The 259,336-nt window shown below is 38.0% G+C and overlaps 1 protein-coding gene across 5 annotated transcripts; it reads right to left on the bottom strand.

Moving 5' to 3' along the window:
- Window positions 1–24,822: 24,822 nt before the first annotated feature.
- On the bottom strand, window positions 24,823–139,474 carry TRPC6 (transient receptor potential cation channel subfamily C member 6). 5 transcript variants are annotated; one of them, XM_073239411.1, is made up of 14 exons: window positions 138,950–139,015; window positions 91,247–91,341; window positions 67,181–67,955; window positions 56,971–57,156; window positions 55,104–55,268; window positions 49,211–49,427; window positions 42,860–43,093; window positions 40,212–40,476; window positions 38,712–38,907; window positions 37,766–37,969; window positions 35,984–36,058; window positions 30,077–30,160; window positions 28,956–29,031; window positions 24,824–28,402 (listed from the first exon to the last, which is right to left on the bottom strand). In XM_073239411.1, the coding sequence occupies exons 3-14, from the start codon at window positions 67,865–67,867 to the stop codon at window positions 28,251–28,253; spliced, it is 2,541 nt and encodes an 846-aa protein (XP_073095512.1). In that variant the 5' UTR covers window positions 67,868–67,955; window positions 91,247–91,341; window positions 138,950–139,015; the 3' UTR covers window positions 24,824–28,250. The 5 variants fall into 5 exon arrangements, 4 of the variants coding, with proteins under 4 accessions (XP_036881531.1, XP_036881530.1, XP_073095512.1 ...); XM_037025636.2 differs by lacking the exon at window positions 91,247–91,341 and having other exon boundaries at window positions 24,823–28,402; window positions 43,010–43,093; window positions 138,950–139,472; XM_037025635.2 differs by lacking the exon at window positions 91,247–91,341 and having other exon boundaries at window positions 24,823–28,402; window positions 57,049–57,156; window positions 138,950–139,471.
- Window positions 139,475–259,336: the final 119,862 nt, after the last annotated feature.

Genomic DNA, 259,336 nt, shown 5'->3' with positions numbered 1-259,336 from the left:
GAGGAGAGCTTGCATTTCTGCATAGTTACTGATGCAGCTTCTGGAGTGGAGCACCTGAGAAAAGAGTCGAGGATAGAAACAAGCAATATGGGAACATGAAAACCACCTCTACCGAGTGAAGGGGCTGCCAACAAACCCAAAGTGTCTCTGTTGCCAGTTTTTGCTCAATTACTCATCTTTCCTACATCAGCATGCAGATTCAAAAAGAGCTTCCCAAGACCAATATATGCCAAGAATGCTCTCAGGCAGGCTTACATATTTTGTCACATGTACTTCCTACCACAATCCTTTAGCACAGGCTTTATTCCCATTCTAATCCAACTGAGGATCAGGTAGTGGCACCCTCGCTTTTGAGTCATGTAGTGTTGCACATGCCCATTGACCTGTCTTAGGTAAAGGGTTTGCTTTTGGTTTGCTTTGTTGCATTTTCCTTATGCATCTGTGCCACAAAATTCCAGACAGACATAATCAGTGGTTTTCAACCTGGGGTGATTTTACCCCACAGGGCACATTTGGCAATGTTTGGAGACATTTCTGATTATTGCAACAGGTATTAATGGATCTAGTGGGTAGAGGCCAATGATGTGGTTAAACAACCCATATATAATACACAGGGAAGCCCTCCACAAAAAAGAATTATCTAGTCCAAAATGTTCACAGTGTTGAGGCTGAGAAATCATGGACTAGAAGAAATTTGGTGGCTAAATCATGGGAGAGTAAGTCTTAAACTGGCAGTAAAGCTAAGCTAAACTAACGTAAAAGAACAAAAGCATTTTTAAACTGCATATCTCTCTCATTTATCCATTCTTTTGACAATCCTAAGATATTTTGGGGAGGGTGCAGTAAACACAGAGTTTTACTTATTCAATATTTATTAAACATGGGTTGTGTGCCAAGTATTATTCATGAGGACATAAAAATAAGTAAGACATGATTGCTGTCCTTAGCAAGTTCAAATTCAGATGAGGGAGGCTAACTAAAAATCCAATCATTTTTATGGAATGTGCAAGTGCTTTGATAACAGCTTTCACATGGAAAGCCAAGAGATCCTGTCTGGGATGGAGAAAGTTTTCAGTTATGAACATTTTCTTAAAATTTGAATATTTTGGAATTTTGACTACAACCTGAGATTTATTGTTTGCTAGTAGAATCTCAGTCTGCTGGATTTTTAATGGGTTTAGTCATTATGTACTTTCTAATACACTTTTAAAAATCCCAGAATTCATTCCAAATTCATTCATATGGGCTTTGCTTTTATCAAGGATTGGTGAACTAAAAGCTATTCTCTACTCTCTCCGTGAGTAGAGTCGTAAGTCTGAGCTATTGTCTTCTTTCTGTGGGAAATGACCACCCCAACATCACCCACACCATGGACATTCTTAGAATTCTTGGTAATGTGCTCACTACAGTCCTCTTGAATGAAAATCAAGAGTTGCGGTCTGTTTCTTCAAATCTCTTTAGTTCCTTGGCAATTTTTACTTCTAGATAATTTTTTATAAACTTTGTTCTCTACGTAGCAAGACCTGGGAAATAAATCAGCATCTCTTCAGTGTTACTTGAGAATAAATGTGTTGATAGAACCAATGAACAATTCACAGAATACCTGTTATGTGACAGATGGTTGCTAGGCACTGGGGCTGTGAAGACAGGGAATGTGGACAGTCAGGGGAAGGAATAAATATGATCAGTCTGCTGTGTACATTCCTATTCCATCTCTTCATCCATCCAGTCACCAATCATGCTGATTCTGCTCAGTCCCTTTTGCATCTACACACATCTCTTTAATTTTATTGCCAGCACCCCAGTCAAAGCCACCAACATCCTTCTTTGGTGTCTTGCAATAGTTACTTAACTGTCTGTCAACACTCTCACTAGCTACAGAGTAAGGAGTGGCCTGGGTGGAGGCTGGGAGTGATCTCTTATGAATGAAATTCTAATCACTTTACCCCTCTGCTTAAAACTGTTTAACAGCTATGTAGACCCCTTATGAGGAATTAACTCTTAGAAAACCTAAAATGTTGTACGAAATCAAAGAGTTAACCAAAATAACCTGAGATAGACATTTGTATTTCACTATGAATTCATTCATCTCATTTACCTATTCAAATCCATTTGCATATTTTTCAAAGTACTCTTAATAATTTCTGATATAATAGATTTTTTCTTTATAGGGTGAATTTTTGCCTTTTTATTCTTGATTAAATTAGCTAGTGTCACACCTATTTTATTGTGTGTACCTTTAAAGCATGTCATCTATGTGTTATGTGTTAGGATCCTACTGTTTTCTCTTTTCTAACTCACTGGTTTCTAAGATGCTATCATTGCTTCCTTTTATCTTATTGCTAAATTAATTTTGTTGCTCTTCCTGGTTTCTTTAGTTGAGCACTTGCATTACTAAAAATCATATAAACATTTAACTTTTAAAGCCATGAATTTTCTTCTGGTTATAGATCTAGTCATAATGAGTACATTTTTATAATATGTTCATTCCTAGAATTTCTTAGATGCTCTGAAACTTCTATATTATTTTTCTGAAACATTTAGGAGGTTTTTTTTAATTGATAGGATTTTTGTTCTTATACTTTTCTTTGGAGTGATTTCCTAATTTTACTGCATTTGAGTCAGAATCTTATAGTTTTGTAAATGTATTGACTTTTCTTGGTGACTTAATTTTGTTCAGTTTTTATGGACTATTCCATGGGCACTTAACCATCAGTTAATTTACTGATCTCATTTTTTTTATTAAAAAAAGGTATTTTTTTAAGTGACTTCTAAGTCATGGTGACAGAGAAGCTGCAGTCATTGTAAGGTTATAAGAGGATTTTAAAAATGATTAACATCTGAGAGAAAGATCCAAAGTGTAAAATTTCTGAGCGGAACCATTCCAGAGGAGTGATTAGTGACAGAGCAGGCCATGAGAAGGCACTGTGCAGCCAGATGGGCGAGCCTCCAGCAGTAATGGAATTACTCTGTGAAAACATCATTGAGGGACTAGGAGGATGGTGGCTGTAACTTCTCTCATATAAAATGTAAGCGAGTAAATGGCCCTCACAGAAGAGGCCTTCCAAGGAAGCTGTGTTCTCTGGGGCAGCTGTGATTTAGTTAGGCAAAGACGATTAGGAAAAGTTCTTTAAAAGTGATAAGCACATAGGTAGAACTGACCTTATATCCTGTCTGGCCAGAACAGAGTAAGTCCAAATTCTGTTGCCTGGCTTAATTATTGTTGCCTTTCTCTCTCTGGTGTCTTCGTTTGGAAAATAAGTTATAACTTATCTGGTCACCCTATAAAACAGGGATATTGTTGTTGAAATCAAAATCATAAAGGATGCAATGTAAATACTGGACAAAGGAAAGAGATGGAAGAAATGATCAAGAGACAGGGTTCACAGAGTGGTTTGGGAATAAGAACTTGCCCTTGTCTTCAACTTTAAGAAGGGAATTAAGGCCAACAAAATACTCTCCCACCAGATTCACACAGTTTTGGAATCCATAGCTGTATCTTCCCTCTTTCCTTCCCAAGGCGTAAAGAGCAATCGCCTTCCCGCCCAAGCATGAGTTCCCCATCCGTCCTCCCGCGCGCCCTCTGGGTCCACAGCTAACCTGCCTTCCTGCTCTATGATTCGTCTCCTGTGCTTTCAGCTTGTGCTCACCAGCATTTAACCATGCTTCAATGTCTCCTACCTTAGAAAGAACCTCTCTCCAAAACAATGACCTTCCGGCTGTGTTGGGTTTTCAACGCCCATCACCACTTCTCTTCGCCTTCCCTTCACTCTTCAGCCCTCTGTAATCTGGCCCAGTTTTTTCTGTTCCATTGAGACAGTAATTATCAAGGTCCCCGTGCTTTCCTTCCCCTGAATCCTCAGTCACTCTTACACTCGGCTGTCACTGGACAGCTGCCCGCGCCCCCGCCTCCCTGAGGCCGTCTCCTCCTGGGCAGGCACACCCTCTGATGCTCTTCCGAACTCCTGCACGCCTTTTGTTAAGAGTTCCCTTTTCAGCTTCTTTCTCACTGCCTGCTCCTTCCATAGTGGTGTTCCTGAAGGTTCTTTCTCACTCCTCTGCATTATTCTTTAATTGTTGCTTTAATTGTTATATATAATCCAGTGACCCTGAAGTCTCCACCTCCCACCCAAATCCTGCTCCTCTCTCTTGAAGTCCAGATCCGTACTATACAGCTGCTTACTGAGCATCATCTTTCGTCTGACCTTCCCCCAAGCACCTCAATGAGCACATCTCTCACTAAAATCACCATCTTGTCCTATTCCCCACGCTCCACATCTAGGTGAACAGCACTGCCTTCCACTCAGCTTCTCAGTCTGGAAATTCAGAATTTATTCTGACCACTCCCCTCTCCCCATCCATGATGTCCAGTTAATTTCAAAGGACTTTAATTCAATCCATATCTCAAAATTCATCCACTTGTCTCTGACACAACTCCACTTTCTAAGTGGTCCGCCTCCTTCTGTCTTGATTTCCAACCACTTCTCCTCCTGTCGTGCATGCACACACATTCAAACTACGTACAACTCCTTCTCCATATTGGGCCAAATCTCTCTAAATGTGAATATGATAAGACCATCCATTTTCTTAAAATAATTCGATGTCTCCTCTTTGCCCTGAGGAAATCTTCAAATTTTTATAACTAGCTTCCTGCAGTGCCGCAATTTGGTGACATATAGCCTTGAAATGACTTTAATTTTCTTCATTTACTGCTGATGGTCAATGTTGACTCTCTGTTCCCTGCTCAGAAGCAAGGTCCTTCATGACATCCACAGAAGATTCCTTAACATTCAGGTCATTTCTGGCGATTCAAAGTCTATTGAACTTGTTAAACTCATTCATACTGTTGAACTTGTTAAATTCAATTAAAATGTTAATCTCTTATTAGGGACCAAGGTAAGCTCCTCCTCTGCTCTCCTGCTAGTCAGGTGGAGCAGGGGGAGGGAGCCTCTGTCTCGCTCTCTCAGTGTGGGTGGGCTGCAGGGAACAGACGTGTCTCTGGGACTCTTTTCCTCTCTTTTCAAAGTTCCACCTCCCAGGCTGTGCCAGGACAGAGCAGAGGCAGCAGCAGCTGTGCCGACATGAAGTCCTTGGTGCTGCAGGCTTCTGAATGCTGGCTTTCATAACAGGGTCAGCGTTTGGAGGGAGCATCTGTGCATTCTTTGGAGGGTCTGCTTGAGTGGATAGGGGTGGTGTATCTTCTTTCCCTGATGTGGGAGACTCAGCTCCCCCCTGACTCTTCCATCCCCCTTCAGCTCTTACTCCTAGTGTTACCCACCTAGCAACTTCTTACCACTGGGTTTTCTGGCTGGGCAGCCATCCCTGGCCATGCTAAATGGTGGGGGTGCAGGGCAGTCCCCCACAGCCTCTTTCTCTGACTTCTCCCTCCAGTTCACTCTGCCTTTTTTGGGTAGAAACAGGGGAGATCCACAGATTGGTTGTTTAAAGAGATGTTCATTTGGGGGTCCATACATATGTTTCTATAAATCACCTGTACTCTATTAAACTTGAAGGTCTCATTTTCTGTGTCACTTCTTCCACACAATCTTTCTGAAATTCCACACCTCTCCTATGTGGCCTGTTTAACTAGATGAGATACAAAGACACCCTTTAAAGAAGACTGTTCTACCTATAGCACCCTGAACCACAGAGGTGGTCTGGTCCCCTCATAGCTTACTTCTCGGTTTCAGAGAAGATAAACCCCATCTCTGGCTCAAGCCCTTCTCTCCTTTAGCTGAAGCTCTGTACCAGCAGCACCTTCTTTCATGAATATTCTAAAGTTCTCCAGCCCATACCTTTGAAAATAAAAGCTGATATCCCTTTTCTGGTCATGATGGGAGCCCTGAGTTCCAGACACAAAATTTTAGGTACCCCTTTGGGATCAGGAGAAGAAAAGCATCCCTTATTCTTTCGTTATCAGCCCTTAGTTGAGAATTAAGACACAAATTAATACATTAACTGAGATTTTCCACCACATTGCATTATGTTTACTAGGCTCCCCCCATCACCAAGTCCCCCCCACAAACCCCATTACAGTCACTGTCCATCAACCTAGTAAGATGCTGCAGAGTCACTACTTGTCTTCTCTGTGTTGTACAGCCCTCCCCATGCCCCCCCCACATTATACATGCTAATCTTAATGGCCCCTTTCCCCCCCACCCTTATCCCTCCCTTCCCACCCATCCTCCCCAGTCCCTTTCCCTTTGGTAACTGTTAGTCCATTCTTGGGTTCTGTGTTTCTGCTGTTGTTTTGTTCCTTCAGTTTTTTCTTTGGTCTTATATTCCACATATGAGTGAAATCATTTGGTACTTGTCTTTCTCCACCTGGCTTATTTCCCTGAGCATAATACCCTCTAGCTCCATCCATGTTGTTGCAAATGGTAGGATTTGTTTTCTTCTTATGGCTGAGTAATATTCCATTGTGTATATGTACCCCATCTTCTTTATCCATTCACTTACTGATGGACACTTAGGTTGCTTCCATTTCTTGGCTATTGTACATAGTGCTGCAAGAAACATAGGGGTGCATCTGTCTTTTTCAAACTGGGCTGCTGTATTCTTAGGGTAAATTCCTAGAAGTGGAACACATAGCATTTTCAATAAACATCCTGGTAGAAGTGATTGCAGAAGAAACACTAGTGTTGCACCTGTGAATGAAGGGGAGCTAAGTGGTTGCAAAGTCCCATGGCAGGTCAACAGGTCAACAATCAGCGGCTGTTGCAAAGGAAGAAGGAAGGACAAAGATAGTCTTCTTAGGGTTCCACTTTCTCTTTGGATCCAGGACCCAGTCCTGCAAAGAAACCACCTTCCTTCCCACCCATGTTGCTTGAATTGTGTGGTTTCTATTAGTCTTTATTTTCTGGCTTCTACTTTCTTTCTTCACTTTGTTCTACATCCTCTTTCTGCCTCTTGGATCTCTCCCACCTTTTATCAGGAGAGGAGTTGGTGGAGTATATTGTCTACATAACAGGCCTCAAGGAGCGGACAGACTTCTCCAAAATGCTGCTTCAGTGTGAGGCAGGCCTTCAGGGTAGCCACATAGTACAGGGAGGTGGGGATGCTGTGAAAATATGCCGCTCAGCTCTCCTGCTGCAGGGAACAGAACTGGTTGGTGGCCTGAGCTGCTGCCTGTTGGGTAACATGCTAGGACCATGCTTCCCATGGGTTCTGTTCAGCTAACAAATGAGCACAGTGGGGGTCTAATGCAGGATTACTCCTGCAAAATACAGAACCCCTTTATAGTGACTTCGCTTGAGAACTTCCAATGGGTTGAAATTTTCTTAGAACTACGCTGCAGCCTGACTCTTACTATTCAATTCCCCTTGCTTCCTCCTTGCCTTCACAGGTTTAAGACTTACATCATGGACTGAAGGCCCTCCCTGTCTCCTCTGGTGTCTACTCCTCAATTCTTAATTGATGTATTCCCCCAATAAATTAAATTCCATCTTGATATCTGCTCCTCATAAGAACTGAATCAATGAAAGTGGTGCCAGGAGTGACCCAGGAAAAAAAGCAATAACAAGGGGGTTAAAGGTTTTAAAAAAAGAAGAAGAAAAAAAGAAAGAATGAAAAAATATATCATGAAAAAACACATTACTAAAAAAAGTTCCAGTGGCTACCTATTATACTAAAGATACATTTTTAAAAATTGAAAAAGTTTGGTAAAAGTTGAGAAAAATTAGGACCCTGAAGAGATTATATACCAAGAGGAATAACCTATAACCAGCTAGCCTATAACCTTGATAATCCAGATCAAAGGTGTTAGAAGGTAAGAGTGGATAAGCAAGAAAGCATTGACTTGGAGAAACTTTCTCAAGACACTGCACTTAACACCCTCAAAGGACCCCAGGAGCTGGGGCAAAGTCACTTAGGGTGCTTTCTCCTAGAAGCCTGAGAAAGTGATGCCCGGGTTCAATAAAGTGCAAATGTGTGACTTACACTTAAAGGCAGCAGAGAAAGGAAGAGAAGGCTGAGGGCAGGCATGCTGGTATCCAAAGATCCAGCAGAAGATTCTGTTTCACAGCAGGGAGGCCACACCATTCATGAGAACCATCAGTCATGCGCTGATAACAAGTGCAATGGAATCACTAAACTATGCCCTGGTGGCTGTCCTCTGCAGGCCATGGCTGACATGGAAGAGCAGAGAGCTCGCTGAGCTGGACTTGTACCTCTGGGATGATGGAGCCTCAGAGTATTAGAGGTTAGGTGGTAGTACTGAACTGCCAGAAGCCAAAAGACCATAATTACCATAATAACTGGCAGGGACAGATGGCAGCCTAAGGACCTTGATCTTCAGGGAGTTTCCGCGGTGGTAAGTTGAGCATAATGTTCCTATGAGCAAAATAGGAAACAGCCAAGAAGGGTCTATAAGAGTCTACAGTCAGGAAAAGGAAGGATGGAGGAGGAGGCTGAGAGTGGCCACACCAACTAAGTCAAGGTTCCTGCTCACTTACCAGACCTGAGTCACATTTCAGGTTTGGAACTGATTGACATATCTCTCATCCTGGGAGGTGTGGTGCAACAATGGAATCCCTCCAGGAGGCAGGGGTGGCAGTCCCTACTGCATAGCCATTTAATTCCCCAGTCTGTTCTTTACAGAAACAGTCTGGATCCTGGACATAGACTGCAGGGTATCACAGGTTCAGCAGAGTAGTGCCCCTGATCACATTGTATCCTTCCTGTTACAATTCCTGTGACTTCCTATTACAATCCTACAAATTGTCCTTCCTTCCCCCATCCCTCACAGGGACCTGTCTCTGCCCACCCTCTCCATTTCCCTCCCCTTTATCCTTACAGGCATCTCCCCTGAAAATCCGCTGCATGTCTACTACCTCCTTGAGGCAGCTTTCAGGAGAGTCCCAGAAAAGAGAGGAGACTTCTGGTGTTAGTCTATAAGGAAAAAAGTCAGAAATAGAGACTGTAAAGATTTGTTTCCCTAGAGAAATTTTTTCCCCCTAGGATATTTTCCCCAGATCTCCAGTAAACAATTTCAAGTAATGAGTTGTTTATCCCCAAGCTCTCCCTATGCTCTCGGGCTAATAATTCTGCTTCCCAAGGCTACTCCTTTCCACAGCAGTGTTATAAATTAACTGCAGCAGAGACTGAAGAATGTGTGCTCCAGTTTAGGCCTGTGGGGCCAGAGGGCTCTCCTGTAATCCTCAGGACACCCATTCCAAATCGGCTGTAACTGGTGATCATCAGAACACAAGGAAGCTGCTGACCTTAGTCCTGTGTGGTCTCTCCCCCACCTCCCTTCTCAATAGTGCTGTAGGTGGCCCATTAGGGAGTCACAGGCCTGTTTCCACATGCGGCCCACCCTGGATGAATCACTGTGTGGTTCTCACAGGGTTTCAGGATCCATCCTGCCCAGGGCTTTTGTGATCCAACAGGAAGAGGCCCCGGGGCTGGAAGGGTCTGGAGGTGAGCGCGCTGGCTGTGTCCTTCACCCTCCCTAGGACCTGAAGTCAGCAATCACGACCACCAAGCACGCCCTCACTTGTGTGAAGGAGCCGCCCGGCCAGTGCTGACCGCCTGCACCACAGTATTCCCTGAGGACCCCAGAGCGTGGATTTACATAGTCTTCAGCAGCCCCCTTATCTGTGAGTAGCCATGTACCACGCTGATTTGCAGTGTGAGGTGTGTGTTCCTTTTGCCTTTACCGAAATGTGTGTCCTTGAACACTGATGGCTTGAGATGTTAATAATTTATCTGCAAAATGGTTCCATGGTGTTGAATTAATTAAGCAAGGAGACCCTTAGACTGAGGTGGCCTACCTAAGCAAACCCAAAAGTAAGCCTGTAAATGTCTCAAGGTTACGAAATAGGAAACTAAGGACAACCAATCACAGCCAAAGAGATTTTAAGCTGTAGTCAATCAAATAATCTCCTTGTTTTGCCTCCACACGTCCTCTGCACAAGCCTTCGCCTCGGCACCTGGCAGAGCCTTCCAGTGGCACAGGTGGATAGCCACACATGAGCAGGGGCAGGCTGGACACTGGCTGGTGTTAATATTTGGTTAGATGCTTGTTTATATTCTAAACATTCTGTGTAAATGGTTCTCAAAGGATGTGGAGAAGGAATGGATAGGTAACAGACGGGCCAAAGCTGACTGATTACAAGATGGAGGAGAAGCTGACCCTGCCTTCACCTCCAGACGCATTATGTGCTCATAAAATCACATGCTGTGGCGCTGTGACAGCTCTGAGGCAGACCATCCAAGGACAAAAAGAGGATGCCACCCTATTTCCCAGAAATCTCCCTATTATGAGAAAATCCCATCTATCCAGATGAATATTCCACCCCTGCTTAAACTCCAACTATAGCCCCACCCAGCCCCACCCCCACAGCACCGCTCACCCCTGGAGCGTGCCGCTCTCCCTCATGTGCTCACACTCCCTCGTGTGTGCACTTTGCTTTATTAACTACTTGGCTGCTTGCCTCTTGAGCACACCCACCCTCCCTCCATGCGTGTGTACTTAAGCCTTATTAAACTACTCTTCACTTGTACCTGCACAACCTGCTTGTGAATTCTTTCTTGATCAAAGTTAAGAATCCTCTCCCGATTGAGCTCTCACCTAGCACACAGGGAGGTCCCCCCAGATTGGCTTGCACAACAATATAACCACTTCAGCTTTGCACTGCCCAATTCAAATAAATTTTTGCTCAATAAACTCTTACAATTTTTCATATCTCAGTTCATCTTCTAGCAAGAGTTAAATAAAGTTTGAAAATTCTGGACTAAAAAAAATATGTAAAGGAATAAGAAAAAAAAATCCCACATTTTGACTTAAGGAATTCTCAGAGTGTTTAGGATCACTAAGAGTATTGTAACTCTTTAAGAGGGAGATAGAGCATGTAACATTTCTTAAAATCGGTTACCACAAAACCCATAGAGTCCATCCTAATTTCTGCAGGGTCACTTCCCACAGGTAATGCCTCAGGGATTGGCATGCGCAAAATTCAAAGCTGAGTGGTGGAAAGGATGCAGCGTGCCATTCCCTGGTTAAGGAGCCTCAACTGGAATAAGGCTGATCTCTCCATGGAGCTCCCTGTAGGCAGAGCCATCGAGACTGGGAACATTTTGATTTTAAAATCCTTGATGCTTCTCTGGCAACATGTTAGTATTTAACTCTAGTTCCTGGCTTTGACTCTAAATGTTGCCAGATCCAGACTGTGAGGTGTACAGTTAATTATCTTAGTTCCATTTTTTCCCAGAGTCAATTGGGTCCTATGAGAAAATAAAGCTCATGATGGCTGAGAAAAACAGGTCTTAGTTTGAACTCATTTGACAATGAAGGGTAATGGATTATTACCCTGCATTTCTCTTTTGGCACTGCTAAAACTTCCCAGTTTTTGCTAAATAAACAGTTCCTGTCAATGTGACACATGATAACAGCCATGAGCACAGAATGCCCTTCTGTTTGAAGGCCTCCTCAAGTGTGGTTTGTATTCAAAGCTGTTGCCTACCCTAATCCAAATTTAGCAACCCCCTCTGAGCGGCATATCTATTCAGAAGCTTCCTGGTACATGCTGCAGTCTAAACATAACCTAGATTGCTTCAGAGTGAGCAACTTTGCCAGTTCTTCTCTGGGGTTAGGGGCTCACTTCAACATGGATGAGCATGAAGACCCAAGGAGGAAGCCAGCCTAAATTAAATGGAGAAGAATTAAGTGCTTAGCTGATACAGCAAATTCTAGGACCCTAGGATTTTGGAGGAGACCCTCATAGGAGCATTTGTTACATTGTTACTGCATTTCTTACAGTTTCGAGTCTCAATCTGACAACGGGACATAATTCAGTTTCTAAATACCCTTGCTAGCTCAGGGAGACAAGCCTTTGGGGACTGTCTGGGAATGTAAAGGGAATTGCCGCTGAAGAGTAGAATGTTTAGTTCTTAACATGCAATTTCTTTAAAATACTCCACAAATTTTCTTCATATAACATTAGGATTTATTTCAATATTTTTTAAATTTATCTATTCATTACTCACTTCCTTTCATTAGGATCTGAGTGCATGCGTTTATTCCAAGAATATGAGATTCTTGCAGACACAGGCTTGTTTCCATCTCTGTGATTCTCATTCTGCATCAGTCCTCGGAAAGCGAAGTACCTTGCCCTTTGTAGCAATAGGACTTTCTGACTTTCCTCTTCCCTTTGCCAGTTTCCTCCCCCAGAAAAGTGTCATGGTGTTGAAGTTAATTTATGTATTGGAACCCACAAGACGGAGGCTCACCTTCCCCCAGAAAATGAGACCCTCCAGGATTATCAGGAAGTCCCCTCTTCCTTGCCGAGCAGGCCCTGCTTCTGCTTCACCCCTTCTAATGCTCTCTCACTCGCTCTTGCCCCAAATCCCCCAGAGAGCACGCTCTACTGTTTCTGAGTAGGGATGATTTTCCCTTGAATAAAGGATGTCCAAGTCATTGCCAAATTGTTCTAGTTTTTCATTTGATGGTTTATGTGAGAGGGCCTGTTTGTTGCCATGTGACAGGCAGGCAGGGAGAGGGCCTGTTAAACGAGGGTTGGGGGAAGGTGTGGTCGAGAAGGGATTAGGGGAAAATGAGGACGGATTAATGGCACATGAAGAACCACTGGAAGATGTCAGGAAATCCCATGTATCTGACTATGTAAAGTATCCAGTTTAATTTCTTGCATTCACCGTGTGGCTCAAAGACATGGATCTTTGACAGTGCCCTTTTCCTAAGGGAATGTTGGCACTTCTGGCCTTGCAAAGGGCAAGGATGCTCCAGCTGAATACATTTCTCAGGAGCTTTTTTTCTTTTTAAATGTCCAAAGGAATAAAGGGATCACAGACAATTTTGTGGGAGAAAAAGATAAGGAGATGAAATGAAGCTGGGGACAGAGAGCCTGATGGTACCCTCCTGGGGGCACAAGTGGGGCAGCTGCGAGGTGCACAGTCAAAGCCGGAGGCTTACTCGTTGCCTTGGGGTGCAGGAGGGGGGCCGGGAGCATGGTCTCCCAGGGAACCTATTCCTGCGTGGGTAAGACAGTCCTTTCATCTGGTAGCTCTTTTCTGATCAATTTCCTGGAGGGAAAAATTGAAATTATGTGCCAGAAAGCCACTTGCGTTTCTTAGTGTGGTGTTCTAATTTCCATCAACAGACATGTTCTATAATTCTTCTTCTTAACAGCAGAGAGTCAATCACTCCCTTATCTGTACTATATCTTGAAGCTTTTGTGCATTGATCTGTTATCACAATTATCACCCTGTTTAATTGCTTGTCTGCCTTCTGTACTGAACTGATCCTGGATGCACAGGTAGCATGGCACAGCCATCTCACTCCCTCAGCACCTAGCACAGTGCCTGGTATTTAATAAGAACTCAGTTGATGTTTGTTAGGCTTAATTAAAAAGGGGGCTACAGTGGAAAGGGAGGGGAAAAAGACAGGTGTAAAATCTACTTTTTTTCATACTCAGAGGAAATTAAGGACAAAGTTCCTAGAATCATTAAGCTTAATTTTCCTACCTGCAGCAGGGAATCTGTTAGCTCCAGTTAAGTTTGTGCAGATATGCAAACATTAACCATGCCTACTACCTCCATTATAGCTCAGATTGAAAACCCAAGCTCCACTGCCACAGTTCACAGCCCAAACAAGCCGATCTGGGTTTGTACCAGCCACCAGCTGCTCCTCATCCTTGTCAGATAGAAAAATAGATGCATGACCTATAGCTGTCACAAATTACAGTGCTCATGCTACCCAGAATAGTACAAGCTGTTCTTGTCTCCACAGTCAATCAACCTAGTTGTAGAAAACCTATTAGGCCATCTTTGCTGTGCTTCCCCTGCCTCTCTCATCCTCTCATGCATCCTTGCAAGAAGGCCTCTAGGCCTATTTCTTTTTCTAAGTTAATTAAGGTTGGGACAACCGCTACTACTGATGGGGGGTGATTACACAAACCAGCAGATTTTACCATTAATCTCTCCCCTTAAACTCTTCCATACTCATTTTTCCATGGGTCAGTTTCATCTATTATTCCTAATTAGAGCCAGCTCCTGCTCACTCAATTCAAGTATTTATGAAGCTTCTGATGCATGTAAGGCTGTGTCTGTAATTACTGGCAGGAAAAAGACAAATCTAAACATCATCTATGCTTGATCTTCCACATGATCACTACTGATACATATGATCAAGAGAGCTCAAGACCTTGGCAGGAGGGGAAGCAGGCAAAGCTGGTGATTTCCTTGTTACCACTGGGGGTATTTAAGTAGAGATTTCACTCACTCACTCTTTCATTATTCATTCATTCATTCATTCGTTCATTCGTTCCAACAGTCATTATTAAATGCTCACTGTGGAGAGAAGTCCCTTTATTGTTCACTGTTTTACTGCTACATCCAGTAGTGTGGCTGGATGGGAATTTAGATTTGGTAGTGGTGGTGGCTGGGGGATTAGAGATCATTCTATATCAAAGTTTAAACTGTGATTCCTCTGATAGAACTGGGCAAAGCTGATTATTCATAGACTAATCCTCTCTGCCTAGAAAAGGAAATCAAAGGCATTCCAAGAACGACAACATGAGCTACTCTTTTCCCTCCTGGGTCCCGGTCTCACTTATTCATTTGCATTTATTTTCTAGTGAGTTTAAAATATCCTTCAAAGACATTGTCAATGATATCAAGTTATCTCTATCCATAAAGTTCAGCTCCCTGTTTGCTTAAAGGAAATTCTTCTTATCTCCTGAATTTCGTGGAAAGCAGGGGCCTGAAGTTCTCAGAAGTTTGGGGACCTCTTTCTTTAGGCAAACCGGGCCCTGAAGGCTGTACCACAGGTGCAGAGAGGGGCAATGGCGCCCCCTAGTGGCTCGCTTTTGTCAAGCTGGTTCTTGCCACTCTCCTTGTCTTGAAATTGAAAGACAGTTTGTTCTTTACCCGACTTCACTGCGGATAGGCAGGAGCAACTTGACCTGGGTTTGATGATTACCTCAACACTTGTCCTCTTTCAGATAGTCTCTTCTTTGACCATTATGTGCTTTCGTGCATAAAATGCCAGACTTGGCATTAAAAAAAAAACTGTAATTAGAATTCTGATCTCAAGGAAGGATAATGATTGCTACTTCTTTTCTCTAAACCTCAGCACCGCGACTGCTGTGAGAATGAAACCAAGCAAATGTGTTAACGTAGAACATGAAGCACACCTGGGGAAAACACGTTAACCAAGCATCCTCTAAGGGGACTGCTCACCTACTTTTTCTTACTATGGGTATTAGAAATTAAATCTTAATAGCTAGATGGGATCCAAACATATGAAAAAACTAAACAAAACAGAGGGCACCATGATTCTCAACAAATATTTTAGTCATCTTTATAAGGTATTCAGTTAAATGTTCCACAAGGAGAATTAAACAAAACTTACTGTATACACTCATCAGAGCCTTCTGCATATATCTTTGATCACTTGTAGAGCTCAGCCACCAGTTTCTTCTTACTTAGAAGCTGGGGTTTGAACCCATGTGATGAGATAATGGAAGAGAATTCATATGAGACCAGCAGCAAAACTAAGAGTTTCATCTGAACAGGCCATTCTTTGTATGTTGCCTTCATGTTTTGAGGCCTTTGGAGGCAACCAAAACAAGTATTTTGTCTTTGTCAAACTCTGGCCCCTGCAGTGCAAAGCAGAAGCTCTCCCAGTAACCTGGGCTCCTGCAGACCTCTACTGTCACAGCTGCCGCATGAAGCCAGGGTTCCTGATGGGGCTGTAATGGGGTGGAAACTGAAATGGGAGCTGAAAATATATTCCTCTATTTGGCGACACTATTACATACACTGTGCAACACCATTAAACATATGCAAACCACCCTCCATCCACAGAAGCCACCACAGCTCTGTGAATTAAAAGCATTTTGACTCAAACATCTTCCACTGCCATGTAGTTTTCAAGGAGTCCTGCACTTCATTCCTGACTCCACCACATGTTAGAGTTATGGCTTTGGATAATTAATTTGGTCTGAGCTTGAGTGTTCTCATCTCTCATAAAACAGCAATATCAGCGTCATAGAGTTTTTGTGAGGATTACATGATATAATGCAGATTGAGATCTGGCATAGAATTTGTCATTTGTGTGTGTTTAATAGACGACAACTATTGCTGATTAATATTGCTTAATCTTCTACAAGTAATAAGGGTTTTTAAATGATAGAAATTTTAAATGTTAAAATAAAAATATTAAAAATTCTTTATAATTTTAAATGTTCTTCATGTTATGTTTGGACACATTTACTTGCAAAATCACAGCCGTCCCGCTCATTGCTGGAGAAATACCGTGACAGGAAAACTGTGCATGGCCCTTGTACAAGCCAAGGCCATAATAGCAGCCACTCTTCGGACAGTATTCAGGGCCCTGTCTCAAACGCCACGGTTATGAGCGGGGTTATTAGAGTCTACCAGCGACCTCACGGAAGCCCTGAAGCCAGCGTGTGCCGCTGCTCCTGCAACAGCACGCCGCCGCCTGAGGCCTGCGGGTCCACGGAAGAACTGCATGCATCGCGCCTTCTTCGCCACAGAGTGGCGCTAGAGAGCGACTCGGGGACTAAGGTTTCTACGGCCTGGCTGGTTTCATTTCATTTCCTGTTCTCTGAATGCGGGCTCAAGTCAGTCAATTTCAGGGAAGGAAAAAAAAGATAAGATTTTAAAATTTCTTTTTCTTTAACCAATCCTCTTGGCCTATAATTTCCGAGGGAGCCCTTATGCTTTCTGTCATTTCTTGATAGAAATGGGCAGTTAGAGGTCACGGAATTTTCCAGTTTATCACCAGGGAGTTTGGTCTCTGTCCCTGGCATCTAATAGGTATTTAGGAACCCCTGAGGCTGGTGCCAGTTTAATGGCGTGTTAGGGGCAAAACAGGCCGTGTCGAGGAAATGATGGAGAGAGGATTGAGGGAAAGAAGAGAGAAAGATTCGGCCAGAAACTTGCAGGAATGCGGAGGGAGTGGGGCGAGTGTAGACAGTGATCAGAGGGAGTGCAGACACGGGTGAACTGACTCTCTCAGTTCCTGCAGGGATGTCAGGAGCCCGGGGATGCAGAGAGCATCCCCGGGCCGGTCTGGGACTAGGGCCGTTCACGCGATGATGGCACCGGAGACAAAGGAAGACAGGGCTCAGCTTCGAGAAGCGAGGGTGACAAACAATACCCAGACTGGAGGCCAGTGGCGCGTTCACCGGCTCCAGGGACCTGCTGCCGCCTTCCTGCAGCCCTCGAGGCACCCCGGACCCGGTCAGCCCTGGCTTCCTGTGGGCCCACATCTCCTTTCGCTCTCGCCCTCCCTCCCTGCGCTCCGACCCTACCCTCTCCTCGATACTCCGCAGACGCGTCCAATGCGCTCCTGCCTCCGGGCTCACTCGGTCTGCAGTGCTCACTTACCTGCTCAGCCCCTCCCCTACCTCCTCCAGGTCTTTTCTCATGAGGCTTTTTCTGGGCACTACATTTAAAATTGCAACCCCCCTTCCTGAATGCCGTTGCCACGGGAAGGAGGAGGTTTCCCCTTGGCCTACACCGCCGGAGGAAGTGCCCGGCGCACATCAGGAGGGCACTCAGTGCACATAATACAGCAAATAAAGGTCGGACTTGCTGTTCTCAGCACCACATCTGTGGCAGGGCACAGAAGCTCCAGGGAGTCCTACCTACGTCCTGGCAGCAAGGGCTCACACAGAGCTGTCAAGGTAGGAGTTCTAGTCCTCCAGGGCTCCGGAGTGCCACTGGGTTTAAGACTCAGCAGCAGAGCACTTCCAGCCTCGGGGGTGGTGACCCAGCTGACATTGAGGAATAGGCATAATATTGGGGGCACCAGTGACTAAGCCCTGCCATCAGGTCCCTGGAATGTCAGGAAATAGAGCCCAGGATGAAGTGTGTCCCCATTTAGAGAGTAGTACATGTTGGAGGCAACCTGTGTGTGAAGTTTGGAGGCAAAATTTAGGGTCCAGATCACCCAAAAGCTCTAGACAAGATTGGGAGTTGTGTGCCTTGATGTGGCTCTGCACCACTCCACTCCTTCAACTCCCTGGCAAAAGTCAGCTCCCATCTCAGTCTGGCCTTTATTGGCCCAGATGCACACCCTGGGGCTTGTCCTGGGATTATTTTACAGATATGGTTGTCATCTCAAAACAGTCGGCTGTCTGAGGCCAGTGAGAGGTAGGACACGTCGAAGGATTGTATCACTCAATTCCTGACAGAGATACATGTTCTTATTTCATCCTCATGTTGACCTATGAGGAAGACATTTTTAAATAGGGATGAAAATGGACCTCAGAAAGGTTCAACATCTTTCCGAGCTCACACAGGAAGTGGTAAGTGCACGACGGAGGTTCTTTCCAGATCTGCCTCCAAAGCCATGAGAGACTCTCTGAGCCACATCACTGCATGACATCGGCGCCAGCAGGCTGGGGTCATCCTGCCTGGTTCCTCGAAGGCTCCATCACCAACCTGCGCGAACCGTGTGGGTGTGACCTCCCGGGTCTGGGTGGAGTGCTGCGCGCGTTGTCCAGCAGCCAGGCGTAATGGGCATGGAATGTACAGCGTGCTGACTATACTTAGTGATACTGTCCAGTATAGTTGAAAATTGCTAAGAGAGTAAATCTTAAAATTTCTCTCACAAGGAAAATAAATTGTTACTGTGTGTGCTGAGGGATATTAACTGGATTTATTGTGGTGGCCATTTCACAGTATATATACAAATATTGAATCATTATGTCATATACCCGAAACTAATATAGTATTATATGCCAATTATATTTCAAAACTAAAAAAAAAAAAAGAAAGAAAGAATGAAGGAGGAATTCTCAGAGGAAAACACCCCAAGTGGTCGTAGGACTCACGGACTCATAGGATATCTTCTTCCAGGAAACCAGAGCAAGTCTGGGCTGGAATGTGCTTTATTTCCATTATGATAAATGAGATTTTGGCAGTAGATTGCTTTAATTATTCCAAGCGAATGTCAGCCCTTACGGGGGAGAACGCCATCCGTTGAATTCCGTCGCCGTGTTTGTGTGCAGGGAGGCAGCCTTGCTCAGTGGGGCAATTTTAGAACACTTCAGACGGGGTATTTTTGCACCTCACTGTGATCTCAGGGTGTCAGGAATACAGCAAGGATCACCCTCCTCCTCTTACGGTAAAGGGAACTGAGGTAGCAGAGGTGAAGCCTGCCTCCTGCTGCCTCTATCTCCCCAGCAACTCTAACCGCCCTGTGCGGCGGGGCAGACCTCTTCTCACATCCTGTGTGATGCCCAGGCGCCTGGGGTGGAGAAAATGTCCCCACAAACTGGAAAAAAAGAAGTCCAAGTTGAGGGAAATGTGTGTGTTCTGTCTGTCAGTCTGCGGGTCGATCCCTATGGCCGCCAGACAGAGGTAGCTCCCCCAAAACCCAGCATTAGCAGTCCGCGTCCTTTGCCAGGCCTTCTCGCTGACAGAGCCTGCAGAAAGCTGCCGAGACACCACGTCGGCGTGGCCTCCCTCAGGAGGTTCTCTGCCCGCGGCCTGTTCTACTTTTCTTCTCCGAGGGTGAGGCTGCAAGTGCTGCTGGGACAGCAAGTGGCACCAAACCCCCGTTCATCCAACAAGTGTATTCATGCAGCAACTATTTCCTGAGCACCCACTGGGTCCTGGGAACCCTGACAGTGCCTGTGAAATAAATCCTTGGGTTATGGGTCCCTAAGGGTCATGTAAAGTGTGTTTTTGATACATGAGTATTGTGAGCTAGGACCTAAGGGGAAATGAGTCATTGGTGCTCCTACATGCATTTGATTAAGGCTGCCTGGGCCTCACATTGCCTGCAGCTCTGTCATATAGCCTGCTGTGCTTCAGGCTGACCCTGCTGGGTGTTCTTGGCTGTATAGTGGCCAAACTGAATGGCTCCTGTGGGGAAAATGGAAGTTTCTATGGCCAGGATCCTCCCCTGGCCCTAAACTACCTGATGATGTAACTGGCCTGATGCTAGGCTACTGCTTCCACACCCATAGGCAATAAACTGTTATTGACTGAGTCACTGTACAAAGAGCTCTCTGCCCAGTGCTCTGGGAGGAGGCAGAGATGGAGATGGACTATGGACCTGCAGACTGCTGGATACAGACCTGATTCTAGTGCTCAACCTACCACAGGGAGAATAAAGCTGGGTATAAACCCTTTTACACTAAGAATGTTCTGTTATCATTTCTTGGTCTCACTGAATCCATAGTGAACTTGCCTGGGGCTGAAACCCTCAGGCAAGACACTCTATACTCTGGATTCTTTTCTTAGACCCACTCTCATCGAAAGTTACCAATTCTGGATCTCATTCTCTAGACCTCCAGATAAATTCATTCAAGTTAATGTGCATAATTGGTTAATATATTACACTTAACTAAAATTACATTTCAAAGGAACATATTTTACTGTCACTTAAAGAAATGACAACTGGTGAGTCACTTGAACGGCCTAGCTGCCTCATGAGATGTGTTAGTCCAGGTCTATGCATGTGTAGCTTCCAAAACATACTGCTTAGATTAATGGAGTGAGCAGCCACAGTTTCTGGAAGGTACAGATATAACCTGGTTTAATCCAGGTAACCCAAATGATGCTCCTTGATTTCAAGAGGATCCTATCCATCTCTTCTGCAGACTCAAGCTCTTATCTGCAGATGCACAGAAGACTCTCAAATTTCCAAAGTTCCATAAAAAAACAGATAGCATTTTAGAATTCTAATGCAATCTGTGCTTGCAAAGAATACTGTCCTTGGCACTGTACATCAGGTGTGGAGTGGACACTGTCGGTGTGTCCCCAAATGCCAGCCAACCCATTTAGAGCATAGCCCTCCCCCACACATACACCTGTGAGCTTTCTCTTTCAAGAGCTCCACCTGCCACTCTCCCTGGAGGGCTACCTTTGGGCTGCTGAAGTCTTACTGAAAGTGCCTGGGAGTTCCAACCCTTAGCCAAGGGACTGATGGGCAAGGGGTTGGAAATTCCATCTCAGAGGCAGGACTTTCAGAATTCCCCTGCAAGGCCAGGTTGAAGTTATCCTTAGTGGGACATTGCCTGTATTGCACTATGTGCGTATGAATGGCTTCTCCCTCCCTGATTTGCCTTCCCAGCTCTATTTATTTAGGGTTTGGGGGGAACTGGAAGCACGTTCATCATAAAGCACTTGTACATCCTCATTCCAGGTCTCCTTCTAGAGACCTCTGTTTAGGACAGTGTACATGAAGACAGGCAGCATGTCATCCAAGACATATTTGGGACACCGTTGTCCCCAGGGGATGAAAGTAACAATGATTCAGCTTAAGTGCTGGCTTGTTCCAAATACATGTGACTTCAACCAGAAGCCTCTTTGACCTGAAGTAATGCACTTTCCCCTACCCAGCCCCACCCTACACACACTCCCTGATGCTCTGCCTGGGGGCTCACAGCTTTTAACAGGCTACAAGTCTGACCCCTGTGTCTGATTTAGGACTGCTGGAGAACAAGAACTGTGTCCTGATTATTGTTTGGATTTTAAGTGAAATGACTGAATAAACAATGTGTTGCTGAGCACCCACAAACTCCCAGGAGCTTTGCTGGGCGTGGAGATACAAAAAAGTTGTTGGAATGAAAGTGGCGTTAGATACTCCTCTCATACAGCACAAGTCAAAACACACTGAGTACTCCACAATTTTAATTTTCTAATCATGCATTAGTTATGAATATTTTTACAATTTTCATGATATAGTATAAAGCACTAAAAAGCTTCAGGCCTGGTTCCTGCTTGGAGGAGGACAAAAATGGGAAGATGCAGATTATCTCTTTAGTTATAGTCAGCTGCAGATAGGTTACAATTAATGTCTAGATTCTCTAACACTGGACATTACTGAATTGCTGGAAAAATCATTATTCTCCCATAATGTCACAACCTCAGCCTAGATTGCTTAGAGGAAAAAGTGTTTTATTTTGTTTTTTTAATTTGCTGACCCTGCAACATATTAAATGCTATAGGGAAAGTGGAAGTTCCCATGGCCAGGATCCTCACCTGACCCTAATCTACATAACCAGTTGCATGTACAATAATGTGATAATTGGCCTACTGCATAGGTGCAAGCTTATGTACATGTTGGTAATGAGCCATATTGTTTGTGTTGCTAACTAGAGAGCTCTGCCCAGAGGTGGAGGCTGAGGGGAATTGTGGACTTGCTGGATGCCCACGCAGTTCTCATGCTAAACCTGGCTCTGTGAAAAGAAAGCTTGGTGTAAGACCTTTTACCCCCAAAGTTCCATTGTCATTACTGTCTCACTGTATGCAGAGAGAATCCAGAATCCACTTTCCTGGAGCTGGAACTCTCTGGAGTGACAAATGCTTTTACCAACTACAAACCATATTTCGGGACTTCTGATTTGTCCTCAGCTTGGTATTCAAATAGTAATAGAAGGTTTTATTACTCCTCACACTAAGGTTTTCTTTATAAAGCCTCCATGAGCTCTTAAACCAGATGTCCCAGATGTCATCAACCTAAGAGAGAAAAGTTTGAATGTATTCCAGAGTAGGACCTGAGTTAGGGATTTGTGAAGAAGAGTAATTAAGTTCCAGAATGCGACAGACGGTGTCCTCCTCACTAGTGAGGCTAGAAGTTGAATGAGCTAATGACACAGACAAGGGTTAACTGTATCCTGTTAGTCAATCATGCAAGATGACTGGGTCATATCTGTGAGAAACTCAGTAAGCTAGACCCATATATGAATTGATAAGAAAAAGCTTTCGTTAATTCATTACTTTCTACTACTTCTTGAGCCAAAATGATAATTTTTCTTATAAAACAAAAGTATGAAGTGAATAAGTTGCTTACCCTCCAAGAAGGGGATGGAAATCAATCAGGAACTTCACAATGAATGGACAATGCCAGCATTTCCTTACATGGGTTTTGTGCATCCTCTAAGAAATAAGATGAAACCACAAACCATTGCAGGTAAACTAAACCTAACACAGGTGAGTCCAGGCTTAATTTTCAACTTTGTGGATATTGAAGGATTTCTTCTCAAATGTTGTATAACCACTACCTAGGATGAATAAATTTAAAAAGACCTCATGGAACTAGCTTGTATTAATTAGGTCTGTTGCTTATAAATCAACTACTTGTATTCCATTTCTCGTACTACTGCTGACAATAACACCCAGCACATGGCAATGAATATAATAGGTCTAAATAGAAGTTTTATGAGTGGGATCTAATATGATACCTGCCCTAAACCATCTTACAATAATTATAAAATGATACAAAATTATTACAATCAAAAGTAATAATTATGCCTTGAAATTTTCCAAACATTGTTCAAACGTGATTCATTTTTTTTTCAAGGAAGGCAAATAGGCGACAAGATGGTCACCTTCCCATGGCAAGCATTGTTAGTTGTCTCTATGTCACTCTTTCCTGCGAATGCTGATGGGGTCTTCAGGATCCTTAACACAATGCTCCAGACACTATGTACTGACTGATCAGAGGAACATGAACTGAAGCTTAAATTTTGTCATCCTCACAAAAATCCTATCAGGAAATAATGCCAGTTTTTATATCTGTGGAATTGGGATAATGAGGCCCAGATAGGTTAAGAAACTGAGTGAAGAGCACAGCTGGTAATTGTCACTGGGATTCAAGCCCACTTGCTCAGGCTCTAGATCCTATGCTCTGAACCAGGAGGATGGAAAGAACTCAACAGAAGAGGTACATAACATACAGAGACTAGAAAAAAAGTTGAAATCATTGAAATGGAAAGCAAAAATAAATACACTAAAGGAAAAATGAAAGAAGAAATAAAAATAAAATCCATATTTGTAAGCATAATGTCTTCTAGAATCGTAACTATACTTTGAAAAAAGTCTTTGCTTGCAGATATCATATATGCATTATATGGTTATATATTTTATATCATGACAAACTATATATATGTATGAGTATATATTCTTTACATATTAACAAATAGTAGCAACAATATGAGAACATGTTAACATTTTCTGAAATATAAAGTAATGCTAAAATTTGACCTTTTCCAATTATTCCATTTTCTGAAGATAAGTGAAGGGTAAATGTCAGATGGCTGAATCACAGCATACAGAAAAGGTTAAGGCAAAAGCAGGGCCCTGTCATGCTTCTCTTAGTCTGAGGCATGGTAATAAGTAAACTTACTTTATTGTGAGATTGTTCTTGTGGCGAGATGAAAGTCTATTTTCATGGACAATGATTGGGACAAATAATGCAGGAGGGCAAAGTTCAAGACTCATTCCCCAAATGTCATCATCAAGGTTTCCTCTTATGATTTAGAAAAAGAAATCATAATGTTCTGTGCATTTCCTAGTGGACATGCCTAGCTGATTATCTTCTACACACTGTTCCTCCAGTTTTTCAGTAGACAATGATGGAAGTTTGCAAGATGGACATTAGAAAAAGAAGAAAGGCCAAACGTTCTTAGTCTGTACCTACCATTTTATCTCCTGATTTTCACTCAGTTTCCTAGATAACACTGTACTTTGGGAGTACTAGGACTGTTGTGAATATATGGCTTTTTTGTAAGTATAATTCCTATTACCACTGAATAAGATAACTTTTGATAATGTCATTCTCACAAAAATTTGAAAACATGAATCAATATCCCTATGATCCATTTTCACTGGATAAATTAATTATCCATCAAATGGCATGAATATAAAAAAATAATAAATAATTTTTAGAAATACATGCCATATGGTTGGGCAGTATCTCTAGCTATTTATTCAGTTGTGTATAAAAAATCTTTGCAAAAATTGATTCTAAAATAAAAATATTTTATGACTTGTGAATAGATGTCATCATCAAATTCAATGTTTGAAATGTTTGAGAAAATGTCTCTGGAAACTTTTATGGCTGTAACTATAAACATAGAATAAAGAAGAAAATTCAAGTAATCATTCTAATGATACAAGAAAAAATATGTATTTGCCTTAATTACCCAGTTTTTCAGAGAGTTCATGGTACATCTCTCACTTCAACTAGTCACATATAAAAGTAAAGACTCAGACTATGAGGCAATGTTTTGTGCAATAACAGATGTTTAGCTGAATTTCCATCTTCAACCCATGTTAGGATTTTGGGCTGCACTCCTACATAACCTTTGATTAACTTGCTCACTTGGAAAGCTACTTAGATGTTTCCTGAGTACACTGCAGAGGTCAGGCTTGGGAATTCATATTTTTCTGCTTCCACCGTGATTCAAACTGCACATCCTTCATCAAAGGGCAGAGACTCTAACTAGGAGCACAGGAACTCCTATCCAGCACCATTCAACAGAGTGGCTTGGCCTGTGATGCTCAATGAAGGTTTCAGGTGAAGGAGGAGGACGTATCTGCGTGTTAGAATCAGAGCAGATGCAGGCCACACTTACAAGTGCCACTCGGAGAAGCATTTCTTCCTTGCCCTGAAGCTGGAAATTGGTTCTGACAGTGATTCTGTCAGGGAACTTGTTGGTCAGTCTGCCTGGTTGGCAAATATTGCCTTAAGAGGTCTCTGTTTTACTTGAAAGAAAAGATTAATTAAAAATTAAAAGATTTTAATTAAATCTTCTCTTTATCCACAACCTTCCTTGATTAATGCTATTGTCTGTCTCCAGACTGGGCGTGTAATGAGACTTAGGGTTTTCAGGTACAGACCACTTTTCCTCACCTTAGAGACTGAAATATAAGTTTCACAAGAAAACCACCCTCCAATATAGTTGGTCAAGACCACAGGTAAGTTTGAGGCCTCTGGTGGCGGGCAGGCCTGGGCTTTTTTCCTGGCACCAGCACTCTATGGGAAGTGTAGCCTCAAAAAAGCCTCAGTTTTCTGATTTCCAAAATGAAGATAATAATAGTATTTACTTTGTAGAATTGTTGTTAAGCATTAAGTTAGATTAAATTAAATAATTCATGGAAAGTAATTATCACAATGCCTGGCATAATAGAGGCTCAATAAACATTCCTTATAGTTGTATTAAGTCCCATTTCTTTACTTGGCTGCAAGCTTCTAGAGGTCAGACGTTCATCTTCTATTCCTTTTAATCATTAGCAAAATTTTAAGTTGACAGTAGATCCTAGTAAAATTCATTTTATATGCCTAGTAAAATTATACTGAGTTTGTGTTATTTCTCAGTTTCAAAGTAATGAGAACAGCAGGCAGTAAAATTAGGTATTTAGGCACCGAAACAGGGACTTCCTTTGTTCCTTTGCAGTGGCTTTGCCAAGAGGAGTAGACATGGCTTGGCCGTTGGAGTCAGACGTCAGGGCTCTGTTGTCCTCCTTATGGTGCCCAAGCCTCCAGGAGGCACCAAATCAGAGAAGGCAGATTGGACAAATATGGTTCACCTTATAGTCACTTTATTGTAAAAGGTGAAGCTGCCTGCAACATGAATACAGGATTTAAAGCCAGTGGTCTTGAGGCTTATGAATGATGGTTGTTTTATGACCATCCTTTGACAATATGCTTTTAATTAAGCTCTTGTTGGAATTTTCTAAACCTTTCTTAAAACATGGTTGGTTTCTCTTTTTATCTTCTAATGAAATGGAACTTAGAACAGGTGCCAATTCAGCTTCACTTTGAGGTAAATGCTGCCTTGGGGACATAATTAATTTTGAATAATCGTGGGTGGCACTTGATATAATGCCTTTTACTGAGGAACCCATAGTCCTGTGTGTTGCATCTCCCAAAACTTAACATCTTGTCATGTCAACCCAACTTAAAAGACACTGAGGAACCTGAATATCCTATGTAGGGTCAAGCCCACTTGTTCTCATGAAACACTCCCTGGCATGGAAGCCAGTCTCTCGCATGGTGCAACACACAAGCTTTGTGAATGTTAGGTTATTTTAATTTGCTGATAGTGTTACTTGGTATGAGGTTGATTTTCACAACTTTGGATTCAAATATTGTCACAAGACATTTGAAAGCACACCTTTTCTGTATCACTAAATAACTTCTTAATAAATAAAAACCACAAATACAAAATCATTGAGTATAAAATTTCAGCTATAGATCTTATCTGGTTACATAAAGGTTCTTTGATTTAAATTAAGTAAAACTTGGAGTTAACCAGATTTTTTCTTGAGCACTTTGTCTTTAGAATGAAGCTAAAACCTTGTATTTGAAGTCTCTCCTAACCGAAATTAAAGCAGCACTTCCAGTTAATGCCCAGTATCATTTAAATGTTGAGAGTCTTTTAGTTGGACGGATGAACCTTCATTTTGCTCTTTTAGTTGTTTTACATACCATCTCATATATCAGTAAGTAACAATGACCTCTAGGTGAATGCTCACGATGGCAAATCCTGTTTTCTATATTTTCAAAGGAGGGTGGAACATACTGAGAATAACAGATAGGTATTTGCAAGTTCCCTCAACACCTTTTTTCCTTTACTTTAGATGCCAAATGTGGAGAATCATCTGTAAATGCCCTTGGAAATGGCACAAAATTACACTATAATTGGACCAAATGGCCACAACTATGTGTGGTTTTTTGATACTTCTCCAATAAAGGGTTCTTATTTGGTCAATAATTTTTCAGTCACAATAAAAAATTATCACTTAAAGAGCTTTTGAGTGTCTATATTGACTGCAAAAGCAAATAGGACAAACATTTCATACAAATTTGTGTGTGTGTGCACGCACACACAGGCATGCAGGTGAACCACGTTTCCAGAGTTCAGCGGAGGAAGTACTTTTTCACTGTTAAGAGTAACATTTTCAAGAAATGAATCAAAATATGTAGGAAATATTTAACCCTATTTTGCAGAGACATTTTCAACCATGCTCTGTGGGATTAAGCTGGGTAGATGATTAAACAGCATTCTCTAAATAACCATAGATTATTTTCCCTTAGATTTCAGAGCTGGAATTCACTATCAGGCAATCCATAGAAAAGGCAAGAAGATGCCTGAAATCATCTTCAAGGGAAATGCCACACCAGGAGCCCCAGGTGTCCGCAGCAGCCAGCCAAGGAAATTCCCAAGAAGACACTACACGGCAATCACGTCATCACAATAGTTACACCCAGAGAGCAGTTCATGAAACAAGCATCAAACAACTGGGCATGATTTTCATCATAACCTGCAACTTTCAGCTTGAACAATGAAATTTAATCACCAAAAATATTAATTAAGTTTCCAGATAATAGGATGACCCAAGTTATCTTTGAACTTTTTCTTGTTTACAATGTGGTCACATTGGCATTTAAAAAAATAAACTGGAAAATAATATGGCTTCAAGTGGACAAATAAATATGAATTTTTGAGGAGGTCTTTGCATTATCTCTTGCTTTCCTCTTGATTTGGTTCCATTGATAATTTCTCCCCAAGTTTTCTAATAAGTTCTGCTAGATCTTCTGAATTCTGGGTTTTTTCCTCAAGGAGCTCATAGCGGAGACTTGAGATATCCTGTTTAATTTCCTTCAGTTCCCCTTTGAAAAACAAGAGTGATACAAAGTTAACTGTAAATACATAATGCAGAAAAATTAATGATTCTAGGATAGATTAAAATCGGTCCTAACTCCACACACATCTAATTTTGAATCCTTTCAAAGGAAATAACTGCCTAATGGGACATGTTTCTATTTTCTCAGGTAAGTATTTGGGCTAATGAAAAGGTCATGGAGAAAAAAGATTATTAACAAAAGCTCTCCTGAAGTAAAAGGGAAACAATGGTGGCAAATGTTGCAGGAGATGGGGTGATAGCCCCTCACTTCTCCCAACCACTTCCTCCTCCCTCCAAGCCCCCTCTAAAAAAAAAAGCAATAGTCACTTATCTGGAAAGTGGCATCTGTCCCCAAATGCAGAAAAATAGCCTATTTCCCCAGGATGTAACGGTACTGCTGGTGGGCACGAGATGCTGTCCTCCGGCCCCTCCACACTCACTCCTCCCGCACCCGTCCGTCTCTCCAGCTTCCTCTGCTCTGCGTCAGGCCCCAGTCCCAGCTGCACCCAGGGGCCGACCTGTCTCTGTGCTCGACTCACCTTCATTCACTTCATCACTCTCCTTATCTATCTGGGCTTGTAGTACATATCTTTTAATGAGTCTCTTCATTATTTTCTAAACAGAGAAAAAAGATCCATCTCAGTTTTACACTCATGACAAATCTCTCATTTGGACTAAGTTTCTGAGTCTTTCTGCCCTTACTAAGCACTTCAGAGTGAGGCCTGTCAAAGATTAAGATGATTTTTATAGCAATTTTCACATCGCCAAGGCTAACAACTCAAAAGTTCATTCTTGAGAAAAGAACAAGTTTAAAGCAAACATTTATACTTGCTAGTAATTTAGGCTTGTTTCAGTGTAATAAAGTTTCTCCAATACCTGGGCTTCTACTAGGAGAATGTTGCTTTTATTACATACTTTTCATGAGAAATAGGAGGTTCAATACACATGCAGGAAGTCCTGGGTGTATATATAGCTAAGCCAAATCTTACTACTCAAGAACTTAAATAGTAAACTGTAAAAGTCTACTTTCAAGAGCTTTTATTGTAAAGATGTAATTGGGCACACAGACAAATAGGTACTACATATATTAGCAGAGAAAAAAGTCTTAGATGTGCATCAATAGAGGATTATTTTCAATAAATTGCCATATATTTGTACATAGAAATAATATACATCGATTAAAAATGTGACTATGTTTTGTGAAGTGAAAACCTATTGCTCATTATATAAGTATTAACTCACTTATGTAATATTATATATACATTTATATAATAATGTTGAAATATATGTAAAATTATACACATACATATAGTCATCTGGCAAAATATTTACCAAAAGTAAGTAGTCCTTGTTTTTCAGTAGTGAGGTTTGAGGTATATTTTACTGTCTTCTGTATTTTTTTTTGTAAAGATAGAGTTTTTACAATAAGCATGTAAGTTCCATAACACAAGACTTCATCTATTTTGTTTAGTTATGTATCTGCAGTACTTAGAAAGTGCCTGGCACATGGTAGTTACTCAGTAAATATTTGATGAATTAATGCATTTTTTTGATATTGAGAAAAATGTCATAGTAGTTCATTTTCATTTAAGGAATCATATAGTTGGAGACTCTAAATATTACAAATAACTAACCTTATTTATTTAAAACTCAGGCTTACCTGATACTGTCTTGGAGGATTACTGAAACTATTTAACTGGAAATCCTCTGAGCTCCTTATACTTGATTGTTTGCTATGCCCAAGCTGTAATTTGAAAGGAATTAGAAATTGATTCACATTTAAATTTTGTTTTAAATAATGTGATATTTATTATATACATGAGCTAGTAGTTTCATATACATATAAATAATTTTATCTATATTTATAGTTCATTTTCATTTAAAGTATCACGGTTTGAGATTCTAAATATTACAAGTAACTAACCTTATTTCTTTATAATTCACATTTACCTGGCACTGTCTTGGAGAATGATTGAAACTATTTAACTGGAAATCTCTGACAGCACTGCCCCACAGATAGCAAGTGCTCAAGAACTGTTGGTTGGTGAAATGAATGAAGGCAAAGGCAGAAATGCTTTGGGGTCACTAATGGAGGTCCCGTGGTATCTGGACACCTTTTATACAACATACCTGCAGTCTGAGTTCATGGACCAATTGGTTGCAGCTCAACTACATGGTAAGCAACATCTGAAACATGGCAAATCTGTTCTAGGGCATGAAACAGAGCCTTACAAATGAACACACCAGATGCCACAGACGAGATAACAGGACCAGGAAAGCCAGAAAATAGTATTCTGCTCATATGATAATGTGTATGTTTGTGGAGTTTGCAGAGCGTGGTTCTTGAAGTGTCAGTGACCACAGCTGTGTTCATACAGGCTCAGCACAACACCCAGCTGCCCCCAGCATTCATTCAGTGCGTAGAGTCCAGGTTTTCTCAACTGCAATGTTTTTGACATTTAGGGCTGCACGCTTCTTTATTGTGGAGGACTGTCCTGTCAATTGTAAAATGTTCAGTGGTCTCCCTCACCCCTACCTGCGAGATGTCAATAACAGCTCCCCTCTCCGGCTGTGCCACAGAAATGTCTCCAGGTGTTGCTAATGCATCCCGGGGTGCTGGAAGTGGGGGATCAAAATCACTGCTGATTGGGAAACACTGTTACAGGTAAATGGTATGTGACTAAACAGCTCTAAATTCATCTGGATCATTTTTATGTGACTAGTTCTGGTCTAAATCTGAAATACAAATTTGTATGCAAATATAACATTTGTTCTGCAAAAATTTCTAATTAGTTCCTAGAAATACGTATTTAAATATGTATTAAAAAATTGAATACTAGAAAGAAATAGTATGAGAAGAGAAATCTTCCCACTAGTGCAAAGAAGCATTATTACCACTTGGTGGCAGAAAATTCTAATATATAATTGTTTCCATATACGGCTACTAAAATACTGAAAGTCAAGGGAACTCAACTGGCAATATGAATAGTATGTAAACCTTAGGGATGTGAGTATTTATAGATGGTACTGACTTGACCGATACCATAGGAATGGGGGAGATGGTGCAGCGGAAGCAGGAAGGGTGGGGTGGAAGCTGTGCTCCTAATATGCAAATTTACAATCCAATTCTGAATGAAGCACCATCCATCCTTTGTATTTATACCTTCTACCACATTTCCTGCATTCCTTATTTTTGCTCTTTTTTCATTTCCTAGCAATTAGTTTAATATTAGCATTTCTTGTAGTTCTGCTATAGGATTTGGATGAACTACTCGAAGTTACATGTTGTTCATTAAGAAGCACAAGTAAGCCTCCATCTTTGGGGTTTATTGGCTTGTTGGACAGAACAACAGTTCTGGTGTCTCCCACTCTCCGCAAGTCTTATGTGGTCTGGCCGGGAATGAAGCAATGAGCTGATAAAGATAGAGGCACTATGTTTGGTCAGCAGGGGAGGCAGATGTGAAATGAAGCCAGGCAGTGGAGTGCTTATAAAGCTCTTTCCTTGGGATCAAGAAGATGTGGGTTTGAAATTCTGCCTGTCACTTGTCTGAAATGGGACTGGGCAAGTTCATTTCATGCCTATTGTCCTCAGAAAATAATCTCCTATTTCCCTATTAAAAAATATGGAAAATAGTATTATCTTCTAGACCTAATGTAAGGATTAAAGAGATGAGGTGGGTGGGTAGAATATGTAGCCTGACATACAAGTGTCAATAGTTATTATTATTGTACAGAAGAATAAATATCTACTATGAGGCTTTAGATCAATTTCATGGTTAGCTTTAGTCTATATTTTCTGGAGATACTTCATAAATATTTGCTTACTATTTGCTTTTTACTAACATGTCCATGTCCATGACTAAGTCAGGGAGTGAAATATTCAGTGATTCCCACACCCCCATGAGCATTAGAATCCCCTAAGGCCTTATTAAAGTACATACTTTCAGGCCAGGGATTTTTAACTCAATAGACCTGGTGAAAAAGACTGGGAATTTATGCAAAATCAAATGGAGAAGTGGCCCTGGTGATCGTGACAAGTTGGAGCCACTATATTATATAGTTGTTTCATTGGATGACTGAAAAAATAAACTCCAACCTAAATAAAAACATAGTTCCAGTACAGAATAGACCAAAAATGCTAAAATAATACACCTCTGCTCTGCATGGGGCATAAACACCTGCTCTGAAACTGACAAGTGGAAGGTGAGTGATTCTGGAGCTGGAACTGAAAAGTTGTTTAACAAGTTAGTTGGCATTTCCAAGTTTACCCATGTAATGCAGTACAGCAGGGACTGACTTTTAACTTACGCCGGTCTTTCCGACTGCATATCTGAAAAGCTAATGCTAGTGGCCACCAAAGTTAGTGACCTTCAGAGGTGAAGGATATTATCCAGATAATCTTGCTTTGTTTTGGAAAGTATTTTTATACTGCTTGTCCTACTGATCTCCTGGAGTAGATGGGAAGGCAACCTTTGTGCAAACTAACCACTTTAACCTTCAAGGAGTTAAAGAGTAGACCCCAGCGAAATAGAAGCTTAATTGTGTTGTTTTAAACATAGACTTTATGAGAAAGAATGAGCAAAAGCCACAGGAATTGGATAAGGAAGCATGAACTGTGAGTTTTCTTAGTATAGCACATATCAGGGCCAAATGTTCCAGGAGATGTCATCTCAGCAGCAATTGACAAGAATGACTGGAAATATAAACAGTTGCTTTAAAAAAGCATTTTCTCAGGAATACAGTTAATGCATTAAGCAAAAGCAAGCAATGTGAAATGTGCCCAAATCTTTGTTCATCACGAGCTTACATGGCAAGGGAAAAAAGACTCTTGTGTTGATTTGGTCCTCTGGGATCAAATGCCAAGACAAAATCAGAGGTATGAGATATATTCGGAATTGTGCCTATCAAAGATAAGGGGCAATGGGAGCAGAAGGCAGAAAATGCTTCCAGGTGGTTTCTTTCCCCTTCTCATTTAACTCTCCAGAGTTATGTATCACCTGTGAAATAGGGAAAGGTACCAAGATTGTCTAAGAAAGTCTGCCAGCTCAGCCGGGACCTCTGGCACAAAGACTGCCTCAAGAGGGCAAGAAACGTCCAGAACCTACGGAGAATGGCATGGCAGCAAAGCTGTGGTGGCTGTCAGCCGAGCAAGCGCCCTGACAAAGGTTCTCTCTTGAAAGATATGAGGGGTTTATCTCCAAGGCTGCTGCAATGAAGTCACACAAAAGGGCCTGTAGATGGTTAAACTGACATTGGAATCAACATTTTATTAATCCATAACTAGGTGCAGATACCACAGATTTAGGATTGCTCTTAAGGAATTTGTTTTAATCTAGAATTAAAATATTGTGCTATTGGAAAGGGTAAGGTGGTTGAAGTTTTGTTTAAAAGATATAAAATATATTTTCAGGTGACTAAAACAAATTTTAAATTTCCAAATTTTGGGAGAAACTACAAAGAAATAAATTATTTGATTTGAGAAATACTGTCATTGCTATAAAAAAGCATTTTGATTCCCCCTGAATGTTTTTTTAATATAGGTCCTGTGATTCATTGTTATCATGTATTCATCAAACTTTCAGTACAAGTAGTTTCTTACTTGAAAACTCTAAAATCCAACTTACACTAACCTATTTTTACAAAATTTTCATGGAGTTATGTATAACCAAATAACAAAAGGGCCCACTTCCCCATAATAACAAGTACTTTTATTTGTGCAGTGTTTATAGTTTACAAAGTATCGATTGAATCCTCCCAACAATCTTGTGTGATGGGTTGTACAATGATCACTATTTTACAGATGAAGAAATTAAGGTTCAGAGAAGTGAAATGAATTGCTAAAGGGGCAGAGATGAGAGGCGATCCCAATCTCTCAGTACTTGGTTCAATCCTCCTACCATATCAATACTTTAAGAGTATTCCTATTTTGGTGGAGGAGGTACCAAACTTAGCTTAAAAACAAAAGAGCCCCCCTCTTCAGCAATTGTGCCCCACAGGGTGGCCCTGTAGCATATTTCTGGCTAATGAGATATAATAGATATAATAGATAGAATACAGAAATTGCTGGGGGATACTTCTGAGCGTGGTGGTGGCAGATTCAGCTAGCATGCCCCACTTTTCCTCTGCCCTTAGGCCTTCTTCATGTCTGAAAGTGAGTGTGATGGCTGGAAGTGACACTGTCATCTTGCATCTGACTATGACAAAAAATCCAGTAGAATCACAGAGACGCCCCCCTGATAGTAGTTCTGTGCTGCCTAACTCTGAAGAGCTAAAGGGGGAAAACAGCTGTCTTTTTTTTTTATTGAAGTACAGTTGATACACAATCTTATATTAGTTTCAAGAATACAACACAGTGCTTCAACAGCTACCCATATTATTAAATCCTCCCGCAACTAGTACAGCTACTATCTGTCAACATAGGAACATGTTACAGAATCACTGGCTAAATTCTCCATGCTGTACTACCATCCCCATGACCAACCTACAATATGATTGAGAATTTTTGTGCCCCTTTATAATCTTCACCTTTCCTACCCACCCACCCCAATCTCTCCCGCATAGTAACCACCAGTTCCTTCTCAGTGTCTATGAGTCTGCTGCAGTTTTGTTCATTCTGTTTTGCTTTGTATTTATATTTCACAAATAAAATAAATCATAAAGTATTTGCCTTTCTCCACCTGGCTTATTTCACTGAGCATAATACCCTCTAGATCCAACCATGTTGTTGCAAATGATAGGACTTCTTTTTTATGGCTTAATAATATTCCACTGTGTATAGGTACTATGTCTTCTTTATCCATTTATCTATTGATGGACTTTTACATTGCTTTCCTATCTTGGCTATTGTAAATAACGTAGTGATAAACATAGGGGTGCATATGTCTTTTCAAATCAGGGATTTTGTTATCTTCAGGTAAATTCCTAGAAGTGGAATTACTAGATAGAATGGCATTTCTATTTTTAAAATCAACTATCTTGTTTAAAACACCATCATACTTTTAAAAATTATTATGTGTAACTGAATGTAAACTCTACCTGATATCTTGCTCTTCTAATTCATTCATTTGTTAGCAACAAGCATTTATTGCACCTCTACCTACACAGGCTACGAAAAGGAAGGCAATGTCCTCATCACAGGGCTTTGCCTCTCCATGTTAGGGAGCTGCTGCATTTCCAGGGCACACTGCTCATTATGTATTGTGTTGACTACAGTAGGCACTGAATTCTCATAGTGACTTTTTCAACAGCTTCTTGATTACTGGCAAATAAGGAGGCTCTGCTAGATATGCATCCTCTCCACCTGAGCTCCAAAGAGTTAAGTCAATCATTTCTCCATTGAGTTCTTTATGGATTCCTCTATTATTTTAATTTTTCCTCTTTTACATCACTATTCCTAAATTCTATCACCCATAAGTACCCCCAAAATATGCACTTACTATCTCTCTTAAATATGCACATAATTCTTTTTACTGATTAATTGGGCACAGGCTTATTTCCATTTCTCAGTAACTATATTTTGAGCATTGTTAAAATACGCATGACTTTGTATTTTCAAACGTGATCTTACCTGTTTTTTATCGAGTGATAATTTTGAAAGGTCTTCATGACTTCCCCAAATTCCCAATTTCTTTTCTTCATTTCTCTTTTAAAGATAGATAGCAAAATAAACATGATTGCTAATTGTGATTTGGAATTAGAAAACCGATTTCATTCTTCCCTTATTCCATATTTGGAAGGCCATCTGGTCTAGTTCTCCAGCAAGTTTCAAGTAGAGAAACATACACTTATCACGTTCTTCCCTTGGTAAGTGCTCAGACATTTCCTTTGGACACGATTCTCTCAGGATGCAGTCCTGGTTAGACTGCAAACGGCATGCTTAGTAACATGAAGCAAAGTGAGGGAAGGTTTTGCCACTCGTCTGACTAAGTTCAATAAACTAGACATCCAGAAGAATGCCACAGATGGCACAGTTTTCCAAATTTTTCGTACAAAAGAATCATAATAATAACCATATTTGAAGAGGGATTTAGAATTCTCAAAGCACTTTTACATACTTACTTGGTTTGATCTTTATGATGTAGATATAATTTTATTCCCATATTGCAGTTGAGAAAACTAAAGTTCAGAGAGTTTATTACTTACTTAAGAATCCCAAGTAATAAGTGGCAAACAGTGCAGGAATTAGAATGTTTCCTTTTTATTCAATGATACAGTCTTAAAATTTCAAGGAACCTTTACAATAATTTGGCCAACTGTCCACTCACTGTAGGAAGATCTATAAATTCCTAACGTTGTTCACCCAATATTTATTGATTACTTGCAATGATGGGGAGCTCACTACTTCATAAGACAGCCTATAACTGTATTGGGCAGATCTTGTAACAAGTTTGTTTCTACATAGAACTAAAATGGAACTTTTGCAACTTTTGCCTTTTACCTCTTTCAGTTTTTGAAGGGACAAAAAATAAGTGTACTCCCTAGTCAAAACTGGGAATTCTAAAGACATTCATATTGTTGCCCTTAATCTTTCTACTTCAGATGAAATAGCCAGCTCCTTGAATTCCCCATCATGACACAAAATCCATGCTTGTTCCCATCCTGGCCCTTCTCTTTGGGTGTATCTAGTCTCTCAGTATCCTGCTGGAGGGAGAGGTCTTTGCACTCAGCAGAGTTCCCTGCATAGAGTAAGCCTTGCCTCCCTCCCAACCCTGACCATTCAACACAACATTCCACATGCGCTCTAAATATTTCTGAAAATGTGCAATCATCCTACCTCTTCATCTAAGTATTATACCTTTTTATGGTTTTGGGACATTGCAGTCCCTCATGAGATCATTTCCAATCAATACCCTTAGACTTTTCTTTCTTGAACTACTTAATGCCAAACCTAGTCTCCCATACTGCATTTGAGCAGCTGACTTCTGAACTTTTCAATGTAGAAGTTACTTAAGAGCCTGTCAGATTCCCCCATGCCATAATCAGCCACTGAATCTTTACCTCACTGCATAAACTGAAGGTGAGACAAGGGACATGTAGCCACAACTGCAAAAATGGGGCCCAGAATAATTCTCCCTTTCAGTACCCATTCCAGAGAATGTAATACATTTCAGTCACATTTCATGAATTTTTCTTATATTCTTCTAAGGAGGAAATGTCCAGTGTGCTCCTGTTAAACAGACACAAGCCAAAGGAGCGTGCTAGGTGCTACATTTGGGAACAATGGACATGTCCTCACGACTGCTTCTTTTTAAAGAGGTACAGTGGTTCTAATGGTTGCAGCATTGAAAAATACAATTTTAATTTTATATTTTTATGATTGATGATTTTACGAAGTAGCAAGCCAAATTACCTTGTTCATCTCTGCATCCTCCTGAAAACCTTTTTTATGGCCCTGGAACAGCTCAGAAATCCATTTTTTAAGCCTCAGTAAGAGGTAAAACAGGGACTTTGGACTTGGCACCAGGTTGAAAGGAACAGGAAGGGTTCTTCCCTCCTCAAAGTAGGAAAACCAAAGTTTGGCCCTTGCAAATTTCCATTCCACATCAGCATCGTCCTGTACAAACACACATGACAGTTTAGCAAGGTAACGCATAAGCAGAATTACTGGGGTGCTTCTCACATTGTGTGGTTAGATATAAGCAATGGTGCCTGCAAAGATCATCAGACCCCAAAGACTGCTCCAAGATTTTTTCAAAATATTAAGGTTAAACTCACATACTCTTTCCTAAATTTGTCTAAAATTTTAGCAGGCTTAACAGAACTACAGATCTCAAAACTTGCATGTGTTTATAAATGCACTGAAAGATACCAATGTATTTTTTCTACATTCCGAAAAACACTACGAAAAAGTATTCACTCTTTTGTTTAGCAACAGGTCACTAATTTGATTAACTGGGGACACAGACCAACATTTCTTGCATAAAAGTTAATTCTATCACTTTAAATTTGAGAAAGGGCTGACTTTGAACATCATGCAAAGAAGATTTATAGAATAGTTTATTGGTAAGCAATTTTTAAAAAATAAAATATAAATTCATGCTGGTATAGCATTCCTAAAATCTATTTTTAAACAAATGAATCAGATATTTCTCCTCCTTATGTCCTACTATCCCACCACACCCATCAATGTTGCATTTGGAAGCAAAGAGTTACAATTTTACTGCTCAAACAAGTATATAAACAGGAGAAGAACACAGGAGGGAAAGCAGTCTGTACTTTCACTGCTATTTCTGAGCTGATCCCTGAAATAGTTAAAACATGTAGTCATAAAATACACAAATACAAAGAAATTATACCTCAATTTCCTGGAATGAACTGTTGATCATTGCAATTAACATATTTAGCAAGACAATGACCATCGTGACGTTATAAACTCCATAAAGAACATAACCGATGTTTTCAATGAATTTGTGATTATAGTTGATGACCACTGATTTCACTTCAGAAAGTCCAAATATAGCCCAGAACAGTGTCTTAAAACTCTCCTCAACTCTGGAGAAAAATAAAAAGAGGAAGGACATAGTAAAATGTAAAAATAAATGAAAATGGCACCATTATATGAATTACATCAGTGTCTTTGCAAATTACAAGATATCCATGAGAAAATTCTTCATTTCCCTGAACCTCAGTTTTCTTTTCTGTAAAATGGATACAACAACTTTTATTTCCAAGATTCTTGCAAGGATGAGGTAATATGAAGCACACAGCTCAGTAGCTGGGCAGTAAGCACTCAATAAATGCTATTAACATAACTCCATTATGTTATTATAACCACATATATTAACATTTAATAGTCTATACCTTTGGCAATGGAAGTGTTAAATATAGTATTTAACAAAAATAATACACTTTGTTAAGAGTGCTTTTAGGTTTCCTGCCCATCTATACTTCTATCCATATCCAATAAATGGATAATAATAGTCTGTGTCTTAAGGAAAATAAGACAACATAAACATAAACAATGTTACCAAAATCATTGACAAGCCTTAGGGAGGGGTTTCAATGTCTCAGGCATGACTATCAACCAAAGCCAAGCCCCTTTGCTTAACCCAGGTGGCTTCATTTTTCTGACAAACTGAACTTTACAGGAAATGGATAACAACAGGTTACACCTCAGCTGATGCTTCTCATTGTAACAGAAGACTTAGTGTTTGCGTAATGACCAAGCATACTTTATAAAAAACAGGTGTCCATGGTGAACATAAGTCAAAACTCTTGTCACTATTGATAACTCGGATCTTCTCAATGATAAGACCCTGAATTAGGACAGCAGCTGTTCCCACCATGCCCCAGGAGCCTCTGGGAAGCAAGAGGGCACAGCCATTAAGAGCACAGACGGTGGAGTCGGACACCGGGAGATGTCCTGGCTGTTCCACAAACTGGCAGCTATGTGACATCCAGCAAGTTACTAACTTTTTGAACTTCAGTTTCCTTATTTTGTGAAGGAGAGATAATAAAATGATTTTACAATAACTGACTCTAAAAATGTTAGCAATTATTACTTAATATTAGGAAGATGCCTCAATTTTTCATTTATTCCAGCTCATGTTAAAATCCTCTCATTGTGCTAAAGAGGAGCTGGAGATGAAGTCTTTACCAAAACATTACTTATCCCATCAAACTATATGAACACTGTTAAGCTGACATTTCTTTAATCTGCCATCTCCATGACCAAAATATCTGACAGATTGATAGCATGAAAGCTTCATTTTGTTTTACACATTTATCTGTCATCATTTAAACAGATATTTATTTAACCTGCCATCACCATTATCAAAACAGCTGCGATCACATACGTTGTGAAAGCTTCATTTTGTTTCGCACCAATGTAGTAGGAGTACAGGTTGAACATCCCAATCATGAAGGCCACAAACACCATAATGAATATGACCATGAACTTGAAGATATCCTTCACTGTTCTTCCAAGTGATATTTGTAGAGGTCCAAAGCTTTCATTTGCTGGTAAAATATAAGCTATTCTGGAGAAACTTAAAACTACAGCAATTGCATAAAGACCTTCAGATATAATTTGAGGATCAGAGGGGTCCCACTTTATCCTGGCTAGGAAAAAGGAAAGACAAGAGTTATGGTGAGTTTCTTTAAGTTGCTTGTTTAGATAACTTCTTTCCTAGGAAAGAAATATAATCACATTAGCAATCCAGTTCCAGATGATAGTCTCTCATCTTAAAGGGAGGGCTTCCTTAAGTGTCAGATACAGTGAGCTTCTGCGTTTATTGAGGAAAGGACCCTCCTGGTTTGCTGGCAGTTTTTCATTAGGGTGAAGCATAATGGTTAAGAACCCAAACTGTGGGCTCAGTATATGTAAGAATTCCAGGATATATGTATAATCAACTGAAAAACATTGGTACAGATCATTAAGTTCTTTTAGCTTTATTTTCCCATCTTTAAAAAATGAGATAATACCACTCCTACCTCTATCTGTTGTAAAAATTCAATGTCAGCATATGTTCAGTGTTTGGAAAGTGCTTGACACTAAATAAATGGTAGCATTTATTAGTTAATCTTAAACTATAATAAAAGAAAATCTTTAAACATATAAATAAAAGAAAATAAGGCATTTTGTAGTTAAAATTGATAGCATTTATTACTTAATCTTAAATTTATAGAACATTATTAGCAGAATCCGTTCGGGCTTATGGAGTCAGTGCTAACAATAATGGGTAGCCGACCAGACCGCCTTCCCCTTACAGGTATATGCACAAATAAACACGTGCGCCGCCAAGGCATGGAAAGCCCTCACCAACAAAGGAGAAGTATCAGTATGATGGAGGCCACAGGCAGAATATTTGGAGATCAGGAACAAGCGATGCCCCTGGTAGAGCAATTAGTTTTGGGCTTGTGGAATATTTGTAGTTATTTAAATTGACTGGAAGTCATTATTATTGGTTACTCAAACAAGTCTGTTTTTACCATTTAAATAGAGCAATTATTCATTCATTTAAATCTTGGACCCCTCTGAGAGGCATGCCTGACTGCATAGGGGTAGATGCCCAGAACCCCTCTCCAAAAAGGGGGCATCAGGAAGTATGATGGAGGTCAGGCCTCTGTCTCCGCCTCTGCTGGCAAGTTCCGCCTTGAGCTTCTGTTAGACAAAAAAGCGGGAGATGTTGGCAGCCGCGCTCAGAAAATTAGGGCAGCCGGAAGGCCCCGAACTTCCTAATGACAAATCATCCCACACCACTAAACTACATGCTATTGCGCCTTGGCATAAGGACCAATGAGACACCAAATGGTTATGCTAATAAGGCATATGGAGCCGCACCAACCAGGTCAAGCATGAAGAAAACTCATTGATGATGAAAAAATTGCAATATTTGCTAAGAAGTGGAATTAGGAAAGGATATAAGAAACTATTAAAAGCAGTTTCCTTTTTTATAGTATTTTGAACATAGATACAATATATAAATTGAAAGCTTTGACTTTTTCAAGTCTCTATACTAAACTTTGTTAAACATTTAAATAAATATTAAAATTAATAATAAAAAGAAACTATTTGATATAGCCAATAAAGCCAGAGATGACAACTGAATATTAACTGATTTTTTATTGAGGGTTTGAAATAAATATTCAGAGGGAATCTATCTTCCTCACTCTAGCTTTCTACAAGGAGGGATTTTCCCTAAGCAAACAACTGAACTTATTTCCATCCCTTAGTCACTGTCCTCCTGAGGAGGTAAAATACCTTGTCTAAATGCTGACTTGGGATGGAGAAGTGAGCATACGTGGTTCCCCTTCTTCCTGAGAACTCTCTCTGGCCCTCTATAGAGGACTCTCATGATCAGGCACTTGCTGCCATGCCCCACTTTGGAGAGGATGGCCCTGTCCATTGCTGCCTGGAAACTAGAGGATATATCTGCCTGATTCTGGGGTTCAACAGTACTGAGCCCATTGGCTCACAGGCTCAGAATGATGTCATCCACCCTGAATTTTATCAGTCTTAGAGGTGATGATGTGGCCTCCATATTAGTTTATTAAAAATTTCTCATCTAGTTAAAAGCCTGAGTGGGAAATACTGGTTATTTATCAGCAGCCCTCTAGAGACTCCAGCAGTTCCCTTGCTTTCAAATAGTTTATATATCTTTAATGAGAACAGTCCTCAACTGTGTACTATTTTTAATAGTCAAGAGGGGAAAAAAAATCCAAGACATAAGACAGACGTTCTCAATGGAGTTTGGTAGTTAACTGCTTGATCCAAGAGATAAAGTGAGATGATTTTTGTGATTCAGAAAAGTTTCCAGCCAGTAGAAAAATCAAAAGAAGAAGCTGAAAGCATGCTTCTTTAGATACAGACACTCTGACGAAGCTGGAAACTAAGCACAATTCCTTGAGAATTGAGTTGTAACCAAACTACTACTGACATGTACTTTCATAAGAAAATTTTTCATTTTTATTAATTTATACTGACTTTGTACTATAAACTCACCCAAATTGTAATATTTCACATTGTCTCCCAATGTGACTTTTGTCAAGTCCTTCAAAGTATCATTTGCATCAATGATGCTCTGGGCTTTGGAAGCATGCCAAAATGCCATGAATCTTGCAATGAATGATGCTGCAAAGATCGCTAACATACCAAAATCCAGCATATTCCACAACTCAAACAAGTATTCCTTTGGGCCTTCAGTCCAAATTTCTTTACATTCAGCCCATATCATGCCTGCATAGGGAAGGGGTGAAAAATATCAATTTGATTTCATGTCAGCCTTAGCTCTTCAATAAAACAAAATAAAGTTGAAAGATCTCAGTTTGTCATTTCAAAAGCCTCCAAAATTTGGCCCCATCCCACCCATCCAGCCATAATTCCTGTTTCCATACAGATTCCACAGTCCAGCAATAGCACTGCAATGGCCTGATAGCAATTTGATAAAGTTCATTAGGAAACTTCAAATGACAAACATTGTTTGATCCATTAATTCTATACATTAAGAAAGCATTAAAAAAATGTTCACTGTAGGATTCTTTTTTTTTTTTGAGGAACATTATGTTTACTAGACTCCCCCCATCACCAAGTCTCCCCCACAAACCCTATTATAGTCACTGTTCATCAGCATAGTAAGATGCTGTAGAATCACTACTTGTCTTCTCTGTGTTGCACAGCCCTCCCCGTGTCCCCCATTATACATGCTAATCGTAATGCCACCTTTCTTTTCCCCCCGGCTTATCCCTCCCTTCCCACCCATCCTCCCCAGTCCCTTTCCCTTTGGTAACTGTTAGTCCATTCTTGGGTTCTGTGATTCTGCTGCTGTTTTGTTTCACTGTAGGATTCTTTATAATAACCAAAATGTACAAACCCACCCCACTCACCACTCAAAACAGAAATAATCGTGGACTTCCTCAGGTGGAGTGTTATGCAGCCATGGGATGTGACATTTTAATCACCATGGGGTAGTCACCACAAGAATGTACCTCTGACTTCCAACTACAAAAATTTAATTGGCCTTGGGTCTCAGCTACTGAATTCTGAAAAATGTCGCCACTTTTCCCCCAAGGCCATGCTTTCCATGGGCTGCTTCCAGCCAGGACTGAGGGTATCCCTTCTTGAGAGATATGGGACTCTTCAGATGGCGTTCTATGGCTCAAGGATTTCCTGAGGGCCTTGCCGAGCCTTCCTTAGACCGAAAGGCTACCTGGGAAGCTTCCGCCCCACTTTCCTTCCCTCTCCCCTTCCCACACAAGTATGACAGCCCTTGCAACTTTCCTCAGCTTCCACCCCATTTTCTCTCACATGAAATTTACCTTAATAAATTCATTGTATATTTAATCCTGTCTTTGCATCTTGGAAGAGCTAGACTAACACATATTGGACAATATTTATATCATAAACATTCTGACATCTTAAGTAGAAAAGTCAAAGACAAAATGTTATATATCTTTTAGGTTTGAAACAAGCATAGAAAAAGACTAGAAGGAATTACAGGAACATAATAATAGTAGTCTCCTGCTGGTTGAGTTATTAATATTGCATATTCTCTCTAAAATTTAGCTTAGTGCTTAGGAGCATAGATTTTGGGATCAGACTGACATGAATTTGAGACTTTCAGTTCTTAATCTTTTTAGCTGTGTCATCTTTGGCTAGTTATTGAAACTTTCTAAAACCCAGTTTGCAAAATGGGATGATAATAGTCTATACCAACTGCATAGGATTGTTTTTGAGACTTAAATAATACATGTAAAATGCACAGCACAGTGCCTGGCACTTGGAAAAAATAACTAGCATTTATTGAACACTTACTATTTAAAATTTTCTGATTGAGACAAATTTTCTTCCTTGATTTGAAGAGTCTTACCTTATCAAAAAGAAGTTACTTTACCCCTATTACCTTTAAGATACCCTGCTCTGTGACATCCTGCTTTCTCCTAAAGCCCTCTGGAGAAATAATCCAAACTCCAACAATCGATTGACATCCACCTCCAACAAGAATTCTTTCATGGTCTCCTGGGTTGAAATTAATCTTCTCCCTGCCCCCCACTTGCCTCCAGTGCTTACATTCATCATGAACCTCTGTCACAGCAACTGCCACGTGAGTGGCTGTGGAGCCCAGCGGGTATTAAGAAAATACCATGATCTCTGCTCTCCATCAGCCTGTCTGTGTGTTCTTCTCAATGCAGCACAGAGGATGTGGGCTTAAGAGACAGCAATTTCATTACTTAAGTTGAATTAGTCCTAGTTAAGAGGAGACTAGGATTGCACTTACACATACTTCTAGTGTATCAAATTGAAAACAGGAAACCTGCATGTGTACACTCACACGGACACACACCCTCTACCCCAGCCCCACAAGCACACATACAAACCATGAGCACGGCTGAAAAGATCTGAAGGCAGCCTTCTTTTTGTGGTGCTGGGTTCCCACCAGCTTTGCTCAACAGGAGACAAGGAGGCTGGCATAGAGTCACTGAGCACAGGGACTAAAGGGACAGTAAACTCATATGGTCTAGTTGTTTTCAAAGCTTCCTCTCCTTCTTCCTCCTATTTCCCCTCTGCCCTCTTTCTCTCTCTCTCCTTAATACGTAGAATTCTTGGTAAAAGTTATATTTTATCAGAGCTTAGTAATCTAAGACAGATACAGTAAACTACTACTGAAGGAAGCGTTCTTGTCTCACCCCCTCCTAGGATTCCTGGGAGCTGCCAAGCATAATTTGAAGCCATCCCCCCACCCCATCTAATCCAACTTGTCCAGCTAGCAGGGGACTTCGCAGGGATCAAGTTTCTGCTCAAACACATTCTAGAAATGAGGTGCTTACTACCTCTGAAGGCTGCTCATTCTGTTGAACTTTCCAGAAGTATCCCTTCAGAGTGGATCCATGGGCGCTCATTTTGCCCTCTAGAGCCATAGAGATGAGTCACCTCCCTCTGCCTTTAAATTTCTTAAAAGAAAAGTACCTGTGTGCTCATTAAATCTGTTCTTCTACAGCAGAGTCAGGTTTACCATGAAGCTAATGAAACTTAAGCTTCAAGATGCTTTATTTGCCCAAGCTCCTTCTAAAGCCCTGTTCTGTCTTCTTTTTCTCTAATCGGGACCTTCTAAATCCATAAACTTCAGGCTCCACAATCCCTGGGTTCTGCGCTGTGCACCCCTCCCCAGGCTCCGTGAGCGCTCCTCCAGGGGGCGCCACTCACTCCCCTGGCCGCTTTCCCTGGCCTGCTCCCTGGTTTGCCAACTGCCCGCGTGTGGCATCCAGAGTCACCCACACTCCCGCGTGTGCGGTCTGCCGGGAGCGCGGAGCAGTGGGGTCGGTACAGCCCTGGACTGCCGTCCTCTCCTGTTGAGGTCAGCCCATTTCCTTTCCTTGGAGAGTCAACCCAATTGCATTTTCTTCCTCAGCAGCTCACACTGGACATTAAGTTAAAAATGCCCCTTAGGGCCATTCCACATGAAGCCCCATCCAGCGCTTCTCCCCTCCCTGTGTTCCCGCTACACCTCCTCTCACTGAGCTCACCATTCAGATCTCAGACTTGATGGGATCTCCTGGAACGCCAGTTACATTTTTCGGTCTTTCAACTATTTGTCTACTAAATATCAGATAAATTTGCTTTCTTGACCAATAATGTGAGTCTTTTCCCTCAAGCCACCCAACATCTGCCCTAAGTAGGCCTCCTCTTATTAATACTTCCAGAAAGCACAAAATTTCTTTTAATAACTTCAAAAATAAAAAGAAATACTAGTGTCAGAAACCGAACTAGGAGTCTAATAACGTGCTGCAAAGTACCAGCTGTCTAAATTGTAAACGGTTCTTCATTTAAATAAACACTGTGAGATAATCTCTGAATCTCAATACAAAAGTTAGCAGGGCAGTATTCTAAGGAAAATGTTTTCACTCATAATATTAAAAGTTAATGTAACACTCTTAGTTTGGTTTCTGTGTAAAACAGGAAAAACTTCTAATGTATCATAAAATATTAGTATGAGAAAAGTGAATTATGTTTGATAAAGAAAAAAATAAACATATTACATCTTATCCCCTTACGTAAAATTTAATGTTTTCAAAGTTTCATCTTGAACTAACAAGTCACATCCTGCTTAATATGTTTTCAGTAGGAAATACCACTCCTATGTAAAGTAACATATGAACTCTTAATGAGAAGTTTAATAATAATCATAAATATCTGAAATTTATTGAACTTTCCTGTGTACCAAGCACTGTATTATATACTTTACATATACTAACACATTAAAAAAAACTATGGTGCACAGGCTTTGAGTTTAAGAGGAAAAGGCAGTGTCTAAATGATTGTTCTTTTTTAAATCAAATGTTCAAAGTGAAATGTAATTTACTTCTTGCAGTTCTATGGTATAAGGTAAATACCAAATAAATAGAAAATAATGGGAAATCAAACTGCTTTTCTCTATCTCTGGTTCATCATTACTTTGTTGATGCAATTCACATTAAACCACCGTTCATATTTCTTCTTGAAACAGATCTATGAAATGAAGCATTTCAGAAGGTCTAACTCTCAATGCTTTTGAATTACCTCATACGCATTTGAAATGATCATATGGTAATTTGCATAGTGTTCATGATATTTTGATTGATCATCCCGCTGGGCCCCAGTGCAAGGAAGCCAAGAAGACATCTCCTGCCCTCAAGTGATATAAAATGTCTGTACTGCTCCCCTAGATCACTGGGGAGAACCAAGCTTCTGGACTACTACAGGTCTTAGGTGAAGATTCCTTGAGCCCTCTTCTCTGTATACTGTATGGTGATTTCATGCACAGGCAGGGCCTTAACTACCATCTGGCAAAGGAAGACTGCCAACACCCTACCCACAGCCCAGGCTTCTCCTAAGGGCTGTATTTTCTATTATTTAGTGGTCATCTTCACCTGGAAATCCCATGGGCACTTCAGAATCAATGACAATGCAAACCTCATTACCAGCTTTCCTTCTCCAAGCCCCAAGCACGATCTCCCCTCTATGTCCTCCCTTGCAGAGAACTTCTGTTCCCACAGAGTGATCCGAGGTGGAAGCCACAGCACCCGTTTCCAGGCACCATGCATGCATCACCAAGTTCTCTTTCAAGTGGCTCTCAAGTCCTGTCCACCCTCTCCTGAGTTCCTGCCCTCACCCTCCTCCCAGAGGTCACTTCCACTGTCTGCTCTGCCTCCAGACTCACCCCTCTACCTCATAACCACTGTGACTTTTTCAAAATGTGACTAGATCACACCACGGATGCTGAAAACCATCCTCTGGTCATCCCCGCATCCTGTCTCCCATCAGCCATGTCCACAAACACACCAGTGCTCCCAGTGGCCCTGACGTGGCACTTCCTGTGCTCCAGGTGCATCAGCTCCCATCTTTGCAGACAGAGCTTCCACCCCTTGCAGGTCCTTACTCCCCACCAGCACTCAATCTGGGTGACATTTCCTTAACTTCAAAGTCTCAGATTGGAGGTACTGCCCCTTCCACATTCCACCTCACTCAGATTTGGATGGCCAGCCTGTGCATGCTCATGATACCCTAACAGCTCTTCAATTACAGAATTTGTCACATGGGTTTTAATCATTGATGTACCTACTAATCTGTCCCCTACACTTAATTTCCCTGATTGCAACAACTGCCTGTCCTTCAGCTCAGATCCTCCTTACCTAACAGAGGCACTTACTAGCTATTGGATTGATTCATTCCTAAATTCTAGTTGAAATATCTTTCTCATTTGCATTATATTTAATGACAAGCCATACATATGACTGATTCTAAAGTGTAGTGGGCAAGACTGCATTCCCTCTGTTTCATTTATCCACTGGGGGATCTAAAGCAAATTAATTAATCCTCACATAAACGCTTAAGGTCTATGTAATTACAATACGGACTAGAAAATGGAGGCACAGGGAGCATGTGTGACTTGATGTCTGTAAAGTGCTCTGAACAGTTCTCGGTGCCTAATAAATGTTCCATAAACGCAAGTGCCTATTAGCTTCTCTTCCTGCTAAATCTCAGCATAAAATCATGTGCTTGTTTTTACACTTGAAGTTACAGCTCTATCAAAATATGAATGTCAGTTTTTCATCTGTGGCAGGCTTTGATTAATACTGTCCTATTTGTTTTCTTCCGTGTTTTTCTTTGAAATTTTAGAAGCCTGGGGCATGTGAGAGGCTGCAGCACTGATAATGAACCCAAGATAACTTCACTTTAAAAACACTAAGAAAACCATGTTGTGAGGTGCATTGTATCATGCTGTATACATTTGTATCTCTGCCCTGTGAAGGAATCAGCGGTATTCAATCCAACTGCTAAGGCTGCAAAAATAAATGATGACAGAAAATCAGTCTTTACCTATTACCCATGATATAATGAGCATCTCCATCCACGAGAAGCAGGATGTTTTCATCCTGAACAGCTGTTTTGCATTATCTGTGCTGGTTTCATTAGGGAGGAGTTTGGTGCCTTCAAATCTGTCAGCTGCATTCATGACTAGCAGTCCCAGAAAAATGGTGAAGGAGGCTGCATGTGCTACAAATTTCATGAATGGTCCGCGCATTATCTTCCCCATCTGCCACAACACACACCAAAAGAAAATCTTAGCTTTGTTTTGCAGTTTGCAGAGCACACACGCACACACACAAGAATAAACATCTGAGTACTCCAATGTCCTCCCCAGATAATTATATATAATCATATAACTAACTATAGAATAATAATTCTTTATCCTGTCATGAAGTTTTGCTCACAGTCCTCATCTACATATGCTGATATTTTGGACTGATAATTAAACCAGCTTTTCTATTAATTATACGAAGTTCTTCAAATACATAACACTGACAAAAATAATATTTTATTAATGTAATAACAAAGAGCATAGTATCATCATTATTCATAAACAGCAAACTGACTTAGTGGGCCTGAAGTATTAAGGAAGCAGCAATGAGAATATTAAGCTGTACTTTGCAGTGTGTGGAGCCCTGTTGGCATCCGCCTCACTTACTGTCCCCGTGTGTATTTCACTGTGATGGGCACAAGTCAGGCCTTGAGTGATGTCACTATGTGGGTGATGTTTTAAATGGAATAAAAGTCATGAGGGACAAGAAAAGACCTCCCAGCTAATCGGACAGCAGGGCAATTCCCATGGGGTATTAGAACAATGCCTCAGAATGGTACTGGACTTAAAGTCCAACATTTTAGGTTCTGGTTCTAGCTTTATACCCTCATTAACTGAGTGGCAATGAATAAATTTCCTTAATTAGGTGAAGAATAGATTTTTCATATGAAATATAGAGACGATAAAGCTTTTGTGCTTCTGTGGCACAGGATTAATTTCTGTCTGAAATGTACAAACTTTGCTGGAGCAGAGGGATGGTAGTGTCCGGGATGGGTCTTCAGGGCTCTGTGCACCCCCCAGAATAGTAAACAAAACTGGCATGTGTGTTCAGGATTTTTTTCTTAGGCTTTTCAATTGAGTTTATTACTACAGAAAAATGTGTAAATTATTAATGCCACTGACACTTAGCCAGTACGTGTGTATGTCAAGGACTGTTTTAAGTGCTTACTCTGTAAACTCATGTAAGCATTACAACAATCCAAATGGATAGGTTACTAAAATGCCCATTTTACTGATGAAGAAAGCAAATGAGGTCCAGAAATTTGCTTAAAGGTCACACAGCTCATAAGTGGCAGAGTGGGAAAGTGAACCCAGACACTCTTGTTTCAGAGTTAATGCTTCTATTTGGTTTACAAAACAATTTCACATGTTTTCATTAAAGTAAACATGTAAATACTTAGAGAAAGCAAAGAAGATTCTTTTAAGACTTAAAAAAGCCAAATGCTATAATGGAAGAAATGCAATCAAAGTTCTCCGTTCTTGTAAACTTTGTATGGTTTTCAAAAATCATAAAATTTAGAGCTGAAATGAATCACATAATTTAGACTTTTCTGTCTTGATATTAAGAATCTTAGGACAAAAGGGTATCAGGATGTTTTCTGTGTGTGTATCTATCATCTATCTACCTATATTTACTTTTAAGCCAATGGATTCATAGTTACAATACTGCAGAACCAATTCAAAGTTACTTTGTAAAAATATGTTGTAAAAATGATGTCTAAAAATCATATCTCCATAAGAATGTTCATTAGATTAAATAAAAGAGTATTTTTTGTGTTCTTTTTAGCTCTTTTTAAATGGTACTCTAAGTAAACAAATGGCAGTAAAGTTAAAACAAATGGGAAACAAAATAGGTTTGATTTCTTTTGCCTATTATCCTTAGCTGTGTTTTCTAAAAAATATGGACTGTTTAAAAATGAGCATTAATACATCTTTAATTTCTTTTTCCATGGTGTGCCATACACAATTTTAATTTTTTTTTTCAGTGTGATCCCAGTTTTTTTTTTTGAGAGGGCATCTCTCATATTTATTGATCAAATGGTTGTTAACAACAATAAAATTCTGTATAGGGGGGTCAATGCTCAATGCACAATCATTAATCCATCTCAAGCCTAATTCTCGTCAGTCTCCAATCTTCTGAAGCATAACGAACAAGATCTTACATGGTGAACGAATTCTTACATAGTGAATAAGTTCTTACATGGTGAACAGTACAAGGGCATTCATCACAGAAACTTTCGGTTTTGATCATGCATTATGAACTATAAACAATCAGGTCAAATACGAATATTCGTTTGATTTTTATACTTGATTTATATGTGGATCCCACATTTCTCCCTTTATTATTATTTTTATTTTTAATAAAATGCTGAAGTGGTAAGTAGATGCAAGATAAAGTTAGAAAACATAGTTTAGTGTTGTAAGAGAGCAATTGTAGATGATCAGGTGTGTGCCTGTAGACTATGTGCTAATCCGAGCTAGACAAGGGCAATAAGACATCCACGGATGCAGAAGCTTTCTCTCAAAACAGGGGGTGGGGGGTGAGGTTCTAAGCTTCACCACTGTTGTTCCCTGATTTCTCACCTGATGGCCCCCCTACACAATTTTAATTTTACCATGACTCTTTGAAAACATGTATTACCGCAAATGGAAATTTATTGCAAGATTCAATTATCTTCCTCATGAAAAAAGCTAATTATTATAAATGCTAGACTGATTTATAAAATTCTCAGTTTCTTTGACTGTTTGGAAAACTGGGATTGGGGCTATGGCTATTAATAGTTAAATTCATGAAAAACATATTCTTTGCCTTGTTTCAGAAAGAATCAGAGGTGGCCCTCAAAATACAAAACTACCAAGAACATGGGGGCAAAAATTAAAAGAGGAGGGGAAAAGTTTGGGAAGGTAAAACAAGCTTGGAAATAAAGCCATCCACGTGTGAGTGGGCCCCCAGTCCGAGAACCCCAGAGCTTGTGGTCAGGGGTCCCGGGCACAGCTACGGTCCACGTGCAGCTATTCAGGGCAGGGGTCTGAGCCGTGCCTCACGCCTGGCCTGCCTCACCCTCCTTCCTCCTTCACTGGGTTCCTGGCCCTCATGTAATGTTACTCCTCCTCTATTGTATTTAAAAGGGAGAGAGAGAGAATCAAACCAGCCATTTTTGCTGCTTATTGAACATTGTAGCTTAAAGGGGTAAAAAGCAGGCAAGCAAACAGAAAACAAAAAGTTGGTTGGCAGGAAACTGAAATGTTAGTTTTAGTTTGGATATTGATATTCTCTAGTTCTTATTACAAATCATTGAGAGTTGTGTTTTTCTTTAAACTAAGGGAGACTTTGGCATCATTCAGTGGACTTTAGCAATTGAAGTGAGTCATTCATTTTAGTAAAATTTGTCATCTATATACCCTGGACTGCAAACAAGTTTCTGAAAAAATAACTGTAAAGAAGGGGGCTTATCAATTAAATAGGGAGAAAGTGAGTCATTCATTTTAGTAAAATTTGTCATCTATATACCCTGGACTGCAAACAAGTTTCTGAAAAAATAACTGTAAAGAAGGGGGCTTATCAATTAAATAGGGAGAACAATTGATGTATCTGGCAAGTTGTTGAGGGACCACTGGAAGAAATACTTGCCTTTAAATGTTACATATCATACTTTTTTCAAGTTATTTATTGATGGCCAAATACATCACTACCAAATACAGTAGAAAAGAAAAGGTTGAACCTAGCTTAAGTGAAAATGATTTGAAATCACAGTCAACCTATTTTTATTGTAATGAACATAAAACATTTTTGGGCTACAGTGGAAACAGAGAATGAGGACAAAAAAATTTCTGACAGGAAAAGAGAGGAGGCTTGGGGAAAGGAAACCAACTTGAAACAGAAACAGGGACTCTGCCAAGGTGTGTAGGTCTACGGTTGGACCCGGCTTAGCTTTCATGGATGTTTTGAGAAATTTTTAATATTTTAAATAGTATTTTAAATAAAAGCATATTTAAGCCTTTCCCCCTGTGAAAAAAAATCAATTCTGCAAGCTGTAAATAATGTTTTTGTATGTTACTAAAGGGAAAAACTGTAAGATTTTATCACCATGCTTCAAAGGCTAAATAACAGTTAGCAAAACAGATTTTAGATATGAGAAAAAAAATACTTTGACAGTGTCCTTTTAATTTGATTATTTGCCTCAGTGTTCATAAACAAGGATAGAAAACAGATGCCAAAAAGAAACATGGCCAGGGAGGAAGAAATAGTGAAGGAAATCGGGTTAGTTAGGATTCAATCAAAATTTAAGAAATGTGTGACTCCAAGTACTGCCAAAAATAGTTTCTGTCAGAACAGCACACACTCCGGATGGCAGTATGTTTCTGAACCCACTGGGTATGGGGAAGGAAAATAATTCAGTTTAGAAAACATAATTTAATGGATCACAGAGTGATAACAAAGATAATGCAGAATTCTGCCCCCCACTTTTTAACTCAGCTTAAATCTCTGAAGACTACAGAAATGTGTAGCCTTGTCCTAGGAAAGAAAATTTAGATTTTGTTTTTCAAAGTGAAATCCATCATTCATTTGAGAAAGAGAAGAAGAATTTTAACTTTCCAGAAAAAAATCTATACATTTATAATTCTAGTAAATGTCATTGTTTTCTATTTTCTTCATTTTATCTATAAAAGATCAGTTTGGGGCCTAATGTATTTTAAGGGAAAAAATATATATATATAGGATGACAGATTTTACCCTCATGAGAAGACATGCAATTTCCAATAGTTCCTATAATCATCACTAGAAATAATTATGAAGTTGTCACTATGTAAAAGGTTTTGCAGCTGCTTTTACTATAAGCCACTTAGAAAGGCTCCTATACAGCTAAAGCACCAAATACGTAACTAATAATAAAATGTATAGATCCTGGTGATATATGAGAAGTGCCTTACATGTTACAAATGTCTGAAAATGAATCATGCCTGCATTTAAGAACAGCAAGTAATTCCAACTGACATTTCTACATAGCACGTAAATAGATGATCCAACAAAGACTTGAGGCACAGAGCTGTAGAATTATTTCAATCTAATTCCCAGAGTTGAGACTTAAACAGTTCCAGAAAGGTGGCTTCAAAACATGAAAAATGAGATTGTTGACAATGCAAGACAGACAAAAATTTCTGTGCCTGTTAACAGAATGTGACAGGTCAACATTTTTCAAACTTGTTCTGTCACACTAATAAAAGGTTAGGTCCAGGTGAACATATTATTTTAACCAAAACCTGGGCAGATGGATTTTGCTTTAGAAAAAAAAAAAAGCCTATCTTTGGTGTCAGGTTACAATGTACTCTGTCCCTAAAATAAATATTCTTCAGTGAATAGGTATTACATTAGTATTTATAAGATAATTATCTATTTAAATTAAGATTTTTCTGGCTAAATAAATACAAAACAGTAACTTTCATCTCAAATATTGCCAGAGGAGAAATACAGACAGAAACATGTTATCTTTTAGGGTGTTATTTGAAATATGTGCTCAATACATACTATAACCTCACTTAAAAATATAACAATATATGCACAGACGTCACTAGACAGAAAATGAAATACACTAACACAGTAACTGAGGTTTTCTCACATACCAATAGTGGTGGTACTACCGGTGAATTACCCCTTCTTTCCTTTTCTTTCTCTATTTCCTATAGTGAATGAGTTATTTTTGTCATATTAAAAACAGTAAGATTATTTAAACCCAACTCTGACTTCCCTGAAATTTTCATTTGGGAAATAGAGCTTACCTGCTTCACTGGCTCTGACATATAAAACTGGACACCTAAGAGATCGTAGAGGCCCCGGCTTCCCAGACATACCTTGCTGCATGGAGCAAACCAGTAAATGAGAGCCAGGAAGGGCAGTCCGACCGCAACGGCGAGGACCACAAGGAACTTGACTGCCATCGTCTGCTGCCGCAAACCAGAAAGATTCTCATACCATATGGAGAGAAGCTGCTGCTGGCAGTTGGGATGGGCTACAAACTAGCAAGGAGGTGACAAAACATGTAACAGTTTGATTAAAGGAACGTTCAGCATAAACTCCTTTCCTGTGTTCTAATATTTTGTTCTGAGCTTTCCCATGAAAAATGTTGTTAGAATTAGAGAGCAAACATACAACTTCTATTTGACAGGCATCAAGCAAAACGGCAGGAGGTGGAGGTTCTAATATGTATTATATAAATCTGAAGCTTCCAATTTATCAAAGTTTTCCTTTATGACCAGTGGGTTTTCTTTTAAAGCATAGACGATTATTGGAAATTTAATATGGTTTTCTTTTAAAGCATACACGATTGTTGGAAATTTAATATTATAGAAAGATTCATCGGTGTTTTACACAGGCACTTTTATGATTTTATGTTTTTTCCATCTTGAAAGAACAAAGGAAAGATCCTGCTAGCTCAGATGTCTAAATACTTTCAGAAGTGTACCACCTTTTCTGCACTGACCTAAAATGCTAAACTTACTACATACAAAATTCCTATTTGTATATGGGTCTGTTCTAGACTGCCTATTCTATTTCACTGATACCTCTTTTTATTTCTGTGCCATAAACTCTCTCAAGAAAATTTTATAAGTGAATTTCACTTTTTATAATTCAGAATTTTTTATTCTCACGTTTGTTTTTTACAAATGACCCCTACATACGAAAGAGGCAACATTATTTAATAGATAAAAAGCAACAACACAAAACAAAAATTAGAAAAGAGAATTAAAATGTTAGATAAAGGACAGGTTACATAATGGAACTACAAGTGATTTTTTAAGGATGGTTAACCCTGACGATAATCAAAACAAAATACAGTGCTTATTCTCAGAATGCTAAAGTTTAGTAATACCCACTGTTGGTAGAACAAATAAGCCCTCTCATACAGCGGTGGTGTGTGTGAACTTGTACACCTTTTTTGAAGGGAAAAGTAAAATGTTTTGAAATAACAAAAACCTAAAGAAAAGACTGAACTCCCTTAAATAGTGTTAAACAAACATAATGATAAAACAGTGTAGTCTTTGAAAAGATGAAATATTTACCAAAATGTAAAGATACTAATTTGTAGACAGAAATTTAGTAGTGATTAACTACTCTCCTTTCGAAATTGGGAAGATAGAATGGGAACATGTCTATACTGTTTGAAAACTTACCATAAACATGTATTACTTCTATTGTAAAACCTACCTTAAAGAACTGTTGTTGTTGTTTTTTTAAAGATGTTGTACATAAAGTAAGAAAGCAGTCAAGGAGAGGGGACACTCCATGGAGACAGAGACTGAAATTATTCCACAAAGACACAGCTGGAGGAGATTTAAATGCACTAAAGAAAGAATTGAAGGCATTGGTCCCTAACCGGAATATATCAACAAATGGGAAAACGGAGCTGAGTTAAACAATGACGTTCCTATCATATAACAAATGCCTTGTAATTTGGACACACACTGTCATTTTCATATTAGATAAGCAAAGGAAAGTGGCAATCACCGTATAAACGAATCTAGATTTTAAAGGCTGTATTCAGTGTAGCATTTAACCTACATGCCTCACAACCAGGCTCTTAGGATTCATTAGAGGACCTGCCTAATACAACTGTTAATTAGAAAAACCCAGCTCAATATAATTATGCCCACTTTTCATCCTTAGTTAGCACCAATAAAAACTGTAGTAATGCAAATGGGGCTTCATGCCTGACCTTACTTTTTTTACTTCATATTTAATGGCAAGTTTTAAACGGCTGAGATTTGGACGACCGTGATCTCCACCCCCATGGCGTACTTCAACGTCCCCGTTCAGAATGGCCTCTACTTCCTCCGTGTTTCTGCACAAGTCGAGGAGTCCAACAACAAAATCTTTGCACTGCATTGAGAGTTTTTTGTAGTCATTCTAGGAAAGACAAAGCAAAACAAAAACAATAATGCAGAAGTAGAACATTTTACTATGCTACACCAATGAACGTATCAGGGACTTGACAGTTTGTAGAGAAAGCAAAGAGAAAAATTCTATTTGGGGGTTTACTCTTCTTTTAACATGCTTTAATTGCTGTTCTGCTGAGTAAGCTCTGAAATATCTTGGTACCATGAAGATTTCCTTCATATCCTGAAAAAGCAAATTTGTCTGAAGCGTAACCAACATTATCAAAAAGCGGCCTACTTTGACAAATTCACCTGTTGATTCAGGAGAAATATAAAGTAAGCAACTTTTCCCACAGCATGATTAGACTACCTTTAAATACATTGTATCTTTTCTGTTCATAATCTTATCAGCAAGGCACATAATATACACCTGATAGATCTTTGGAAGACTTTGAAAACTGTGTTGGGTAAAGTTGAGAAGCATATGACATATGGAGAGGTTCTGGAGAAAAGCAAAGCAAAGTTGTATCACATATGCATGTAATAAATTGTTAACCAAGGAACTTCGTGTGCCAATCACAGGATCAAAAGACATTATCAAATATAAAGTCAGCAAACTGAGATGCTTCTCCCTGGAGAAAAGACAGTTTAATGAAAATGTTTTCATGGTAATTTATTGCTGATGATGTAATTTATGTTAGACAGATAGTTGATTGTATTCAGCTATCACTCACGTTGACATACACGCCATGTACTCACATGTTCATTCAGGACTTTTTAATATTTCCCTCCTCTTTATTCTCTTACATTGAAATAAGGTCAGCGTTAATCAAGAAAACCTATTCACTAGAGCTTATCGAGTTGCAAGTGGCTTATACTATCTCATTTCATCTTCACAGTTGTCTCAGTCTGTTAGGTTGAATAAGGTCATGCAGTCACTGTGTCAAAACCAAGCTTTAAATCTAATGCTGTTTGGCCCAAAGCCTTTGCCTTTAAGAATTATACCACATTGTCTTTTCTTTGTAGATTGCTTTTCTATATTGATCTTTGAAGAACTGGGAGGTACGAAAGGCAAATATTATACCCATTTTGCACATCAAATCCTAAGGTCCCCTAAGGTCACACAGCCTCATTGGCAAAGTTTACTTTTAAAGCCAGCTTTGCAAATTCAGTTAGTTGTCACCTCCATTCCGAAGCCACCAGTGTGTTTTCGGATGAAAAGGTTCTTTGGAAAGATCAAGAGAAGAAGATGCTGGAGAAATATGAGTGTCTCTGGATATTACTAAATATGGTAATATCTGGAGGAAGTCTATTTGGAAAATAGCTTCAAACTGAGTATGTATAAAGCATCTACTCAGGTTTCTCCCTGGAAATCATGACAAGTGACCTTCCAATATAGGTTAGTAATTTCTAAATGGGCTACATTTTTGCTAACTGCATATCCAAACAGATTCTATAAAGGCAAATTGATAACACAAATTATGTCTTAACCAAGAATGCTTCAAACTACTTCTAAACAGGTATGTGATCAGATAGTATAGGCAGGGTCACAAGGACATAGCTTTACCCTTCTCATGAAATAGTCATTTAGGGTCGTGGAGACAAACTTTGGGGTGTGGAAGTGCATATGACATTCGTGTCTATAGTGGAACACAGTGGTTACGAGCATGGGCTTTTAGACTTAGATATACCCGTAATCAAATCCCAGCTCTTTCATTTTTTAGCCATGTAATCTTAGATTAGTTAAAACCACTTTTAAGTAGGTGTATTATTATTCTTACTTTACAGATGAGAAAACAGAAGCTTAGTGAGATTAAATAAGTATTTAATCACACATGCAAAGCACTTAGCATGGTGCTGAGCAATTACCAAGCTTTTGATAAAACATTATTATTTCATTCTATATCATCAAAGGCAAAATCTGAGAACAGGCCATTCTTTGACATTAGTAAGAACTCATGGAGCTATGACAAAATTTAATACACCTAGGTTTTCTTATATGTTGTGCTCAATTCTTGATTATCCTTAGTCCTTTTAAAGACAAAAATGTTAAGAATCAAAATCAGTGCTCTCTAGAATTCTAAAAAGTTCAGGTGAAATTATACATTTAAAAGGAGAAAGTGGTCCTTTCCGTGAGGGATAACACATTCTAGTAGAAGCCACACAGAGTGAAGAAATAGAGTGCTCTGTGCTAATAGCTTGATGTGAACGATTGTTTCCAATTCACTGTTAATTCTCCAGACATATTCTCAAAAAAAGAAGAGTACCACTCTGCTTTTAGAAATATACACTTTTTCTTTTACCTTGGGAATACATTTATAAATAATTTCATATTTTAAACCCTCTGAAATTGACGTGTAAATGCACTTAAAATGAAATGTTGGCAGTAGTTCACCAGCCAGATGCAGCACTGTGATTTGGGTTCCTTAAAGGAAAAGTGATTAATTTATAGGAAAAGGTTGATTTGATTCTGGTCATATCTGTGGGTCATCCAGCCACACCATACATTAATAAATCAGGAGTGGGTGCTTGCCTATTAACCTTTGAATTGTAAAGAGATGACTGATAGTGGGCTGAAAGAACAGAGTTTATAGGTTATAAGACAGAAAAATGTCCCTGTTAAAATTATCCTTTCAAAGGGTCATATCAGTCAGATTTTACACAGTAGATGTTATAGTTTATAATTTTAATGTCTGGCTCTTCTTTTTATATGAAAGATGAAGTCTACTTCATAGAAATTAACAGAGTAGGGGGAAATACATGCCTTAATTCTTGCTAATCAACCCTGAAGGCTTTGGAGAAGGGCAGACTTGGGTTTGAAAGCAGGTGCAGCCATTGGCTGTGTGACTTCGGACAAATGACTTATTCCCTAAAAGCCTCAAAGTCCTTACATGACAAATGGGAATAATGTGAGTATCTACTTGCCAGGGTTGCTGTGGAGATTATACAAGGTAAACACTGCCAACACTCTCTGGCACAGGGCAGTACTGAATCAATGGTAGTTATCATTACTATTATTTTCATTTTTTCATAAACAATATCCAGGTATTCTCAGTCCCTTGTCACAAACGTGTGCTAGCAAATATAAAGGTATCTGGGATTCCTGGGTATTATTTGAATATGTATTGAAAATAAAACAATAATTCATTTATGAATTCTTTCAACAAATATTCAGTAACTACTGCTATGATAGGTATCACAGTCTTAGTAAAATGGAAGTTTGATAAAATGAGATTATGTACTTGAAGAGTAAAGAGAGTATGGAATATTATTATCTATGTAGTGATAAATTAGCCTGGTGAGAGCACATGTAACTCTAAGTATCTCCTGCTCTTCAGAATAATGGTTGCTAAATGGCACGCTGACTGTTGGGCTCAGTCACTGCTGATGTGGTTAGCAGGCATTTATACAGCACCTTCTAGGTAGGGTTGTGAGGGACAGGGGTCAATAAGACACTACTCTGAGAGAAAAGGGAAAAAGGGATGAGATACAACTGCAAACAAGAATTGAAGACAAACATTTTCCTAGAGGTGTCAGATGCCCCTGATTTTTATGTTGATTTTTGCTGTCATCAGTGGCTACTTAATTTAACTTATATAGCATTTGACAAATGGTTTTTATTCTTCCATTTATTCTCAGATCACAGTGAAGCTATGAAGCAGCAATGAAGGTAAACAGGAGCTTCAGGAGCCGGGGCCTCCCCAGTGCAAAACTGAATTTACCTCCCTGACTGCTGACTAGTCTTAGATCTAAAACTCTGCTAGAATGAGATTTTCTCTGCTCATCTATTTCAAACCATTGGAAATTCAAAGGCAAGAGCACACACTCACTCAAACACTTTACTTCATATGTTTGCATATCTGTCTTTCTTGAGTAAACTCAACTATCTTTCAGAACAAGGACTGTATCTCCCTCATCTTTGCATCCTCACATCCTGGTACAGTGTGTGGTGCATAGTAGGTGATCAAAAAATTTGTTGAGTGATGTAAAGAAAGGAATGTAAAACATACTCGCATTTGAAATTTTGCTCTGCTACATAACAACTTGGAAAGGTTACTTTATTTTCTGGCCTTCTGATAATTTCTCCTAATTACAAAGAATTTAATGCTGCTATATCGTAAAGTTAGAGTGTAAATTACTTAGGATAAATTCATAAATTTCAACAAAGCCCTCTTTCCTCCTTCCTCTCTGGGCGGGAGCCCAGCCCTGGCTTCTGATGCCAAGGCTCTGTCTTGCAGGCTACTTAGCACAGAACTGACACCCTCTTTCACGCTGTGAAGGTCTGGTAACAGTCACACTGCCTTTCTGCTAATAAAACATACTTTTAAACTCAGTCAGTTTCTCTTTCAAACAATGCCAGACATTTGTGTACACTTTGCACACCAGACAAAGCAATGGTGTCAAACAGGTAAAGTGGGAATTTGTCCTTCTTCCCTTTTCTCAACATCAACCACAGAGGCATCTGGAGACCCATGTGCATATCTAGGGACAGAACATCCAGGAAGACATGAAGAGTCTTGAAAAGATCCCCAAAAGCTACTTATCCTAGTGATTCTATAGCATCTTAATAAGATGATGGACAGTGACTATAATGGGGTATGTGGTGGGGACTTGATGATGGGGTGAGTCTAGTAACCAAATGTTGCTCATGTAATTGTAGATTAATGATACCAAAATAAAATTTTTTTTTTTAAAAAAAAGCTACTTTTCCAAGAGTGACAGAGAAGAGGATGATCCCTGATGTACGGAAGAGATAATCTTAGGGCAAATAAAGGAAACACTGTTACCACAATCTACAGTATAAACAGATTCTAAAAAAGGGGTTAGACGCATAAGCTGTAGTACATATTGAGATACTAAATGGGAATTAGAAATTTGGAAGAAGGCATGTGCTGACAAAACCATCCCTGGCGTTGATCTCCTTGTCTTTAAGATTATCTGAGCTTAGTCCTCAGTCAAGGAGAAACAGGGAGTTATGTTCTCCATCGGTATCAAGGGCAAAGTTTTGGTTTTCTTCTTCTTTTTATTGATTTGTTATCTGTTGTCAAGTTAGGCTTTGCTCAAGTTTAAGTTCAAGGTGGCCAAGGTCTCATACTACCAAAGCAAAATAATTATTGTTAAAAATTCAGTATAAACATTGAATTTGAATGGGTAAAAAACTTTTGAGTCTGGTTTTTCCCCCATTCTCTTTAAAGACCTGCAATTCTTCAGGTCTGTTGGTGTTCTTGTTGTTCTTATGGCCCCATCCAATTGTTAGATTTCTCTGTTGTGGTCTTGTCATCTCTGTATAAAGCCAGCTAGAGACCTGGTAATAAGGGTAATAAATGCAATTTATTTGGTTTAGAAGATTCAAGGTACAAGACTAAAATTGCCTGAGGAACTCAGTACCAACTCTCTGGCCTCTTCTGTTAGTTAATTATAGGTTATTATAGAAGGAGAGAATTTGGGAGGGGCTTAGAGAAGCTGTATGTTGGAGTTTAAGAAATCTTTTTGAATGTTTTTATTCTCAGACTCTCACCATGTAGATTAGTTGCCTTCACACAGAGATATGTGAAGACTTCCCAAAGGGCCACAGAACATTAATAGTGTTCTAAGGGAGTCAGTTTCCAGATCCTCAACTTCCCAGAACGGATTTCCTTGAAAATAGAATGTTAGTTCCTTTACAAAGTAATTCTGCACTCTCACCTACCCGTGTAGCACACAGTAAGGAGCCTTCCTTTCCTGATTAATCCAGGTTCCACAGACCCTGAGGGGTGCCTGAATTTCCCTTCCTGATACACCTTCTGTTGAAGATGAAGCTTAGAGATAGAAATACAAGGTGCTGGTTCATCTTGGGATTTCTGAATTCAGATGCATGGTGCAGTGTGGTGGTAGAACAAAGATCACTTTTGTTTTTAATGCACTTTGCCTCTTCATTCTCCAACTATCAAAGAATGCATCCCTCTTGAATGAAAGTCCAGTAAGGGAAAGAAAAGGTATCAGTAGGAAATACTAAATACAAAAATCACTTTTTTTATGCATTTAAATATAAGTGATTCCTTTAAACTATTCTAAATACTCATCTTTAGGGTGCATCATTATAGAATAAAAGCCATCTCAAATGGGCAAAGCAAAAAAGTTAGAGAAGATGATTCTTTTTAATGTGATTTGGAATGGTTTCCAAGGACTCAAAATTTTCACAGGATATTGTCTTAAACATGTGGGTAAAATTCTTATGTGTTTTCTTTCAGATTCAGTTTGTGTAATTCAGTAAACTATATCAAATTGTATAAGAAGTATTTATTCCATCTACAATCAAGCCTCTTAATTCTTAATAATTTTTATACCTTATTAACAAAATACTAAAGTAGCATGCTGGCTGTCATATCAAGATATGCCAGGATATATCTTTTTCTTTCATTAAAGGTCTAATAAAAGTGTAAAACATGATTAATTCCACCAAAAATTCATTTCCAACAAGAACTGTGGCATGTATTTAAAATTTATTTTTCAAAATTTGTATGTTTGTTATTTTGAACACTGGCATTCAATTTATGAGATTTGTTCAAATGCACAAATAATAGATGTAATAGGAACTCTTTCCAGGATATTTTTAATGCCTTATGTTCACAGAAAATAAAACAAATTCTAAAATTTCATGCATATGTATATAAAATTTCATATACATATATATATATATGTAGGATGATTATGAGAGACTTTATAATAAAATAGTTATTACACTAGGAATCATGTTTATGTAGGCAATTGAACTGAAATACAAGCTTGAGGAGAAAAAGGAAAAATGAAGTATTCTGAATGTTAAAGAAGAGGTTGTTTAACTTACTGTTAAAATAGGTGATGCTAGGCATGAAATCATTACAGCATTTAGAAGCCACTGGATACATTTGAAAGAGCAATTTAAGAGTTCTATTTTTTAATGTCAATATTTAACACCATGAAGAAAGGATGTCTTTTAAAAATAAACTTACAAAAGAAAAATTTCAGATGCCAATTTTAAAATGTACAATTGAGCACAGAATTTTTCAAATGTCTTTCAGATAGAAAGGGAGCAAAAGAACATGAAGACCCCGAGCAGAGAGGCTTCCCTGTGTCCAGCACAATCTCCCAGGTCCCTGTGGGGCAGCCCAGCCTTTGTGACCTTGTTCCCTGAGACTCTAAGGATCTTGGCCACTTAAAACAAGACCAGAAGGATATGTGCTGGTATGTTTGACATGTATCAATGTTTATTTATTTATTTTTTTTGAGAGGGCATCTCTCATATTTATTGATCAAATGGTTGTTAACAACAATAAAATTCTGTATAGGGGACTCAATGCACAATCATTAATCAACCCCAAGCCTAATTCTCAACAGTCCCCAATCTTCTGACGCATAATGAACAAGTTCTTACATGGTACAATGTTTATTTCTTAATGGCAAAATTAGGAATGATCTTTAGATTTTTCTCCACTTTTATATATTTCCTAACATGACCAAATATTCTATTAAAGTGAGAAAAGAGAAGTTATTTTTGAAGGGTAGAAACAGCAGACCTAGCTATATCCTGTAGCCTTAATAGGTGGCACCATGTTGTAAACTGAGGCTGGGGTGCTGGGGACGGGTTTGCTGTCCCCGGACCCACAGGTGATGGGAAGATGTGGTTTCTTGAAGAGTTTACACAGAAGGCCACGGTGACTCACCCTCATATGTAGCTGTTCTTACCTCTGTGGAGCAAGCCTTGGAGAATAGAATATTTGTTTCAGGGTATGATGTCTGATGAGAAAGAAAACATACTTTTTTGGTTTTGTATTTGCAAAAGGCTTTTTAAAAACTAAATAAAAAAACTGGTCTTTCTCCTTGTGCACTACAAGGACTTTTTGAGTCAGGTTTCTAATTAGAAAAACTGCTCATTATCAAGTTCTAGGATGCACTTTTTAAAACATTTTTCTAAGTGGTACCTTCTCTTAATAGTAAATTAATTTTTGAAAAAATGATGTCTTGCAGATATTAAGAATAATACACCATTAAAGAGATTTATTTTTCAGAGAGATTTATCTTTGCTTTGCTTTTAAACCTTCTCAGAGGCAGGACATTAAGAAAAGGATAAGCTTGTGTAGAGGATCTGGGTAACTCCTGAAGATAGTGGAGCTACACAGAGAAAGCATGAATGGAGGACAAGTGCCTCATCCATACACCCCAACCTACATGAGCAGAAACAGTGTATGGTGAGCAAATGAAGGAGTGTCTGGATCTCTAAATCCTGATAACCATAGAGGCAACACCACATTTTGCAATGCATTTGGGGACAATGAAGATTTCACATTCTGCTTACGTGCAGTTCTTTCCACCTTGGAGCTGCTTGCCCCCTCACTCCATGAGCTCATTTCTTGTGTTACAGCTGCTACACACAGGTCTTTCCTCTCCATTAGATCATCAACTAATTGAGGGCAGCATTGCTGACTGAACTGTCTTTCTGTTTTGTACTACATCTCATTCTCAGCTCTCCCCAGTACAATATTTGGTACAAAACAGGAGCTCAAAAAAAAAGCAAAGTAGATGAATGAATAAAGAATGTAACATTTTTCAGTGACTTAGAGAAAATATGTGAATAAAGATACAATAACAGAAAGATAAATGCTGATACCGAGGCAGTGAAACTCCGTAGAATTTAAACTTTAAAAAACAAATATTAATCAGATACTAAGAAAGTGCTTTAATTTGAATATGGCCAAGGTCTCTGAATCACTGAGTCCTTGGAGTGAAGTGGAGAGGAGGAAAGAATGGGCGGGACTGTGAAAGATCACTCGCTTGTCTGGCACTGTCAGCCGCAAGGCTGCTCGAGGAAAAGCACCTCCCACTAACTGGGAGCCAAGCAGGGCAGCTGGAGGGTTCCCATCACCATTTACTTTCCCTTGCCTGCCTGGACAGACAGGACCAGAGGACAGGCGGACTCAGGACATCAGTGTTCGTCCAGTGACACTGGTGCCAACAGCCTGCGTGGCAGAATCTGGGCTGCAACCTCCCAAGGCATGAAGTGTAGAAGCTGGTTTTCTCATAGAGAAAATAATTCACTATTTATCTTTGCAAATATTTTACTAGGTGAATTTGACCTGATTCCAAACAACATATAACTGAGTAAAGGAGAAAAGCACATCTAAAGAACAATAATGTTTGGCAGAACGTGATGACCTATAAGATAGGTCAGACAACCTGTGGAGGCAATTTTGAGGGGCGTGGGTGGGTGACCTTGGGCTAAAAATTTTAGCATTCTTCCTCTCCAAATACAGCACAAGCCATGCAGACCGTGGCAGTATCTGACATGCTATCCACATAACTTCTATTGAAACTGCTCAAAGTTCCCTCTAAGTGACAGGTCTCTTTCATATCTACAAACTTTTGCTTTTGCTGTTATCTTGGTCTAAAACATATTTTCCCTCAGTCTCTGACTCCCCAAATTCTACTCATGCTATCGTATACAGCTGAAATGACATCTTATACGTAACTTCTCTGAAACCTAATCTAAATTAGATATTGTTTCTCTGAACTTGGCACAGTGCTTATAGCTCTATCTAGTAATTTCATATTTCTTTAGATTGCATTTATTTGTGTATGCATCTGTCTCTCAAGTCAAACTGTGACTTCCTTCAGCTTATTCATCTCTCCGACCTTAACAGCCTCTATCACCATTCTCTGAATATAGAAACAGTATGTTACAGGAGAAAGAATCTGGGCTGTGGAGTGCAGCATACCTGGATTCTGATCCTAGCTCAGTCTTATGAGTTGTTTATCTTGGGCCTTGCTTTACCTTTCTATACCTCCAGTTCTCCATTTGAAAATGAATTAATGTCTTCTCAAAGTACTGATAAAGATCAGACATAATAAATGTAAAATGTCTAGTATGTAATAGGATAGAACATCTCTAAATGCTAGTGACCACAACTTTTACTACATATCATTATAGAAAAGAGGTTGTTAAACAAACAAAGTTATAGTGCTAAGCTCACAGCAGAACCTTATAAATACACCTCGACTTTGACTTGTAGAAGGTGAAGTCCTTATTGCTAAAGACCTACCTTGAACTCTTTCTCAATGTTGGCCAGCACTGCCAGCTCATTGCTAAGTTCTAAAGCTGTCATGACTGGATCTTCACTAGACAATGACAGGTAAGCTGGACTTGCCAGGCCTTTATAGGCATTAATTCTAGATCTGGAATGGCTAAAGGAGTCATGCTTCTGTTTCTGGTTGCATTCACTGCACTTGCAGAAGTAATCATGAGGCCGCTCAATCCGAGCACCCTTCCGCAAGAGGGTATGTACAATTTCATACTCCTGGCAGTGGGCAGCCAGAATGATTGGCGTCACGTCATGGGAGAACCGGGTCCCATCTTCATCATAGGCATAAAATTCATCTAGCTGGAGTTCAGACTGGCTGGGGCTCGTTGCTAACCTCTTCCCTTCAGCAAAAGCTGGATGACTGAGAATGGCTTCCACAATCCGAACATAACCTTTACTGATAGCTAGAAGTAAGGCATCGCCAACACGAGAGAGATTTTCTTTCTTGAGAAGAAGTTCTGTAATTTCCAGATGCTCGTTGGCCACTGCCAGCTGCAGGGCATTCTGACCCATGTAATCCACACAGTTAACATTGAGCGATAGGCATTCTTCCAACATCTTCCTCACCACTGGAATATTGCCATATTCTGCTGCATCTAAAAAGCGTTCTTCCTCAATAGATAAGCTTGTTGAGTGATCATTAAACATGTAAGCTGGTCCTCGGTTAGCTAATCTTCTCCCCTTTTCACGGAGAATTGTCTGCCGCCGGTGGGCCAGTCTGTTGTCGGTGCCCCGACTATAAGAAAATAGAAATATTGTGAACAAATCATATTAAGATCATTTTAGTGTGCCAAATGACCTGCAATTCATCTAATGCATTTATCGAGTATTTTAGATGCCTAATTATCTCTAGGCCATTTATAATGTAAATGAAAATACATTTATTTGTTAATGGATTCCAAGAATTTCTCCTTTAAGGAAGCCAAGCACTTTGCAGATTTTAAGATTTAAACTTGGGGTGGAGACTAGCAATTCCCATAATCTCCCTGTGCTATTCACATAGAGATTAATATGTGTGTTCCAATTATAGATGGTATAGAATAAGAAAGACCCATAGTCAGTTTCTAATATGATACAGAATATGAAACTATTTTTTTAAAGCACTGAAAATAGTGAATCTGCTCAATGCAACACATATTTATTGAGTCTCTCCTATTCCAGGGCCAGGGGTTGTATTAGGCCCAGGAAAAACAGTGGTGAAAAAAAGTAGAGACTTTTCTGCCTTTATAAATCTTACTGTTTAAACAAAGAAATTGGGAATTGGCACATTGCCTTGTTATTAGCTGTTGTCATAATAAACTTATAGCAGGGGTGTGTAGCCTACTGCCTGGGAGAAAGTGACATGCTAAAAATGGAAGGATGAATAAAAGTCAGGTGGAAAGTGTTTTTGGGAGGGTGAGATGGGGGTTGAGTGCAGGTAGAGAACTTTCTCCAGCAGAGGGATCAACAGATGCTACAGCAAGGGTTTCAATAATAAGAACAATGAGTGCTTGGACTCTGCAAGGTATTGTTCTTAAAATCCCTGAAAACTTGAGAAAATTGTGATCAAGGTGGTAGGTAGGAAGGAACACTTCTGTGATGTAGACAGTGGTCAGTGAGGTGGTCAGCCTTCAGTGTAGGCCTTCTGTCTGTGGTAACAAGAGAAAGTGATTCCTCCTCTGATCAAATGCTACAATGGAGATGTATTTCCTTACTGACTTATAATTTTATTGTAAAGTATTTCTTAGCTTGAAGAGCTCAAGCTTTATCACTATTGCTAACTAGAAAACCAGAGGACAATTTCCTGCAAAACAGGGATGGGTCAGGTTACATGGTGGGTGGTGGGGAAGGGGAGGCAAAAAGAAGGGTAAAGATGTGATTGATGATAGATGTAGTAGAAGTTTCTTCTCTTTATGAAAGTTTTAAGAGTCACTGCTCTTGAAAGACCAGTATGAAAAGAACTCAAAGAGATCCAAAGACAGCTGGGACAGCTCTCTATGTTCTCATTAACCATCTTCCTCTCCAATATGACCCAAATCTCTCTCTACTGGCCCTTACCTATCTTGATACCAAATCTCCAGGCAATATTGTCTATGGCAGTGTGATGCTCAAAGAAGTCAGCAAAATATCAGCAACTCAGATATAGATTATAGTTCTCCAAGGAGCTGGAAGAGGATATTACCTTATTCAAATATGTTTTTCACAGATTTTCATTCAGCAGTGAACCCTTTAGCCATTTGGCTTCTTCAAAACTAACCAGGCTGATGTTTTATTGAAGAGACAACTTTATAAATTTAAAAAAATGACATCAAGGGCTAATGGCCATACATATACTGTAATACTAGTAATTTCTAAGATGTATCTTTAGATGATGTATATGGAACTGTTTTTAACTAATAAGAGAATGATTTCTACATCTATTATATTTCTGTAACAGTTGCTTTGTTTTCAACTCTATTTTTAACTTTATCAAAATTATACATGTGCGTATTGTAAGGATTCTATAAGCTTGTTTAAAAAAAAACAACCAGTAATTCTTTGGTCTTCATTTTCCCCATTTCCTGACACCCAGAGACAATACATTCAACTATTTTAGCTGACTACTTTATAATTTAAATCCTTATATCCATATAATCAGTAATGTTGCTACTTCTTGATTTTTCAGGCTTGGCATTATCGATTTATCAGGTTTTGGCATTATTATTTTGTGACTTGGCATCACAAAAGTTGAGTGTTTAGCTTACTTTCATAATTCCCCACCATACCTTCAAATCCTTTGTCACACACACTGACATAAACACACAGTCTTCATGGTCCTTTATCATCCCAGTGCAATTATATTTTAACTTTTGTTAGATAACTATTTACATTAAGATGATGTAAGTGTTTTATCATAGCTATGACAAGCAGTATACTATGGTATCTTTTCTGGGACAGATGCCCTGTGTCCTGAAATGCAGTAGTTAAAGATTCTCTTTCTGTATTAACATACTTAATGTTCTGTGTACCTGTGAGTAATTCAACAAAACTTCTTCAATGTAAATCTTACACATTCAACATACTATGTACTTTTTCAACATTAGCTTCTTGAAGAATCACTTCTGTAGGCTTCTGGTCTGCTAATCTGTAAGGGCTGCTGTCTACATTTGATGAATGTGTTGTCTTTGAATTTTCCTTTAGGCATCATTCCAAGAATTCTCTTTGCTATGCTGTTGTGTAGCTGACTGAGAAAACATTCATGGGAGGTAAATGTCTTGAGGTTTTGCATGTCTAAAGGTGACTTTGCACTATCTCCAATATTAAATGGTAGTTTGGCCGGGTAGAGAATTCTAGGTTGACAATAATTTGAAAGCGTGGTTCTGCTGACTGTAGTTTTTGTAGTTGCTATAAAGAAATATGATTCTGGATATTTTCTTTGTCTCTGGTACCCTAAAATTACATGATTTTTAATTGGAGGAAATCTCTTTTCTTCCATAGTTCTGGGCACTCAGTAAACCTTTTCATCTGAAAAAGAAATGTGTCCTTTTCTGAGAAATATGTCTTGCTTATTTCTCTGATAATTTTGTTTCTTGAATTCAGTGTTGTTTCTGGAACTCCTTTTTGTATGTTGAACAATCTGGAATTATCATTTAATTTCTTATCTTTTCTCTACAGTTTTCCAATTAATTAACTTTTTGCATTATACTTTGGGATTTTTAAAAAATTTATCCTCCAATATATCTCTTGAAATTTTTTCTGCTATTATATTTTTAATTTTCATGAATATCTTTTTGTTCTTCAAATATTTTTATAACACCTTTTCTGCTCTCAGACACACTATCATCTCTTATCTAATTCTGAAGATATTAGTGATAAAGACTCTATACAGCTCATAACACTTCAGAGAAGTCACTGCTAAGTGGCTTTTTTATATTTGCTTGCTTTGTTGTCCATAGTTTATATTATAGTTCTTCCTCCAATAGCTAGTGATCCTTAGTAGATATTCTTTTCCACTTTTTAAAAATATATATTAATTCTAAAGTTTTTTTCTAAGAGAGTGCAGTTTTCCTACATAAGAATTTCCCAGAATCTAATGTTGGTTTTGGTAAAAGGGGATTCTTAAAAGTGGGTTTTTAGAAGAACAGCATTATTTCAGAGTTAGCAAGATGGATGAGGTAGAAGAGAGGAGAGGTCCCTACGATTTGTTACATGAGCAGCCACCCTTCATCTTCCTTCTGAAATTCTGAACCCTCTCCCCTTCTCTTGGTCACTTTTCTGTCACTGGTAACCTCTTTAGCCTTTCACATCCTGTCTTGTGTTCTGTATATATTACTTTTCAGAGATGCTGCTGCAGAGCAAAGGAAGTTCCAAGAGAGGGGCAGGGGAGGTTGTCTGCAGAGCGCAGACAGTGCTGTGAAAAAGAAAAACTGTAAAACTGAGGAATAAAAAAATAAGGCTCAGGAGACTTATAAAAGTGAGGTGAAGGTACTGAGAGAACTTGCAAAAAAAGTTCTCACGTAACTAAAAAAGAAAAAAACAAAAGGCAAAATAGTACCAGTTACCAAAGGCCAAGAACCAAGTTTTTTTTTCGTTCTTTATTTTTCCTTCCATAAGAATGGGAGAAATAATTACTGTAGCTTTTGTCATGGGATTTTTCAAGAGTCAATTGAAATTATGAATGTGGAAAGTGCTTAGATTTGGGTTTCATTGTTTTTTATAGCCATAGGAATATGCATTTATATGAACAAGAAGGTCATTGACTTTATCATTTTTCTGCTGTTATTCAATTAGAAGACCCGGGAAAAGGCACAAATTGCAGTGATAATTGAGGTAAGTGGTTTTTGTTTTTTTATAGAAAGAAAAATTATAATTAGAAAATTTGCTCATTTCTAAATTTTTATAAATTGCTTTCCAAAATTTTATTTGTGCCTATAACACTTCTAAATTTGCAATGAGGTACACAGATCTGAGTTGTGATACCTTTCATTCTAAAATTTTAAAATACTGGCTTATGATTTTAAGGCCTATTTATTTGAGTAAGGGCACATTCAATCTTGGCAAGCCACTAATCCTAAGGATATGTCCTAGTTCCTTCTACACTTTTATGGCTTTCATACCTATACCTTCCATCCTTTTGAAGGAACAGAAAAGATATTTCCACAGAAAATATTTTCTTTAGTTTTAAAGTACAGAATGTTTATAAAGGCATTGGAGATTGTTTAATGAAGATAACCACTGCATGCACAATGAAGGACACTGCTCCTTGCATGGGCAGTGAGATAAAGGGAAAGCTGTTTGCATATTGACAGAACAAAGCACAAGCTTCGCTGTCTCTTTGTCTCCCCTAGCTGCAGTCTAAAAAAGGCTCTATGTATATTATTTTGTCATAAGTGGTGTTGCTTAATCCCTGCCTTTCAAATGCAGAAGTAAAGTGTATGAAACAACTTTTTAAGTAACAAACATTTGAAGCTTTTCAAGAAAGACACTAGATACTGCTAGATTGTATTATCTGAGTATGGATTTTATAAGGTCTTTCTGTAGAATTGTACATTAATTGCAATGCAACCTAGAAAAATGATCTACTAGAAAGAAGAACAGCCCAAAGCACTATGTCAACAAAAGAGATATTTTCATTCCAGCTAACGGGTGCACTTTTGCAAAGTTGGTTTTTCTATTTAAGAAAAGTATTTATAAAGATTTTTTTTATCCACTTAGCCATATTTAGCATGGTTGAATGTTTAGTAACCTACATTTTTATGTCTGCATTTTCTAAATTTATTTTATCACAATATATAAATACCAATGCTAGGAAAGAATGTAACTAGCCACTGTCAGCATGGTTCACAAATATCTATTAGGTCCTGAAATCAGTGGTTTTTACATACCTCATTTTCCTGACTCTCTGTGCTTGCAAAATATAGCCTGTTGCCCAGAGAGTGAAAGATGGAATAATCCATCTCTATTGAAAATGCCAGCAGTGCAAATTGGCTTCTGAGTCAAATGACTCTATGCTTAAGTCCAGAGAATGTGCAGTAATTTCCTCTACTTCCTGTTCAAATATGATGCCCTTCTACCAAATGGAACTGCTCCTATGCAACTAAGTCCCACATTAAGTATCTACCTTAACTTTTACTTTTGCTTCAAAAAATCCCAGAAAATACTTGAATTAAAGGACAATTCTACTAAAGCAGAAGTATTAAAAATGCAAATGGTGAGAGGGTGGAGCCAAGATGGCAGCATGAGTAGGACAGTGGGAATATCCTCCCAAAAACATATATATTTTTGAAAATACAACAAATACAACTAATCCTAAAAGAGAGACCAGAAGACACAGGACAACAGCCAGACTACATCCACACATGCAAGAGCCCTGTGCCTGGTGAAAGGGGTAAGATATAAGCCCCAGCCCAGCGGGACCCGAGCACCCCTCACCCCAGCTGCCGGCGGGAGGAGAGGAGTCAGACCGGGGAGGGAGAGGGAGCCCAGGACTGCTAAACACCCAGCCCCAGCCATCCGCACCAGAGCACAGACACAGTGCATGCATGGAGGGCTGGAACCTAGGGAAACAGGGCAGCAAGACCTCTGAGCAGGTTCCAAAGCTGAAGCCCCTGTGACAAAGAAAAGCGAGTGCTTTTTGAAAGTCTTAAAGGGACAGGGACGCAACAGTTGGATGGAACAACCCAGGTCACAGTCCAGAAGCTGGAAATTTCAGGAAAACCCGGGCGCACTAACCCCCTGGGCAACAGCTCTGAGACCCCTCACGGAGGTAAACAGCCAAACAGCCCCCCGTCCATTACCCCTCTGGGCCCCGCCAAAGCAGAGAAGCAGCCTGAGGCTGGCCACACCCACAGCAAGGGAGCTTCCTCCATACTGGCTGGGCAAGATACAGAGACCCAGTCTATAAGCAATTGCCCAACACAAGCCACTAGGGGTCACAGTTGTCCCAGTAAAGAAAGTCCAGTAGCAAGTGGAAAGTTTGGTTCTCCCAGCTAACAGTCAATAGCACCTATCAACATGAAAAGGCAAAAAAATTTGATCTAGACAAGACTAACCCAGACAGCTTCAGCATCTGCTACATCTTCCCCTGAGAAGGAACCTGGGGAGATAGATTTAACCAGTCTTCCTGAAAAAGAATTCAAAACAAAAGTCATAACCATACTGATGGACTTGCAGAGAAATATGCAAGAACTAAGGAAGGAGAATACAGAAATAAAACAAGCTCTGGAAGGACTTCAAAACAGAATGGACGAGATGCAAGAGACCATTAATGGACTGGAAAACAGAGAACAGGAATGCAGAGAAGCTGATGCAGAGAGAGATTAAAGGATCTCCAGGAATGAAAGACTTCTAAGAGAGCTGAGTGACCAATCTAAACGGAACAATATCCACATTATAGGGGTACCAGAAGAAGAAGAGAGAGAAAAAGGGATAGAAAGTGTCTTTGAAGAAATAATTGCTGAAAACCTCCCCAAATTAGGGGAGGAAATGGCGTCTCAGACCACAGAGGTACACAGAACTCCCATAACAAGGGATCCAAGGAGAGCAACACCAAGACACATAATAATTAAAATGGCTAAGATCAAAGACAAGGACAAAGTATTAAAGGCAGCCAGAGAGAAAAAAAGGTCACCTACAAAGGAAAACCCATCAGGCTATCATCCGACTTCTCAACAGAAACCCTACAGGCCAGAAGAGAATGGCTTGATATACTTAATGCAATAAAACAGAAGGGCCTTGAACCAAGACTACTGTATCCAGTACGATTATCATTTAAATATGAAGGAGGGATGAAACAATTCCCAGACAAGCAAAAGTTGAGGGAATTTGCCTCCCACAAACCACCTCTACAGGGCATCTTACAGGGACTGCTATAGATGGGAGGACTCCTAAAAACAGCACAGAACAAAACACACAACATATGAAGAAGGGAGGAGGAGGAATAAGAAGGGAGAGAAATAAAGAATCATCAGACCATGTTTAAAATAGCTCAATAAGTGAGTTAAGTTAGACAGTAAGATAGTAAAGAAGCTAACCCCGAACCTTTGGTAACCACAAACTTAAAGCCTGCAATGGCAATAAGTACATACCTTTCAATAATCACCCTAAATGTAAATGGACTGAATGCACCAATCAAAAGACACAGAGTAATAGAATGGATAAAAAAAGCAAGATCCATCCATATGCTGCTTACAAGAGACTCACCTCAAACCCAAAGACATGCACAGACTTAAAGTTAAGGGATGGAAAAAGATATTTCATGCAAATAACAGAGAGAAAAAAGCAGGTGTTGCAATACTAGTATCAGACAAAACAAACTTCAAAATAAAGAAAGTTACAAAAGATAAAGGACATTACATAATGATAAAGGGCTCAGTCCAACAAGAGGATATAACCATTATAAATATATATGCACCCAATACGGGAGTACCAACATATCTGAAACAAATACTAACAGAAATAAAGGAGGAAATAGAATGCAATGCATTCATTCTGGGAGACTTCAACACACCACTCACTCCAAAGGACAGATCCACCAGACAGAAAATAAGTAAGGACAGAGAGGCACTGAACAACACACCAGAACAGATGGACCTAATAGACATCTACAGAACTCTACATCCAAAATCAACAGGATGCACATTCTTCTCAAGTGCACATGGAACATTCTCCAGAATAGACCACATACTAGGCTACAAAAAGAGCTGCAGTAAATTCCAAAAGATTGAAATCCTACCAACCAACTTTTCAGACCACAAAGGCATAAAACTAGAAATAAACTGTACAAAGAGAGCAAAAAGGCTCACAAACACATGGACGCTTAACAACACGCTCCTAAATAATCAATGGATCAATGACCAAATCAAAATGGAGATCCAGCAATATATGGAAACAAACGACAACAACAACACAAAGCCCCAACTACTGTGGGATACAGCAAAAGCAGTCTTAAGAGGAAAGTATATAGCAATCCAGGCATATGTAAAGAAGGAAGAACAATCCCAAATGAATGGTCTAATGTCCAAATTATCGAAATTGGAAAAAGAAGAACAAATGAGGCCTAAGGTCAGCAGAAGGAGGGACATAATAAAGATCAGAGAAGAAATAAATAAGATTGAGAATAAAACAATAGCAAAAATCAATGAAACCAAGAGATGGTTCTTCAAGAAAATAAACAAAATAGATAAGCCTCTAGCCAGACTTATTAAGAGGAAAAGAGAGTCAACACAAATCAACAGAATCAGAAACGAGAAAGGAAAAATCATGACAGACCCCACAGAAATACAAAGAATTATTAGAGAGTACTATGAAAACCTATATGCTAACAAGCTGGGAAAACCTAGGAGAAATGGACAACTTCCTAGAAAAATACAACCTTCCAAGACTGACTCAGAAAGAAACAGAAAATCTAAACAGACCAATTACCAGCAACGAAATTGAAGCAGTAATCAAAAAACTTTCAAAGAACAAAACCCTCGGGCCAGATGGATTTACCTTGGAATTTTATCAGACATACAGGGAAGACATAATACCCATTCTCCTTAAAGTTTTCCAAAAAATAGAAGAGGAGGGAATACTCCGAAACTAATTCTATAAAGCCAACATCACCCTAATACCAAAACCCCCACCAAAAAAGAAAACTACAAACCAATATCCCTGATGAACGTAGATGCAAAAATAGTCAACAAAATATTAGCAAACCGAGTTCAAAATTACATCAAGAGGATCATACACTATGACCAAGTGGGATTCATCCCAGGAATGCAAGGATGGTACAACATTCGAAAATCCATCAACATCATCCACCACATCAACAAAGAGAAGGACAAAAACCACATGATCATCTCCATAGATGCTGAAAAAACATCTGACAAAATTCAACATCCATTAATGATAAAAATTCTCAGCAAAATGGGTATGGAGGGCAAGTACCTCAACATAATAAAGGCCATATATCATAAACCCACAGCCAACATCATACTGAACAGTGAGAAGCTGAAAGCTTTTCCTCTGAGATCGGGAACAAGACAGGGATGCCCACTCTCCCCACTGTTATTCAACATAGTACTGGAGGTCCTAGCCACGGCAATCAGACAAAACAAAGAAAAAGAAGGAATCCAGATTGGTAAAGAATAAGTTAAACTGTCACTATCTGCAGATGACATGATATTGTACATAAAAAACCCTAAAAACTCCATTCCAAAACTACTAGAACTGATATCGGAATATAGCAAAGTTGCAGGATAGAAAATTAACACAGAGAAATCTGTGGCTTTCCTATACACTAACAATGAGCCAATAGAAAGAGAAATCAGGAAAACAATTCCATTCACAATTGCATCAAAAAGAATAAAATACCTAGGAATAAACCTAACCAAAGAAGTGAAAGACCTGTACTCTGAAAACTACAAGTCACTCTTAAGAGAAATTAAAGGGGACACTAACAAATGGAAGCTCATCCCATGCGTGGCTAGGAAGAATTAATATCATCAAAATGGCCATCCTGCCCAAAGCAATATACAGATTTGATGCAATCCCTATCAAATTGCCAGCAACATTCTTCAATGAACTGGAACAAATAATTCAAAAATTCATATGGAAACACCAAAGACCTGGAATAGACAAAGCAATCCTGAGAAAGAAGAATAAAGTAGGGGGGAGCTCACTCCCCAACTTCAAGCTCTACTACAAAGCCATAGTAATCAAGACAATTTGGTACTGGCACAAGAACAGAGCCACAGACCAGTGGAACGACTAGAGACTCCAGACATTAACCCAAACATATATGGTCAATTAATATTTGATAAAGGAGCCATGGACATACAATGGTGAAATGACAGTCTCTTCAACAGATGGTGCTGGCAAAACTGGACAGCTACATGTAGGAGAACGAAACTGGACCATTGTCTAACCCCATACACAGAAGTAAATTCAAAATGGATCAAAGACCAGAATGTAAGTCATGAAACCATTAAACTCTTAGAAAAAAACATAGGCAAAAACCTCTTAGACATAAACATGAGTGACCTCTTCTTGAACATATCTCCCCGGGCAAGGAAAACAACAGCAAAAATGAACAAGTGGGACTATATTAAGCTGAAAAGCTTCTGTACAGCAAAAGACACCATCAATAGAACAAAAAGGAACCCTACAGTATGGGAGAATATATTTGTAAATGACAGATCCGATAAAGGCTTGATGTCCAAAATATATAGAACTCATACGCCTCAACAAACAAAAAACAAATAATCCAATTAAAAAATGGGCAGAGGAGCTGAACAGACAGTTCTTCAAAAAAAGAAATACAGATGGCCAACAGCCACATGAAAAGATGCTCCACATCGCTAATTATCAGAGAAATGCAAATTAAAACTACAATGATGTATCACCTCACACCAGTAAGGATGGCTGCCATCCAAAAGACAAACAACAACAAATGTTGGCGAGGCTGTGGAGAAAGGGGAACCCTCCTACACTGCTGGTGGGAATGTAAATTAGTTCACCCACTGTGGAAAGCAGTATGGAGGTTCCTCAAAATGCTCAAAACAGACTTACCATTTGACCCAGGAATTCCACTCCTAGGAATTTACCCTAAGAATGCAGCAATCAAGTTTGAGAAAGACAGATGCACCCCTATGTTTATCGCAGCACTATTTACAATAGCCAAGAATTGGAAGCAATCTAAATGTCCATTGGTAGATGAGTGGATAAAGAAGATGTGGTACATGTACACAATGGAATATTACTCAGCCATAAGAAGAGTGCAAATCCTACCATTTGCAGCAACATGGATGGAGCTGGAGGGTATTATGCTCAGAAAAATAAGCCAAGCAGAGAAAGAGAAATACCACATGATATCACTCATCTGTGGAGTATAAGAACAAAGGAAAAACTGAAGGAACAAAACAGAAGCAGAATCACAGAACCCAAGAATGGACTAACAGGTACCAAAGAGAAAGGAACTGGGGAGAATGGGTGGGTAGGGAGGGATAAGGGGGTGGGGAGAAGAAGGGGGGTATTAAGATTAGCATGCATAATGAGGGGGTGGGAGAAAGGGGAGGGCTGTACAACACAGAGAAGACAAGTAGTGATTCTAAAACATATTGCTATGCTGATGGACAGTGACTGTAAAGGGGTTTATAGGGGGGACCTGGTATAGGGTAGAGCCTAGTAAACATAATTTTCATCATGTAAGTGTAGATTAATAACAAACAACAACAAAAAAAGCAGTTCCTGTGTGGTGACCTCCAATGAGTTCTACACAATGGTATAAAGGGCATATCAAAGTGTGGTCAAAGGGTCTGTTTGTGTTTATACAGAGGATCAAAGCCTACCCAGAAAATGAACTAGGATACAATATGAAGAAGAACTTCCAACATCAGCACTCTCTGGAAGAGTCATAGCAGAAGATGATCATCAAAAAACTTCAACAAAGATCCAGGCGCTGCTACAGTTGTAGCTGCATTCACCCCACCGGTTCCTGGACTTGCCATGGGAATGAAGAAGGAGATATCTAAGCTGACCTGTACATACAGTAAAACAACAAATTTGACTGGATCTATACTGTCGGAACTCAACGAAGAATTAGGAGAAGTGAAAGTTGTAGCGCTCCAAAATCTTATAACTACAGACTATCTACTGTTAAAAGAACACACGGGATGTGAACAGTTCACAGGAATGGGTTTTTTTTAACTTGTCTGATTTCTCTCAGACTGTTCAAGTTCAGTTGGACAATATCCATCATATCATAGATAAATTTTCACAAATGCCTAGGATGCCTAACAGGTTTTCTTGGTTTCACTGGAGATGGCTGGTAATTATAGGTCTGCTTTGGTTATGTAATTGTATTCATATTATGTTAATGTGTGTGCATAATTTAATTAGTAGTTTAAAACCTATACATGCTTAAGTTACTCTACAAGAAGATATGTCAAAGAAATAATCAATCTTCCCATGTTTTCTTCTGCCTGCTATTTCTATAGCTTTTCTTCTTCCTTCCTAATTACAATCCTTAAATAGAATTCGTGCCTCATATCGAATTTACCGAGTATCATAATTCTTCCAAGTGGTAAAGATACCTCAAGACAAATGCTGGGCATAGAAGCCACAGGGCATAAATCTGCAAAGAAGTAAAAAGCTAACCTTCTCAAACAATATTGCTTCTCTCTCACTTACCAACTTTACATTTCCCTGTATGGCCCCAGAAGATGACTGGTTAGCCAGAGAAGGGTAAGATTCCTCAAGGGAGGAACAACCTAAGACAGACACAGTCGCATGGGGGCCATCAGGTGAGAAATTGGGGATCAACAGAGGTGAGGCTTAGAACCTCACCCCTCCTGTTTTGAGAGAAATCTTCTGCATCCGTGGATGTTTTATTGCCCTTGTCTAGCTTGGATTAACACTTAGTCTACAGGCACACACCTGATCATCTACATTTGCTCTCTTACAACACTAAACTATGTTTTCTACCTTTATCTTGCATCTACCTACCACTTCAGCATTTTATTAAAATAAATAAATAATAATAATAAAGGGAGAAATGTGGAATCCACATATAAATCAAGTATAAAAATCAAACGAATATTCATATTTGACCTGATTGTTTATAGTTCATAATGCGTGATCAAAACCGAAAGTTTCTGTGATGACTGCCCTTGTACTGTTCACCATGTAAGAACTTATTCACTATGTAGGAATTTGTTCACCATGTAAGAACTTGTTCGTTATGCTTCAGAAGATTGGAGACTGTTAAGAATTAGGCTTGGGGTGGATTAATGATTGTGCATTGAGCATTGAGTCCCCTATACAGAATTTTATTGTTGCTAACAACCATTTGATCAATAAATATGAGAGATGCCCTCTCAAAAAAGGAAAAAAAATGCAAATGGCATGTAACTCTTCCAGGTAGCATGGAAGAGCCACAAGCGTAAACTGGTTAGATTCATTCTAGGAAGGTAAAATTAAAAGAAATTCCAGAGTATATACTTTATTGCATGCACAATCCCCATGGGAAAATTGGACTTGGGTATTAAGAGATTAACAATTAACAGACTAGCAATTTTGCAGACTACTTAGAAGGATGAATGATAAAAGCAGTTTTATTCTAATTTTATAACAGAGGGACTGTTTTTCTTCTGCTCCTTAATCTTTGGCCACACACCCCTGGCCCCTCCTCCAGGGCTGAGGGGGCAGTAAATAACCAGAGTGGTTTTCCTTTGAGCCATGAGAGCAATGACTATTTGGCCTTATTCACCACTGGATTTCTAATGATTAGCAGAAAGGCATGTTGCAAGCACTCCATACATAACTCTCGAATGCATGAATCTCTCTTCAAAGGAAAAGGTTCAAAGCTTGTTTGTTCCCTAATAAGCAGACAGCAAATCACTATGACATACAAACCCTACACACAAAAAAGGGAACAAAACATAAAGGTTGAATCAAACTGCATCCTGGTGTATATATAATACTTTATATTCATTTCAAATGAGCAGCAAACTCTAATAGAGCATGAACAAAGCTAAAATGCATATTGTTTTTAACAGCATCCTTGTGACTTGCCCTTAAACCAGAGGTGGAGAGTTCCTTGTCCTTAAAGGCAGAGCTGGTATCCTCTGACCTCTCCTGCTCTCTTCCTGTTTGACATTGCACGTGGAGTATAACCACCCATTTTCACAACACATTATCAGAATCCTTCAACTTCCACATATTTTCTACATAGCAGTTCTTTACTTTGATCGTATTAGCTTCAGTTTTTTCCCCAGGGACTCCTCTCACTTCAACAAATACTAACTTTCTGCCTGACCCTCCGACATCACCCCACTGCTGTATATTCCACAAGCAGAATGACAGAAGTCTAAACGTTGTCACTTTTGGATGAGAGCCAGCAAAAGTGTGACTGAGAAACGTCTTGTGCATGTTTCACATTTTTTATCACCCATTGACATCTTGTTTGTATAAATTAGAAACCTATGTGAGAAAGTGAAGACATGAGTAAATAATGGAACAATCATAGAAACTTGACTTTCCATGAAGCCACAAAGTCTGAAACGTCACTGCTTCTTTTCAGCTTCCAAGTTGTGGTTTATTTCATGTATCATGTCTTCCTTCTTCAAAATGCTCTTTAGCAGATCTCTGGGCACACGCGTTTATTTTGATCTATTTTGACGGAGTACTCATGGGAATATTAAAACGTTTATGTGTAATACGAGCAAAACATATCCCAATTATCTCATCAAAGAAAGAAGTTTAACCCCTTTGCTTCTATTATCAGCAGCCGGCGTAGTCCTGTGTATTACATAATATATGTTCCTGGTGCACAAATAACCTCTGTCTAAGATTCCAGGCAGGAAAAGGACAGCATACTTAAACTGGGTAATCCAAGGAATTTTGTGAAGAGAATCTAGGAACACATGGGCAGGGGTTAAGGAAATGGATCATGACACGTGCGCTGACACCGTGCGTTACCCAGATCTACTCCAGGGTAAGGCTGAGGCCTGAAACGGCGTAAAGAGAAAGCAGTTACCCAAGTTAAACAGGGTTACCACAAGGCAAGGAGCACTTGACAGAGCTCTTGACAAAACTTCCTAGCAAAGTAGAGGACAACAGCCAAGCTTCAAGGTGAAAGCCCAGGGAACTGATATCATATCCTGCCTCACTCTCCGGCCCTCTGATGCCACGGGGACCTCCCAAGGCTTTCACCCAACGAAAAGCCTGGGACAAAGAAGCCCACAGGTGCAGTCCCGGGCTGCACTGATGCCTTCGCCAAGGACAGTGAGCAAAGGTCGGAGAGTAAACCAGGAACGCGAAGCCAACAATACCCAACACGTTCTCTGTAAGTGAATTTAGGCCCTTTGCCATGATAAACTTCTTCAGAAATCGCTGGTGAAAACATATGCACAGAGAAAATGGTAAGTGTATGATTTCTAATTATGAGTCACTGATGCATCATCAGTTTCCACCTTTCTGAGCTTATTTTTCCCTTCTATTAGCTGTCAGGGAAGACACCCACATTCAGCTTCAGGCAGTCCGTTATCTTTAAAAATTTGCCTTTATCTAAGATTCACCCATCTGCATTTTAAGCTGATGCTCATATGAGGCTTAGGATGAGCAACTCTGCTTCTACGGGTGGGAAGGAGAGTAACATGATGTCATAGAAACATTCAGAGGAGTTGAAAGGGCCTGTTCAGCGCAAGCTGGAGCTGCTAACTGTGGAGATAACAGTGCTAAAGAAACGGACTTCAAAAATAGATCTGGAACATACTCTCAATCTCTACCACAGGGGCTAGATCTAACCGCTCACAGCCCAAGTCTAAGTTTATCTGAGCCTGGAATGTATGAGAGTATAAATATACAGAAAGAGATGATTTGATGCTGCAGTGCATAGCATATTTAGAAACCAAAATTATGGAATGCTTTTCTTTTCTGATGGGGTATCACGTTAGACACCACCACTACACCTCACATCCACTATCAGGATCCTACCAGCCCATGCATTCATTCATGTGTTCACTCACTGGTCAGTTCAAATATCTCCAGTTGCAGGCACTGTGCTAGGCACATAAGGGATACACTTAAGGTCTGGCTGAAAAGAGAAATGTAAACAAAAGACTACAGGATAATGAATGTTTTTAAAAGGAAGGTACCATGTATGTATAAATTAATAACAAGTAGTTTTTAACTCAGTCTCTGGATCAGGGAAAGCCTTCTGAAAATAGATCCTTCATTCTAAAAATGAGGAAGAACTTAGTAAAGGGGAAGGCAGGCAGAGAGAACTACACTTGTACAAGTCAGTAGTCCAGAGAAATGGAAAGGTATCTTCAAAACTGAAGATTGAGGCCCCAGGATTAGAAGCTGGGCTCTGGGTTCCATTGCTGTCCTCAGCTCAGCTTGGGAGTTATCCCTTAGGACAGAAAGGTGAAAATTTGGGCAACTCCTTAAGAGCCGAGGATTCCAATTTAGGAGACTGAAGCTTTAGAACTCAAGTACTGGATTCCCCGCTCAAGGGGTTTTGTTCTGAGGCATTTAATTCAAGGCCCCAAATTTAGGAAAATAAAGGGCAAATTTAAGGTTGCTGAAAACTGAATCCTTAGGATCTGAACTTGAGGGGATTCTGAGAAGCAACACAAAATGTTGGAAAGAATGTAGTTTTGAAGAAAGATAGGCTTGATTGGGAACCCTGACTCTGCCAGCATACTGGGTTGGATTGTCTCTCTGAGCCTCAGATTCCTTAGCTGTAAATGGGTGGGTGAGGTGGGGGAAGGCACAGTACTTTTCAGGGTTCCTACAAAGTTGGTGACTTGAGAAATTCAGCTTAAGGTAATTCATGCCTCATCTATTATGGGCTTCAAATTCTTTTTAATCATAAATGTTTGATGCTTTCCAGTTTGGAGATGTCCTGCTTAATAAACAAGATGGAAGCTAAGCAGCTATTAAATAGCTTCTCTTTTACCAGTGCCATCTTTTAGATTTATACCATGTGCCCGAGAAACAGATGGACCCTTCCTTGGTTTTCTTGCTCTGTTTTGTTTTGTTGTTGTTGCTGTTGTTTTACTTTGTACATCAGCATGGCTAAGAAGTCACTGTCAGTGCCTTAGCATTTTTTTAATATTTAGCATACTCTGTGCTTCAGCCTTTTTAGCACTGTTCTTAAACTGTGCTCCATTCTTTTCATCCCGATTGTCTATTTCCCTTACCCTTATTGAGCACATGTGCTCTGAAAACCTGAACTCATCTTCATATTCCAGTGCCAAGCACAAGGCCAGGCACTGAACAGCTCATGAATTTACCATGAATGAATAAGTAATAGAAAGAGAAGAGAACGGAAGGAAAAGTGAATGGAGAGCACCCTGTTTTGTCACATTTGTAGGAGTTTCCCAAACTATTTTATTCCATATCAAGAACCTACTTTCACTCTACAGTTAGAATGTCACTTAGCGTCAATAACTAAATGTGTAACAACCATACTACACAAATTACTTCTGTCATAAGAGAGTAAAATTTTGAAAAGTGTACCCTGTACTTATCAGGTGTGTCTCTTCCTAATGTTACTGCACCGTTCAGGCAGTGGAGGGGCAGGTAGACAGACCACTCTATGGATGCAACCACATTGCTTCACTTCTTACAAAATGATAATTTATTCATTTGGGATTTTTCCTACCAGAGGGTTATAACCTAAATAATAATATACTAGCTTTTAGATCATAAATCTGTGGGATAAAAGAATTTTATACCTGAATATAATAGTCACAAGACTAAATCAAACTATTTTTACATAATTGATGCAACTAAGATCTTGCAATAATCTATAATTCCCTTTCAAATGGGCTTGTGATTTGAAACATAGGGTAAAGTATTAGAAAGCATCGTAAGTAGTAAATGTTGCCCAGTGACTTTCAAAACCAATCTATATTCTATAGCTTTGTTTTTTATACCATCCTTAGTATCATAATGTCACAAATTTTAAACTACACAATTTTTTTTCTCTCATCCTGTGATGAAATTCATACATTTTCATCAAACACCAGATTCAGTGGTTAAAAGCACAGACACTGGAGTAAGTAGGCATAGATTCAAGTTCTGGGCTGGCCATTCGTTGATTCCCTGGCTTCCTCCAAAATAAGGATTATAATAATCCTATTTCACAGGATCAGTGAGAGGGTTATAATATTATGTGTATTTTATTTGGAAAATAAATACTGGCATAATACTAAGGGCTCTATAAGCCTTAACTCAATTAATCTTAACAACCTTAAGCAGTAGGTACTCTATACTCATTGAGATAAAGACAATGTAAACCATTTATTACCTGATAATGATAGGTGCTCAATAGTCTTGTTACTATTCTGTAGCATTGGGAAGTAGATTTTACTTTTCATAAACTCATATATATACTTATCTACCTCAACAAAAATGGAATATGACAACTTGGTAGAGTCTGATTTTAACCATACTAATTGTGTCAAGTAAGTCGCAAGTTCATCATATACTTACCTCTGTTTTCCTATCTTTATAAATATAAGTTTTAGATAAGCTTTTATGTATATGTATATTAACTTCATTTCACTAGAGCTGGGAGGATGGGAACTGATAGGTACTGGGGTTTACTATGTGCCGCTCACTTTATTAATGCGTTTTTACTTAATTATCACACCAGGTGCTGAAGTTGTCTCTTTATTTCCTCTTCACAAATGTAGAATGGTTAGGGATTGGTCCAAAACAGCGATGATATACAAGAGAAAAAGTGTTGTTGTTATTATTATTCAATACAGCTGAAAACAGCTAAGATTGAATATCTTTAAAAAATATGAACTCTCTACAATACCAAGAACTAGTCATGACAGAAAACTTTAAGTTCATACTAATAATACATGGTAAAGAAAGTTTGTAAACAGGTTTGCAGATGTTGTATTTCATTTATTTTAGTTTTATTATTGTGAAGCATACATGCAAGAGAGCTACAATTGTAGTTTGATAATAAAATTAACAGCATTTACCTACCCATTCTCCCCAGTAAGAATTAGATCACTAATAATTTTGAAAACTTTTATGCGTCCATTTTGAATTACCATCTCCCTCTGTACTCCAGTAAGTGTCCACTACTACACTACTTGGCTTTTGTGTCAAACATTCTCTTAACTTTATTTTTATAGCTTCTCCATCTTTGTATGTCCCAAACAACATATACCAGTTTGGAAAAAAGTAAATATGTAGCACAATCCCAGCATAATAAGAAAAGGGAAATATTGTAAGCATTACGTTACTAGAGGAAAGCTCCAATAATAATACAGGCAGAGCAGAGTCTGTACTTCATTGTCCAGCTCCAGCTTCTCTGAGGGTTTACAGGGGCCCCTGTGGGCTAGTCAGAGGCTGGCCATGAAACACAGGGCCCACCAGCGCCGCAGCATCTGGCAAGGCTTCTGCTCTTCTTGACTCTGCGACAAAGGAGTAGTCAGGGCAAATCACCGCAGAAGGGAGGGAACTCGCCTCAAGTCCATAAAGCCTTTAGGAAGTAAGGTTGTCAGCCAAGGTGTTTTGCCTCATCTTCTCTTTTGTCTGTATTCTTAAAAACCAATTTCCTAAAAACAAAACACTGTATTACACTAAAAGCTCCATAGTGTGACTAACCATAGCAGCTGGAAAGCTACTAATATGTTGAGCCAAGGATTTGCAGCTCTAGTCAACTTTTAGGGGTGTGGTCAATGAGCTTCTATTTCAAATGGGATTTTTAACACAGCTTGAGCTATAAAAGTTATATGATTTCCCAATGTAAGGTAAAAAAGGAAAACAGAAATCAGTGAAGCCCCTGCTTTGGTACAATAGGAAGCAAACTAGTTGACTAACTCCTGGAGGCTTTGGAATCACAGTAACATAAAACAAGGCTCTGTTTTTCCCCAGAGAAGTTATTTTTATCTTACACCTTCTTCTTTTATTGCAAAAATGAACTTTAGTCCCTATTGATGTAACTCAAACCGATTTTTATTAACTGCATTATATTGCTGCATGAGTAAGTTTAAAATTGAAAACTCTGCCAAAGGGCTGTCTTTCCTCTAGGCATCCTTACTCTGCGATGCTTTATTAGTGCCATTAGTCACTGTCCGAGCATTAGTTAAATATCTGAATGCATGGGATACCTTTCTGAGTCACCCCTACTTTTCCTGTCAAGGCAGCAGTGGCAGAACCACGGACAGAGATGCCTTTTGGCACTTAGAAACTGTCTCTTTCAACTGCCTCACTTTTCAAACACCTGCCTTAAGTTTCTTCTAGAAAAGGGGATATGCAAAAATTCTTTTTAATTATATAGTTACTTGCTCTGTGGGAACCGAGACCCAAAGTAAGTTGCCCAATTTAAATGGCTGCTTATAACCCTGAATTGTTGACTCATTTCACTCCAAGATGCTGTTGCCTTAAAATAAACTTGTTATTTAAAGGAAATTAGTTTCCAGTTCTGCTGAGAGAGGTTTTCTTATGATGAAGATCAAACTTAACAAACAGCATATTGTACCCCAGATAGCTGGTGTTAAATTTACTCCCATTTAGATTGTGGCCAGATGAAAGGAGAAAAGTTGGCACAGGTCAGCAAGTTGGTTGGGTCCATAACCCTCAGCTCTAGTGGAAGCCCAGGGCCGTGAGACAAGCTGTGCGCGTATCTGCCTATGGATCTTACTGGGACACTTGGCCATTGCGATCAACCGATGTTCATGACCAGTTCAACACCAAGAAAAGCATCATTTATCCTCTCTGGTCTTCAGTTTCCTTACTTTGAAAGTCATCTCTAAGGGCTATTCCAATTAATACAATATTTGATTCTGTTTCTTTATTTTAAATAAGTAGAATATCTGCCTCCACTTTGTAACAGTTTTGAGAATGGAGACTAAGCAGAATAACCTGAAGTCAGGTGAGAACTCAGGAAAAACATTCTACAGTATGGTGTTTTCTCCAAAACCTGCTTCTATCTTGGTCGCCATCTCCGGTAATGGCACTCCCGCATTCCAGTGAGTCAGGAGAAGAAATCCTGGTGGCATCACAAGTGCATTCCTTCTTTGATATCCCACAACCTTTTAATTAGGAAGTCCTCTCAGTTATGCCTTAAAATGAATGCAGAATCTAAGCACCTGTTGCTGCCACCCTAGTCCAGGCTGTATTATCTAGGTTACTGCTATAGTCTCCAACCTGCTTTTGTTGCCTTCTTGAAATCCCCACCCACCCTCCATGGAAGTCCATTCACACCATAGCTTTCAGAGTAACACCTTTAAAACACTAGTCAGATAATGTCACCTCTCATCTCAAAACCCTACAATAGCTTCCCATCTCAAGACAGAAACTGTCCTCACTGTGAGGTACCAGGCCCAGCACAGCCTGACCCTGAGCAGGTTCTCTGTGCTGAGCCTGTATTGCAGGGCCCCACTCAGTCCTTCGGCTCCAGCCACACCAAGTGCCTTCCTCTTCCTTTATGCACCAACCATGCCTGTACTTTTGCACTTCCTCTGCCCTCTGCCTTGAGGTTCTTCCCCTCATATCTGAGCACACAACCCTAATTCCTTTAGTCTTCACTTAAAAGTCACCTTTTTACTGGGGACTTCCCTGATTTAAAAGTAAAATCCCAATTGCTAACATTTCCTACCATTTTTTTTTCATTTTACCTCACATCAGTAGCATCTACATATTTTACTTATTTTTCTTACCTGCCTTTTTCACAAAAATGTAGATTCTATGAAAACATGGAGTTTTTTCCCAATGTATTCCCATGCCTAGAATAGTGCCTGAACCAATAGGTTCTCAGTAAATGTCCGTCAAATGGATGAAAACATGCATAGATATAACCCATTTATTGCCTATAAGGGATTGTCAGGTATAGTTTCAGTGCGAGCATTACATAGGTTTTTGAAGAGATCCATAAGGTCTATAAAGCTCTAACAGATTAGAAACAAAAAAGACAGAAAACACAAATTACCAATGACAACAATGAAAGAAGTGACATCATTACAGATTCTACAGATGTTAGAAAGACAATAGGAGAATACGATGGACTACTTTATGCTTATAAATTTGACAACTTGGATTAGTGAAAGATTTTTTAAAATGATACCTAAAGCATGATTCATGAATTTTTAAGATATGACAAATTGGGCTTCATCAAAATGAAGAATTTTCACTTTTTGAAAGACACTGTTAAGAGAATTAAAAGATAGGCCACAGACTGGGAGAAAATGTTTGCAAACCACCTATTTGATAAAGGACTTGTATCCAGAGTATATAAAGAATGTTCAAAACTCAATAACAAAAATCGAATAAAAAAAGGCAATAAAGAACCCAGGAACACAACTCAGTGTAAAATAAGCAAAGATTTGACAGACACTTCATCAAAGAATAAACACATGCATGACAAATTAGCATAGGAAAAGATGCTCAATATTCTTAGCCATTGAAGAAATGGGAAGTATAAACCTAAGATACCACTGCATACTTATCAGAATGTTTAAAGTTAAAAAGAATGGGTATACCATGTCCTGGTGAGGATGCAGGACAACTGGCACTTTTTTCTGATCCTTTTTTTGGTGTACACGATTCCTAGTTCAATGGCACCCTCTTCTGCCAGTCTGACAAATTTCAGATATTTCAGTGGATTCTTGGTTGTCAGGTGGTGGGAGATGGTGTTGTGTACTCTCCATTATTTTTAGTTATCTATTGTCTTCCAAAACAAAGACTTTTTCATTCTCCTTTTCTCTCTCACTACTTAATAGCCAACATGAACTCTTCACCTCAGCTTTGCCTTTCTCCCTAGACGGTACACATTTTGAAGAATGCCCTTTCAGACTGCATGTACTTTTAAGTCCTTTCTTTCTAGCTCAAGCTCTGATCTACCAGGACACCTTTGAGTATTTTCCAGATGTGGGGTGTAAGTCCAGGGAGAGGAAATCCTAGGGCAAAATACCTCTAAAAACCAAACTCAGTCAAAGGGAGAAATAAAGTTTAAAACCTGTTTATTGCTCACAAAGTGCAGTCCTGGGCCATCTTTCTCCTTTGCTCTAAAAGAAGCAAAACCAGCCCTCCCCTCACCTCTCAGGTACAGATCAGCCCTCCTTGCCCAGCTAATTACCCATTGATATGGAGATGAACTTCTCTCCACCCTTGAGGAATGATGTAAGTACCCTAAAGCCATACTTCTTTCCACCTCTGAATGCCTATTGATATGCAGATATACTAAAGCCAGGTGAGATATTCTGTAAATATTACAATTTTACCCACAGGCCACCCCTCCAGAAATCTTGCCTTACAATTTACCCCTTCCCCCTCTTCCAACCAAACTGATGACATACAATAGCAACAGCAATAAAATCATGACAATCCTCAAGCCAGAGGATTCATCCTATGCAGATTAAGTAAATGTACTTTACAGCACAACCTCTTACTAAGCCCAAATATATTTCTACACTTGTTTACTCATTCCTAACAACCATGCAAGATTGCTCACAAAACTTTTACCAAACATTAGACAAAGTCATGTCTCTCTTTAAGCTTACTTTCTTGACAACAGCAACACAATCATGATAATTCTCAAGACAGAGGATTCACCTAGGTTCAAAGTCCCATGCAGATTAAGTCTGAAGCTTGTCTATTCCATCCATCACGCAGCAGCTGCAGCCAGGGGGCGCATCCAGGACATAGGACTGTAGAAGCAAATAACCATGATTATGGGGGGCTACTTTGCTGTTATTCCAGGAATACACAGGAGGCCAGCTTCCAGGCTTTTTCCCCAAGGTGCCAGAAGAGCCAGCCATTGCCAGTGCATGTGTTGAAATGTTTAGGGCCATGTCCATTTTACCACTAATTGCTGCACCCATCCTTTCAACGCATGTCCAATAAAGTGGGTGCCATGATCTCTCTCAATCACTGGTGACCAGCCATAGGCTGCAAAGAGATGCTCTAGGCCCCTCTTGGTGGTTTGCTGATCTTCACAACATGGAGGGCACTCCTTCCAGGATTGGCTGACTTCTTCAAAGGTCAATGGCAAGCCCCACCTATGGGCTACAGCCCACATTGTCATTTGCCGCACATGCAACAAACTCTGATGTAGCCATTGGGCCACATCAGAGGCAGGCTTTCCTTCAAGCAAGTGCTAACTCTGTGGTGAAACCAATTTGAATCTTCGGTGGGGAGCCAAAAAGCAAAAACTCTACATTTTCCCTTATGTCTGACAGGAGTTCATTTCACTGATACTTGTTGGCTGAAACTGAATAGAACAAATTGGAAAACACTAAACCATTTCAGTGGCCCTACATTTGAGATTAAAATGTATCTAATCTAATTCAACCTAAATACTCTGCTGTATTTGCCATGATCATTACAGCATTTACATGTGAATAGAAAGTAAAGTTGTTCAAAATTTTTCTAACATTGCATAAAAGGATTAAGAATAGATATGGTGATTCCATGTGAAACTTTCTGCCCCTTTCACATCAATATTTGAAGAAAATAATCCTTCTTTTCTTACCCCTCTCACCTCTATATTCCTCTGTGGTTTTAAAATCATAATGGCTGTTAATTTCTGTCCTTGAGAAAATCAACACAGAATCACTCAGTGATCGGCAGCTGCCTTCTTCCAATTGTTGCATTAGCATCCTCCAGTCTAAAAGTAGCTTCTCCTTCATATTACTTTTTATTTTCAGTGTAGTCTTACTTTCACAAATTTGGGAATGTAGGCCCACCATGGCCACTCCAGTGAATTTACTAACATATGGAAAGACAGGGGCTTCAAAAACTGTTAGGACTTTTTTATCCCTTAGTTCTGAATGTACTTAAGTCAAGATGTAATTCTACCTTCAAATGTGATTCTATCACACTGCAAGAGCTTTCTTTTCAAAACTGAGTCTTTCACTTAAATAATCCCCACTTCTCAAAATGGTGAGTAGCCTATAGTATGATGTGTGTATTTACAGTGCTGTATATGCCATCTTTATCTATGAAATACAGCAAAATTGATAACAATGGCTCTCTATGGGTGGGTGGTAGAATTTCCTACAGAGTGCCCACAATACTTTTTATTTATGTATTTATTATTTTTTATCAGAGATCCAGAACTTTAATGGCATTTTTGCCTGATAAGAATTTATTTTATTTTTTAATAAAAATTGTATATGCATTTAAGGTGTCTAAGGTGTACATGATGATTTGATATGCATATTTACAGTGAAATGATTACTATAGTCAAGTTAATTAACATATTCCACATACTCACATAATTACCTTTTTTTGTATATGAAGGGAGAATATCTGAAATCTACTCCCTTGGAAAATTTACATAATAATACTAGTATTCAACACAGTTATATTAACTGCCAGCATGATGCTGTATGTTAGATCTCGAGACTTACTCAACCTACACAACTGCAACTTTATACCTTTGATCAACATCTCCCCATTTCCCCCACCACCCTGTCCCTGGTACCCAGCATTCTGCTTTCACGTATTCAGCTTTGTTAGATCCCACATGTGAGGTCAGCCTACAACACCTTTAAAATAATACATTTTTCTTTGATACAAAACACCTACTTCATTCACTTTCCAATTATTTCCCATTTTCTAAACCCTAAAAATACATAGGAACTAATAAGTCTCATTGCCTTACTTAAGCAACTACTATTTTAAGTAGAAATCTTAAAGGACTTGTTAAAGAGATGAAAATGTGCAGAAGTCTAGTGCCCAATAATGTAAGCCACAGATTTTTGTATAACCATGGAAGAAACAATTACACAAAGTGAAGTTAAACATCTCAAAATAATTACATTTTTGGAACAAGCACATAATGGCCATTAGTATACCCCTTGCCTTGAAGAGGCAGTGTGATAGATAGAGCATTTTGACTTTGGAGTCAGATGGGACTTGGTTTGAATACCAGATTTGTGATTACTTAGTGTGTGATCCTGAGCAAGTAACAATCTCTTTTAGCTTCAGTTTCACCATTGGAAAAGGGAAACAAGAATACCAACCTTGTAGGTTTGTTTTAATAAACAAGAAAAAATTTAAAATAGACCCCAGCAAAAATGTTTAGTCTTAGAATTTTTAGGATTTGGTGATCAAACGGAAAGGAGAAGGTAAATAGAAGAGACTAGGATGACACTGGTATTTCTGGCTGGGGTGAACAGATCTGAGCTGAGACCTAAAGGATGAGAGTGAATCGGCCAGGTAAAGGTTCAGGAAAGGGAAGGAGAATGTTCTAGAAAGAGGAAATCTATGAACAAAGAGCACAATGTGAGTAGGAACAGAGCTCCAGGTACTTTAGTAGGCGTTGAGGTTCAAGTTCAGCAGGGTAGCTGGAAGTTAGAATGGGAGGAAAATGCAGATCAATCATGAAAAACCTTTTGAGTTACAATGCAATGTTTGGACTTTATCCTTAGGGTAATGTGGACACTGAAAGCTTTTAAATTGGATTAGGAATGAAGAGGAGCAAGGAACAGGAGGCAGGATGACCAGTTATGACAGGAGGCTAACGCTGGGTGCAAGACAGGAGTGGGCTAAAGTATGGGAATGGGAATGGGGACCAAGGAACACACCAGGAAAGACCCCATAGGATGGGAGCAGCCGCTTCTTTTCTGGGCTCCAGGGCCCTAGGTGCTTCCTACACTCACTGCAGGATGCTTACCACCATATATTCAATTACACAGTAGAATGTCAGTTCCAAGAGGACAAGAATCATGTCTTGTTTCCAATTCCTTGCAGTTTCTGGCATGTGGAGAGTGTTCAATATACATACATTAATGAAAGAATAAATATGAATCTCACTTTCTCACTATGGTCTCCCCTGTGAACAACGACCACTCATGGGGATAATGCAGACACCTCTAATTAATGGAGTTGTTTCCTGCAATGGAGAGAGGACCAGAATTTTCCTCACTCAAGGTCTGGGCACTAATTTCCATGTGAAATTGTATTAAAACACTGAACATTAAGTTGATTATGGTATATTTTCTGCCCTTAGGAGTTATATATCAGATATATCAGATATGTCAAAAAAATAAATTTCAGTATATTTTAGTTTTCTAAAATCAAGATCAATGACTATAGCTATCTGTTACTGAGGACTTTTCTAGGTGTGTTGTTCCCAAATTTTGTCTTTGTTTTTATATATAAATATTTCTGAGAATTTCCTGAGTACCAAAAAGTGATTTAATTAAATAGGATTAGCTCCCAAAATATAGGGAATGTATTTTTTAAAGTAGAACTGATCAGATCATGTTTCTAATGAGTTACATTATTCATTAAATACATAAATACTGAAGGGATGTTAAAAGGCTACAATTTCAAAACAATTGTATAGGTATAAGGCTGTGCAGCATTTCATAAAGCATAGTACTGACACTTGGAAAGGAAATAAGGTTGGCAATATAAAAACAATTTCAATTATGTCTAATTTTTCAGAATACAAATAATTTCTTCTTTTTGTTTTTTATTTCCTGCAATGTATTTATTTCCTTCTGAAATTTGCGCTTCTGAAAATGCCAAATAGGGCTTCTAGGTTTTGCAAGGCTCTGTTGAATTACTTCCTCTAAGTCTTGGTTAAATATATTTTCACTAATTACTCTTAAGTTTGAAAAATAACACTTGAAACCACTATCTCCAGTTAAAATTGAAGCCTCCAGACACTTGAAAAATTTATGAAGCAAAGTCTTTTGCTTTGTTTGATCATTTTATGCCCGTAATGACTGGACCGAATAAGCAAGTGTTCTTGCCTAACACTGAGGGCAAACATGGATTAACAATTCACATTTTTCATTACAGAGTCCCAATATTATATATTGGATTAACAGAAGACAATATGCATTTGTTAAGTGAGGTGTGGGTATGTATGAGTTTGTGTGTGTGTGTGTGTGTGTGTGTGTGATTTCTAATTATTTTCATGAACACTTTGCAGCGTTTATAAGAATAATGGCTCACAATTTGAAATGTATTAATTAACTAACTTCATTAAATCATTTATTTTCAAAGGGTATGCCTTAAAATTAACTAAATAGTTTATTTTACTCCTTTAAAGTTGTTTTTAGTTCTTTGTTCAAGACTGCAATCCCAAATCCTTTGTGGAATACAATGAAGTATAAAATATTTTTTATCTGTATCTGTCTGTATATCCATATCTATAGCTAGACTTATATTTAAATACAGTTATTTTTCAAATTTAAATCTATTTAAATAAATAAATTTCTGCTACATTTATGTATTCTTTATTATTTAAAGCATGTGTGATGGAAAAGGTACAATTAGAGTAGTGGAGTACTAGCCAACTATTAGATCCTGAGATACTAACATGGAAAGATGTCAACCATATTTGACCTGCAAACGCAATGCAGGTCATAGAGTAGTGTATGCAATATTTACAAATATGCACTTTTTATGAAAAATTTGGTTTAAAAATTATTTTTAAAATGCAAGCATTACCTTAGAGTGTTCTTGGCCTCTATATTTCACCAGTAACACATTGTAAAGAGCTGATTAGCTTGGCTTGTGGCACACACTAAACACTCAATAAACTCAATAAATGCTATTGTCATTTATTATTGTTGTTATTAACCCTCACATGTGCTTGTTTTCTCTAATCATAGAAATTTATGGGGCTGCAAGACCATCGCCTTTGCCAGGTGGTACTTTCTTAGTTTATGCATATTAGAAAAAGATATACAAAAAATAAACACACAGGAGTGTAAGGTCATAAGTAAGTGCACCCATAAAAATTCTTTGAGCCAAACAGGATTTCAACAAACCAACAGGTTCTTAGATGTTTTTTGGAAGGCTAAATTGACCTAACAGTGCATACTAAGGAATAATTTATAAAATAATAGCACAGGCCAATTGATATCTGGAATTATGAAAATAATAATGATTCTTTCTAAGACACATATCCTGGAAATTTCCAACAAATGAGTGAACAGCCCTATTAGCAAGCAGGGGGCACAAACCCTCGACAGGCACTGTTTTCCTCCTTTTAACTACTAATGAGCTGAATTTAGGTTGAAAGTAAGGAATAGTAAGTCCATTTTCTAAGGAATTCCCATGTACTTTAAAGACCAGACTTGTGGATCCATAAGAATTCATGTTGTGACAAAGGCTTATAGATCAGATGGTTAGAAAAAGCTTCAAACTTCACAAAAAGCCTAAAAAGATCAGGAAAGATTAAAGTTCACATACTGCTGATGATGGCAGTAGGATAATTCAGACGCAGTCTGTTCACCAGGAAGGATGGAGGGACATAGAGGAAATGGAAATCAAGGCTAAAATACCAGGCTAGCACCCTGGCTGTCCCCTCTCTGGAGCCCTCTCTTAAGGAAACCAGCAAAGGCTGTTGCTTCTAATGGAATTAAATGGCCTGGGAGAAAGCATGAGTGTACCCTGAGCAGTCTTTTGTCCTTTAACTAGGTCCTGTGACATACTTGGTGTCTCAAAAATTGTCTTAATGCAGAATCATCTGATGGTAAAGTAAGACAATGCTGAATATTGGGCAGAAAAGACTGTTCTACAGAATTTAATCTCAGAATTAGGAGGGATTTTAGAAAACACAGATTATATATTTAAATACTACTTACTTTGTATATGCCAGACACAATTCAAATATTACTTTATAAATAATAACAATCGTCGTAAGAATCATATGAGGTGCAAACTACTAGTGTCTCCATTATACAGACAAGAAAATTGAGGAACAGGAGAGTCAGTAACTTCTTTGGCTACACAGCTCCTAAGTGGCAGAGCTGGGATTCGACCCCAGGAAGTTTGATCCTCAGAGTCAGCACTCTTTACCTCTTTAATGCATTTTTGGTAGGCAGTTAGAATTTTTTTTTCTAGACACATAAAGCTGTGACAGTGTGTAAGGGGAACATGCATAGCATTTATTCTAGGAAATATTTTTATTCACAATCTTGATTCTAAGAATATTTGTTGTACCAAGGGAAGATTATTTGCCAGTTACTCTTCCTGAATCCCATGACTATGTTGAATGAAGTGCACATAATTTGAGGCTTTTTGTATTTAACACAGTTTTACTACCTGCCATGTTTTCAACCAATCTAAACATGCAGGCCCAAATCCACTTATCCTCATCCACTCCTTTGGATAGAAAGAGAAATATATCCAGATTTCTCTGATGAATGTATTACATTTTACTTTTCTCATCCCTTATAACCAATCAGGTTCATTTTCTCTTCTCCTCATTCTCTCTCTTCCACTGCAGTTCAAACTCTTATCATCTAGATTATTGCAGAAGTGTCCTAAGTGTTTGTCTCTCTTCTCTGCCTGTTTTAGATATCATGGAGATGCACTGGTCGAGGAGACTTCCAGAGGTGCCACCTCTCTGCATTGGAGGTGAGGCAATGCTGTATCCTAAGATAGAGGCCTAGTCAGATGGGCAAGGTCCAAAGTCAGACTAATCACTCATGGAGCTAAAGCAAAAGCAAGGTCAGAGGTGAGGTCAAGAAGCCACACTCTATAGTTGAACCCAAGACACATTTATCCAGAAGTTAGGATACTCCCTTGCAGAGAGTGACTCTCACTTGCTCACTTGCACAGCTTCCTTCCAAAGTTTGAGGAGGGTCTCAAGTTTGCATTCATGATTTTGTACTTTTTAAACAGAGCCCTTAAAATTATGCAACATCAGACCCCACAAAGCCTAAGTCTTCTCCTGGTTGAAGCTATGGTCTTAATCACACCTGCAAGGTGGCATTTAGTTCAGCTAATTGGAAGTCAGACAAAATGCATCTCTTGGGTCCTACAGCTTGCCTCCTACGGCCTTTGAGGAATTCTTACTTTGTTTTATAAATCACTGAGGCTAACCTGAATTTGACATAGATCTTTTCTCTATAAAAGATTATCTCCGCCACCTCTACGCTGGCTAGACTCCTTGAAATTGGGATCTACATGCCAATCTGGAAGCTTGCACCCCAACTAGCCCAGGAGGCTGCTCTTCCTGTAATACCTCTGTGGTCAGGACATTTCCCTCGGTTCCTGACCTCTAGCATTTGGATCCTGCACTTCGTCCCAAATCCCTTTTACTTCCCATTTAATCTGTGCTACTACCCATGCTCAAGTGCTCATTTCAGGATATAATAGTAAATCACATTATCCTAAACCAAACATGTTCATCTAGAGTTAAATTTTGATGTCAAGGAAATAGGCAAAAAAAAATCAATGACTCTATACATTCCTAATCTAGTTGAAGGGAAGATTAAATAGCAACCAATATACATTTAGAAACAATGGTTCATTTAGCAAGATATGGCTCACATCTCTTTATACACCCACTTCACAGCAAAGGGAAGTTTTAACCCAATATGATTTATCAGAAATTAAAAAAATAAAGTATTAGGAAATCCTGACTTGCATACCAGAAACCATGGACAATTCACACACAGATACACGATATATATATATATATATATAAATATAAATCATCTGAGGTGAGAAAATAAACACATATAAATCATCTGGGGTGCCAAAGCAATTAAGGGATGTATAGCAACATAAGTGAAGTTCAAAAGTTTCCAGAATGCTCAGAGGTAACATGCTGAGGTTCATTTATTTTTGTGGTTAACTTCATTACTAGCCAAATAATTCATTTTATTTATTTATTTATTTATTTATTTGCTTTAACCTTTGTTATTGAAAGTCTTCATAAAAGATATTTATCTACTTCTGTGCCGAGATCATTGAAAACATTTTTTTTCATGACATGGGACTTCAGAGGACTCCAGGGTCATTATTCTGAACACTTATGTTCACCTCAAATATAGAAAATGTAGAAAACTGGACTGACTCTGGGATATAACTTAGTAGTTTTGTTTACATTTTAGTAATAGATAATGGACTTCTCCCCTTTTGTGGTTTGCCTAGTCTGTTAAAAGCAGAGCATAAACACATTAGTAACTGAGGGTAGTAGTTAATCAACTTTTATTGAGTTTAGAACTTAGGAAGAAAAAAATTAAGTATTTTGCAGATAAATGAAATGACTTGCCTGGAAAAGCTTTAATTAAAAAGTTGATATCCAGATTAATGACTGTGGAATGTGAGAATATCCTATAAATAATATTCCTGTAAATATAAATAGATGACATCACACTTGGTTTTAATAAATGCAAAGATCAGAGCAAGATAGCACACTTTTTATGCCCAGTCTTGTCTATTTAGACAGTTATATTCCCAATATCTGCTATGTGCTAAGAAATGGAGGTACTGGGGGCAACACAGGTTTCTCTCTTCATAGAACTTCCATGTTGATGGGAAAATTTGGCATGACAAAATATCCCATATATATTTATTTACATTATCCCACATTACATAAATAACAGTCTCAATAGAACAATACTAATACCACTATCACCTATATAATTACTGAGAATGTGTTAAATTTCTTTTGCATATGTTTATTTTCACTCTCCCTCTACTTTTGGTAGCTGGAATATATTCTGTCTGAGCATATAGCCATTTTATACTACACTCTCTCCCCTTCACCATTTGGTCTCAGTTTTATAAGTAACTATACATTTAATGCCTTATGTTTCTGTAGTGATTTTGGTAGTCAGGAGAAGCTTCTTTAGGAAAGAATCCTGGCTACTGTGTCCCTGAGCTCTTATATGTTGTTCAGTTTGTCTATACCCTTTATATTTGAAGGTCAGTTTGCTGAATATAAAATCCCTGGCTAATATTTCTTTCCTTGAGCATCTTAAATATGTTACTTCATTTCCTGCTAGCATAAAATTTTGTTACTGAAAGAGTTATGATGATAATCTAATTTTTTTCCCTTTATATCACTTGTCAATTTTGCTTAGATGTCAAATTAGTTTTTTATGTAAAGTGTAGTAATGTTACTAGATTATAGTTTGATGTTGGTCATTCTGGGATGATATTCTTAGGTATTCAGTGTATTCTCAGTATATAATTTCAAATATATGCATGTTTTTAGAAAAGTTTTCTTAAGTTACTGTTGTTTGTGGGGTTTTTTTTCTGTTCCTTGCCTTTGTTTTTAATTTTTTCCAGATTCAATTACCTTTATGTTAAATCTTCATTGCCTGTTCTCAATGTTCTTAACTTTGTCCCTAATTTTTCTTTACATCCCTTTCTTCATTTTTGTGTATTTAATATAAAATGCTATTCTTGTCCACCTTTTGTTCTTCTTGAAGCATGCTCTGTTGTATATATTCTCTCTTGGGTTGAAGTTTTTATTTTATTTCTAATATCTCAATTCTGTTTCCTCCTTTCTGAATTTTTCTCATTTTGATGAACACTGTTCTTTCATATCTTTCAAGTCACATATATTTTTAAGTCTTTTAGCTTGTTTTTGGAGAAAAAAAAGCCATGTCCATACTTTTCTGTTGCCTGTTTTATCTGAATTTAGTTTCTTTGAATTTCCAGAAAGAGACACAGTTCAGGGTAACTTTTCTAATGTCACAGAGTTCCCTCTTCTGTTGTTTTGTACAGCAGTTTACTTCCTGAGATTTCTGCACTCTGTGCCCCTCTCCCAGTGGTGTACACTGAATGGTCCCCCAAAGATGTCTACGTCCTAATCCCTGCACCTGTGAATATGTTTGTTACACAACAAAAAAGACTTTGCAGATGTAATCAAGGTTATGGGCCATAAAGTAAAATCTGGGTAAGAATCCTGGATTATCCATGGAAGTCCAATCTAATCATATGAGCCTTTAAAAGCAAAAGACTTTCTCTGGCTGGAGGCAGGAGAGAGGAGGCAGAATCAGAGATCAGAAAGATTGGAGACATGAGAATGACTCAACCCACATGAGAAAGCCATTGTTGCTGGTCTTAAAGATGAAAGGACCATGGCCCTGAGAATGCTAGCAAGCTCTAGAAGCCGAGAATGATCCTTGGGACATATGAAAAGGAAATGGGGACATCAGTCCTACAATCACAGGAAGTGAGCTCTGGCATTAACCTGAATGAATGTGGAAATGCATCTTCCTAGAATCTTCCAGTAAGAGTCCAGACAGCTGATGCCTTGGCTTCAGACTCAGAACAGAGAACCAGCTGAGACTATCCAGAATTCTGACCTATAGAGCTGTGAAATAATATATTTAAGTAGCTAAATTTGTGGCAATATTTAACACTAGTAAATGAAAACATACTCACTTTTTTAATAGCCTTTTTTTAGAGCACTTTAAGGATCACAGAAAAACTGAGCAGAAGGTACAAAGATTTCCCATATATCCCTTCCCCAACTCATGTACAGCCTCTTCTGCTATCAATATTCACCATCACAGTGGTACATTTCTTACAATCATTGAACCTACATTGACATGCCATTTACCACCCGAAGACGGTAGTTTACATTAGAGTTTATTCTTGCAGTTGGACATTCTACAAGTTTAGACAAATGTATAGTGACAAATATCCATCATTATACTGTCATACACAGTAGCTTCACTGCACAAATCATCCTCTGTGCTCTGCCTATTCACCTGCCTTGCCCCAAGCCCCAGGCCACTACTGATATTTTTACTGTCTCCATTGTTTTGCCTTTTCTAGAATGTCATATAGTTGGAATATTACAGTGTATAGCCTTTTTAGATTGGCTTCTTTCACTTAGTCATTTGCACTTAAGGGTCCTTCCTGTCTTTTCATGTATCACCCACTTTCATTTGAGCTTCTTTTTCCTTTCTCTTTGTCATCACATGCAAAGTTTTGACTCCATTCTCCACTGTGAGGTCTTGTCCTCTAAAGGCTCAGTTTTGAGATCTCACAGGAGCTAGACTTCTCTCATGTTTAAGATTTACCATAAGCCCCTTGCGTTTTGCTGTTGGAGTGAGCAAAACCCTCCTCATCTCAGCTGCTAGGGCCTTCCAGCAAATCCCTATTGGCTGTTGTGAGCTACCCTGTTCCGTTTCTCAGATGCCACACTGAGCATACCCCTGCTTTCTGCAGTAAACTCATACTAAGCCTTGTGGCTGTTGTTGGTTTATCCCATCAGCCTGCATTTTTGAGGCTTGACGAGATACTTTGTCACCAGTTTATGTTTTGTCCATCAGTTTTTGGTTTTGCTAAATAGCTGCATTGGTTGTTTACATGTGGGAATATGAAGATGTTTAAAGACTACACTTCTTCTGTCACTATCTTCCCACAATCCTATTCTAGACATAAGTTTGAAAAATTGCTTGTAACTGTTATTCTTGAAAATTAGGCCATACTTCAATCACCCAGTAGCAGCTCTTCTGTGTAGAAATTTAGTCATGTTTCCCTGTAAAGAAGGTTCCTTAAAAATATACTTAATTATGTTCTAGTGTATCCATTTCATGAATTTGGGGTGTTTGCAAAGTGAGATCCACCTGTATATTACAGACGAATATAGAGAAACTGGCAGGTGGCAAAGACAACAGCCATTCAGTCAATCATGGGGGTTTCAATGGCATCATTAGTTTTGCTGTGATTAATTATAGATTTGAAATACTAAATCATTTGTTAACCCTCCAGTTATGTCAAAATACAGCAAGAAATTAAGGGAGTTAGATAAGAAAATGAAAATGTTATTCAAAGCTTCTTTCGTTCCTCTTAGCACTAAGCAATGCATATCTGGAAAACTGTCCACTTTCCAGAAAATGCCGAAACAATTATCAGCAGTAGAAATGAGGCAACACCATGTGTAAACACATAGAAAACTGCCTGCTGCTGCTGCGGTGGGAAGGAGAGCAGATCAAAATCAGATGAGGAAAAAGAATGAAAACGCAAGGCCTAAGGAATGATTTGAGAAGTAAGTAGCTGTAGACACTCAAAGCAGTTATCTTCTTAATCTTAATTATTCTTAAAGACATGAAAGAAAGGAAAGATGAGGTATTCTTCAAAGGACATTTAAAAAAAATTTTCCTATCCTATGCATTTTCCCAAGCTTAAAGCATTTATCATACATGCTTAAAGTATATTTAAATTCATTCTTGTTTAACTATGTTGCCATATTTTTCAGTCTATATGAGACAAAAGCTTAGGCCAGAGGCAGGTTGAATGGATGATATATGATGAGGGAATTCTTCATGCACAATTTCTGATTTAGGGGCTCCACTCATGCCTACTTTTGCCAAGGACTGAAAACAGCCGGAGGATGCCTGTTCCAATTGCCCTCTGTGCTGGAGGACACCAGCGTTACACTATCAGTATTCTCAACAATTCAAGAACTGGAGTTCAGAGCATGCCAACATATGTGCATGTTTGGCATTGTTAGTGACCATGTGTTCTCAAGTGGCCTAGAGGGAGGGCCTTATGCAGAATTTCTCCAACCAGACCACTTACGTGGTTCCATTATCTTAAAAAATATACTGTGTTTGGAAATATCAGGCAACTCTTGGACAATTTAGATTGTGATCAGCCATTGTCAGGACTAAAGTGTGACTGGTAGACTGGCTGGTAGATGCTGTGTTAGAGGAGAAGACAAATCCCTAGATAAGCTCTTAAAAGAATGGATATTGAAACCATTACTGTATTTAGTTTATTGGCTATCTCTACTGTCTAGTGTCTTGGTTTCAACGTCTTGACCATTGTGATTCAAGGATACAATCAGTTGGGATACAGAGTCAAATAGAAATGCAGATCTGTGGGCACCTGCCGGGACACCCATGTAAATAGGCTATAAATACAACAAGCAATCATAAAGAGGATGCCACCTAACACCTCATGACTGAAAACATGTAAATTGGTCACTCTATTCAGTCCTACTGATGAAGATGGTGCCCTTAAATGAAAATCTAAAAATACATCTTGCTGGGACAGATCTAGCTCTTTTGGATAGTTTTGCAAGTTTGTCTTACTTCAACTGGTTGATAATGACCACTAAAATTAACAGTCAAACTCAACTGATAGAAAACAAATGGCCTGTTTCATGAGTTTTACCTTGACTCAATGCCTTATATCAATCAAAAGTTTAAATCTTTTATCATAAGTCCTAAAAAGTCACACTACTCAGAAAAACACAAACTGGAGAGAGAACAGTGTTTATTAACAAGTAAAAATATTTTGCCATTGAGACCAGCAAGTGTCGAAAGAAATTTTGAACAAGGCTTTATAGCTAGATTTATATTAGCTACCATTATGCTTAATGAATGTGATATACGTAGAATTATAAATGATTTTAAAAAGGAGATGAAAGATGAACCTAAACAGATTATCATGCTATGAACATTAGACCTCAACGTAAGACATAAAACTTCTGAAGAAAACTTATGAGAAAATCTTTGTGACTTTGGATTAGACAAAGATTTCTTAGATAGTATGAAACCATTAAAAAAAATGCTAAACTATACTTTATCAAAATTAAAAGCTTTTGCTCTAGGATAGACACTCAGACAATGGAAAGACAAACAATAGGCATGGAGAAAATCTTTGCAAAGCACACATGTGGTAAATAACTTGTATCCAGAATATATAAAGAACTCCTACAACTCAGAAAGACAAACTACCCAAAAATTGTCAAGAGATTTAGAAGACATTTCAACAAAGTAAAAATACAGATGTCAAATAAGCACATGAAAAGAAGCTCAACATAATTAATTATCAAATGGATCACTAAAAAGACTAACAATACCAAGTTTGTCAAACAGTATGGAGCACCTGGAACTTATAATTGCTGTTAGGAATGCAAAATTGGACAGCCACTTTGAAAAGCACTTTGGCAGTTTCTTATAAAGTTAAACCTGTATATACTCTATATCCCAGGACTCCTACTCCAAGATACATGAAAAAGTTTCCTTACACAAATGATTCTCTGCAAATGTTCATAGTAACTTTACTCACAATTAAAAAAAAAACCTGGGAACAATTCAAATGTCCATTACCTGGTGAATGAATAAACAAATTACAGTACATCCATCCAATGATGTATTACTCATCAACAAAACAGTGAACTCTTGAGACTAGCAACACCCTTGGTATATCCCTCAGAAACATTCTGCTGAGATAACAAAGCCAGAAATAAACTGTATATGTGAATCCCTTTTCATGACAAAATTGTAGGGAAAAAAAGTAGATCAGTGATTATAGAAGGGTGGGATTGAGAGAGACGTGACAGTGAAGAGACAAGGAGATTGTGGGCATGATAAAATTTTCTGTATCTTCATTTTGTAGTGATTTCATGATTTTATACATTTGTCAAAACTCACTGAACTGTATGCTTAAGAAGGGTGAATCATATTATATGCAATTTATAACTTAAAAGCTTTTCAAAAACTAGATTTCATGCCAACTGAATTGAAATCCTTTAGAATGCTATGGGAATTTACTTTGTTTAAATCCTGCCATAAACAAACACATATCCAGTTAACCATGTATACTTATTTTCAGTAAATGACATGTTTACACATAAGAAGCGCAGTGTTTGAAGCAAAGAAATTATTAGCTTGTCTAGACACTACACATTAATGACCAGTGCCATAAAATAATACAGAAAGCAGATATTTGCCCAGTCTTCAAATTATTTGATATGTTTTGAACTTTTCAAAGACTGGAGTGGGAGCACCAGTACTCTCTACAAGCAGAAATTCTGTCCTATTAGATAGACCCGCGCTCCCGCCCGCCGCCTCCCACCACCTCCGCCGCCGAGCGCCCGATCCGCCCGCAAGGCCTCCCTCCGCACCACCCGCGGCCGCGGCACCCCCCCACCCCCCTCCAACAGCCACCGGTGCCGCGCAGCGCCCCCCGTGGCCGGAAGCTGAGCCGCAGCCCGGGCCCCGCACAGCGCCCCCCGCGCTCCGGAGTGGGGCGGCAGCTCCGGGCCCCTCGCAGCGCTCCGCCCCAACCTCCCTGGGGCCTGCAGTGCCCCCTGCGGCAGGGAGGAGAATTGCAGCTTCGGCTGGGGTAGGGAAGTGGGCGTGTCCTTCAGTCCCCCAGGGCACCATCCTGGTTCCAACTTTCCTCAGTGGGTACCCCATCTGAGGCGGCCTTAGCTTGCCTCACATGGACACCAAAGATTTTTACTGGGGTGGCGGGGCTGAGGGGCAAGGTACTTAGACAGTTGGGTATTTTGAGCTAAATGATTCATGAAGATCACCTAACCCTCTGAGTATGTGAGTCCTGTGAGAATTATGCTTCTGAATGAAAAATAGGGCTGTTCTAGTGTTTATACATATTTATTCACATCTATAACACATATATGTATCCATAATATTGTCACCATATTTGAAAAGAACACAATTGGCATGTTTACAAGGCACATTGGCTTCTGTTCTATAATCCATAAAGTAGATTGAGACTTATCATTGAACAGTGTGTCTGGGTCTGCTGACTGCTGATCAATACTCTAATTATCATATCACAGAGTCTCTGGATGAAAATCAGACAGTTGGATAAAACACTCACCAAGCTTCAGCCCCAATATGCTTCTCACTTGTAGTTTAGCTAACACATTAAAAGTTTTCACCATTACTTAAAGTAATTTTTAAGCAGGTGATGGAGGCCTTTATTATTTTTTCCTACCCTTAAGTACTCCATGACTTCATTTGCCTTTTTCTACTGAGATGGGTTTTATTTTCACATCAGCTACTACACATACGCATCAATTTTACCTGACCAATTAGTCCTGGTAGCATCCCTAGTGCCAGCTAGTTTTCACACCGACTGGCCCTCCATTTAATTGTTTGCCTGTGACCATCAGCTTGTTCCCTTCTACGAATAGGGCAATAAAGAAGCAGAGAAAGTGAAGATAAATTATTTGAGTTTACAAGAAATAGAAAAGTGATGGGTTTAGCACACATTTTAGAACTCTCATACTCAGGTGATAAGAAGATAAAGTAGTAATTGCAAACATCTCAAGGGAACAGACAGCTTTCTCAATGACAATTTATTGAGTACATGCATAAATTAATGAGCAAGTGAGTGAAGTGGCCACAGAAGCCTGGAGTTTGAATCCCAGCTTTCCAACTTACTATCTAGAAATCTGGGCAAGTACCTAGCCTCTCTGAGCTTTGGATTTTTTTCATTTACAAGTTAGAAATAACATTACTTACTTTGCAAAGCTGATTTAAAGCCTAAACATGATATATATAAAGCAACTAGCACATCATTTGGGAAGTAGTGAATTTTCAAAACAGTAAAGTGCAGTTGCAGGAAAAATGTTTGATAAACTTCAACTTCTATTTATGATTAAAAATAAAAAAGAAGTCTTTTACCAAACCAGAAATAGAAGGGAACTTAGTCTGACAAGGCATAGCTATAAAAAACTATGAAATGAAAAGGGCCATTTGTTGCTGAGAAACTCTTGAAGAAAAAGAACAAGTTTGAAAAGACCTGCCCTTTCCGAAGAGACTTATTGTAAGGCTTTGTTAATAAAGAAAGTATAATATTGATATAGAGGTAGAAAAACAGACCAAAAGAACAGAATAAACTAGTATACACAGATCTATGTACATTTTATATGTAGCAGGTTTTTTGGGAGAAAGAATAGAATTTCCAATAAATGACGCTGAGAAAATTTTAATTGAAAAATAAAATAAAATTTTACCACTACCTAACATAATAAAAAAAATAAGCCCAGGTAGAAATATCTAAATGTGAAAAATAAAACTACAGGCTTTTGGAAGACAGTATAGAAAAAAAAAAGATCAGTCATAACCTCAGGGTAAGGAAGGATTTCTTAATAAGACACAAAAGTACCAATCATAAAGGAAATGTTTATTAAATTGTACATGATACATTTTATAACTTATTTTGAATAAAATAAAAAGTAAAAGGTAAACCAAGAGGAGGAGAATATAATTGCAAGCACATGTAATCAAAGAAGCACTAGAATCCAGAATAGTAAAAGAAATCCTATAAAGCAATGTGAAAAAAAATAGGCAGCCTAATATAAAAAAGAATAAAACCCCTGACCAGACACTTTATAAAAAAAGTTTACCAAATGGGAAATAAATGAGAAATGTGCTCAACCTCTTCAGTAATCAAGAGAAACAACATTACAATGCATTGCCATTGCACTTCCACCAGATTTGCAAATATATTAAGACATCTAAAATATATGGGTTAAATAGTGCCCCATTACCCCAAATTCATATGCTGAAGTTCTAACCCCCCAGTACCTCAGAATGTGACACTTTTTTGTAGATAGTGTTTTTACAAAGGTAATCAAGTTAAAATTCAGAGGTCATTAGGGTGGGCTCTAATCCATTATGGTTGGTATTCTTAAAAAGGGGTAACTTGGACCTAGCGACACATACACAGAGAAGATAATGTAAAGACACAGGAGAAGACGGCCATCTATAAGCAAGGAGAGAAGTCTAGAACAGATCCTTCCCTTATAGCTGTTGGAAGGAACCAAGCCTGAGGACAACTTGATCTCTGAATTCTAGCCTCTAGAACTGAGACAATATATTCCTGTTATTTAAACCTCCTAGTTTATGGTATTTGGTTATAGCAGCCCTAACAAATACAGTATCTAAGTCAAATGCTGAGGATGTAGTAGAGTTAGAGGTGGGATTCTCACTGATACTATTGAGTAGAGTATAAACTAGTACAACCACTTTGAAAAATTGTTTTGCATTACCTGGTAAGGTTGAAAATATATCTATCCCAGGACCTAACAATTCCACTTCAAGGTATGTATCCTAAAGCAGGGCTGTCCAATAGAACTTTCTGGAGTGATAGAAATATTCTACAAATAGTGCTGTCAAATACTACAACTACTAGTCACATGTGGCTAATGAATACTTGAGATAAGGCTAACACAACTGAAGGGCTGATTTTTTTTAAATTTACTCTTACTAATTTAAATGTAAATAGTCACTGTCCAATGCTTGCCACAGTTGATGGGACAGCCTTATGGCAACTCAAATAAACATTCGCCAAGATATGCAAATAAGAATGCTTACAGCAGCATTGATTATAATAGTCCAAACTTAGAAATAACACAAATATCTATCAATAATAGAATGAAAAAATAAATCATGGTATATTTATACAATGGTATATTTATACCATACAGTAAGGAAAATGCACAAACTAGGGCTAGTCACCAAATTGTTGCATGTCAAAATTGTAATGTGAGCAAATTGAGCAAAAAATAAAAGCATACAAATGGCATGATCCTTTTACAGAAAGTTCAAACACTCTATATTGTTTAAGGATAAATACATAGGTGGTAAACAATAAGGAAAAACAAAGAAATGATCATCACAAGAGTCTGGTTGGAAAAGGCCCACGGGAGTGTTCTGGGCTTTGGCAATGCTGTGTTTCCTGACCTTGGCATTGGTTACATACAGATCATCTCACAATTATTTAAATTGTACATGTATGTTTTACTTCTCTTTCTCTATGTATGATGTGTCTCTCAATAAGGAATGAAGTTATCATTACTCTTAGACATTGCTTTTAATTAATGTTGCTTTTCTTTCACAAACACCTGAAACACATGTGCATGAAATTACAGAGATTTTCAATAGAAATTGAAGTCCTCACTGATGCTCTTAGCACACTGAATGCTTCTGGTTAGGGTACATAGTACTTCTGCTCCAACAGTTCCAGCAAAAATAACTTGTACATATTTACTGGTAGAATAGTCATGTAAAATGAGATTTATCAATTCTATGAATTTAATTTGGATACTTTGGGTGGAGTTGATAAGGAAGAATCTATTAAGAAAAGAATGCCATACAACTGGATCTACTGAAACAACTTTAAAGATAGAAAATCATTAAAATCTATAAGAATCCTATATTCAGATTGCTTTGGAGGAGTTTTAATGTCTCATTCTATATTTTAAAAAACAGATATTGTAAATCAAAAACTGATGTAATTTAGCATGGTTGATAGGAGAAATAGATGAAGCATCCATCCATCAAAGAAAGAGCATCCTCAAGGGAAAACCTTGGAACTACACCAAAATTTAGGTGAGTCAATACTAATTTATGTTTTAAATTATGGATAAAGCATTTTTCATAATTCTTTACTTCAACTAACTCTTCCAGATAAATTGACTATTGGTCCCAGTAAGGTCAGATAAGAAGGCCCTGCTATATACTCAGCAAGTAAATGTAGGGAAAAAAAAGAGGCGAGAGGAGGGCACTGGATGTTTGGCTTTAAAAACTCCCCCAAATAGCAAAAGCTTTCTAAAGTCTTGTGTAGACCCACTGTCCCCATCTTCTCCATCCTGTACTCTCCTCAACTTATTCTAATCAGGAGTTTGTACCTAGCACTCCACTAAACACTTCCTATCAAGGTTGTTACTGACTTCTAAATCTATTCCCATCTTGTTTGTCAAAACAAGTGTTTCCTCCTTCTGGAAAGATCATCTCTAGATTCTTGAGATGCCCAATTCCCCTGCTCTTCTCCTATCTTAACAGCTTCTCCCTTGCAATCCCTCCTGACTTCAAAGGGTCAGAATGCCTTGCCTCTTGACCTAGTTTCCTTCACTTTTCTCTTTCCACTCGATTCTTAAAAGAGTTCATCCAGTATCTGGCTTTAAATGTCGAATTAATGTCCTCAGATCTGGCCTCATCCCTGAGTTCTAGAGAATCCCTTGTTGATTCCACTCCCTAATACCTAATAGACATAAAAATTTAATACGACCAAATGATACTCTTGTACCCCACATTTTCTTGTTCCTCAGTCTTCCTTAACTCAGCAAATGGCCCCTCCATCTACCTGAAGCCAGATTCCCTGGAGTAGTCTCTAATCTCTCTTTTCCCTGCATTTAATATTTGTATATCAGCAAGTTTTTCAGTAGCTCCACTTCGAAAATATATTTGGAATCCAACACCTACCAACCTGTCTGCTTCTAAAGTCCTGGTTTAAGCCACTGTCACTTCTCTCATTCCTAAATAACTCTCTAACCAGTGTCTTTCCATTCATTCAGGCTCCTACACAAAGGACCAAATATTTTCTCAAAATATTAAGTCAGGTCTTCTATTCACTTTGGTAAGAAAAACAAACACTAGTAATTTCCCATTGCAACGAAATACTGTCAACTTCTTTCCCAAGGCTGATCAGGGGAAATATCAGCTGTGTATCTAGCTGTCTGATTATATTTCACTCACACTTCCCCTCTGCTTCAGAGGCACTGGCTTTGCTGTCATTGCTGTTCCTGGAATATGCCTCTGGGTCTCTCTATTCTACCTGGAATGAACTTCAACCCATGTTGAAGACACACATGTAATTGCCTCAACCCTGTTATTTTGCCCTCTGTTCCAACGACAGTACCTCCTTGAACAGCCTAGCTAAAGTAGCTCTCCATCCAATCATCTCTGTCCCACTGCACAATTTTATTTTCCTAAGTAATACTTACTGCTCTAAAATTACTTTGCTCATGTATGTATTAGGTTCCCCCCACCCCCATTAAAATGTAGGCTTCAGGAGCAAGAAACTTGTATCTAAACCCTGGGTTACAACTCTGAGCATGAAAGTGTTGATAAATAAACAATTGAATGAATGACTGGGAGAAATAAGACAAAGTTTCAAAGCTTTGGGCCCAGGTGTAGAGGCACCAAAGAAAGAGACTTAGAAAGGCCATTTATATTCAATGTTTTCAATAGCCCCAAAGTATTGATACTTAAGAGTTAGGTGGGCCCCAGGATTCCCAGATGCTCACAAACATTAACACAGTAACATTTTTCTTTTTTATGTGGGAAACAACAAAGCAGCTCAAGTTCTCTAAAGTGTGCACGGGATGAATGGCGTGGAACAAAAACTTTGCTGCCAAGAACATTTTTCAGGATTCTTGTACCTGATTTAGAAATCCCCAAAACTTCCCTGGCTTAAATTAAGGAGAACTTATGGTCCCTGTGGGTTTAGCACAAGCCTTGTCACTTGTGCCAAACATATCCCCAGGGGCCATCAATTTCTGTTATAGCTCAGTCTTATGAATGTCTCTTCCTGTCTGTAATTTAGAAACTAGTAAATTGCCAGAAACTTTGTACAGCAGACAGACTATCTTAACAGGCATCCAGGTAGTAACCTTCCTGTGATGTTTCAGACTTGTGACCTACGAGACTGCCCAAAGGCCAGACATGTATTAACAAAAACACATGGAGCATGGAACAGGTTTATACAGTTTTATTTCCTTTGGTCTCAGTAGGCACTGTATGCTTCTAGCCTATTGTCTTTTTCCTCTTACTCATTAATCTCCAATATTCAGGATTACCCAGCAAACTAAGAAACATTAAAATAAGACTGCTAGCCAATTTGAACACCAAAATGTAACTGTTATATCAGTAAATATACTACATTCAAATACATTCACACATACTTCTTGCATATAAGCTGTTTCTGGGAGATGCCAATTATGACTTCGAGATTCTTTAAAACAGTTCAGAGCATGGAAGCCTTACCATATACATTGAAGTTACTATTTCAGTAATGGGTCTTAAATAGGATTTCTATAAAACTGACCATAATCCAAAAGAATTTCGACAAATAGGCTTTCTGAAATTTAGTTCTCCCCTTCCTTCTCTTCTTGTACTATAAACAGATGTTTAAATTTTGCCACTTCATTAACCTTCTCGTCATACTAAGAAAACAGATATATCTCACAGATGTGGAAAGTGAGATTGAAAGATGCTACATAGCTTGTACAAGGATGAGACAAGCTATTTCACCAAAGTTATACTCCAATACTGTGTGGCGACAAAGCCCACCCCTTTATATTGTAGGAGATGGTGTATCCATGCTTATGTATAAAAAATAACCATGCTTATTTGTAAAAAGAAGACTGAGATGACATAAGTATTAGAAACAATTTAGAAATTATTTCCATTCCATGAAATACAAAGGAGCTACTAGAAAGAATAGAATAAATCTATAGTTGCTAAAATGCAAGATTCTACAAAATAAACTGAGCCAAAAAATTATGGTATAGAAAGTATGAAAAAATAATCCAATTTTGCTTTGTAGAAAGAATGTATGTACATAGGGTTACATAAGTATAGACATTTACTCAAGACATTCAAGGAAATATCAGTGGGTAACTCTGGGGAGCAGTACTGAAGCTGGGGCTTATGCAGGGAAGTTTAAATTTTCCCTTATTACCTTTATATATTTTCTGACTCATTTCAAGCTCAAATATCAGCTTTTTTATCAGAGGAAAAATCTAGTTGTTCTTTTAAAAAGATGGTGGGATATTCAAATCAGGAGAACAGTCTACTACTGGGTGAAACTGAATACTACATATGTCTGCTTTAATAACCTGAAGTGATTAAAGGTCAACTAAGATGCCAAAATCTAACATCTATATTAGATGAACAGAACTCAAGGCCTAAAAATACACCTGATTTAGCTAACAGTTTGATTTTTTTTAAAAGAAGGAAATATCATAAAATAATTATTTATTGAACTTCTGTGAGGATACTTTATTTCTTCTTTTCAAGTTTGGATGTCTTTTATTTCTTTTTCTTGCCTGACTGCCCTGGCAAGGTCTTCAAGAACTCTCTTGAAAAATAATGACAAGAATGGGCACCCTTGTCTTATTCCTGACCTTAAAGGGAAAGTTCCTAGCTTTATACCACTGAGTATGATATTACTGTGGACTTCTCATGTATGACCTTTATTATATTGAAGTACATTCTTTCTATACCTTCCTAATGAAAGTTTTTACGATAAATGAATGTTGAATTTTGTCAAATGCTTGTTCTGGATTTGTTGAGATGGCCATAAGAATTTTATCCTTCACTTTGTTAATGTGGTATATCACATTTATTGATTTGTATGTGTTGACTGATCTTGGCAACCCAGGAATAAATCCCATTTGATCACGGTGTATGATCTTTTTAATGTGATGTTGAAATTTAGTTTATTAATACTTCACTGAGGATTTGTTCATTAATGTTCATCAGTGATACTGACCTGCAATTTTCTTTCCTCATAGTGAGTGTCCTTGTCAGGCTTTGGTATCAGGTTAAGGTAGCCTCAGAATATCAGTTGGGAAATGTTCCTTTATCTTCAATTTTATGGAAGAGTTCAAAAAGGCTCAGTATCAATTCTCATTTAAATGTTTGGCAAGTCATCTTTACCATTAGTGAAATCATCTAGTCATGGACTTTTCTTTGTTGGGAAATGAAAGAACTATACAATGAAAACTATAAAACATTGATGAAAAAAATTGAAGATGACACAAATAAATGGAAAGATATGCCACGTTCATGAATTAGAAGAACTAATAGTATTAAAATGTCCACACTACCCAAAGTAACCTACAGATTCAATGCAATCTCTATCAAAGTTATCATGACATTTTCACAGAAATAGAAAAACAATCCTAAAATTTGTATAGAACTGGATCCCAAATTGCCAAAGCAATCTTGGGCAAGAAGAGCAAAGCTGGAGATATCAAACTTCCTGGTTTTAAACTATTTTGCAAAGCTATAGTAATCAGAACAGTACTTTATTAGAATAAAAACAGACACATAAAACAATGGGACAGAATAGAGGTCCCCCAAAATAAACCTACAATACACGATCATCTAACTTTCAAAAAGAAGGCAAAAATACACAATGGGGAAAATACAGTCTCTCAATAAATGATATTGGAAAAATTGGATATTCACATGTAAAAGAATGAAACTGGGCCATTACCATACATAAAAATCAACTAGACGGTATTATGCTAACTGAAATAAGTCAGTCAGAGAAAGATAAATACCATATGATTTCATTTATATGGAATCTAAAAAACAAAAAGATGAACAAACAAAAGAGAAATAAATTCATAAACCAGAGAACAGTCTGATGGTTTCCATAGTGAAAGGGTTGGAAGGATGGAAATAAATAAATAAATAGATAAATTTAAAATAAGACACAGAGATATATGCTATGTTGGAAAATTGTGTATGTGTATATAGGTACAAGAAGGTAACTGAGAGAAATATAATTTGATTCATTAGAGTTCAGATGTATTGATACATTTTTCTTAATTTTAATTTGATTTCCATTAATGCTACTATGTAAATATTTATACAACTAATAATATTCATAACCCTAAAACACAGTGTAGTGTTTCTAAGTAAGAAAAAGAAAAAAGAAAAATTAATTTCAATGTCAAAGTTTATATTTTTCATAAGCACTAATAAGAAAGGACAAATGGCAGTTGAATTACTATATTATTGTTTATATATAATGCTTCTTAGGCATTGATACATCATTAAATATAAACAGATTAGGTAAAAAAATACATGACACATGTGGAACAGGTGGTATAACATTTATAACTTTGGAAAAAATGTGCTCTTATCAAATATAATATTTTTCAATATTTCACATTGCTATATTTTATTGTTATTTAAAAATAATGTAGGCATTTAATTATGTGTTCACTTAATTAGGTTCACTATTGTTGTAAGATAAAAGATGAATCTGTATTTTATTGGATTGTAGCATTTAGAAGAAACTGAACCATGTGATTTAAAAACAAAACATTTAGTTTTGGTGCTGCATTAATCAAAGTTAAAAGAATCATTTACATTGAGAGCAGTTATATGACTACAGGTACATAGGTATTTAGGACAAAGTAGTCAATATCTGTAGTTTAATTTGCTTGGAGAAAATTCTTCTGTACTTTAGTAGTCAGAAAATAGTTTTTTTCCAGAATGGAGAAAAAAACTCCATTGTAAGGGCATGTTTTTAGAACAACATACTTCTATAAATAAATAATTCAATTTCAAACTTCCTGGACATGAGTATTTAGCATTTAATCAGTAAATACTTTCAGTGAAAGCAATAAATGAGTTAAAAGGAATAAATGCAATATCATGAACTGGCCCTCAGTATGGATAGCACACTTGAAAGCATTAAAGAGTACATTGTATTTGTGGCCAATTTAAGGCTGCAATATTAATAACAAAGTGTTTTTATAAAAAGTTTGTCAAAATAAAAGCCAAACATATATTAGATTTGACCATCTAAACTATTTTTCTTTCTGGCATAATTTCTCTCTTTTAAAAAAATAAATAAATACATCAAACTAAAATGCTTCTTCACAGCAAAGGAAACCATCAACAAAACGAAATGGCAATCTAAATGGGAGAAGATATTTGCAAATCCAAAATACATAAAGAACTCATACAACTCAATAGCAGAAAACAAACAATGGCTACTATCAGAAAGATAAGCAATGGCAAGTGTTGGCAAGGAGATGGAGAAAGGGAACACTTGTGACTTGTGCACTGTTGGTGGAACTGTGCAGCTACTATGGAAAACAGTATGGTGTTTCCTCAAAAAGTTAAAAATAGAACTACCATATGATCCAGCAAATCCAAAGAAAATGAAAACCACTAATTTGAAAAGATATAGGCACCCACCACCTTGTACACTGTAGCATAATTTAGAATAGCCAAGATACAGAAACAACCTTAGTGCCCACCAATGGATAAATAGATAAAGAAAATGTGGTACAATACACACACAAACACACACAATGTGATATTATTCATCATCAAAATAAGGAAAATGCCAATTTGGAACAATATTGTAGACCTTGAGAGCAACATGCTAAGGAAAGAATTCCAGCAGACAAAGGCAAACACTGCATGATCTCATTTATACGTGGAATCTAAAAAAAAACTCATAGATACAAAGAATAGATTGATGGCTGCCAGAGGCAGGGGCTTGAGGGGTGGGTAAAATGGGTAAGTGGATCAAAAGATACAAACTTCCAGTTATAAAACAAATAAGTCACAGGGAACTAATATACAGCATGATGACTATAGTTAATAATGCTGCATAGATGAAAGTTGCTAAGAGAACAGGACTTAAAAGTTGTCATCAAAAGAAGAAAAAAACTGCATAACTATGTATGGCAACAGATGTTAACTAGACTTATGGTGGTGATCATTTTGCTAAATATACAAATATTGAACCGTCGTGTTATACACCTGAAACTAACATGTTGTATATCAATTATACCTCAATAAGAAAGTAAAATAAAAATAAAGTGAATTCAAAGGAAGATGAAAAGTGTAACATTATTTAAATTATTCTCCCACTAAATAATATTTAGGAAAAACTTGATCTTACCATTTTAACACCTAAATTGATTTTATTACTTCATCATACTGTCATAGTTTGCTATTTTGTTTCTGCAGTTATAATTTTAAATCAACTTTCCCCCCAATATATGGTTTTTACCAATTACAGACTCAAAAAGAGTCCTAAAATCCAATTATTCACAGATGGGTCTAGAGTTTCTATCCATTTGTATGCAAAGACACAACTGTCCTTTGTTCCAAACTATAATTTCAAGGATGTTTGTGTAGCAAACAGTTTTGGAAGACAGAGCTAGTGTTTCCATTCAGAGCATAGAGGCAGTCATGGTCACTGCTCATTACAAAAGATTTAGGCTCCCTAAGCTCAGAATTCCTCTCCTATAATACAGCTCACTGTAAATGCAATGCAGTCCTGCCCTTCCATGTATCCTTGAGGAAACGGGTTACACTGTTATTGCTACGGTAATAAACTGTCCTTCATCTCCAACCCAGGAGGCTTGTATCTTCTACCAGTAGGCATGAGAGTCTGACAAGCTGCCTTATAAGTTAGTAAAGTAAGTATCTTTAGTAAGTAAGTAAAGCAAGTAAAGTAAAATCACAGACTCTTCATAGTTCTGGACATCAATAAGATCATATAATTTACTTATAATTTATAAATTATTTGTAGGACCTATAAAGTTATGATTTCCTTTAACTAAGTGAAGTCAGGACCACTCAGTGCACAATTTCCAGGTCACCCCTAACTGTAAGAGACAAGAGAAATACATAATAAAGAGAAAATACGACTCATACTTGAAACATAAAACCTGTATTTGAAAAAATAGTAACAAAGCCACATGAGGCCAAATTTTCTAATCGTCCAAAATTACTTGGCTCAAAATATTTTTATCACTTTCTGTTTCAGTGGCTTATATATAAAGAATCAGAATAGTCCAGGAAGACTTTGGACTAAATAGTACAACTTTGATCACTCCATTCTGGAATAACACAGACACTAAGGAGATAAGACAGAAATTTCAAGTTTTGCTTTTGAGACATCTTTTCTTCTTTCCATTTATGTTTGTTTATTCATTGCCCCAAGCAAAGAGAAAGCCATGGTTGATACTCCAACAAATTCTAAAAGAAACTCAGTCTCAGCTATTAGATTATCTAATTTTAAAAATCTGTCTAATTAAGACTATAAACACCTCAAATTGTGCGTATTTTCTCTACAATTCCTACATTATTTTTCTGTTGGTATTAAGTTTTTGTCTTACCCCAGTGGATGAGGATCAGGTCTAATTCTGGATTCGGGGCAGTGCCTAGAACACGATATATGTGTAACTGCTATGGTGTGAACATGAATGGTAGTTACAAATATGATCATACTTTAATCTCTGTGGTTTTTCTGTTTCAAGGGGCAGGAATGAAATGAAAATATTAAGACTGCAAAATGGCTTTTTTCTCCAAAAATGGAAAAGAAAGTAGGTTTTGTTCAGTTAATGTGAAAAAAGAAGCTTCCTGAAAGTCTGGGTTTGGAGAAATTCAGGAAGTCGAGTATTAATGGGAAGTAAGATAGGGACTGTGTGGTGAGGTGTCATCAGAAAAAGGCAGTCAGTTCCTCCTTTCCAGGCCTGACTCAGCAGCTGATGCTCAGGACCATGAACCTAACTAGTCCTGACCAGTGCCATTACTCTCGCCTGTGAAGGTTAGAGATGCAACAGGCCTAGTGCAGAAACCAAATCCCCCTTGAGCTGTGCTCTTCCCCAGGAGCTCTCCCACATCTGCCTACCCCAATACCAGCCTTTTTTTTTTAAATTTGCTTTTGTTTCTCCCTGACTAGGCTCTGTAATCCTCTCCATATATATTTGTTATAGCTGGTATCCTATTTCAAACTGGATGAATAAAAAACAATTAAGATGACACCCACAGGCTGAATCCAAATATCTCACTACCAGTTAACTCCTGCTGCCTTGTGCACTCATCAGATCCTTCTCGATGTCAATGTTAGCCTACACCATGTAACGGTAGTCTCATGCCTTTGGCCATTATAATCTAGAATGCTGGGCAGTATTTTGGAATCCACCTAGATCATGTTCCTCATAGTTTCCAGTGTTCTTCCCTGCTCAACCAGCCCACCTGCTGAGATCTCAGCATACATGGTATCAGGTTCACTAAGAATTACAAAATATTCTACCACATAATTCAGCAGGAGAAACATTCACATTTGGTTTAAATGGTATACTAGAGGTTATGTATAATGCACGTGGAAATACAGAAACAGACATACTGAACTCAGCCTGAGTTGGAGCTGAATTCACAGAGAAGTTATTTTAAAGCACACTGATAGGATGCAAAGAGAGTCTGTAGAGTAAAGAGGAAGAATCAGCATTCCAGGCAGAGAGATCCCAATCCAGTGGAAAAGATGTATGAGACTGTATACTGGGTCATCTCAACAGGAAGAACTGAAAGTGGAATTTGCTCCTAAAATGTTTTACTTCCACTTTTTAAATTAAGGGGTCAGTTTTAGAGAAGGTGGACCAAAAAGTCGTGGTTTGCATATATTCCTGTTCTTAAACTTTTATTTCCATTTGCATTATGTTTGGTATATTACTGGGCACCTAAGCTTATTTGAAAGGTGAGCAACAATGGAAAATTAACTATTAGAAAAATAAGCAATAGCCTGGGTATGCTGGGATCCTTCATACTTTCCATGCCTGCATGACTCTATGTACGAAGCATACATGGGTTGAGAAGGTGGTGGACTTGCAGGCTTCAAGGAGGGACCCTGACCTCCACAGTACCCCTCAGTGCCCTGGCCAGTTTCAGCTGGTAGCTGCAAGGGGCCAGGCAATAAGAAGAGGGAAGTTGTTAGTCTCACTGCATCCTTTTTCTGTTGCACCCCGAAAGTGAGGGAAAAATTAAAAACAAAAGTGAAATACAACCAATCAACTAAATTCTTTATTAACTAAAAATTAAAGAAAGTTAATCTGAATTCCTCAGGCTGAAACAGATAAGTAGCTGGTCCAGCTTTCAGAGCTGGCTGCTCACTGAGTACCTTCCAGCCCCGTGTCCTCCCCTGTGCTCTCCTCTTTTTGGGTTTCCCCTCCTCACTATCCTCCGTAAGCTTATCTTGTTCTCTGTACTTCAGAGTCTTAAAACAGGCCACAAAGATTCCATCCAACAGCTTCCGATTACTCCAGGCGGCACCTCTTGTCACGTGCTGTGTATGCTTTCCAGTGCCAGGACAGTGCAGCCTGATACTCATTGAGACCTCCCGCTGTGCCACCCCCCAGCTAGGCCGTAGGGGACTGCAGAGGACAGGGGAGTTCAGGCTTCGGAGCCCATTCTCTGAGACTTGTTTGGAGGCGGAGGGTGCATTCACTAGGTGATTATACAATTGACTTTCTTGGTGAAACCAGCCTTCTTCACTTATTCTTCAAAGGCAGGATGCATTAGGCGTGGTGTCAATTGGTCATGGAACATATGGGGGGCTCCATTTGATTTCTTCCATTCCAAACACATCTCTTTCAACATTGCTACATGACATTCTACTCTTTCACCATGCTGAAATGGACTTTCCTTTCCCATTACTTTAAAAAGGCTTCCTCTTGGCTCATGTCTATGTCTTCCTGTCTAGGAAGGCCCCATATGTGGACTGTATTTGCTTATGGTCTGAGCTGGGAGACTGGTGGAGTTGATTTTTTCTGCTCGTAGTCATTGATGTGAATAATTGGCTTTTCCCCATCCTGGTCTGAGTACCACTGAGCATGTGGCAAGACCTAAGGGCATGCAAAGTTATGCATAAACATATCACATCATTGTGGAATAAGGGGCAGTGGAAAAACTTTTATTTTCAGTTACATGGGAACATTATGGGATGGATGCAAACTTTTAATGTAAAACAGATGTCACAGATTATTTGCGCTTATGGTAGGCTGTACTAGATTTCTATGAGAACCGGGCATTTTTTCCAGTGGTCAGGAATTTTAAATGTTGAGAATTTTATCTAAGTGAAATTTTACTTATAAAACTTGGAGGAGCACTATCCCAGCTATTCCCCAGGGAGTGGTTTTCCATGATGTTATCTCTGTAGATTTTAAGAGTTAATACCTTAAACCTTTAAACCTTAACAATCATGACATATCATGGACATACCTCTAAGTAAAGGTGAACTGTTTTGTTTTATTTTTTTACAGGGAGTTAACAGAATTTCTTGGTAATTTGAAAGAATTTTCCTTACAGTGACGTTTTTCAAGATTTATTTTTCCATAACTTGAAAGTATCTACCACAATTCAAGCTGTCTTCTTTTCAATCTTTTTTAAAGCAACAGCTGGCCATCTTGTGGAAGAGTAACATCTGTCAGTCCACGTTGAGAAGCAAAATTAAAACTTATATATTTGCATGACACCAAGAAATAACATTCTTCTATTTTTTTCATTTGTATGAATGAGTAGTAAGTTTCATTGTGGTGGTACATTAGCAAGAAAAATGTATACAACCTATAATTAGGGTTTCATGGAAACTGACCTTGTTCATTCCAAATCTTCAAAAAAAATGTCAGTTGAGGAGTTAGATTTCACCTAGACTTCTTTTGTACCACTTGACATGTTAAAAATTTGAACATTGTACATGTAAAATCTTACTTCTGGCTTCTCTTTAAAAATTAGAGGATTTAAGAACACAGGCGTCTAGTATCTCCTGGTAACAACTGACCGGAGATAAGTGAGACAGCCTTTTTAATACAGGGCTTCCTCTCAAGGTCATTATGCCCCGATGTTCCCTGACTTTACAGCAGACTTCCTTTACTGGTTTTCATTACTTGCCTAGGCATTTGAGTTGCAAGACTAATTCATTCAACTGTCCTTCCATGCATCCTAATTTCTTAGACAATTGTTTATGACACCCTGATTTGCGACTAACAAGTATATTACTAAGCCCTAGCCCCTGCCCTTGAACACCCCAGGGTCTCATACAGCAGAAACAATGTTGTAAGAGCAATGAAAGAGATCTGCTCAGAATATGAAGAGAACTCTGAGGCAAAGCAACTACAGTGGGGAGGGTTCAGGGAAGGACTTTCTGAAGGGTAAAGTAATCTAGGCAGAGGGAATAATCTAAAGAAAGGCACAGCAGTCAAAAGCACTGTACATTGTTAAAGCACAAAGATCAGGAAGAGAATGGTAAGAGCTGACAGGGGAGAAGGAAGGAAGAATCAGATTGTAGAAGCTGGCATACCAAGTTGTCCACAATAGGTCCTCAGATTGTATTTGATTATTGTCAATGAACTAATTCACATAAAGGAACACTACAGTTTACTATCGTGTCTTAGAGCATGAACATTTTTGTTAACTATGTCGGATTTAAAATCTTTCTAAAATGCATTGCATACATCTTTCCTTTTTAAAATTATGTTCAGAATGCTTAGTTTTTTGATGACTCAAGGGCACCATTATGAACGTCAATGATTACACCATGCTGCCAATGAAACATAAATGCTGTAAGTGGGTTTGAGCGTTATGGGATTTTTCCTCCTACATGATTAATGTTCTATTTGAGTAAATCACTTTTTTTAAGATATAAAGCTGTTAGGCAAATCGATAACAATTGACAGAAAAGTAAGAAAGTCTCAGGTATGGTCTCTGTCTTCTCATTTGTGGTTTCCAATATTCAGTAGGCTAAAAGTCAAAAATCAAACTCATTAAAATATGTACAGAAAGTCTTCTGTCTAGGTGTATAAATGCACGAATTCACACCAACTCTTTCATTTACTCAGAAGCTCCCCCCACACACACCTTTTTTTTAACTTTCATGCAGACTCAAGTACATTCAAGTGGCTCTCATCCTTTTAAATCCTTTTATTCTACATCTGATCTGGTACATATCTAAAAAGAGAAAAGCTCCCTTGGGCTGTTTATAGATGGCATAGGCTGGGTTATACACAAGCCCCATTCCTCTCCTCTTTCACTCAGGAAAATATATGAAAAGACATGTCATTATCATGGCATTCTATGGATTACTTTAAATCTCCTAAAATTTAATTTTTAAAAAAGCAAATTCCATTGAGATTTTGGTCTTTTAACTCTTGTTATCAGTGAATTGCCTGGGACACACCTCACAAATGCATAAGACACACCATAGCACCTTGAAAAGATGGTCTTAGTTGCCAGGATGGAAGAATTTGTGGTACAATAAATACCCTTGAGATACTAAAAATCCAAGCCTGCTTTCACTTTGAGTGGCTTCTAATTCTGATTCTCTTCTTCCTCTAATTCTCCTGAAAATGGATTGGCCAACATCACAAAAGAGAAAAGAAGAAAAAATAAAGGACTAAAAACAAAGATTGTAACCGAAGAAAGAAAGAGGCACAAAGAGGAAGAAAAGAAACTACGGGAAATCACCCAAGCTAACAGGACTTGCAAAGATCTGAAGGAGCAGTTATATATTTGGTACCTACTAATTTTGGGTAGTCCCTAAATTCAAGAAGCTTATGATTTCATCCTGACTCCCAGAATGCTGTGAGGGTAAATCCCTTTGCAAACCACATGTTTTTAAATTCCTTCCTTATTCTCTTTCCTTTTTACTTCTTTCATTATATGAAAATGTTTCTTTCTGTACAACCTGAAATTTTAGAATAAGTGACTTAAATTTTGTCCCAGATATTCCTAAAAAAGAACCTAGTTTGCATAAAATAATGTGATTCATACTCATGTGTAGGTATCCACCCACTGTTGTAAGTTGAGATATAACAGGAAAAGTGCATTTGTCCTTGTTTCTGACCTTTTAGAACTGATACTGGAACTGGGTCTTAAAATCACCTTTTCTAAGAGGGCATACATAGAATAAGGATTTAGAATATAGACTATAAACTGCTTGGGTTTGAACCTCAGTTCTGCCTGTAACCTATGTGACTTTGGGAATGTTACTTTAGATGTCTGGGCTTACATTTCCTAATCTATGAAATGGAGGTAGTGGTCCAGATGGGTGGACTATAGGGTTTCCTAGGAAGGCGAGCAGGGTGCAGCTGGAGCCCACAGGGTGGGCCATTGTGACTTTGGGACTGGGGAGAGTGGGTGGGGTCCTGATGGAGATGCAGGGAGAGGATAGGCTGGGATGGGCTGAGCTCCAGGGGCGGCTCAGAGGAAAAAAAATAATAGTGATACAAGTAGTCTGTGGCTTCTGAGTATTTATGATGAAAAACCTGGAATACTCTATTTGAGTGGTTGCAAAAAGGTCCCGTAGATAATAAATTAATTTGAAAAATCTATATAAACAAAAAAAATCACTTTTTTGTGTACACATTTAAAAGTCTTGTATAACAAAGCAACTTTTGCACATTTAGTGTTTAAAACTGAGTGTCATCTTTCCTTTACCTAGAAATAAAAAGAAAATGTAAACATCAAGAGGAACAAAATTAAATTGAGAATGTCAGTCCCAAACAAGATCTTACAGGCTCTGCTGACTCTCCCAACTAGTGGCAGGGCTCAAGTCATCACGAAAAGAGAATTTTATTACAAAAAAAGTATCTTAATTTTATGCCAAAAAAGTATCTGAAGCTGTAAAGATGTCTGTTAAATCTTACCTTATACAGTTACAGTGATTTTTAAATGAGTTAATATGTGCAAAATGCTTAGGATAATGCCTGGCACAGAGTATGTTCTGTATTAACATTTCCTCTGCCAGGAATCTGTGTAAATGTGTTAGAACAGCTTGTCCAATATGGTAGTCTTTAGCCACAAGTAACAACTTAAAGTTTAACTCAAATTAACTAAAATTAAATAAAGCTAAAAATTCAGTTTCTCAGTTACACTATCCACATTCCGAGTGCTGCATATCAGTGGCTGTCACTCTTGGCAGAGCAGATACGGAACACCCCGCACTGAAGAAAGTTCTACTGCGTAGCTGTATTAGAAACCCATAGATGATAAAAACCATAACAAAAGAGACCTGAGGGAATAGAGCTCAGACAATAATGTGTTGAGCCAGGCAGTTGTTAAACAAGGAGCAAAAGGTTTCCTCTGGAGCAGATGCCTTAGGAAGCCCCAAGAACACTGTCTGTGCTTGGGGTCCATTAGTCCCCATGTGCCTCCAGCCTGGGGGGTGAGGCTGACCTATTAAGAAAGTGAATTTTAAGGAGACTTGAAGGGTGAGTAGATTTTAGAAAACATAAGCTGTTTATTGTCCATTTTCCTGATTAAATTCCAGACTCCACAAACCAAGACTGTATGTATTGCTCACCCTTTTTATTTCCTGTTACTAATACAAAGCTTACTGAACAATAGATGTTCACCGCGCATTTGTTGAATTAATGACTTTAAGAAGTCAAATAGTCAAATACGAATGGAGTGAGGATGGTGAGGGTGAGATATCTGGAAGTAAAGAGGAGAGAGAAAGGAGGAGAGACTGCAGGTTCCAGCAAAGCTGGGTATGCGGAGCCCAGCGCCAGGTCCAGGAGAGCATGTCGACTGCATCAAGGGCCTTAGCCATTATTTTTCCAATTATTCCCTCAACTACAACTCTCTTTAGTATTTGCTTATGGAACTTTGAATATATATGTAAGCTAGTCTTTCCAACTCTATCCTCTACATCTCTTAACCTCTGTCATATTTTATATTTCTTATCTTTCTGTGCTACGTTTTGGGAAACTTTTTAGAATTTGTCTTCCAGTTTACTAATCCTCCTTCTAGCTATATTTAATGTTTCACAAGTAACTTTGATCTATTGAGCTTTTTATTTCAATATATTTTTCTGAAAGTTATATTGTTTTGTTAGTTTCTTCCAATATGTTTGCTCATTGTTAACAGTTTTCTTTTACTTTTTCATTCCTGGCATTCCATCTTTATTGCTTCATACAATTCACACAAAGACATTTTATATGCTTATCTTTAATGCTTATATGAGGTTCTTAGGGGTTTTATATACCTTGTATGTTATTTCTGCTGACTCCCACTTAGGATAGATACACACTCACAATTAAAGATCACCGATTTGTAGAGAATCTAGGGTATCAGGACCAATTGAGAAGTCTTGAGTTCAAGGCAGAGATTACTGACCATAGTGCTGGCAACAGCATCTGATTTAAGGAGTTCTGCTTCTCAAGAGACTCACTGTTCATAGTTGCTCTGACAGCAGCCTATGGCTTGTACATGTGGGTGTTTGAATGTGTACATATAGGGGTTTGTACACTATTTGCTTATCTGCAAGTACAGAGATATGTTTTATGCATAATCTAGTTGTTTTTTAATAGAATGGCTGCCAAGATTATCTATTCCACTATATCACTGCAGGAGAAATTTCAAGGAAGTTTTGCAAAACCTCATAACATTCAGAAAAGAAAGACAGATAAGTGATAACATGCTTATTTAGTAACAAAATTTTCAACCTTTTGGAAAATTTTACCCCATATAATCTAGGGTGATACAATCTAGGACAAACTTCCTCCATGCTTTCCAAAATTATGCATAATCCAACTCAGGAAGAAGGTCAAAATTAAGATATAAATAAAATTTCTTTGTCCTCTAGTTTAAAGATAAAATTATTGTATTATGTTTTTACTTAAGAAACAATTCAGAAAGGTCATTTTTCTCATATACTTTCTCATAAAATAATACATTATTCTCCTGACATCTTATTAAGCATAAAATATAGACCCATCATTTATTCTCCTAAAATATATCAAGAATAGCACCTTGTACAAAATAGGCATTTGGTGAGAATTTGCTGAATTAAAATACACTACTTCCCAGTTATCTGATAATATCTGACCATTGTATCCTAGGTAGAAAAACTGAATATTTTAATCTCATATTTTTGTTCTTGGATGAATATACAGTAATGGTTTTCTTGATTGAAATGAGCTTTAGTTTCTAACTTTGGTTTCATAGTGAATTTAAAGTAGCTGAAACAGTAGGTTTCCAAAACTGGCTACCTATTAGAATCATATGGGGATTTTTTTTTCATGTTCTACCTAGGCCATGCCTTCAGAAATTCTGATTTGTACTCTTGCAATTCTTAGGGAATCTATATTTTAAAAAATCATCTAGGTAATTCTGATATATAACCAGTTTGAAAACCACTGATCAAAACATTCTTTAATGAACACCACCTGGTAAACACGTTTCAATAAGACTCTGCTAATATTTCTCTGTGTTTACGTCACATAATATGCAACACTCTCCCTTCAGTAATATCTCACAGTATAATTTTTCCAGTGAGGATATACCAGACTCTTTAATGTAACAAGAGGGATGAGGATAAATTCTAGGTATAACAAGACTAAAATAATTGATTCAATTTCTAAAAGACAGATTACCATGGAAATCAGTTAAATGATTTTGACTGTTAAGTTTTGCCAAGGTGTATTTGGTTCAAATCAAAGTTCCATTACCAATAATATGCAACTTTCTGACTATTTTCACTTAACCATTCTTTTCTCACCTTCTTCATTTTTAAGATCAATTATTTCATTTAAGTATTTAAGATTTTCATGGATGTAATGAGCTTGGTCTCAGGAAGTTCAATTTTCACAAATTGTTTCAACTTAAATTACATAAAAATTCAAGTAGCTTTCCTCTTTTCATTTTAGTAAAAACAAAATAAAGAAATAAATCCCTATGGGTAGTATGTCAATACAATGTAAAAAAATAAGAAATAGGTTATATTCATATTTTCTTGTTTGTAAGATTAAAAATATTTAACAAGCACCACTTAGAAATCAAGTATATACCACAAAGCTCTTTGAATTCATCAAATAACCTAAGCTGCAAGAACACAAAACTCCAATATTGTAGGTTTCTGAAAAGACAAAGACAGAAGCACAGTATCCTGATAGCGAAGTCTAGGAAATACTACATGAGGCCTAGAGAGGAAAGAAATTCAGAGATATGCCCAACCCACCAAAATCACTTTCCATAAGGGAGACATCAATTTATTCATTCAATAGTCACTCATTGAGTCCCTACCAAATGCTAGTCACTCTTTACAGACTAGATCCTTGCCTTCATGGAGCTGCCACTCCACTGGAGGGAAAGAAGTGCTGACAGTGAAGGTCAAAAACAAGCAAGCCAACAAACATGAGCTCAAGTAAACAGTCAAATATAAGCTCAAGTTCTGGCTCAAATGCTTGAGGGTCATAAATTCTTAGGCAAGTTACTTTATGTTTTGGAGCTTCTGTTTCCTCATTTACTAGGAGAAACAATATAACCTACCACACAGGTTTGCTGTGAAGATCAAATAAGCTAATTTATAAAGCAAAAGACTGTCATAGTTTTACCTGTGTTTTCAAGTCAGCTAGAGAATAAAGTTCCAAGCTCTTAAATAGTGGACAGATGATAAAGGATATGGGTTGCCTTGTAATCTTTCATGTCTTATCCTCTCTCTTATTTACCCTAACTTTAATTCACTAAACAACATATTTCATTGGTTTTAAGATGCACATTTCTCCCATTTTAACTTCTCTGGAAGAGAACATGTCTTATCATCTAAGCCTTCTTGCAATCACTGCCACTCAGGTGTCAGTCACTATCATGACATGATTTCATCACCAGTGCATGTACAAGCCTTGGAAGCAATGGCATGCAAAGTTTCAGACTGGATGACAGTGGCTTGAAAATATATAAATTCTGGAAACAGTAGCTAAGTGATCTTTTCAAGCTTAACATATAAATAACTTATGTGCCTATGTGTGTGTTGGCAAAGGAGAAGTGCACATGAGGAACAGCGGCCAATCAGATTTGTTGAGACACATTCAGGAGCTGCTCATCAAACTAGGTGAGCTCTATGGAATTCTAAAGTCAGCTGGATTGCCTAGCACCAACAGCTCTCAGTCTATTGTGGGTTCTTTGGATTCTTTAAAGAAATGCTGCATCACCAGTGTTCTTTTGGCATAGAAGACAATACTGTACGGAAAGTATTCAATAGTATATGGGCACTAAAGATTCTGAGTTGAAGTGACTCAGGAAAGTCCATCTCTGAATGGGAAGGAGATTTAGGAATACCTTAACCAGATTTATTTTGTTTAGATTTTCTTTTTCATGTGTGCATGAGTTGTATATGACCCAAATCAATATCTAAGTTCAAAGAGCTGTTTCAGAAGGTATAAAAGAAAAAAGAAAAATCTAAAGTATAGCTTAATTAATATAACTTTTTTTGCTTGTTTTTTGAAGGTGTATATATATATATATAAAATAAAAGGCCCAGTTACAACTGATAGGACCTTAGACTCAGTGAAAAATAGTGCATGGTTCCTGAATATGGTGCCTGGAACATCAGTGGAGCTTATACAAATGTTGTTGTAAGAAATTAATGCATCCTTCAAAGTGGAATACAGCATCTGGCTCTGAATGCCCCTCCACAAGAAGCAGTCCTACAGGAAATATTTCCCTGGATAGTAGTGGGAATTCTCACTACTCAGTGCTAGCCATCAGTTTTCCATAGCCTCCACTGCCACCCTTCAACCTACTCAATGCAAAATGCTGCTTCAAGGAGGTTTAACATAGTAACAATAAAAATAAGTTTTATCAGTAACAGTTTAGCTGCCTAAAAGAATTTTAAAAATAGCTTTAGAAATATTATTTCCAATTCTTTTTATAACTCTCAAGATAATTTGGTTAGTAATTCCCATGAAGAGAACTCTTCTCACTTTTGTGGGAGGGTTTTGTGTGTATCCAGTATATGTGAGGACAAAATGCTCTTTGTGCTGCTAACCAGAGCTGTGGTAGTTTAAACATGAAATCTGCTTTGAATAGGCACTCCATCTTAACATGACTATCCACACTGTAATTGATTTCTGGCAATATATACTTTCAGATGAATACCATATAAAATGCTTTTAAAATTGTGCAAATCCTGCAATGAAATCTCCAGTTTCACACTACCATTTGAATCTGGTCAGTTTTCTCTGATACAACCTGTGTTATACCATAGTAGCAATTTCATCCACATGATGGAAATGAAGAGTAAAAGAAAGCTTCATCTTTTGTACTCATTAAAGAGTCATGACTGATTTATAGACCATTTGGTAAAATCAGTAAGGAATCTACAGATCATTTAGTTTTGGTACATTCCTAATCTTTTGGTGACAAGGACTGGCAGTTTTTTTAAACCAAGTTTCACTGTTTATCTAGACAGGTGATCAGAATGGAATCTTCTGCTCTTTGTTCCTATTCCTGGCAACTACTAGCTGTGTGATCTCTAACACATCATTTAACCTCTCTTTGCTACAGTAATTTTTTCTATCTTATCAGTAAAATGGGGACTATAAAAGGGCATACCTCATAGGTTTATGAAAAATATTAAATGAGTTGATACCTATCCAGCACTTAGAGAAAGGCCTAGAACATAGAAGTCCCTAGTAAATCTAGCTATTATTTTTATTATTACTGGACAAAATCATATAAAGTCAACAGAGATGAATGAATAAGTAGATTTTAATAAATTAGTGAAAGAAGGAAAATATAAAGCTTGACCTTCAAAGATGACTGAGATTTCAACAGAAAGAGAAAGTGATGGTTAAACAGACTTATGACTGCTATTCACAATCTTTCTTCTGTCCTCTCCCCTCACACAGGGTGTAATTTAGATATAATAAGCACAGGGCAGGAATCTTGATTCATTAGATCACAACCAACCTGTGGCTTCTCAGAACCTATAAAAAGAGAAGGAAAAATGAATGTACTGAATGAGAGAATAGCCCACCTCATACCCAGCTGTGCCAGGCATGAGCATAACTGGGCAGGATGCTGAGCAGGGGATGCAGTGCAACCCTGCAGCTCTCCTGTCCGTGCGCTCCAGCCTGCATGATCCAGGATGTGCTGGTTTTGTCTGCTTGGCAACAACTCACCAGCTGTGTAACTTTCTGAACACTGTTTGACATCTCTAAATTTCAGCACTGTCATTTATAAAATGGACATTAAAAATAGCTAAGCGGCAGCTCTGAAGAGCAAAGTTTTGTTTGTATGACAACTAGAAAAGGACCTGCTACAGAGTAGGCATTCAAAAAATGTTAGTCTCCCAAATATATGTAAATAATTTAGATTAGTCTTCTACAGAAACAGCAACTTGCACTGAACTGTAAATAACTCTAATTAACAACATTTCTCCTCTTTCTCTGGCCCTGTTACCTGAATTAGGTAGAGAACAGTTATGTTGCAATCATATCTGTAACATTCATTTCTTTCTTTCTTTTTTTTCTTTTAATTTTTATTAAGGTATTATTGCTATACACTCTTAGGAAGGTTTCACATGAAAAACAACAATGTGGTTACTATATTTACCTGTATTATCAAGTCCCCACCCATACCCCAATGCAGTCACTGTCCATCAGTGCAGCAAGTTGCCAGAGATCCACTATGTGCCTTCTCTGTGCTACACTATTTTCCCCGTGATCCCCTATACCATGTGTACTAAACATAATACCCCTCAATCCCCTTCTCCCTCCCTCCCCACGGGCCCTCCACACCCCTCCCCTTTGGTAACCACTAGTTCCTTCTTGGAGTCTCTGAGTCTGCTGTTATTTTGTTCCTTCAGTTTTGCTTCATTGTGTAACATTCATTTCTATGTGCTGCTCCAAACAGACATTCTATAAGAAATGTGGTTCAGTCAATTCCAATGGCTTAAGAGTCTTGAACAGCATACCAAATGTCAGATGACAAAGTTTAACTGAAATCTGGCATATAGATGAGTACTTCTCTGTGTCTGAAAGCCAGCAGAAGATTCCTAAACAAAGAGCAATCACAAATGGTAATTTTATCCAACTGGATCCTATTATACTTAGCAATTTCTATAAAAGAGGGAGAAAAACAAAAATGGACTCAAGAAAATATTTCCCTTTTATGATTTACTCTAAGATGCAAAGATCAACTGCATTATGAAGTTACTTCTTAGAACTAAGGAACTTAAAACTGTCCAGAGGGAAAAAAATTTATGAAACATCTCCCTAAGGTAGACAAGCATTCCGTTACAGAATAAGTGTGGGCACTTTAGCACATCTGGCAATAAGTCCACAACCTATAATGCTCCCTTTAAAATATGTTTCATAATAATAATTTGTTATCAGTAGATGTTGATTACTTCAAGCCAGGAGAGATTTGGAAACAAAATAGCTGGTTTTTGTCATGCAGACTGCATATCTCCAAAGTGGTCAATTAAAAGGCACACACCATTAATCCAAGTGGCTGGGGGAGATGTTGATTCTGAAATGAAGACAGGGAAGTAGATCCAAAGGTAATTTTTACATTTGCTTTTCCCCTACTAGCAACTTGCAGACTATAAACTCTTATCCAAGGTTCAGGTCTTTGCTGTACACTTATAGATGCTATTTTTTTCAAAGGACATAATAGATAGTGGATTCTCTCTGAATTGTAAACTACTACCTATAAGAAATCATGGTGTAACATATAGTCCTTTGATTTATTTCATTTATCATTTGATAAGTTTGTTCTTGGAAGGAAATGAACCCCTTGATTTATTTGGAAATCCATTATCTTGCCGCAGGGCGGTTTTATTCAAATGTAACTGACCCTTTGAGGTTAAAGTGTAAATGCATGTCTCTGTGAGTAAGGGGTATGGTCTTTGCTCAAAAGAGTAGACACACTTAATGTCAATAATCCAGGAAAGAAGGAGGCTCTAAAAAAAGAAATGGAGTATGAAAGGCCTATTTTACACTGGATGAAAGTGCAGTGAGGGAGGGTTCTGGCAGTTCTTTGCCTGTCTGGGCTAGAGCTGATTGCTGTTAAAAAAGAAACAACCAGTCCAAAATGGAGTCACTTGTGCTAAGCACCAAGTCAGCAAACCAGGACTTAATACCAAACCAAATTGCAATTTCAGCCTCTCTCCTCTTCCAGAAGTGTAATTTTAAACCAATCATCCTGGAATTTCTCATCAACACTAGAAAGGTAATCGGTTTGATAGACCCCTTTCCCAAAAGGAAGGTGACCTTGCAGGAAACAATACACTCTTCAGAAACTCCCTTCCACTTCCCTCTTCGGTCCATAAAAGTTTTCCATTTTGTTAGCTCCTTGGAGCTCATTGCCACCTACAGACAGGATGGTGCCTAACTCATAAATTGTTAAATAAAGTCAATTAGATCTTCAAATTTACTCACTTGAATTTTTGCTTTTTAATATCATGAAGGGCTAGATTGCTTGAGGCTGGTGTGAGGAGAAAAGGGCTTGGCACTGGGCAGTCCTTAGGAGATGCCATAAATGAGCTGGAAAGGCAGTTATAGAACAATTTTTCTCTGTTGGAATGCTCTTTGGAAAATGTGACAGGCCCTGATAAAAGTACAGCCTCATCTCAGGTGATCAGAGGGAACTTGAAGGGGAGAGCCTGGGGACAGAGAGCACAGAGAGCAGTGAGGTGGCGGCAGCGATCGGTACAGGTTCCAAGAAGAAGGTTCATCCCAGTGAACAGGCAGCTGGAATGCAAGATCCAGATAACTCCTTCCTTGTGGACATTCCCTGTTCTGCCTAAGTTAGAGGACTCAGATGCTCTTTTATGTAAGGAGCCAGCATCACTTTATTATTTATTAGAGTGATTGTTAAGGAGATGATGGTGTTCTTGTTGAGGAATAAATTAATTCATGTCTTCTCCTGGCTAGACACTATGCTAAGTGTAGAAAAGAGGTATGCGAAGAAAATAGTCATGAAAAAGTGTAACAAATGTTTAAATAGACCTCTTTATTAGACATATGGAGGCAAAAATGGGGAGAGATAACAAACATATAAAACCTTAATATGCCTCATAGGTCTGAGTCCATACTCTAACTTCAATCTTAACTTCTTCAAGAGAGTAGTGAGCCCTTTAGCGATTAATGTCACAGAACACTTTTTAACTGTTAACACAGCAGTCTTAAGTTTTCATTCCTTTATTTATACATAAGTGTGTTCAAGAAACATTTTATTTTACCCAGAGAAAAAATAAAAAAGCTGTTTTGGGGATTTTATGTATCTGTGGCCTCTGACATTAGGTGGGCCCTAGGTCGTACAGATAGGTTTCGTCTAAAATCATCCTGAAGTCAATAAAAATTTTAAAGGATCTGTGACCCATAAAAAAAATCAATCAATTTTTTCATCATGTGAAATAAAGCATAGAATTAAGAAATCCTTAGGCTTCCTCCTAAGGCCATGATTCAATGATAAGTCCCTCTTTAAACAAGAATCCCTTTTTGTCCTTATCCATGTTGAAAGAGATCTTATCAGCAATGGAGCAACAACTTTCTATAAAACACTACATTAACAGAGAGTAAACAATGCTTTTATGTGAAAGAAATGCCATAGTTTTTACAAGCTACATATTATTTAGCCTAGGTATCATGGTACATCATGAATGTATTTACATTGTATATATGTGGCAATTTATAATTTATTCAAATTCCTCGTACTTTAAGTTCATCTTTTCTTCTTATCTTTAATGTTCTGCAATTTCAATATAACATGTTTAAGTGGATTTATTTTTCTTTATCACACTAATATTGCTGTACTTCATAAACACTAGAATTCATCATTTCTGGAAAAGTATTACCCATTTTATTCAAGTGTTGTCCCCCCCAATCTGTGTAGTTTCTCCTTCTGAAACTACCTTCTCAATCCAATACTGTTTATATTTTCTATTTATTTATGTCTCTAATTTTCTGGGTATTATCATCAATTATGTTATGGTTAATCTGTATTTTGAGTTTTTCACTTGAAAATTATATTTTTCATTTATCGATTTTTCTATTTGTCTTGTTTTTTTAAAAATAAGTCTTATTCTTTTCTTATGGTTTGATTTCTTCTTATATGTTGTCAACCTTTTTGACATACTCGTTTTATATCCTCTTTCATGTTATATTATCTCAAGTTCTTAAGGACCCAGTACCGCTCTTATGCTGACTCCTCCTCATGGATTCTGTCATGCTGACCCTCATTCTCAGTAGATTGTTTCCTTGTGTGTTCTGTCATGCATTTCTTTAGCAGGGCCTGCTATTTTCTTGGAAATCCTTGGCAGTTTAGATGGTTGGTACTGTTCTTTCAAGACAGTTTTGTGTTTCAGTCTTGTAGGAGCCCCAGGGGTATTTTTCGGCTTGAAGATTTCTAGGTCAATGAGGTAACAAAACAAAGACTCACAAGACATTCAGGCACAGAGAATGAAGTTCATAGGAGAAGATTTCTTTTCCACTTACTAATAAAGTTTCTTGTTCTTACTCTGCGCATTTTCTGGCCTAACTTCTCAATAAAATAAGGTTTTCATGCAGAGGGTAGGGCTGTCTCAGTTCCAACTCTCTGCCTCATCGGGGACCAAGCCCTTAGTTTCTCTGTCTCACGTAGACCAACCTCCGTGGTCACTCAGATCCATAATCCCCAGGGGCAGCCACAGCATCAGTTCACAGGCTATATCTGGCTTTTACATCCTCTGCTTTGGGCACATGGTAATAAATGCTTTTTTTTTGCAAAATTGAGTAATGTTTTAAAATCATTTTAAATATTTTATCCAGTATTGCTAGGTGTTTGTAACTGTATGTTTTTTTAGATTATCTCAGTCCACTGTATTGTCAGAGCTTTAGTTTACAATTTATTGTTCCATTTTTCATAATTATTTAATCAATCTGTCTTTCCCAAGCAGAATGTTTACTTGGGCTTTTGTTTCAGATCTTGAATATTTAGAAACTTCTCACTTTCTTCTTTATGTCTGAGATTCTTCCCCATGTTCAGAAGGATGGACTAGAGACATATTTTTCAGGTCTAAATAAAGGAACTCTGTGATATAAATAAAGGAACTCTCTGAAGTCCCAACAGGACATGGACCATTTCTTGCCAATCACTAGTAAACCATTGTGAGTAGATGTAAACATATTTCTATATAAGTGAATTAATTAACAAGGTTTTAGCAAGAGCCATAAAATTTATTCCACAGAAATGACAACTTGCAAAAATTTGTGTTCTCCTAATAAGAAAATTTCAATGATTTGAGAAAAGGGTAATACCCATTATCTAGTATACTAGTGACTGCCATTTTCACAGATAATATACCTTCTACACTGGAAAAATATATGAAACTATTTAAATCACAAGTCAAAACAAATGGAAGAGCTTATTTGTACCCTACCAGAGGGGAGTAATTTCCTTTAGCTCCTTCTTACACTTCTTAGGTGTGAACTACTATTGCTTATTGATTAAAATTTTTCAGTTACTTGATTATCAAAATGGCCAAAAAAAAAAAAAAACCTGGCCAGAATAAAAAATGATGAAAAATAACTACAGACATCTTTGAAATAATAGATTCAGACCAGATCAAACTCTTATTCTGAAACATGACTCCCTCTTGAATTTATTTATAGTATCTCTGACATGACACAGGCAGGGGTGCTCGTTATGAACTGAAGCACATTAAAATATTTCTATTCATTTCTGTAATGCCCAGGTCTATCCATTAATCCCAGGTCTGAGATTCCTGAACTAAAGGAGAAAATTACTTAGTCTCTAAATAGTAGATAATGTTAAGTAGATAAATCATTAAAGCAGTAAACTACATTTGAAGAACACATTGGGGAAAGTTTTCAGGACAAATTGGAATTATTCCTTTATTTAGTCTCTCTCACTACTAATGTGCAAACACAAGTTTTTAAAATCAAATGACCTTTCCCACAGATACAGTAACAAGTAATTATAAAGTGATCAAATGATAAAAAGAAAAAGAAGAAAGATTGTGTCTTTAGTACATTCTAATTTTTAAAAAGCACTGTGGCTTTTTAAAGTTGCTTATTAACCACAGGTAACATTACCAAACATATAACCATCAGGCTTAGTAGACATCAAGTCTAAGCCAATAAAAATAAGTCTATGTTTTAAACATACACCCTAAAAGTAAATTAAAATAGCTGTATTCAGAATATCCAGGATTGGTTTGCTTTTCTTTCTTTCTTTTTTTCTTGGTATCTATCTCCTTGATACTCAGAATGTGCTCCACAGACCAGCAGCCTCAACATCATCTCAGGATTGTTAGAAATGTAGAATTTGGGGCTGCATAGGTCGTAAAGAATCAGAATTTACACAAGATTCCCATATTTAACAATATGCATTAAAGTTTGAGAAGCTCTGTACTATAACACAAATATTTTCTAATTTAATGTCAAGAACAGAATTTCTTATGAGGGTCATGCAAATGTCATAGAATTATATAGTGATGGTTTCTGAACTTTGTAAGATATACTCAACACCACTGATCTGTACAATCTAAATGGATGAACTTCATGGAATGTGAAATATGTCTTAATTTTCTTAAAAGGGAGAAAAAAAGATAAGTAATAGTAAATGCTTTCAAATTGTATGACACAGATGAATGGGACCAGTTCCAAATTTTTCCTGTTATCTTGGGAAAAAATAGATACACCATTTTCTGAGGCTCACTTCTTATTGCGAGGGAACCACAGAAGTCCTCGACTCTGGGCAGCCCTGACCAATGAGACAGCATATCCCTCCACCTCCAGGGTGCCCGTGGGGGCGGAAACGCCCCCCACACCTCCAGAGCAGCTTACAGAACTGCTGCAGAGAACTGTTTTCCCCGGGAAATCGCTTGCGGAAGGAATGTGACGCGTCCGGAAACCAGATTACCCAATCAAGTAAAGGGGCTAAAAGGCTCAAGTGCTATCTGCCAGCTGCACTTGTGGTCCCAAGCGTGTCGGGGGGAGAAGGGTAGACATTTCTCCCTCATTCTGCCCCCTACTTACCCCTGCAACCCGCCCCCAACAAGCAACTAGATTCCTAAATACAATCTCTCAGTTACAGAGTCCGAGGCAAACGACCCCGACCCCCTCGCTTCCCTGGTTCAGGAGTCTCCCGGCCCGCAGAGCACCCCTAACAGCCTCATCTGCCCTGGACGCCCTTGGTAAACGCGGGTGGGAAAGCCTAAAGGCTCCATTTCCTCGACTTAACCTGGAGATCTGGAGGCGGGACAGAAGGTGTCCCGGGATCTAGTCCATCCCCTCCCGTGCGCACCCGCGAACTTCCCTGCTGTCTGGGGGCCAGAGGACCTGTGCGCGCCCCGCTGAAGGGCTAAGGCCGGCACAGCTACGCGCAGACGGCCAGGAGCGCAGGTCCCCGAGGTCCCCGGCGCACCCAGGCAGCACCAAGGACCCTCAGAGTTCTTGTCGTCTTTCCCGCCTAGGCTGAGTCAGGGCGGCACAAATGTGAATCAGTCTCCTGCCCAGGACATACCTTTGCGCAGCGACATGGGGACTCTTTGAGGGCACGTGGTGACACTCGGACTGAAGACATCGATCAGATCCGATGGTCCGTGGCGGTGTAGGGACCCCGTGGCCCCACAGACCGTGGGCAGACACACGCGCGCACGTGCACCCGGCTCGCGCCCCCCGCCCGCCCGCGCAGCGCCCGCACTCACAGGCAGGGGTAGTAGCCGTAGGCAGGACCCGGGGGCTGCGGGCAGCCGTCGTCTCCCAGCTCCGAGTCCATGAGTAGGTAGTCCTGGCTCTCGTTGCGCCGCGCGCGGGCCCCGGCCGCCCCTCGGGGGGAGCCGCCCCGCCGGGGCCCGAACGCGGGACTCTGGCTCATGGCGGGAACGCCCCGCGGGCCCGGGCCACGCTCCCGGGGGTGGCACCGCGGCAGTCCCAGCGGAGCCCCGGCGCGGAGCGCTCGCGTCCCTCGCCCCGCCTGCCCGCGGTAGAGCGGCCCCCAGGGGACGAGGGCGAGGAAGGGGGTGCGGGCGCCCGGCCCTCTGAGCTCTGCGAGCGGCTTCCTCGCTGGCCAGGGGAGAAGCCACGGCTTGGGGGGGTCAGAGGGGACCTGGACGTGAGCGCGTCCGGCCGGGGGGCCCGGAGGCGGCGGCTGGGGCTCCCGCGCCGAGCGAGCCCAGGAGGGGCGGGTGCCGCGGAGCCTGAGAGCGGAGAGCACGGGAGGCAGAGCTGAGGAGTTACTATGTCAACCAAGACTCTCCAGCCCTCCGCTCCCGCCTTCTTCCCCCGCATCCTCCGTCCTCATCCCCACCTTTAAAGGGATCGGAACGACGTTCTAGAAAGCAGCCAAAGCCAGTGCAGTGGCCGCAACTTTCAGGGCTAGGATGAACCTGAACTAAGCAGAGCCGCCCCACACGCAGTTTCTTTCTTTTTCGGCCCTAAGAGTCTGGTAGTTAAAACATCATACAAATTGAGAACTTTCTAGGTAGCTTCCCTTAAGTAAACATCTTGAAGAACCAACGAGACGTATTTTTTTTTTAAAAAAACAAGAGCCTCTCCTTTTTCCAGATTGCCTTCATTTTCGTAAGGCGTTTTTTCTCCCATTGCCAGTCCCTGAAGTTATTACAACTCCTTATTTTAAAATAAACATAACATTTTACATTCCCAACGTCAGATGTTCCCAGTTCCTAAGCAAACCAACAAAATAGGCAAGCATTTTCCAATGATACCGATAAAGAAGCCAAAAACCTATTTCCTTCAGAGAAAAACTTCTTCCATCACTGCGAATGCTGAAATTATTTGTCTGCTAGATGTTTCCCACACTTACAAAGGCTTAGTTTTAAATTCTGATTTAATCTTCACACACGTGAGAGGTAAAAACTCATCAAGGATGAATCAGGATCCGCAGTAGCTCAGGCGGTAGTCAATGAGGAATCCATTCATTCATTCAACAAATATTTAGTTAATGCCAACTGTGTTGCCAAGCATCACTGTGGGGGTCAGAGGTGAACTAGCCAGATAAGGCTCCTGTCTGCCCTCATGGAGCATTCATAAAAGAGAGGAAGACTGATTAAAAAGCAAATGAGAAAGTATCAGAGACAAAAGCTACAATGAAAATAAAACAGGTTGATGTGATAATAACTGGCCACAACTTCAGATCAGGTAGTTAAGAAGCCTCTCCAGAGAAGGTGTAACTGAAGTAGAAATGTATACATAGCAAGCAACCGGACATGTAAAAATCAGAAAGAAACCCATTGCAGTTGGGTTAAAGAAAGCCAGACTGTCTGAAATTCTGTTTGTAAAGCCAACTTTACTTTTCAAGAACAAGTACACAATGAAACAGACACTGGAAGTGTGAGCAAAAGCAACCAACATGATAGAGGGGGAAAGTTCTAAATGTAGGACTTTTGATTTTGTCAATACTTTAGAAACTAAAGCTCAGAGAGGACAGGAACCATTGTATCCTGAGAGCATAGTTCTGTATTTTTCACAGGTATGTGGAATGAATGAATGGACGGATACATAGATAAGCTGCAGAAAGAAATAAAACATTTTTACCACTAGAAGAACATTTACCCTGAAAAACTAACCTCAGTTATTCTGTATGTAAGTTATTCCTGACTGAAAAATCTCCTGTTTTGATCTCTCAACATTAGAGCCATGATTTAAAATTTTTATTTCCTAATAATTTTACATAGCAATAAGATACTGTGCTTGAAATTTGTTTATAGCAATTGCTATCTGTAAGAATTCAGCAGCTTTAATGCTTGAATGAATTAGTAAATAAATGTTTGATTTAAATAGTGCCAAGGTAATCTGGGACCATCAAGAGTAGGAAAAAGTTTAGTGGAGCAATTAATATTCAAATGTTTTCAACCTAGCTCAAAATCTGTGAGTTAAAGCAAAGTTAGAAAAGATTGGTGGTGTTAGTTGAAGTGTTAGTCCTTAAATTCAAAAACAAAAATTGAGACAGAATTTATTTTGTTGTTCTTAGTTGAGCTGTTTGTGCCTTTTCTCCTAACACTGTTTTTCATTCTCAAGTAGCAACCTTCACACTGAAAAAAATATTACAGTAAACTTATAATGTGACATCCATTTTTCATTTGCAAGATAAGACATGCTTTTCTCTATTACTTGAAAAAAAGTTAGTACTGGACCAATAATCCTGGAGGGAAATCCTGGGGGAAGGAGAAGCTGGTGTACAGAGAATTAGAAGATTCTGGAAGAGTTTATGATATGATGAAGAAGAAGGAGCATTAGGCTGGAGTCTGAAAGCCTGGGTTCTTGTTCAAACCATTCCTCTGCCTAAAGCTTTGTGATTTCAGAACTTTTAAGTTCTGTGTGCCTCTTTTATTCACCAGTAAGTGGATATATAATTACTGAAAATCCCTCAATCTCTGCATTCTGTGCTCATCTATGCAGTTTTATCTCTTCAATTCCATTTAAAAACACCATGAAACAGGGAGACAATCAATTAACATTTTTAAATCAAGTACAGCAGTGTTGAGTAGATGTGGAGTAACGAAGAAAGTTGAGGTAATGAAGAAATGCTACTTTTCAAATTGTAGTTTGCACAGTTAAAAATGTTTATGCAATTTTATGTTATGTATGTTTATGTGGTTTGTTTCTGATACTGAAATAAAACAAGAACACCTGTTGTAACTCCATGATGCAAGGAGGAAAGTGGGCTACGTGCTTCTTTCTTTTTTTAAAAGTTTTTTAATTGACATATAGTTGACATACAATATTATATTGGTTTCAAGTACACAATGCAGTGATTCAGCAGTTATCCACATTATTAAATGCTCACCCCAACTAGTGTAATCAGTATCTGTCAACACTGAAGGATGTTACAGAACTACTGATTATATTCTCTATGCTGTACTTTCATTCCGATGACTAACTGATATTATAATTGAGACTGTGTGCCTCTTTATCCCCTTCACTTATTTCACCCACCCACCCCAACCTTCCCCACGGTAACCACCAGTCCCTTCTCAGTGTCCATAAGTCTATTTCTGTTGTGTTAGTTTTGTTTTGTTTTTTAGATTCCACATAAAAAGTTAGCTGTGTGCTTCTGAGGCGGAGGAGGAGAGGCCATTAAGATAGGATTTTTACCTCATCACAGACATCTGCACTGACTGATTGATTTTTCAAAAACTGGTATAATTATTATAACATAGTGTTTTGAAAAGTCAGTTGGAGCAAAATAAGTAGAGGAAAAGGGTTGTTCTCTAGAAGATCTCAGGCTAGAAGGCCAAAGGAACTGCTTCTCATATCAGGGACAAAAGGTTGAGAAAATATTATCAGAAGCTTAATGACTCAAGAAGAAGCTAAGAAGATATTACATGGAAAACTTGAAGCAGCTGCAGTTTATGAAATGCTGTGATTGATGGGAAACCACTGACACAACAGAATTTTTGGGAAATGCAGTTTGGGGATAGTTGGCCAACAGCTACAAATAATAGTTCAGTCAGAAATTCATCTGGATAATTTAAAGCATGGAGACCCTGGGTGCTGACTCCTAACACATGGAGAATCCATGGGGAAAAAACCTCAAAACATCCTAGAAGCCTCAGAAGGCCTGATCTTCTATGAATGAAGGTCCTCTGTAAATTCTGGTTGAGTGAAATAGTTGCAGGTGCTACTAGATTTTTGAACATTAATTTATTAATTTTCAAAATAAAGTATTGTAATAATTACATTTAATATTTCTATTGCAACTAAAACTTTATTATGTTAAATATTAGAAAAAGAAAAATGAAAATAGCAGCCTATTTTATTTGAGCTTACCATAGATGTCAGAATTCTAACATTCCATAATGAGCATTTTGTAAGAGTTTGTGATTACCAGAGTTTCACTTAGAACAAGTCATGTTGAACTAAATTAATTTTTTGATAGAATTATAAGAATGCTTTCAGTAAACTATTGGCCAATGGCATTTTATAGTGTATTTGTCAGCCAGATTGAAAAAAGATGGACTGGGTAACTGAGGAGCGATTCATGAACAGACAGAAGACTGCTGGGAAGACTGCTGATTTTAGATAGTTAGTTTCTATCATTATAAATGTTCTTATGCAGACTGGACCTCAGTTTTCCACTGTGCTATAGAGTGAATGCCTGTATCTGTGATAAATGAGCACTAAGATCCTTTGAGAAAAGGTATAAAATTCAAAAATTAATCATCATCTCCAAAAATAAAAAATGCAAGTTGACAAAACTCAGTATCTATTCCTGATTTATTTAGAAAAAAAAAGCTTAGTAAACTAAGAATAGCAGACACATCTTTAACATGAGGAAGATCTTTTTCAGATAAAACCAACATGGAGAAATATCAGAGGTCAAGGTGGAGAATAAGATAAAGATGTTACTATATTACTATTTATTCATTAGCTAAGAACTTCTACAACAAACTAAATTAAAGATGATAAATAGAAAGAAAACATTTGAAAAAGAACATAATCCTATTAGTTTTCAGTTGATGTCAATTATACACTAACAAAATTGAAGTTTTTTAACTGAAAATTATTAGAACTAAGGAGAAAGAAATGTGTTTGGAACAGTGCTATATTAAAAAGGTAAACATGGAATAACCAGTGTGTTCCTCTATACTACCAATAACTAGTCAAAATATAATAAAAGCGGATGGTGGCATGAGTAGGACAGCAGAAATCTCCTCCCAAAAACATATATATTTTTGAAAATACAACATATACAACTATTCCTAAAAGAGAGACCAGAAGATAGAGGACAGCAGCCAGGCTACATCTACAACTGCGAGAACCCAGCGCCTCGTGAAGGGGTTAAGATACAAGCCACGGCTCAATGGGACCTGAGCGTCCCTCACCCCAGCTCCCTGGCAGGAGGAGAGGAATCAGAGCAGGGAGGGAGAGAGAGTCCAGGACTGCTAAATACCCAGCCCTAGCCATCCTCACTGGGAGTGCAGACACACAGGGCATGGTGTGCTGGATACTAGGGAAATGGGACAATAAAACCTGCGAGCAGGTCCCCACAGCTGGTGCCTCTGGGACAAAGAAAAGCGAGTGCCTTTTGAAAGTCTTAAAGGGACAGGAGCCTCACAGCTGGACGGAAGTATCCCGGGACACTCAGCCCAGCAGCTGGGAATCCTGGGGAACTCCAGGCACAGTAAGCCCCTGGGCAGCAGGGCAGCTCTGAGGCCCCTCACAGCGATTAACAGCCTCCTGCCCGTTCCCCCTCTTCTGTGGCCCCGCCATAGCAGGGCAACAGCCTGAAAGCGGCCATGCCCACAGCAACTGTGCACAGCTTACTCCACAGTGGCCCAGGCAAGAATCAGAGACCCTGTCTGTGCGTAACTGCCCAGCACAAGCCACTAGGGGTCGCCATTCTCCCAGGAGAGGAAGGTGATGAACAAGCAGGGAGGGATTTTGTTCTCCCAGCTGACACACGCGCCATCTGCCCATCGCCATGAAAAAGCAGAAGAATTTGATTCAGACCAGAATCACACAGACATCCTCCCCTGAGAGGGAACCTGGGGAGATAGACCTAAACAATCTTCCTGAAAAGGAATTCAAAATAAATGTCATAACCATGCTAATGGACTTGCAGAGAAATATGCAAGAGCTAAGGAGGGAGAATACAGAAATAAAACAAACTCTGGAAGGACTTAAAAGCAGAATGGACGAGATGCAAGAGGCCATAGATAGAATAGAAATCATAGAACAGGAACACAGAGAAGCTGAGGCAGAGAGAGATAATCTCCAGGAATCAAAGAATATTAAGAGAACTGTGTGACCAATCAAAATGGAACAATATCTGCATTATAGGGGTACCAGAAGAAAAAGAGAGAGAAAAAGGGATAAAAACTGTATTTTAAGAAACAATTGCTGGAAACTTCCCCAAACTGGGGGAGGAAATAGCAGCTCAGACCACGGAAGCACACAGAACTCCCAACACAAGGGACCCAAGGAGAACAACACCAAGACACATAATAAATAAATGGCAAACATCAAAGACAAGGACAGAGTATTAAAGGCAGCCAGAAAGAGAAAAAAGGTCACCTACAAAGGAAAACCCACCAGGCTAACATCAGACTTCTCAACAGAAAGTTTATAGGCCAGAAGAGAATGGCATGATATATTTAATGCAATGAAACAGAAGGGCCTTGAACCAAGGATGCTGTATCCAGCATGATTATCATTTAAATATGAGGGAGGGATTAAAAAATTCCCAGACAAGCAAAAGTTGAGGGAATTTGCCTCCCACAAACCACGTCTACAGGGTATTTTAGAGGGACTGCTCTAGATGGAAGCACTCCTAAGGCTAAACAGATGTCACTAGAGAAAATAAAATCTAGTCAAAGAAAGCAGAACAATCAAATACTAACTAAAGGCAAAAAATTAAATCAACTACCTACAAAAGAAGTCAAAGGAAACACAAAAGAGCACACACACACACACACACAAACACCTAACATACAAAATGGGGGAGGAAGAATAAGAAGGGAGAGAAATAAAGAATCATCAGACTGTGTTTATAATAGCTCAATAAGTGAGGTAAGTTAGACAGTAAAATAGTAAAGAAGCTAACCTTGAACCTTTGGTAACCACAAACATAAAGCCTGCAATGGCAATAAGTACAAATCTTTCAATATTCACCCTAAATATAAATGGACTGAATGCACCAATCAAAAGACACAGAGTAATAGAATGGATAAAAGAGCAAGACCCATCTATATGCTGCTTACAAGAAACTCACCTCAAACCCAAAGACATGCAGAGACTAAAAGTCAAGGGATGGAAAAATATATTTCATGCAAACAACAAGGAGGAAAAAAGCAGGTGTTGCAGTACTAGTATCAGACAAAATAGACTTCAAAACAAAGAAAGTCACAAGAGATAAAGAAGGACATTATATAATGATAAATGGGTCAATCCAACAAGAGGATACAATCATTATAAATATATATGTGCCCAATACAGGAGCACCAGCATATGTGAAACAAATACTAACAGAACTAAAGGAGGAAATAGATGCAATGCATTCATTTTAGGAGACTTCAACACACCACTCACTCCAAAGGACAGATCCACCAGACAGAAAATAAGTAAGAACATAGAGGCACTGAACAACACACTAGAACAGATGGACCTAATAGACATCTATAGAACTCTACACCCAAAAGCAACAGGATACATATTCTTCTCAAGTGCACATGGAACACTGTCCAGAATAGACCACATACTAGGCCACAAAAAGAGCCTCAGTAAATTCAAAAAGATTGAAATTCTACCAACCAACTTCTCAGACCACAAAGGTATAAAACCGGAAATAAATTGTACAAAGAAAGCAGAAAGTCTCACAAACACATGGAGGCTTAACAACATACTCCTAAATAGTCAATGGATCAACGACCAAGTTAAAATGGAGATCCAACAATATATGGAAACAAATGACAACAACAACACAAAGCCCCAACTTCCATGAGACACAGCGAAAGAAGTTTAAGTGGAAAGTATATAGCAAATCCAGGCATATTTAAAGAAGGAAGAACAATCCCAAATGAATAGTCTAAGGACACAATTATCAAAATTGGAAAAAGAAGAACAAATGAGGCCTAAAGTCAGTAGCAGGAAAGACATAATAAAGATCAGAGAAGAAATAAATAAAATTGAGAAGAATAAAACAAAGAAAAAAATCAATGAAACCAAGAGCCGATTCTTTGAGAAAATAAACAAAATAGATAAACCCCTAGCCAGGCTTATAAAAATAAAAAGAGAATCTACACACATCAACAGAATCAGAAACGAGAAAGGAAAAATCATGACAGACCCCACAGAAATACAAAGAATAATTAGAGAATACTATGAAAACCTATATGCTAACAAGCTGGAAAAACCTAGAAGAAATGGACAACTTCCTAGAAAAATACAACCTTCCAAGACTGACCCAGAGAGAAACAGAAAATCTAAACAGACCAATTACCAGCAACAAAATTGAAGTGGTAATTAAAAAATTACCCAATAGCAAAATCCCCGGGCCAGATGGATTTACCACTGAATTTTATCGGACATACAGACAAGACATAATACCCATTCTCGTTAAAGTTTTCGAAAATATAGAAGAGGAGGGAATACTCCCAAACTCATTCTATGAAGCCAGCATCACCCTAATACCAAAACCAGGCAAAGAACTCACCAAAAAAGAAAATTACAGACCAATGTCTCTGATAAACATAGATGCAAAAATACTCAACAAAATATTAGCAAATCGAATTCAAACATACATCAAGAGGATCATACACCGTGATCAAGTGGGATTCATCTCAGGGATGCAAGGATGGTACAACATTCAAATATCCATCAACATCATCCACCACATCAACAAAAAGAAAGACAAAAACCACATGATCATCTCCATAGATGCTGAAAAAGCATTCAACAAAATTCAACATCCATTCATGATAAAAACTCTCAGCAAAATGGGTATAGGGGGCAAGTACCTCAACATAATAAAGGCCATATATGAAAAACCCACAGCCAACATCATACTTAAGAGCGAAAGCTGAAAACTTTTCCTCTAAGATCAGGAACAAGACAGGGATGCTTACTCTCCCCACTGTTATTCAACATAGTACTGGAGGTCCTAGCCACAGCAATTAGACAAAACAAAGAAATACAAGGAATCCTGACCAGTAAAGAAGAAGTCAAACTGTCACTATCTGCAGATGACATGATATTGTACATAAAAAACCCTAAAGACTCCACTCCAAAACTACTAGAACTGATATCGGAATACAGCATAGTTGTAGGATACAAAAATTAATACACAGAAATCTGAGGCTTTCCTATATACTCAGAATGAACTAATAGAAAGAGAAATCAGGAAAACTATTCCATTCACAATTACATCAAAAAGAATAAAATACCTAGGAATAAACCTAACCAAGTAATTGAAAGACCTATATCCCGAAAACTACAAGACATTCTTAAGAGAAATTAAAGAGGACACTAACAAATGGAAACTCATCCCATGCTCTTGGCTAGGAAGAATTAATATTTTCAAAATGGCCTTCCTACCCAAAGCAATGTACAGATTTAATGCAATCCCTATGAAATTACCAACAGCATTCTTGAATGAACTGAAACAAATAGTTCTAAAATTCATATGGAATCACCAAAGACCCCAAATAGCCAAAGCAATTCTGAGAAGGAAGAATAAAGTGGGAGGGATCTCGCTCCCCAACTTCAAGCTCTACTACAAAGCCACAGTAATCAAGACAATTTGGTACTGGCACAAGAACAGAGCCATAGACCAATGGAACAGGATAGAGAGTCCAGATATTAACCCAAACATATATAGTCAAGTAATATATGATAAAGGAGCAATGGACATACAATGGGGAAATGACAGCCTCTTCAAAGCTGGTGTTGGCAAAACTGGACAGCTACATGCAAGAGAATGAAACTGGACCATTGTCTAACCCCATACACAAAAGTAAACTCAAAATGGATCAAAGAACTGAATGTAAGCCATGAAACCATAAAACTCTTAGAAAAAAACATAGGCAAAAATCTCTTGGACATAAACATGAGTGACTTCTTCATGAACGTATCTCCCTGGGCAAGGGAAACAAAAGCAAAAAGGAACAAGTGGGACTATATCAAGCTGAAAAGCTTCTGTACAACAAAGGACACCATCAATAGAACAAAAAGGCATCCTACAGTATAGGAGAATATATTCATAAATGACAGATCTGATAAAGGATTGATATCCAAAATTTATAAAGAGCTCACACACCTCAACAAACAAAAAGTAGATAATCCAATTAAAAAATGGGCAGAGGAGCTGAAAAGACAGTTCTCCAAAGAAGAAATTCAGATGGCCAAGAGGCACACAAAAAGATGCTCCACATTGCTAGTTATCAGAGAAATGCAAATTAAAACCACAATGAGATATCACCTCACACCAGTAAGGATTGCCACCATCCAAAAGACGAACAACAACAAATGTTGGTGAGGTTGCAGAGAAAGGGGAACCCTCCTACGCTGCTGGTGGGAATGTAAATTAGTTCAACCATTGTGGAAAGCAGTATGGAGGTTCCTCAAAAAGCTCAAAATAGAAATACCATTTGACCCAGGAATTCCACTGCTAGGAATTTACCCTAAGAATGCAGCACTCAAGTTTGAAAAAGACAGATGCACCCCTATGTTTATCACAGCACTATTTACAATAGCCACGAAATGGAAGCAACCTAAGTGTCCATCAGTAGATGAATGGATAAAGAAGATGTGGTACATATACACAATGGAATATTATTCAGCCATAAGAAGAAAACAAATCCTACCATTTGCAACAACGTGGATGGAGCTGGAGGGTATTATGCTCAGTGAAATATGCCAGGCAGAGAAAGACAAATACCAAATGATTTCACTCATCTGTGGAGTATAAGAACAAAGGAAAAACTGAAGGAACAAAACAGCAGCAGAATCACAGAACCCAAGAAAGGACTAACAGTTATCAAAGGGAAAGGGACTGGGGAGGATGGGTGGGAAGGGAGGGAGAAGCAGGTGGAAGAAGAAAGGGGGTCTAACGATTAGCATCTATAATGTTGAGGGTGGGCACGGGGAAGGCTGTGCAACAGAGAGAAGACAAGTAGTGATTTTACAGCATCTCACTACGACTATGCTGATGGACAGTGACTAAAGGGGTATGTGGGGAGGACTTGGTGAAGAGGGGAGTCTAGTAAAGGTAATGTTCCTCATGTAATTGTAGATTAATGATACCTATATATATATATATACACACAAATATACATATATATATAATAAAAGCTACAAAATATAAAATAGAAATAAATTTAACCAAGAATTGTAAGACCTATGTAAAGAAAGTTATAAACCTTTACTAAGACTTAATGCTAAAATGAGTCAAAGGTCTACATCAAATTATACATTTTAATGGTTTGATAAGACTGTATTGGATTTATAGATTAATTTGGGTAGGGTGTGGTATTTTAAATATTGTCTTCCCTTCTAAGTGCAGGTTTTCTCTATTTTTCCAAGAATAAAGTCACAAAGGCAAGAAAATTTATTTGAAAAAATGGAAGTTACTTTATTAAATAGTAAATGATTTAATAAAACCACAATAAATAGGTTAGTTTGCGCAAAGCAGAAACATTAAAAGGATGTAATAGAAAGTTCAGTCAAAGACTTCAGATTTAAAAGATTTTATACTATGAAAAAAGAAAGATCTTAATGGGGTAAATGAAGGAATATTAAATAAATGGAATTGGGTAAGAGATTTCTGTCCCCACCTTTGCCAAAATAAATGAAATGCATTAAGAAGTTGCATGTTATTTTAAAAAACTTAAAACCTACTACAGAAAGATACAGGTAAACTTTCTTTTTAAATGAGTTATCTTCAAATAACAAGTTCACCAAAAGCTGAAACAGTAAAGGAAAAGATTTGTAGAACTGACTAATAAAAGCAAAATTTTATATAGCTCAGAGAATTGAACCAATGTCATCCACCCAAACCACTTTATCCCTGGGGTATTCAAAGAGGAAGCAGCTGACAATTTGAGCTTTACTGTGGGCTCATGGTTCCTTTGGCAGAACACTTTTCTCCAAATTTAGAAAATTTCTTTCCATTTGATTTCAGTCAGCTTTGTGTGCCAATGATCACACACATTTGTTTCTGGTCACATTTCTTCGATTTGCCATATTTCATTAGACCTCCACCCCCACAACCCTTCCTCTCTCACTACCTTGTACAAGAGCAGACACCTTGCACACACCAGGTTGCAGTGGGAGCTCCTAACCCTTATCTCCTTATCTGTTTCCTTCACTTGAAAGGATTACTCTGTGCCTTCTAAAAACATCAGGCTTAAATTTAACAGTAACCATCACGGCCACAACTTTGATTTAATCCTTATTTAAGACTGAGATTTATAGGTCTCTGTGGCTTAAATAATTTCTCAATTTTGTATTTTATTCTCTGTGGATAAGAAACAGCAAGCTCTTCAGTCCTTACAGTTCTCTGAATTTGAGGACTCTATCATCTTTCAATTTTGCTTGCAAACTTTCTAATACTATTCAGAGCTCACGTCTTTCTTATAAATTGACAAATATAGTCAATAGCAACCAACATTTGCTGTGAACACTCACTTTTCTAATATTTCCTTGTAAAAAAAACTTCATTAGGTACATTGTCTGTCTTCCAAGTATTTGAAGGTGACAGTTTGCCATTTTTTCTGCCACAGAGCACCACATAACATGAAATGCCTTCATTCCAGCATTTGATGACAGAGTCCTGGTCAATCACCACCTTGGATCTGAGAAAATGCAGCATATTTAGTTTTATTTGTTTTGTTTACAGAACCATGCCATTTCTAGTCACTAATTTTCCACTTCTAGTCACTACAATGTAAAAAGGGTTATTTCTGTTGGAGAAGATAAGCAAGAGGACAAGACTACCAGCTGATCCAGGAGCTGGACCCAGGCAATTGGAGGCTCCTCTCCCTCCCATCCACCTCCTTGGAAAGTATTCAACCCACCATTCCCTCAGCCAGAGCCTAGCGGCACAGATCTTAGTCTAATTTTGCGAATTGTCCCAAGAATGTCCTTTTTGGCAGTTTTGCTTGTTTGGTGCAGAACCCAATCGGGGTTCATGTATTGCACTCATATGCCTTGTCTCTTTAGTCTTCTTTGATCTGGAACGGTTTCTCCACTTGTCTTCACCATGACATTGGCATTTGGAAGATACAGGTCAAGTATATGGGGGAATATTTCTCAATCTGCATTTGTCTGAAATTTCTTCATCATTAAAGCTACCCATTTTGGGGAGGAATACAAAAATGATGTTATGTGCTCCTCAATTCATCACATCAGGATATATATGTAATTTTGTCCACTATTGGTGATGTTAATCACTTTGTTAAGGTGGTATATGCTCCTGGTTCTACTGTGTAATTATTATTTTACCTTTGTGATTAATAAGTAATTTATAGACTGATACTTTGACTCCATGTAAATGAATACCTTGTACCTTACCAAATTTACATCTATTAGTTTTAGCATTCATTGATAATTACCACCTGAATCAATTATTACAATGATAGCTGCAAAATAGTGATATTCCTAATGTCATAATTCTTTCTGATTTATTGGTTGACATTCTACCGTAAGAAAGAGCTTCTCTTTCCCTACCATTCATTCATTCATTTTCCATGAACTCATGGATATATATTTTATTCAAAGAGTTATTATCCATTATTCTCATTACTTATTTTTATGTTCAAATGGTCCTAGATTTGGCCCTTTTGGTTGGCCCTCTTTAAGACCATTCCATGTCAGTTCAGAGAGATCCTTATCAATCTTTTTATTTTTTAAATAGATGTATAATACTCCATTCTGTAAATCATGGGTTTGCAAACTGACCCACTGGCAAAATCTGACCCACTGTTTTTGTAAATGTTTTACTGTAACACAGCCAAGCACATTTGTTCACACACTGTTTATGACTGCTACAACCACAGAGCTAAGCAGCTGCCACAAGACAATATGGACCAAAAGTTACCATCTGGCTCTTTAAGAAAGATTGGCTATTCCTTGGTGAAAATTACTCATAATTTGTTCAAATAGTATCCAATATATTGTCCAAAAAACTTTTTTGATCCATTCTCTCTTCTCCTTATGAGTTTCCAAACACATGTATGTTATTCTACTCAATATTGTCCCACAGATCCCTGGAGCTCTGTTTATTTTCTTTCAACTTTTTTTCTTATTCTTCTTCAGATGAGATATTTTTTAATTGGTCTGTCTTTAAGTTTTTTGCTCTCTCCCTTGGTCATCTCAATTATGCTATTAAAACCATCCATTTATTGTAGAATTTCAGCTATTGTATCATTCTATTATATTTCTATCAATATTTTACTTCACTGCACATAGTTATAGCAGTTCCTTTTAAACCCTTATTTATAATTCCAACATCTGGATCATCTCTGTGCATTATCTTGTCCCTTAAAAACAGGTTACATTTTCCTGGTTCTTTGTTTGCTAATTAAGTTTGGGTTGTATTCTGGGAAATGTGAATATTATGTTTCAGAGACTCCGGAAAAAAAGTCTGATGTTTTTGTTTTGAAAGCAATTCATTTGATTGAAATTAAATCACAAACTATTTCTCCTGGGTGGTAGTTCAAATTTCCCTCCCATTCTTTCATATTTAGTTATTACTTTGAGTCTTCTCTATGTATACATAGTCAAGGGCCAGCCAAAGACTTGGCCAGAATTTATTCACATGATTTGAGAAGTACCCCTTTGGCCCTCTTCTTTCAGGAATATCCCCTGACTTTCTACTGGCTAAAATTGCCCTGAATTCTGTTCTCTGTTTTACAGGTTATAAACACTAAAGATATTCTAGTGGAGGTTTACCCACCATACTTACTGGCTGTTTGGCTTATCATCATATAAAAGCTATAAAAGAGAAAAACTTATTCCACATTGGACTCTTTTTCCAAGTTTTCACTCTTGAGAAAACCTGAGTGAATTATTCATTCACTCTTAAGTGCCTTTGTGTACTTCCTAAATTTTGTCCAGAGTTAATAATTGTTACATATGGCATGTTTAAGGCATATAGGAATTGTAACTCCAAGGGGAAAATCCCAGGGCAAAACACCTTTGAAACTGAAGTCAGTTAAAGGGAGAATAACGTGGGAGAAATGCATTTATTGCTTATAATCAGTCATCCATTTCTTGATCATTTATCAACCATGTCTCTTGTGACTTGGCTGCAGAAGAAAGGGCCCCACCCAACCTCTCTGGTCCATATATACCCTTGCTCCCTCTTTTAATTACCTATAGATATGGAGATAGACTACTTCTCTCCACTGCTTAGAAACACCTACTGATATGGAAATGCACTAAGGCCAGGCAAGAGTTTCTGGAAATATTGCAATTTTACCTATAGCCCACACCTCCAGAAATCTCACCTCACAATCTACACATTTGCCATCTTCTACAATGGCCCCTATGCAAGAAAACTGGAGCATTTTAACCAGACAAATAACATACAATAGCAACAGCAATAAAATCATGACAGTCCTCAAGCCCTAAAATTCAGCTAGGTTCAAGTCCTGTGCAGATTAAGTTTGTAGCTCACCCATTCCACAGGCAGGCAGTAGCTGAACAGATAGGGAATTCAGAGCAATCATCACATGTCAGCTGCAGCCAGGGGGCATGTCCAGGCCAAAGGGACTGTAGAAGAAAATAACCTTAAGGGTGATGAGATAGATGTTTTAATGACATGGGCATAGGCAAATCTTGTCCATCAGGTAGGATTACATGCAAGAGAGTGGTCCTATAATTACACAGTAGCAAGACTGGGATCTCATCCTGGTCTAGTATACCAGACTTTCAACCCCTGCTCCTTGGGAGTTACAGATGGGTCAGTATATAGGGCTATGGAAAGTGTATGATATGCACTGGCCATACAGGTAAAACAACCCTTCCCTGTAAGATGCTCTTACCTCCTGATGTTTTGGGTATACTACTGTGATCTTTGGGGCCACTCTGCTGTTACTCTAGGAACACACAGGAAGCCAGTTTCCAGGCCTTTTCCCCAAGGTGTCAGAAGGGCCAGCCATCACTGGTCCATGTGTTGAAATGTCCAGGGCCACATCCACTCAACAGAGTCTCCAGGGTTTAAAGCAGTTGGGGCTAACATCAGGATGTTGCTCTGCTGCCCATATCCTGGTTTCAATAACTCCTCTTTGGTTTGCACATACAGTTGTATAGGAGAGGCAGCAAAGTATGTTAGTATGTCCACAGGGCTCAAGGCTCCTTTTCAGAGCTTCTCCTTCAAACACCATAGCACTGTCCATAAGTGAACTGACCAGCCCCATAGACTACTGGTGTCTGACTTCAGGCCAGATTTCAACAAACCATTGTACCTCTCTATCACACCTACCCCAGTAGGGTTATATGGTACATGAAACTTCCACTTTATTCCTAATTGCTGCACCCATTCTTGTAATGCATGTCCAGTAAAGTGGGTACCTTGATCACTCTCAATCACCTGTAGCTGGCCATTTGCTGCAGGGATGCTCTAGGCCCCTCTTGGTGGTTTACTGATCTGCACGACATGTAGGAAAATCAACCAACAGTCCAGTAGCTGTGTTGACACAAGTGATGGCATACTGATACCCTTCTGATATGGGGAGAGGCCCAATATAGTCTATCTGCCATCTGACAAGGGGTATGAGCACCTTTACTATTGTCCCATGTTGCTGTGAGACTCAGTGTAAATCCCTCTTAGAGAACACAAGGCACTCCTTAAGGGCTCTGCTGACTTCTCCAAAGGTCAATGGCAAGCCCCACTGACTGGCTAAAGCTCATATTCTCTTTTGCCCCATGTGCAACAAATGCTGATGTAACCATTAGGCCACATCAGAGGCAGACTTTCCTTCTAGCCAATGCACCAGGGCCCATATGTCTACTTCGTAATTCCCTGGGGATGCCAGAGGTAAATGGCCTGTCACATGATATACAGCAACTGTCTTAGTCTGACCGGAGCCCCATAGGTGTTGCCACAACTCTTGCCCTCAGAGGGGCCAGTGACCAACCATCCAGTTGGCATGGTACCATGTCAGCAGCCACAGGGTCAAGCCCCAATAGATGGCCCAGTTGTCAGTACAGACAACTATTGGGGAGGGCTCCTGAGTGATCACACACCACACTGCCCACAACTCTGCCCATTGGCTACTCTTCCCCTCTCCATCCTCCATCTATATTGTCTCAGTCTTAAGACAGAAAGCTACAACCCTCCACTTCGGGACCTGCCCATGACTGGAGCCATCTGTATACCAAGCATCTTCAGGTATAGGGGCTTTTCCCTCCTGATAAGGACTCTCAGCTACCAATGGCACAAAAGCAAGTTCTTTCTGCTTTCCACTGGTATAGGTCACTGGCCCCAATAAGAATTGAAGTCTCCTACAGGGCTAATAGAGAGGGTGTTATGCTGTTATAAATATACACTCCATTTGGCCAGTGTAAGTGTCTGTGCCACACCACTCTGTGGCCTCTGGGTCCAGTTTTGCACCCACTCCACGATGGGATAGGTGGTTATTACCTTGGTCGGAGCTGTTCCAGTGATGGGCTGTGTAGCCAGAAAGGCATGGTTCACAGCAGCAAGTTACTTCTCTATCAGGGTGTACAGCACCTCTGCTCCTCTCCGTAGCTGTGACCAGAATCCAATAGGTTGGTGCATCCATTCAAGCTTCTGGCAAAGGCCCCATCCATAACCATCTTCAGTTACATGCACATCTAGCTCACAGGGCCTTGATGAGTCCTTTACACTCGAGGCCTGTATGGACTTCAATGTGCACTTAGCAGCAGTAAAAGCAGCTGCACATATTTCATCCCAGTCCCACCTGATGCCCTGTCATAGCAACTGGTATAAGGGCTTCAGAATTTGTGCCAAGTGCAAGATAAACACTCTCTAGTAGCCCAAAAGACCCCAAAACTCTTATAATACTGCCACAGTGGTAGAGGTAGGGAAAGCCTGGACCTTGTCTATGACTGCTTCAGGGATAACTTTAGTTTTACCAAACAGCCCCCAAGAGCTTTACAGACAAACCAAGTCCCTGAACCTTGGTGCTGTTCACAGCCCATCCTTTGTCCTGTAGATTTTGCAGCAGTCTAGGAACTGCCTCTTCTAAATCTGCAAGAGAATCAGATGTGAGCATGATATTATCAGTGTAGTGACACAGATGCACTGTTTGCAGTTCTTCCATGTGGCCAAGTCCTGGGCTACAAGTCCATGACAGATGGTGAGACTGTGAAGATATCCCTGTGGAAGGACAGTGAGTGTCCACTGATGGCCTTCCCACATGAAGGCAAACTGTTCCTGGCTTTCCTGTGCTATGCCAATAGAGAAGAAAGCACTAGCAAGGTCCACAACATAATGATATGTCCCCAGTTCAAGACTGGGGCAAGCAACCAAGGCAAGACTGGGTTCAAGAACCAGGGCAAGCAAACTGGGTCCATAAGGACTGCTATAGAGGGGACAGCAGCATGAAAAGGGGGTATGACATTTTTCAATTCCCTGTAATCCATGGTCATATGCTAGGAGCCATCTGGCTCTTTCACTGGCCACACTGGGGAATTAAAAGGATTATGAGTGGGCTTTATGATCCTCACCTTCTCCAACTCCTGTAGAGTTTCTCCAGTTTCCTTGTGCCCCCACCCCCAGGCAATTTATATTGCTTAGTATTTGTCATCTGCTAAGATACAGTTAGAGCTACAGATGGGTGCTTAGCATGTCCCATCAGGACTGCCTTTCCCACACTTACCCTCAGTCTGAACTCACCCACAGTGGCCTGTAACCACAGATGATATTTTTCATCTTCACTCTAACTGCCTTACCCCCATAGCCATCTATCACAGCAGGGGTCCCTGGAAAATGCTCAGGGTTGACGTAAATCAGAGAACATTCAGCTCCTGTGTTCACCAGCACCAGGACACATTGTACATTCACAGGGAACAAATGAATTGCTGATTCTACAGGTGGCCTCTGGTCCCCACCATGTTCCCCAAGGTGGGGTCCTTGACCCCTACTCAGTCAAACCACAATGCCCAATTATCAGCCTACGGGGGTGAGGGGCCAGGCGGAGTCTGAGTACTGTCCCTCAGGAAGTCTTTCAGGGACACAGGCCGGGCATGGGGCTTTGACTCCAGCTTTTGTGTCCTGGCCCTCACTGGCTGGAACTGCTGCTTTGGCTTTAATTGGTGCCACAGTTCTAAAAAGGTCCTATTGGGATGCCCATCAAGGTTTTCTTTCACTACCCCAGCCTTTATTAAATCAATCCACATCTGGGTCCTCAAGACCTTCATGGGCCCATTGCACCTCTCCTTTCAGTCATAATCAGTACTTCCTTCAAGGCTCTTATTGTTTCAACCTCCCCCAGATCTGCTAAAGTACGAGTAGCCTCACTTATGGGTTGCCCTATGTAGGGGGCAAGAATAGTTACTAAGGACCCAAATAGAGATGGGGGAGCTGTTTAGAGCACCAGATTTCTCATTCCTATGGTGAACAATTCTTCATCAGGGCCCTGGGGGGGGATGTCCATATTATAGATGATATTTTTCATCCAGCTCCTGTGATAAAACCTGCTAGAGCTCTGCATACATTTTCTAGCTAGTGGGTAAGTATGGTAAATCACCCTGATTAGACCAAACTACCCTGATGGCTGCTGTCAGCCAATCTAGAAGTGCCTGATTCCCCTAGGTGGGATGGGCCCCACCCCTTCTTCCTCCCCTGATGTCTCATCTACCATCTCAGGGCTGAAGACCCTGCTCTTTCCTTCCCCTCCCCCATGGTCTCCTGCAGCCCTGATTCTCCTGATGTCTCCTCCCTTGCTGCTAAGGTATCTTCCAGGAGTGTGACCTCTCTTCTCAATAGTTGTCTCTCTTTCTTAAGGGCATCCCATGGGTCATATGCTGAAAGTATGTCCCTCTCCTACTGAAGTCTCTCTCTCTCCTTGATAACGCTTTCCACTGTCTCAAGAAAAAGACATCCCACAATCCTGGCTTCTACATGGTCACTCAGGGCCTCTAAGCAGTCCTCTATCTCATGGAGTACTAATTCCACAGCTTCCAGTATTTCCACCCTCTCCTGATTCTGGGGAAGCTCCCCACCATCTCTAAGAGCAGCCTGTCCAATGGTCACACCCATGAAGACAGATTTCAGATTCGGAGGTCCTGCTGACAACCACCAGGTGTAACTCCAGGGGAAAAAAACCCCAGGGCAAAATACCTTTGAAACCAAAATCAGTCAAAGGGAGAAATAAAATGGGAGAAACCCTGTTATTGCTTACAAGCAGTCGTCCACTTCTGCTCTCCTATGTCTCTTGTAACCTGGCTGCAAAAGAAAGGGGCCCCACCCAACCTTTTCAGTCCAGATATGTCCTTGCTTCACCTTATAATTACCTATTGGTATGGAGATGGACTACTTCTCTCCACCCCTTGGAAACACCTGATAGGGAGATGCACTGAGGCCAGGCAAGTGATTCTGGAAATATTGCAATTTTACCCACAGGAATTTAATTTGTAATACAGAAGTAGCTAAACATCATAGTTTAGTTGCTAAAAACCAAAAACAAGGAGACAATCTTGAAGGAAGACAGTGGAAAATGATACATTATACACATATTAACATTGCACATAGATTATACATTACACACTAACATTAAATCATACATTAACAGTTCAATTAACCAATGACTTCTCTTTAGAGGGCAAGAAGACAGTGGAATGATTTCTTTAAATCTTGTCAAATCTAGATTTTCAGTCACAGTTAGACTGTATGGGTATAGAGGAAGTTACCCTTTCTAGTACTTGCATGACTTTATTCTTTATATATACATATGGTCCATGTGGGAGTTTATTCTTGTATGTGGTGAGATATGGATTCACTTTTATCTTCTTCTACATGGCTATCCATTTATCCCAGCACCATTTATTAAAAACTTCATTTTTGTCCCAGTGTTTTTAGATACCATTTTTATTACATATTAAATTTCCATGTGTACTTGACTCTATTTCCAGACTTGCTATTCTATTCCATGAATAAGTTTCTTTATTCATTCATGAGTTCCAAACTGTTTTAATTACAGAGGATTTATAACATATTTTAATATAGTCTAAAACTAGTCCTTTCTCTTAGCTTTCCTTTTCTGCATTTTCCTAGCATATTTTCCCATATGAACTTTGGTATCAACTTTTCTAACTCCAGAAAAAATGCTTGTTCATATTTCTATTGGGATCATATTAAATTTATAAATTATTTTATGCAAAACTGATATTTTTATGGCTCTGAGTTATTATATCCAAACACAAGGGATGCCTTTTTATTTGCTCATATCTACCTTTGTATCTTGCTGAGTTGTTTTAAAGTCTTATTCATATAGTTTTTACACATTTCTTGTTAAGCATAATCCTAAATTTTAAAATCTATCATCCCACTTTAAATAAAGTTTACATTTCATTATATTGTCTAGTTGTTTTTGCTTACATGAAGTACATTAATTTCTATCTTAATTTAATATCTTGATACCTTACAAAATTTTTTTATTTCAGTTTATCATTAATTCTTTAGTACTTTCTAGAATGTCATCATAACATCTGAACTAGAGATAGCTTTTCTATTTTTTTCAAAATCCTGTCATTCAGGGTCTTTCCTGTTGTCTAATTGCCTTGGTTAATATAGCCAGTACACCATAAAATAGTAGATTAAACATATATATATATATACATATAGAGAAATGTATATGTGTGAAGGAAATATCCATCAATTTCTGTTTTCTTGAAGCTTTTAATTTTTTTTAAAGAGGCTTTCCAACCAATTATAGAGATAATATGATTTTTCTCATTAGATTTTTTTATATGATCTATTATATTAATGGATACCTTAATATTGAACCATTCTTGGAGTACTAGATAAATTCCACTTGATCATTATTTATTATTTTCTAAATATGGTACAGGATTTTGCTCAGTAATATTTTATTTAGAATTTTTGCATCAATATTCACAAGAGATACTGGTCTGTAACATTCTTTTATACACTGTAAAAGTAGCTGTTTTGAAAAGCACTCAGAGTGTCAATAAAGGGGATGTTTGAGACATTCTTGGTCCTAAAAGAAACTATGTAGTTAACAAAAAATTAGTTTTTGGTGATTAGGATATGATGTTTCAAACATGTTGTACCTTTACATGTTAGTTGATAATCATATGCATAATTACAAATAAGTCTTACTCTGTTTTAGTAGTATTTTAGGAAATTGGGAGTTTGGCATTAACATGAATGCATTATAATTTTTTCCATTTAAAATAATGATAAAATAGGCTCTTCATTAGTGTTCTTGCATATTACATCATTTTTCCATAGACATATTACTGGTGTTAAGCAGAAATTGCTTGTATAACAATTCTCAATAATGAAACCTCAAAGTGTATAAAGCAAAACAACAAATAGATCTACAAAGAGAAATAACTCAACAATCTCAGAGATTTTGACATGCCTCTTTTCATATTTGATATGGGAAATCTTTCTTTATTGAAAGATATAAAGGACTTAAACACAACTGGCAAGCTTGCCCTATTAGTCATACACAGAACACTGCATTAGAACCAGGGCCAGCAAACTGGATCATATTGTTTGTGGCCTGTTTTTGAATGAAAGGTAACTTAAGAATTGTTTTTACATTTCAAAAGAGTTATGAAAAAATAAAAGTAAAGACAAATGCACTACACTACAAATAATGACAAATACACTACAGAGAGCACATGTGGCCCACAAAGCTTAAATTATTTACTATTTGGCTCTTCATGGAAAAAATTTGCTGACACTTGCATTAGACTAACTATAGAACACACTCTTAATAAGTATACCTGGGATGTAGGGTGGAGACCTGGGACAAGCGTCATAGTTAACTTTTCCCACTTATGATGAAAAATGCTGAGATATAAAGAGTATAGTAAGGACAGGAAGGACTCCATCTTAAAGCTAAGATTCCATTTTAAATACCAGGAAGTTAGGAAGTAGGATTCCTAACATATTCTTTAGCAAATAGACAATAACTCTATCCACCTTGGGGGCAGGTCAGGTGGTCTTGATTGATATGCTCCCAGAGGGAAGCTGCTATCCTGAAAAGGAACTGACCAATTTCTTGCGTTAAGTTAATTTTGCAGAATTACCTGCAGAACTGATAATAGAAGAGAGGAGACTTGATATTTTTCACCACAAATGAGCATTTTGAGACCACTTTACAAGTCTATACCCACTGGCCCTTTGAAAAATCCTTAAAAGAGGGAATCCCCAGCCTTTTAACGCAACTCCTCTTTGAGGACACCTACAATTTTCCTCTCTTTAAGTGCATGATTTAAATAAAGCTTTCTCACTGCTCAACTTAATTGTGTTTTGTCTCTTTGTGCTTTTCCAGTGGTAAGCATCTGTAACTCCAGAGGGGACATCCTGGGGTAAAAATACCTTTGAAACAGAAGTCAGTCAAAGGGAGAAATAAACTTTAAGAAACCCATTTATTTCTTACAAGCAGTTGTCCTGTCTCTCTCTTGACCAGGCTGCAGCAGAAGAGAGCTCCACCCAATCTCAAGGTCCAGATAAACCCTCCCACGCCTTTGTAAGTACCTACTGATATGGAGATGGACTAATTCTCTCCATCCCTTGGAAATACCTATTGATAAGCAGATATACTAAAGTCAGGTTACAGATTCTGGAAACATTGCAGTTTTACTCATAGCATCTTTGTTTCTTTGCTATTTCATTTTATTTCTGAGTCTTCACTTAGTCTCTGCTTTACCCCTGATAAGTAGGAAGGAACTGCTGAGAGCTCAGATTTAGACCATCAAATTCCCATTGCTTGGGTGATTTGAACGGAACTGCAGCTGCAGGGACCTGCCTGAAAATCCCCTTTGTTTGGGAAGGTCTCAGAACATAATCTCACTCCATCCCGTACTCCAAAGCACCCCCAAATCCCGGAGTGGTAGGGGCTAGCCCCCATGCAGTGCAGATCCGAGCAGACACTGTATGCCAGGTGACCCTGGCTTTAAGAGATGGCAAGGGAATCTGCCCTATACCAAGGAAATGTTTAGCAAACTTTCCCTCTGCACCTCTGCATTTTCCTGCTCCCAGCTGCCTGGAAGGCCAGGCCATTCATTTCTATTATAGTTTCAATAAATTCCTTCCTTACCTACATTCGTTGTGGGTAAATTGCAATATTTCCAGAATCTCTCACCTGGCCTTAGTGCATCTCCATATCGATAGGTAATTCCAAGAGCATATCTGGACTGGAGAGGTTGGGTGCGGCCCCTTTTTTTTTACAGCCCAGTCAGGAGAGAAACATGGCAAGCAGAAATGGACAACTGCTTGTAAGCCATAAACGGGTTTCTCTCACTTTATTTCTTCCTTTGACTGATTTTGGCTTCAAAGGTAATCTGCTCTGGGCCGGGAATTTATCTGCCCCCTCCAGAGTTACACTCATTCAACTTGCTCAAGAGTTCTTTCTCATTCAGAGTCAAGAAGCCTCCCCCACACAGGTTGAGGTTACACCTGTTGTGCAGGGAGAGACCTCCCGGACTCAGCTGCCTGGCAACTCCTGGAATATTAAATAATCACATAGGGTATTTGCTACATTAATAGTTTAAAGGAGAAAACTCAAAAGGTCATATGTCACTTAATTCCTATCTTTGTTTTTTATTCGAAGTGAGTAATTAGGGATGCGGATAAATACTTTCTAAGATAGTCCCTATTTCTTATCTATTTTTCTCTCTATGTTCTTTGCCTTGTGACTTTGGAGTTTCTCTCACTAAGAGGTGAATTTCCTCACCCCTTGATTGTGAGGTTGGCTCTGTGACTTGTGTTGGCCAGGAGCTATTAGCAGACGGGATCCCTTCAGAGATTTGCAAAAGAGATTTTGCATTACTTACTCCCTTGATGTTCGTCAACATAGCTTAAGTTCTTTTGCCTTGTGCCTTTGTTCGTCCTGCTCCCTCCATCTGGAATAAGTCTCCCTATAGATGTCTGCACTACCTTGCCTTCATTCATGTCTCTGCTTAATTGTTATCTCATCTGAGAAGCCTTCCCTGAACATCCAAGTTAAAATAGTGTATCCATGAAAAAGGAAATACAGGGTATCACTCTCTATTCTGCTTTTCCAGTTTTGTTTATAGCACCTAATACTGATTTGTTCCTGAGCTGTCTCCCTTGCCTGGATTTTGAGATCCAGAGTACAGGGATTATTTTTTTCCTACCAGTGAATTCTTCGTGCCTAGAATGTCTGGTATATAGTTAGTTAGATTGGTTAGTTAGTAGTTAGATTATTTGCCCCATCCAAAATATGCCTTGGGTGTTACTGATTCAAACACTTGAGCCTTTATTAATTTAGTGAAATATAACGCACCAGAACCTGACCTTTGGGGGCAGGGGTGATGAAGTGAGGTGGGAGTGAGAAGTGGCTACAAGAATGGTTACTTAAAGAGAGTCCTTAACCTAGAAAGTATGCAGCTTGCCATGGGTCTTTACAGCAATCCCATGCACACAAAATTGAACATTCATAAAAAAACACATGAAGAAATAGAAAAAAATATGTTTTGGAGAACTTGAAGGAAATTTGAAGAAAGAACCTGCAAGACAGAATGAGTAAGAAACCTAAGCATGAATGAAACATTAATGAGTGGTGATCACAGTGTGCAAAGGAAAAAAGGAAGGAAGTATCTTCAATCAAATAAAATGTACACTGAGAATGTGAAATAAAAACCACAGAAATATTTGGACACAAAGAGCAGACAGTGACCTATGAAACCCAGAAATTAAAGAAAGGAAGATACATAACACTATCTAATTTTCTTCAGTTACAGCCAAAATACTTACTTTTAAGAACATGCTTGTTTGCGTAATTGAATATGTTCTTTAGTAATCAGGCATATGATAAAGGATTTATGGTTGTAATAATGTAACTGTGTAATAAAATGTGATTGGAAAGACAATATATACTTAACAAAAGCTGAATTCTGAAAATTATTTTCAAAGAAGTGACTCAGTATGTAGAGCAGTCTCTTGTTCATACCACATAGATGCCTTCATAGCATTAATGGAATGACTAGATGTTTGAAAAGGAAAGAAAGAAAACAAAACAACTATGTACAACAGGATAAATAGCTTGCCTAACTGAGCCTAAATTAGTCTAAGCTATTTTTAGTCTGTGATTCTGCCCTAGAAGGCCCCTGGGAATTGAAGGGAAATATGGAGAGAGAAAATTTGTTTTTTTCCCAGCTGAATGATACCAAGATATTCCTGAAATACATTTTAAAAGGCTTTAGGTTCCAAAGATAACTCAGTTTCTGTCAGTCACAGAGAAAATAAAAAGGTGGAAAGTTTATTTTGATAGCACAACATTTCCTCCAGTGGGCCTTCTCTGTGGTGGCTACTGCCTCTTTCTATAGGCAGTGGAAATAGGGATGTTGACTGTATGAGTAAATTAAACATCTGTAAGTCAGATGAAGAATCTGGTCTTGTTCAGTTTGGAAAAATTTCTTTTTAATTTTGTCTGTATATTTCTGATCACCCTCTTAAAATCCAATCCAGATAGCTTGTAGTCCAATATTACTTATCTAATATGTGTTTTCTTACTATCTTGAAACTTCTAATTTCTGATCCAGCATGTAAGGAGTTTGGAAGTTATCACTTTGTCCTAACAATGAGTAAAAAGCTGAGCAAACTGAAAAATCAGCTCATTTTAGGTCCATAAGAGAAGTGAGATCACAGGGCAAACCACAGGAGAATCACAACTCACTGGAACAGAAACTTCTGAGGGAACCGTGCTAGGGTAAAAAAAATCTGGCCCATAATTAACAAATTGCCATGGCACTATATGGGCAAGTCTGAGAGATAAAACTCCAGGGCACCCAGGCACCAGGGGACCCCCCCACACTTTTGCAAATTTTACCTCCTGAAATTTTACCACGTTCTCACAATGAGTTTCATCACAGAAAAATCTCCCAGTATTTCTTGCAGGAGGACAGGAACAGAACCATTTTGAAATATGCCAGAGCATTCTATTATTCTTAATAAGGTCTACCCTCAGGAGAAACTGCTTAACCAGAATTAAACCTGCTGGTGTTTTATCGGAGCCTAACTGACCTGGGCGAAGGGAAATACCAAAGTCTAATCCACTCTACCCATCCTGTCTCAGCTAAGCGGGGAGGGATGGGGACTAAAAATCCTGTGTGAAGTTCACAATCTAGAGGTAAAAGCACACTAAAAGACTAAACTTAATCACATTACCATAGGACAATTCCCTTTCCCTCCCATCTCACCACCACATTATTGAAGGCCTATTTACAACAGTTCCATTTACCAACTACATCCTGTCCAACTAGCAAGAAAACATTACAAGACATACTAAAAGACAAAAACAGAAAACAAAAAAAAATGAGTTTGAAGACCCAGAGCAAGCATCAGAACCAGATTCAGATATGACAGGGATATTGGAATTATCAGACCAGATATTTAAAGCAACTATGATTAGCATGCTAAGGGCTCTCGTGCATAAAGAAGACAGCACACCAGAATATATGGCAATGTAAGCACAGAGATGGAAATTCTAAGAATGAACCAAAATAAATACTGGGGATCGAAACCACTGTTGAGAAATGGAGAGTGCGTTTGGCGGGCTTTTTAGTAAACTGGAAACAGCTGAGGAAAAAAAAATCTCTGATATCTCAGTAGAAGTCTCCAAAACTGAAAAACAAATGGAAAAAAACACTGAAAATATCAGAACAGAATATGAAAAAACTGTGGGACCTTTACTAGAGGTGTAACATATAAGTAATGGAAACACCAAAAGAAAATATTTTTAAAATGACTGAGAATTCCCCCATATTAATATTAGACACCAAAGCTCAGATCCAAGAGTGTCAGAGAACACCAATCAATAAGAATGTTCCCCCTGCCAATTACACCTAGGTATGTATTTTCAAATTACAGAAAATCAAAGATAAAAAAAACACTGAAAGAAACCAGAGGAAAAAATACCTTACTTATAGAAGAACAAAGATAAGATTATACCCAACTTATCAGACACCACGCAAGCAAGAAGGAAGTGGAGAGAAATATTAAAACTGTTGAGAGAAGAAAACGATTGACCTAGAATTCTGTACCATGAAATTATCCTTCAAGAGAGAAAAAGAATGAAGAATTTTTTAAGAACTGAGGATTGAGGGAATTTATTGCCTATAGATTTGCCTTAAGAAATGGTAAAAGTTCCTTAGGAAGAAGGAAAATGATACAGATCAGAAATTTGGATCTACATAAAGAAAGGAAGATCATCAGAGAAGTAATAAGTGAAGGTAAAAGAAAAAAACTTAATTTTTCTTATTCTTAATTGATTTAACAGATAATTTGTTCAGAAATAATAGCAGCAGCATATTCAATTATGTATTCTTATATGTATCTATATATGCTTATGTATGCTGATGGATAAGCAAAATGAGTGACAGCAATTATACAAGGGAAGTGAGGAAGAAACTAGGATTATTTTCTTACTCTAAGGCACTGAAGCTACCCATAAAGTGGTATTGTGTAATTTGAATGTGGACTTGTATTCATTCTAAGTGTATATTTTAAGCTCTAAGGCAAACACTAAAAAAAGAAAAAAAGGAAGCGTAACTCAGTAATATATACTGCACAATTACAAATTTGTTAAGAGGATAGATTGTATCTTTTGTTCTTTTCAAAATAAAACAAAATAAATATAATTAATATGCTAGGGAGAAAAAAGTAGAACCATATAAAATATTCAATTAAAACCACAAGAAATAGAAAAAGAATCACAAAGGAACAAAGAACAGGGAAAACAAACATAAAACAATAACAAATATGGTAGATTTGTTTTTAATCTAACTACACCAGTAATCACTTTGAACATCAATGGTCTAAATGCATGAATTAAAAGAGAGTGTCAGAATGGATCAAAAAACAGGATTGAATTATATCTACAAGATACACCTACTTATCTTCAAGAAACCTACTTTAAATATAAAGATCCATAGAGAGTAAAAGTAAATGGATGCAGAAAGATATGTATCATGCTAATACTAATCAAAAGAAAGGGCATACTAATTTCAGACAGAGCACTTCAAAGTAAAGAAAGTTGTCAGGAATAAAGAGGGGCATTATATAATGATAAAAGGGTCAATTCTCCAAGAAGACATAACAATCCTTAACACGTATGTGCCTAACAAAGGAGTGTCAAAATGCTTGCAGCAAAACTGATAGAATTGCAGTAAGGAATAGAAAGGCCAAAAACCAGAACACTGACACCACCATTGCTGATGAGAATATGGAGCAATAGAAACTGATTCATTGCTAGTAGGAAAGCAAAATGGTTGCTTTGCAAGACAGTTTGGCACTTTTTTTCAAACTTAAGCATACTTTGCCATATCATCCAGTGACTTGGTGGTACATCCAGTAACTGTGGTACATTCAAACAATAGAATATTATTCAGTACTAGAAAGAAATGAGCTAGTCAGCCCTGAAAAGAAATGGAGGAAACTTAAATGCATATTACTATGTGAAAGGAGCCAATCTGGAAAGGTTGTGCAATTACAACTATATGCTATTCTAGAAAAGGCACAACTATGGAGACAGGAAAAAGATCAGTGGTTGCCAGGGGATAGAGGCACGGGAGGAATGGCTAGGTGGAACACAGAGGATTTTTAGGGCAGTGAAAGTACTCTGTATGGTACTATAATAGTAGATGCATGTTATCATACATTCGTCCAAACCCATAGAATGACGACACCAAGAATAAACCCTAATGAAAACTACGGACTCTGGGTAATAATGATGTGTTAGTGTAGGTTCATTAATTATAAGAAATGTATCATTCTGGCTGGGGATGTTGTCAATGGGATAGGCTGTGTCTGTATGGGGACAGGAAATCTTCATAACATCCTCTCCCTTTGGTTGTGAATCTAAAATTAGTTTAAAATATGAAGTCCACTTTTAAAAATGCAGTGAGTTCCACTTGGTGGCTGGTGCTGCTGGAGGCTCCTAGAATAAAAGTTGAGCCATTTCTGTGGCACGGACTCTGAGAACCTCAGGCTGCCTTTTGTCTTTCGGGAAAGACAGATGCGCTGTGGTGACACCTACGACAAGGATTAACAAAATGGTATGGAGGTGTTGGAGGGGGACTTAATCTGTTTTTAACAGCAAAAGAGATGTCAGAGCATCTGACATCAGGAGACTGGCATTGCTAGGAGTTAGGGGAGGAGGTAGGCATCTTCCAGGAGGAGGGGATAATCTGCATTTGAAAGGCAGCATGGAAAGTTCAGGGGCCCTTGATTCAATATGATTAGAACTCATATTTGAGCAGGAAGCAGATGATGAAGAGGCTGCCATACTCCCAGGAAAACCTAAATTCCCTTTTAGAAATATCTCCCTTCTCTACCTGAAAACTGTTATCTCTTTTTGAATAGTGTCTAAACTCAAAATCTCTCTTGCTTACTTTGTCTCCCTCATACCCTCCCACAGGAAGTCTGATTCCATTTATCCTCTTCTCCTAGAAATTTAATAGTCTTTCAGAGACTAGGAATATCAGTTTTTCATGAAACATTGACAAAGAACCCCAAAAGGTATTCTTAAGATTTTCCTGGCCCAAAAGCAAAGGAAGAAACATTTCCATGTGTTTGTGTGTGTATGGCAAGGAGATTTCTAAGGTGATCATATCTGAGCTAAAACTACCCTGGATTCCCGAACCATTCTGTTGATATTTCCATAAATGCTTTCTTAATGCAGGACAAATTCCCTAAAGATTGTTGTCTTCCCTATACTATTTAACAATGGCTACATTTATTTTAACTGCTTCAAGTCGAACCAAGCAGCTGCTGTGAGTTTGGAGTGGGGACTCACCTTCTAGAGGTCTGAAGGAAGATTCATTCTATGAGAAAAACATGAAGCAAGGAACACATTATCATGGCTAAGTTCCAAATCACACTCCCCAGGGAATCCTTGGACACCTTTAATTTCTGGTGTGTTTTTCTTGTGGACTACAGAGATTATCTCATAAAGCATACATGTCAAAAACTACTGTGACCGCTTTCCAGTAAACATATACCTTATGATGATTCCCTTAAGTCAGATGTTCTGCTTTTGTGCGAGGAGGATGTAAGAAACTTAAGGAAGAGTAGTATCCTGACGTACATTCACTCCTACGCTGACTCGTAGGCAAAGGGACCAGTGGTGCGTGACTGCCTCTCTAGAACCTTCCCAAGGGACTTCTCAGGGAGTTCATTCTATTTCCTACAGTATTTTGTGTTCTGTATCATAGACCAATATTTAAGTTAGAAAATATAAACAAGACACTAAAAACAAAAATCATAATTCCACTACCCCAAAACAACCATTGTTAACATTTGAATTATATTCTTCCAAAATTTTACCTTTACTTTTATACTTCTTTTATAAAAACAGCATATTCTATAGATAGTTTTTTTCTGCTTAACTACAACTAGTAAATATCTCTGCATGTGATTTAAATATTCTTTTATAATAATATTCTTAATAACTGGATAGTATTCCATTGTATGGCTATATCATAACTGGTTAAGAATGATTTCTGAGGGTTCCATTAATTTGTTTGTTTACTTGTCAGCTCAAGCTTTTCCAAATATTTTAACAGTGGCTATCTTAGAGGGTTCGAATATTTCCAATTTTGCTTATGTTTCTCTCCCTATTCATTCCATAAACATTTAGAAAATGCCATCTCAGTACTAGGTACTAGGTTATAGCTAATGAAGACAAAGACCAATAAATTTAATAAATGTTCTGATAAAACGTTATGCAGTTACTAAGAAACCTTAACCCTCTTTAATCCCAATTCTACTGATGGAAGAAAGATTCACAGTTGAACCTTAATGAAGAGTTGTCTAAGGCGGATTTTAAAGAGCGAGGAGTTAGCCAGGGGAGGAAGGGCTGGGTCAAGCCGGGAAAACATATGCCCAAAGCCCCAGTGATACAAGAGAATGCGATTGTCAGGGAATTCGTTCAGTACCCCTAGAGTGTAAAAGAGTGCAGGGACAAGCAGGGTGAAACTGCACAAATGCACTGGATCAAAGCATGTCCAGAGGTTCAGTCATTAACCTGAAGCATATGGTGACTCTTAGAAAGTTGTAAGCAGATAAGTAATTGTGTTGGGTTTTAGAAATAACACTCTGGGAAACAAAACTTAAAAAAATGAAAAGGGTTAGGAATACTGACTCTAATGTTCTGATTCAAGTCAACTGAAATAATGCTGATATTTGATATATCATTAGATACCACCTTCCACACTGGCATTAACTCCATCAGGGTACTCTTTGGATATGACTGATTAATCAGTTTTGAAACCATCTAAGTACACTAACTCTTGCCTACATTTTCCACAATGCTATCATAATGCCTACTGAAATCTAAAGGATTGCTGATCTACCATTAATTCCACCAAAAAAAAGAATACCCAGTATCTTGAAATATTGAAAGAAATCTACCAAGGAAAAATCCACCACAAAATGATAATGTTGGGTTATTTTATTTCTAAGACCCCATAATCTAAAGTGTATGATCTAAGCTATGAATGCTTTCCAGAGCTAATTCTTACCCTTATGCTAAACCCTTTTGAGCAAAATGAAATTGATAATTAAATCGACTGCCAAATAAAAATGTTTTTAAAACCTTAATTTCCATTACATTGATACTGTAAGTGTAGTTCAGTGGTCTAATCTACCTTGATAACAGACTTAATTTCCTTAAGTTGCATGTTACCAAAATTTTTATTGAATTTTCATTTTGTAGTCCCCTAGCTTAGGTTTTTAAAATCCATTCTCATCATAACTAAATCTTAGCATGATAATATATATACTGATTAAAGATGGAAAAGATTTAAGGAAGGCCTCCACTGGCTCATCACAGGAAAAAATAAGTCACCCAGGGGAACCCCCCAGGGGAACTCTAAGCACATCACAAATGTTTTCTAATCCCATTCTGCCTTTCCATATCACCCACAACTTCCTAGAGGACTTAAAACTCACTTGCTTCTAGTGTTTATAGTTCTGTGTTCTCATTCTAGCTGCGGTCCCTCACTTTCTTCCTGGCTTTGACCTATGATCCCATTGTTCATCCAAAGGTCCTAGAGTTCCAAGAGAGTAAAAGGCCTAGGCATGAGCTGTCTCAGCTCACCTCACCATCTGGTCTAAGTGACTGTGGCTGTTGGCTTTCATTCCAGATCCTTCTCCCGAGACTCGTTTGCCACCAACATCTCTCTCACATCCAGTCTTCACCATCAGGCACTTCAATAATGTACAGGACACACACACACATTTAAAGAAAGATACTTTTATGTAAATATCTCAAATTAGATTTGGACAAATCAGTACTTAATCAGTTAGATTAAGCTACTTCACTCTAAAATAAGTTCAAAATAAATATTTGGTGCTGTTTCAATGTATCAAAATACACTTTCTTAGATTTTGTATCTAAAGTTCACATATTCACAGATTTTTCAGGAAGAGAGTTAAGCTAACTTTCTTAATGTTCCGGGCTCAGGGTGTACGTTCTTTATGACATTTACAGGTGATATTTACATATGCAAGGTCATAAACCCTGCATACCAGCTCTCTTAAGTTTGGTTTATTTTCTACAGAGTCTCCACGGTTCTGCGTCCTTTGACTGTTTTCTCAGTGTAGGTTTGCACACTTCACACAGATGGACTCTGTTTAGAATCCAGTGAAATTGAAAAAGTCCAGCAGTCGGATAGCCCAGACAGTCTCAACTTCATTCTGTTTTAAGCCCTTAAATATATTGAAGTCTGCCTCTTATATACTCTTCTTCCTCTGAAGCAGCAAAAAGAAGCAAGGATGACCTTTACTGTTCTACTTAAACAGAACCTGGTTTCCTCTGAACCTCCCTCGGGTTTATTAGACATTCCCCCACTAGTCCTATGATCCTTATTTCCTGCATTTACCTGCTCCCATCCTTCTTGGTTTGCCTTTTCATGCACATATACAGATAGACTTCAGATGACTTTTTTGCTTCTCTGAAATGATGTGGCATATTCCATTAATAAGTCAGAACTCTGGTAACAACTAACATAAATATTAGGAAAAAATCAGTAACTCATTCTCTACTTACTGGTAAGAGGACAAAAGAGTTCTGCTCTGTACTGTAGTGGACAGAATGAATAGTGACCAAATGTCTAAAGAGAAAGGAAAAAAAGAAGGTGACTCAGAATCTTTGATATTATTTTGCTCATGACTAAACAACTATAAGCAGCTTTGAAATATTTTCACCTTTTCTATTCCTGTTCTCATGTCCTAAAATAAAGTTATGAGTTACCAATTATTGAGCAATTGTGATATTTCAGGAACTATACATACTAGACATTTTTACCATGATATTTTAAGAAACTTGCCTGTTGGACAGTTAAGCAGTAAACCTGAGATTTCTAATACAGAGCTGTATGTGAATCCAGAGCCCGTGATCTGGGATACATAGCTTTTCCATATTTTTTTATCCCACTCCAAGTGATACACTAGGCAGGATGTGTGTGATCAGGGATAGTGAGGGATGGGAATCTTCCTGTAGCAGTGGGTGAATGCCACAATGGGGCATTTCTTTAGGTTGAGGAGGTGGACTGGGTGGAGGACAGCAAAGGGACTAGTCTGGCAGAGTTATGGGACAAATTATTTCCATTCCTTACCCTTCCTCCCCCACACTTGCTCAACCACTCACTGGGGCTTGGTTTTAGAGATTGCTTTTGGATCTGGACACCTTTTGGAGGAGATGTATATTTTAGCATTCCTGAATACTTATCTGTGGTAAAATTTAAATGACCCCAGTAAGGATAGAAAAATAAGGGCACTAATAAATTTTACGTAAAACAAAAAGTATCAAATTGATATGATATATTCTGGGTTATGTCTATTTTATTATTTTCAAAATCATTGCATAAGAATGTTAAATAAAAAAGTAAAAATAACTTCTAGCTTTTATTTTGTTTTGTTTTTGAGGCTGAGTAGAAATATCTTCAAAATCCAAAACTTTTGTAACCATAATTGTAACCAAAGTAAACTCGAGAGTGGAAGATTCAGGAAGATTAATCTAGCAGGTTTATACAGAAATGGAAGAATAGATACAGGCATTGAAAAGATGGTGAAGAAATTGCAGAAATCTGGCATGGGGCTAAGAGCCTGTAGTTATATGGTGGCAATGGGAATAGAAAGAAGGGATGTGATTCAAGGCATTTTTAAAGGAAGACTAGCAAGACTTTGTGCCACAGGAAATAGATGGAAGGAAAGAACCTTTTAAGTCATGCAGTGATGATTTAATTAGCTAAGCAACTGTAGGACACCTGGCCAACTGCCTGAGCTGCCCAGCTTCAGTGAGCCTTCCATATCACCATGATGTAAAGTGCAGCCCCACTGAGAATAAGTAGTGTTCTGGCAAATTAATGGCTGAGTGAAACAATGCCAGGTTCATAGTGGTGCTTAATAATTGTTACCTGCTTCCAGTTATCTTTTTTTCTTTAACTTTCACAGCTCTCTGCACTAATTATGGGTAGTTCACTTTACAAATGTGACAGGTGAGGTTCAGAGAAGCAAGTTTCAGGTGACTAAAGAGTGGTACCGTGAAGACCTGAATACAGGTCAGGCAACATGAGAGAGGCAGAAGAGTCAGCAAAAGTCCCATTTGGATAATTCATCAGGGAAACAGAAGGGAAAGAAACTCTCCTCTTGTGGCCTCATTGGTAAGATTACTCTGCAGTTAATTTAATGATAGCAAATTGGCAAACCGGCACTTGGTCCCTACCTAGGTCCTGGGGATGGAAGGTAAAGCAGACACATCCTGCCCCAGAGGGGCTTAGTGCCTAAGAGGCAGGACGGTAAGGAGATGACATTGCAGAATAGTATAGAAACTCGAGTAGGAACCTCACCACCACCAATTTGCTGCACGGGAAGAAACAGATTTTTCTGCTTCATAATCTGCCATGTGAGTTACCCAGATTCATATTACACAGAGGTATCTAAGAAAATTCATTAAGAAATAGAGTTGACCTTTATAATACTATAAATTTTCAAAGCAACTGTATAAAAAAATTCTGTAAATAAGTTTTTAACTTTAAATGATCATTAATCCTGATCTATATGTGCTGAGTAAAGTCAGGTATATTTTGGTGATTAATTATGACTAAATCATTAAAACCCTTGAGAGAGTCTCCTTTTATTATTCCCATGAAAAGTATGGGTTTTTTAAACCAGAAGCTGCTCAGATAAAAAAAAAACAATATGTAAAAAGAAATAGACGTTTTAATATCTTGCGAACCAGACAGACCAGCAGGTAGATTAAGAATAATCTTTCCAATTTTAAATACTCTATCTTTTTAGCTTTAAACACAATCAGAGTTTGCAAGGCCTTGGTTTAGCTACTACACTTAGCTTGCCTTTGTTCTTGCTCAGTTATCAGTAATGACTCCCTATTGCCAATTCCTTCAAACAAGTCTCCTAAATATGATCTCTGGCTACTGGCCTAGACCTACTCTCCCTAGGACTCCAATATGACCTGTCCCTCTAACAGTATCATTTGTCTCTGCAGCACACATACTATATACATCCCTAACTACTCCCCCTGTACCCAATACACACATACCCATGGCAAGTGCTTGTGCCAATGCCAGGGATGATTGTCCTTAAATCTTTTTTCTTACCCTTGCCCTTCTATGCATGTCCTGTAGGGCAGAGCAGGGAATGAAGAATGAGCCTTTACAGTTGCACTTCCCAAGTTCCAAGAAGTTGGCTTCTAGCTGGGTTCAGCTAATGGGAGGCACTCCCTGCAAACTGGGGGTCCAGGAGGAATTTCTGCCAGCTCCTGTTCCATGTGCCCACTCTGGATCCATCTTTCACTGGGTGACCCTGATTTTAACACAGACTCTTCCTTGTCTGACTAGCCTAAGAATGACAGTGGCTTCCTGATGCTGCTAATCTCTGGGATACCTCTCCCTCTGTGGTTTTTTGTAGGTTTTCTACCACCTAGGTAGCTATTATGAGCATTACATTTCCTGTTCCAAAAACTCAGAGTGCTTTTTGTTTATTCAGTTAGACCCTTACTGATATAGTGCTCAAAAAATGGGGAGTTTTTCACTATGCGTCTGCCAGGCACCATACATTATATATTCATCTTATTTAGTCCTCACAACAATTCAGCAGGGTAGGTTTTATATTTGTATGCTATAGGAAAAGAAATTGCTTCGCCTCTCTAAGCCTCAGTCACACAGTTAGCAACAGAGTCCAGACTAGAACTAAGGTCTAATTACTTTTCACTCATTTTCACTTGTTTACTCATCTATCAGATCATAAAACCTTTATATTCTGAGTCTATGAGTATCCTTATGTGTCCTCCATGTTATGTGGCACAGTTGGGAACAGTGTGGGTAAAGCTCAGTAACACTGATTAACTAATCGGGTAATTATTGAAGAAGTGTTCAGCCACAGGAAATCGGTCTTCTAAAAGCAAGCTTTAACTATGTCGGTTGCTTGCTCCCATCCATGCTCTCTCATCCCACCCACCACAGGAAGACTTATTAGCAAGAGTGAGGGGTACAGATGCTTGCTCCTAGGAAAGGGTGGCCACCAAGTTTCACATGCCTCAAGATTCAAGAAATAAAACAAAGATCTGACTTCAGGAAGATAAGGCAGAAACAGACATGGCAACCAGAGAGCAGACACATCCCTGGATAATCTCTTTCTGTGATGAACCATGCAATATTCAAAACAGGGCTGAGTCCAAAGAAACAGAGCTGGGCAGAAATGAGAAAGGAATGCAAGACCCAGCCAGCTGGCTTGGGGACAGTACATGATGCCTGATGGAATCCAAAAAACCAAGCAGAGAGAAATTCTGGATCCCAAAAGACTAGGCAGACTGGCCTCTGTGGGAGCAGCCAATTGTTAGTGTCACTAAAACTAACACTGAAGAATTTAATTCTTTCCAGTATTTTAGCTATGTAAGACCCTTTTTAACCTTTCATGGAGGTGACATCATGCCCAGCTCAGCTCCATTGTATTACTAGGACAGCTTGTTCAGCTGGACAGCTTAGCTGGTTTGTAGCTAGACTTGAAAGTGGGGCTGACAGCATCTGGAACTACAGGATCCATTAGATTTCCGTTTCAAGAGAAATGTGGCACTCTCCCCAGGAATCTCACACTTATTAACATCCATTTAATTTGAACAAAATAGATTTGCCCTGGGAGATTATTGGGGATGTTTGGACCTCTCCTCCAACTCCTTTCTTTCCAAGAAAGATTGACCATTATTTCCTCTACCTAGCCTTGTCTTCTTCTTGTCTCCTTCCCAACAAGACAGCAGATGTATCCCTTCCCTGTTTAAGAAGAAAGAGGAAAACATAGAGAAACTCGTCACACAGAGACAAGAGAGGACAGAATATGAAGGAGGGAGGGATCTATTGAATCAAATTCTGTAGTAAAATTATTTTCCCCAATCTTATCAAAACATAATTGATACACAAGATTATAGAAGTTTAAGTCGTCCAACATGATGATAGGAAACACGTATATACTACAATGTTTCCCAGAGTAAGTTTCTTAACACATCCTTTGCCTCACATAATTTCTATTTTGTTGTTGTCATTGTTCGTATGACAACACTTAAGCTCCACCCTGTAAAGTGTGTGATACAGATACATAACAATAGCTGCCAGGTCATAACTTTGGACCCTAGGAACTTAGTCACGTAACAATTGAACATCTGTACTGTTTGGCCCACATCCCCCGTTTTCCCCACCCCTCAGTCCCTGAAAACCACAATTCTACTCTTTGTTTCTATGTGTTTAGCTTTTTTAGATTCCACATAAATGTGAGATCACACAGTATTTGTCTTTCTCTGACTGATTTCACTTTGTAAATGCCCTCAAGGTCTATCCATGTTGTCACAAATAGCAGGATTTCCTTTTTTCTCCTGGTAGAATAATATTCCTTTGCATAGATGAACCACATCTTCTTTATCCACTTATCCATCAATGGACACAGGTTGTTTCCATGTCTAAACTGCTATAAATAATGCTTGATTATTATGAATAAAAACATACAGATATCTCTTTGAGATGATGATTTTTCCCTTCAGATGTGTATATACACAGCAATGGAATTGCTGGTTCACATGGTATTTTATTTTAATTTTTTTGAGGGAATTCCATACTTTTCCATAATGGCAATACCAATATATATTCCCACTAACAGTGCACACAGGTTTTCTTGCCTCCACATCCTAATTTATACTTACCTTTTGTCTTTTTGATACTATCCACTCTAACTGGTATGAGGTGATACCTCATTTGGCTTTGATTTACTTTTTCCTAATGATTAGTGATGATGAGCACCTTTTTAGGTATTTGTTGGCCATCTTTATGTGTTGGAAAAACTGGTGTTCAGTGATTTGCCCATTTTTTAATCAAAAAATTTTTTCCCTTTCCTATTAAGGTACATGAGCTCCTAATATATTTTGGACATTAACCCTTTATCAATATATGGTTTGCAGATATTTTCTTCTGTTCCATAGATTGCCTTTAATTTTATTGTTTCTTTTGATATGCAGAATCTTTTTCATTTGATGTAGTCTCACTTGTCTATTTTACTTTTGTTTCTTGTGAACTTGGTGTCATATCCAGAAAGTCATTGCCAAGACCAATGTCAAGGAATTTCTTCCCCATATTTTCTTCTAGGAGTTTTACAGTTTGGGATTTTACATTTAAGTTTTTCATCCATTTTGAGTTATTTTTTTATGAGTGGTGTAAAATGGGGGTAGTTTCATTCCTTTCCATGTGGCTGCCCCATTTTCCAAACAGCAGTTATTAAATTATCCTTTCCCCCTTCATGTATTCTCAACAACCTTTCCAAACACTAGTTAACTGTATATGTATGGATTTATTTCTGGGCTCTCTGTTCTGTCTCATTGGTCTAAGTGTCAATTTTATGCCAGTACCATGCTGTTTTGCTTACTATAGCTTTGTAATATAGTTTGAAATAAGGAGGTGCTTCCAGCTTTGTTTTTCTTTCTCAGAACTGCTTTGGCTACTTGGGGTCTTTTGTGATTCCATAAGAATTTTAGAATTATTTCTTCTAGTACTGTGAAAAATGTCACTAGAATTTTAATAGGGTTACATTGCATCTGTAGAGTGCTTTGGGTAGTATAGGTATTGATTTTTCTGACCTATGAATGCAGGATAGCATTCCATTTATTTGTGCCTTCAGTTCTTTTCGCCAATGTCCTAAGTTACATTATACCAACCTTTCACTTCCTTGGTTAAATTTACTCCTAAGTATTTTATTCATTTTTTTATTGACATAAAAAAAATTGTTATATAACATTATTAGTTTCATGTGTACAACTTAATAATTTGATATTTATGTCCACTACAAAGTGAGTTTAGTTACCAATTGACTGCCTTCACCATTTTGTCCACTCCTCCCTCAACATGCTTCCCTTCTGATAAACACCAATTTGTTCTCTGTATCTAAGTTTTGTCTTTTCATTTGTTTTCTATTTTAGATTCCAACTATAAGTGAAATCATATGGCATTTGTCCTTCTCTGACTTATTTCACTTAACATAATACGTTCAAGGTCCATTCATGTTTTTGCAAATGGCAAGACTTCCTTCTTTCTTATGGCTGAGCAGTAGTTCATTGTATGTTTATATATCACATCTTCTTTTTCCTTTGAATATTGATGAACATTTAGGTTGTTTACATATCTTGGCTTTTGTAATTAATGCAGCAATTAACAGACATATACATATATCTTTTTGAGTGAGTGTTTAAATTTCTTTGGATAAATACCCCAGAATTGGGACAGTTGGATTGCGTGGTAGCTCTATGTTTACTATTTTGAGTAATATCCACACTGTTTGCCATAGTGTTTGCACCACCAACACCAGGCAAACAAGGGGCATCACCTGTGTGAACTGTACTCATCTTCCAGTTTTAACAAGGTTGCAGGATAGTGCTGAGGGCATTCCCTTGGCTTTAGCAGCGAGTGGGAAGAGAGTGGTGGCAGAACATGCTTGAGGTTTCAGTGATGCTGGAGAAAAGCCTTGGGGACAGAGCATACTTGTGCCTTTTGTGATACAGGAGAAGAGCATTAGGGGCAGGGTATACCTGTAGATTTAACATGGCTGTGTCCATGTATGCTTGCCTGCACTAGCAATGTGGTGGGGTGGGAAACGGTGCTTGCCAGCACCTCCATCCTCAGCTGGTCCTTGCTCCTCCAGCAGACACTTTAAGATTAGCAAATGGATCTTCACACATAATCCAATCACCTCTCAATCTGATCCTTTTGTACTGGGTCCCAGGATGAGTCTCTCAAAAGAAGCATCCCAGATCCACACAGCTCCCAGGGCCCCTGGATGTAGTAAGTAAGCCTTGTTGGTTTCCAAAGACAGTCATCTTGGGGGCCTTATCTGTAGTGTAGGCCCCAAAGACTGTGGTGTCCAGTGTGGAGCACAAACCCCTCACTCCTCAAGGAAAGTCTCCAAACCCAGGAGCTCCCTCCCTATTGCCCCCACCCCCAGGGATGGGGCCTTTGGTGAGACGGCATCTCTGCCTCTCCTACCAGTCTCTGTGTGGACCTTCTATCCCTTGTTGTCAGGGGAGCTGTTTAGCTAGTTTCCAGTTCCTTTATATTGGGAATTATTCCAATGTAGTTGTTGATTTGGCATATCCATGGAGGGAGGTGAGTTCACTGAATTTAAGTCTTAATTCTTCACATAAAGATATTGAATTTTGTTACACTTTCTGTGTTTATTGAAAGGATCATACGATTTTTATCCTTCATTTTGTGAATGTGGTGTATCATGTTGATGTTAAGCCATCTTGGCACGGCTAGAGTAAACCTCATTTGATTATGGTGTATGACCTTTCATTGATTATCTAATTTGGTTTACTACTATTTTGTTGAGGATTTTTGCATCCGTATTCATTAGGGATATTGGTTGATAATTTTCTTTTTTTGTGATGTCTTTGCCTGGTTTTCTATCAGGGTCATGCTGGACTTATAAAATGTGCTGTAGCATTCCCTCCTCTGCCATGTTTTTAAAGAGTTTGAGAAGATAGGTGTTACATTTCTTGAATGTCTGGTAGAATTTGCCAGTGAAACCATCTGTTACTGGGTTTTTATTTTGAGGGAGGTTTTGATTATTGATTCAATGTCTTTACTCATTATTGGTGTGTTCAGACTTTCTATTTTTTCAAGATTCAGACTTGATACATTTTATGTTTTTTGGTACATTGTGTGTTTTTATTCATCTCTTTAGGTTGTCTACTTTTTCTGGCATATAATTTTTATGGTATCCTTTTTATGATATTTTGTATTTTGGGGTGTTGATTGTGTCTCCTCTTTCATTTATAATATTACTTATATGAATCCTCTCTGTTAGTCTAGCTAAGGTTTAGTCAGTTTTATCTTTTAAACAATCATCTTGATGTTACTGATATTTTCCTTTCCATTACTATTCTCTATTTTATTGATTTCTGCTCTAGTCTTTACTATTCTCTTCCTTCCATTAACTGTGGGCTTACTTTGTTAAGAAAAGGAATTCTTTTTCTAATTCCTTAAGGAGAAATTTGTTTATTTGAGATCATACTTTTTTCTTGATTAGGCATTTATCACTATAAATTTTCTTCTTAGACCTGCTTTTTTTGTACCCCATAGAGTTTAGTATTGCTGTTTCTTTGTTTTCATTTATCTTAAGATACTTCTTGATTTTTTTCTTTGACTATTGGTTGTTCCTATCAGCATCCTGATAGTGCTCCAGTTAGAGGTCAAGGGCTTGGATTTACTATGTGGTAAGAGTGGGTTAGGTGGGTCATTATGTGTATCATGTAAAGAAGTGTGTTTAATTTCCATGTGTTTGTGAATTTTCCAGTTTTCTTCCTGTTATTAATTTGATCTGTCCTGGAGATTGTTCCATATGCACTTGATAAGAATGTATATGTTGGTGCTGTTGGATGGAGTGTTCCTTGTATGTCTTTTAGATCCATTTTGTCTATAGTGTTATTCAGGTCCATAGTTTCCTTTTTGATTTTCTATTTAGATTATCTATCCAGTGTTGAAAATGGATTATCAAAGCTCACTCTTATTATTGTATTCCTGTTTATTTCTCACTTGGGTTCTAGTAGTATTTGCTTTATATACTTAGGTGTTCTGATGTTGGGTTCATTAATATTTGGAAAAGGAAAGAAATAAGGTCTCAGAGGAGGATACATAGATTAATGGATGCAATACAATTATGGCAATAGCTACATTTTCAAATGGCTTGAGATCTTATAAACCTGTGTTCTCAGCTCTCAGCTAACAAACTGTCATCTCCTTCTGGCATCTTCCTGGTAGCCCTGGCTTCTAGAGTCTGGCACCATTTCTTCTGTTATCTTTCTGCTGTTTCTAATCTCTAGGTCATCGCAACACTTCCAGTTGGCTTTTCATCATTTGTACCTCTGTATAACCAATCCCTTATATTAAATTTACTCTATTTGAAAGAATTAAGCTGAATCGTCTTTTCCCAGTTGGACCCTGTCAGATAAAGCATCCATCTCACGTAAGAATCCCTCATATGACTGCATGTCAGGTGTGATTCCCGTGCCAAAATAGATTAACTCTAATCAGATGTCCTCTTTCTGAGAAACATATTCAACTACAGCCAAACCTTTCCAAAATATGCACCACCAACTATGATAATTTTTCTCTTTTTCAGAATCACTGTTGATGATAAATGGTTATGACATCGCATACTAGATTTAAATTTTTTTCAGTTGTTGAATATAATTAACCAGTTATTTGTAGAAGAATACCGAGTATCATTTCTGTGTAGATCTCTAAATAGTGGAAGTCTGTGGTTTATTATTATTTTGAGTTGTTCTAAATGTTTAAAAAAAAGACTTCCTAACTCTATAGGATACTGTTATTACACATTCAAATGACAGTGAGAATATTCCTCATATTGTTACATATTAACTAATAGCGCTATTGGTCTCTTGGGGCCTAGTGTAAGAATTCCCCATTCAGCAAAGGCAGCCTCTGCAAACTGCTTTTAAGATCCTTGAGATGGAAAATAAATCCTCAAAATGGCTGGGATATTTCATATTCCTGAGGGAATATCTGGGAGGCAGGGAGCAAGCATTGATGAGGTGCCAGTGAAGTGGCGCTAGTGCTGCTTGAAGAAAACAGAGCAAACTCCCCTTTCCCTCTAGCCCCAGGGTCTCTGGCTAAGAAAGAACTTGAAAAAAAGTCAATTGTCTTCTCTTCTAAATTGTTGGTTGTAGGATATGTGAGGTTAATCTCTTCCGTCTCTGAAGTGTTCAGAAAATTGTATGTATTTTACTCACCATTTTATGTAAGTAAATTCAAAGAATTCAGTGTGAATTTTATGTCAATGAACCCAAAGTGAATTCAAGTATATAGAAGGGAGCTGATAAATAAGAGGAGAGTTTTTAAGGGAAAAATTTGTCTCACTGAGCTTCCATGAGTATAACTGTCCACTTTGTGCTCTTCTGAATTTGAAGAGATGAAATGCTGCATAGAGGACTTCTTCATTTATCCAGACAGTCACATGTGCACTGAGCATGCTGTGTTCAACCACTTCTAGAATTGGAAAATGATTGTCAGATTAAAATATTCTGGTGAATTTTGAATTTTATATTACGAAGTTTTATAGTAACACTGTGATTCAGTCTGGTTCACACAAATGAGGAATCAGGCAGTGGAAACATGGTCACAGAAAGGGGTGATGGGAAGTGCTGATATAGATCACTTTTTCCATGGCCTGCCTTGGACAACAAAATGGATTTCTTTTAAGACTACATTCTCTTGTAATTTTCTGGGCATTCACATGCTAACCTTGTATCCAAGATTTTTTTCCATGGTACCCAAGCAGTTCTCTATCTCTTATCCAAAATATGCATGCTGTGTGTGTGGAAGTACCCTTATGTGTCTGGGGAAGCAGTGCCTTCTGAGAAAATACCACTGGACATCGCTCTCTGCTTTAATGTCTCAGAGATGTGACTGGGTCAGTGCCTCGAGGTGGTCAGACCCTGGGAACCTGACTCATGCTTCCTAAAATACACAAGAGACTAGGGTTTCCCAACAATTGCTACAGTGACAGAAGATGTAGGGCACGCACATTCTCTTCTTGTGGTAAGTAACATGGGGAGCTGTTGAAAAAACGTAACTCTCTGCCCCAGATACTGAAAATATCTGAACACCTGCTGTCAATACAGTTCCACTGCAGGCAGATCTGTGGGTGAATCGAGATGTTCTTGTGTGAACCCTGACTGAGACCAAGGCAAGTGAGCCTGATTCTAATATTGTCTGAGGCACATTCTCAAAGGCACTGCACTCTGTTTGGTGCAGGAAGGTCATACAAAACTGATTTGATGAAGCAAAAAAATGATATGAACACACAACACAAACATACATGAACAAGGAATCTTGTTGGACACAAGTTCATTACAATTTTGGGGGGATTTTAAGTAGGCAATATTGCTCACACCCCTCAGATTATAATGTATATGTGATTGCATTACCCCTTCCCTGTCAGTTCTTCTGTCTTTCACAAAACACGTTTCTGCTCAGTTTAAATATTTGGATCATAATCTCACATTGATGAGAGATTATTTTAATGATGTGTTTCTTGTAAGGGCTTGCAGACAAGTTCTGGCCTTCTAGATATTTTCTTGGAAATCTCCTGGTTTATAAATCACTATTTGTACTAGCAGGTTATTTAAGTCATTAATGTACAATCATTTCAATATTATAGATAATGAAAAAATGAGGTTCAGAATGCTCATCTGCTAAGCTACAAGATGGCAAAGCTGGTTTCTAGTCCATGTGTGTGTGAAACTTTTATCCTTCCAGGCTGAGTGATAATGGGATGTTCTAAACCACCTACAGTTCCTGTTAATTCAGGGGGAAGTAAGTTCACTAAGAATTCTTGAGAAAATTTCCGAATGCCTACTTAAGAGCACTGGATATTCTGTTACATATTACAATTAACTTCTGCCATCATGTCATGTCTCTGCTAAAAAACTACTTTGTAGCTTTTCCTAACAAGCTACTCTAACATTAATAGCTGTGTTACCTTGAGAATGTGATATAAACTTTCTAAGCTTTAATTTCTTTCATGTAAATATTGGATAATAAAGTTCATTATATTAAGGGTTCTGTGAGGTTTAAATGAGATAGTGTTTAGAAAGCTCTTGTCATGGTTATAGAAGTATAAGAACTAGATATGAAAATAGTGATAGCAGCCATGGTAATACTGGTGGAAGACACTGAAAAATTATTATTACAAGTTCTTTTATATAAATCATCTCATCATATAACAGTTACATTATCTCCATCTCACAGATAAGGAAACAGAAATTTGTGGAATATGTATCACCTTCTCGAGGTCAGGTTGGTGAGTCAGGGATGAGACTCAGATGTCTTCACACACTAAAGTCTTTCTGCTTTCCACTACAGCAAGCAGTCCTCCCAGTCATGGCCATTAATAGGACATGTGTTTTGCTTTAGTCATGGGGCATCCAGTGAGGTCAACTGAATCTGTAGAGGGGCAGGGATGTGGGCTTCAGAGACTTCAGAGACTTGGCTGTCAACAAGAATGTCAGACTCTAAATAATTTTGTGTAATAATATACATCTGTTTAGTACAGTGTTTCTAGCACTGTGCTGGGTGCTTTATATTTTACCTTTAACCAGTATAACCACACTCCAAGGGAGGTATTTATTATCATCATTTACATATTTAAAAACTGGGGATTAGAGCGGGCAAATAGCTTGCCTACGGTAGTATCTTGGCAAATGGATAAGGCCAGTCCTTGAAGCCACAGCCTGTGCTCCTTTCAACAGGTCCTACTACTTCTGACTAATGTAACTGGCACCCAGTTTCCTGGTCTATATTTTTTGAAGAATTTGTATAATGCAGTACTTTGTGTAATTGAGATATCAGAAATAAAGTACTTAGAATAAGGCCTGGCACATAATAGAAAACAGAATGTTAGTTCTCTTCCTTGTTATTCATCTGAGGAAACAGTGGCCCAGAAAGAAGAGAGAAAGACAGGTGTGGAGCCTCTGGCCTTGTCTCTGACTGAAATGTGCAGGCAGTTCAGTGACGTTACAATTTGATTGTTCTTGGGTCAAAAGGGCCACCATCCAGTGAGCTCTGTACACAGACCAGTTGTCATGAGGGGGATAGCGATATGTCAGGTGGTTTCCTCATGAACTTACGATTTAAACAATGCAATTATAAACCTCTTAAAACTTTTATACTCACTGTTATTTCTGTTCTTTTATTTTTGTCATTGATATGCTATATAATTATTCAATCAGCAAAAGTTTGACTTTTTTTTTTTTGAGAGGGCATCTCTCATTTATTGATCATATGGTTGTTAACAACAATAAAATTCTGTATAGGGGACTCAATGCACAATCATTAATCAACCCCAAGCCTAATTCTCAACAGTCTCCAATCTTCTGAAGCATAATGAACAAGTTCTTACATGGTGAACAAGTTCTTACATAGTGAATAAGTTCTTACATGAACAGTGCAAGGGCAGTCATCACAGAAACTTTCGGTTTTGATCACGCATCATGAACTATAAACAATCAGGTCAATTATGATTATTCTTTTGATTTTTATACTTAATTTATATGTGAATCCCACATTTCTCCTTATTATTATAATTATTATTATTTTTTAAATAAAATGCTGAAGTGGTAAGTAGATGCAAGATAAAGGTAGAAAACATAGTTTAGTGCTGTAAGAGAGCAAATGTAGATGATCAGGTGTGTGCCTGTAGACTAAGTATTAATCCAAGCTAGACAAGGGCAACAAAGCATCCATGGATGCAGAAGATTTCTCTCAAAACAGGGGGGGTGAGGTTCTAAGCCTCACCTCTGTTGATCCCCAATTTCTCACCTGATGGACCCTCTGCGACTGTGCCTGTCTTAGGTTGTTCCTTCCTTGAGGAATCTTACCCATCTCTGGCTAACCAGTCATCTTCCGGGGCCATACAGGGGAATGTAAAGTTTAATAAGTGAGAGAGAAGTCATATTGTTTGAAAAGGTTAGCTTTTTACTTTTTTGCAGATTTATGCCCTGTGGCTTCTATGCCCAGCATTTGTCTTGAGGTATCTTTACCACTTGGAAGAATTATGATACTTGGCAATTTCGATATGAGGCACGAATTCTACTTAGGGGTTGTAATTATGAAGGAAGAAGAGAAGCTGTAGAAGTAGCAGACGGAAGAAAACATGGGAAGATTGATTATTTCTTTGACATATCTTCTTGTAGTGTAACATAAGCATATATAGGTTTTAAATTACTAATTAAATTGCATGCACACATTAACATAATAGGAATACAGCTACATAACCAAAGCAGACGTACAATTACCAGCCATATCCAGTGAAACCAAGAAAACCAGTTAGGCACCTTAGACATTTGTGAAAAAAGTTTGACTTTTAAACACCAACTGTTAATCCCCATTTTTAAATAGTCAAATGCCCTATCAATAACAAAAACAAATGTTCTATCTCCATTGAGGAGAGATTTAAGCAATACCAAGAGAGAATGAAGCTGGGCTTGTCAGATCTCACAGATAATTTCTCTATGGTTGTAAAACTTAGCACAACGCTTTGGAATCTAAAGTCAGTTCCTTTTAAAAATTCTTTCCTTGGAGACATAGTAACTTTGTCAGCCTAGTACTAACAACAGTCATGTTACTATTGAGATATTCTTTCAGGAATGGCATGTGGTACAATACTAAGAAATCATAAATATGAGGGTAAATATAGCATTAAGAGTCCTGAACACTTGTGTAGCTTACTAAAACTTTGTATATTAGTCTAGTTTCATCAAATCCTTACACAATGGTGGTATATCTGAGAATTTTATTTTCAAATTTAGGAAATATTGGGTAGAAGAACATTTGTACAATTTTAAGTGAATGTTGAAAAAAAGTTGCTTATATCTTCCTACTGTTTATTAAGCAATTGCTCTATATAAGTCACTATGCAAAGTTACATGCATACAGAAATTAAACAAAAACACAATCTCAGCTTTCAAGAGCCTCCTGATAAACTAATAATCACTTTACAGGATGTCAGGAGTCATGCAAAGAGCTATGAGAGGGAGCATATATGGGAGACATATAATTTCAAAAGCTCAGAGATAAGGGGACTCAGAGGACATCCTAGAGGAGCTGATGTTAAACTAACTTTGAAATATGGGACAGTCTTTGTTAGATGGGAAAAAGTAAATGCTAGACAGAGGGAAGAGCATGTGCAAGGACATAGGGAGGCAGTAGTTTGGACAGTATCAATGAATGCTAAAATGGTTAAGCTTGGTAGCAGGACCAAATAGGAGAAATCTTATAGCTTGGGGGAAAATGGAAGATTTAAGTTAATGGAAGTCTTAATGAAGTCCCAGAACATATATTGTGTGAATAAGTTCATAACAAGGTTCACGAAATGTCCATAGGGTGAGTGGATGAAATGTAGTGGCAAAGAAGGTAATTGGAGTAGAGAGGGGTCAGGGAACGTCAATGGTGGAGTATTCTATGGGCCGTCATGTGGATATTGAGGCCCCTCTGTATGCAGGAAGTTCTTAGAAGTGCAGAGAAAGATTGTGATCCTGGTGACAATGCCAAGTTTTCACCTCCTCTGCTCTAGGAGCCAGGGCTCTACAGCTAAGTTGATTAGAACTAGTAAAAATCAGTGAACTTGAACCTCAGCTGGTTACTTAGAGCTCACTTCTAGTTAGAGGTCACTCTCAACCTTTCATAGCTATTTCCAACCCTCAAAATCCAACTATAGTCTTTTATTGTATCAGCTTCCTTCACACTCTCAGCAGATTTCCTATCCTTCTGCTTTAAGGGGCCAAATTGAGGCCTTCAAGTAGTGAACACCTTGGTCTCTTTCCCCACCTAAACTAGTCTATATCTACTCTACTCCTCTTTGTGTCTCACTTTCCTCAGCTATAAAAATGGAGTGATAATGATACACATTTAATAATGCTCTGGGGGAAGATTAAACAACATATGGAATACTTAGGCAGGTGTGACAGATAGTGATCAATACTTATTAGTTATCATTACTGCTATTACCATGGTTGTGGTCCAAACCTGGCCCCGCTGCCCATCCTCAGCCCCATCCCGGCCTCTCACCTGGGAACCTACTTCATCATTTATCTCATCTCTCTCCTGTATTTTCTGCATTTTCATTTCTACATTTCTTTTCTCTTAGCATATAAGAAAAAAATCTTCCTCTCTTTGTTTCGTGTCCCCAAGTTACTTCCCACCTTGCATTTTTCCTTTGTTCTACATCAAGTTACTGAGAACCTGCTGTGTCCACTTCCTTTCTCTGCCAGAAAGGACCTGCTGTGTCCACTTCCACCTTCTATCCTTCAGAAGCTGCTCTTCAAAAGTTGCTTATAATGTGCCAGGGACTAAATCTAATGGGTGTTTGGGTTCTCACGGTATTTGAAGCAGAACGTTGACGCCGCCAAGGAATTCCTTCCTTTCAGACACTCCCTCATTGTTCCTCCCTCACCTCCCTCTTCTTTTCTCCTTACTGATTTTATTCACCCATAACCTTAAATCCCTTTATTTAAAATAGTATTTGGTACATGTTTAGCACCCAATAAACATTTGTGGAATTCATAAAAATGATTTTGATAAGGGTAACATAATGAGCAAAAATGAATTTTCTTTGGGAATTATGTATATTTTATTGCCTAAGGACGATTATGTCTGAGCTACAGACATACTATGGGGCAAAAGCTACCTGTATCTGTATAGACCATCCCCTGAAATATCTTTTCTAAATAGGATAAAAAGCCAATTAGTCAGTACCCAGCTAACAGTACTTAGAAGTATCCAGGTTTAATTTGCTCTCTATCTTCGGCAGAAGGAGACAAATGACAACAGAACAAGCTCATTTACAGTAGGTTCTGTTTATCATCTTGTTTTATTTTCACTATTTCATAAAATAGGTGTCGATTTAAAATACTCCTGGCTGCTTCACCATTGCAAATATTTGAGTCTGGTTAGGTGAAGCACCAATGCACCCTTTTTAATGCTCATGCCTTAAATGGGAAACAAAGGGCCATTCCAGGTTTTCCAGCTGGCAGAGGACTGTGGGAAGATGCACCTGTTCAGGGAATCTCGAATCCCTGATCGGCATCCATGGACTTGCAATCATAGCACAGTAAAGATCTCATTAAAAATGCTCTGCACTGCTCGTCTCATCACGGCCCTCGTATAACAAGTGCAGCAGAATCAGATGTGATCACAAAGACAGCCAGTCGGCTTCTCTACGGCTACAAACAGTAGAATCTGTATTTCTCAATCCACTCTATTCATGAACTATATGGACTTGCCACATCTGTTTCACTGGTTGATTTATTCATTAATTTATTCACTTGTTCATGTTGCACATACGTTTTGAATGGACATGGCTGTAGACTTGTTCCTAGTGAGCCCTCATTACAGAATCCCCAGGGATGTCTACATTATAGCAAAACCGTTACATGGAAGAGCTGATTTCCTCTTTATGTTTGACCTTTCTATCCCAAATGACCCCGCTCTAATTGCAGCCCTTATTGCCTATCACCTGGACTACTGTAATCATGTTCTGACTAATGCCACAGATTGAGTTCCCTAAAACCAGACTCTGAACTAGAGTTTAGGATGCAGAGTATTTATTAGTAAGTACCCTTGGACTCAATACCTGTGGAAGGGAGGAGAAGGAAGCAGAAGGGGACAGAGAGAGAGACAGCAGGGTACAGTCGGGTGCAATGACAGTCTAAGGCCCACCCCCACCCCACAGAAAGCTCTAAGCCAGAAAGACCCTTCAGAGTTGTCCCAAGTTGGGACAAGGTGTCCAGGCCCTTACAGCCCTCCATAGAGCAGCCACTCGGTGTGAGTCCTACATGTGGCCTGACCTTGGCCAAGGCAGCCCTCTGCAGGTGAGGCAAACTCACAGCAAGGCCAAAAACTGAGGGCTGTCTGTCCTGGCAATGCTCCCCAACTTGGAGGGTATACCCCACGCTCACTGCTAGTGCTAGTTCACAATGAGCCTCCCTCCCTTCACCTTCTCCCGTTGTAATGCACCACACACATTATTAGCCTATTCTTCTTCTGACAGCCTCAGCTTGGTCCTGACACTCCACTGCTCAAAAACCTTCACCTGCTTCCATCTGGCTAACAAACTCAATAAAATTGAATTTGCCTAGTTCTCCATTATTTACCCCCAAAGTACCTCTGTAAGTTTTATCCATACTACTTACTTATGCACCCTCAGTTTAGCCAAACCACCATCCCTAAGCCAGTTCAGGCCCCTGCTGTGGCCAGATGAGTAGTGTGTAGGTAAAAATGATGGTAGACAATGCGGAAAGGCATTTTCATGAAAGACCTTTGCTCATGCCCCATCCCCTGTTCTTACCTTTCTTCTACTATTCCATCACTGAATGCTCGTCTCTCTACCTTCTAACTATAAAAATCCTGTTATTCTTCAAGACTCAGCTCCTCACACTATTTCTTCTGTATAATTTCTCATGTAGGGAATGTCCAAGTGGCTTTTATAAACCAAGATGCTTAATATTAAATTTCACATGACTTGGTTTCTGCAGTGTATCTCTGCCTTATCTTCAAAACTGCTGATTGCCTATGTGGGGGACACTCTCAACACATCACAGATGGGACACTGTGCTCCATGTCTTGAACATCTCAGAGACAGAGGACAGAATGGTTATAGGACAGAAAACTTGAACAAGACCAAGGGATCTTAAAAACAGGAAACTGGAGTGGACTTGGATCATAAAAATTTAAATCCCTGACAAATCGCATGCATTGAGCAAGACACATTATTTCCCCAATACAAGGGATGAGGACCTCTAGCCATTTAAATTGTAATTATTAACTAAATAGCCCATGAATTCAGAAGACCTAGAAACTGTACATGTCACTTATGGTTGGATTTCATGTGTAAAATGAGCGTGATGAACTAGACGGTTTCCAAGTGGCCCTCATGAACCACAGTCTGGGGGCCTAGGTAACACTTCATGTGTGCAGAGTCACTGTGGATGCTCATGCCTGTGGCCTCTTGGAGGGCACAGGCTTTACCTCGTTTGTCTTTCTATCACTGAAGTAACAGTGTCTTATATAAAATGGGATGTTCAGAGACAGTTCAGTAAATGTTAATTGAAAGTAACCTCATCCCAAGTCACTTCACCATGAAGAAAATTCCTCTAGGTGTACTGTTTCAGGGGATGGAAATAAAATACTCCCAGAGAATAAGCTTTAAAGATATCTTGGTGTGTTCCCTTTTCCTTTTCTCATCTTCTTGTCTGATGTCAACAGAAAGGGCCAAAGGTTACAGCACAGAGTTATATACTCCACTGAGGTGAAATCCCTAGTCTGGGGTAAGTTTTCGTTAGTCTTATTTTTCTTTGAGATGGGGAGGGGACCATAATTAAATAATATAATGAATGTAAAGCATTTATCCCAAAGTTCTGTATGCATTTGATAAATGCCAGCTATAGTTGACTTTTTCTATAATATTTGTATGCAGAAGTTTGACCTTAAATTCCATAGTTCAAACCCAAGTATTTGAAAAGCCCAAGCTTTAAAACAGATAAAAGCAGAACTGCTCATGCAGAGTGGGCAGCAAGGGTTGCTGGAGTCTTGTCTGCTCAGCTCCTCAGAGTTCCGCAGCCCAGGGCCCTACCTGATTCCAAAGGATACAACTAAAACTCAGTATTATTTTAGATGATTGCTAAAGTCCCTCCTTGGTCCTGATTCTGTGGTTCTGTGATTCAAATTTCCAATGAATCTGGAACCCAAAGCCACAGGCTAGGTGAATTCCAGTTTAGTAAAATGCTAGGCACAGTTCCACGAGTCTGCCAGGCTGCTGCTGGTCCCTACACACACTCTACACATGCCGGCTAGAAATGCAACAGAGACTAATTGTTTTAAAACTGAAGAAAATCCATGTCCACATATTCAAGCCCCTTTTATTTTAAGCATTAAATGGATATATCAGTCAGGGTCTTGGGAAATGGCACACACCCAAAGAGGAAGCTCATAAAGAGATGGTTTAGGAGGCTGTGGGCAAGTTCCAGGAATCCACAAAGAGTGTGAAGAATCCTGGGACTAGAAATAGCAGGGCATTTCTACCCTCTTTTGGCTTGCAGGGGTAAGGGAAGGTAGCTTTTAACAGAATTTAGCAAGATTTCTAGTTGTAGGAGAGAGGTCACCTGACAATAATGGCCTTTAATCCCCCTGAAATAAATGCCACCATCTCTGTCTCCTCCCACTTACCAATATCTGGCCAATATCACCTGAAAATTCTCATCAGAAGCCAGAGTGAAGGAATATAAATAAGGAAACAGTTAAAGAGGTCAGCTTTCTACGTCACAGAGCCCAATGTCAAAGGTAGAGAATAAACTTGGAGAAGCAAGCAGAAATATCCAGAACATTAGGTGATTCTATATTTATATCACCTGTCAAAATAGAAGGCACATATTAAGGACAGAATGCTAGACAGATCCAGGTAGGCTGAGTGAAAAGTCAGCAGTTGCAATTGGAAGTCATTACCTTGAGTTGTAAAATATGGTTGAGGTGATCATAAGAAAAATGATAGAGAAAAAAGTTGGGACAACAATATTATGAAGGCTTAAAGGATGATACATGTGATAGGGAAGGGGTTTAATATCGTGCGCCATAGTATATACTTAGTTAGGTCAGTCAAAAGACCTCTCAGTCTGTGGATGCCATTATTAAAAGTAGACTCAAATGATAATTTGGGGAAAGTGTCACCATCCTTCTGTTTTTTTTTTTTCACCATGAACTTGATAAGGTCATTTTAATAGTTTTGAATATTGAGACTTAGTTACCTTGTAATCAACACTCCCCCCTTGAAATTAACCATATCTGTATTGGTTAACTTTTTCCAACTCTGTGTGTGGCCTGGCTAATTGGCCCTACTGAGATGAGGTGTGCTCACCATGAATACAGCTTGATATGCTAGGAAATCATCTTTGTAGCTAGTCACAGAAGAGCCACTTGATTAGTTGGGTAAAGTTCAAGTGCACCAAATTGTGCTTTCCTTAAGGAGGGAAGAAACAGAGGAGCATGGGGCAAAATCGAAGCACAGAGTCTCTTGAATGAGGCTGGGATCTTTCTGGAGTTATTCTTAAGGAGAAATATTGACCATGAGAATAAACACATGTTCTCTATCCACTCAGGTTTTCATTGTTATCATCATTATCTTTGCAGCCAATGTCATTATCTTCAAAGACACTGAGCATTTACTATATGCCAGGCATAATGCTTATCACATCTAATTTCTACAACCACTGTATCCTTAGTTTTTATAGAAGAGGAAACTGAGATTCAGGGAAGTTCCATTACTCACTTCGGTTGTTTTTTTTTTTTTTGAGAGGGCATCTCTCATATTTATTGATCAAATGGTTGTTAACAACAATAAAATTCTGTATGGGGGGTCAGCTCAATGCACAATCATTAATCCATCTCAAGCCTAATTCTCGTCAGTCTCCAATCTTCTGAAGCATAATGAACAAGTTCTTACATGGTGAACGAATTCTTACATAGTGAATAAGTTCTTACATGGTGAACAGTACAAGGGCATTCATCACAGAAACTTTCGGTTTTGATCACGCATTATGAACTATAAACAATCAGGTCAAATATGAATATTCGTTTGATTTTTATACTTGATTTATATGTGGATCCCACATTTCTCCCTATATTATTATTATTATTTTTATTTTTAATAAAATGCTGAAGTGGTAGGTAGATGCAAGATAAAGGTAGAAAACATAGTTTAGTGTTGTAAGAGAGCAATTGTAGATGATCAGGTGTGTGCCTGTAGATTATGTGCTAATCCGAGCTAGACAAGGGCAATAAAACATCCACGGATGCAGAAGCTTTCTCTCAAAACGGGGGGGTGAGGTTCTAAGCTTCATCACTGTTGTTCCCCGATTTCTCACCTGATGGCCCCCCTGTGACTGTGCCTGTCTTCATCCTTCTGTTTTTTATACCATCTCCACCATCCATGAGAAATGTTCAAGGTCTTACATGATGGTGTGACCCTGGGAACTGAGAAGTAGAGGTAAGTATGAGACACACAGTAGAAGGAAAATGACAGTATTTGAAAACCATAGAGAATGTGAAACATGCAAAGCATGGTTTATAAATATGTTCCATTTTTGCTGCTATCCAAGATAAGCATTTGTGTTACTTATTTTGGGTGTTAAGCTGTTTATCTCATAGAACCAGAAGGGAAGGTCATCTTGCTGTTAATATAGGTTTATGACTACTGTCCACAGTATGACATAGTTGGTTTGCAATTGTCTGACATTAGAGCATTTTCTGCTGTTTTAGAGTAGAAATTATGGCTTTCTTCTTTTTTTTTCAGTTAAAAAGAGTTTAAACGTTTCACTTAAAATTCTAAATAAATACCAAAATTGTTTCTTGATCATATATAATTATCATTTAAAAATAATAGTCAGCATTAGTAAGTGTTCGAAATCAACTGAGATAAATGTGATTCTAAAGGAAAAATGTGTCACAGCCTTTGTTGAACATTTATTTTTGGTGTATTAAATAATGTCTTATTTTTCATTTAATATATATTTTCTCTGTATTTAGTCTAATTGTTAATGAGTTATAATTTAAATGCAATAAAATACACAATCTTAAATTATGTATGAATTTTTAATTACAATGAAAATGAATTTTTCTTATGTGTGAATCTATGTAACTCCACTTTGATTAAAAAATATAGAGAGAACATTTTCATCAAAATCTCTATGTACCTTCCCAGTCAATAATCCTAACAGATCAATTGGTTTGTTCCTCACCTTCATATAAAAGGAATCACATACTATGTACTCTTTTGCCTTCTTTCATTCATCAGAAGGTTTGAGATTCTTCCACACTGTTGCATGTGTCAGTTGTTTGTAGAACAGTCACACCTATTCTATAGTCACACCTTTATTCTATATTCCATTCTCCTGTTAATGGACATTTAAGATTGTTTCCAGTTTGGGGCTATTATTTAAAAATAAAAAAAAAGCTTCCTACTTGCTTCAAATTCTTAGAAATACACTTGGTGTTGTCAGCCATTTAAATTTTAGTCATCTGACTGTATATTGGCATATTATTATGGTTTTAATTTGCATTTTCCTGATGATTAATGATGCTTGGCACCTTTTTTATATATTTACCTGCTTCTGGGATATTTTATTTTGTGAAGTACTTTTAAAGCCTTTTGCTCATGTTTAAAAAATAAGATTACCTTTATTTTCCTTTTTATTTTCTGGATACAATGGTCCTTGTCAGACTTATGAATTATGAATACCTTCTTCTTCAGTTTATGGCTCACCTTTTCACCTTCTTAATGATGGATTCTTTGGTGACCATTTTTAAAATTTTGATAGTTGCTAATTTATCATTTTTTTCTAATGGTTAGTTTTTTCAGTTTACTGTTTAAGAAATCTTTGTATACTCCAGGTTTTAAAGCTATTCTCCTTTTTTCTTCCAGACCCATCACAAACAAATTTTTACATATGGTATAAACTAGAGGTTTGAGGGTCACTTTTTTCCCTATAAATTTCCCATTTCTCCAGTACCACTAATTGATAAAACATTTATTTGCTTTTAATTACATCAAGGTCATTTCAGAATCAGTTGTCCACATTTGTGTACTCTTATTTCTGGTGTCTCTGTCCATTCTATTGGCTTGTTTATGTATCCTTGTATGAACCTTATACCATCTTAATTACTGTATCTGTATAATAATTTTAATCAAAAATATTTATTAATCACCTGGCATCTACAAGAAGCCAATATGAACCACTGGACCCCTATAGGAGTAGAGTTAACAAGACCTGGGGGACATGCCCTATGATCTGCATGGAAACACTCTTACCACCCATATTCATGACGCAAATATCTATGAAGTCCCATACCATGTTCTACTCTAAACTTTGTGAATATAGACAATAATAAGAAGGCTGGGATAAAAGTAGCAGCATTCAAAGACATTTTATGAAGTAAATGAATAAATAACATAATTTTGGCAATAAAATTCTGTGCTTAAGAGTGGCAGGGAGCAATTTTAGAAAGGATGATCCAGGATGGATTCAGTAATCTGCATCAGGCTGTGCAGTGCCCAAGTCCAGTACCATCTGCATGTGCCATAAGGTTGAATAGTGTCCCCTCAAGCTGTGCTGTGAAGTAGCCCTGGGTGGTCAGGAAAGGGCCTTTTTGAAAAGATGGCATTTGAGTGGAGTCCCGGATAACCAGAAGGTATCATGTGTATGACCCTCTGGGGTATGAGTGTTCCACGCAAAAGGAGTAAAAGACTTCAAGGCAAGTAGGAATTAGTGATTGAGAAAAGAAAAGACAGCTCTGGTGGCTGGAGCATATGAAAATATGAAGACAGTGTTAGATAAGATTGACTGGTAAACACCTGCACATATATTTGGTGGCTTGATTTATAACATAAGCAGTACTACAAAGCAATGGGGAAAGAATGTTCTTCCTGATAAATTGTGCTCACTCAATTAGATATCCATATAAAAATACTGAATCTTGACTTCTACTTGACAATAAACATGAAAGTCAATTCCAAATGGACTATAGATCTAAGTGTGAGGGTAAAACTAAAGCTTTTAGAGGAAAACAAAAGAATGTCTTTGTGATCTCAGAGATAGGCCAATTTTTCTTAGGGAGGGCAGAAAAATAATTATCTTTAAATGAACATTAAATATATTCTATTAAATTTAATAACTAGTTCATCCAAAAAAATCTTAAGAAAGTGATATGTATATCCAAAGTGGTCTTATTTGTGCAGGAATGATCATCTCTCACCCAGCATGATTGAAGACAACCCAGAAAAGCATAGATTCAGCACACTAATCAGAGGCTAGGGAGGGTATCAGTTGTTAGCACTATAGGACAACAGCCTCAAAAGCTCTAGAAAGCAGTGAGTACAGCCACCTCTGGAGGGCTGCCTCCCTAACCTGTGGCACAGAGCCTGCAGGAGGGAGGGGTTCCGGGGTGGGGTGGCAGGACACACAGGGCAAAGGATGCCTGCCACCATGCCTGGTATTGCACAGACCAGAAGTCACAACACAGATGACAAGTGCCCACACACAAGCTTACAGCGCAGCTCAAGCCCTGAACTTATTCTGTGTCCAGCATGCCTAGGAGTCGCTCCAAAGCAGTGTGTCAGCTTGATATTGGTGGTCCAATCTCAAGGGCAGTGGGAGGCATCCACTCAGCAGGCTGGAATCAGAGGTAGCCTACTGGACTCAGGGCCTGGCCATGGGGCCCGGAGATAGCTCCACAGGTGCAATTTCAGAGCTCCTGGGGGCAACAGATGGATGTTGGTGGGGCTTAAAGGACTGTGGAGTACCCCAAAGGAGAGAAATGGGGACTGGGACTACATTCATCTCAATCTAGGCTTGATGTACCTGTCAGTATGGCACTATGATCCCAGACCTGTCCCAGATACTTAGGGGAGTTTTAGATGAAAAATATTAGGCGAATACTTTTAGTGGGGCTCCCCTGAGGCAAAAGCCTGGGCACAGGGGTTCTCCCACTTGCCTGGGTCTAAAGATGTTACCACAGATAAAACTACCACTTACTTAGAGATTCTGTAAAAGAGGTGAGGAAAACTCCTTGTTTTTTGGCAGGAGCGGTTGACAAATGAGGTCATTCACTGAGATGGGAAGCCTGGGGGGAGAAACAGATTTTAGGGAAGGAGTAATTAAGAGTTTTATGGGGTGGGGGAAATGGGGAGAAGTTGGTGAAAGGGTTAAAAACTTTCTTCATAAGAAGAAAGTCTGAGGATCTAGTGTAACATATAGTTGATAATATTGTACAATTGAAATTTGCTAAGAGAGTAGAACTTAAATGTTCTCACCCAAAAGAGAGATAAATGTGTAAGTTGATGAATGTGTTAATTAACTAGATGGAGGGAAATCTTTCACAATATATACAGGTATCAGTTCATCACAATGTACACTTTAAGTATCTTACAATCTTATTTGTCACCTACACCTCAATAGAGCTGAAATTTTTTTAAAAAGAATTTTATGTTGGACATTTATTTTACGACTCCTACAAGATACAGAAATAGGGATGTTGAGTAGGCTATTAGACACCCAAGTCTAAAATTTAGGAGTGTTGTCCAGTGTGGGATTTAATGTGGAAGTCATTAGAATATAGTGATAGTTAAAGTGATAGAATTTAACAAGATTGATTCCCAAGTAGAGGGAAAGAGAGAATGAAGGCTCATGACACAGCCTTGAAGCAGTACAATATCAGATATTAAAGCCAAACAGAAGCAAACAGAAAATAAGCCTGAGAAAGATTCATTACTGAAACTGTGGGAAACCAGGGCTAGACCTTGTCTATTCTCCCTGACTGGTGTCCCCACTGAGTGACCCAACTTGGTAACTGACTGGCATGACCAATGCTTCACATATACTTCTAATGCCATACTTTGCCCCATTCATCAACCAGGCTTGAATATTTATGACCAAGTTGGAACAAGACTGAATTTGTGAAGACTTGTTTGGGTTTGGTTTCTGATTGCTAATGACCTTTCTTCCTCCCCTTTTTTACTCCAGATTTTATCAGCTTACTAGGGAGTACCAGCATGTCTCATTACTTATGTAATCTAAAACCCTTGCTAAAAGTATTCCCAGACACTGCGTATGAAATTAATAGGGCATGGGTATTTATTTTAGCAGTTTTATTTGGGGGGGCTCTAAAGTACTGACACTGAGATAGTACCTATAAAACTTATACTAGCTTAGAAGGTAGATTTTTTTAAAAAAATTAGGATTAACATTTTATTTATTAATATTTAATGTTAAAATAAAATATGTAAACTATGTGTGTATTCAGAATATTCTATTTTATGTTATTTAAATTATAAAGTATTTTTACAGCTCCTATTTGTAAACATGCAATTATGTCAATTTTTAAAAATAATTTCTGTATACATTTTGAAATTTTTGAAGATCTACTTTGGTATAAGAATTTAGATTATACAAATTAGTTTAGGACCCAAATTTGAGTATGCCCAAAATTTCAGTGTGTTTTCATATTTCTAAACCTATTTAAATTGTAATAACTCTAATAGTGGTGCATATTATAGGATTTATTTCAGAAGTGACATTTAACCAGCATTACTGACATCTTTACAACACAAACGTGTGTCTATTATTCACCACCCAGTACTCAGGGCTACCTGCCACCTAACAATTAAGGTCTATTATTGAAAAAAATGATATGTATGGTGGGCAGCCTCTAAAATGGCCTCCAGTTATCCCTAACTCCTGGTGTCCAAACCCTTGTGTGATCCCCTTCTCTGGAGTTTGGGCTGGACGTCTTGACTGGCTTCTAATCAATAGACTATAATGGAAGTGACAGTGGATGCGTTCTTAAATTCAGTTATACAAAGCCCGTGACTTTGCTCTTGGAAACTATTTTGTGCACACTCTCTTAGGTTGCTGACTCTGGACGGCTAGCTGCTGTCTCTCTGAGGACACTCAAGCAGCCTAAGGAGAGGTCCATGTGTCAAGGAACTGGCCGACAGCCAGTGAGGACTGAGGCCTGCCGGCAACCACAAAAGTGATTTGAAAGTGGATCCATCAGCTCCCATCAAGCCTGAAGTAACTGTGACCCTGGTCAACAGCTTAACTACAACTTCACGGGAGAACCTGAGCCAATTAAGTCACACTAATATTCTTGACCAACAGAAGCTATAAGATAATAAATGTTTATTGTTTTAAGCCACTTAAGATTTGGGATATTTTCTTGCACATCTACTGATATAAGCAATACACATAAAAAACAATGATTTCAACAAACCAAATACTATATAACTATTCATGTTACCACTCACTGCCTGTGATCACAGCTGGCCAACCTCATTCATGGGGAGATGATGACCTTCATGTCTGGCAATTTCTTTTTGGTCTCGTGATGGCATTTCTATCTTGCTGTCTTAAAATTATTGATGCAGTCTAGCTCATGGGGCACCAGGTCACTAGTCAGGTTTTAGTTTTATTGCCCAGCAGACCTGTACTCACTTTATTTTCATAGATATTATTCTTGATTATGAGTTACCTTGTGAATGCCTCCAAAGAGCTGTTTTAAGGCTCAGTCCTGGTTTTTGGCCTGGAATTATGAAGGAGCTCTCGTTCTTGTTCAGGTGATACAGCATTAAGGTCCTCAAACTCCTGATGTTTCTGAAATTGTTCCTCTGCTCAGATAGCTGGGTTTTTTATTTTGTTTTTTAACTTGCACATTTTTGAAACATCTTGCTACTCTTACTTAGCCCAAGTCCTTGTGCCACTAACCAGTGCCTCAGGTTTTCCCACACTTGACCTGCTTTGTTATTTATTAGTCTCATGGGATTTGAATCTTGGTCCTAACCTCTTAACTGGGAAGTGTTAAATTTTGCCGTTCAATTTGATATCCCCTCCAGATAACCTGTATGCACATGTCTTCAGCTCCTGGACTCACTGATGAGCAGCCTATCCAGAGAGGCCATGGGTTATCCCTTGGTATCAGCCTAGACTTCAGCCACTGTATGCCCTTCAGAGAGGACAACAATTCCAATTTCTTTCAACCTTTCAACTGCTGCTTTCTGTTTAACCCCTTAGAGTGGCCTTCTTACTACTATTTCTCCACTCAATTTCCATTCCCTATGGGAGCCCTCTGTGGCCAGATACCTCAAGTCAATAACACAACAGCCTTCTTGTTTATTTCTAGTTGCTCTGCACCTTCAGACCAGAGAGTTCCCAGAGAAAAAGCCATATTAAAGTGTATCCTATCCAGTGAGGTTTTTCTTCTTTAAGGAAAGAAAGGAAAACCTTTTGTTACTTTCATTTCCTGAGATAAGCTTCTCAGGAACCAGTTCTAGACAGGGTGATTTCTAAGGGACATTCTTACTCTAAGGGCTTAGGATCCAACTTCAAGCAGTAAGTAGATCATAACACACATAGAAACGAATCTCTGTGTTTATTCTAAGATTTATAAATTGCCATTTTTTAGTACAGTGTATATTGTACTGCAGTACATACTGACTGCAATTCCAGACCAAATATTTATCCAAGAGTACAATAAGATGGAGAAATAGGAAAAAATTACCTATATAATAATTTGTCTTATTCCCTTTTTCAGAATCAGCATGGAGTATTTTGTCTTCCTAATAAATAACTGTTTAGTCGATTGAGCATTCTAAGAATGTGTGTATATTTAAAAAAGGTATTAGCATGCTATAAGAATTCATAGTGTTCTTGAACTGGCATAATTCTCCTCTTCAGAAACATACAAGTGCTTCTACAAGTGTAAATTATTGGTGTGCCATAATCCATTGAACTTGGAAGGTCTCCTGGGCAAAGCATTGGGTCACACAGCACAGCTGGCAGAAGAGAAGTAATTGGGGAAAGAATTTATAGTTCAGTGACAGGCAGACATGTTCAGTGGCTTGTCTCTTTCTTCTTTCATTAGCTTGTCTGAAGTTCCATTTCTCTGCAACTATAAGCTGCACATGGCTTCATCCTTGTCCAGATGGACCTCTAACAAATCTTATCTTAAGTAGTATTTTATCCAGTTGCCAAAGAAAAGGGTCAGTAAGAAGAGCAACTCCTCCATGCAATAATGAAGGTCATCAGCCTCTATCCACAGAGGGGAAATGTTTATAGACAGCCTGTCTGTATTTCTTTTTCTCTATTTTATTAAGTACTTCTATTATTTCTTTTCTTACTGTAAGAGAAAATGTTACACTTGAAAAAAAAAACACACAAAGAACAAATTTTTAAAGATGACCCTTATTATAAACATCTTGCCACATAAACTTATACATAAACTCAAACACACATACAGTTTCTTCTTTAATATATATCATTAATTTTAGTGGCAGCATACTGTATGGGTGTATTAATCATCGGCAATCCTCTAACAATAAGTATTTTTTTAATTTTTATTTTATTCATTTCATGTGTTTTAGATGAAATATAATTGACAAAATTTTAGTGCATTTAAAGTGTACAAGATGATTATTTGATATACAATGCACTGTGACTCCCACAATGAAGTTAACACATTCATCATTTCATAGGTACCTTTATATTTTGGTGAATGCTTAAGACTTACTCTCTTGACAAATTTCAAGTACACAATACAGGATTATTATGTGGTCAGCATGCTATATGTTATATCCTAGAACTTATTCATTTTAAAACTGTAAGTTTATAGCCTTTTACCAACCTTTCCCTGTTTCCACCATTGCCCAATGCCTGCCAATCGCCATTCTACTCTTTGTTTCTATGAGTTTGATTTTTTTTGGTGGGGGGGGCAGGATTTCATGTATAAGTGATATCATATAGTACTTGTCTTTCTCTTTCTGGCATATTTCACTTAGCGTAATGCCCTCCAGTTTCATCCATTTTGTCACTGTTGGCAGGATTTCCTTCTTGTTTAAAACTGAGTAATATTCCACTGTACATATACCACATTTTCTTTATCCATTTGTCTGTTGACAGACACTTAGGTTGTTTCCATATCTCAGCTATTGCAAATAATTCCCAGCATTTATTTTAGTTTTTCAGAGGCCTTTCTTAATTACTTAAACCTAAGTCATTCATGAATACAATAGCTTATTTTAATTCCCTACAATGCATTTATCACTACTTGATGTTTTTGTATTCATTCATTTACTTGTTCTGTGTCTTTCTCTAGATTATAAATGATGTGAGATTAAAGACTTTTTTTTCTGTTCTACCCTTTATCCTGAACACCAAGAGCAAGGTCTTACACAAAAAAAGGTTTCATAAATATCAGCAGTGTGAATGAATACCGAGGCTGTGATGTCCTGTTCTGAGTGGAGAGAGTGAGAAGAATACTAGCCGGTATACCTGCCGTGTCATACTAGGAACCAATGGGTCAATGTAGGTCAGACATTAGGGCAGAGAGGTGAGCGTGGAGGACAGGATAGGCTACGGCAATCATCAAATACGGTGTAACTCCAGGGAAGTAAAAAATTTGTTGAATCTCCATCAACAGTGCTGGAGTATAAGAAGGAAACAGATTTAAGGGGATAATGGCAAATAAAACTGTGACAGCAGCAGCCCCAGGCAGCTCAGTAGAGTTCTCATCTCCCTTCCCTTCCCTGTGACAATCCCAACCTCAGCAACCATGTCCCAAGGGCTCAGAGCCCTCAACATCCCCAAAAATATTTCACCTAATTATTGCTGTCCAGTTCTTTTTGGCATTGGACACATAGGTCTCAAGACCATTGCCTGAGACTTAAATGATCTTAGAATTGTACCAGAATATTCTCTGAGAAGAAAAGAGTATAAGCTGAGTATGTGAAGGAGATTGGCATTGATAAGATCAAAGAATCTCCTCCTAAAATACAGTACTCATTAAACCCAGTTCAAATATTTACCAATGACCTATTATGCACCTAGACTACTATTGCCAACTGTCTGACTTCTGGTGTGGCCTGGATAATTGCTATTAAAACTGGCAGACTGAGGCTGTGGGTAGATAAAATGTGAACTAAGCCCAGACAAAGAAACAGGGCACTGGGGTCAGCTGCAGCTGCAGGTGACAGAAGAGCATGGTAACCGGGACCACGGGCACAGAGAACAGGGCCTGCCCAAACAAGGACCCGACACACAGCGATGGGGTTCCAGCGCAGGCGGTAGATCACCAGGCAGAAGGGAGGCCGGCAGCGGGCCAGGACATTGACCCAAGGGTTTGAGGATCTAAGGGGTGGAGAGGGAGGGTGGAATGAGTCAAAACAAGCCACAGCCCAAGTACTGCTGACTGATTGACCACACATATATAACCAGTACAAGACCTTGGCAAGGATGAGAAAATCAGCATAAGGAACTTTCCGTGGTGGAATACCTCCTCTAGCGTGTGTTCTGTTTAGGGGTGGCTGCAGGAAGGCCCAGGTACATGATTTCCATAGGAGCTCAGTACTGGACAGTGAGCTTCACCATACAGTCAGGGCACACTTCAAAAGAGCTCTCGACTCCGGCATGGCAAAAACAGCAAGTTACCAGTTGATAGCTGTTCTCCTTTCCTTCCTTAGTGAAAAACAAAACAAAACAACAAAACAAAAAACCCTGCTTTTTATTTGGAGCACCAATCGCTCCTGCTAAAAACTGCATTCCTCAGCCTCCCTCTCATCTCTGTGTAACTAAATACATGTAACCCTTAGCCAGCCATATGTAAAACTTGTCCAAATGGAGGGACCATTTTGTGGGATATTCAGGAAGGCCACTGACCCTGCTTCAGCTGGCTTGGACTTTTTTTTTGTCTCTTTTTCCTCCTTTCTGTTGGTAATGGCATTACATATTAACAGCCATACTGGAACATGAGGTATCTTAAGACTAAAGCTGTGACTGCAAGACATACTAAGAATTGCATAGAACCTTGAGAGAGAACATAGGCCTCAGATGAACGGGTGCGGCTGCCATTCCAGTCATGACATAACTTCCTCTGGATTTATCTTCTTTTTTTAACTGAGAGAGAAATGAAATTCTCTATTGCTTTAGTCACTGTTAACTCATGTTTTCCACCACATGCAGCTCTCCCTCATGTCATATAATCGATGCAGACAGGTTAAGGTTTAGGATGAGAAGACTTTGTGATCATCTCTATGATGCCCACCTCCCAGTGCTCATGGTCTTATACAATTGCCTGCCTTTGAGTGTGGGAAAAACCCATAACTTGCTGTCTAGCTGAAAATAGCAGCTGTGAGGGATGTCAGTCCTATGTTATATTTGTAAGACTGTGTCTTATTAGCAGATCCCCTCTAGAGATTCTGCCTCCCTAGCCAATATTGGAAAGCCCACGTGGATAAGATGAAAGTTCCTCACCTGGCCCTGGTCGGCTGCCTCACTACATACATGTGGGCAATACACTGCTATTGCCTTTATATAAAGAGCTCCACCTAGTGCTGTAGGTCACATGGTGGCACAGCTGCAAGGCTACAGGAGAGCAGAGCAGAGGCTGGAGTGGTGGCAGCGCCAAGGACAAAGGCCCAGAGGACGGCTGTGTGAGACGACTGTGCAGAGTGGCCCAGAGACAGAGACTGGCTTGCTGCATGCAGACTCACTCTGAGTGGATGGGATTTTAGTGATTGACCTGCCACCATGGAAATAAAGTTGGATACAACCCTTTCACCCCAAGAATGTTCTACTGTCATTTCTTTGGCCACACTGAATCCATAGTGAACTTGCCCGGGGCTGAAACCCATTGGCAAGACAGCCCACCTGGCCAGGACCTGAGTGTGGTCTCTAGGACCTCAAAGTGGTCTCCACCCAATGGCCAGCAACAAGCTAGGATCCTCAGTCCTACAACCAAAAGGAAATGAGTTCTGCTGACAAGCTGAGTAAACTTGGAAGTGAATTCTTCCTTCGTCAGCCACCATATGTGAACACGGAGCAGCTAACACTTTGATTGCTGACTTTTTGAGATCCTAAGCAAAAAACCCAGTTAAGCTAGGCCCAGGCTTCAGACCTATGGAAACTGTGAGATAATATGTTGTTTAAACCTCTGGTAATCTGCAGTAATATGTTTGTGGTGCTTTGTTATATTATACAGCAGTAGGTTGCAAACACAAGGAATCTAGACTTAATCTCTGGTTCTCAAATTTTACTTTGGCTGTAGTTCACCTTAGCCCACAAATGTATCATTCCATTATCCTGCAGAATGTGTCTATATGGAGTTCACAGTTACTTGGCTTCACCTACAGTGTGAAAAATACTAAATAAACATAAAAAAGTAAAGGTGTGATCCCCAAGCAGTCTGTGAAATGTTTTTGCATGTTTACTAATGTCTTCACTTGCACCTTCACCAAATGCAGGCAGAAAAGTGGTTAGGGCCCATTCAGGTTCCTTGAGAACAACAGCTGAGTGAGACCCTCTTTTTATTTGCACAATGTGGCACAGAAGTGCAATGCTGAACAAAAAGTGGGTGTTTGAATTAATCCACTTTTTATATTTAAAGAAGAAGATGCAGAAACCATCACAGATTCACATCTCTCCAAAGATACGATGAAGATAAGTAAACACTGAGATTCTCAGACAAAAGGGTGCCATAGAACTGCAAAACATTGTTATTAATTAACGTAGTTGCGAAATTTCAAGTTCCAAGGACAGAAAAATCTTGAAAGGAATTATGAGAGTCCCTGTATAACATTTAGATTAAATAAACACTTCTCTTAAGGAAAACAAAACACTGAATATATCCTTTGATTTTCCAAATAGTTCACTAGCCTTCACCTATCACTCAGTGATACTGAAAAACTGCAATGACCTAATAAACATAGAAAGCTTCTAATAATATCACCTCAATCAAATGCATTATATCAAACATAATTGTTCCCTGTGTTTTAACAACTGGATAACATAAATGTCATAGAAAGAGTCAGAGACAAAGGAGATGCATTAGCTTCTTTTTGAGTTAAAAAACAACAAATAAATTCTAGATAATAAAGCAGCTTGTGAGCCAATGTTTTTCTATAGTTATATTTTTTGGGGGAGTGAAGTATGGAAAAGAATAATGAGCATATGTATTTTATTAATTGTTTTTAATTTTTAAGAATAAGTTCTAAGTATGTCAATTACCCCTACTATGTCCCAATTAGAGATGAAATATGAAGAACTAGCTTTCAGTCCAATACTTACAACTGAAATAAACCTTTTGATATGCAGCTTACTTATCTGGGTTTAAAATATTTTTCCAACTAGGAGTTTTATCAATTACAAGCTTGCCTCAAACATATGACATATGGTAGTCTTTGCTGCTTCCATCTTCCCACTGTAACAGAAGAAAAATTGGCACGTTGATCCTTAAATATTTCATACGATTCTCTGGAAATAAAATATTTCAATGGAAAAATACTTTGGCTAGCAATCATAAGTCAATTGTGTTCCATAAGCCTCGTGGTTAGTGGAAAATTCCTCCATATTCTGGCAATAAGTTAACCATCATTCTTAGTTGTCAGTGATGGTATGAGTTGTTAACATTTTGTATCTCTAAGGGAAATTATGTAGTGAGAAGTGGAGGGAGAAGTGCCAAATAACTGGGCCAGAGGAATCAGGTGTTGTTTGCCTCACACCAACAGACCAGTGGGTTGCAAGATTAATTTTACTGAAATTAAATTTCCACATGCTTCTGAGTTTCTAATAAATTAGAACATACAATCCCCATATGTTTTATACCAGATCCCTCCTATTTCCTGAATTTAAGAGTGTGATCATTTTTTGGTAGGATTGTTTAGGGTACATAATTGTATTAAGTCGTAATTGATGAAGCATTTCTAAAACAGATCTTGCTGACTCTTGCAGGAAAAGTAGAATAGTTAAGGAGTTCTAATGTGGAAAACAAAGCAAAACAAAGCATAAAGGAAAACACCTCAAAAAACAATTCAGGAATGTAGGTCAAAAAACATGTTCTTATGAGAGAAAAAGGGAGGTTAGGTAAGTGGAGGCTGGGAACCAAGAGATACCCAGGTTGTATACTTCTTACATGGATTATCCTGAAAGTTATACACTCTCCATGGAAACCTTTTTTCTGAAAATACAGATAACTTTGATCTGCACATTATTTGGTAATTTATAAAGGGGTTTCATATCCACTATTTTAAATTTCAACCTCATGATATCCTGTGTGCTGACATAAATCATTCGCACCAGAAAGGAGTTCATAGTTGTACACTCCTAGGTGGCTCCAAAGAGATGTAAACCCAAGCGTTCTTTTTAAAAAAGTGAATGCATTTCATCATAAATGATATCTCAATAGCATTTATTTTAAAATACAAGATCATGGAGTATTTTTAATGCCTTCGTGTTTATTGTTCCAAAATTGTCCTCTAACATTGCATTTACTTATTCATTCATATTTCTGGTAGATATTTTCTCTATGATTATCCTATAGAGATCCCTGAGGGAAGAGACCATGTTATTCATCTTTACATCTCCCATAACGTATAACACAAGCATGGTACACTGTAGGTATGCTGTATTATTGCTTTTAACTGTGGACATAAGGGCATAGAAAAATATATATATGCATGTGTGTGTGTGTGCACATGCATGCACATATGCATATACACAAAAATAAAGTCAGTGTAAAGGCAAAATACAATCTAAACAGAATTCACAAGACAGCCCTGTATTACTACCAACTTCTTTAGTCTGTCAATGTTCATAATTATCCTAGTTAATATAATAAAAAATGGAGGATGGGCTTGGAGAATTCAGAGGTTTACCATGAGGGAGACAACATCTCATAGACTAAATATGTAAGTAATAAATGATTAACATATCCTAATCCAAGGGTTCTGGAGCAATGCTTCTCAAGGCTTTATTGCAGTTCGATAAAATGCAGATTCTAATGCAGTATCTGGTATAGGTATTAGGTCTGTCCAGTAGATCTGTCTTTCTAACAGGCTCCTGAGTGGTGCTGACATTACCAATACACATGGATCACACTTCCATCAGCCAAGTTTTAGACTAGATACAGTGCTCCTTCTGTTACATTACATTCTTCTTGCTTTTCTTCCATAGCCACTGACATTTGTGTCAAATATTTTATCATATTTTAAATAAATCATAATTTATATGCATTAATTTTTTTCCATTTTTTCATATATCACTCTTCAATTAACACCCGGCAAAGTTTTGTTGAATAAATAAGCAAACTACATTATAAAAATCTGAAGGACATGGTCTCTGTCATATGATTTCCCACACAGTTAGGAACATAGAATATATTGAATCTGAAAATTGAAATAAATTTTTGTGAAGTAAAAATTGAGCTAATTATTTTGGCTATCCAGGAAACACAACTGGTATCTATCTTGCACCAGAGTGGAATTCAGGGAAATAGGAAGTCAGTCCTGGGCTGAGAAGAGGCTGGGGTTTGAAGCAGAGTTAGAAAGAACAGAGAGCACCTCTAAGTCAAACTCAAGATTCACAAGGCACATGAAGCTGAAACTCTCTATCTCTCATTACCCACCTTTTATAGTTTGTCTCCTTCAACAACGCTGACAGCTTGTAGTAAAGCAGTGACACAGAACGTTCACGTTTGTTTAAGATACTCTTTGTGTCGTCCGGCGGTTAGGTTGACTTTAAAAGGGCTTTCTAGAAAGCACAGTGGACTATTCATAGTGAAGACAAAACCGGGACTGAAGGGCAGAGCTGTGGGGTCATGGTCACGGGCGCAGGAAGGGGCTTCACATCTTAGTGAAATCAGGGAGCCGGGTGGCAGTGCCATCGCGTCATCGCGTCCCACAGCTGGGTGTGGACAACCGGGGACAGAAGCCCATAGATCTTGCCTCTTGGTCCACTGAGCTAACACTAATCAGAAGTTTGATTTTTTTAAAGATGTTCTAGTAACTAATAATTTTTAAATTTATGACCCAATTTTTCTACTGAGAGTGGAAATCTCACTTGTTTAAAATGAACTTATCCTTGAACTAACACGATAAATTAGCCTTAAAAAGAGTTGCCTAAAACAGAGAAACGTAAAAATGTTTACAATTTATGCTTATGTAATCTATTAGGCACATTGTACAGAATGGTATTTTTCTTTCTCTTAGGATAGAAAAACAACATCTTCAAAGCAAAACAATGAAAAATAGTTGTTTCACAAGGCAATGTTGAAAAAAATAAGTAACTGAGTCAATTACTTAAGCTGTGTTTTTGGACAGTCAGCTCTCCTTTCAGTGGTTCCAAGTTACTACTTGAAATATTTATATATTTATCAACTCGGATTTAGAGTTAAATCCGAGTTTATAAATTTTCTTTTAAGTTTCTATTTTCATACAGATATATGAAAAATGTTCAAAGAAGTATTACTTTCCTAAAGTTGACTTTTCCCATAAACTGAAGGTGTAAGCATGATGATTAAATATAACTAACAAAGTTTCCTCATTTTAAGAGGAAATATGACCATTCAAATTACTAGTTTATCACTATGAAATACAATATTCCACATGCTGTAACTTATATTGAAGACAGTTTATCATTTTGGGGGAAAAAAACCATTTGCTTCAGTTTCTTGCTAATCATCCCAAAATATTTCGACAAAATATTCTGATGGAAATTCAAGAAAATAGAAAATAAGATAAATTTATACCTAAATTATCAGTATTTAAATTATAGATATTTTTATTAAAGAACAATAGAGAAAATTAACTAAGAATAGCACTTTTTCTAGTTTTTAACTATTTGCAATAGCAATACTAATTTAAAGACGCTTTACAGTACGCAGCATTTATGAGTTGATCAGAGGGTTGAGAACTCTTGTAAACAGCTTTATTTGAAATTGCCTCCTTATATATAAGAGAATAAAATGTGATTTCCTATTTGATTTTTTTGAAGGAAGTTGTTCTTTTGATAAGATTTTCAATCCATTGTAATTAAAATAGGTCTGTATGAATTTCTTTACGTGATACTCAGATATCAGGCATTCATATAAAGCATTTGACATATCACTGATATCAAGATAAATATCTAGAAGACAAATAAGGTTAACACAAGACAGTGCAAGTAAAATGATGAAATCCATAATGTAGATTCAATAACTAATATGGAAAACAAAAAAGGAGAGAGATTCCTGTGGGCTGGTATGATCGAAAATAGCTTCCTTATAGATTAATACCCAAATCACTAAATTTTTCTACCTCTGATCTGTTCTTTTTATAGATATCAAAAATATTCTAAACTTTGGGTTAATTTTATCTTTCAGAGCTAAAGCTATTCTTCCTTCATCCAAATTCACCAAAGCGCAGAGTGAATCATACAGGCACTAGCTAGTTAATCATCTGATAAATATTCCATACCACGTTAAAGATCTTGGACTTAGGAAACTACAGATGCTCTCCAGCTGTTCATTTGAGCTTCATTATGAAGAAGGAAATTCTGTACTTAATCATCCATTTTAATTTACTGAATACTTTTCCTTTTGAGTTGCTGGTTGGAAAATAAATCAAGGAAGAGTCTGTGGAAGAAACTTACAGTTCCTCTGGGATGCCGCACTTGGCGTAGGGCATCTTCAGGGTCCCGCCTCCATCACCACCTGTACCTTAGTTGTTATTTTTACATTATATTACCTTTCACCCTCCCTTCCTTTCTTCCTTACATCTTTCTCTCAAATAAAATACATGGCTGAGCACTTTCAGAAACTTGGCTTTTGGAATTGGAAAGGCCGCAGAAATGTCTTGGGAAAAGCACTGGGTTTGAAAATCACAAGTAGATACAATTAAGATTATGTCATTTACTAGCTGTGTGACTCTGGCCCGCTCCTGTGTCTTCATCTGTAAAATGAAAAGAATGAAAGTTTTTTATAGGCTTGATGTGAATATTAAGTGATAAAATGTATTTGAAAGCACTTATGAAACTTCAAAATCTTATATAAATTAAGGAATTATTATAAATTGTAAATGCCCCCAAAACAGATATTAGCTGGCCTTGGATGATTACATTATTTTTAGGGTGCCACATTTGCCTAGTAAAATGCCTGGAATTGTCACTCTTAAGATTTGTTTTTAAATGAAACTGGAGGGCAGAAAAATACCCCTTTTAAGATTCAGAACTAAACTTAAACATCTTTAAGAATTTTGGACTTTTTAAATTTTGAACAATTTTTAAAAAATTTTTAATAATTACCTAGGAAGAGCAACCTATTCACTTAATAATACATTAGGTGAATTTTTTTTCTCAATTCAGAATAAAGAGCACAACTCTGAATGAATAAAATGGAAACAAGTGAATGTTGATAGACCCATGGGAAAGATGGAAAAGATAAATGAGAGAAATTAAACCAAGGACAGAAGTCTGAGCACCATAGGAAGACTTAAGATTAAGGAGGCTCAGAAAGGAAAGGGAGGGTCCCAAAGACTCAGGCTTAAGTTACATATCACCTCCCACAATTCTTTGTAGTTACTTGTTTCTTCATCTGTCTCCCTAATGTAAATACCTTACTTGCAAGAATTACATTTTCTGACCTTGTGCTCCTGTATAAAATTGGCAAGGACCAACTGAATAAATCAATGAAAAGTCTGTTTCAATTTTCTTGAGACCTGTCCTTCCAACTACCTGCCCATTTTTTCATCCTTTCCCTTGTCATCTTCAACCTCCAGGCAATTATTGAGCAAATACTGAGAGGAGGCATTGCAGTGACTGCCATCAATTAAGGGAAAAGGAAAGAAAGTCCTGTATAAATTAGAAACTAAATATCAGATAATGCCATATTATCCAAATTTTATTGAACTTGCTAACATGGAGTATACTGAGGAATCGTTATCCCATATGCAAAATTGAAGCTGTTATACAAAAGAATAATTTGCTCTAACAACTTGAACTCACTTCAATAACATTCATCTCAGAGATTTCTGGAAGTTTCTAACCTACAATGGTCAAGGTTAGATCACTTCATGAGGCTGGAGGGTTGTGTGTGCAATATTTTACTTACTTGATAGAAGGGGAAGATTTGGTATGTTTGGCTACTTAGCACAGATCTTTGGATGGTTATTTGTCAAGGATGGTTAGCAACCCTTCACAGTGAAATTCATTTCCAGTGACTATGACAAATGGGAAAAAATTGCCTGCAGCTTGGGTAAACGCCAACAGTGTATCTTTCCTCAGGTCAGCAATGAATGACTCTGACCCTGAGTCCGCTTAACTGGTATGCCTGGGAAAATGCTGGAACAAATCATGATAAAATCAATTCACAAATACTTCTAAAAGAACATGGCTCTGTGAAGAACAAAGCTTGGAAAATTAACCTCATACGTCAGAGTTCAGAATGACATGAGTTTGGTAGATTAAGAAGGCATGTTGGAGTTTATAAGGTTTTGATCCTTCCTGCATGAAACCACAAATCCATTGGAAAAATAATGGAGGTGAGCCAGGGAAACAGTGGCATGTCCTCCTATGCAGGGATCCGGTGACATCATCTAAATCAGCTAAAACCGCATGTGGAACATCTGGCAACAGGGAGAACTGATCCCAGTCAGCCCTGATTCTACTGTTGGAAGTGCCAGACTAGAAAGAAACCATCATAAATCAAAAACTCTCCCTTGACTTCACTTCACCCTCTGGCTCCATTTTTCTGATCTCATTTACATACAATTCCTTGAATGAGTTGTCCATAATCACTATCTCCAATTCCTCTTCCTCTATTTCAAGACCAGCTAATTTGCTGGGCATAGTACAAAATAAAACTATGAGATCCCTTATTCAAAATTAATAAGAATCTCAAGAGTGTGAAAGCAGAGCATCAATCCTAGTGTGGGGCCTTTCCAAGAATGGGGCCTTGTGTGACCATACAGATCACACAGCCATGAAACTGTGGGCCCTGCTCCGCTGCCTTCTGAGCCCACTTTAATCAAACTTTCATCCCCCACCAATTCCTTTAATAGAGATCTTCTCAATGTGAGCACTAATTTCCATTAGGTTGAATCTAATAACCAATTCTCATCTTCATCTTACTGGATCAGTGAGCCAAATTTCAGAGTGATCATGCCCTTCTTTTTTAAGCACTGTCTTCACCTGATTCCAGAACACACTTCTTGTGTTCTCTGTCCACCCCACTGGATGCTGTTTCTTTTAACATCATCTCCTAGTTCCTCCTTGTGATAGGTTGAATTTTTGTGCCCCAAAGGAATTCATGCTCTAATAGTGGGAACCTGTGATTATGTTACCTTATATGGTAGAAAAGGGCTTTGTAGATATGATTCAGTTAAGGATCTGGAGAAGGATTATCCCGGATTAGCCAAATTGAATCCAGTGTAATCACAAGGATCCTTTTAAGAGGGATGTGGGAGAATCAGAGTCAATAGCAAGTGAGGTGGTGATGGAAGCAAGAGGTCAGGGTCATGTGAGGAAGGGGCATGAACCAAGGAAAGCAGGTGGCCTCTAGAAGCTAAAACATACACGGAAACAGACTCTCCCCTGATACCTCAAAAAGGAACACCATTCTGAAGCCCTGAAAAGAACTGGATTTTAGACTTTTGACCTCCAGAACTGTAAGAGAAAAAATTGGTGTTCCTTTAAGCCATGGAGTTTGTCCTAATTTGTTAAATCAGTAATAGTTAACTCATATACTCCTTAACAATCCAGCCTCTATATATTGGCCTACCCCAGGGCTCATCCTTATGACCTCTTGCCTTCTCTATCTATACCTATCCCCTAATAACTTTTAAAAAAGCAGCTATCAAAAGTGCAAATCAAAACCACAATGAGATAACAACTCACACCCATTAGAGTGGCTATTATCAAAAAGACATGACATAAAAAGTGTTACCTAGCATGTGAAGAAAGGGAAACCCTTTTACACTGTTGGTGGGAGTGCAAATTGGTGCACCCACTATGGGATACAGTGTGGAAGTTCCTCAAACAGATTAAAAATAGAAATACCATATGATCCAGGAATCCTACATATGTAAGTAAAAGGAATGAAAGCACTTCCTTATAGAAATATCTGCACCTTCCATGTGTGTCGCAGAACAATTTACAATAGCCAAGACATGGAAACAACCTCAATGTCCATCAATGGATGAATGGATAAAGATGTGGTGTATGTGTATAGAATGGAGTATGATTCAATCATAAACAAGAATGAAACCTTGCCATTTATGAGATAGACTTTTAGGGGATTATACTGAGTGAAATAAGTCAGACAAATACTGTATAATTTTATTTCTATATGGAATCTAAAAAGCCTGAACTCATAGAAAGAAGAGAACAATTCATAGTTGCCAGAGGCAGGGGTGCAGGTGAGGGAAATGGCTAATCAAAAGTTGCAAACTTCCAGTTATAAGATAAATAAGTTCTTGGGATATAATGTACAGCATGATGACTATAGTTAACATTACCAGGTTGTATATTTGAAAGCTGCAGAGAGAATAGATCCTGAAAAGTTCTTATCACAAGTAAAAAATTTGCTACCATGTGAAGTAACAGTTGTAAACTAAACTTACTGTGGTAACCATCTTACAATATATGCATATATCAAATCATTATGTTGTATATTTTAAACTAATATAATGTTATATGTCAATTATACCTCAATTAAACTGGAAAAAATAATAAAATAAAATACCAGCTAAACATTGATGACTCCCAAATATCTCCCTCTCGATTGGACTTCTTCCCTAAACTCCAGATTATTGTAGCTAACAGCTCAGTTGACATTTTCACTTAAGGGTCTAAAGGGTGTCTCAACCTACATCAGTAAATGACAGCTCCTGCTCAATTATTTCAGTTTCACTGCCTAAAAAGCTGAGTTATCTTTGACTCACACCCCACATCCTGTCAGGAAATCCTGTTTGCTGGGTCTCCAAAATAAAACCCCAAATCCAACATTTCTTACCACCTCCCCTGCTTCCACTCTGGATGGTCCACCATCGTGGTTCACCTGGAATATTACATCAGCCTCCTAACTAGTCTCCCAGCTTCTAACTCTGTCCCCCTACAATCTAGGCTCAGTCCAGCAACCGAAGTAATTCTTTGACAATATTTGTAATGTCACACCATTTCTCTTATAACCTCCTACTTGCTTGCCATTTCCCTTAAAAGGCATAAACCTTACAATTACCTAGAGGCTTTTTATGATCTGGCCCCTCTGCTACTTCCATAGCCTCCTCTCCCACCACTCTCTGACTCACTCACTCTGCTCTTCTACACCAGCTTCATTGTTCTTCCTAGAACACTGTGAAGCAAGCTCGGGCCTCAAGGCCTTTGCAATTGTTTTCCTTCTGTCTGAAATGGAAATGAAGATTTCTACATTATTCACTCTCTTATTTCAAGTCCTCTGCTCAACTGTCATTTTACTACTGTCACTGTCCCTGAACACTTTCCCCCACTCTCCTTGTCTTCCTTATCCTGCTTTATTTTAATGGCTCTGTGATATAACACACTGTACATGTACTTATTTATTGTACTACCAGTATGTGAGTTCTATTAAGGCAAGGACATTTATTTGTTCTCCAGTATGTTCCCAATATTAATGAACAATAACTAACAGAAGGTACATGATAAACACTTGTTCTGTAAAATGAATGAATAATGGCATAAAACTAAGAGTGCTAGATTCACCATTTCTCAGTTTCAAACTAACATCCAATGAAGATCCATGAATAAACCATAGCCTAAGCCCACAATTTGAGATGCAAGTGAGAAGTCTATTACTAAATTCTGGAATGTCCGACAGTTTCATCAAGAGAGCATGTCACCATTCTGACCCAGTGCCTGCCTTGATCAGAAAAATAACTAGCCTTCTTTTTCCCCCAAACACACACTCCATGGCACAGCTATCTTCTAAATCAAGGATTTTCAACTGGGGGTGATTTTGCCCCCAGGAAGTTAAATGATAATGTCTAGAGATACTTACTTTGTCACAAATAGGGGAAAAGGCGATTAGCATTTAGTGAGTAAAGGCCAAGAATGTAGGCCAAACATCCTACAATTCACAAAACAGCCCCCCACAAGTAATTACACAATCTAAAATGCCAATAGTGCCAAGGATGGGAATGCATATTTTGTTATTGTTGAGTGGAATGTTTCTAAAGTGTCAGTTAGGACTCATTGATCAACAGTGTTGTTCAAGGCTTCTATAGCTTCCTGATTTTCTTTTTACTTGTGCTATCAGTTGGGAGATGTGTGCTGATTCTTCAACTGTAATTAGAGATCTATTTCTCCTTTCAGTTCTATCATGGTTCCTTCATGTATTTTGAAACTCTATTACAAATATACAAACATTTAGAATTGTTATGTTCCCTGGAAAAAGTTACTTTTTATCATTATCAAAGTACCCTATCTATTGTTAGTAAGATTCTGAAATCTATTTTTATTATAAAAATAGCCACTACAGCTTTCCTTCAGTTAGTGTTAACATGGTTTATCTTTTTCTATATTTTTGTTTTTGATATATTTGTGTCTTTATATTTACAATGGGATTTTTTATAGATAGCACATTGTTGAGCTTGTTTCTTTGTCTGTCTCTGCCATTTCATTATAGTACTTAGAGTTAGCAATCTCTGCCACTTAATTGTGGTGTTTAGTACATTTAAATGTAATATGATTATTGATATGGTTCAGTTTAAATCTATCATCTTGAGATTTGCTTTACAGTTTTCCTATCTCTTATCTGTTCACTTTTTTCTTTTTCTACCGCCTTCTGTATTCCTTAAGTCTTTACAATTCCAAGTAGCAGCACAATTCTAAGATGTCCCCCAAAATTGTGAATCCTTGGTGTGTATACCCTGTGTATTTCTCTACCCTCAAGTGTGGACAACACTTGTGAAAATGATGGAATTTCACTCCCAGGATTAGGCTACACTATATGGCAAAGATGAAGCTATTTTGCTGTAATTAAGGTCACTAATCAGTTGACTTTGACTTAATAAAAAATTCTATTCTCTTTGGTGGGCCTAACCTAATGAGGCAAGCCTCTTAAAAAGGTCCAGTCCTTCCTTGAAGTGGGAGATTAGAAGTAAGGAGTTTCTCTTGCTGACTAAATCTCATAATATGCAACAACACACTTAAACCTTGAAGACATTATACTAAGTGAAATAAGTCAGTAACAGGACAAATACAGTAAGCTTCCACTTATATGAGATACCTAGAGTGATCAAATAGCAGATTATAGAATAGTGGTTTCCAGAGGTTAGGGAGTGGGGGAAATAGGGAGTTGCTCTTCAGTGAGTATAAAGTTTCAGTTATGTAAGATGATTAACTCCCAGAGATCTCTGTACACCATTGTATCTACAGTTAACAATACTATATTGTACACTTAAAAATTTATTAAGATGGTAGAGCTCATGTAAAGTGTTCTTACAATAATGTAAAAAATATATATATAAACCCCTCACCTATAAAACCATGGCTTTATCAACAGTATGATTGCTCCCTTTGTCTCAGACTGTTTTAACATGCCTTTTGAAAGTCTGAAGTTGTTTTGAAAACAACTCTCAGATCATTATTTCTCATATCTGAGTATATATTGTCTTTATACAATTTTTGGACCTTTTATCCTCTGTATCATTGTCATGTGCCAAAAGGTGGTTACTGTGTGCATCCCCCTATTGTAGAACATGCTGCTTTAACTTTCTGACTGAAGCCAAGATCCTCAAGAGCAGGAACCCTGTCTTTGTAGCCACAGTACCAGACACACTGTAGATGCTCATGAATGTGTGTTGAATGATGGGATCAGTGGGTTAAAAAAATCAATTCTTTCAGGAGTCAGAAATGCTATTATATATCCTGCAAATCTGCTAATAGCCTAGGATAGTAATACTTTTATCTCCCGAACTGAGGATGATTGCATCTCATGGACAATTCAAAAGAGTCTTTCATGACAGAAACACATGGAAAGCTATTACCTTCAGGTGTCTTGGCTCCAGATCATGAATTGCTGATTCATTAACAAACTATAATATATATTTGAATGATTTTTTTCCTTCTACACCCTGTACATTCATACAGGGGAAGAACTGCATATGGTAAATGTAGACACAGATAAAATCATAGCTGTTTCAAGTAGTAAGAATGCTTATACTCAAAACAGAGTTTTAAAAAAAAGTTATATTGAATATAGCTGATATACAATATGATATTGGTTCCAGATGTACAACATAGTGATTCAACAATTATATGCTTTATTAAATGTTCACTACAATAAATATAGTTACCATCTGTCACCATACAAAGATATTACAATATTATTGGCTATATTCCCTATGCTTTACTTCCATCCCTGTGACTAATTTATTTTATAATCTGAAGTTTTTACCTCTTTACTCCCATCACCCATTTCATCCATTGCTCCACCCCCTCCCCTATAGTAATCAACAGCCCATTGTCTATGTGCATGAGTCTGTTTCTGTTATGTTGTTTATCTTGTTTTATTAGATTCTACATATAAGTGAAATTATATGGTATTTGACTTTCTCTGCCTGGCTTATTTCACTTAGCATATTACCCTCTAGGTGCATCCATATTATCAGAAATGGTAAGATTGTATTCTTTTTTATGACTGAATAATATTCTGTTGTGTATGTATATATAAACCACATTTTCTTTATTCTTCTGTGGACAGACACTTAGGTTGCCTCCATATCTTGGCTACTGTAAATAATGCATCAATAAACATAGGGGTGCATATCTTTTCAAATCAGAGATCTTGTTTCCTTCTGGTAAATTCTTCTAAGTGGAATTACTAGGCTGTATGGTATTTCTGTTTTTAGTGTTTTAAGAAACCTCCCTACTCCTTTCCATAGTGGCTGCATTAGTAATTTTTTTCTGGATCTGTCTCCCAAGACAAGGGAAACAAAAGCAAAAATAAACAAGTAGAACTACAGCAAACTAAAAAGCTACTGCACAGCAAAGGAACCCATCAACAAAATGTAAAGATAACCTACTGAATGAAAGAATATATTTACAAATGATATATCTGATAAAGAGCTAATATCCAAAATATATGGAGTATAGGTTTTAATATTCAGATTTTTAAGCATCCATTCCTATACTCTTCAGATGATAACAGGGAATTGGTGACAGTGTTTAGGTATTATTTTGTCCTTATTCTAACAGTCAGGCAATATATATATTCTAATTTCTAATATATATTCTAATTGAAATATTTGGAAAAATATATTTCCAAAGCTCTATAGAGACTACTTTGTGAGATAAACTAATTCATTAGCATTTTACAGATGAGGAAGTCCAGGCTTACAGTAGTGTGACCTCTTCACAATCATGTGGAGAATAGGAGAACTGGGACTAGAACCTCCATCTAACACCATATCCTCAGTTTACTGTAAGTCGGCTGTGCCCAACCCCATTAAGGCAATAGGAACATGGGAGAGGGTCCAGGCCGCAGAGCTGTCTCTGGGGAGCCTGGTGGAACATAGTGCTAGGGTGTCTGCATGGCTCTGCACTCCAGCCTAAAGTCAAGGCAGCACCTGAGAGTTAATCATTAAGAGAACCTGAGATAGAAAGCCAGGCAGAATATCCAACCAAGTTGTTGGTCTGAAAAGGCTGAGCAGAAATTGAATTTGGGCAAAAACTGGAGACCTGAGGTGAGAGGAAGTTCCAAGCAGAGAGTGTGAGGCCGAGCCTGCAGAACACCCTGGGCCTGGAGAACGCAGTCCTTTGTTAAAGACAGTAAGGAAGTTGCTGTCAAGGACAAGCTAGCGCTCAGGCAAAATGCTCCCCCCCCCTCTGCCCTGGCTACCCCACACAGGAGCCCTTAGGGAAAAATATTCTTCTTCACAGTCTTGAGACTCCTGTATTTCCAATGCAGAAAAGTGGGAAGTCAGACTTTTTTTTTCTGTTTGGCTGTTCAAGAATGCAAAGGTAAAAATTATAGCCTGAGAAAAGAGGGGAAGTAATAGTCTCAAGACATATATTTATTAGAAAAACTTAAGTGAACAATTTGTGAACCCACTGACACAAGTAATACAGCTCTTAATCTTGGCTAGATTTCCTGCCCTAAAGCTACCCTATTACTCATCACATATTACATCCTTCCACCTAATGAATTTGAATTCACCAAGAATAAATTCAAATATTTTAAAAAGAAGCATCAAATTCATTTGCAATGGTAAACTGGAAAGGGATTTTATTGCGTGGCTACCCCTGAACTCCAAGCTGGGTATTACTGGCCTGAGACCAGCTCTAATTTGAAACACTGAAAACTAGGTCAGACAAAATTTTAGGGTGATAGGTTGGACTCTACCTGTCTGCTTCAGGTTTGTGACAATTTGGCACATGTTTTATATCTAGTATATCCAACTGTCACCCTTTTGCATAATTTACACTTTCCTCAGTCAGAACAACAAGGTACTGTCTTTGTGCTAGGCAGGTTATATAATCCTTAATATTTTTTTATAAATACAAATTTTGCTAACACTCCAATTCACTAAACATTTGCATACTCAGTAAAAATGAAATGAACTAGGATACTGTATAGTAGGATCGGAAGAAGTTTGATAGTTTGTTTCTCAAGCAAAATCTTTGCTTGCAAAGCAATAAATAAAGTTTGTAGAATTTGAAGTGGTTTTGTCAGGGATGGGAAGTTGATAGCTTTAGAAAGTAAGAGGGTAAAAAGTACATTAAGAATTTACTAAGGCCAGAATTCCATAAATCCTTTTTGTTTTACAGCTGTTGTTCTTATTCTTATGAAGTAACCCTTAAAAAGAATGACCTATATATTTGTATCCACTTTAAAGGTGAAAAAAAAAAACCCCAAGCCTCATAAAAATTAAATAAGTTGATCAAGGTCACCTGCAGAGACCAAGGTTCATTCAGGACTTGAATCCAGATCTGCCTGACTCCACAGCCCAGGCTCCCTCTGTGAATGACAGTCGTGCCTGGTAACATGACAGACACTGCTGGTTGGCTACCCGTCAGCCATCCTCTCTTTTTCCTTCTTAATAAGCCCCACATCCCCATATGGGTCAGAGGAGAACCTCATCCCCTACTCAAGGGGTGCCAGGTTGAATGGCCACCGTTCCCCTTGCAATGATGAGTGCAGGGAGAGAATGTGACTCAATTCTGGACAATGGCATATTAGAGGAAATCTGCGGCAGAAGGGCAGGGGGTGGGAAATGCTTCCTCTTTCTTTAGCATGAACCAAACAAGAAACAATTTTTTTCAACTTTGGGATGGTTATGTCTGGGAATGATGCCTGGAGTTGCTACCAACACTTGGTACCAGCTTGGGGAAAAAGCTTCTGCCAAAGAGGATGGAACAGAGGAGCCAAAGAATCTTAGAACTGAAACCAATTAGGTAACTCCAGAGTCTTCTCTGCCCCTGGACTTCCCCTTATGAGATAACACATGCTTGTATTTAAAGAGGCCAGTTTAAATCCCAGCTTCTTTTTATTGGAGTCTAAAACATCCTAGTGATATAACTGGATGCCAAGACCACATGCAGTAAGACTTGACAGACTTACTCCTTATAGATTTCAAGGCAAGAGTAGCAGAAAGTCCCAAACTGAAGTAAATTCATCCAAGTAGGGCAGATAAAGGGGTCAGTGTGGCTAGGATTTGTCACTAGGACTTCTAAGGAAATCAGGGGCCAGCTGGTACATAGGAAGGAACATTTGCAGGAATGAAACCTGGGAGTCCTAACAAAGCAATCTGTCTGGTTTAGTAAGCTGAAATTGGGCCCCGTAACAGACCACTGAGCAGGTAATCCAGGCCTAGCAAGCTCAGGTCATTTATGAAGAATAAAAAGCTTGCATGGAAAGAACCAAGTTAATTAAATTAAGAATTTCTTCTGGGCAGTTTTTATTCCATCTAAAAGAAAATTTTGAAAACTATTTCCACGCTACTCTCAATTCATTGGTTTAGGGATTTAAGTTTAATGTGTTAAAAGAAATTGAATGTAGTCACCATTCAAATGTAGAATTACGCCAACTAATGAACACCAAATACCACTTTCTTCTTCCGCATTCCCGGTTTTTTTTCAGTGGGGCTGACCAGGAAAGCAAGCCAGTGTCACAGTAGACCTAAGACGAATGGGGAGGATGTTGCACCCTTATATAAGAAAATTATCTGACCATATGTGATTCCCTGTATTTGTAAAGACATTAAAAGGCATACAAATTAGCATATTTTACTTAAACATTATAGTTCAACAGGTAATGGAACCTGCAGAGGTAGGAGGGTTTCCATCTGATAATGAAGATAAAACAAGAAAGTTTTTCCTTATGCTCTTCTAATAATCTCTGATGAAAACAGGTTTAAAATCCCTGGTCAAAAGGAAAAGAGGGAAAAAGAGAAAATATTTTTTAAAAATAAAAGGGTGGTATAGGGAAACAGGAGATCTAAGGATGAGACACCAACAGAGTTACACTGACCATTGGGCTGGATATTGTTTCTAACCTCTATGTAACTGAAAATTGGAATTCCTTTTAATAAGACAATTTGACTCAGAGGCAGTGAAAGCTGTTGTGACTTTGTACTGTGCCAAGTTAGCTGAGCTGCAACCATGTTTCCCAGAATACTTTCCCTTATATGGTTCCAGGTCAGGTTTGTCTGCGAGAGAAATTTGCATGAGATTTGAAAGGCAGAAATGAAACAGAAGTTGTTCTATGCTCTGAGTTGGTCTAGGGCCAGGCATGTTGCAGCTCAGATGTGAGTTTTTCATATGCTGCCACACCTTGTTGGCTTGGGGCAGCAGCTGGGTGCACAGCTCCTCCAGATGCCAGCAAACTTTCTTTTCCAGACCAAAGGATACACAGTCCATAAAGTACTAAGGAATGCGCTAGTGAGAAGGCTGCCAGCATCACTAAGTTCAGTGGTGTCCCTCCTGTAGCCAGGGCTGATGGTGAAGAGGTCATTAGAGATTTGAGCTCACTGATAGTGGGGATCACCAAGACAACAGTGGCCAAATCATGGTACTTAATGACCTTAAGAACATGTAGACGCAATTGTTCTAGTAAGTTGTGAATTTGGAAATGGCATCTAGGGATGCCTGAGCTACAGAGAGTTATGCAGGTGGCTGATAAAATACAATGTTCCTATGGGAAAAATAGGCAGCTATCAAAGGTAATACTCAATCTGTGCAATCAAAAGAAATCAAGAAAAAATGATCAGAATGTTGAGGGAATTCATCACAATATAAATTCACAGTCTTTACATAGCTTCTAGATCTGAGCCAATTTTCTGACCAATTTTCTTTGAAAGAAGGGCTGGATCCCCAGCAGGAAAGACTCATCAATATTGTGTATGTGTACACTGATAATTCCCACAGTACTTCCCCCAGATTATCTATAGCCATTTACTTGGATAACTGTGCTTTGAGAAGACTGGTGGACATAGTGCTCAAGTTGAGATTGATAACTGGAGACCCACTGATAACTGGAGCAACTCACAGTCTCACTGCTAGAGTGGCAGCCCATGGAGACCAGATAAGCGGAGTCTTGGCCCATGCCAAGATCAAAGTGGGACTTCTGGGTCTATGGGCCCATATGGTAGTCATTTTCCTGGTCACCAAATATATAATTAAAATACTTATTCTTGGCAATTGTCATAAATCCCACATTGGTTTCTTCACCTATGGAGTGAAAACTATCACACACAAAAAGACAATCAGAAGCTTCTAAAACTACTACTATCTCCCCAGCTAAGGTAATAGACCATACTTTAAAGTAAGTGTTGGTATCTTGGGTGCTATCTTCAAAGACAAAAGATGCAGGAAACCTGGTCTCCATTATAACTCTTCTTGACACACCTATAAGCTCAAAAGTACAAGGGAGTTTATATTTCCAATAGTAAGTGAAAGCTCTTCTAATAAACACCAGTAAGCTGTGAGTTAATTTCTAAGTTGATCAAGAACTCAAATTTAGGACAGCTTTCCCACCATAGAATGAAGCATGTATCATAAGGAACACTGATTTAGGTCGCCTTCCTGCTAAGATAGTAATTTCATGATATCCTGTTTTCAGGTTCCATTTCTATTAATGGTTGTTGATTGCCCAGCACATACCAGCATTATGGCAGATACTACATGTACAGCAATAAACTACATAAAGAGAAAAGCATGGCAAAATAGTAAGGAATACAGACCAGAGAGCATACAGTTGTAATACAACAGAATGTGTTTTGGTAGAAGTTCCAGGGAATACTTGACCCACAGCTGGAACCTCCAGTTTGCAGACCAGTTGGACAAAAGTTGTGGGTAACCTGGGAAGTCACTAGCTGTGTCTGAAGTGGGAGGCAGTCTCTTGGAACTGAGTCCTTACCCTGTAGAATCTGAAACTATGCCCAGGTAGTGTCAGAATTAAATTAAATGGCAGAACACCCAGCTTTGTGTCACAGAAATTTGCCTGCTGTGGGGAAAATAACCCACACCAAATTTGTAAATCTAGTTTCAGAGTGTGGTAGTAGTGTGAGAGTAAAGGAGAAACCCAGGAGGGGTGTCTTCCCAACTCACCGACCAAGTGTTAAAGTCATCTGACTGCCAGTGCCTGTCGCATGCTGTCACCGACGGCAACAGATGTCCGCGCGACACTACCATGTGACTACCACCCAGGCCTTGTTTCCTCTGGCTGTGAGGTCTCCCCTGTGCTCTTTGAGTAAACGAGAAACCCATTCCCAGGATCCCATTTTCAGTTTGTTCAATGGAGTCATTTTGAACACCAATCGCTGAGTTATTTAGTGTCCCAGTGAGAAACAAATGGCACACTCAAACTGATGCATGGGGCCAACAATTTAAAAGAACAGGGAGAGAGAATGATAAAAATCTGAAAATATTCAGCTCTCAGATTACTTTGCAAGTGTATTTAAGTTCTCTAACAACCTAAAAAAACCGACTCTGGAAAGAAGAAAGCCATGCTGTTGGTGTGACTTATTCAAGTAAAGCCATGAATAACCCTATCAATGAGCCCATATCAAGAGATATGACTGCGGTCCAATATCAAAAGACGGGCAAAAATGTACTTGTAGGTTTTAATTTAATTTAAAGTAAAATGTGTAAAATCTATGCATGTTTTTGTCTATGAGTCCAGCATCCAGGTTTTCGGCCAATACTCGTACAGTAGTAGGACTGTAACCATGTTGTGTTGTGGAAGTTTTAAGTTTAACCTGCACTGGGGTAAAGCAGAAGGACAACAGGATGGAGTCTTATAATTTGGGTTATAATCCTATCTGTCACCACTTAGGTATGGACTTTTGAACACGGAGCACATCTCTTAACCTTTTGACCTTAATTTTCGTATTTGTAAATGAGAAACTTTGGCTAGGAAATGAATTCAGAAGTCATTTGTAGTTTTCAAAACAATTCTATTATTTGTAAATGACCACTTATAAGGTAACTATTAAGCTTACAACAGTGAAAAAGCAATATATTTAAATGATTAATGGTACTTAATTTCCAATTAAAAATAGCTTCTTTTGGAGAATACAGGAAAGGAGCAGTAGAAGTGTAGGTTTATCACAATTTCTTTTTGCAGAGGAGAGAAGCAGAAAATCACACCTATAAACTTCAATAAATACAATACATGCATATATCTAATATGTAGAGATGTTAGATTTCGGGACATGTATCCTTTTTCTAAGTTATATAAATCTGGTGTGAATTATTGTTAAGAATTTAGCACAGCTAAGCTCTGAATCCAGTTGCTGAGTTGCTTTGGTACACTAGAAAAGTCTCCCCATCATAACTTGCCAAGAAAACATCTATTTTGTCATTTACCACCAACCCAAATCTACTCTAGGGTGTATGACTAATGGAGACTTTGCAGGAACTTGCTCCATAAATGAACAATTAATCGTTATAAACCTGGAAGGAAGCCATAATGCCTGTAGTAACCTCTCTGTTCACAAGCCCACTGACCACAAGTGGCCCAAAGGACTGCAATTAAAGTTCCTGATTTATTTTAAAGATCTCTACATCCTGCTGAATCACATATTCACAACAACAGAGGATTAAAAAAAACATCTACCCTAAACTAGTTCATAAGTCCTGGGAAAAAAAGAAAATGCCCCAAATATCTCTATCACCAAGTCATGTTTTACAGAAAAAGCCAATCAAAAGGAAGTCAGTCAACCAGCTGATTACTAGCTATTGAGAGCTAAGCTCAGACTTAAAACTGAAGAGGCCCCAAGGAAACACACTGCAAGTGAAATCAGTTCCAAACTTATTTTCTGGTTGTTATTTTTGGCTAAATCACTATATATAAGAATGTCAATTGCTTATTAAGAAAATTGAGATTATAGTATATATTTTGCCTGCATTTTAGCATGATTAGAGAAGTCGTATATCTGAGTTAATATATGTAAAAGTGCTTTGTAAACTCTAATTCTACCCGTTGTTTTTCTATTTAAACAGTAAGTATTCAGCTAAGTTTAATTTGTGTGTATTGCTTATTTCCTTACAAGAATGTAACCTCCACATCTTACTATCTTTAGGGAAAGAAACATAGTTTCTTTTTATTTATGTAATTATTTACTTGTTTATTTATTTGCTAACACAAAGTATACCGTGAATCCACTACCAGTAGGAGAAGTGAAGTATAAACCATCATCCCCCTGCCTCTCCCCACTCAAGCTTAACACTTTCCTGAAACTGGTGATACTTATTCTTTCTTTTTATTCTTAATGTTGTTTTATCATGTGTTTATTTCTTACAAACATATTTAAGTTTAAGTTGCTTTTAACTTTTGAGAAGTCTATCCTAGTATGTGCAATCTGTGGAACTTGCTCAAAAAGCTGTAGGGCTCATTTGAGCTATGTTAATTAAAACAGCATAGAGACAGAAAAATTGGGCAATAGGGTGAAATAGCAAGTTTTCAGCAGATCTATGTAAAAATGAAATTCAGTTTCTTCATTTATAAAATGAATTTTTAACTGGATGACCTTTGAGCTCCTAGTGGATGAAGTGATCGGCCCAAAGTTACACAAAGACTGAAGAGTCCATTCTTGAGATTCATGCTTTACCCTGGCAATTTTTTATTATAAAAATATTTGTTCTAAAATCTATGCTGTTGTGATGATAGCCCTTGTTTTAGCATCTTCAATGAAGTAGAACTTACATATCACAAAATTCATCCTTTGCAAATGGAGAGTACAGTAATATTTAGTGAATTTATAGAATTGTGCAATCTGCACCATAGGGCAGTTTTTGAGTATTTCATTGCCACCCTCCCTCCATTGTTCACAATTGATGCCCACTCCCACCCTCAGGGAACCACTGATTTGCTTTCTACTCATATAGATGTGATTTTTCTGGAAATGTGATGCAAATGGAATCACACAATATGTAGTTTTTTGTATCTGGCTTCTTCACCTAGCATATTATTTTTGAGGTTCTCACATGTAGTACCATGAATCAGTAGTTTGATTCTTTCTATTGCTAAATAGTATGCCCCTGTATAGATCGACCACATTCATTCACCAGCTAATGGACATTTGAGTGTTTCCAGTGTGGACCTATGATGCTAAAGACATTGGCATATAAGTCTTTTGGGAGACATATGTTTTCATTTCTTTTGCACAGATACCTAGGAGTAGAATGGCAAAATAATTGATAAGCTTGTGCTAATATCTTAAATAAACTGCCAAACTGTTTTCAAAAATGGGTGTAGGCATTGCATTCTCCCATAATTGTATAGTTTCCTGTTTTCAGTTTTGTCAGTTTTAACAAGCCATTCTAGAGGATATGAAGTCGCTTTATTGTGGTCTCCAATGACTTATGATATTGAACATCTTTTCATGAGCTTATTGGTCATATATCTTCTTTGTAAAATGTCTATTCAAATATTTTGAACATTGATTTTTTTTCTAACTGATTTCATTGGGCTGTTTGTCTTATTACTCAGTTGCAAGAGTTCTTTACATATCATGAATACAAATCCTTTACTGACTATATCATTTGCAAGCATATTCACCCAGTTTTTAGCTTTTCTTTTATTTTCCTTGTGGTTTCTCTTAAAGAGCACATTTATTTTTATGAGATTCAATTTATAAATTTTTTGTTTTTATGGATTATGCTTTTGGTGTCAAAGTTGAGAAATATCTGCTTATCCCATGGTCACAAAGAGATTCTCCTATGTTTTTTCCTGGAAGTTGTATTGTTCTCACTTTTACATTTGGGTTTATGCTCAATTCTGAGTTAATTTTTGTATATGATGTGAGGTAAGGGTTGAAGCTAGCTTTTCTTTTATTTTTAATACTTGGATATCCAACTTGGCACAACATTTGTAGAAAAGCCTGTCCTCTCCACACTGAACTTTCTTGGCAGCTTTGCTAAAAATCAGTTGACCGTTATGTAAATGCTTATTTTTGGACTTCCTATTTCATTCCAGTAATGTACATGTCTATACTGATGCCAATACTACAAGTCTTGATGACTTTAGTTGTAGAGTAACTGTAAAGTTCTCCAACTTTTAATTTTTATATTGTTTTATCTGATCTACGTTATATGAACTTCCCTGTAACTTTTAAGATCAGCTTGTCAGTTTCTACCGTCCCCCTCAAAGAACTATTTATTTAGATCTTCCCTAATTTCTCTGTCATATTTGGTAGTTTTCAGTATTCAGGTCTTCCACTTCCTTGTTAAATTTATTCCCAAATAATTTATTCTTTTTGATGTTATTGTGTATGAAATTGTTTTCTTAATTTCGATTTTGGGTTTTTCATTGCTAGTATATTGAAATAGAATTTTTTTTTGTAAATTTATCTTATATCCCGAAAGTCCGTTTTGGTGCCTTACTTTAATCTATTTAAATTAAATTTTATCCATTATTTTCCTATTTATGTTGTTGACAGTTTTTGCTTCATATTTTTGTCATATACTCACACTTCATTTTATTATATCTGACTAAAGTAATATAACTCCAGTTTTATAATATTTTAATATACCGTACTTTAAGATAAATGTGTTATTCTTATAGCTTTTTTCCATGGATATTCTCCAAGAAGTTCATTTATAAAAATTGAAATCATGTGTAAAAAGAGATCAAATTTTATTTGTATTCTTTGATACCATTGCACAATGTAAATATGTACCTGTTGTATTGCCAAAACACATGAAAGTCTCATTCAATAAATGTGTATTTGTTTTCAGAATCTAATTATTTTTCCACTAGTGTTTAAAATAAATTGATATACAGCTCAGTAAATGAGTTTAATTTAGAGGTTATATTCCGATACGCCATGGTCAGTTGACCCATGTATAAATTTGACATAATGTACTGAATAATATTCTAGTTCAGCATTTCCCAAACTGTGTTTGATGGAATGTTTTTTGTTATGAATAAAGAACCTCTTAAATAAGTTTGGGAAGTTACAAAATAGAAACATTAATTGCTTTGTTTCTGAGGGACATCTCAAAGTATTTAATTTGCTAATAATATATACCATGACTCTCGAGGGGAAAATGTTGTATTTCTTCCTGCCACATACAATTTCAAAACTCAGCAAAAGTTTTTAGATACAAGGCCACCATGCTTAAGAGGGCTGTCTTCAGTTTTGTGTCTTCAGTTCCATAATACCACTAAAACACTTATTGATTTCTGTACCTAATATCAGTCTTCTTCCCAAAGTCCAGATTCTCAGTACCTCACCCTGTTCCACAAATCAGCACAGACCCTTAGGATACAGGATCTCCAAAACATCAGCTCTGCTCCCTCTGTTTCTCTCTCCTGAATGCTGTCCCTTCCAGACCTCACTGCTTCATCAGCAATCTAGTGCTGTAATTTTTTTCATTCAGTCCATCTTTCCCAAAGATTGAAATATCACAAGCTGTTGCACCTTCCTCAGAATCAAACATCTGTCCTTGAATTTTCAGCCAAAGCAAGTAAGTAAAGTAAGACCTGTAAATATTGAAAATTAGGAGGAAACACTTAATTATTGATATGCTATAAAAAAGCAATTGATTTAACCACAAAACAATTAGAAATGAGTGTTCAGAAAGTTGCCCTATTAGGAAATATGTAAGCAAACTCTAAGTTTCTTACATATTGTCAATAGCTATCTAGAATTCGTAAAAGAACTGAGTCCATTAGTAGTGCCAAAACAACAATGAAAAAATATGTGTGCATATGTATGTAATAATTAGAAATAAATTGTAGCAAGACATATATAGAATCTTTATGAAGAAATAGATATTGCTTCACTAAAAGAGGTAAAGTAGTAAATAATCAAGAAAAGCTAATAAACTTTTTAATAGAGTAATAAGGGTCAAATTGTCTTATCAGCTGTTAGAGTGCATTTAAAGGTAATTTCAAGAAATATTGCTAAGCAATGTCAGTATTTAGTATCGTTAGTCATTTAAAAATAACTAAGACTGAAACATACCTAAGTATATTTCTAAGTTAAATATGTGAAAAAGTTGGTAAAGTTAATAGAGTAAAAATAAATTCTCCATAACTGTTTCGGGTATCTCTCTTTTGAACTTTAGAGATCAAAATCCAAAAGGGTTGAGACATGAATAGATTCTCTACACAAGAGAAAAAATTAAATTTATAAAAAAGTATACAGTGAAGTATTTTCATAAGTTATCAAAACATAAATTCAGTTAATAAGCTACTACGTGTCACTTACCAATTTAGCAAAATTAAACAAACATATGTATTGTACATACATGAGCAAGTGTGTAAAATACTGATTAGAATTTGGGAAAATTAAGCATTATTATACATTTGGTGACTAGATAAATTTTCACAACCTATTTGAAAAGCAATTTATATATCAAGAGTCATTTTTTAAATGGCACCCTTACTAATTGTCTTAGGGAACAAGCTAATTATTATGAACAAAGCATGCAGTGGGGTTTTTTTGGTACATATTTATCAGTTATTAGAAAATAATATACAAAAATTTTTTTTAAGTTTCTGACATTAACGTACTGTCTAGTTCAGGGCTATATACTCAATGCCTAGTTCCTAGCACATTATAAGGGCTGAAAAAATATTTTTTAATGATTAGAGTAAATAATTCACATCTTTTTAATAAAATATTACACAGATATTTAGAATAATTGAAAAATCTCTAAATAGCTACATGAATATATACTGCAATAAATAAGCAGAATATAAACATTTTTGTATCCTTTACTTATATTGTTGTTAAACTAGGCAAAAATGTCTATACATATAAAAATAATTGAAGAAACAGTATTAAGATAAGTCCAACTGTGAAAGGATGATGGCAAGTAAATAATCATGAAATACTAGGGAAATTGTATTTGAAATGGGTGTTTCATTATCTGTTACACATGTATGATTTTATAGTCATATGAAGTCATATAGGGAGAGGTGAGTGAGATAATATATGTAAAAAACATTTTACAAATTACAAAGAAAAATGTTAAAGAGTAATCTTTATGATTCACCAGGACTTATGATCTCCACTAATTACACTATTTATATGTTGTGAATGAATGACTATTTCCTCCTTGGTTTAATGATTTCCCTGGTAAAATATGAAAAAACATTTGAAAAAACATTCCATTTGACCAGAGAAGAATCCATGTATTTTAAATAAGCTTTCGTCTTAAAGTATTCTGATCCATTTGGCAGATTATATCCCAATGGATTCCAATTATAATCCAGATTCTTAAATTGACTATATTGTTTAGATTCAGATTTCATAAAAACAAATGAAAAAACAATAGAATTACATTCTATTGACTAAACCCTTCGGTTATCATATAAGCAATGCTTTCAGATGGTTGACATTTTCCCATTTATTCTGGGCAGTAGATGTTTAACACCATTGCTTTGATTTCAAGTATTTTACATTTGATTTCATAGTTATTATTTTAAATGGTGATGGTTCAGAGACTTAATGTTTGTCAAGCAGTTACCATGTGCTAAACACTTTTATAAACAAGAAGGATAAGTATGAACCAAATCTAAAAAAATCTTTCTACTAATTACAAATCTACATGTGAGTAGATTTAATATTAGCAAATCTAGCTGTTCTAAACCAGAAACTACAAAATGAAAGAAGTCATTAGGTCTTCTATGTATATTGATTAATACAGAAGGTAATAAGTTGTTCAACAGATGGCTCTCTCTCCCAAATTATTAGTTTTCAATTAGCATTTAATGTTCTACACTATAAAGTTAATTACTTGCAATTAATTGCAATGTAAATTTCATCCTCTGCTCCAAAGGGCAAGGTCAGGCTGCATCCTCCTTTGCTAGCTCTGATGGTGTGTGCGGCAGGACAGGGCATGCTGGTATGTGCTCAGTGACACTATTCTACAGAATAGGGTGATCTTCATTTACTTAGCCCTCTTACCTTTTCCACATAATGAGAGTATTTTATAATGACAAATTTAGAACGAAAAACCAATGATTTGGTCAATTCAAAAACATAAACACACATCTGAGGGAGTAATCTTGGCATACAAGCAGAAGACCAATAGTCCAATAGTTTCTTACATAGTAGGTTTATTTTCTCGTAACATTAATACCATATCACTTTGTGTCTGAATCTAAACAATATAGTCAATTTAAGAATCTGGATTATAATTGGAATCCATTGGGATATAATCTGCCAAATGGATCAGAATACTTTAAGATGAAAGCTTATTTAAAATACATGGATTCTTCTCTAGTCAAATTTCCAATGTATAGCAGATGTGTCAAGATGCTTGATAAAGACATGACCATATTTATATAATAAACTATATGAATATCTTTTTCTTAGACTACCTGTGGGTAAATACTCAAATATAAATTACATTAAACAGATTTATTTTGTATTTCTTGTAATATGTATTTCTTTTTTTACAATTACAAATAATTGTATTTCTTGTAATAAAACTATATACCAGCCTACAATTTTGAGAAAGATTAATATTTTTTAAATGCCCTAAAGTAACTAGGCACATTGTTTATCCTGTATCAAGGTGCTCTCTACATCAGCAGGATTAGAAATACTGTTGCCATTTTTCCCTCAGAATAATGCTTCTGCTCTTAAGGGAATAAATAAAGAGTAGCTCTTTGGAATTTTGAAGTCTAATTATAACATTCTATATTTAGCAACAACCACAGAGTTTAGACTTTTAGTTTACAGAGCCATCACTTAACAACCTTACCCAAAAAGATTGTCATCAGAAACACTGAATTCTGGTAAGTAAGGTACTGTCTTAGCCAGAATCTGCTCTTTAACAAGATATATGGTTTCTGGAACATAATTCTGAATAGAAAACAAGATAAGTAGTTTCAGTTAGATTAATTTTGAATTCTCAACTCTGATTCACCGAAGGAAATAAAGTGATACCTTCTTAAATTATTTGACATTATCTTGTAATGTTGAACAATCACATACAGTTCACCCCAGTGATTCTAATTATAGGGCTATGCCTGAGCAAAATTCCACATGTGCAGAAAGATGTGTCCAAGAGTGTTGATAGCATCACTTTTGTTACTAGTGAAAAAGTGAAAAATCAAGCCCCCAAAGTCCATTGACAGAAGGTAGGGGGGAAAGATGGCACAGTAGGAAAGCAGGTGGAAATCTCCTACACACATATCAAGGAAGCAACCACAGCAAATACAACTAACCCTGAAAATGACCTGAAGATTACAGAACAGAACATCTATACCTGGTGATGAAAAGAAGACCACACAGAGAAGGGTAATGTGCAAAGCCATGGTCAGTCAGGACCCAAGCCTTTTCTCCATCTCAGCCCACAAGTGGAGTGGGGAGGGGATAAATGCTCAAGAATCCTTCACCCCTTGTCCTGAGATCTGCTCTGGGATCATGACTCCACATTGCATCAAGCTTTGGTGATTAATGGGGCTGAACACCAGGGAGAATTGGAACACCCTGGGAGACTGGGACTCCTGCCACTTGTGGAGGACAGGCATGTTCTGTTGGTCCTGCTGAGACCCAATAGAGAGGCAGCAATTTGAAAGATTTTCCAGTAGTGGGAAGGATGCCAGAGGGGTGAGGGTTGGGTGGAGCTCTATCTGAAAGAGAAAGGACTGGTGGACACTTCCCCAGCACTCCCTCATCCCAACTTCTGGGGCACTGGAAGAACCCCCAAACATGCCATCCCCCCAACTGGTGGCTCAGCCCTGAGGCACTTCCCTGAGTTCCTGCCCACCTGTCTACTTGCTTGGCCCAGGCAGGGTCACACTATGCTTCCTGGCAGGCAGACAGAGGTTTGTCAAGGTTTCTTGGCCCTTACTTGGCCCATTCTCAGCCCAAATGATTAGAAATTTATGGGAACCAGCTTCTTCTTTCCTCTGCACTGGAGGCACAGCTCCCATACCTCACTCCCCTGTACACCTGCATCTTCCACCCTGACATCCCAGCAGTACCATAGTTGCTGCAGAGCAGGCAAGAGGGCAGCCCTGCCCACAATGATCCCAACAGAAGCAATACTGCTAGGCTCACAAAGAGCCCACTGTGGCGAGCTGCCACCCTGCTAACAGGAATCAGCCACTGCTGGCAGACAGGCAGAAAGGCAGCCCTGCCCATAGCCCATCAACAGCAACTGGGGCTCCAACACAAAGGAGAGCCAGCACCAGAGAGTAAAGAGTCTTGAGCTTCTCAGCACCACAGGATGCCTTCTTCATAAATCTATTACTCTGTAGACCAGGAGGCATAGCAGATCTATCTAATACAAAGAAACACAGAAACCTTGACAAAATGAGGAGGCAAAGGAATATGTTCCAAAAAAAAGTATAGGATAAGACACCAGCAAGAGGGCTTAATGAAAGAGGATCACCAATTTTCTTGATAAAGATTTCAAATCAACAGTCATAAATATGCTCACTAATCTGCAGAAAAGCACTGACGATCTCAGGGAGAACTTCAACAAAGAGATAGGAGATTTTAAAAGAGACACTTAGAGCTTAAGAATATAGTAACTGAAATGAAATATACAGTGGAGGGGACAAATAATTGCTGCAAATAGAGGAGACAATCAATGGGATTGGAATTAGAGAACAGGAAAACAACAAATCTGAGGAACAGAGATGAAAAAAGAATCTCTAGAAATTAGAGGATGCTAATAAAGCTTGTGACAACACTAAAAGATACAATATTCACATAATAGCAGTACCAGAGAAGACAAAGACAAATGGATAGAAAGTCTCTGATGAAATAATTCCTGAAAACTTCCCCAATCTAGGAAAGGAAATAGACACCCAGGTCCTGAAAGCACAGAGATCCCCTAACAAAAGGAACCCCAAGAAGGCAACTCTAAGATGTATAATAATTAAAATGACAAAGATTAAAACTACAGAGTAGATATTGAAAACAGCTAGAGAGAGGAAGTTACTTATGTGGGAAACCCAATAAGGCAACCAGCAGATTTCTCAGCAGAAACTTTACAAGCCAGAAGGCAGTGGCATGAAATATTTAATGTATTGAAACAAAAGGATCTTCAATCAAGAATTCTCTACCCTGCAAGCTTATCATTCAAGATTAATGGAAGATTTAAAATTTCCCATATAAATGAGGGCTAAAGGATTTACCACCATTAAACCAGCCTCACAGAATATGTTAAAGGGACTTCTGTAAGTGGAAGTGTTATTAAGCCTAAATAATTTTCAACAGTGAAAATAAACCCACAGTAAAGGTATTAAACCAATTACTTACCAAGCAAGTATGAGTTAAAAAACAAAACAAAAGTAGTAAAAACAACCATACACAAAAATCAGTCAAGGGATACACAAAAAATTCAGATTATGACATCTAATACATAAAGTGTGGAGGAAGAAGAAGAATAAAAAATAGGTACTTTTAAAGTACATTTGGAATAGAGAGCAACCATCAACTCACTATAAATTATTATATATTTAAGAAACACTCCATGAATCTTATGGTAACCACAAATCAAAAACCTACAATAGATAGAAAAAAAATATTTTTAAGACAAAATCAATCACAGCACTAAACAAACTCAAATAGCAAAAGAAGAGTATAAGAGAGGAAGAAAGGAACAGAGAAGAACTACAAAAACAAGAAAATAATGAATAAAATGGCAATAAGTATATACCTCTCATAACTACCTTAAATATAAATGGACTGAATGCACCAATCAAAGGACAGAAGGTGGCACAATGGATAAAGAAACAAGACCCATCTATATGCTGCCTGCAAGAGGCTCATTTCAGCCCTAAAGACTTACATAGACTGAAAACGAAGGGATGGAAAAAGATATATCATGCAAATAAAAGGAAGAAAAAAGCATGAGTGGCAGTATGCATAGACAAAATAGACTTCAAAACAAAGAGAGTAACAAGAGACAAAGGTATTACATAATGATAAAGGGATCAGTCCAACAAGAGGATATAACAATTACAAATATCTGTACATCCAACATTGGCACACCTAAATATGTCAAACAAATATTAACAGAACTAAAGGGAGAAACAGACTGCAACTTGATCATATTAGGAAACTTTAACACCCTAGTTACATCAATGGACGGATCATCCAGAAAGAAAAATAATGAGGAAACAGAGGCCTGAACAACACACTAGATCAGACAGACTTAACAGATAATATACAGAACATTGCACCCAAAAGCAGCAGGATACACATTTTTCTCAAGTACACATGCAACATTATCCAGAATAGACCACATACTAGGCCACAAAAAGAGCCTCAATAAATTCAAAAAGATGGAAAATATATCAAACAACTTCTCAGACCACAATAGCATGAAACTAAAAATAAATTACACAAAGAAAACAAACAAACACAAAAACACATGGAGGTTAAAAAACACGCTTCTAAATAAACAATGGATGAATGAACAAACCAAAGTAGAATTCAAGAAATACACGGAGAGAAGTTAAAAGAAAAACGCAACAGTCCAAAACTTGTGGGGCACCGCAAGAGTGGTTCTAAGAGGGAGTAAATAGCAATACAGGCTACTTCAAGAAATAAGAACAATCCTAAATAAATAGTCTAGATGCACAATTAAAGAAACTAGAAAAAGGAACAAATGAAGCCCAACATTAGTAGAAGGAGGGACATTATATGGATCAGAGAATAAATAAATAAAATAGAAAAAAATCAATGAAACCAAGAGCTGGTTCATTGAGAAGATAAATAAAATAGACAAAGCAGTAGCCAGACATAAGAAAATATATAGAGAGAGGACACAAATAAAATCAGAAATAAAAGGAATAGACACAACTGACACAAATAAATTAAAAAAATTATTAGAGAGTACTGTGAAAAATTATATGCCAATAAATAGGACAACCTAGAAGAAATGGACAAACTAGAAAAATACAGCTTTCCAAGACTGACCCAAAAGAAACAGAAAATCCAAACAGACCAAATACCAGTAACAAAATTGAATTGGTAATCAAAAACTCCCAACAAACAAAATTCCAGAACCAGATGGCTTCACAGCTGAATTCTACCAACATTTAAAGAAGAGATAACACCCACCTCTCTCAAAGTATTGCAAAAAGTAGAAGAGGAAGCAATACTTCCAAACTCATTCTTTGAAGCCAGCCTCATTCTAATACCAAAAACAGACAGACACTACAAAAAAAAAAATTGTAGACCAATATCCCTGAGGAACATAGATGCAAAAATCCTCAACACTTTATTAGCAAACCAAATTCAAAAATAGATCAAAACAATCATCACAACCAAGTAGGATTTATTCCATGGATGCCAGGATGGTAAATATTATACATCAATGTGATATACCACATTCACATAAAAAAAGAATAAAAACCATGTGATCATATCAATTGATGCTGAAAAAGCCTTTGACAACATTCAATATCTGTTCATGATAAAAACTCTCAACAAAATACGTATGGAGGGTACATACCTCAACACAATAAAGGCCATATATGACAAACCCACAGCTGACATCATACTTAGTGGTGAAAGGCTGAAAGCCTGTCCTCTAAGATCAGGAACAAGACAAGGATGTGCACTCTTACCACTTTTAACACAATACTGGAGGTCCTAGACGGCAGTCAGACAAGATGAAGAAATAAAAGGCATCCAAATTGGTAAGGAAGTAAAACTGTCACTCTGCAAATGAAATGATACTGTATATAGAAAACCCTAAAGACTACACCAAAAAACTGATAGAACTAGTAATTGGATTCAGCAAAGTTGTAGTTTACAAAATTAATACATATACTAACAATGAACTAGTAGAAAGAAAAATCAGGAAAACAATTCCATTTACAATTGCATCATAAAGAAATATATACCTAAGAATAAACCTAACCAAAGAGATGAAGACCTATACTCTGAAAACATAAGACACTCATTAGAGAAATTAAAAGACACCAATAAATGGAAATCTATCCCATGCTCATGGAAAGGAAGAAATAATATTGTCAAAATGGCCATCCTGCCCAAAGCAATTTTCAGATTCAGTGCAATCTCTATCAAAATACCAATGGCATTTTTCAATGAACTAGAGCAAATAATCCTACAATACATATGGAACCACAAAAGACCCAAAATAGCCAAAGCAATCCTGACAAAGAACAAAGCTGAGGTTATTATCCTGACTTCAAGTTATAATACAAAACTACAGTAATCAAAACAGTATGGTACTGCCACAAGACCAGACCTATAGAACAAGGAACATAACAGAGAGACCAGATATAAATCCATGAATATATGGTCAATTAATAAATGAAAAAGGAGCCCTAGATATTCAATGGTGAAAACACAGTCCTTCAATAACTGGTGTTGGGAAAACTGGATAGCTACATGTAAGATAATGAAACTGGATTGCTAACTCCATACAAAAAATAAGCTTGAAATGAATTAAAGACTTAAATGTAAGACATGAAACCATAAAACTCCTAGAAGAAAACATCGGCAAAAATCTCTTGAATGTAAGCATAAGCATTTTTTCTGGACACATCTCCTTGGGTAAGGAAACAAAATAAAAAATGAAGAAGTGGGACTACATCAAACTCAAGTTTCTGTACAACAAAATACACCATCAACAGAACAAAAAGACAGTATGGGAGAATATATTTACAAATGATTTCTCTGATAAGGGGTAAACTTCCAAAATATATGAAGAACTCATGTGACTCAACACCATAAAAGCAAATAACCCAATTAAAAAATGGGTGAAGGACCTGAACAGACATTTTCAAAAGAAGACATACAAATGGTCAATAGGCACATGAAAAGATGCCTCACATCGCTAATAATCAGAGAAATGCAAATCAAAACCACAGTGAGATGTCACCTCACACCAGTTAGAAGGGCCTCTATCCAAAACACAAGACATAACAAGTGTTAGTGAGGATGTGGAGAAAAGGAACACTCCTACACTGTTGGTGGGAACATAAATTAATGTAGCCACTGTGAAGAGCAGTATGGAGGTTCCTCAAAAAACTAAAAATTGAGATACTATACAACCCAATAATTCTACTTCTAGAAATTTACTTAAAAAAATCCCTAATTCAAAAAGATACATGCACCCCTATGTTTATTGCCACATTATTTACAATAGCTAAAGAATGGATGCAATCAAAGTGTCTATCAATAGACGAACAGATAAAGCTATGGAGGTGGTACATATATAAAATGGAATATTATTCAGCCATAAGAAAGAAAGAAATCTTGACAATTTACAAAAATATGGATGGACCTGGAGGGTATTATGCTCAGTGAAATAAGTCAGGCTGAGAAAGACAAATACCATATTATTTCACTTATTCATAGTATTAAATAAAATATGAACAAAATAGCATTGGAGTCACAGACACTGAAAAATGACTGGTGGTTACCATGGGGGAGGGGTTGGAGTGGGTGGCTGAGGAGGTTGATGGGAATAAAGGAATATAAAAATTCTCAATCATTATATAAATTGGTCATAGGGATGGTAGTACAGTATGGATAATATAGCCAGTGCTCTTTACCATCTTTCTATGTTGACAAATAGTAACTGTACTAGTTGGGGTAAGGATTTAATAACATGTGTAACTGTTGGACCACTATGTTGTATACTTGAAACCCATATAAAGTTGTATATTAGTTATACTTCAATAAAAAAAATACATTGACAGAAGAAATAATTAAGTTATGGTTTATTTCACAATGGAATATTATACAGTGATAAAAATGAATGAACTACAGCTGCATGCAATAAGATAGATGAATCTTAGAGGAGCATATGTTAAGAGAGAAAAGCACATTTCTGCATGCTTCATGTAGTATGATACCATATTTTATAAAACTCAAAACAAGTGAACAGTATGTTATTGAGGCACATATATGTATGAAATAAAAAATATAAAGAATGTAAGTGATAGAGTGATAAACCAAAATTTCAGGACAGTTACTACCTATGGTGTGGGGAGACAGGGGCTAGATGAGGGGGGGATCATACAAGTAGGTAAGAGCTACTAGGAATAATCTAGGGTATAATTTCAATCATGGGTTATGATTAGTCATTACATCATCCTTTATATATTCTTTGATCTATGTCAAATATATTAAAAAGAAAGAAAAAGTACCATAAGTATGAATAATTTTAAAACATGATAAAAAATTGACCAAATTATATGGATGATCCAGTAATCAAAATTCTCCTCTAATAATTTTAAGTAAAGAAGTAGTCTTCTCATTTAGTTGTTCATTTATTTATTCTCCGCTTACTGAGGAAATACAATGTGTCAGGCACTATGCTAGGTACTAGGGATCAGCGATTAATAAGATGGTCAGTTTCCTTAAAGAGCTTACAATGTCATGGTAGAACTTTAACTTGACTGCAATTCTCCATGAATAGGAAGGATAAGAAAAATAGAGTATAAAAAATACCTAGCACATTGCAAATGCTATAAATTAGTAACTATAATTTTTATTATTACTAACTACTGCTATTTGCTCTGGGAAAAAATAGCCTTCAGGACATGGACACTGAACACTTGATATTCTTCAAGAGGGACATTTTCTTTCTTACTAACCCAATGTGTACACAATAATGGATGTTTCTTTTCATATGGTGCCTCTGAGTAAGCAGAACTTGAAAGGTAAGAGAACAAAGCAAACCAAATACTATTTAACGTGAGCTCTACAACACACTGCCTGTCCTTTTTAATATTTATTCTCTTTATAAATGTTTGCCCTTCACTTTAGTCTAATGATTCTAAGAATGCAATTTCTTCATGCAGTTCTACTTATCTTTAGAAAATCAAAACTTATCTATTTATTTTTATAAAATCTCTTATTTATAGGCCAAATAGAACTAAAATGTAATACATACTGTAAGAGACTTATTTCAACTCTGTGTGTTGAGTCAAATGGCTATGCAATCCAGAAGCCCACCTCTTAATGCATTTGGGGGAAAGTGAAATGGGTCAGATGAAGTGACTCATAACACTTCAACTGATGATGCTTCAGTCTGGGATTAAAATTGGAAGTATGACTACAATCTATTAACTAAGGAGTATTAAAGTGAAAAAGAAATTAAATTTACCAGCAAAAGCTACACATTTTTCTACATTCTTTAGCAGAATTGTCAGAATCATTATGTAGACAAACTTGAAAGTAACTTACAGAATCCTTATTCATGGCCAAAAGTATTTCATTCAGGTCTCAGTGGACAACAACATAGAAAGTCTGAAACCACATTAAACCAACAGTTTAGAAGTTAGATGTCTCACACAAGTCACACAGGTTTCAAATCAAATCCTCAACCTAGCAATGCTTATCACTGGAATTTCCAAAAATACCTCAACCAAATGGGGAATTAGAAAAGAGAAACAAACACATGGGAGTAGGTGCTGGAAGTAATCCTTAAAATGGTAGGATTTTACACAGAGAGACATAAAAAGCTTGGCGTAGATTTACCCCATAAACAGAGCTCTCCACACCAGGCCATCTGTTGTTTCATGATGGTGAGTTAATACACAGTTGAAACGAGTGACTAATTTCACTACAGAGAGTAACTCATTCAAAGCTCCCTCGTAGAGTGAAGTCCCATTGAACTATGTGTGCTTAATCCTCTGTTTTATTGGAGTCAGGAGACAAGAAGGACTCTTACTTAATCATTCTTATCTTTTGGCTTTACTTTCTACAAATAGCCAAAAACAAAAATGAAATAATCCCTCTAGTGGTAAATTAATAGCAAAGTGCATGACAAGGTGGCCCAGCTGAAGTCTGATTTTGATTTGGAAAAGATAGAAAACATTCAGAACTGTGAGACAGACAGCTAGGAAATTAATGCTAGCAATTGCAGTCATCAGATAAAATACAAATGTCCAGTCAAATTTGATATAATGGACATTTTTAAACATATGTATAACCCATGTAATATTTGGGATATATGAATACTAAAACATTAGTTCTTGTTTATCTGAAATTCAAATTTAACTAGACATCCCGTACTTTATCTACTAAATCCAACAACACTATTATAATAGTTGAAATCTATTATAGGAGCAGTGTCTGACTGAGCTCAAAACAGAAATCACTTGAGCACCACATAGGGAATGACAATGTAATCACCCAAAAACAGTGCAATATACAGTATATAATGAATATGTCCACTCTGACATAGTCAAAATTCACAGAATATTAGAACTGATTCAATTATAAAAAATGCTGAAACTCTGAAGATTACAATATAGGCTTGAATATTGAAATATCACGTCTATGGCTAACATATTCAGAAGGCTTCTTTTTTTTCTATTTAAAATTTTTATTTTGCATAACTGACAAAACTACATGTGCATTATTTTAAAATCTAGAAAATGCAGCAAACTAGATAATTAAAGCATGGAGAATACCCATATTCCCACCAGCCCAGAAAAAAATGATAATATCAGATGACTTTTTAACATATAGCTATAAGTAAGTACATGCCAATGATCAATTGCTTTTTCATTAATGTATTCATTCTTAAACAGGACTTAACACACATGGAGTTTGCCTTCCAATGGAAGGAGATAGAAAACAAATTAATAAATAAAATATTAATTTTTATTTCAGAGAATAAGTGAATCAGAGCAAAATAAACCAAGTAAGAGAGAGAATGTTGGGAGAAGGGGTGACTAATGGTATTTATGTTAAGCAATAAAGGAAGACTAGCTTGATAGGGTAACATTTGAGCAGAGACTTGAAAAATAGAAGAGAGCAAATCATGTATGTGAAAAATTAAGCACAGAGGTCCTGGGATTGTAAATTCTGGGTGCAGTCCACAGCCACCAGGTCAGTATGGTCAGAGGGAGTGACTGAGGCGGAAGATGGTAGGAGACGAGGTCAGGGAGTAGGTGCTGGAAGTAATCCTTAAAATGGTAGGATTTTACACAGAGAGACATAAAAAGCTTTGAAAGGCTTTTAGGTCTATACAAGACTTCGCCACTTAGGTTCAACAGATTCCTTCTGTCCTCTGTACAGAGGATAGACTGCCGCCCAGCAGGAAGGAGAGCCAGGGGAAGTTGCCAGGAGATACTGTCACCATCAGACAGAATATGATAGGGACCAGGAACTGGTGGAGGCTGGTAGCAGTGAGGGTCATGAAAAGTGATTGGATATAAATATATTATGAAGGTAAAGTTAATAACAAGAGATGGAGACATAATCCCTACCCTCAGAGGTCTTTATCTAGTGGTAACTGACATTTATTCAACAGTTGTGTGCCAAATATTATGCAAACACTGAGCTAACCTCTTTACATGCATATCACTAGTCTTTTTAACAACCCCATGAGGAAAGTGAAGTCACATAAGTGAAAGAGCAGTGGAGGAACTCAGGTTTGACTGACACCAGACAATGGACCAACCACACACTCTGGGTATCTACAAAGAAATACAGGCTGTAAATTCTAACCTCATGGACCTTGGGAAAGATTACAGATCAACATATGAAACATATCAGATTATCAATGTGGGCAGTGTGTCATTGAAAGCCAAAGAAGTGGTCTACTTGTAAGTGTTTTGTGAGTCCAGAGGAGTAGGAAAAGTGTATGATTTAGTGTTTGGATTGCTTCTCAGTCTTTCGGCTAAGATCAAGGGTAAGTGCCTGGAGAAGGAGTCATGGGGAGGATCATGAGCTGAGCCGAGTGGAAAAGGGACCATTTGGACTAGGTGGAGAGGAGAAGGGAAGTATAAAGTAGTGACGACTACAAAAGTAGACCTTAGAGTTATTTAGAAATGAGCATGACATTTCTGGAACAGAAGGGGCCAACTTGCCTGAAACTGGGAGAAGCAGAAGCAGTACCCACATTGTTGAAAACCTGTCCCATCTTCACCAGTTTTGTCTGATGTTCTCTTTTAAGCAGAAGTGAGATATATACTGTTATTGACAAGACAATAAATGGCTGTAAATCTTCACACAGAGCCATGACACTGTCTCATATAAAAGAAACAAACACCTCTTCCTTTAATATTCAGTACATATTATTTGACAACCACCTCTCTCCACAGAAAAGTCTAGTTTTGGTTATTGACAGGTCACAGATGATGCCATGGCGGTGGTGGTGATGTGTCAAAATTCACACACCAAAGATCAGATGTATAACAAAAGTAAAATGGCTTCTTTTCTCTACAAATGCACTAAGCTTCCTGCCAAGCACCATTCTGGCATATGGCTGGGGGTGGGATGGGGGCAGAGCATTAAAATGCCGATTAGAGGTGAATCATTCTCTTTTGGTCCAAAATGGTCTTTTTTAATTTAAAAGTCCCTTTCAGGAAAACACTCAGCTAATTCAAAGTTCAAACTATCCATCGGGGCTGTCATTCCTCTCTCTAAAGAATGATCTTCACAAGACAGTTTCTGGGCACAGAGGAAAGCTCATGTATACCCAGAGAGCTGAAGGGGCGGGAGCTCCAATCCATCTCTGGTTAGGTCCAGATGGAGTGGAGGTGTAGGCTACAAACACAGCAACCAAAACTTGCCAGGTCTGCTAACTTCTGTCCTTATGACTGCTTCTAGAATGTTCAGCTTACGTAACTCATGGTCTATTCTTTCAGAATATCAGGTGGCTCATGCCCTTTACCCCCAGACTTCCTCACTTCAGCTCTTGCAAGTGGTTCAGACCTTCTGGGTCTGCTTTCTCCATCTGGAGTCTGCCTCAGCTGGCCACACTGTGCCTTCTTCTGTAAGGCAAACACGGTCCTCTCCACAGCGACACCACTGGCTCTCCAGAAGAGCACAGTGGGAATTCTGGATTTCCCTCCATGCCACCCAGCTAAGGCAAGTTTTACGGGGGAGAAGCAATCTCCAGTTACTCTCTCTGCTGACACATGCCACACAATCATTTCTCCTCTACAGTGGTCACTCTGTGTTGGCTTTGGGGCTCCCTCTGAAGCGGTCTCCTTCCTGAGATTCTAGCAGGAAATGAGGTTCAAGGTCTCTGCCTTCACATCCTCCCTCAGTCTATCTGAGATGTCTTCCATTCTTCAGTAACCACTGTCACAGTTTCTTCTATAAACATTAATATGGATTAATGAAGTTGTACAGCCAGCACCATAATGCAATTTTAGAACATTTGCATAGCCCTAAAATGTTCCTCATACCCATTGTAGTCAATGCTTGTACCCATCTGGGTTCTAGCAACCACTCATTTGCTTTCTGTGCTGGAAGGAAGGGCTTCCACTTCTAGTATATGGGCCAGGTAATTAAGACAACTTTTTTGCTGAAGACAGCTAAAAGTCAGCATTTTATGCATAATGTATGACATATAGGTGGATGATCATTTATGTTAAAACTACTAGGCCAAAATCTAGGAAAATGTGGCAACCAAGAAGGTAAAATAGTTCACACAACAATTTTTGCCCATAAGGGCATTTGCACATACGAAGAGGTAGCTGTGAACAGAACTGGGGATTTAGTGGCTTCTCAGAAGGATAGCGACTAAGGCAAAGCCTGTGCCTACTGAAACAGGAAGTCTGAAGAAAGCCACTACCCATTATTTAAGTTGGGGCCCTCAGAGAAAGAACAACCTGGGAGTAAGCTAACGTTTTTCCAGATTGGCAGCCCAAGTAGTACAAGGAAGCTGAAGCTTTGCACTGGATAACCAGACATACAAGATCACCAGACATACAAGGTGACAAGACAATGTGAGTGAAAAACAGGAGAAATGAGACAACTGAAAACAGTCTCATAGACTTCATTTATTGGAATTACCATACATGCTGTGAAACAATGTTAAGTATGTTTAAAGAAATTTTCAAAATCTTGAAAATACCTGAAAGGAATTGAAAACTGTAAAAAGTGATCAGAAAAATTGTAAAAAGAAATTATTAGCACTTCCAGAGCAGAAAAACACTGTAACTAAAATTTAAATCCCTACTATGTGTTCTAGCCAGTGTTTTGACACCTTTCACAAATTCTCATCATTTCTTTCTCCCTGTGACAGCCACTAATTTTCCCCAAACTTTACTAACAGAATCTGGAAACAAAAGGAGCAGGGATATTGGTGTCTCATCAATAAATCTGTCTGTTCATAGCTTCTAAGTCAGTGCTTTTTAGTGTCCTCCTTAGAAATTTATACCCAAACTCTCTATAAAGGAAATAAAATAATCCATCTCAAAATTCAGCAGGGATTCTGCACTAATTAGGATGTTTTCTGTTGCATGTCACAGAAACCTATCCTAAGCTAGAATCCACCCTGACAACACTGTGTTCTCATGGAATCCAAGTACACAATGGCTTCATGACCTGAGAATAAAACTTGAAAAATGGACTCAAATATTATTCATTCTCTCAATCTCTCTTCCTCCCTCTCACATTTGTTTGCCTCAGCTTCTTGGCTTCACTCTCAGCCACAGAGAGAAAATGACCTCATATTTTCATATCCTAGATCTATCACTCCATCCTCTGTGGCCAGGGGAGCAGAGTTTTTACCATTCCCAGGAGTGGGAGATGAGAAAACAAATATTAGTTGTCCACTACTGAGACAACACTGGTTAAGCTCATGTAAGGTTCATCTGTAGGTTCAGTAGGTCTGACAATTTGTATGAATAAAACTGTATAATCAACCTGAGGGGAACACATTAAACTCTGCAAAAGAAAAAGAAGATAATTCTGCTTCTGGTTACAGGAAACAATTTGGTTTGGATTAACCCTTCTACTTCCGACAACTAAAAAAGAACACAGGAAGAAATTTTTTTAAATATTAAAAGCATGTTTTGACCTGAGTAGATACATGACTGTTTGTTTTAATAGTAACTTGATATGAATTTTTCTGTGTATGTGTTCTAGTTCCAAAACATATTAAAAACTTTTATAAATACCTTTCAAAAATATTTTTTAAAAATAAGCAAGAAATCATAACAGGAACATCACACACACACAAAAAGCATCAATGAACAAATTGAAATATGCTCACACTAATAAAACATGCAATTTTGAAAGGAAGTTTTTTTCCATCATCCAACTGGTAAAAACTAAGGAGACTGGTTGTAATCAGGTAGATGAAGATATGAGGGAACAGAAATTCTTAAATATGTTTGGTAGCATACAAGCTAATATAGCCATATTAGTGGACGATTTAGCAATATTGATTGAAAGCAATTAATTATTAAAATTTCAAAAGTATATGCCCTTTGATCCAGAAATTCAAATTTATATTTTCTTCTCTAACTCATGAACAAGAATGCATGTCAAAGGATTTTTCACTACATTATAATAAAAAAATAGAAACCTACTCTTCACCCGCGGATAGGAAAATAGTTAAATAATTTGTACGATCCCATACTGTTATGCTACTCTGCAGCAATCTAAAAAAATTAAATAGATCTATATGCATCGGCATGAAAAGTTCACCAAATCATCCTATTAGGTGTTAAAACATAAATTGCCAAGCAATACTTGTTTTTATAGAAAACCCAAATTATATTAAGATAGGACAAACAGAAAAAAAGAGAGTTGTGAAACAAGAGTTATAATCATCTAATAATGGGCTAAGTGACAAGGTCCTAGGCAGATATAAGATCAGAACTACCTTTGTAAGCCAGGGGTTGTAAAATCCAAAAGTCCAGAAGCAGTAAGCACAGACAGTATTGAGGAACTTAGTGGTTTACTATCAGCAAGAAAAATGTTAAAGGTCTAGGAGCTAGGTAACACTTAAGTGCCTGGAATTCAGAAAACCCAGTGTATCTGAAAATACATCAGCGACAGAAACACAGAAATAGAAAGGTTAAGTCTTGTACGGGAATTTGCAAAAATTATTCTAATGAAGGGAATTAGGAATGCATTAGTGCTCTGATCCTAGTGAAGACAGGAACAGGAGAGTAACAGTTCATGGGCTGCTCATGCACAGGAAAAAAAAAAACATTTGTTCCAAGTGTATTCATGACAAAACAATGCAACTCAACTACACAGTATAATAATATGCTGTGTTGTGCTTTCTCTGTGGCCCCTCATGCAGGACTAAACTGAGTTTTGGCTTCTTTGCTGACCACAGTTGTGCATGAAAATAAAAAGTTCTACTAAGCAAATGCCTCACATTCTAAACTAGAGAAATGCAAGGACGCTCAAAACATACTGAACTCAAAGAACAAATATGTCCTCAGCAACCGGATGAAACTGTAATTGGAATGTCAACAAAAACTGATGTAACATTTTTACCTGAAATAGAGAAAGAAAAAGTTGAGTTCCCACACCCAAAGAATTCTTCCATTTAATCATCTTTGCTTTCTTATATATACTAGCCGAGTTAGTTGTCAGTTCTAACTCATCAATGCCAATAACCTATCAACCTATAGAACTGAATCATTTAGATATAGGAATGTAAAATATATCAGGATAAGAAATTGTAAAAGCCTCCTCTAAAATAGTAATTGTATCTTGTTTCCATTGTATTTTGGTGCCAATGTACAGCAAAAATAAAAGTGCTCTTTGTATTTCTATTAAAATAATAAATAATTTCTACCCATGCAGTGAACCTTCACAGAGCTCAACAATGTATTTAAGTGGATCATCAAATCCACATGATTAGCTATTTTTTCTATTTTCTTTTTCACTCATACCTCCTGCCACTGACACCTGAGGCGAGGCACCTTTTGAAACCACAGAGCCAAGAACATTTCTTTTTCATCCTCTCTTGTCTAACCCTGCCACTCCCTCCTCTCCCTCTCCCTTTTTTTTATTAAGATTTTTTAAATTAAGGTATTACTGATATACATTCTTTTGCAGGTTTCACATGAAAAACAATATGGTTACTACATTCACCAATATTATCAAGTCCCCCCCATACCCCATTGCAGTCACTGCCCATGAGTGTAGTAAGATGTGATAGAGTCATTACTTGTCTTCTCTGTGACCTATACTGCCTTCCCCGTGACCCCCCCTACATTACGTGTGTTAATCATAATGCCCCTCAGTCCCCTTCTCCCTCCCTCCCTACCTGCCCTCCCCCACCCCTCCCGTTGGCAACCGCTAGTCCCTTCTTGGAGTCTGTGAGTCTGCTGCTGCTTTGTTCCTTCAGTTTTGCTTCGTTGTTATACTCCACAAATGAGGGAAATCATTTGGCACTTGTCTTTCTCTGCCTGGCTTATTTCACTAAGCATGATACCTTCCAGCTCCATCAATGTTGTTGTAAATGGTAGGATTTCTTTCTTTCTTATGGTTGAATAGTATTCCATTGTGTATATGTACCACATCTTCTTTATCTATTCATCTACTGATGGACACTTAGGTTGCTTCCATATCTTAACTATTGTAAATAGTGCTACAATAAACATTCCCCCTCCCATTTTTTAACTAAAATTAAAATTCTGTCTGATGCAGTTGAGAAGCATTCTTTATAAACTTCTCATATTACTAGATGGATATTACAAAAATATGTAAAGGTAGAAGTGAATGTGTTAAACACAGCATAACAAATGTTTTGTTATAGAAAAATATAGACAAAAATCAGCTCACCCATAATCTCAGCACCTGAAAGGATCACCATATTTTGTGATGTTTCCCTCAGCTTTTGTATAATTTACACATATAAAATGGAAATGTACTGTATATATTTTTTTAACTTTCTGTTCTTTAAAAATGTACCATGCACATTTTAGTCTATTAAATAGCATAATATTCCACCATATAGATATGTCATAACTAATGTGATGAATTACCCTCTGGTTGGAGTCCAGATTACTTCAATGGTACTACAAACAATGCTGAGTAAACATCATTTTAACTAAGTCCTGTGTATACTTCTAGTTATTTCTTAAACACAACTTCCTAAAAGTGGAATTACTAGATCAAAAACATGAATATTTGTAAGACTTCTGAAACTTGTCACCATATCGTCCTACAAAAAACAAGTACTAGTTAATACAAGCTGACCAGAGTAGTTCACAGCATACAAACCTTACTTCACCTTCCCAGCACTGGGTGTTGGAGTTTTTTAAACTTTATACCAATTCAACAATAAAAATTTGATAACATTATTTGAAGTATCATTGCTTCAATTATTAGTAAATTAGAATCATATTTTAGAACACTGTTATAGTGAGGTGTTCAAAGACATTTTTCTTTGCCTGTAAGAATACATTACATATTTGCCTTAGTGTTTGTGGTAATTTTTCCTTTCCCAAATTGGTTGTTCATTTTTTGATTGGACATAGTTGACACAATCATTTTTTTTTAAGTTTTTCCTATTATATGGAATGACCTTCCTCATCCCATATTAAATTAATATATACTGTTGTGCTACTTGGACTATTTTAAGCATACATTAATATTTAACTTATTGATCTAAAACCCATGAAGAATTTATTTGGGTCAAAAGTTTATAACCCAACAGCATATTACTTAGGCCTGTGTTAAATATAACTGTTTTAAATATATCATTTTATTTTTTAAGCAAAAATTATCACCTATCTTGAATTACCCATTATGTAAAATCTGAAAAAATACTTTAGGAGACACAATTGTATTCTATTTCAGAAATTGCACTAAACCTGACAGCTTTTGAAAATTTGAGTTATCTCAAATTTTACTCAGTTATCTCAAATATTACTCAGCGATAAAAAGAAAGATATCCTGCCATTTGAGTTATCTCAAATTTTGCAACATTGAACTTAATTTGTTTATCCTTCTTAACTACGATACCATTTTGTAAGAAGAAACAATTACAACCAGATTAATATTGAGAATATTTCACTGTCTGATGATACCTGGATATGGACAATGTCAAATAAGATATCAATAGGAAAATACAACACACTGATATTCACAAATGAACCCTGGGGAGAAACATGCTGGAGAACATCTGAAGGAAAGGCTGAAGCAAAACCCAGACATGGTTATTTTCATTTAGTGAAAGGAGAGATCTATATATGTACTCTGATTAAACATCTGCTCCATTCTCATTTTTATGTTCCTAAGAAGTTATCAAGGCAGCTTCCCTAGTATGATGGACAAGATACTCGGGCACATTGCTCTGCCACAGTACAAGTCCTTCTTCTGGCTGAATGCCAGCAATCATGATTGTGGATGTATTGCTGAGCACCTAAGAAACTAAGTGAAACCTTCAAGGACAAGAAAGAAAAACAGTGAGGTGAAACCTGCAAAAACGAAAGGCAAGTCAGCCCAAACAACTGACAGACAACACTAAAATAGGATCTGTTGCCTAAACAGCCAAGTAAGCTGACCTGAGACTCCCAAATATGGCCAGGATTCTTCAAGGCAGAAGAGTGTTCTCTGCTCAGTAGTAACCTCTGGCTAGTGACCAAGGTGAGTAACCTGTATATATATTGCACTTTGCTGCCTTAGCTCGGCCTCTTACTGCCTCAGGTTTAGCCTGTAGCATTTTTTTTGGCCTTTTTAAATGAAGATTGGAAAATATTCATATTGGGCCAAAAGGTTCTATTTGTGTCTTAAATTCAGTCTCCATTTTAATGTCTTCTTCATCTTTCAAAATAGTTTACTTTCACACCAAAGTCTCTTGAACTTCTTCTGAAACAACTCCATGTCTTTTGCGTATAATTTTGAGCCAGTTGAGCTCCTTGGATAATTGTTTTTCTTTATTCATAGAACATTTTTTTTTCACTTACTTTGTACACTGTCAACCATGTTATACCTGAGAGTCTTGTCCAGCCTACTTTGGGGAGAACACACCACACAGGATGTTTTGCTGACCATGTAACCTATTCGTTTTAGAATGAAACTGCACTGCAGCTACTGAAGATCAGAAGGCTGGAATAAAACGTCAATGAATTCACTTTTTAAAATTGACCATCTATTGAGCACCTAAAAGAAAGTGGCATGTTCAAAAAACTTAGGAACATTCAGATGAAAACTGAAATACTCAGTCATTAGAAGTATGTCTTTACAGAAACATCTGGATGGATGATGTTAATTTATAATGTTTTTCTGAAAGTTTAGCATTGCATGAAAGTAGCCTCATTTCTTATTTATATTCATTTCATATTTTCTGCAAGAGAAAGCCATGTAGCAATCTATAATTCAGTTTGCATAAGCTCATTCAATCAACTTCTACTTAACTGGCTCACTGGACTAATCACAAGTTTGCTTTCTTGTTTTAAAACTTACCAGTGCCAGAGGACCTGAAAAGACATTTTTCCAAAGACATACAAATGGCCAAACAGGAACATGAAAAGATACTCCACATTGCTAATTATCAGGGAAATGCAAATCAAAATCACAATGAAATACACCTCACACCAGTCAGAATGGCCACTGGCAAAGAAGACAAGAAATAAATGTTGATAAGAATATGGAGAAAAGGAAACCCTCCTACACTGTTGGTAGGAGTGTGAATTGGTGCAACCATTGTGGAAAGTAATATGGAAGTTCCTCAAAAAACTAAAAATAGAAACACTATCCAACCCAGTAATTTCACATATAGGAATTTACCCAAAGAAAACAAAATCACTGATTCAAAAAGACACACGCACCCTAAATGTATTGCCAATAGCTAAAATATGGAAGCAACCAAAATGTCCATCAATAGATGAATGGATAAAGAAGATGTGGTACATATACACAATGGAATATTACTCAGCCATAAAAAGAAAAATATCCTGCCATTTGTGACAACATGGATGGACCTAGAGGGTATTATGCTAAGTGAAATAAACCAGGTGGGAAAAGACAAATGCCTTATGATTTCACTTATTTATTGAAATTAAAAACAGAACAACAACAAACTCATAAACACTGAGAAGTGAATGGTGGTTACCATAGGGGAAAGGGATGGGGTGGAAGGGTGAAGGGCATAAAGAAGTTAAAAATTTCAATCGTAATCTAAATTAGTCATGGAGATGAAAGTACAGCATAGAGAATATAGTTAATAGTTTGTAACATCTTTCTATGTTGACAGTAACTACACTAGTAGGGATGAACATTTAATAATGCACATAACTATCAAATCACTATGCTATATATTTGAAACCAATATAGTATTGTACATCAACTATACTTCAATAAAAAATAAACATTGATACCAGCTGTGGTGGTAGGCTGTCCTTGATGTATGCCTGCTTCTCTGTCTCACTCAAATTGAATGTCAAACAAGAATAAGTTGTGTTTCTTTCCAAAAGTGTTTATGCCAGTTGTATTTATTGTATAATTAACATTAATTTGATTTAATATTATTTAAACTAAAGAACTTTCAGTAGAAAAAGAAAATTACTTCTCCTTATATCTCATTTGACTTTGGAAAAAGAAAAAAAATTGAGTGTAAAGTCGCTGTTTATTTGGTCATAGGGAAGACAACTTAAAAAGATTAAGAACAGAGCAGTCCTAAAAAGAGCACAGAACAAAACACCCAACATATGAAGAAGGGAGGAGGAGGAATAAGAAGGGAGAGAAATAAAGAATCATCAGACCATGTTTATAATAGCTCAATAAGCGAGTTAAGTTAGACAATAAGATAGTAAAGAAGCTAACCTTGAACCTTTGGTAACCACAAACTTAAAACCTGCAATGGCAATAAGTACATACCTTTCAATAATCACCCAAAATGTAAATGGACTGAATGCACCAATCAAAAGACACAGAGTAATAGAATGGATAAAAAAGCAAGACCCATCTATATGCTGCTTACAAGAGACTCACCTCAAACCCAAAGACATGCATAGGCTAAAACTCAAGGGATGGAAAAAGATATGTCATGCAAACAACGGGGAGAAAAAAGCAGGTATTGCAATACTAGTATTAGACAAAATCGACTTCAAAACAAAGAAAGTAATAAGAGATAAAGAAGGACATTATATAATAAAGGGTGCAGTCCAACAAGAGGATATAACCATTATAAACATACATGTACCCAATACAGGAGCACCAATATATGTGAAACAAATACTAACAGAATTAAAGGAGGAAGTAGAATGCAAGGCATTCATTCTGGGAGACTTCAACACACCACTCACTCCAAAGGACAGATCCACCAGACAGAAAATAAATAAGGACACAGAGGCACTGAACAACACACTAGAACAGATGGACCTAATAGACATCTACAGAACTCTACATCCAAAAGCAACAGGATACACATTCTTCTCAAGTGCACATGGAACATTCTCCAGAATAGACCACATACTAGACCACAAAAAGAGCCTCAGTAAATTCCAAAAGATTGAAATCCTACCAACCAACTTTTCAGACCACAGAGGCAGAAAACTAGAAATAAACTGTACAAAGAAAGCAAAAAGGCTCACAAACACATGGAGGCTTAACAACATGCTCCTAAATAATCAATGGATCAATGACCAAATCAAAATGGAGATCCAGCAATATATGGAAGCAAATGACAACAACAACACAAAGCCCCAGCTTCTGTGGGATGCAGCAAAAGCAGTCTTAAGATGAAAGTATATAGCAATCCAGGTATATATAAAGAAGGAAGAACAATCCCAAATGAATGGTCTAATGTCACAATTATTGAAATTGGAAAAAGAAGAACAAATGAGGCCTAAGGTCAGCAGAAGAAGGGACATACAAAGATCAGCAAAGAAATAAATAAAATTGAGAAGAATAAAACAATAGAAAAAATTAATAAAATCAAGAGTTGGTTCTTCGGGAAAATAAACAAAATAGATAAGCCTGTAGCCACACTTATTAAGAGAAAAAGAGAGTCAACACACATCAACAGAATCAGAAATGAGAAAGGAAAAATCATGACGGACCCCACAGAAATACAAAAAATTATAAGAAAATATTATGAAAACCTATATGCTAACAAGCTGGAAAACCTAGAAGAAATGGACAACTTCCTAGATAAATACAACCTTCCAAGACTGACCCAGAAAGTAACAGAAAATCTAAACAGGCCAATTACCAGCAACGAAATTGAAGCGGTAATCATAAAACTACCCAAGAACAAAACCCCTGGGCCAGATGGATTTACTTTGGAATTTTATCAGACATACAGGGAAGACATAATACCCATTCTCTTTAAAGGTTTCCAAAAAATAGAAGAAGAGGAAATACTCCCAAACTCATTCTATGAAGCCAACATCACCCTAATACCAAAACCAGGCAAAGACCCTACCAAAAAAGAAAACTACAGACTAATATCCCTGATGAACGTAGATGCAAAAATACTCAAAAAAATATTAGCAAACAGAATTCAAAAATACATCAAGAGGATCATACACCATGACCAAGTGGGATTCATCCCAGGGATGCAAGGATGGTATAACATTTGAAAATCCATCAACATCATCCACCACATCAACAAAGAGAAGGACAAAAACCACATGATCATCTCCATAAATGCTGAAAAAGCATTTGACAAAATTCAACATCCGTTTATGATAAAAACTCTCAACAAAATGGGCATAGAGGGCAAGTACCTCAACATAATAAAGGCAATATATGATAAACCCACAGCTAACATCATACTGAACAGCAAGAGGCTGAAAGCTTTTCCTCTGAGATAGGGAACAAGACAGGGATGCCCACTCTCCCCACTGTTATTCAACATAGTACTGGAGGTCCTAGCCACAGCAACTAGACAAAACAAAGAATACAAGGAATCCAGATTGGTAAAGAAGAAGTCAAGCTGTCACTATTTGCAGATGACATGATATTGTACATTAAAAACTCTAAAGACTCTACTGCAAAACTACTACTACTAATATCGGAATTCAGCAAAGTTGCAGGATACAAAATTAACTCACAGAAATCTGTGGCTTTTCTATACACCAACAATGAACTGATAGAAAGAGAAATCAGGAAAACAATTCCATTCACAATAGCATCAAAAAGAATAAAATACCTAGGAATAAACCTAACCAAGGAAATGAAAGACCTAGACCCTGAAAACTGTAAGACACTCTTAAGAGAAATTAAAGAGGACACTAACAAATGGAAACTCATCCCATGCTCCTGGCTAGGAAGAAATAATATCATCAAAATGGCCATCCTGCTCAAAGCAATATACAGATTCGATGCAATCCCTATCAAATTACCAACAGCATTCTTCAATGAACTGGAACAAATAGTTCAAAAATTCATATGGAACCACCAAAGACCCTGAATAGCCAAAGCAATCTGAGAAGGAAGAATAAAGTGGGGGGAATCTCGCTCCCCAACTCCAAGCTCTACTATAAAGCCACAGTAATCAAGACAATCTGGCACAAGAACAGAGGAACAGAGCCACAGACCAGTGGAACAGGGTAGAGACTCCAAACATTAACCCAAACATATATGGCCAATTAATATATGATAAAGGAGCCATGGACATACAATGAGGAAATGACAGTTTCTTCAACAGATGGTGCTCACAAAACTGGACAGCTACGTGTAAGAGAATGAAACTGGATCATTGTCTAACCCCATATATGAAAGTAAATTCGATATGGGTCAAAGACCTGAATTTAAGTCATGAAACCATAAAACTCTTAGAAAAAAACATAGGCAAAAATCTCATGGACATAAACATGAGTGACTTCTTCATGAACATATCTCCCTGGGCAAGGGAAACAAAAGCAAAAATGAACAAGTGGGACCATATCAAACTAAAAAGCTTCTGTACAGAAAAGGACACCATCAATAGAACAAAAAGGTATCCTATAGTATGGGATAATATATTTATAAGTGACAGATCCAATAAAGGGCTGACATCCAAAATATATAAAGAGCTCACACACCTCAACAAACAAAAAGCAAATAATCCAATTAAAAAATGGACAGAGGAGCTGAACAGACAGTTCTCTAGAGAAGAAATTCAGATGGCTGAGAGACACATGAAAAGATGCTGCACATCACTTGTCATCAGAGAAATGCAAATTAAAACCACAATGAGATATCACCTCACACCAGTAAGGATCGTCACCATGCAAAAGACAAACAACCACAAATGTTGGCGAGGTTGCGGAGAAAGGGGAACCCTCCTACACTGTTGGTGGGGATGCAAATTAGTTCAACCATTGTGGAAAGCAGTATGGAGGTTCCTCAAAATGCTCAAAATAGAAATACCATTTGACCCAGGAATTCCACTTCTAGGAATTTACCCTAAGAATGCAGCAGCCCAGTTTGAAAAAGACAGATGTACCCCTATGTTTATCACTGCAATATTTACAATAGCCAAGATATGGAAGCAACTTAAATGTCCATCAGTAGATGAATGGATAAAGAAGATGTGGTACATATACACAATGGAATATTACTCAGCCATAAGAAAAAAATGGATCCTATCATTTGCAACAACATGGATAGAGCTAGAGGGTATTATGCTCAGTGAAATAAGCCAGGCAGAGAAAGACAAGTACCAAATGATTTCACTCATATGTATAAGAACAAAAGAAAAACTGAAGGAACAAAACAGCAGCAGAATCACAGAACCCAAGAATGGACTAATAGTTACCAAAGGGAAAGGGACTGGGGAGGATGGGGGGGAAGGGAGGGACAAGGGCAGGGAAAAAGAAAGGGGGCATTATGATTAGCATGCATAGTGTGTTTGGGGCATGGGGAGGGCTGTACAACACAGAGAAGACAAGTAGTGATTTTACAGCATCTTACTACG

The sequence above is a fragment of the Manis javanica genome, chromosome 6 (assembly GCF_040802235.1).
Source record: "Manis javanica isolate MJ-LG chromosome 6, MJ_LKY, whole genome shotgun sequence".
Taxonomy (NCBI): domain Eukaryota; kingdom Metazoa; phylum Chordata; class Mammalia; order Pholidota; family Manidae; genus Manis; species Manis javanica.
This window is presented reverse-complemented; position numbering and strand designations above follow the sequence as displayed.

Excerpts from the sequence above, each read along its gene's own strand:
- TRPC6 (XM_037025634.2), bottom strand. The coding sequence starts at position 139,119 with ATGAGCCAGAGTCCCGCGTTCGGGCCCCGGCGGGGCGGCTCCCCCCGA. Across the intron at positions 67,956-138,949 it reads TACGGCTACTACCCCTGCCT|TCGGGGCACCGACAACAGAC; the intron begins GTGAGTGCGGGC and ends ATTTTCTTATAG. Across the intron at positions 30,161-35,983 it reads TATCACTCGATAAAAAACAG|CTTGGGCATAGCAAACAATC; the intron begins GTAAGATCACGT and ends TTCAAATTACAG.